Below are 242,014 nucleotides of genomic sequence, written 5' to 3'. Positions count from 1 at the left end.
CCGAGCTAGCTCGCAATAAACACCTCTTTGCTGTTTACATCGATCTTGGTCTCTGGTGGTCTTTTGGGGGTCCCGAATTCGAGCATAACACTTAGAATTTTATTTAGAAACAGAGTCTCACTGCATTGCTTAGCACCTCACTTTTGCTGAGCCTGACTTTGAACTCGCAATTCTCCTGTCACAGCCTCCACCAGCCGCTGGGATTACAGGCATGTGCCATCATGTCTGGCCAGAGTCTTTTTTTAAAATTTTTATTAGTTATTGACGAACCTTTATTTATTTGTTTATATGTGGTGCTGAGAATTGAATCTAGTACCTCACACATGGTAGGCAAACGCTCTACCACTGAGCCACAACCCCAGAGTCTTTCTTAATTCAGATTTTTCCTTAGAACTCCTGTGTTCTTTTGTCTCAATAAGTAGTAGATAAATAGGATCATGAAAATCATTTTGAAAGATTTGGAGTACATGTATTAATAACTAGGAGCCAGGCATGATGGTTTATGTGTGTAATACCAGCTCCCCAGGAGGTGAGACAAGACCCCAAGTTCCCAAGTGCAAGACAAGCCTGGGCAAGTTAGGGAGACCCTGTCTCCAAAAAAAAAAAAAAAAAAAAAAAAAGAGCTGAGGCTGTAGCTAAGCCATGTAGCACTAGCCTAGCAAGTGCAAGTTCCTGTGCTTCATTCCCATTAGGACATACAAACATACTTTCTAACTTTTACTATTTTCAAGTACATTTTTATTTAAAAGTTCACTATCATTTAGTTATCAGTTGAAATTCCTTCTTTCAATTTTTTTTAGTTGTAGGTGGACACAATACCTTTATTTTTATGTGGTGCTGAGGATCAAACCCAGTGCCTCACAATGCTAGGCGAGCAATCTACCTCTGAGCCACAATTCCAGCAGGAAATTCCTTATTTCTTAAAAAGGTTTTTAAGAAAATTGATTCAAATCTATGTTTTAAATTGGGCGTTCTAACATTATTTTTAAAAATCATACTTGGGCTGGGGCTATAGCTCAGTGGCAGAGTGCTTGCCTAGCACATGTGAGGCACTGGGTTTGATCCTTAGCACTGCATAAAAATAAATAAAGTCATTCTGTCCATCTGAGAAACTGATGTGACTCCATTTTTTAGAAACCAGCTTCTACCTCAAGGCCTGTCCAGAGGGAGGGGGCATGACCCTTGTCCTTGGAAAAACCCACACAAGGCTCCTAGGCACACATCAACCCTGCTGAGTTGTTTAACAGGAAAGATCTGGAGTGCCAGGTGAGCAACCACCAATCACCATGAGACAGGGAAAATATCTGAAATGCCAGGTGACCTTCCCAGTAATTTCTGGTGATTGGTAAGAAGATTAGGTCACCCTGCAGTTTATTTATTTTATTTTTTAATTTATTTTTATTTTTTTAAGAGGGAGAGAGAGAATTTTTTTTTTAATATTTATTTATTTTTTTAGTTTTCGGCGGACACAACATCCTTGTTTGTATGTGGTGCTGAGGATAGAACCCGGGCCACATGCATGCCAGGCGAGCGCGCTATCGCTTGAGCCACATCCCCAGCCAGGTCATCCTGCAGTTTAGCATATACACTCTTGCAACCCCTCGTGGCCTAAACCAATCAGTACAAATGTATCCATCACTTGAACTCACCAATCATCCTTACCCAACTTGTTCCCACCAGTGAACGTGCTAATCAATGTTAAGAGTAGTTGTTTGATTTTCCCATGGTGTGAAATGATTTGCTGTGTGATGTTGTGACGCATAGAGTATCCCCCCAAAACCTATAAATCCTCACTGAACTAAGGGCCAGGACTCACTCCCGGGGAATGCTGCATCGGAAACGGTTGTGAGTCCAGGCTCGAGCTTGCAATAAAGACTCTTATGTGATTGCATCGGATTCGGCTCCTGGAGGTCTACTGGGGTCCCACAAATCTGGCATTACACATCTACAAGTCCAAAAACAAATTAAGGCATATTTTCTCTTAAATTGTCAAAAGTGTTGCTGAAAGCTCCGTCCTTATCCCCAATGCCAATGCAATAACGAGGACAAGATTTTGAGAAAAAGGAAAAAGAAGGTTTATTGCTTCATTAGCAAATGAGAAACACAGGGGACTCCTGTCCCAAAGGCTGTGATTCTACCCATCAGCAGGAACAGGGGTGATTCAGAGAACATGAGATTATGGAGGAGGGATCAGAAAGGAGAAGGTCAGGGAAAAAGACTATGGGGAGAAGATTGAGGAAAAAGAGATCAATAACATCAGGGAAAAGTTTAGGAAAGAGAAGATCAGGGAGAAGGTTAGGAAAAAGAAAAAACAAAACAAAACATAAGTTTCAAAGCCACAAGGGATATAGTCAAAGCATCAAGTAAATCCCTGTTGCAAAAGGAATATATTTTCATAGAGTATGTTGAAAATTAGGAAAATCAAGGGTTCTGTTTCTATCAGGTGCAGTATTTAGACTGTTATTTTGATAAAGTCCAGTTGCGCTAATATGGTTTGAAAATCCTTGCTCCCTTGGAGTATAATTGCAGGGGAGAAACTGTGGCAAAGGAACAAATTCACCATAATGACTTGAATTGGTTTTGTACATAATCATCTGAGGTTTTGATAGTGAAGTAGCTGTATGGAGGGTCTTTGGGTCCAACATACAGGAAAACACAGGATTGCCAGGGTTCACACAAGGAAGCAGTTGTTCAGGTTTCATTCCTGTGTCTGACTTTGAAGCTGAAGTACTCTTCTTATCCTAAAAGATAAATATATAAAACCATTCTCAATTATTAAAAAATAGAATTAAACTTATTCCTTTCATACCCCTTTTTTGGGGGGGAAATGCTATTCCCTTGAGGGTATTGAAGACTACCTGCTAAATGAGCTTTATTTGGTTCAGAGAAACTTGTCAAAATATTCATAAACATGTTATACTAGCACTATGAAAATTGATTAAAGATTTATAAATCAAGCTGGGTATGGTGGTGTATGCCTGTAATTTCAGCTATTAGGGAGGCCAGCCTGTGCAATTTAGTGAGATCCTGTCTCAAAAAACCAAAAAGGGCCAGGATATAGCTCAGTAGTAAAGTGCCCCTGGGTTCAATCCCCAGTACTGAGGGGAAAAAATTAATTTATAGGAAAAGTTTATAATAATAGTCATAGCTGAAGAGGGAGTATACCTCAATTTTTCTAGGGGATAGCCATAACAAAGAATTACAGCTAACAGAATAAGCACAACTGGGAAACTGGGATAAGTGCTATGAAGAAAAATACAAGATATGAAGATATACTGGGGGGCTTTAATCTAGTGTTGGGGGTAGGGAGGGCTGTTCTGGTGAAGTTTTATTAAACCTAAAGGTAGAAAGCAAGGTAGGAAAAGAGATGGAAGCAAAAATCTTGGCCAAAGTCACGTAAATTAGGGTGAAAATGTTTTTAGATAATATAAGAGGCTGAAGCCAGATCTTGCAGGATCTTGGTAATTATGGTAAAAATTTGAGCAGGCTGTGGTGGTGCATACCTGTAATCCCAGTGATATGGGAGGATGCAGCAGGAGGATCTCAAATTCAAGGTTAGCCTCAGCAAATTAGATCATGTCTTAAAGAAAAAAAAAAAAGGATTGGGGATGTATCTCAGTGGTAGAGTGGTCTGGGTTCAGTTCTCTCTCTCTCTTTTTTTTTTTTTGAGCAGGGCACAATAGAGCATGGCTGTAATGCAGGGACTCAGGAGGCTGAGGCAGGGGAATCAAAAGTTCGAGGCCAACCTCAGCAATTTAGTGAGACCCTATCTTAAAAGGTTTGAGGATATAACTCAGAGGTAAAGCATGACTGAGTTCAATCTCAAGTACCAGAAAAAAAAAATAATAAGATAAAAGCAATGGAAAACTCTTGAAGGGTTTTAAGGAAAGTATGGTGTAATTTTTAATAAAATTGCTTTGGTTTCTCTAGGAGCCTTGTGTAAAAGTGGAGAGGAGCTGTAGTAGTCCATGTAGTGTGTGGCACAGACATGGACATAGTAAACACATTTGAAATTTAGTCATTTGAGGGAAGGAGGCAGCAAGATGTTTAAAAAAATGGATGCAAAACTGCTTGTAGCTTTCTAACACGTGTATAAAAATGTTTTATCTTTAATAATGTCTCTTTCTGTTTTTCATTTTAACTGGGTATTGATCTCAGGGCTTCATGCATGAAGCAAGCAAGTGCTCTATCACTGAGCTACATCCGTGGCCCTTTTTTAAAAATTTTCAGATAGGGTCTTGCTAAATTGTCCTGGCTGGCTTCCTGTCTCAGCTTCCCCAGCAGTTGGGATTACACACCTGGTCACTGCACCTGGTCCTAATTTACTGTTATGGGCACCTAGGCAGATTGCCCAAGTTTGAACATTATAGAAGCATGCTGAGGCAAGCATATAAAGCAGGGGATTGAACTCAGTCATGCTTTACCTCTGAGTTATATCCCAGATTGTGGGCTTTTTTTTTTTTTTTTTTAAAGTAAATACTATTGCCTTTAGTCATGAGAACTTTTTTTCATCAAATAACCCTTTTTGTCATTGGCTCTAAAATTCTGATCAGTTTGGCTCAACATGTAATACAGAAAACCAAATCTATCCCTCTACCCCCACTTCCATTTCTACCCACTCCTTTTTCATAAGGGACCTTTAAAAAAATGAGACAATTTGGGGCTAGGGATGTGGCTCAAGCGGTAGCGCGCTCCCTGGCATGCGTGTGGGTCCTAGGCACCACATACAAACAAAGATATTGTGTCCGCCGAAAACTAAAAAAATAAATATTAAAAATTCTCTCTCCTCTCTCTCTCTTAAAAAAAATGAGACAATAGAGGAAAAAGAATTTCGTTTTTACAAAAAGTGCAAATACATATTATGAACATTTTACTTTTTCAATAGTATCAGAAGAGAGTGATATAAGAAATGAAAGAAAACCAAATCTAGTTAAAACAGAAGACAAATTAGCTGATAAACTTTGTTGGTTTAACATATACCACAAAATCTGTAAGTTAGACTGAAATCTTAGATCTCCACGATAATGAAGCCAGAATCAGGCAGTCAGTATAGATAGGTAAATCGAGTCAGGTCGGATCAAGGAGGCCAATTTTGAGTGATTCTGGGAAGTTGGAGACTGTCATCCCCTAAGGGATCGAAATGTTAATTCCTTCAGAGACCTTCCTCCACCCTTATCAAGAACCTGCCCAGTTCCAATCTGTGATGTAGGTAACCTGTTCCAGGAATTTGCCCCTCCCTACAGGGAGCTAGGGGATGTTAATGTGTCCTTGGCTTCTCCAACCTGCCCTTCCCCCTTCAGCCCACCTGTTTCCTACCTTTGGGCCATCCTACCGAGCATTCCAGGGCCTAGTCACAGATGCAGGTAGGAGAAAGATAAGACTAGGACTTAAAAAAAAGAGTAGAACACCTCACTTCTTGGAGTACCAGGATACCAGCTATGGCCCCCTTCTCCCTCCAGGGAGAAATCTGTTACCCCTTTTTAAATAAACCCTGCTTTATATGCTTGCCTCAGCATGCTTCTATAATGTTCAAACTTCAACATGTGGGAAAGCAGGACTCCTCACCAATAACTGGCGATATCAATAATTCTCAAATATTTGTAGATTCAGAAACAAAATTATGTGTTGTTTTTACTTAACCACACAGGCCTTCAATGTGGCTCTTCTTGTTCGGCATATGCCCTTTTCAAACTTTTTTTTTCCTTTTTTTGTAGCACTGGGGATTGAACCCAAAGTCTTTTGCATGCCAGGCAAGCCCTCTTTCATGAGCTACATTCCCAACCCTTTTTTTTTTTGGAAGATGAACAGAATACTTTTAACTTATTTTCTATGTGGTGCTGGGGATGGAACACATGCGAGGCAAGCCCTCTGCCACTGAGCTACAGCCCCAGCCCTCCCAGTCTTTTTAGTTTATTTTGAGACCAGGTCTTATTAAGTCCTCCAAATTGCTTAAACCTTACTTTCCACAGACCATTTACAGTGATTATAAGTGTATTTTCCCCTCATATCCTTTTTGGAAAAGACACAATGTATATAAACATGATATTAAAATTAAGCTACGGTATTCTTGTTCAAACTACCGCCAGTTTGCCCTGGAGTACCAGTGTGTACCATTCCCCAATATCATTTATACCTTCAGATCAACAATGACTTAATTAAGCGCTCATTTTACATTTGAAAATGTAAAAACTCTAGCCTTCTGCACAAACCCACCCAGTCGCAGTCCGTCATTCTATCTTCCTCAATTTTTCGGCAAACGGAGTCTTTTCCTGCGGCGGAAGGCAAGAAGTCCGGCAACTGCCCAGGAAACTACACCCAATTAAAGCAGCAAAAAGTCTGAATCCTTGGCTGGATCCCTCTGTATAAAACGATCTGCCTAATCCATGGAGTTGTATTGCCTGGCAAAACCGCGAATCCTTTCGAGTGGTTGCAGCTTGTCTCCATAGCAACTGGCCGCGGGCGCCGGGGCCCGGATGTTGTGAGGATCCGCGGTGGTTTGCCCCAGCTTCCTTTGGCCTCCTCAGGGCAGGCTGCACTCCTCTTCGGGAGTTGTAGTTCTCTTCTCTGCCGCCGCCGGGCCTGAGGCGCGGGGTGGACTACAAGTCCCGGCATGCGCTGGGGCACCTCGCCAGCCGCCGCCTCCCGGCTGCGGACGCCTCCTAGCAGGTTGTTGTTTTTAAGAGAGGCGTCACTGGCGCCCGAAGCCGTGACCGCCGCCACAGTGACAGCCGGCTGCGTCTGGTGGAGGTGGCGCTGCCGCGTCAGGTACAGTCTTGGGCGAGTTTAGACCCCGGGAGCGGGGTCGGGGCGGACTGTAGTCAGCCGTAATTTACACCCTCAGCTCCGCCGTCTCGCGGGGGCAGAGTGGAGGTCTCCCTCCTGCGCGGGGCTGCTCGAGGGGGAACTTGACCCCTGGCGCGCGCGGCCCCACGGGCGAGCTCCTTGAACCCCAGTCCAGAGCCCCCGGGGACCGGGCTGGCCCCTGAGGCGTCAGGTCCTGTGGTCTGCAGCCTCTGACCCCAGCGTGCAGTCCTGAGGGGTTGCCGGGGTGGGGGAGCTGATGCCCCAGCGGACCCTCCCTTTGCCGGGTAGGGCTTGAGGCGATTCTCGTCCGGACTGATGGAATCCATATGGTAACACGTGTGCGTCACTTTGCTTGCCTCTTCGGTCTTTCTATTTTGATGACGTTTGAGCCCCGTGATGCCAGGAATAGAAAGAGTAAAGGTAAAACAATGCAGCTGAGATTTCTCCTCCAACGCCAGCCTCCTCCTCCCTACCTTTCTCTCTCTCCAGCGGCCTCCTTTAGCTAGTCTTCCTAAAGGACTTGTCCTCAGTAGCAGCTGTCCCACGCGACGTCTTGTGTGTGTTACATATTTGGCTGTATTTAATGAACCCCAACTCTTTGCCATTGGGAACGACAATTGTAACAAACTCAGCCAATTAAAGTATTTGGTTGAGTGGTGAAATTTGCACTATCCCCCTCTAGCTTTATTAAAGCCAGAATGGAGGTTTCTTGTAACTAGAATAGATAAGTACTTTAGTATTGAGAATTTTGGGAGTAATCTGCCATAAGGTCACAGCCACTAAGTAGTGCTTGAGATGACACTGTTAGCAGATCATACTTTGGCTTAAGGGTTGACTAGACCCCACATTTCCCAGGGTTATTTGTCATACATAGCTAATGTGAATGGTTTACTATTCTATTACTAATTTACTATTACTATTTATGCTTTTCTAGTATGCAGGAGGCCTTGGGTTTCATACCTAGTCCTGGAAAAAAAATTCTAAACCATATTTAAAGGCTTTGGGAAAAACTTATTTTAAAATAAAAACAGGTTAGAAGATAGTGTAATTAGAGACAATTTTGAATACCAAGATATAGAATAAGAAGGTGCTTATATTTCTATTGAAAAATAAGGCCAAAAGATATTCAACGTGCAAGTACGAATTATTTTTTCTTTACTTTGCAGTTTTTTTTTTAATATTTATTTTTCAGTTTTCGGCGGACACAACATCTTTATTTTATTTGTATGTGGTGCTGAAGATCGAACCCAGCGCCCCGCGCATGCCGGGCGAGCGCGTTACCTCTCCAACCACATTCCCAGCCCCCTTTGCTGTATTTTTCAAATTTTCTATAGAAAGAAAAGGAATGCAGCAGTTTCATTTCATTTATATGGATTAATCAAACATTACTTTAAAAAGTATTTACAACAACAAAAACAGTCCCTGTTGCTGAATCTACAGACTGTATGAATTTAAAAGTAAATTATTTTGGAGAGAAGAAGGGAAAATAAATGAATTAGTTGCATTGGAAGGAATAAAAAATGTAGATGATAATAATTCTTAGCATTTGTACTTAGCATTTTTTGATTTTTTTTCCACCTTGTACAGTAAGATCAAAGATAAAAGTACTTAGCCTTTCATGAGTTAAGTCTGGACAATTCCTATAAATTCATCAGGTGAAGAAAGATTGGACCTACTGGAAAGATCTGAAAGTAGCAGAATTTGTTTATTATTTTTAAGCATTATTATAACCAGGTATTTTAATCTTATTAACATGGAATCACTTTGAGTACTATATTTTATATGTCTGATATTTTGCATTTATTTTTATTTTATTTTCTGTTACTGTTATGTTGGGTATGGATAGGTAAGTAGCATAATTATTTAGTTCACATTTGTTTTGTGACACAAAGACCACATTGTTCTTCCATAGCAATACTGTATGCATTTTTGCTATTATCAGTCACTTTAAAAAATTATTTAACTCAATGCCAAGTTAATTAGTTTTTTTTTTTTTTAAGTTGTAGCTGGACACAATACCTTTTTATTTGTTTGTTTGTTTATTTATTTATTATGTGGTTCCCAGGATTGAACCTGGTGCCTCATACGTGCTAGGTGAACACTCTGCTGCTGAGCCACAACCTCAGCCTGCCAAGTTAATTCTTAATGCCTCAGTGCCATTAATTTTTTTTTTGTTGTTTTGTTTTGGTACCAGGGATTGAACACAGGGGGGCTTACCCACCAAGCCACATCTCCAGCTCTTTTTTATAGACAGGGTCTCACTGAGTTACATAGGGTCCCTATAAGTTGCTGAGGCTGGGTTTGAACTCATGATCCTCTTCCCTCAACTTCCTAAGTTGCTGGAATTATAGGCATGCACCAATATTGGCTAATGCCGTTAATTCTTAATAAAATATCTATGTTGTTATTTTTTAGGCAATAGTATTCATATTTTATTTTTTTAGGTTGCCTTGTTTGGAGTGTTCCTTCTTTAAATTTCTGTTCTATATTTTCTACATTTTAATTTTGTATATTTTGTGTACTTTGTTGGTTTACTATGTTAGGATTTGGATCCTCTTAACAAAGCATAAGAAGTATTCATAATACATTAACATGTCTGATTTTTGAGTAGATGTAATTGTATTCCTATCTAAATTAAAGATTTTAAAAAATGAGGTCTGAGTATGAACTGCCAGAATAATTTAAAAAAAAAATAGTAGTTTCTGAAAATGTTAAGAACATGGACACAGCAACAAAGCCAATTAAATCCGTGGTGTTTTAAAACAAAATGCAGACTCATCTAACAATGCAGAACCACTAGAGGCTGAATTATTTTTGTGTTTGTGTGGTTAAGGTAAGGAAGTGGCCATAATCTAAGTGACAACTACTGTATTTTGAAGGATTTCCTTCCTGACAGTTCTGCAAATTTGATGAGATTTAAACATCTAAAAATATAAGTTGGTTTCGAAGGTCTTTTTCAGTGTCTAACACCAGAAAAAAAATTGAGTAAATCATCTCTCAATTTGAGTTCGAAGATGAAACTTAGCCCCATAATGTGCAAAGGATTGCATCTAACAAAGTTAGGGATTTTTTTAAAAAAGGGAATTTAACGTATGATAACGTAAGCTGTAAAAGAGGCTTTAAGATTTTCTGAAGAATATTAGAAAATAAGTAGTGTGAATTAAAGATTTTCCTCTTTAATCACATGAAGCCAAAAATCTAATTTTTCTTGAATATTGTCTATAAATCACTATCCTTTCAAAATTTTCTGCTTCATATTGCCAGCTTAATGAAGAGTAAAAGGGGCATTGGATTGGGAATCAGGATGTTTTATGATGTTGGGCAAGTAATTTAATTTAGGAGTATCTATTTCCATTTATAAATTGCAATAACACAATAATAGCAACCAGTTGCCTTACTTCTTTTTCTGAAGATCAAATCAGACATGATTTGTAAGTGACAGTATTATTGGCCTGCATAAATGACATTTACATAAAGTATATTATACACTTGAAGTATGATGACTTGACATGATAAATGCTTCTTGATGAAGTTTCATTAAAGTCAAATGGAGCTTCATATGATTTCTTAGTGAGCTTGGTGGCATTTTTTAGGTTGAAGAAAACCTGGCTCCTCTTCTGACTGTGACTTTGCACTCTGCTGCATTAAAGGCCTTGAAACAGTAGTGTGTTTCTGTGGTTGGGTTTTTAATTTTTGTTTTAATCTCACATCTAAAAGAGATTATTGGAGCCCTATTTTAATAGGAAGTGGCTACTCTTTCTAAAATGTTCTAAAATGAGACATTAAATTAATTTTATGAGAAATGAGACTACATTAAGTATGAAATCCCAGGTCCTCTGAGAGATAACATTGCTTACATAAGCAGTAAAGTTTAGCCATCTCCTTCTGGAGAAGTCAGCCCTGGCTGTTATAGCATCTGACTATGGAGATTAACTTCAAGTTTTGTTGACAAACAGCATTCAAATGAAAAGTCTTAGTAATTTAGGAATATATTATAAGGAGTCTATCAGAGTACATAGAGGTAAATGAAAATAAAAGACAAATATAAATTGTATCATGGGTTGGTAATTCTTTTAAGTGAGAAATCCATCTTTTTTTCTAATAATTATTTTTTTTTAGTTGTAGGTGGATACAATACCTTTAAAAATAAAGGTGCTGAGGATTGAACCCAGTGCTTCATGAATGCTAGGTGAGCATTCTACCACTGAGCCACAACCCCAGATCTATACTTTTATCCTGTAGAAAAATGAAAGTTTGAGAATAGCAAAACCCAACCAGGATCTAGTATTTTTAAAATTTATTTCTCTATACAAAGGAAAAAGAGCACCCGTGGCTTACAGTCGTACCCAAGTGAGGACAGACTGTAGATTTGTGTGTTTTATATATCTTTTAGCCCTTCCAGACTTTTATAAAATTAAGATATAACAACATGGGAAAATCAAGATTTTTCTCACAATGAGAATATCCTTTGAAAAGAATACTATACTAGCAGTTATTTTTTCCTCTGTGGCTTCTTTTAAATTAAGGCAAAAAGGGAAACTTTTATCTTCAGATGTGGCAGTAATTACTTTTGTTTCCCAATTATGTTACATCAAAGAAGGAAATGTGTGAAGTAATTGTGTATTGACTCACTTCTCTTGCAGAATTTATTTTTTAGATCAAAAGGTTACTTTGCTGTATGTTAACAGTATTACTTCCTCTTTATGGGCATGGATAAAATGAAATTATTCCCCCTTTTCTAGGTTTTTTTCAGGTACCTATGTTTAGTAATAAATTTTAGGGTTTTTGTACTTTATGAGAACTGGGAGACCCTGCTTAATGGGTGGGTTATTTCCACTTTGATCATGAATATAAGAGGCAGGATAGCCATGGGATCTACTTCTTGATGCTATAATTGCCACCCTGAGGACTGAACTTATCAAAAGCCCAGATAGTAAAGATTTTAAGGTAACCTGTTAAGTTTCTTTAAGGATTTGTGTTTGTCATTCCCTATGCTTAAAAATGGCTTGTCTTTTCATTTAAAAAAAAAATGTGTTTTTTTCCCTGATTCAGAAAGGTAATAAATGAATGCTGAAAATTTAGCAGACATTGCACATGTAATTTTATGTTTTTTTTTAATTGAAAATACCCTTTAATTTTTTGTGTGGGTAAGTACCTCTATATTTTTAATATATTGAACCAAGAGTAGTGGTACACCTCTGTAATCCCACCTTCTTGGGAGGCTGAGGCAGGAGGATTGCAGTTTAGAATCCAGTCTGGACCATTTATAAGACCCTATCTCAAAAATAAAATTAAAAAACAAATTTGGTGGGCACTGTCAGTGGTAGAATGGTTGCCTTGCAAGGCCCTGAGTTTTAACCCTGGTACTGCTTTAAAAAAAATTATTCCATATAAAAAAATAGTGAAATTATGAATTCCATATTCAGAATTTCTCATCAAATCTTTTGTCTCTTGGAGCTGTTTGGAAACCAATTTACTTTGGACTCTCACTGGTAAAAACTTGCTGTAAGATTTATCTGCTTGTAATAGTTAAAAGATCCCTTCAAGAGCTGGGTGTGGTATCACATGCCTGTAATCCCAGTTATTCAGGAGGCTGAGGCAGGAGGACTATAAATTCGATGACTGCCTGGGCTACTTGGTGAAATCTTATTTTAAAATAAAAAAAAAATAGGCCCTGGGTGGTATAGCTCAGTGGAAGAATACACTGGTAGGGGTGGGGATCTAGCAAGGTTTTTTTTTGTGTGTGTGTGTGTGTTATCAGGGATTAAACTCTGGGGCACTCAACTACTCAGCCACATCCCCAGCCCTATTTTGTATTTTATTTAGTGACAGGGTCTCACTGATTTGCTTAACATCCATCTTGCTTTGCTGAGGCTGGCTTTGAACTCATAATCTTCCTGTCTCAGCCTCTGGAGCCACTGGGAATACAGGTGTCCACCACTGCGCCTGGCACCATTTTTTTTTTTTTTTAAAGAGAGAGGGAGAGAGAGAGAGAAATTTTTTTTAATATTTATTTCTTAGTTATCGGCGGACACAACATCTTTGTTTTGTATGTGGTGCTGAGGATCGAACCCGGGCCGCATGCATGCCAGGCGAGCGCGCTACTGCTTGAGCCACATCCCCAGCCCTATTTTTTTTTTTAATTGCCAGGATATGGGGCTGAAAAATGTTTGATATTATAGGGGACTTAAAGGGCCTTTCACTTAAGATCAGACTGGATAAAAGAAACCTATAGAGTGGAAATTTCTCTCTGCTCTCAAGAATAGGACTAAAGACCCTTTCTTCCTTCAGAGCAATACATGAGGCTGTTGGTGTTATTATAACAAAATACCTGAGACTAAATTAACTTTATAAAGAAGTTTATTTAGCTCAGAAGTTCTGGAAGTTCCAGCCTCCTCTACCCCCCCAATCAGGTGATGGGCTTATTGCTGTCAGAGTCCCAAGGTGGCACAGGACATCACATGACACAAGACAAGGAAGCATCAGTATTTAATCATGGCTCTACCTTTATGACCTAATATAATCCTATTCATGTTGTAAAGTGCTCCCCCCCAGTTCTAAAACACGACAATAGAAAAAGTAAGGATAAAACTTGTTGGCCCAACTGCTCATAAAATCTTTGGAAGTATGTATCTCAGTTGCATTTAAATAAAATTTGTTGTAAAATGTAAACTGTTCTCACTATTAAGAAAGACTTTTCCTTTTCCTTTGGCTATGCTTTTTTTTCTTTTTTTTTTTTTTGGTATAGATGGTCATAGCACAATGCCTTTATTTTTAATGTGGTGCTGAGGATCGAACCCGGGTCTCACCTGTGCTAGGGGAGCGCTCTACCTCTGAGCCACAATCCCAGCCCTGGCCATGCTTTTTTAAAAACATATTTTCATTTTTTAATAACTGGTGCTGGGAATTGAATCCAGGGCTTCACATAAGCTAGGCAAATACTCTACCATTTAACTACATCCTCAACTCTTTTTATTTTGAGTCATGGTCTTATCCATGGCCTCATACTTGGGATTCTCTTGGCTCAGCCTCTCAGTAGCTAGGATTACAGGCCTGTGTACCTCCACACCCAATTTATCTGAATGTTTTACTCTTTCTTTGTACTGATATTGTATTTCTTAATTTCCAAAGTCTTCTTTGAGCTATAAAGAGTAATAATTAAAATGATTTTGCTGGGTGAGGTAGTGCACACCTGTATTCCCAGATGCTTGGGAAGTTGAAACAGAAGGATCACTTGAGCCCAGGAGTTCAAGACCAGCCTGGGCAACATAGCAAACCTTGTTTCAAAGAGAAAGGTTTAGCCAGGTTCAGTATGGTACACATATGTAATCCCATGGAATTTGAGAGTCTGAGACAGGAAGATTGCAAATTTGAGGCCAGCCTCAGCAACTTAGTAAGACCCTTTCTCAAAATGAAAAATAAAAGGGCTGGGGATGCAGCTAATTGGTTAATTGCCTCTGGGTTCAATCCAAAAAAAAAAGTTTAGAACAGTATCAAGTTGCTGGAATTACAGGCATGCATCACCACACCCTGCAAGGCTGTTTTTCTTGGTGACTGTTAATGTAGATGGGTAGTATCACAAGGAAGCAAACTTTTGATACTCATGGAGGTTCTCTGTCTTTGCAACACAATTGAAGATGGTAAAATGTCCTTGAACAGAACTGAACTAGACTTTACTATCTTCTATGTTACATTGATATTGTATTTAGTATTTCATCTAGAAGGGTAGCCATCTTTTGATTGCTGAAAGCAAGGTGAAGTGATACAGAGGCCAGCTCCAGCTGGCAACTGTCATCTTGTTCCTTAATTCCTTCTGTCAGGCTTTGGTAAGAGGTCATTATGAAGCTGAGGAGTCCAGTAATGGGTCAGGACACTGGGGTACTGTGTCATTAACCATCATCAAATTTTTCTTCTTTGCTGCTGGAGACTTTATGAGGAAGCAAAAGAGTGGCAGACTAGCTATGGGTGAGATTGTTAGATAATAGCGGATTACTTAAGTTTTTCTGTTTTGCCATCATAGTGATTGTGTTCCATTTCAATGATCTTGAGTACTTCTTAAAACTAAATAAGAACTGTTCATAATTATGTGAAATTTAAGAGATGCAAGTTTAGGGATGGGGTTATTTCTGATCCTTAAGTTCATCCTTATTTCTGATCCATTTAGTGAATAAATGCTTATATGTTCTCTACTGTAGATAAAATAAATGCTAAGAGATTATAGATAAATATTGCATGGTGTTTTCTGACTAGTACAGTTAAAACACTTAGGCTGTTATAAGGATATTAAAAAAATAAAATTGTAGCTCTTTATCAAAATTTTGAATGTAACATTAATTAGAGAAGTAACCTAAGGAAAAAAGTTGTGTAAGATACCATTAGGCTAATTTCTGTTCATTCCTACCAGATGACATGGATTCAGGTTTAAAAAACTTGAACTTTTTCAATTATTTCTCCTTCTAACCTAGAGCCATCATTGTGTCCTCCTTCCAGTGTTGAAATCTTTCTGTTTACCTCCCAGACCCCTGAATTACTGGAGATGGAACCTAAGGGTGCTACCACTTAACTAATATCCCCATACTTTTAAAAAAATTGTTTTAGGGCTTTGCTAAGTTGTTGAGACAGGCCTTGAACTTGTGATCCTTCTGCCTCAGCTTCCTGAGTTACTGGAAGTTACTGGGATTACAGGTGTGAACCATTACTCCTGTTTTATCTAGAATGATGAAAGTTATCATTTATCCTTTCTTCCTATATGTCTTTCATAGAATGAAAGGGCTTTTCTGAATCTACTGGAAGACTCTGGTGTTGCTCCCCATTGACATAATTTAATTCTGAAATTTTCTTAGAGCTGAGGAGTGGTAGAGCACCTGCTTAGCATGTGTGAGGCCCTGGGTTCAGTCCCCAGTACCACCAAAACACAAACAAGCAACAGTAATAAAATGGGATTGAGGTGGTGCTCCTTTGTAATAATACCAGAGATCTTTCCTAGCTACTCTATTTTAAAATTCCAATTCATGCACCTTCCCCTTCATCAACTGGCTTACTTTTGTCTTCTAGAAAGTATGCTTCCCTTCAGGGAGGACTTATTTTTTTTTCTTTTGAGTCCTTATTCTTAGCACTTGGAATAGTTCATGGCACAGTGTAAAGTACTCAGTGTTTGTTGAATGAATGACTATAATATTAAATGTTTCAGATCAGGATAGGCTTATTTAAAATATTTCTCTAGGGTTACTATTGGAAAAAGTTGATTATAAAGGACATTTTAAAGTTTTCATTAGTTATAATCCTGTGTTGTTCTCTCTCAGGTAAAATTTCTTTTAAAGCAGGCATTTTCATATCCTTTTGGTAGATGAAAGATCTGGAACCTTTGAAAAGCATTGTAGAAAAAGATTTGTGAAAGCTATCCAGACTGTCTATCTTGGATGACATTGACAGTATAGCAGCACTTTTTTTGGCCCTTACAGCTTATTGTTTGCTTTACTTTGGAATTGTAGAAGCATGGTATAATAATGCCCTCATTCTTCTCCATCATCTTTAATTCTAGAAGATAGGGAAATGGAAAATTTGCCTTTCCATAGTAAAATGTAGCTACTCAGGAATGATGAGGTACACCATCAGGTAATTGAAACTAGTTGTACTTAATGAGGTATAAGTAATATTATTGCTGTCTTATTCTGACAAGTTTTTTTTTTTTTTTTGGTTGTACCAGGGCTTGAACCCAAGGGTACTTACCCACTGAGCCACATCCCCAGTCCTTTTTATTTTTTATTTTGAGACAGGTCTCAAAATACAGTCTTACTAAGTTGCTGAGGCTGGCTTTGAATCTATGATCCTACTGCCTCAACCTCTTGAGCTTCTGGGATTATTGTTGTGCAGCATCATGCCTGGCTTATTAGAAATTCTGACCACTGTCACCTAATTTTTTTTTTTCTTGAGATGTTTGATATTAAACACAGGGCATCATGCATGCTTGGTAAGTACTCTTCCACTGAGCTGCATCCCAAACCCTTTTAAAAAAAAAAAATTGTTTTGATGCAAGATTCAGCAGATTGCCAAAGCTGGCCTTAAACTTGCAATCTTCTTACCTCAGCCTCCCAAGTAGCTGGGATGATAGACCTTTGTCACCGTACCTAGCTTGGCTAATGCTATTTTCTGAAATACCAGAAACAGGAAAATGATTTCTGTTTTGTAGATGTATTTGAAAGGCCTGAGCAATATACAAATGGAATATAAAGCAATTGGGAACATATAACTGATTTAGTTAGAGACTACCCTAAGGAATAAAAGGAAACCTGAGTTTAGCCAAGTTTTCAAGTTTATTGTCTTTCCAAAATATCCTTAGCTTTGTAACTATATGATTCCTTTGTAAATTTTCCATAAACTCTGGTTATTTCTAAGTTATTACTAGTAAACCTAGTAAAATGAGAAGAATTTATGCATTTACCTATGGTCAGAATAAGCTGAGAGGAACCTCATGGGTTTCTCCAGAATTTTAAGATCCTTAAGGAACAATTTGGACTTGTGTCAATGACCACATCATCATCCAGAAATGTTTACTTAACAGGTGGGCAAATAAACAATTATAGCACAGGATTCTAATTTAAGTTCCAGATTAGGGAAACTATTAGAGTCTTTGGGAATAGGGTCAAGGAATGGTACAAAGGAAGCATTAGCTGAGATGAGTTTAAGAGTTTGGGTTGCAGTAAGGGGATAGACCACTGATCACAATTTGTAAAGCCCTAGAGTAAAGAGAAAGCATAATGTTTTATTTTTTAATTTTTTGGTGTGGGGGATTAATTCCAGGGCCACTTGCATGCTAAACACATATAATACCACCAAGCTACACCCCCAGCTTGAGACTTTTAAAGGAATTTAAAAGGTTGGAGGAAAAGAATAATTTGAAAGAGGATGAATTGATAGAGATTAAAGATATTTAAGGCCTTTGGGTCATATTCTGAAGACAATATGGAAATTTTAACATTTTAAAGGAATGGCATAATGAGATGATTATTTTAGGAAGATATCTGGCAAGGTTCAAACACCACAGGAATATTTCATAGTCAGTGTGTCTAGAGTTGGCCTTAGAAAATTACCAGTTTTTTATATGATAATAGTACACACAACTCCTTATTCCCCTTGTACAAAGGGGTGTGGTATCATTGAATTACATCTCCAGAGCTTTTTGTTCTTTGAGATAGGGTCTCTGTTTGTTGCCCAGGCTGGCCTTGAATTTGGGATTCTTTTGTCTCAGCCTCCCAAGTAGCTGGGATTACAGGCATTTTCCAATTTACATGGGTTTCAACTGTTTTTTTGAGAACAACTAAATTAAGAGGGTTCTTTAGTAGGCCTGTCACTTTGCTTGCCCATACTATCAAAATGGTATATGCCGTGTGAGTTTTTTTTTTTTTTTCTCTTTTGGGTTAGTTTGGGCATACATATACTCCCCCCCAGGGAAGTAAACAAAGACTTAAATTGGGATTGTATTAAAGTAGACTCATTGATTTGAGAAATTCAAGTTTGATAAATATCCACAGTTAGGCAATGTATTAGTACACATTAATACTTTGTTTTGAAATGTCTTTATTTCATCTCCAAAGTTAATAGAGGATGCTTTTTATTGGAAATAAAAAGCTAGGGCTAACCTGTTTAAAAGAATTGAAATTACCTAGGGAATAGGAGATTTATGCATATTTAAATATCTCTGATGACTAATCAGAAGTTTGAAGGGGCATTAAGAAAATAAAGTTCCAGTAAGTCATGGAGGTGGGATGTAGCAACAGTGAGAGTGTGAGCTATTAACAGAAGTTTTAGAAGGTGGGGAAGGCAAAGGAAAGAAAGAAGCTTTCATATGATAAAGAATGTTTTTTGGGCTTCAGTCGATTTTTCTTGTTCACAGAGCTCCACTTACTTGTTTCATGTGGAATGTGTTTTCCAGTTGTCCAGTCACTGAAACCAGAGACCTGGAAATTACCCTGTACTTTCCCTTTCTATGATTGGCTATTTAGTCCTTTAAAAAAAGTCTTCCATGTCTTTTCAAATCTCTCTGAAATGTTCCCCGCCATTTGCCCTGTCTTCATTAATATTTATTAAGTTTAGTATTTATCTTTTTCATGGAATATTACATTGTTTGCATCCTACAGGTTTAGGGCCCTTTAGTTGCTTCCTTCTCCATCTTATAATATACTCTCAGAATTCAAATTTGATCTTTTTTCACTCCACTCATGTTAGATTAATTGCCTTTTTTAGAATTTTCTTAGACTAAAATTTTCAGCTTCTGTTCTTGCTGTATAATGCTTTTTCCCTTTTTAAAAATTTTTTTTTTAGACATTGATGGACCTTTATTTTGTTCATTAATTTCTATGTGATGCTGAGAATTGAACCTAGGCAAGCGCTCTACCACTGAGCCACAACCCCAGCTCCAATACTTTTTCCCTTTCTTGCTTAGGAAGAAAGAAACCAGGAAATTACTATCAGATCTGATTTTTTTTTTTTTTAAACAAGAAGCTGGATATCTTTATTTTTATGTAATATCTCAATTTCTAAAATTTGGCAGCTGTTAATTCAGTTTGAAAAATATGCTGTCTAATTTGCAGGTTCATTTATAAAACCTTTGATTATATATAAACCCTCTTTACCCACTGCAAATTTAATTGCCCAATCTTTGTGTGCTCACATATGTCAATGTATGCTTTTCAAATTATTATAAAACACAATACAAATAGTGATATGTATTAAAAGTTTTTTTAAAACTCATGAAAACTGCTTCGATGAGAAATTGGAATTTACATAGTTTAACAAAGAATACTGGGATAAGGTTAAACATATAACATTGGTTAATATTCCTTGAGGTATTCATACTGTAGCCTTTTGGATAATCTTTGTTGGATAGAAAGACTTCATTTTACTCTAAGACTTTTCTGTAAGTTTATAGAAATTTTGTAGGATTATAGATGACCTGATCTAACCAATTAAATAGAAATCAAAACAGATGACTTCATGTGAACTTATCAGAAATCTCTAACATAGCATAAAAAGTCACATGATCATTTTTAATGTTCAAATTTTGAATAATTTATCTGAAAACATGCACATTTTTTTATGTTTAGTGACTAGCCTCTTTGTATCTCCTTTTAAAAAATATTAATTTGTAAGAGTTTCCAGAATCAATAGATGATCCAGATCTTTATTTTTTGCCTGTTCTTATTTGAGCACTAGTTCAGTATTATCTAGAGTTCTAGTGGTATTGTAGCCATCAGCTTGGATATAATATCTTTATAGTATATGTACAGTAACAGAAGCATATGATTTAGATGTGTAGAGCAAGTTGAGATGCATTTTGCAGTTTAAAGGAGCCTCAGATGGAAAGTGGAGAAGAAACTAGGTAAAGTGACCAGTGTATGCTGATCCAGAACTTGATTCTAGGTCATTGCCAGTGACCACAAGTTTTGAACCAACCTCTGTTCGTTTTTTTTTTTTTCCTTTTATTTTTCCCTACTTTAATCCAATACAACTGAAATATCTCTGACATATTTTAATAAAAACTTATGTTTCTTCTCTGCTTGTAAAATTTAAATTGCTTGTATAGCCAACATAGAGACTTCATTTTGCTTGGCAGGGGAGCTCTTCCAGTCTCCCTACTGCTTGATTTCTTTAGCCATGCTTTTTACACCTCTCACTGTTCATTGAAAATATGGGTCTTTACTGTTTATTTCTTCCCCAGTCACCATTCTGCCAACCTCAACTGTCTGACGTGGTTAAATAGGGTTCTCCTTCCTCTTTAATTCTGCCTGGTCAAATCCTACATTTTCTTTCAGACTCAACTTTCTTCTTCATTCCAATAATAGAATTGCCCAGACCATTCTAGCTCAGGAGAATCGTCTTGTTTTTAGAAGTTTGGTTGTTTTTGTTCATAAAGGTTTGCAATCATATCATATCCTGTGTGATAAATCTATGGGTGGGTTGTCTTAGTTTCATCTGGAAGGCAATAAGCTACGTTTCATACTTTATGTCACATATAGAGCTTCTTATCAGATTAAAAAAAAAATGTGTACCACAAGTCAATATGTTCTTGTATTTGTAGACCTGAAAAATGTCTGAAAATTCCAGTGACAGTGATTCATCTTGTGGTTGGACTGTCATCAATCATGAGGTATGCTCTTTAATACTTTTTATGAGGCAATTTGTAGACTTTTTTTTTTTTTTTTTTTTTTTTTAAAGAGAGAGAGTGTGAGAGAGGGAGAGAGAGAGAGAATTTTTTAAATATTTATTTTTTAGTTTTTAGCAGACACAACATCTTTGTTTGTATGTGGTGCTGAGGATCGAACCCGGGCCGCACGCAAGGCAGGCAAGTGTGTTACCGCTTGAGCCATATCCCCAGCCCAATTTGTAGTCTTTTAGTGTTAGCAGTGATATAAAATGTTCTTTGAAGGCCAGCATTTTTCTGCATTTAAGCCAAAGGTTCCATTGTCTGTAGCTTGCTTTGCTGAAAACTCTTCATGGGCCAGTATCGTCTGCATTATTGTTCATAGCTTTCCTTAGCTTGAAGATGTTAGGTACGTTTTTACTGAGATTTATTACTAGTCAGGCTCTGTGCTTTATCCAATTCTCATATAATTAAAGAAAACCTCACTGTATATAGATTGTTTTCATTCTTATTTTGTAGTTAAGAAAACTGAAGCTTAGAAAGGTAAATTTGTCAAAAATTAAGTAATTAGAAAATATCCAAGCCTGGATAGAACAGAATGGCCCAAAGGAAGATGGACCAGAAAGGAAGATGGAGAATGTTGTTATAGGAACTTAACAGAACTATGATGTTATAGGAACTTAACAGAACTTAAAGAACTATGGTTAGAACTTTATCACAAAATATGTTTTATGTAGAGGAGTAATATACATACAATGAATGCACATAACTAGTTTGTAATAAACATTACAAAGAGAAGAAACATCATAAGTTTTTATTAAGGGTTTATGTTCTACACTGCTTTCATTATTTTAAAAAAATCACTCAGATACAATAAAGTAAAAATCAGCCATACTTGTTCAAAGCATCTGTGGTTTTCTTGTTTGTTTTCAGGATCTTTTCTTGCCTATTTTTTGTTTTCAGGATCTCTTCTTGCCTATTTTTCATTAATAGAAAAATTTTAACATTTTCTTATAATTATTTTAATATTTAGACAATTAGTCATCTTCTAGAAAGCAAGATTAATAAAAAAGATTGCTTTTCTCTTTTATAGTTTCAAAATTTAATAGCAACTGTACCAATTGAGTTTGAAGTTGTTTTTATTTTTATAAGTATGCCAGGTGTGATGGCACACACCTGTGATTCCAGCAATTTGGGAGGCTAAGGCAGGAAAATTGCAAGTTCGAGGCCAGCCTGAGCAACTTAGCTATATCCTAAGATTTTAAAATAATGGAAAAAAAAAAAGGACTGGGGATGTACACAGTGGTAGAGCATTTCTGGTTTCTGTTCCCAGTACCTTCCCCCCAACACAAAGTGATTTTTCTATTTTTTACCTGTTTCTACAAAGCTTGGGTCAACTCATAGCAGCTTCTTTTCCTTCAAGCATAATTAATAGTACAGGAGCAAGGCAGCATTGGAAATCCTACCTGTGAGCCCGCAGGTTAGAACAAAACAGTTATTTTTTCTGGCATTTGCCAAGTGTGTTAGACATCATGCCACAGAGTAAGTCATGTTTTTTTATACTTTCATCTTCTGTATTTAGTCACCAAATTCAGCTCTCTTGTTAGTGTCTCTTATACATATGTTTCCTTTTCCATTATTACCATTGTGATTTGGTCCAGAACTGGTCTTTCCAGCAACCCCCTAATCAGCTCTATCCTTTCCTTTGCTTCTGCCATGCTCTTGCCACCATAGGCAACCTTAAAGTCTTACATTTAGAATTCTCTTTAGTCTTCAAGGTTATTCCTTTCACAACTTCTTTTATATTTTGCTGTTTTGAGTTATATGTTAAATTTCTCTTTAGTCTTCAAAGCCTATTCCTTTCACAAATTCTTTTATTTTTTGCTGTTGTGAGTTATATATTTGAATTTTGTAAGTTGATAGAAAAAATAGGGAGAGGCAGAATCAGCTTCAGGGTTAACTTTGCTTATGAAGACACAAGGAGGGCTGGGGCTGTGGCTCAGTGGCACAGCGCTTGCCTCGAATGTGTGAGGCACTGGGTTTGATCCTCAGTACCACATAAAAACAAATAAACAAAATAAAGACATTGTGTCCATGTATAACTTAAAAAAAAGACACAAGGAAAAAATTCACAAGATTCCACTATTAAAGAAAGACAGTCTGACAACAAAGTATGAAGGATAACCTCAGAATAAAAAATTGTTATAGGAAAGGCTTCTGTTAACCTGAAAGGTTCATTTAATTTATGCCTTTCAGTCATCTGATCTTTGACAAAGATACCAAAAGCATACATTGGAGAAAAGACAGCCTTCTTAACAAATGGTGCTGGGAAAATTTGTTATCCATGTGCAGAAGAGTGGAATTAGGTCTTTATATCTCATTGTGCACAAAAGTCTACTCAAAATGCATCGAAGATCCAGTAATTAGACCAGAAACTATGCAACTCATAAAAGAAAATGTTGGGGCAACGCATACAGGTACAGGCAATAACTTCTTCAACAGACCCCTGAAAGCCCAGGAAATAATATCAGGAGTTAATAAATGGGATAGCATAAAATTAAAAAGCTTCTTCACAGCAAAGGAAGTGAAGAGAGAACTTCCAGAATGGGAGAAAATCTTGCCTAGCTACTCTTCTGATAGAGGATTACTGTCTAGAATATATGAAGAACTCAAACACCAAAAAAAAAAAAAAACCCCATAAAATACACCACCACCAATAACACAACTAATAAATGGGCAAATGAACTCAACAGACACTTCTCAAAAGAAGAAATACAAGTGGTCAACACTATATGGAAAGAATGTTCAACATCATTAGTAGTTAGGGAAATGCAAATCAAAACTACCCTGAGATATCATCTCACTCCAGTTAAAATGGCAGCCATCAAGAATATAAATACAATAATAAGTGCTGCAGATGATATGGGGAGAAAGGAAACTTTCACACTGTTAATGGGATTGTAAATTACAGTAACCATTTTGGAAATCAGTATGGAAGTTCCTCAGAAAAAACTTGGCATGGAACCATCATATGACCCAGCTATAACACTCCTTTGTATTTATCTTAAAGAATTAAAGTCATACTATAGAAATACATAGCCGTGCAATTCACAGTAGCCAAACTGTGGACCCAGCCTAGATGTCTGTCAGTGAATGAATGAATAAAATGTGGTATATACACATAATGGAGTTTTATTGAGCCAAGAAGAACGAAATTATGTCATTTGCAGGAAGATGGATGTAACTTAAGAACATTATGTTAAGCAATTAAAACAAGCTCATAAAGTCAAGATCATATGTCTTCCATCATATGTGGACGCCAAGGAAGAAAAAGGAAAAGGTAGAGGAAGGATCTCATGAAAATTGAAGGGAGATTGGTAGAATAGAGGAAATGGGCCATGGAGAGGGAGGAAAGGAGGGAAAGGGGAAATATATTGGAGAATGATATTGGCCAAATAATATTATTGTATTGTGTACATCTATGAATATTAAAACAATTATTCCTTCAACATAGCAGTTTACTTTGCCATAAGAAGTGGTTGTTGGGCTGGGATTGTGGCCCTGGGGCAGAGCACTTGCCTCTCATGTATGAGGCACTGGATTCTATCTTCAGCACCACATAAAAATAAATAAATAAAATAAAGGTATTGGGTCCATCTACAACTAAAAAATTAAAAAAAAAAAAGTTGTTTGTGTGTGGCTGTTTCTCTGAACAGATTGTAATTTGAATTTTGGATTTGATTTTTTTTTTTTTTTTTTTTGTACCAGGAATTGAATCCAGGGGTGCTTAACCACTGAGCCTCATCCCCAGCCCTTTTTATTTTTTATTTTGACACCAGGTCTTGCCTCTTGCTTAGGGCCTAGCTAAGTTGCTGTGGATGGTCTTGAACTTGCAGTCCTTCTTCCTCTGCCTCCTGAGTTGCTGGGATAAAGCTCATTGGATTAGATGTCATTCCCTTTTGGAGTACGGCAACATCTGGGACTTTTAATAATGGAAAACAAATCAAATCCAGCTTTGAAAAATTAATAGAGAAATAACTGAGTATCACTTTTTCTCTAGGGGTCTGATGTAGAGATGGTGAATTCTGTCACAACCAGTGACAGCTGTGAGCTCACCCCAGAATGTTCATCTTTAGAACAAGAGGAGGATGTTCAAGTACTGCAGATAGAGCAGGAAGGTAAGTTGTTAAATTCTGATTGAAAACAAAAATGTGAGTGCCATTATGAATCTTGACTTCTTTCTAGGCAGTCAGCTTTTTTGGATAATCTTAGTGATCTGGTTACTGAAGGACTAATTTTAGTGTGGGTTAGATAGAAATTCAGAGTGGATTTAGGAAGGCTTGCAGAACCTAGTATCACCAACCTGCCATAGGGTTTATTATTTGCAGCAGTAATATGTTTGGGCCTCTACATAGTCTTTCATACCATAGGTGTAACCAGTGACTAAACATTATGTATTATGTGGTTTAACATGAATTTGTTTGGTACTTTGTATTTGCTTGCCATTATTAATGTTATGGCTAGCAATGTACAAAACTTTTCATCAGAAGAGATTCTCTAGGTATCATCATGCTATGGAGTTCTTGAGTTAAGATTTAGTAAAATGATATTTGACCATGTACTGTACTGCATCTATGTTAATATACTTCCTGTGGAACTTGTGCATGTTATTTATGTAGAGACATATGACTCCCAAATAATTGCTGTAACTCCCAAGCAATTTCTATGTAGTCTTTTTTTTTTTTTTTTTTTTTTCAGTCTCCTCTTACAGGATGAGGCAATTTATTGAGCTACATAACATTCAACAATCATAACCAACCATTCTCCAAATTAAATGCAAATGGCCTCTATCTATGTAGTCTTATCTTCATATTTAAACTACTTCTTACACACAATTTCATTAAAATGTAAAGTAAGAAGAACATTTCCCCCTCAGGAGAGTAAAGTAGGTATGTCAAGGCCAGAAATAGGAATAGAGGAGATTGTACCTGTTAATTTTTTCTTAAGCTTATGTGCTGATTACTATTCTCATTTGCACATATTCTCATTGTTTGTAGTTCAGATCCCTTTGAGATTCTGAAAGGTGTGAATAGTTTCTCCTAAGAAATGCATTTACCTATATGTAAAAAATTTCCATACTTGGTACTCTGTGGACCCAAGTCCATCTTTGATGATAATATTCTTTTATTCAACACAAAAGTACTGTTTTTTTTCTTGTTCTTAGGTAGTTAAAATACATAAAAATAAAGTTCATGGTAGGGAAAATGATTTTTAAAGGATTTAAAAAATATTTTTAGTTGTAGGTGGACATATAATATCTTTATTTTATTTTTGTGTGGTGCTGAGGATTGAACTCAGTGCCTTACACATGCTAGGCGAGCACTCTACCACTGAACTACAACCCCAGTCCCCAAAATGATTTTAATATACAGCTACTTATAATTCTTTTATAACTTATGTATGTATTTAATATTATACTTAACTCCCATTAACATTTTGTACTCTTTTTGAGAAAAAATAATGAATTCAGTATTCCGTTTTACATTTCTTCTTTGAGGAGACAGGGTCTCTCTGAGTTGCTGAGGGTCTTGTTAAGTTGCTGAGGCTGGCTTGGAGCTTGCAATCTTCCTGCATCAGCCTCCCAAGCTGCTGAGATTATAGGCGCCACTGCATCCGACAAGCTTTTTACAATTTAAAGCAGCTTTGATTCTTACATTACAAGCCAGTGATAGCCATTGGAATGGTGGTATTTTTAGGAATTTTGGATGAACTTTTAAGAAGTCAGGAAATGTGCTATCAGGTATCTGAAGATGTATTTTACATATTAATGGGTTCTTAGAAACACTTTTCATTAAGTGATTTGTTATTACAAGGTAGAGATTTTATTTACTTAAATTAGCTTTGATTTAAGTTCTTAGTAGGTCCCAAGTGAGTTCACTTAAGTAAATAAAATTGTTTCCTGACAATTTCAAATAATTAAAATGTGGTAACAGTAGAGTTATTTTTACAATTGTATGACTTTTCATTCATCTACTTTAACATTGAGAATAGATTTCTTCTACAGTGATGGTATTTATATTACAAAGAGTCAACTGTTTTAAATGAATATTTTTATTGATCTTTGCATTATAACAGAAAGCAGCCAAAATAGCACATTGTTAATGGAAGGAACTGCTTATCCAACTTTGGAAGAAACCACGTCAGCATTTGAGGTAAACTTGTACTCTGTGAATGTATGATAAATAGTATCCTTAGAGAATATGAATCGAAGCCTCCATTTCTGTATTTTCTTCCTATTTGAATCATAAGCAATGTAAATTGAAAATTTTGAGATTCCATAGATTGATCAGTTTTAAGGGTAAAGTTAGCTTCTGTTAAAGACTTGTTCTTTTAATCTGTATTATAATTTTCGTTTGAAGTAGGCCTCCTCTTCCTCCTCTCCTTCCTCTCTCCTCTTTCCTCCCTCTTCTCTTCCTCCTTCTTCCTTCTGCAGTACTAGGGATTGAACCTGGGACACTCTGCCATTGAGCTACATCTCCAACCCTTTTTAAATTTTGATGCAGGGTCTTGCTAAGTTGCTCAGACTGGACCCAAACTTTCGATCTTCCTGCCTTAGTCTCCTGAGTACCTAGAATTACAGGAGTGTTCACCATGCCTGGCCAGGTCCCAACTCTTAATACAGTAGTCCTCCTTATGTGTGGTTTTGCTTTCTCCCTTTTCAGTTACCTGCAGTCAGCTGTGGTCCAAAAGTATTTGTCTTGACTTTTTCAAAAGAGACAATACATTAATACAATTTTATCATAGTACATTATTATAATTATTCTATATCTTATATTATTGTTAATCTTTTACTGTGCCTAATTTATAAATTAAAAGGTATGTATATGGTATAGAAAAAATATAGTATATATAGGGTGGTATATTGTACATGGTTTCTTGCATCCATTGGGGGTTCTTAATCACATTGGTGATTAAGTTACAGCATATGAATTTGGGGGGACACATTTAAACTATATAGATAGATGATGTAGCTGTTCAAGTTTAATACATACATAACCAGAAAAATTTAGTCAGTCTTTAACAGGTTCCCTGAGTACAAAATCATGCTTAAATTCATAGAACTGGTGAGAGAAATCAACTCTCTTTTCTGTGGTCATTGGGTGGCAAAGGTAGTTTTCTCAGCTTCTGCATTCCAGTCAGAGAAAGAAGTGGTCCATCTAAATCTGAGAGTTGCCAACGGGTTTGATGATGTTTCAAGTTAAATGATGAGCCTCTATTGCATAATCCTTTACTGTTGGTAAGAAATAATATCTTTAGGAGCTGGGGGAAGTGCTTAGTGGTATAGCACTTGTCTAACATGTCCTAGACCCTGGATTTGATCCCTAGCACTGGAAAAAACAGGAAACCATGTATTTTACTTTAACCTCAGATTACTATATTACCCTATAGATTTTGAATTGTATAGAAATATAAGGCTCTTAAATAATTTTATAATTTATTATCTCTAAAATTATGATAATTTTAGGTAGAAGAAGAGAGGTCACCTGAAGATAATGTCTATTTTGGAACTGCCAGTGATGATTCTGATATTGTTACCCTTGAACCTCCTAAGTTAGAAGAATTTGGAAATCAAGAAGTTACAATTGTTAAAGAAGCACAGAGTTCAGAAGATTTTAACATGGGCTCTTCCTCAAGCAGCCAGTATACATTCTGCCAACCAGAAACTGGTAAGACATATATAATGATAATATGCTGATATGAGATTTATATAAAATCTTGTTTTCTAACCCTAAATCTCAACTTTTGATTATATTTGGGTAAAACTCAAGAAATTTTTTGTAAATCTACGGTTATATCTAGGGTATTCCTAGATTGTATGGCCTGGAGCAGAGCAATGTTGTGCTACAACAAGACTTTTTTAAAATCATGTTTGTCTTTTGAATTGTTAAATAGAAGACAGACTTTCTTGAGCTGGGTACATATCTGGGTACACAGTGGTACACATTTGTCATTCTAGGTACTCTGGAGGCTGAGGCAGGAGAATTGCAAGTAAAAAGTACCTAGTTGGGGGTGGATTCTTGGAGGTTTTACTGGTGCTGTTTGCAGTGCTGGGGATTGCACTTCCAAGGAAGTTGCTGTATGACTGAGTTACACCCCATCTATAGTTAGTTTCTTAAAGGATGTATTACAGTCCCAAACACTTCAAAATGCATTTGGCTTATTATTATTACTATTTTTTTAGATCTTTACAAGTGGGAAATTGAAACATCTTACCTGAAAGGACGAGGATGTTAACATTTTTAATTATAATAGTGCAAATTTGTATTATACAAATAGTGAAAGCAAAAAATTGGGGAGAATTTAACCCAGGGGAGCATTACCCCTAATCTACATCCCCAGCCCTTTTAAATTTTTGTTTATTTTGAGACAGGTTCTTGCTAAGTTGCTGAGGCTAGCTGCGAACTTGCAGTCTTTCTGCCTTAGCCTTCTCAGTCACTGAGATTATAGGTGTGCGAAACTGCTCTAGGGTTGGTTGAAAAAAAATTCTTAAGTCTTGCAGATCCCTTTGATTATAAGTTATTTAGCAAATATTTATGGTACCTACCAAGTATAAAACAGTGTTCAAGGAACTGTTAATAAAGCAGTCTTCCAAAAAAACTCCTTGACTTGGGTCTTTCATTTAGACTGTGTTATGAAAATGTACCTATTATAAGTCACTTTCTTAATGCAGCCAATGCTCATTGTTCACAGTCATTTGGAGGTTAAATTTTGAGTTGCTAAGCTTATTCCTTTCCATACTTCTTACGGTTAGTTTTTAACATCTTTTAAGATGATCTAAAATATTTAGTTATAATCTTCCTGGAAAAATATCATACGATGCACCTATAATTAACCCACAGTTATAAAGGTGAATTATGGGAGAGGCTACTTGGAATCTTGATTCCAGAAATTTCCTGATTTGATAGAAAAATAGGAACAGATAGTATCTGAGGTAATCTCTCTTTAATATTTACATTTGGCATCTAGAATCAGACAAGGGAATTTCCATCATTTGAGTTTAAGCTAATAAAATTCAGTTTGAGATCTTGGCTATCTCAATTTGATAAGCTGATTTTATTTAGTGTATCCATAGAAACTGGAAACATTTTAACTATTTAAATAAATACTCATCTGATGTTCTTAGAGGCTAGAGGAAAACTTTGTTAGAATAGCTTACCTAGTCCACTTATCCCTTGATATTCACAAAGGGCTGGTTCCCTGACCCTGGCAGACACCAAAATCTGGATGCTGAAGTTTCTTATATAAAATGGCATAGTATTTGCAAATTACCTAGACATATCCTCTCATCTCTACATTACTTATAATCTTGTAAAAGGCTATATAAATCATTAGAGAATTAAAAGAAAAAGAAGTCTGTACATGTTTGGTATAGATTTTTTTTTGTGTGGATGTTTTCAATCCATTGTTGATTGAATGGAGGGATATAGGACCTATGGAAATGAATGATTCACTGTGCATTTATTTATAAGGACTTAATATAATTAACTTTACAATTTAGTAAGGTGATCAAATTTTGATGTGTTTTTGCATTCCAGGATTTGTTTTGTATTCAAATAGTCTCCCCCTGCCCTTTGGTTTAATTTAAGAAAATGCATGACCAAAATGGTCAAATTGAAGCAGGAGTATGGCAGAAGGGTCCAGGGTGACATATAAGACACAAAAAAGGCTATGGACTGTTTTTTCAGGACCTTAGATAACTCTAAGCTCATTAATTTTAATATTTTTCTCTTTTCTGAACTCAGACTTCTTGGGAATTTTGCAGATTTAGTTAACAGGAATATTAACTATATTTTTACCCAATCTTATCCCTCTCTAAAAGAAATTGTTTCAATAAAAAAAGTTTAAAAAAAATGAAATGTGGTCCATTCTTGACTGAGATGTCTTTATGGACTCATTATAGACAGTATATGATTAGTTGTCAGGAGTTTTCTTTTCCTTATTCTCATTTTTTTTCCTGATTTGTTAATTTTATGCTACCCTTTGATTGCTTAGTTATTTTTCTTTTTCCTTTCCCTTTCTTCTTCATCCTTACTTTGACTTCATGTTTTTCTTCTAAAAACATTTAGAAGAAACATTAGATTTTAATAGTAATGTACTTTTTAAGAATAATACCAACTTCTTTCATATTAACACTCTTTCCTGGCCGCAAAGGCCAAGTTGGTAGCTGTAGAGATGTATGTATTGTATATATGTTTTTGAAAAGGCATGATATTAGATTTTAAGTTAGCACAATGTTTTGATAAATATTTTCAATTATTTATTTTCTTTATTCTTTATAATAAAGCTTTATACATCTTTTTTCCCTATTTATTCACAAAAGAAAGATGGTGGGAGAAGCTGTGGAAGATTCCTGAATGCATAATGGGATGGGATGATCAGCTGAAACACCATGTTCCTAGCCAACTCACTTTCCAAGGTGGTGTGACTAAATCTGATCAGCTTCTATAGAGCTGAGTGTGTCTAGTCACATTTACTACTTACTATGTGCTTCAAAGATACCTGTTATAATCTGTGATACCCTAAACAGGTGTTCAAAATTGATTTTATAAAAAAAGCTGACTGAGCTTATTGCATGCCTTTTGCATTGCTTGCATCCTGGACGATGGGCCAAATTATGCTTTAAAAGCTTAGAAATCAGAATATTTCAGCTGTTATGTATATAGGTGGAAAAGATGGAAGCATTAGATAAAGACCTGAATGTGGGTTAAGTTGGTTTGTTAGAATACATAATGAAGGCAGTATGTGTTAATGGTAGTATTCAAAATTTATTCAGGGAATTTTGACAGTTTGTTTTTACATTTACTTATTATCATTCTGAGTCAAAAGTCTGATTTAAATATTCTAACCATGAACATGAATGCCTTTGTATTATGTAATGCTTTGTTTAAATCTTCCCTTTTTTCACTTTGTCCAAGAAATGTAACCTCACGCTTGAGGTGACGGCATCTTGGAAAAACTAGTGATCAAGAATAAACAGATAAACATGATGGGCATAAGGGGCATGACCAAAAGATTTCTCAGTGGCATCTGTATCACTAAATATTAGGAGTATTTGTTCATTCAGTAGTGACTTTGGTCTTTGTGTTTGTTGTTATGTGAAAGTGAACTGAATCCCCCATGATCTATTTTTTAAAAAAAGCATTGCCTAACCAAATCAGCTTTCCTGTGGCATGGATATCCTGTCTTCTAAAGAACTGTTTTATTTTATTTTTTTTTAAAGCATGACTGTTGTTTTGAAGCTTTTTGTATTAAACTCAAGTTCAATTTTATCCTTACTTTTAGTGCTTTCCTTTACTTCCAACCAGCCTGTAGAAATCATTACTGAATGATGTATCTATCTTCTGTGTTAATAAATAGTTTGTTTTGAAATATGTAAAAGTGTTATATTAAGCATTTGGAAAAATAAAATTGAAGCTGCTGTTTCCAGGAAATGTTTTCTTGGTCTTAAAAATTTTTTGTATAGTTTTTCTTTTCCTGATTCGTTGTTCTATGCTATCCTTTCATAAAGAAGTCCTTAATATCTGAGATAGCTGTTGTGTCACTTCCTCATGCTGACATATTTACTAGAGGGTGAAATTAATAACCTTCTAGTAAGAGTGGCAGTGGAAGGGAAGGGCTCATCTGACTTCTGGAAACCTGTGTTAAACTGTAGTGCTTTGAACTTGATTTAGGATAGTAGATGGAATTGAAAGTAGGTGCCAGATAGACCCAGGAAATTTTTGGTGGTAGTTATACTTTGTGAATCACAGGACTGCTTGTATATGTTCCTGGGTTCCTTAAACTGTTGAATTTAAGAAATGAATGAAGAGGACTGGGGTTGAGGCTCAGTGGTAGAGAGCTTGCCTAGCACATATGAGGCACTAGGTTTGATCCTCAGCACCACATTAAAAAAAAAAAGGTATTGTGTGTACCTACAACTAAAAAATATATATATTTAAAAAAATGAATGAAGAGAGATGATTTTTTTTCTTTCAGAATTAGTACTTGTTTTTTTATGCATCCCATAGCAATGAAATTTAATAGGCTATGAGAATAAAAGTATGAAGTGCCAGGGGGAGTTTTTTTGTTTTTTTTTTTAACCAGTATTTCAAGGTATGGAGCAATATGTTTTAACAAATTTCTGTGTATCACATTCTAGGATTTTTATGCTTTCACTTTATGTTGATAGATTGAAAAATTGTTTTTGTGTTGTTTGGTTTGCTATTTCATGTAAAAAGGCATGTAGGGATAGCATTGATTATTCTAAGTCATATTTATTGGGAAAGCTTTTCTAAAAGTTTTAATACGTAAATACCAACATTTTTCTTTTTAAAATAGTATTTTCATCTCAGCCTAGTGATGGTGAATCAAGTAGTGATGAAACCAGTAATCAACCTAGTCCTGCCTTTAGACGACGCCGAGCTAGGAAGAAGACTATTTCCACTTCAGAATCTGAGGAACGATTGCCTGCTGAACAGGAAAATGAACCTTCTAAGGAGATGAGTAAACGCCAGTTCAGTAGTGGTCTCAATAAGTGTGTTGTACTTGCTTTGGTGATTGCAGTCAGCATGGGATTTGGACATTTCTATGGTAAGTATTTGAAAATGTGTTATACGTTAACTGATGCCATTATAAATAGAAGACGATTGAGGAATCCTAGATCTGTTTTCATTGTCATTATTAAGCTGATGACCTTGCAGCCTGTTTGTATTTCAGTTTTTTCATTTGGAAAGTGGAGATGTGCTGCTTATCTCATTAAACTATTTTCACTTAAATGAGCCAGTAGTTATTAAGAAATGTAAGAACCAGGTGTGGTAGTATGTGCTTGAGAGGCTGACACAGTAGGTTTATTTGAGGCCAGATTGGACAACAAAGTCAGACTGCATTTCAAGTAAAAAAAAAAAAGCAATTATTAACATGTATGACTTTTCTTAAGTAAAAAGATTAGAAGATTAAAAATTTGAAATGCTGGGGCTGGGAATGTGGCTCAGTGGTAGAGTGCTTGCTTAGAAGGCATGAGGCCCTGGGTTTGATCCCTAGCACCACCACCAAAAAAAAAAAAATAAAAATAAAAAAAAATTGAAATGCTCACCATGAGGCAAGTCATTTTAATTTGCTATTACAGATTATTTAAATCATAGTTGAAGTAGTTACATTTGAAGTCTCCCAATAATTATTGCTCATCATTTCTATTTTGAGGTTTAATGCAATTGTCATTTTGTGACATTAATTTTTGTTTTGTGATTCACATTAGTTGAAAAATTTTTATCTTGTAGGTTAGCCTTATATTTTGGTTTTTGTTACAACCAGGTTGCTTATGGCCTCGCCAAGTTTCTGAGACACGCTTTGAACTTGAAATCCTCCTTCAGCCTCCTGAGTTCCTTGGATTAAAGGCGTGTGCCACCATGCCTGGCTGTTGATTATCTTATTAATTCAAAGCCTTTACGTGTTTCTTGGGTCAGATGAAGAAGTGGTTGCATGTGATGTTGGTTATTTTTTCTTTTCCATTTAGGAGTCTCACTGTTTTCTTATTTAAGATATATTTCTTTAGTACAGAGACAGGAGTATTTAAGAACTGAGTGTTCCTACCCTTTGCTCTACTGGATTTTGGGAGGAGTATACTTTAAAGAAATGTCTTAGATCTCATTAGTTTCACAAATTTTAGTTTGCATTATATTAACTTCTTTTAGATTTTTTTTGCCTATGTAATCCATACTTTGTTTTGCTAGTTCCTTCTAGTAATATGTTTTTAATGCAAAAAATTGAAGAATTGCAAGTACAGTTTATTGATTTGTGGAAAAGATATTTATAACGTTAGAATAAACTTAATGTCAACATAATATAATGAAAACAATCAATACTTGTATAAAGTCAGTCAGTAAAATTTGTTGTTTCTTGTATTTGATTCTGTGTTAATAAAAATAGGTACTTAGCTTCCTGATGGATGCCTGCTTGAATTTAATATTGAGGTTCTATAACTTGTATGCTCTTTTGAAGTTTGTTGTAATGAGATTTGATTTGAAATATATACTTTATTGGCTAACTAGAGTAAATATATCAATATGTTTTTGAGTTATGATTTTTTCTCCCTACAGGTAAACATGAAGGTAACAAAGGAGAAGGTCTTAATCTTTTTTTCTTACTAAAAGCAAAAATTGGATAGTGACTTCTAAATGTTAATTTGGACAATTGCATGACCTTTAAATATTTTGTAGAAATTTCAGTTTAGAGATGAGTCCTTTCAAAAGTGAGAAATTCAACTAAAAAAAAAAGAAAGAGTCATCTTTGTTCATTCAATGGTATCTTTGGGGCTGGGGCTCAGTGGTAGAGCGCTTGCCTAGCACATGTGAGGCACTGGGTTCGATTCTCAGCACCACATATAAATAAATAAATCAAATAAAAATCCATCAATGACTAAAATGTGAGAAATTACTTCCTTGTTATTTAAAATTTTGTTACTGGTAAAATTTACTTGAATAATTGCAATTGATAAAACATTTTTCTGTATTTTCATATTAGTCTTTCCAAAATATGAAAAACTTCAATCTAGGTCTATATAGTAATGAAAATTGATTTAATAAAAATATAAGATCTAACCTGAATGAACTTTTAAAGTCACTACTTAAAGGACAAGTATTATTTTCTAAGTTCTGGCATGATCTCAGCACTCTTTTGGAGTTGATTTTAGAGTTACTTTGAATTTCCCATCCACTGTGAAGTCATTTGCATTCCATAATCAGTTATTTACTTTGTAATCATTTAACAGAAATTAAGTACTAAGTGAGTCTCATTAAACACACTCACCAGCTTTGGCTTCATATAAAGTGGAGGGTCTCATGTATACTAGAAGAAAGAGAAAGCTCAGGATAGTAAAACACTGTACTCCAAGTATTTGGCCATGACTCAAATTCTGAAAGTACTTCTAAAATTAATAAAAGATGATTATATCTTTATGATGGACTTAGCTTCCCTATTCTTATCTTTACTTGCAGACTATACACTAAATTATCAGTGGAGTTCATTTGATTTGGTTTTCTCATGGAGTTGCTTTAAGTATTGATAGGCTGTTCAGTTCTTCAGCAGACAACTGGATGCTAAGTTATAACAGAAATGAATTACTGCTCAAAGGCTATACCTACTTAGTCATCCTAGAGGTGGTAGGATTTAAATTGGGTTAGTCTTAGCAAGCTTATGATGGGCAGAAGGGAAGGTGAGACATTCTAGTAATGGAGAACCTCATAACTTGCAGAAAAAATAAACTTTTTGGTTTCATAACAATGGAGGATTGCCTGAACTATGGAATAGTTGTTTAGAAATAATGGGAGAGGTGGGGTGATACTAGATTGTATCACATCTTGGAATCTGGGTAGGAGAGTTTGATTTGATTTATTGAGTGATTTGACAGTGATATTGTTAGAAGAAGAAAAAGTACAGGAAGATAAATGGTATGGGACAAAGTAGAACTTCTAGGAGTTTTGTAATCCAAATATTTGATGATAAGGGCCTTGAAAACTATAGTGACAGTGGGGATAGAGGGATTAATAAAGTAAGGACACTGAAAGAGTAATAGAAGATAGGACTTTGAATCTGGATAGTAAGTTTATTAAATTCTAAGAAATGTGCTAGCTGCTTCGTTTTTGGAATTGGGAGTTAATGAGAAAGGGTTTGCTAGATGATAAATAGGTGGTAAGCATAGTTTGGATTATTTTTACTCAGATTAATTCTAGAATGGTTGAAGTAGGTGTCAAAGTTTAACTTTTTTTCTACTATAAAGAGGCCCTCAGAATTGTGCCTAATAGGCACCTGGATATTATTGGCTAGAAGCTCAGGTCAGAGATTGCAACTGTATCTGTATCTGAGCTGTCTTAACATGAATGACAGAAAAACTGACAGTGGGTTAATGTGTTGAGAAAAGTAGTGTTTGTAGACATGACTATGCCAAAGATAGTATCTTGAAGAGGGAATACTTTATGGGTAGGCAGCTGAAAATGCAAGGAGAAAAGCCCCAGTGATTAGTGAGATTAAAGGACCACATTAAGACAGTCATTAAGCATATTCTATGTTAATAATATCTCACATTCAACTCTCACTATGGTTTTTGGTTATTTTCCAGTGGACAAAGGAATTCGTCTGGTTAGCTCTTTAAAATAGAAGTTTTCTGGTTATTCTGGGTATTATAAATAAGAGTATTTCAACATTTAAAAAACCCTGAATTTCTTTTGAGTCATTTTGAAACAATGAATTCTATAAACAAAACTTAAAAATAAATGAATCAGTGCAGAATTTCATATTCATATTTCATATAGTGTTTATACTATCCAACAGTTATCTGTAAGTTGTTAAAAGTTTTTGATATTTTTCAAGATGAAGACATTTTAAAATAATTTTTGTAGCAGTAAAGAGGGGAAAACACGGTAAACTACCATTATATCCTTTTATTTTTAAATTGTATGACGTCTCTTCATAATGGTATGTCCACTCAGTAATATTAATGCTGCTGGATGCATTTTGCCCTATTTTTGATTTAGTGTTTTGTTTTGTTTTGTCCATGCATGAAGTTTGTAGGAGCATGTGAACAGCATGTCTTGGCAAAATAACATTTTGATTTTAGGGTGAAAATAAAGGAGTCTTCCTTTATCATTGCTGGGATAGGGACAGTGGTACTCCACTACAGATTTAACCATTGCAGAGTTCTTAAAAGATTTGGCTTTGAGAATGGTAGGTACCAGACAGTTGTTTTCTATGATGTACTTTTTGGGCTTGTTGTATCGTTTAGGCAGCATATTAGAGAGACACACATAGAAATTTTATGTTTTCATGTTTACTTTTAACCTGTGGAAAAAACACTACCAATTGTTTATTTCTCTGTGTAAAGGGATTTTGAATAATTTACATACTTAAAGATACCCACAAAACGATAAATCTGAATGTCTTCAATATAGTAAGAATGTTTAATAAATTATTGCTTGTTAGAGTAAATGTAGGCTGGTGTGTTCATTTTAATCAAAAGGCTAGTGAACTGCTTAAATGTTCCTGGATCTATACTAAATACATTGACTATTTCGACTGGTTTGTATTATAACTAACCTCCATCATCATTTGATGAATGATATCATATTTATTCCATGTTTATAAAAAATCTGGATTTTTAAAGAAACAAAATGCTAACACTTTGAAAAATGATTTTATCTAGATTTAGAGACAGATTATATTTAGATGAAATGTTTTCTATATTTTAAAATACTGGTGATCATAATGTTTCATGCTTCTAATAAAAATTTTTCATTTTAGGCACAATTCAGATTCAGAAACACCAAGAATTAGTCAGAAAGATACACGAAGATGAACTGAATGATATGAAGGATTATCTTTCTCAATGCCAAAAGAAACAAGGACCTTTTATAGATTCTAAGGTGTGTACCACTAAAAAATATTAAAAATAATTGTTAGTATTTGTACTATTTAAATAAAAAGTACAGTGAAAATTAGTAATATTGGTAATTGTTTATTAAGTACTTACTATATCTTAGTCATTATCAGGAAAGCACTGTGTATCTCTTATTTTTTATAACAATATTGTGATTTAAGCAAGCGTTAAGTTCATTTTATAGATGGTAAGGAGAGCTATTTGTTTCCAAGTCTCTAATTTCAGAGGCCTTTCTTCATAACTGTTGTATTAAAATAGCATCATTTAAAATTGACATTCGAGATATATGTTTTTTTCACGCACACATTTTGCGTACACACAACTTTATTAACATTGTTCTCACAGAGCTCAGTAAAATATTCTCAAGAGCTGGGGCTTTATAGCTGCTCCAGGATCTTCTTTGTTGGGTGAAATGGCCAGTATTTTTAACTGTTTTTGTTGTTAGATCTGACAGAATGGAGGGCATGTGTATTTTCCTACCTAAAATTCACCTAACTTCAACAGGACTATACAGTCAATTCTGTCTCCTTACCTGACACCTTAGGTGGTTTTTGAGGTTAAGAAAAATAGTTGGTTTCATATTTTGTTCTTCCCTAGGAAGGGTGGTAAAGGAATGATAGTAAACTCAGGATAGAAAATTTAAGCTGTTGATTTTTCCATCCATTCCACCATATCTCCCTTATAGTTTATGTACGTGTACTTTATAGGTTTATGATTACATTTCTTGGAAAGACAGAATCCTGGTTTATGTTCAAATTGTATCTTTCAGGGAGTACTGCTAAAGTGAATTTTCAGTGGTGCAGTTTTTCCAAGTATTTAACAAGGTGCCATTTTTTTAGTTTCTGGTTCTGGAGGATGGCATTGGCTTTTACAGGACATATGTCTTTAGAGAATTTTTTCAGATCTCGTTTCCTATTAAGTGTGGTTCCAGTGTTGAAGCTGTTTGGAAGACCTGCCCCGAATCTCTACTTGTCAATCACTTAATTTCAAGATCAAGTTTATATATGAGGAATGCTGAATTCTTCAGTTCCCCTGTGGCTTCCTGTGTTTGTGCAATAAAAGATTACATTACATAGGGCTCTTCTACTCCATAGTCTAGTGCTATTGGGTAGATGAAATTTGTTGTCTCAGACAGGTAGAGCAGATGAAATAATTATGATTGAATTTAAAATCTTAATTTGTCATTTGAAGATTGAGTTAAACAGTGAAGCAACCATTTCAATTATTTTTCAAATGTAAAATGCTATTATTCTATTGAGCTTTTTTCCATCCTTTTTCTTGTTAAATTAGATTATGATTATTGTCTGATTCAAATAGGATTAGCCATAATGTCTATAGTAAATTAAGCCAAAGTTAGATATCACTTTGTAGATTTACACATAGATTTTTTTTTTTTAGTGCTTGGGATTGAATCCAGGGGTACTTTATCATTGAGCTACCTTCCTACCCTTCCCCACTTTTTTTTTATCTTGAGCCAGGGTCTTGTTATATTTCCCAGGCTGTCATTGAACTGGTTATCCTCCGGCCTCAGTCTCCAGAGTAGCTGGAGATTACAGGTGTGTGCCACCAGGCTTAGCTACAGTAGAATTCTATAAACCTGATTGACCTGTCAAAGGGTGCTGATTTCAGAGTTACATTAATCTATATATTAATCTTCAGAGTTAATTTGTACAGATTATAGAGTTAACTGTAATCTGGTTTTTAGTGACTTGAAATTCGGGAAATGACTTATATTTCAGAGATTTAGTCTGTCCTTCAGTGCTTGTAGAATTCTGCCCTTATCTAGAAATGTTTTTATAGGATTAAAATGTTTCAACTAGGACTAAGAATATCTGAAGTGTTTCTAAACCAAGAACCTTGTGAATGCCAGACAAACACTGTACCACTGAGCAACATACCCAGCTTTTAAATTTTTTTTTTTCAAAATTTTGAGACAGTGTTTCACTAAATTGCTGACACTGGCCTCCAATTTATGATATTCCTACTTCAGCCTTCTGAGTAGGAGTGTGCCATCATATATTACAAACTCAATTTTTGGAAGCCTTAAGTCAGCTCTAGATGACATGTTACTTTTTATAAAGATAACTTTCTTAATTTAAGAAATGGAAAAACCCTTAGTCTTATCTATATTCTTTAGGATTTTTTTTTTTTTTGGAGAGCATCCTGTATTCAAAAAATAGACTACTCTGTTTCTTCTAACATATAAATGCTGCTTGAAGCCAGTAAGAACTTCATATTATTATGAGAAGCCTCAATCAGAGGCACTCCTCATTTTTTCTTTCTTTTGCAGTGCTGGGGATTAAACACAAGGCCTCAGACATGTTGGGAAAGCACTCTTACCACTGAGCTATATCTCGGGCTGCTTATATATATTTTTCCCCATACAGGAAAGGATAGCCATTTATTATTTGTTTTATTAGTGCATTATAGTTATATATAAAATCAGGGTTCATTTTCACATAATTATATAAGCATGAACTATAATTTGCTCCAGTTCAGTCCCCCGTATGTCCTTATTCCTTTATTCTACTCTGCTGGTCTTATATTTAGGGATTAACTGAGCTCTAGATAACTTTTCCTTGTCTTTATAAATTCTTCCACCATACTATTTTTCTTAATTTGATATAATTCTCTGCACTGCATTTTCTTTTATATGAAATTTAGTGATTTCTAGTTTTATACTGTTGAAATAGTACACAGGACACAGGACTTGTAGAAATAAAGACACTAAAGTTAATAGGATGTATTTAAAGATTTAATTGCAGCTTTTAAAACACTTGACATTTTTGTTCTCTTTCAAAAAAATTTAGTCATTGAAAGAAAACCTTGCAAGGTGTTGGACTCTTACTGAATCAGAGAAGATATCCTTTGATACTCAGAAAAAGAGTCTTGCTACAGAAAATCAGTATTTAAGAATATCTCTGGAGAAGGAAGAGAAAGCCATATCTGCATTACAGGAAGAGTTAATGAAGTTAAGAGAACAGATTAGAATATTGGAAGACAAAGGAAGAAATACTGAATTAGTTACAGAAAATCAGAAACTTAAGCAGCATTTAGAAGAGGAAAAACAGAAAGTGCACAGCTTCCTTAGTCAAAGGGAGACTCTGTTGGCAGAAACTAAGATGCTAAAGAGAGAACTGGAGAGAGAACGACTGATAGCAATGACTTTAAGGGTGGAACTTCAGCAGTTAAGCACGAGTCAGTCACAAGACAACTTAGATTCTCCCAATATATTGACTGAAAAAAAGGAAATAGCAGTCTTACAGGAAAGACTCACTGAGCTGGAGCAGAAACTAAACTTTGAACAGCAGCGTTCTGATTTGTGGGAAAGACTGTATGTTGAGGCAAAAGATCAGAATGGAAAACAAGAAACTGATGGAAAAAAGAAAGGTAGCAGAGGAAACCACAGGGCTAAGAATAAGTCAAAAGAAACATTTTTGGGAACGGTTAAGGAAACATTCGATGCCATGAAGAATTCTACCAAGGAGTTTGTGAGGCATCATAAAGAAAAAATTAAGCAGGCTAAAGAAGCTGTGAAGGAAAATCTGAAAAAGTTTTCAGATTCAGTTAAATCCACTTTCCGACATTTCAAAGATACCACCAAGAATATCTTTGATGAAAAGGGCAACAAAAGATTTAGTGCTCCAAGAGAAGAAACAGCGGAAAAACCAAGAACAGTTTTTCGTGACTGTTTACATCCACAGAATAAGGCACCTATGCAAGACCAGAATCGTGGAGGCCCTACTCTGCAAAGGGAAGGAAGGAAAGAGAAGCCAACTCACTTTGAAGAATTTAGAAAAAATACAAATTTACAGAAGTGCAGTGCTGAGCATGATGACTGTAGGGGAAGTTATCTCAGAAAGGCTTGTTCTGGTATATTTGAATATGCTCAACAAGAATCCCTTAATCCTTTTAAGGTAATGATGAATCCTGTAAGGATTGATGAATTTAGACAGTTAATTGAAAGATACTTATTAAAAGAATTGGATGCTTTTCATCATTGGAAAGAACTAGATCAATTCATCAACAAGTTTTTCCTAAATGGTGTCTTTATCCATGATCAGAAGCTTTTCACGGACTTTGTTAATGATGTTAAGGATTATCTTAAAGACATGAAGGAATATCAAGTAGATAATGAAGGAGTGTTTGAGAAGCTGGATGGATATATATATAGACACTTCTTTGGTCATACTTTTCCCCCTCCATATGGACCCAGGTCGGTTTACATAAAACCATGTTATTATAATAGTTTCTAATAATTTTATATTGTGGTAGCATTTTTATCATTTGATGAGTTTCTTAGGTTACTATTTCTAAAAGACATGCTTTATTATTCCTGAAAATTTAGAATAAATTGAAAGATATAGTTTTAAATTTATAAGTATTAAAAACTGAAAATTTAATATAACAATCACTGATTTAAAAAGATGGTTTGATTTATATCTTAAAAATTAGTTATGGATATAGAAATCCTATTTTGGCTAATTATGTTTCTTTTTAGTATAGTTGATATGAAAAGATAATTACCTTAAGTGGAATTATTTTCCTTTAATTTCTTTATTCACCTTAGGAAGCTAGGAGCGAACAACACAAATTTTACTCTGAAATCAGAAGAGCTCACATATGTAACAATTATAGTGCCCCACCTGTTGTCATTTGTCCATTTCATATTCCAACTTAATTATTATATGTAATACTTACTACAGAATTATTTATAAGGGTAGTGGCATGATCAAAGAGGCAAACTCAGCAAGCCAGAAATTCTAATGTGTATACTTCATAATAACTTTTAAATCCATTGTTTATCTGCTTTTTATTCTGTAACATGAAACTCTAATACTGAAATGTTAGCTTCACTTTTTACCTTTGAGATACATATATCTATATGTTTTTATGAATAAATGTAATGTGTCTATAAAATAATGAGACTGATGTTGTCTTTAGTTATTCAGTATCTAGTGTTGTAATGAGCAAAGTGTTGGGATGCTGTCTTGAGGAAACAAATTGAAAATTTCTTAATGTAAACAAGCTCACAAGCTAGGCAGATACAGAAAATTAAATGAAGATATGGAGGCACGTATATGGTGGCCTCAGGTGTCTGGAGATGTCTGGAAAAGCTTCATGATGAGGTGGCCTTGGAAATAAACTTGTTGAGTTTTCACTTGAAAAGCCTTGGAAATGTGAAGCAAGGTAGTGCAGGGGGGATGAAAAAAAGATCATGATGGCCTTGTTTTATGCTAAAGGATTTGTCTTGCAGGATATGCAGAATTTCTGAAGAATTTTGAAGTAGAGTGGAATTATAGATTAATTAGATGACCTTCTAGATTACTGGCAGCAGCCTGGAGGATTCATTGGAAAGGTGTGAAGCTAGAATGCAGTATAATAGTTGGGAGCTGATGAGTATTAGAACTAAGATATAAAGAGTAAAGACAGTTACACAGTAGGTAAATAGTTAAATAGTTATTTCTTGTGCAAGATAAGTAGAAAGTAACAATGACTTCTAGATTTCTGGGATGGGCTACCTTGTGGATAGTGATATCACTCAGATATGGAATGCAGGAATGTGCTTTTGGGCACATTGTAAAAGTTGTGAAGGTATCTATTGACATCAATTAGAGAGGATTAGTTGGCAGTCAATTAATGTTTCTGCCTTTCTGGCCCAAACTCTCTGTGTGTCTGTGTGTGTGTGTGAAGACAGTCTCCACTGGAGGTATTTATCAGACCCTTGGGGAACACCAACATCGGTGCGGTTGTAGAGAAGTATGAGAAGGGCGAGACTACAGAATAGAATCATGAAAACCCAAGTAAAAGTAATATTTAAATTGCGTCAAATGCTTTAAAAGTTGAGGACTGAAAATATTTCTTGGTTTGGGAATTGAGTGCCCAGGATAGCATTATGGACTTGCCATAATGTAGTGACAGAAACCTGCTCATGGAAACTGAGGGAAGAAATGCAGATGTTGTGAATTTTTGCTATAAAAGAAAAAGTTAAGAGCCTCTTTTGGTAAGAGATGTGTGTATATTTCTGTGAGGGATGAAGCCAATGGGGGAGGATTGATTTTTTTTTTTTTTTTTTTGGAGAGGAGGAAAATAATGGAAACACATCTCATTATTTTATTGTCACATTCTATTCTTATTATCTCCTCAGTATTTTCCCTTTTGTCAGTACAGTTACATTTGTCTGTTTTTGCTTTCTAAAGGGTAAAAAAATGTATAATACTCACTGAACTCCCTCTCCCCTGCTTTATAGTATGGACATAATAGGATTATACTGTATTAACATCTTTTTGCAGAATGTTCAGATAGATTAATGGAGAAAAACATTAAAATTGGTTTTTATTTAAATAAATTGAACTCTAACATAGATGAAAAATGTGTTTACTACTTTCAGTCGACCTGATAGAAAGCAACGTATGGTAAATATTGAAAACTCCAGGCATCGAAAACAAGAGCAGAAGCACCTTCAACCACAGCCTTATAAAAGGGAAGGTAAATGGCATAAATATGGTCGCACTAATGGAAGACACATGGCAAATCTTGAAATAGAATTGGGGCAATTACCTTTTGATCCTAAATACTGATTCATGATTAAGTTAAATTAGAAAATTCAGAGAGACATGGATGCTTTCTACAATATCTGGTGTTTAAACTAAGATCAAATTATCAAGATGACAGTGTCTTTCATTTTTAAAAGTTCATTTTGGTCGCTTTGTATTTATATTATTACACAGAAGCATCAATCAACAGCTTACTAACCTGCATATTCCAGTAGTTTAGCTTTGTTGAACGTTTTTTCCTCTTTTTTTTTTTTTGCACTGGAAAAAAGTTTCATTAAAGAAACCAGGCACGCAACAGATTTTGTGCATAAAATGAGACTTCCTAGCAGTGTATGAGCTTAAAGCAAGCTCGTCTCATATGTGACAAAGTGTAATTAACACTGATTGTGTTAGAGTTTTGCAGTAATAGAAAGTACATTGTGATGGGATTTCATCTCTTAACATTTTATAATCTTACACTTCTTGTCTTTTTGTGGGTTCAAGAGCCTGTTCACTTGTGAAGAATTTGCTGCCCTCTTAAGAGCTTGCTGACTTGTTCTCTTGTGAAATTTTGTGCACATCTGAATATTATGGAAGAAATAATAAAACTACACCATGAGGAAAACTAAAGGTCTTTATTTAAAATCTGGCATTGCATTAATATGTGATTTCTTATTCTGTGATATTTTATACAATTTCTCAGTAGTGATATTTGGTAAAGCAATCCACAGTGGCTTTTTGCAAATTCCAGGAGTTAAACTTGGTGTTGACTAAAGTGTCTAGGAGCACCTGAATATTTCTACCCAGAAATGTCAGTTTCTCTGGAGAAGCTGTAAACACAATTTAGAATTTCATCTTCTGTTGATTTCCCCATTTAAGTTTTCTTTCATAGACATATATGTGACTTCCAGTTCGACCCTCCGGCAAGTGAGTGTGGAAGAAAACAGCAGTTCTCTCATAATTTCTTGAAATTAGGAAAGTACTTATTTCCTAGAAGTAAATAAATGTTTAAGTAAATAAAGGCTACATTTTGTTGTACTGTTTCAAAGAATTTTAGAACTGTCCATTCTAATCGCTCCTCTGCAACATTTTGCTTCATAAAACAATATTTCTTTTTTAAAATTTTTTTTACTGGTGCATTATAATTATATAAAGTAGTGGGATGCATTGTGTTGTATTCATGGATGCACACAGCACAATTTGGTCTATTTCATTCCCCAGTACCTCTCCTTTCCCTCTTCTTCTCCCTTTCCCTGGCCCGCATCCTCTACTGATCTCCCTTATATTTTCATGAGATTCCCCTACCCTTGTGTTTTTTCCATTTTCTCTCTAGCAGCCACATAAAGGAAAGCAAACATAATAGCCCTTGACTTTCTGAGTCTGGCTTATTTCACTTAGTATGATTATCTCCAGTTCCATCTACTTTCCTGAAAAGGACACAAGAGTTTTTACTCAGCCATCAAGAACAAAATTGTGTATATATAACAACACATTTCCTTTATTCACTCAGAATAAAACAAGATTCCTTTAATAAAAGAATTAACTTATAATAACAAACATACCTCGACAGTTTTAGAACTGGGGCTGATTTTGACTGGGAAAAAGACAAATTATGGAATATGGGGGTTGAAAAAGACTATAAAATAGCTTATGTTATTTTTTTACCTGTGTGTTTGCTAAACCTGGGGTTGAATAAAAACACTGAGTTTTTTTTCTTTTTCATGTTTACTTACCTCCTCCAAAACATTGAAGATGATCAAGTAAGTAGGCAGTGATGCATCATCAGGAAGCTCTTTATGTAACCAGATTAAGGGATTTAGGTAGAATGTATCTGCTTCATCAAGATACTGACTTTTCCCAGTCAAGTCTGGGGGACACTGGAGAAATCTCATTGGAAGTGGACAGTGCACATGGCTATGAGAAAAATGTTATCATAATATTTACAAGAGGTTAAAAGACATGGTGAATGTTTTCTGTTACTCTTAAGATATAGCATGTAACAGTCAGCAATTCCAATTAATGTGAAGAAGGAAGTCCTTAATACATATTACCAAACATGGAGAACATGATTCTCCACGGCATAAACAACAAGTCCAAACTTAAACATGAAACTCCCATTTCAAGGAACAAAGTAAATAATTTAGCAGCAGAGTACTGTTCCAAAAATCCAAATATTCTTTGGGATCAGGTGAGTTACCTCATTATACAGTAATTCTCTAGGCTTATTGGGCAAGGTAGGAAAGTAGTTAATAATGAAAAGGAATTTTTGCTTTCTTGCCTTTCTGGTCTGAAAGAGGATGGATTACATCTTTAAATGACAAGTTTTACATACTTATGTAAGATTACTAATAGGGAGCAACAAATGTTCACTGATTAACAATCTAAGTAATGGTTTTATTGTGGTATAGAGTATAAAAAGATGGATTTGTCTTTAAGGCCATGCAAAATTCCATGTTTTTAATTGTCTGAGGAAAAAACCGAACTTGATAAAAAGATTTAAAATGTTCAATTAGAGGGCTAGGATGTAGCTCTGATAGAGTGCTTGCCTAGCAGGTGCAAGTCCTGAGTTCAATCGCAGGCAACGGGGGAAAAAAGAAAAAGACCCAGTTAGAAATGAAGTAAAATTATGGAGATTTATCTGTGAGATGCATATCAACTGAATTAAAGACTTGCTACTTCATAACTCATGGTTTTGGAGATGAAAAGCAGAAATTCCTGAGAATTTTAATCTGGAATGGGCACTGGGCCTTCTGTTTTTAGTTTTTTTTCAGATGTGCTTTGAAAAAGTACAAGATGAGAAACTGGGTGTGGTGGCTTACACCTGTAATCCCAGCAGCTCAGGAAAGCTGAGGCAGTAGGATTACAATTCCAGGCCAGCCTGGGCAACTTAGTGAGACCCTATCTCAAACAGCTAGGGACGTGGCTCAGTGGCAAAATACCCCAGGTTCAATCCCAGTACCACACACAGAAAAGTATAATATTAACTATACAAAAGTGAAAGACTCAACCCCTATTATATATGGAGAATATCTTGTTACCACTAGAATTCCTGTACCACCAACATGAACATGGAAGGACAGCAAATGTTCCCCACTAAGCATGCATATATCTATATATCTCTATATAGGTACATAGATAGGTAAGTAAGTAGATAAGCATATGTATAATGTATATAATATAAAATTTATTTTGAGAGGACTGTATAGAAAAGAATCCTCAAGTTGAAGGAATACTTGAGGCTTCCATCTAGCCTGTGGTTTTGCAAGGCAATTCCAACTTAGTAAATTATGTGTTTATGATTGGCACTTGAGTATTCCAAAATGTTAAATTCTCTTAAAATTATATCCATGGTGATATTAATTTAATGTGCACATTGACTATCAACTCCAGATTGTTTGAAGCCCGGTTAAGTTAAACAGTTGTAGAATTTTATTTGGGGAAGCTAGTTGCTTTGCTCCTGTACCATTATTGACTGTTGGTAACTAGGATAGCTTCTTGGAATACAATCATAGGACCAAATGGATATCTTTTTGAATGCCTTGTACGGTAAGGCAACATTAGTATTTTATATTTCCTAGGAATACTTAATTCAAGCATTAGACTATCACTTAATTGTACTCCCTGATTTTTATGGATGAGACAACTGATGCTCCAGAAAATTAAAAGACTGGATTAAGACTGAGACAAAAGTACAAATGCAAATCTGAACTAGAATTTAGTGTTCTGAGATTAATTCAACGTTGTGTAAATAAAATTTAAGTATAAACTTTTTAAAAAGTATTTAAAAATATGATTTTCATTGATAGAATAAATGATTTTTAAAGTACAGTAAATAAATGAGTGGAAGTTTAAATTTTCTTATCATTTGATCAATGATCAATTGAAATCAGAATTTTAAAGTAGTTTTATTTTCTCAATAATAACATATATAACAACTTTTATTACCTGTAATAAGGAGTAGAGTGGCAAGGCATCATTATAAATACTGAGGCTGAAGATTTATTGGGACTGTTGTGACAGACTTTTTGAATATGACTCATGACATCAAGAGTACCTCGTTGATGAACTAAACCAGTATAGAGTGCGAGGAACATATTTGATAAAAACAGGAAACTTAGAGCTGGTTTTTTCCATGCTTTCAGGTGGGCTAGTGAGTATCCTATATGAAGATAGGTACATTGAATTGTAAAACTGGCAATCTTTTGGTTTCTTATGTTAACTGCAGATACATTTGTAATTTCATGGAAACGGCATAAACTGCAATGCTGTTGTAGACACAAAAAATAAGCAGTAAGTCATAATTTTTGTGACCATTCACTATCATTGTATTGTCATCTAGGTCTGAATCTTTCTAGTAAAAGATACTGTGGTGTGGTATATTAGCTTATGGCTATTGAGTCTAACATGCAGATTTTAAGTCTAAGGGTTTTCAAATCATCTGACAATCAAAGTTTACCAAGGGAACTTCAGAATTTGAAGTTATTAAAGGGAGAGTTAGACACATTACAATTATATTAATGAGTGAGCCATGAAAACGCTAAGATGCACGTTTGTTTTTTACAGGGAAGTAACAGTTTCTTCAATACATATTATAAGATACTAGATTTTGTCACTCAGTAGGCATTTTTAACTGAAATTGAAATAATACAGCAAAATAGTTTTCACTGAAATGATCCACTTTCAAATGACCTAGCTTCAGAAAGTAGTAATCACCACCACATCAATGATGCTTTACCTGACTTAAAATTGGAGATTTTGCCAGTCACTGAAGATGTGGGACTTTATATGAACTCTGGTGATTAGCTCTCAAAATATGGAGCCTTTCACTTCACACATTGGCTAACTAGATGCCAAACATCGCTTTCAAATTCTTAATTTAAAGTAGGTATGTAGAATATCTCTGGGTGAATTGCGTAAGTGATAATAGTTTACCATTGGAGAACAGGCTAGGTGATTACGGACCAACCACTAGTATATTTATATTTGTACCATGAGCATTTTATTTTACAGTAACATAGTTTTTATCAAATTCTCATCAGACTTCTGTTAAAAAAAAGTGCTGTAAATCCATTAAATCCCAGTTGATTACTTTCAAGGACAAATCTAAAAACTTGAGTATACATTCTTTCAGTATCCACAGGGGTCTGGTTAGAATATACCACTCCCCAAAGAACAAAAATCCTCAAATGCTGAAGTCCCTTATATAAAATGATATGCATATTACCTATGCACATTCCCCTGATTATTTTAAATCATCTTTAGATGACTTAAAATATCTAATACTGTGTAAATAGTGACATATTATTTATGGAAATAGTGATGATGGTGATTTATAGAATAATAAGAATGAAAAGTCTGCCAGTACATTTTCCTGAATATTTTTAATCCTTGGCTAGTTTGAATCCATGGATGTAGAACATGCAGAAATAAAGAGTATATAAGAAGGCCCTGTGTAAGTTGGCCCTTTTATTCAGCCATGCCTCCAAATCAGATATTATTTAGCTTGACATACATACTTTAGTTTCGGATATTTAGCATGGCAATTATTCTCCAGCAAGGATTAATGAATTTCTTCTCACCAAGTTATGGTTCATGGCAGTGGACAACGATGGGAAAGCCAGTACATTACTAATTACCATCACATTTACTGAGGAGTGGCAAGGATGCATCCTGGTTTGGGCAAGAATTATCAGAAAACCTAATGTTAAGAAAAAAATCTCTACTATGTTCTCTACTACTTTCTACCAATTAGAAAATATATGCGTTAATCTTTCTACTTTCAAATACCCTGAGAAAGCTGTTAGGTCAGTTTAGTTTCAGTGATTACATGAGAGAAAGAGTAGTTTAATTTTGGAGTGGGATTTAAGAGGACAGGTATGGGTAAATGGTGAGACTTTGAACTTTTAACCACAACGAGAGTACTGGGTAAGGACAGTGGTATTAGGATGAATTTTGGTTGCTACTTTCTTAAGGAAACAAGTTGTATTTTCATGTTGTATAATGAGAAGTAAATAGATGATGTCCAAAACAAAGATCATTAGGTAGCATTGTAAGCATTTTATTTAGAAATAAGGAGGTAAATACCAAAATAACCTGTTAAAAGAATGTTTAAGTGATTGCTTGTGGGGAGTTTTAGGAGGGAGTGCAGAGGAAGATCATTTTTTTTTTTTTTAAACAAACTACTTAGGAATGACAATTCAAACAGTGTGCATGTGCAATTTCAATTACAAGATCAGAATATAGAAAACAAAGTGGCCTAATCCAAGAGAAGCAAGTCTACCTTGGCCACTGTGTTAAAAACTAATTGATACCCAACTCAGAATTGGCAGCACGTACTAGAAACATCAGTATCTAGTTTGAGAGGAGAGGCATAAGCTAAGAATTTCAGCAATTTTAAGCCAGAGTTTTCCTTTTACAGGTAAACTTGAGATACAATTTTATACATGTCACTACAGATCACAACCAATCATAGAAGGTATGTTTATAGAATCCTAGAGGACTGAGGAAAATTCAGACTAAGCAACATAAGTTACTGCAGACTGAAAAAAAAAAAAACCTGCTATAATTTATTATTCTTCCTATGTTCAGTTCCATTATTTCCCTATCAAATGGTTTGGCCTGGCCATTTGAATTGCTTTGAGCAAAGAAAATGTGATGGAAATTCAGAGCCAGGGATCCCTCTCTAGTGATCCTGGATATACCAAGTGCATAGACCTCAGCTAGCCAATGGGAGGATGAAAGAACAGAAGAGCTGTCAGCCTTAGCCAACAACTGGATCCCAGACATATGAGAGCCCTGCCTAGGTCAACAGAGCTGTCTAGTCAATCTATAACTGGTCACATCTGCATAAGTGAGCACAGCAGAGATGAGAACAACTGCACAAATGAAATGTAGACTTGTAAATAATACTATATGGAATTTTAGGCCACTAAGTGTTTTTCTTTTGGAAATGATGTCTCACTACCTTGTCCAAGCTGGACTAGAACTTGCAATCCACTTGCCTCAGCCTCCCAATTAGCTGGGATTACAGGCACAAGCCAACATGCCTGGTCCAGCCACTAAGTTTTGAAGTGGCTTATTAGACATCAGTGGCTGACAAAGTTGTCTTTTTTTTATATAAAATAAGGTTAAAATAGGTCATACAAACAGAATAAGGCTCAGATTTGTGATATAACAATTCCAGGTGTCAGGAAAGTTTCAAGTTTCATCATTTAAAACACCAAGAACTGCAAAGAGCCATTTTTCTGACAGTGTTTCCTGAATGTCCAGATTTCTGTCTAGGTGAGCTCCTGCTGGAACCTCCTGGCAGTAAAGGTTTGTTGACTCTTAGTGGAAGTACAAATTATCTAGGAATCAGAGATTCTTTGGGCCCATCCTAGAATGTTAGTTCTATGTGTCTGGAGAAAAGAGAACACCTTGTGAGGAGATGAGGTGTTTTTCTAAGTCTCCATCCTGAATAGATACTTAATGAAAGGGTGATTGTGGGGCTTGGGATTGAACCCAGGGCCTCACGCTTTCTGGGCAAGTGCTTTACAATTGAACTATACTCCCAGACCAAGAAATGGATAAAAATCCATTAAAATGGGGTCTTTTCATGCCTTCATCAAATTTTATCTCAAATTTTGAGACTCAGAATAGGGCCTAATTACAGGCATCCCCCCACTTAAAAGACTCAAACTTATGGACTGGGAATGAGGATTCAGACACTTTGACATTTCTGTAAATGCTTTATAAGAAACAGGGCACAGAAGAGGACACAGAAACACCCAGATTCCTAAATAAACCAAACCAAACCATAAACAGATTGACAGATGGGGACACACACACATTTGTCTTCCAGTACTCTAACAATGCTTAATTATAACTAATGCTCAAGTCACTGTAAAAATAAAAACTTTAAAATCTAAAGTGATTTGTTAAAAGACTTCCTCTGGTAAATGGACCCACTATTATTAAAATTTGCCAAATGCTGGGCTGGGGTTGTGGCTCAGTGATAGAGCGCTTGCCTCACACACGTGAGGCACTGGGTTCGATCCTCAGCACCACATAAAAATAAATAAATAAAATAAAGATATATATATTTTAAAAAAATTTGTCAAATGTGTATTTGTATATGAAGTAAGACTACAATAACAAAATTTGAGGGTTTGGTTTCAGTACTTCATATAAGTCACATACATAGATGTATATATTTATCTAAATAGTAGAGAGTACATACATCTGAAATCTGTAGGAGCTGATGTGTACTTGGTCAAAGAAGGCCACCTAACTCAATGGGTCATCTGGACTTTTTTTGTTAAGTAAAATTAAGACTTAGATTTGTAACTCCGTAGTTTTTTCCAGTCTCCAGTCCCAGTCCAAGTTGGTAATTCATTTCTTTCCCTCCTAATTCAGTTATTATTTTATTAAGGTTGTACTATTTGAAGGAAGCTAAAGTAAATTCAAATTTACTTTGAATTAAATTTGAAGTTAATAAAATTTTAATTCTTAATTTTCCCAAATCAATCAATGCAAAAATTCAGATTTTTTTGAGCTAAGTCAAATAAGATATTTTTAAAGTCACAGGTAAAAACTACAATGCGTATACCTCATGGAAAAATAGAGAAAGGGCCAAAAATAAAATCACAGGAGTGAATTCTTTTAAAACTATATTCACGGCTAGGTGTGATGATGCATGCTTGTAATCCCAGCAATTTGGGAGATTGAGGCAGGAGGATCGCAAGTTTGAGGCCAGCCTCAGTAACTCAGTGAAACCTTGTCTCAAAATAACAAATATTAAAAAAAAAAAAAAGGGCTGGGGATGTAGCTCAGTGGTAAAGTACCCTTGGAGTTAATCCTCAGTATCAGGGGAGGAAAAAAAAAGCATAGGCATTAGTCACTCTTAAAGGGGTAAATAGTTTGTGTGTAAAGGCAACAAAAATTAGTTTAAACAGTTACAAATATATCCTTATGTTTTTATCTGACTTCACAGGATACAGGAAAAAAAAATAATTACAATTAGTTTGTAATTAGCAATTCTCATTTAGCTTAGTTGAAAATAAATAATAGTTAATGAGCATTATTGTCTTTTAACTATTACTATGTAATTTTTTATTTTAATAAAAACACTCACCACAGAACACCATACAAAATGGTAAAACTGGATAGATGAACCTGAATTCTTTGTGGCCCAACATACTATAATAATAAAAGATATTAAGAAAAAAATATTATGTACCATTTTATTATGATACATGATTATTTGAAAAATTAATGTATTTAAAATGAAACACAATTAACATGATCTATATGTTTTCTAAGTATTGGAGATTGAATCTTCAGGAATTAGTCTTGTTATTTTGAAGTTATAAGGTAATTATGATGTGTCAAAACTAATCATGACATTTAATGTCGAAGTGAAATTATAAAGTACAATTATATTCTAACACAGATTTCTGTTATCAATTCAGTCAAGTAGTAGTACACAAATTTGGAATACAGATACATACATTTTCATTTTAATATTTCTCTGGCCCTTTAAATTTTTTAAGGAAATAAAATTTGTTCAACTAATTAAAAACTGAGTATAATCCTGGTTATCTGAAGTATTTATATGTGCACCAGCATAATTACTACTACTTCTGACTTTTAAAATAATCTCTTGGGCTGGGGATGTGGTTCAAGCGGTAGCGTGCTCGCCTGGCATGCGTGCGGCCCGGGTTGGATCCTCAGCACCACATAAAAACAAAAATGTTGTGTCCGCTGAAAACTAAAAACTAAATATTAAAAAAAATTCTCTCTCTCTTTCTCTCAAAAAAAAATCTCTTAACAAATCATAAAAGTTAATGTATTAGTTTACTTTTCAAAGAAACTAATTTCATGGTAACATTTACTACTTAAACAAATAAAATCTTACCTATATATTATCAGTGTCCATAGCACAGTCACCAAAAGTATCTGGTACTTCTTCGGGGCTAGAAAGCAGCCATGAATAAAGAAGGGTAAGTGAGTACCCAAGACAACTGGAAATCCTTGACTGAAGTACCAATGCCATGGATGAGAACCATAGAATGTTCCCAAGTTCTGCAGCACGTTAAATTTCAAAAAATTAAACTGAACCAGAGTCCACTGGAATAGTTGAAGGTAAAAGAAATAAAAATGTGTTAGTGTCAAGCATTACTGTGGCATGAGGGAATTTGAAAGAACCTTGATATTCAATCAGAATTTAAGTCTAAAAACCAGGCAATAGTTAACATTAATAATTTTAATTAATGACTATATGAAATCACTCAACTATAGTTTTTTCTTCTCTATGTACTGACGTGGTCTTTGTTATTTTTAAAAACAGTAGGGTTTTTGAGATTTAAGATGAACCTGAAAGATTGTGAATAAATGTTCACACACAGTTTGGTAATGTTATACATCCAATTAGAGATAGAGAGGATCCTAAAACTAACTTTAGAGGGTATATGTGGTATCCATATTAACCTATATTTACTCTAGTACCTTACAATGTCACATATTATCTACTAAGGTAAAACTCTTCAAACATGACAATTTGAATCATAGCACAAAGCAGATAATGACAGCAACAGTAATAACAAGTAAAATTAAGTGCTCACTTGAGCCAGGAACTGTTATTATTTTATGTGTTATGTCATTTAATCTTACTCAATTGTGACAAATGTCACAATTATTCCCAGATAAAGGAACCATAGAAAGAAGAGTTGGAAATTTGTCCAAGATCACCTGGCTATTAATAAAGAATATTAGGCTTCAAAATATGGACAGGATTCCAAAGCCATAACCAACTTCTAAGTGGGAAAAAGGGAATTTAAAAACAACCAAAGGCCATTATGTACAGTTATTAGATTAAAATCTCAAACCAAATGACTGAAGAATAGAATATTTGGTTGGTGTGGTTTCTGCATGATTAAGAGTCAAAGTCATTAAAATTCTTAACTTTTATTACTTTAGAATAATATTTTAGAATAGTATTTCTCTGGCTCTTCAATACTTAAAATTTTGCCTTAAAAGACTTCTGAACATCAGCTAGGAATACAACAGCACAGCAAATTGCACCAAAAGCATACACTAAAAGTCTTTTTAATAAAATGTATCACACAGCATTTTTTAAAAAAATATTTGCCTCTGAAATATTAATGGATTAAAAAAATCCAACTTGAGGTTTTAGCACAACAAATGGTCAAAATAGAAAGTAGCTGTTAGCTTAATATATTTTTACTTACTTGACCAAAAAAAATACGATCAATTATTAGAGACAAACTCAAAGTTACAAACCTGAAAAACAAGAAGAGAATGGTGATTCAATTTCTGAACCTGCTGAAGATCCAATATTGCTGTACGGTTTTTGCAAGTATCTTGCACTAAAAGCCACTTTTAAAATGTTTCACAATTTCACCAGCTAAATATGAATGTAAACATTTTGAAAGATCTTTTGCTATGAGAACATGCATTTAAGCAGATTTTTCTTTTCAATGTTAGGGATCAATTCCTGGGCTTTATGTATGCTGAACAAGTGCTCTGCCTCTGAGTTATGTACCCATCCCTTAATTTTTTTTAATTTAAATTTTGAAAAGTTGCCCAGGTTGACCTGAAACTTGGTATCCTCCTGCCTTAGCCTCCTGAGTAGCTGAGATTACAGGCCTGTACCACCATGTCCCCAGCTAAGTAAACTTCTGAAAATAAACACTATGTTTTCTGTTACTACATAACAAGTTACCCCAAAACTTGGTAACTTAAAAATATGAATATTTATTACTTCATAATTCATGTGGGTAAAAAATCCAAGTGTAATTTGGCCGAGTTCCTCTGGTTTAAGAGCTCTCATGAATTGCAGTTGAGCTCTTTAGCTGAGAGTGCAGTTTCATATGAAAGCTTAATGGGGATGGAAGAGACAAGAGTTTCTGAACTCACAGGGTTACTGGTAGGGTTCATTCCCTTGACATGTGGATCTTAAGACCATTTCATGACATAATGACTAGCTTCCAGCAGGGTGTCGGGCAAGAAAGATGTATCCCAAGATGGAAGCTACGGTCATTTGTTGAAGTGACATTCCATCCCTTCTGCTGTATGCTACTCATTAGAATTGACAAATCTAGACCACACACAAGAAGAAGGGGTTATCTGATAGCATAAGTGAGTTTTGCCTTTTTTGAATTTTATAAGAATGATATCATACCATATGTACTTTTGTTTCTAGTCTCTCTTAATCATCATGCTTGTGAGACTGAACTGTGTGGTTTTTGTATGCTATAGTTTGTTTATTTACAGTTATAGTGTATGTAACTGTGTATTCCACACTACCTTATTTATTCTGTTAATGGACACCGTGCTTCCCATTTTCAAGCATTATAAATAGTGTTGTTATGAACATTCATTTACAAATCCTTTTGTGTCCATTAATCTGTATCTCCTTTGGGTATATACTTAGAACTGGAACTGCATAGTCTAAGCCATTAGTTTGGAAAACTAAGTATTTATTCAATTTAATCTAGATATGAGGTTTTAGCTGATAATATATAATGTTAATATCTTCAGATAGGTAGCTTGCTTTTTTTTTTTTTTTAACTCTCCTAATGGTGAATCTGATGTACAAAGTTTCCTTACACTATTTCTTAGTAGTCTTAATTACTGTAACTTTGTAATAAGTCTTAATATTTAACAGTGTAAATCCTCTAACGTTTTTTCCCCCTCCAATTATTCTTGGCCTATTGCATTCCACTTAAAGTTTAGAATCAGCTAGGCACAGTGGCACCCATCTGTAATCCCAGCGGCTGGGGAGAATCACAAGTTCAAAGCCAGCCTCGGCAATTTAGCAAGGCCCTAAGCAACTTAGGGAGACCCTGTCTCAAAATAAAAAGTAAAAAGGGCTGGGGATGTAACTTAGTGATTAAGTGCCCCTTGGTTTAGTCCCCCACAATACCAAAGAATAAAATGTTTAGAATCAGCCTTACAGTTCATTCTTTCTCCCTCTCTTTCTCTCTCACACACAGAGCCTAGTGGTATTTAATAGGAATTGCAATGAGTATGCAGATTGTTATGGTTTGGATCTAGAAATGTCCCTGGAAAAGCTCTTGTTTTGAAAGCATGATCCCCAATGCAGAAAGTTTCAGAGGTGGGGCTTTTAGGCAATGATGAAAGTTGTACCTGAATGGATTACTAGGAAGTAACGGGAGGAAGGTGGAGCATTACCCCACAACCCAGGTTGTGCCCTGACCCTTCCCCTCTCTTTCTTCTCTCTGCACTTCCTGTCTGCCATAAGCCAGTTTTCCTCCACCATGCCCTTCTGCCATGATATTCTGCCTTACCTCAGGCCAAAAGCAATGGAGTAAGCGGACTATGGACTGAACCTCTCAAACTGTGAGCATAAAATAAACTTCTACTTCCCTAAGTTGTTCTTGACAGGTATTCTGATCATAGTGATGAAAAGCCAACTAACACAGAACACTTTGAGAACTGATACTTTAAAATAATCTATCATCCACCAACATGGTATATCCCTCCATTTATTTAAGCCTTCATAAGTTTTTCCCAACAATGTATTGCAGTTTTCTGTGTAGATATCTTTTACAATATTTGTAAGGATCTGATGTTTTCTGATGTCTTTGTGAATAATACTTTGTTTTCCCATACACCCTTCACCTATTCCTATAAACTTCTCATTGTAAATAACATTATTTCTATATATCCTTCACCTAGATTCCTCAAATGGTAGTAATGTTTTACCATATTTCTTTCTCTCTTGAAATAGATATATTTTTTTTTTTCTGAATTGTTGGGGAATAAGTTGCGGACATCATTTACCTTTTTTAAAATATGTCAGTGGATATTTCCTAAAAAGAATGTTTTCCTATATAAACTACAAATCAAACTCATAAAATTAAAATTACATCTTTACTATCTAATTTTCAGACCTTGCTCAAATTTTACCAGTTGTCCTAACAATGTCATTTATAGTAAGAAAAAAATTTCCTTTATTATATTCAGTTTTTATGTTTCTTTATAATACTTTAATATAGCATGATGGTTCCTTAAGTTTTGTCTTTAATAACTATGGCATCTTTGAGGAATCAGGTCAGTTGTTCTGGAGAATGTACCTCAATTTGGGATTGTCTGATGTTTTTTCATGATTACATTCAGATTATGCATTTTGTCAGTGACACCACAGAAGGGATAAAAGTGTTTCAGTGCTTCAGATCAGGGGTTCCATAATATTGATTTGTTAGATTACTTGGCAATGTTTACTTACTTGGTTAAGGTGTGTCTGCCAAGTTTCTCTGTTGTATAATTATCATTTTATTCTTCATAATTAGTAAGTATCCTGGGGAGAGATACTTTGAAATTATGTAAATATTGTTTTTCTTAAATGTCAAACCAACTTTAGTGTCCAAGAGCAATTAATATTTGTTTATTGATCTTTTTTCAATGAACATGTTTAACTAATTAGTTACAATAGTTTATATTCTTTTAGATTTTCTACACATAGAATCATATCATATGGCTGTACTTCTTTCTTACCAACCATTTAGTTGCTTTTCTTACTGCCCTAGCTATGATGCATATTGTTGAACAGAAGTGGAGATAGGCATTCTTATTATCTTCTCCCACTCAGAGGAAAATATTTCAATACTAAGTATGATTCTGCTGTAACATTTTAATATAAATCATCATATTAATGAGTCCTTTTTCATTGCTTGTTCTCTAAGGGTTGTGTTTTAATTTTTATCCAAATCATGACGGGAATTTTATCATCTCCTTTTCTGTGTCTACTGAGAAAATCCTGTGATTTTTCTTTTTTTTTCTGTTAATTTCTAAATATTGAATCAACTTCATATTTCTAGAATAAAGCTAATTTTGGTTATAATATAGTCCCCTTTATGTCATTGGATTCAATTTGCTAAAATTTGTTTAGGATTTTTACATTCACAGTTATGAGAAATACTGGTTTATACCTGCCTTTTCTTGTCATGTCCTTGTTATACTGTGGTATAAAGGACATGCTTTTTTTATTACAGGAGTTAGGAAGTGTTCTTTTTTTTTTTTTTTTTTTTAAATTCTGTGGAAGAGTTTGTGTAGATTGATTGAGGTTTCTGCTTTCTTTTCTTTTCTTTTTCCTTCTTGGTACTGGGGATAGAAACTAGAGCCTCACACATGCTAGGTAATCACTCTACCACTGAGCTACATCCCCAGCCCTTTTTTTTTTTTGAGACAGGGTCTAGCTGAATTGCTCAAGCTGGCCTCCAATTTGCAATCCTTCTTCCTTAGCCTCCAGCGTAGCTGAGATTACAGGCTGTTTCTTCTTTATTAAATGGATGGAAGAACTGATTATGTAGTCATTTGAAAACCTGATGATTCTTTGTTTGAAGGTCTTAATTGCAAATTAAATTTCTATAGTACTGTTCAGATTTTTCTATTTGTCAGTTTTGATAAATTGCATTTTTCTAGAAATTTGTCCATTTCCTCTAAGTTGTCAAATATATTAGAATAGCTCAGTGGTACAGTGCTTAGCATAAAATAAATAAAATAAAGGCATGCTGTTTATGACTACAATTTTTTTTTTAAATAGAATAAAGTTATTTATAGTATGCTTATCTCTTTAATGCCTGTAAACCCACAAGATGTCCCATACATCGTTCCAATCTTGCCAAAAACTGGGGACAAAATGGTCACTGACAGGTAACCAAACTATTTTTGATTTTATATAATGACAAAAATGATGTCACCAAATTCTCAAGATCATGAAGAAGGTAAGAAAAATAGGTCCATATACATTAGAATTTTCCCCTAAGGGCAATTCAATATTTTCCTCTAGAGAGACACTATTACTGTTTGGATATATAACTGGCTATTTTTAAATGGTGCTTGATATATAAAAGGCTGTTACATAGTTCAAGTCTGGAGCCAACTCTATGTATCAAGCATTTGAATAGGCTGATAAGTACTGTGGTTGACATTTGTTCTACACTGTATAATTAGAATTTTCACATGCATTATCTTATTATTTTTTGTACTTTCCTTCAAAATAAGACAGCATTTAATCTATATGAATAGCTTCCTTCAGGCCTTTTCAGCCTTAAACATGCCAATTCTCTGTGCCTTGCCAACTTGTATTTATCTTGTATATCTGAAACATCACCTACTTTATAAAGCTTCTGATATTTCCCTTTCAAGCAGAATTATTTTCTGTTTTCCTATACAGCATTTCTTTTTAATGTGGTGCTGAGTATCAAACCCAGTGCCTCACACAAGCTAGGAAAGTGCTCTACCTCTGAACCACAACCCCAGCCTAGCATTTCTTTATATATATGCAATGAAACACTTTAAATTGTTGGGTAGGAATTATTATTATTATTTGTTTCTACATAGATTTGACTTTGGGAGAAGACATTGTCTTCTTCACTTCTTTTTTCTTTCTATTTTGACATTTTAAAAATTGGTGCATTATAGTTGTACATAATGGTGAGATTGTTGTTACATATTGTACATGTACACAATATAACAATTTAATCTGGCCAGTGTTGCTCAGAGCAGTCTCCCTCCCTTCCCTTCTCCCACCTTCTGATCTCCCTTTGATTTTCATGACATGCCCTTATCCTTTCTTTTCCTTTTTCCTGTCAAGCTTCCAAATGAGAGAAAATATATAAACCTTGACCTCCTGAGTTTGGCTTATTTCATTAACATAATGGTCTCTAGTTCCATCTGTTTTCCTGCAAATGACATAATTTCATTTTTATTCATGGCTCAATAAAACTCTATTGTGTATATATACCATATTTTCTTCATCTATTTATCTGTTGATAGAAACCTAGGGCTGGTTCCATAATTTGATTATTGTGAATTGTCCTTCTATAAACATGGGTATACATGTATCACTGTTGTATGATGACTTTAATTCTTCAAGAAAAAGAGGTGTGGTATAAGTGGGTCATATGGTAGTTCCACATCTAGTCTTTTGAAAAACCTCCATACTGATTTCCATATTAATTTACAATCAACAGTGTGAAAGCGCTTTTTCTCCACACTCTCTAGAATTTATTATTATTTGTATTCTTGATGATTGCCATTCTGACTGGTGGGCAGTGAAATCTCAGTGAAGTTTTGATTTGCATTTTCCTAATTGCTAATATTGTTGAATATTTTTTTCACATATTTGTTGGCCATCTGTATTTCTTTTGAGAAGCATCTGTTTAACCCCATTTATTGGGTTATTTTATTTTTTTGGTGTTCAGTTTTTTGAATTCTTTTTTATTTTTTTATTTTTTAGTTTTAGGTGGACACAATATCTTTATTTTATTTTTATGTGGTGTTGAGGATCAAACCCAGTGCCTCACACATTCCAGGTGAGTACACTACCACTTGAGCCACATCCCAGCCCCAGCCCCTAGAATATATATTCTTTATATATTCTAGATTTTGATTCTCTGCCAGAAGAGTAGCTAGAAAAGATTTTCTCCCATTCTGTAGGTTCTCTCTTCACATTTCTAATTGTTTCCTTTCCTGTGCTGCTTTTTAATTTGATATCATTCCATTTATTAATTCTTGGTATTATTTCCTGAGCTTTGGGGGTTCTCTTAGTTATTTCTTAATTAACAAATGCTTGACACAAATAGGTTAAATGCTCTGAGTGAATAAACCATATCAACTTTGCTGAGAGACTAAAAAGACTTTTTTCATATACCTCAGTGTAAAAGTCTACTTGATCTGGGCCCCTCTTATCTTCTGACATTATCACATTCTCCCAGACTCACTCTCCTTTAGCTTTTTTATTTGATGTTTCTTAAATAAAGCCAAATGTACCTTGTACTTGCTAGTCCCTTTGCCTGGAATGTTCTTTCTTTAGGTGTCTGTAAGTTTCACTCTCTCATTCTTCTAGATTTTAGCTCCAATATAATCTTATTATGGTGGTCTTTCACAATTATTATATAAAAATAACACCCACATGCACACCAGCATTCTATCTTTTTAATCTCACATTATTTTTCACTATAGCACTTATCATCACTTGGACAAATATCTAAATCTTATCTTTTTAGCTGTGTCTTTCCCCACTAGAATGGGAACCTCATAAAGGCAGGGGTGCAATAATAAAATATCTAGAAATGACAAAGAGTAGTAACTTTAATAATATTATTTAGTCCTTTGAAAAAACTGTTTATAAAAAAATACTTGTGTGGAGTGAATATAGTATATTGCTGTCCTCAGAGTCTGAATGTATTCATCTGTTCTATAATTATTTTGGATATTCTACTAGATATTTTGGATAAGGCTAATCCTGGGAGCTCTTAATAAGTTAGAAGACCTGGATTCCAATCCTAGTTCCCTTACAGCAACAAGCCCAAAGTTTTTGGATAATTTTTAATTTATTCATATCTTCTGTTTCTTCTACTACAAAATAAAAATGCATGCATTGCCAAGATCCAAGAATTGTGATGGTTTGAGGTCATATGTGAAAACCCATTATATGTTATAAAACCTACACAAATGTAAAAAAAGCAAGTATTTCTAAAATGTATTTGAGAAATAGGGAAAAAAGCAAAGGTAAATTCTGTTAGAAATAATTGAGAGGCTCTCATTTAAGCAAATTAAGAACATATAAACAACATTTTATTTATATATATATGCATAAAATATATATGTATTTTATATGAATATAAAACATGCCAGGTTCAGTGGTACATGCCTGTAATCCTAGTGACTCAGGAATTTGAGGCAGGAGGATCACAAGTTTGAGGCCAGTCTCAGCAACTTAGTGAGACTCTGTCTCAAAAAATAAAGAGGATTGAGGGTGTAGCTCAGTGGTAGAGTGCTCCTGAACTCAATACCCAGTACCACTGGGGTGTGTGTGTGGTGTGTGTGTGTGTGTGTGTGTGTGTGAAAGCGCATGCGTGCATACACACACACACATAAATTTATTTATATCAAAAACTTAATATTCTATTTCCTTGGACTGAGAGTTCTCAATGATTTTATACTATAATAATAACTGAAAGATACAAAATCTTATTCATAATCATTTATAGGTTAGTAAAATTAATAGACAGATTATATCTATTAGACATAGATAGACTTACCCTACAGGTAAAAAGTAATGTAGAATAAGGTCAGTTTTTCTCTGTTCTTGCCAGAAATGTTTGAAGAGCAAAGGCATCCATGGAATGATAGCTGTAGGACGAATTATGAAGGCAAGTGCCACCAGGGAAGAGTATTTAACACTATAAACAAGGAAAATGTGTTATCAAGACAATTGGGAAATTAGTTTTGAAGTTAAATCTACTGTTTACACTTTTTAAAAAATGATAGCATTTTCCTTTTGCTATAAATTGCTAAATGAACTCTGGCAAGTTACTTGTATTTTCTGTGTCTTAGTTTTCCTTATCTGTAAAAAGAGGTAACATCTATAGTCTTTTCTAGCTCTGATGTCCTAATTCTAGTATTTTCAGTTGAGGTGTTATCCTTTGTGTTAATACTTGTCTTATGTGTTGAAAAACTATATATATAATATATATTTGTATCAGGGGGTGCTAAAATACAAAAGCAATCAAAACAAAACAACTTTGCTAGCATATACCTGTCAACTATAAAAATAAATAACTGTAAAGAAATCCCTAATGTTAGTGAGGGTGAAAGAGCAAGAATAACAAATTCAAAGGCTTATAGAAATCAGGTAAGTAACAAAAATGAGTGATGCAAGTTGAGTGGAGACTATGTAACTGTCATTAAGGAAACCTAGTCCAGAATGTTATTATGCCTTCCAATTTAAAGAGAAATCAGAAAAAATCTAGGTTTTGTCTTTTCTTTTTGTGGTGCTGGAGGTGGAACTCAGGTCTTGTGCATCCTAGATAACAATTCTACCATTGAACTTCACCCCCAGTTCCAGAAATCTAGATTTTTATGTAAGAGCTCCCAATTTAAAAAAACTTTGCTAAGTAGTTTTTTTTTTTTTTTTAAATACTATATATGTGAAATAAATCATACTTGTGGCTTGGTTTGATAGGCAGATTGATTAAATGTAACTTTCTAGATAGTGAAACTACATAGAGGATTCCCAAATGTATAATTCTTGTCTTGACCTTTCTCTAGGTTTTCAGACTTAGAAAACATTTTACTCCTTTCTGAACATTTCTACCATAGATCACATACTGCCACTGAAAATCAAAGTGTTTGGCAAAATACCCACAATACCCCAAACCTGTTCATTGTACTCTATGTGTTGGATGAGGGGAGGGTGTACTGGGCACAGAACCCAGTGCATGAGCTCTACTATTGAGCTACTTCCTCAGCCCTTTTTTTTTTTTTAAATAATTTTGAGACAAGGTCTTGCTAAGTTGCCAAGGTTGGCCTTGAATTTGCAGTCTTCCTGCCTCAGACTCCTGAACAGCTGGGATGGGCATGGGCGTGCCACCATCCCTATTTAATGGTAGTATCACTTAAGTTTTTTCACCTTAAAATTTTGGAGTCATCTTAGATAGCAACTTCTCATTCTACACGTCCATCTTTGTTTCCTTCCCATTCCCTCTCTTCCCACTTTTTATGTGGGAAGAGTGGATACTACAGTTTTAACTAGACTCCCCAATTCTGGCTTTCTCCCTTTCAGTGTATCCTAAATATTGCTACTATAAGAAAATTCTTTTGAAATCAGATTTGATAATGTCATTCTTCTCAAAAACCTGCAGTGGTTCTCTAATACCTATAAAATAAAATCCAAATTCTGAAGAAAGGCAAAGTATTTACTTCTCTGGTTCATATGAAACCAAATTGGGTCAGAGTGTTTTCTAACTGCCCTTCCAGATGTGTTCTCCACACTTTACCTGCTGTGTGTGGCGAGGCTGACCTGCATGGTATAACATCAATGGTCTGCCTTGTCTTCTGGCTTCTGATTGGTTTGAGCTAACTGAAAGATGGGAGGGGAGTGAGTCAGGATTATTTATTTTCTTGGTGGTCTCCTTGCTGCTGCTAAATGCTGGCTGTGCCTGTCTCCTGTTGAAGCTTTCTCTTAATAGTTACAGCTCTGTGTGAATCCCAGTAACTGTTTCTTCTCCTAGCTCCTTAGAGCCTGGAGATAAAAGAATTCCTGTTGTGACTAGCCCTGGGGTACTGTGGTATTTTTTATTGGCTTTTCTAAATATTGTTTATATCTTTGTAAATAGTTCTTTTATTAAAGTCTTTAACTATCCAGATTGAATGTATTATCTATTTCCTGATATGCTGTACCCACTGAAAATCTGTGGTTCTCATAACTCTGACTTAATGGGAGAACATTAGGGGGTCTAGTGGATATTATAATATATTGATATTTAATATTTTTCAAAAGCATGTCTTAGATATTTGTATATAATTATTAGCAGTAATATATCTCACCTGTTTATAGACTTTGAACCTTCCAAAGGATAGTAGAAAAGAGCAATTATAGTAAGATCAGTTTCCATGGTGTTTGTAAGGGTTCTGGTACAGCAATACCATGTGAACCAAGAGCACGACTGGCAAAAAAACTAAGAAAAATTATATTAGAAATATGTATGAAATAAGAAATGGAAAAATTTAGTATTATCTTCTTCTATGGGAAATAGCAAGTCTAAATATTATAAAAACCACATTAAATTAAAAGAGAAAGGATTTTAAAAGTAAATAGGCCTGCCCAAACATTGTTTTTAAGAACTTAAATCAAACATAGGTCTACCATAATATCAGATCTGTATTTATCAATGAATTTATACTTTCAGATGCATTTTTATGGCATCACATTTGATTTAATTCCCAATTCCCACTAATGAAAGATATAAAGCACAAATTCTTTTATAGTAGAATTTATAGAGATAGACTGAAATCCATAACTAGATTCTCCCAGCCAGTATTCCTCAAATTGTCTTACAGTATTAACACAGTATTTTGAGTGTTTGCAACTGACCTTGATTTGGAATGTTGTCCAATTCATTCCTTCCCTCTTTCTTTTCTCTTTCTCTCCTTCCCCTCTCCCTCCCTCCCTCTTTCCTTTCCTTCCTTTCTACTAGGGATTGAACCCAGGGGTGCTTAACTACTCCCAAGCCCTTTTTATTTTGAGACAGAGTCTCAGTAATTGCTTAGGGCTTTTGCCCAATTTCTTTTTTCTTTTTTCTTTCCTTCCTTCCTTCCTTCCTTCCTCCCTCCCTCCCTTCCTTCCTTCCTTCCGTACTGGGGATTAAATCCAGCACCTTGCACTTGCTAGGCAAGAACTCTACCACTGAGCTACATCCGGGGATTGAACTGAGGGGCATTTGCCCACTGAGCCGCATCCCCACCTGTTTTGTATTTTATTTAGAGACAGGGTCTGAGTTGCTTAGTGCTTCGCCATTGCTCAGGCTAGCTTTGAACTCAAGATCCTCCTGTCTCAGCCTCCCAGCTGCTGGGATTATAGGCGTGCACCACCGTGTCCAGCCCTGTTGCCCAATTTCTTAGTGAAAAAATTCAGACAAAATAAGGGAGCAAAAAATGTCAGGATGCATTATTAAATTTTAATTTGAAAACTGGCTAAATTAATAAACCAGGTTTTGGAGAAACATGCAAACAAGCACCAAGAAGTCTATAAAACAGATATCTTAAAAGTAAATTGTTAGTTGAGGCAAGAGTGTTAAACATTAAGTACCAGCTTCCCATCTCTTCAAATATACCTTTAAAAAAATTCCAATTTTCATGAAGTTAAAGGTTCTTCCTAACTAGAAGAATCTAATAATAGTTTTGCTACTTTGGAGGAAGGGTTTCACAGGTATCATGAACTTTGCCTATTGAGTCTTTAGTAATATATATAAAATATAAGCACAAAATAAAAACACTGACTTCATACCTGACTCTATTAATAAGGACTTACTTGTTAATATAACCTGCTTTTTTTAATGCAAAAGAATACAATGCTTGCAGAAATATGTCCTTTCTCCAGTTTACTAATAAATTATATTCCAGAAATGTGTTAGTAACTAGTTATAATTTGGCATGTATTTTCCAATACAAACAATATTTAAAAGGTATTAAGATTCTAAGCTGTCTCATTTCAATTTATTTGATTTTAGAAAGAGCAAAGTGAAGCAAAAATATTACTGTAGAATCCAGTCACTCTTCAGGATGTGGTTTAAGGGGAAAACTCATTCATGATTTGAATGTGAGATGTCAGGAATTTATCTCCCCAACTTGAAATAAGTCAAATGACAGAAGGTAGTCTTCTACCATACTTTCTCCCTTCTAGGAGTCCATTTATTTCAAACATTCCATCTGAGGGTGAAATAGTGTTTTAGTGCAAAGGCATTTCTCAGGTTGAGCCTCAGGTAGCTGAAGGAATAATGAACCAAGGTTGTATACAGCAGCACTTCTTTCTGAGATAGGCAGTGATTCTTACTGAATTCTTTTTTTTTTTTTTTTTAAGTTTACCTTTTTATTTTTTGGCAGTGCTGGGGATTGAACCCAGGCCATCCTACATGCTAGGCAAATGCTACACCACAAACCACATTTCCAGCCCCTTCCTATTGAATTCTATATACAGTGAAGCAAGAACTCTTGACAGTTTTGAGGAGTTAAGGGGTTCCAAAGGTCTCCTACAGTTTAGTAACTCATAAGGTATGGTTTCCACTAATCATGACTCAAGGAGAGAGACTCATGTGTCACTTCATTTTACTGTTATTAATTATGGAAGTACTTCTAAAAAGTGCTATGAATTATCTTTTGAAGCTATTTGGGGAGTCATTAGTTCTTTCCATACGCTTTATGCCCACATTAATGAAATAACCCGCATACAGTTTGTAAAGTATTTAAGGACTTACCACCCATCTAGCCATTTCCTGATTTTCTAGTTGCTTCATTAATGAGTAAAGCCTCACATCTGCTAGAGCAGACAGAAGTGCTTGGGCAAGTCTGGGAGTCCAGATCTTCATTAAGTTAAAAAGAAGAAGTTATTAGACACATCTCTTAGCTCATACTGAATTAGCATAAAATCAACAAGCTGATCCAACTATCATTTGAAGCCATTTTTAGTACAAAAATAGATAATATATTATTCTGTTTTTTGTAAAAATACATGTTTTCTACAAAAATTACATTAATTTCTCATGGACATACAAAAGGTAGTTTTACCATTTTCATTTTTTGTTTTCACACGTTTCATATATATATTTTACACATGTTTCATATACATAAGAAATATGTGAGATACATATACCTTAAAACACTACTCATTTTAATTTAAATAATTGTAAACCATTTTATTGTGTTGAGATTTATTTTAGAAGTATATTTATTTCTATTAGCATATAATAAATAAATAATATAATAGCAAGGAAACCCAGGATTCAAGCCCAGGTGTGTCTGACACCAAAGCCTGTGCTCTCACTGTTAAGTTATACTGTTTTCCCATCCTACAATATAGAAAATAAGACGACAGATTACTGGGGGTGAAAAAAAGCTGGACGTTGTGGCACATGTCTGTAATCTCAGTGGTTGGGAAGCTAAGGCAGGAGGATTGCAAGTTCGAGACCAGCCTCAGCAATTTAGCACAGCCCTAAGCAACTTAGCAAGACCCTGTCTCAAAATAAAAAAGGGCTGTAGATGTGGTTCAGTGATAAAGCGCCCCTGGTACCAACCCCTCCCCCAAACAAAAGAAACCCCAAAAGTATTCTATGATCACAGTATTCAGATGACATTAAAGAATAATTTATGAGTAAAATAAAAGAAACTAAAGAACTGGGCTGTGGCTCAGAGATAGTGTGCCTGCCTAGCATTCATGAGGCCCTGGGTTCCATCCAGCACCACAAAACAAAACAAAAACAACCCAAAAAGCAGAAAAAGAAAGAGTAAATGTATTACAATTAAATTACACTTTAGCATTAGCATGTCTGACACTTTTCTCAGTTCATAGCTTCTACAGTCTACCTATGTTAATGGGAGAAACTCTGCTATTGCTCTTAAATTCTCTTTCCCCAGGATAGTCACATTATCGTTTTCATGTTCTGGTCCTCATTTCTCAGTAATGGAGAATGAACTGATATTTATCAGTTCAAAGGAGAAGGTACAACCCTGCTTTAAAACAATACCCGCTAGGGATGGGGTTGTAGCTCAGTGGCAGAGCGCTTGCTTAGTACATGTGAGGCACTAGGATCAATCCTCAGTACCACATAAAAATAAATAAAGGTATTGTATCTATCTACAACTAAAAAAAATTATTAAGAAAAAAAAAATACCCCCTAGAACTTCAGTGTCTTTCGAGGCTCCAAAAAAATACCCCAAGAGGGGCTGGGGTTATGGCTCAGCAGTAGAGTGCTCACCTTCCATGTTTAAGGCCCTGGGTTCAATCCTCAGCACCACATATAAATAAATACATAAATAAATAAAATAAAAGTATTAAAAAAAAAACACCCCAAGATTCAGAATACTGAACCACTAGCTCTCTGTAACTGAAAAATACAGAAGGCCTAAACTTTTAGTTCAACCTGATGACAGCTTAAAAGATCTAGAATGTGAGGCTACAGAAAAATTTGTACTACTGGTAACCTATTTTGGAAACTGACCTAGTAAAATTCAACATCTAGGAATTACAATCCTACTTACTATTGATGGCCAGTTACTACATTGCACAATTATTATGTATATCATTAAATTTCTGTCATATTAATTTTTTCTAAATTTGAATTTCAACACTAAATACTGATTGGGTTTATGTGTGTTTTGTCTTCATAAGCTCACATAACATGGTTTTCCACTTACAAGCTAAAAAAAACACCAATTTCAAGTGATTCTTTTTAAATTTTTTTGGATGTTAATGGACCATTTATTTTATTATATATATGCGGTGCTGTGAATTGAACCCAGTGTCTCACACATGCTAGGTGAGCGCTCTACTGCTGAGCTACAACCCCAGGACTCAAGTGACTCTTTTATGAAGGAAGTATACTTCTAAAATTCAAATTATGTGTATATAAAAGTTATTTTGAAAATCTGCATATATTAACAGAATTCCTCATAGCAGGATATGCTTGCTTAGTCTTGTGTTCTTTTGAGGGTGATGGTGGTACTGGAGATTGAACCCAGAGGTGCTTTCACTCAGTTGCATCCTCAGCCCCTTTTTATTTTGGAGAAAAGGTCTTGCTAAATTGCTTAGGGCCTCACTAAACTGCTGAGGCTGGCCTCAAATTTATAATTCTCCTGCCTTAGCCTCCCACATGGCTGGGGTTACAGGCTTGCACCACTGCACCTGGCCCCAGCCCTTTTTATATTTTATTTTAAGACAGTGTCTCCCTGAGTTGCTGAGAGTCTTGCTAAACTGCTGAAGTTGGCCTGGAACTTGTGATTCTTCTGCCTCAGCCTCCTGAATCACTGGATTATAGGCATGTGCCACTGCCCCTACCCAGTTTTGTGTTTTGTATGTGTTTGGCATCTTGGGCATTTCAGATGAGGCTGGACTTTAGCAACAGTAGACTTTTAAAAACAAACTTCGTGGTACCAATAATATAACATAATACCAATTAACTCTAGAAAAATGATAGAATACATGTTTTAAATAACATTTTTGATTACTTTTATTTAAACTTACCAGCAGCTGAACACTGTCTTTCCCCAAAAGATGCAGAATCTTGTAAATGCTTGCAAAGATTAAGGGGTAAGTATAACCCCTCAATCTTTCTGTCCATTCCCAGGTCATATAACCATAATTAGTAATATTAAGGATTAAATGTCAAATAGTATTGAAATAATCTATTTACACTTTCATATATAAAACAACATTTTACTCTTTAACATTGGAATTTTATTTATTTATTTATGATGTGTGTGTGTGTGTGTGTGTGTGTGTGTTGCTGGGGATTGAACCCAGGGCTTTGTGCATGCAAGGCAAGCACTCTACAAACTGAGCTTTATCCCCAGACCAACAATGAAATTTTAAAACCCAGTATTTTATATTGGCTATCAGAATTAAAACTTCAGTTGGCCAACTAAATGCTTTGACTGCTTCAAGACAGAAATGTGTTTTTTACTTTATTTGAATCTGCCAAGTACAAGCATTGTGGGACTATACACACTAAAGGATGTGTCAAGTATATTAACAACAAAGAAAGATACAGAAGAAATATTGGTATTCAGCAATGGCATACTTTGATGAGTTGAAATTGTGAGAAAATGTGTATCAAAAGAGGACTCATTCCTAAGATAAATATACATTCATTGTCTGGAAAAGAAACTAGAAAGGATATTTGAAAACCATGTGATGTGCAACTTCAAGAGACTGCCAATATTCATCTGGAACAAAACTTGTCTGGACCAAAAAGCAATTAAATATTCGTAAAGCAATGGTAAACAAAACCAGATAAATGTTTTCTCCAAGAAGATCTGAAAAACAAAACAATAAGCAATTGTGGCAAAAAAGACAGGCATTCCACTTGCAGAACTTAAAATCTGCCCTTCTGTTTGGCCCCTAGCTTAACCTTTGTTAAAGCACAGTGGTGAACTCTCAAAGTTGACCAGGGCTGAAAGGTACTCTAGGGCCAGAGCCTCACAACTGGGTGATGGCTACTCCTTTTATTTAAACCAACTTGTCTTGCAACTTCCTGTACAGAGAATATTGAGATAAATACTGGAAAAAAGACTGGGTTGACTAAGTCCTCAAGCTAATTAGGTTATACTACATGTGCGCCTAATGAAAGAATCTAGTAAACAAATTACTAATTAGAATACAACTCTGTCAACAGTGGAATATCTTCATCATCATCAGTAAGAGTAGTAATAGTAGTAGCAGCCAGAAGCGCTTTACCATTGAGCTACACCCCCAGCCCTTTTTATTTTGAGCCATGGTCTCACTAAATTGCTGAGGCTGGCCTCGCATTTGCAATCTCCGACAGCCTCGGGAGTCTTTGGGATTACAGGCATGCACCACCAACCCAGCTCCTCTGTATTTTAAAATCTCTTTTTGATAATGTATGCCAGTTAATGGGATAATTCCTTTACATGTATGTCATTTAACCCTCAAAACAACGCTATGGGATAGATATTATTAGCTCCATTTTACATACGAGGAAACTAAGGCTCAGGAATTACATTGCCTTGTCCAGAGTAAAAAGTTATAGAAGGCTAAACATTCAAATTCAGGTCGGCCGGCTGTTGCGCAAATCTGCTCTTAACCACAAATGGGCAGATTGTATGCCAGGTTTTTTTTTTTTTTAATATGAATTTAGTTACCAACATTTAAAAATCAGATTTAAGTTAAAACCTGCATTTCCAGTATTCAAGTCTATTTTAAGATCTGGCAGCACAAAGCGAAACTGGTAACTGGCTGACAGTGAAAAGTAGGGTGCTTCCTTTGAGTCGGACTGTAGCTCTCCATACAGTCCCCTCACTCACCTCCGCGGCGCCGGTTCTGGTCCTGGGCTCTGACGTACAAGGTAGACTTTCTCTTTCGCAGCTTTGTTTTCCCGTGGGAGCGGTTTTGGAGAGCGCGGAAAGCAAGGCTGCGGCCGCCACCTTCCGGCTCCATTTCCACCTGCTTGGAGGCCAGCAGACGTTCCCCAGCCGCCACCTTCCAAGGACGGAAGGAAGGTGGAGAAACGCGCGCTGCTGGTGCTGCAGTAAGTTTGGTCTTTGCGAGCAGCCGTCGCTTGCAGACGCGGAGGTATCCGGGCCAGGGCCAGTCTTGAAGCCAACGCGCCAGGCAGTCCCCGCAGCAGAGTGCGGGTCTTCTGCAGAAGGCTCCCGCGTTTTCTCTTTGGCGCTGCCTAGCCGCGGAGGACGGGAATAGCTGCCTGTTTTTGGTTTTGTCTCTGCTCCGACGTCCGGAAGTGCTGCCGGAAGGAGACCAATCTCCCCTCGCGGGGACAGGCGAAGGCGCGGGGGAAGCGTCGCGGAGCTGCCACGGGACGGTCGGACGTGCCGAGTGCTGGCGGTACTGGTAATGATAATCATAAACCTAAGTGTGTAACATTGCACTGCTTCGGTGGTCTTACAGAAACTCCCTGTTGAACGGGGTAGTCAGGGTAGCTTATTGCACCTATGTAGCAACAGGCTGAAAGGACTGGGGAGGGAGGGTGTGTTGATTTAACCCGTAACCATTGAACCAAGCATGATTGATAAAATTTGTCACTTATTGACTCAACTGTAGGAGATAGGAGAAAACAGGCTTTTCTTGCCCAAGTTAGTTTAAATTACATTCCAGGCATATTAAGGGCAGGCTAGTTAGTTTATAGTCTGATATTTGTGACCTCTGGTGCTGGTGTAGGAGGCCATGTTAAAATCGAGTAAACAAATTCTTCACTGTGCTTTCCTTATTCTAGAAAGGAATATGTTGGCAAGGAATATCACTTTCTGGAAAGCCTTAGAGTCTTTCAGTTGTTAAAAATTTAACAGCACATTTCATTATATTTTTCTTAAAAGCATATTTTTCTTAAAATATAAATTATAGATGGCAGATAATTTATATTTGATATCTTCTGTGCTTACTAAAACAAAAAAAGAAACAATTTTTTTTTTTTTTTTTTGCTGGGTATTGAACCCAAAGGTGCTTTTTGCCACTGAGTCACATCTCCATCCCCTTTTTAATTTTTTTATTTTGAGACAGGGTTTCATTAAGTTACTTAAGTCCTTGCTAAGTTGCCCATGTTGGTCTCAAACTAGCAGTCCTTCTGCCTCAGCCCCAGAGTCGCTGGGATATCAGGCATCGGCCACTATTCTAGGTGGAACTCATTAAATCGTTTAGCTCATTAAACAATTGTTCTTATGGTACATACTACTAAAAAACATGAATAATCCAAAAAGGACGAATGGAAAGTAATAATTCTCTGTCTACCTTACTCTTGCTTCCAGTTCACATTTCTCAGAGGCAATCACAGCTTTTTCCAACTGTTTTGTTTTGTTTTAATTTGTTTTGTGGTATGAATTAAAAGCATAAAGAGAGTGTCATTCCCTGCCATCTTTTTCCCATATTAAGTTATCCATTTAAAACCATGGAGAACATACTGTAATAAAAGAAGATTTAGCTTTGTCTTATATCGTCTCCTTACCTTATTTCCCATAGTTAAAGTGATGCTTCAATAGTACAAAAAATGTTGTTCACTCTCAAGCAAAGTAGTGATATGAAATCTTAAAGTGATTATACTAAGTCATTGCTCTGTTTCCTCTTTTCTTTGTACAGAGATATGAAGAGATTTGCTGAATGTGGAATATAACTTTTCAGAACCACCTTTGTTTTATTCTGTGTTTGTTGCAACAATGTTTGGGAGATTGACTTTTCCACAACTGCTTTTTGCTGGAGTCCTTGGACTTGCTGGAGGAATATATATTTATCAACCAATATTTGAACAATATTCCAGGGAGCAGAAGGAATTAAAAGAAAGGGCGAAATTGGCACAAGCATCAGAAGAGAAGAAAAGTTAATACTACCTGGAGTTGAATTGTAACAGTTGATTAAAATTTTGCTGAAATTATACACTGACCTAGGAAAAACTTAGGTATTTTTTAAACACAAATAAATAATGGATAATGATATTTTTAAAACTAGCACTATGAATTTAATGTTTTATTTGCCATTTTAAATCTTTATCAGGATAAATTAGTAACTTCCTTTTAAACAAAAATGAATGTCTTCAGGGCAATATATAAATTGATCTAATCAATGCCTCTAATAATTTAGTGTGAGCTCTTGCAATGTTTTCTTCCATGAAGTTAAAAATAGCTTTGATTAAAATGTCAAATATCTGTTATGTGTCAGGTTTGGCTTTGCCTGGCTACAGGCAGACTGGGATTCTGTTCTGTATGTCTTCTCGTGTGGGACCCATGCTTAAGGAACAGCCCCTGTCTGAGCTATGCTAGTAAAGGAGATAAAGACTGAGAGGAAGCATACAATGGTAGGCTTTTGCCAGTTGTGGCAAATGTCATCTTTTCATAATTTTGTTGATTTGGAGCATGTCACATGGTCAGTCCCAAAGTCAAAAGGCAAGAACATGGATTATTCCTACAGGATGCATTGTCAAGTCACATGACAATAAATAGAAATATGTAAGCCTATTATATCCAAGGAATAATAGTCCTAACACATTAGGTTAAATTGAACTGCTTTTGGTCCTTCTTTTTTAATGGTGCTGGGGATTGAAACCACGTCCTTGTGCATGCAAGGCAAGCACTCTACCAACTGAGCTGTATCCCCAGCCTTTGATGCTTCTTTTGAGACATATTCCTTGGTCAGTTTAGAAGTCACATACCAAATGCTAGAGGCTGAGGTTTTCGGTTTTTCTTTTTTTGGTAAAGATGGGTCTATTCAAATCAAAACCACAGTGAGGACTACAGTATTCCTCAGCAGTAGATTGCTTAGCTTGCACAAAGCCCTGGGTTCTGTCGCCAGAACCAAAAAAAGAAAAGAAAACCACAAAACAAACTATAATGAGATACCCTTTTATATTCACTAGAATGATTACAATAAAAAAGACAATGATGTGGAGCAAGTGGAATCACCATGTATTGCAGTGGAAATATAAAATGGTACAGCTACTTTGCAAAAGTTTGGCAGTGTTTCAAGTGGTTAAACTTAATTACCACATGGTCCAGCAATTCTCCTCCTAGATATATACCAGATAGAATTGAAAACAAGTTTATACTAAAGCTGTACATGAATGTTTATAGCAGCAACATTCATAAAAGCCAAAAACTAGGAACAGCCCAAATTGCCATCAAGTGATGAATGGATAAGTAAATATAATATAGCTCTACAATGGAATATTAGCCATAAAAGTGAATGAAGTATGTGTTATAGTGTGGATACCAGTACATTATGAAAAAAACCAGGCACAAGGGGCCACCTTGTGCCTTGGTATGATTTCATTCATATGATATGTCCATAACAGGTAAAGGTATAGAGAAATAAAGCAGATTAGTTGGCTACCAGGGACTGACTAAAAGGGGTAGAGGGACTGTTAGTGGGTATAGTGTTTGTTTTTAGGTTGATGAAATGTTCTGGAGCTAGATAGTGGTGACCAGTGTATGACTTTAAAAACCACCCAGTGGTATAATTTTAAAGGGGGAATTTTATTGTGTATGAATTATAAAGCTATAATTTAAAAGATATTGCATCCGAAATAGTAGTTGCAATTGAAGTACTCCACTGTTTCCTACTGTAACAGTAGCATAAAATCTCATCAGTTTTTAAAAATTGTGGTATAATATACATAAAATTTGCTATTTTAAGGGCACAATCACTGGCATTATGTACATTCATATTGTAAAATTGTTACCATCATCCATCTCCAGAACTTTTTCCATCTAGTAGTCGCAAGGCCCAGAGAGGTATATTGAAATGGGTTACAGAAACTCACTCTATTTCCTTCAGGTCTTTGAATGTGGCATTGATATCTGCAATTCTTTGCACGAATTGGTTCTGATTTACTGTCTTATCAAGGTAAAGCAGACTCAGGTTTACAATTGGCCCTTTCTATCATAAAGATCAATGTGAGTTCTCTGTGAACTTATATCCTACTTAAGGACTGAGTAGGATAATGTACTAGTATCCACATTATAGCAGCAACCTGTAGAGTGGTCCTATAAGATTAAATTGGGGGCTGGGTTTTGTGGCTCAGTGGTAGAGCGCTTGCCTAGAGTGTGTGAAGCACTGGGTTCAATTCTCAGCACGACATAAAAATCCACAACTATATAGAAAAGATGGGCAAAACCTGCAGTCATCCTTTGACTTCAATGAGTTCCCACTCTTAACTGGAGGATCATTCATTCTACTTGTACAGTGTCAGCTTGTAGCTTAGATACGATATCCACAGGTTATCAAAACCTTAAGTTTTCTTCTCTTGTGGGGCATGGTGGCATTTTTACCTGTAATCCCAGCAGCTCGGGAGGCTGACACAAGAAGATGGCAAGTTCAAAGCCAGCCTCAGCAATTTAGTGAGGACCTAAGCAACTCAGTGAGACCCTGTTTCTAAATAAAATACAAAGAGGGCTAGGGATGTGGCTCAGGGGTTAAGCACCCCTGGGCTCAATCCCTGGTACCAAAAAAAAAAAAAAAAAAATCTTCAGTGCACATTCTAGTTAATGGCTTTGGATTTCCTGGGGTAGAAGTAGAGAGTTGTTCACTGTGTTTTTTTGTGGCATTGAAAAGAATTTTCTCAAGTGCATATATTTTGTTTAATCACCAGGTTCTGAAGCTGTGGAGTGGTTTACGTCAGGAAACTGTTGAGGGACCATGATTTTCATTGTAAAGGATAACATCAGTATTCTGTTCACTTTTAAATATAAGCCATGCATCACTCGCCAGCAACAAAATACACCACCCCATCTCCCTTTCTAACTTTCCTTGAGAACATCATGATCTCTTAGCCATCAGTATAGATTCTTGTAGGTCAAGACACCTGGATTATATCCTACACTTGCTTCCTATTATACATGTCCCACTATGATATCTGTCCTTTGCCATTATGGAATTCTTTTATTTATAATTGGTACTAGGGAGCCCCATTGCTACTACATCTGTCAATTCTAATCTATGAAGGACAACACCATTAAACTTTTCAAAGACGTCAGTACCCTCCACCAGGGTGTCCATTATTGTCTCACTGAAAGGAACATCTTGAGAGTTTTCCCAGATAGCACAAGCCCATGACTGAGGCATTTGAAGAATATTGGCCTAAGGTTTTACACACTGTCTCTTATTATTATTTTTTTTTAATCAGGGATTGAACCCAGGGTTTTTTGATTCTTTTTTGATTAGATTCAATTTGGCAGGAAAATGCCAGAATGATGTGTTAGCATGATTCATGGATTCTTATTTTGTTCCATGGATTATGATCCATTACTATCATCAGGGCTGGCTGCATGATTTATGGGAAAATGTAAAGCCCCTGGGGTGCTGGGGTGTGGGGAGGAGGAAGCCAATTTCTTCTTATTGTCGGTGGCTGACTTCAATTTATGCAAATGAACAACCCCCATGGATTACCATAGCCTCCTTGATGGTATGTTCTTCTTCCTTGAATGGTGGTGGTTAGAAGCCCTTGCTGAATGGGCTGTAGAATGTGCTATAGCGCTGCCAAACCAAGGAAGGGAAAACTACCTTCTTGCCCACCCATGTCCAATCCCAGCTCCTGTACACAACCATGCCTAGAGTGCTACCACAGTGGAAGATGATGGTGGAATGTGGGCCTTCCCCAGCCAAGGTGACTAGGTCATTAACTGGGTGAGTGGCCTCTGCCCTTGAGTTAGATGACGGGAATGCAAAGCCCAGCAGGGATCAGGGAACCAGGGGTGGGGAATGGACAGCAGCAAGAGTCAGACCCACATGTGAGCATAGGCTCTAAGCTGTTAACATGTTCCATTATGCTATGAGACTTCACTTATAAATTATTAAATAAATAAATAAAATTATTAAGCATGTCAAGACAGTGATTATGGAATATTAAAATTCCAAGTACAAGTTCCTATGTGACTCTACACAGCCAGCAACTAGTAGATAAACACTATTTTGATGTTCAAATTGTCCTAGATTTGGCCAGTGGAAACTCCTTCAAGTTGGCTCCTATGATTTTTTCTTTTGTTTGTTTTTGTGATTTGACACTTTTGGTTTTTAAATAGTTTGTATATGAATCTGAAAATTAGGAAGAATGTACTGCAAATGTATCTGGGTGGTAAATATTGGTGACTTGAATATTCTTTTTCATAGATCATATGCTTATGAAGAATCTATATTATAGTTATAAAAAGAGAAACAAATTATTAAAAGCATGTGTTCTTCTGCAAATCTTTGTGATTAAGTACCAGGAAGTAATCAAGGGCATGTTTCCATTCATGTTTTAGGTATTTTATGATCTATTAGTAGGATTATGTGGGAGAAAATAGAAAGATTTGAAAATCTTTTCAAAATAGATAATATAAACACAAAACTCAATAACCAGAGACTAGCTAGGAAAAGGGAGATTAGTTTTCAGATAACTGTAGCTGATGTTAAAATTCAAGTCATTAATTATAGGCCTTTTAAAAAATATTTCAAGTGCAAAAAGTTATATTTAAGTATCATCTTGTTTAGTTTAACAAATATAAAACAAGAATTCCAAAAACAATTTTTACAATTAGATATAAAATATTTAAGAATATATTTGGGCTTTAATAGGGGACATTTTTGAAAAATAAGCTTTGCTAATGTAGCTTAAAAACAAAAAATATGTTTATAGTCTCAGTTAAGTAATTTCTTAACTAAAGATCCATAGGATGGATCCTGTGTCCTTTTGTACATCCCTGTCATTCTCTGAGTAGTACTTTACTTTCTGGCTCATCTTTTTCTTTTCCAGACCAAGTTTTTAATCAGTTGGGTTATTTTTAAAAACTTGATGCAAAATTCACATAAAAACCATTAGCAAAAACAAAGCAACAATAACAAATTAACCATTAGCTCTTTTAAACTGTTCAATTCTGTGGCATTTAGTACATTTACAGTGTTGTATCATTATCACCCCTGTATAGTTCCAAGACATTTTTGTTATCCCCAAAGGAATCTCTGTGCATAAGAAGCTGTCAGTTCCCATTTCCCCTTCTCCCTAGGCTCTGGCAACCACCAATTTGCTTTCTGTTTCTATGGATTTGCTTGTTCTAGATATTTTATGTAAATGGAGTCATATGATATGTGACCTTTTGTGTCTAGCTTCTTTTATTTAGCAAAGTTTTTCTTTCTTCTTCTTTTCCTCTTTCTCCTCCTCCTCCTCCTCCCCCTTTCCTCTTCCCCTTCCTCCTCCCTGCTCCCTGTTATCTGTTTCATCAGTATAGACATTTAGTTTTCCACTTTTGACTATTATAAATAGTGCTGCTGTGAACACATGTGTACAAGTATTTGAATACTTGTATTACATTATTTTGGGTTTATTTCTAGGAATGGAATTGCTGAGTCATATGTGGATTCTCTATTTAACTTTTTGAAGACTCCAAACAGTTTTCCAAAGTGACTGTGCTCTTTTTAAAAATTAATTATTATTATTATTATTATTATTATTTTTTTATTTTTTTTATTGGTTGTTCAAAACATTACAAAGCTCATGATATATCATCTTTCATACATTTGACTCAATTGGGTTATGAACTCCCATTTTTACCCCAAATACGAATTGCAGAATCACATCGGTTACACACTCACATTTTTACATAATGGCATATTAGTGACTGTTGTATTCTGCTACTTTGCCTATCCCCTACTATCCACCCTCCCCTCCCCTCCCATTATCCCTCTCTACCTCATCTGCTATTGTTCAATTCTCTCCCTTGTTTCCCCCCCCCTTTCCCCTCACATCCTCTTCTATGTAATTTTGTGTAACATTGAGGGTCTCCTACCATTTCCATATGCTTTCCCTTCTCTCTCCCTTTCTCTCCCCCCACTCGTCTTTGTTTAATGTTAATCTTTTCCTCATGCTCTTCCTCCCTGTTCTGTTCTTAGTTGCTCTCTTTATATCAAAGAAGACATTTGGCATTTGTTTTTTAAGGATTGGCTAGCTTCGCTTAGCATAATCTGCTCTAATGCCATCCATTTCCCTGCAAATTCTATGATTTTGTCATTTTTTATTGCTGCGTAGTACTCCATTGTGTATAGATGCCACATTTTTTTTTATCCATTCATCTATTGAAGGGCATCTAGGTTGGTTCCACAGTCTAGCTATTGTGAATTGTGCTGCTATGATCATTGATGTGGCAGTATCCCTATAGTACGCTCTTTTAAGATCCTCAGGGAATAGTCCGAGGAGGGCGATAGCTGGGTCAAATGGTGGATCCATTCCCAGCTTTCCCAGGAATCTCCATACTGCTTTCCAAATTGGCCGCACCAGTTTGCAGTCCCACCATCAATGTACAAGAGTACCCTTTTCCCCACATCCTCGCCAACACTTATTGTTGTTTGACTTCATAATGGCTGCCAATCTTACTGGAGTGAGATGGTATCTTAGGGTGGTTTTGATTTGCATTTCTCTGACTGCTAGAGATGGTGAGCATTTTTTCATGTACTTGTTGATTGATTGTATGTCCTCCTCTGTGAAGTGTCTGTTCAGGTCCTTGGCCCATTTGTTGATTGGGTTATTTGTTATCTTATTGTTTAATTTTTTGAGTTCTTTGTATATTCTGGATATTAGGGCTCTATCTGAAGTGTGAGGGGTAAAAATTTGTTCCCAGGATGTAGGCTCCCTATTTACCTCTCTTATTGTTTCTCTTGCTGAGAAAAAACTTTTTAGTTTAAGTAAGTCCCATTTATTTATTCTTGTTATTAACTCTTGGGCTATGGGCGTCCTATTAAGGAATTTGGAGCCCGACCCTACAGTATGTAGATCGTAGCCAACTTTTTCTTCTATCAGACGCAGTGTCTCTGATTTGATATCTAGCTCCTTGATCCATTTTGAGTTAACCTTTGTGCATGGTGAGAGAAAGGGATTCAGTTTCATTTTGTTGCATATGGATTTCCAATTTTCCCAGCACCATTTGTTGAAGATGCTATCCTTCCTCCATTGCATGCTTTTAGCCCCTTTATCAAATATAAGAAAGTTGTAATTTTGTGGATTGGTTTCTGTGTCCTCTATTCTGTACCATTGGTCCACCTGCCTGTTTTGGTACCAGTACCATGCTGTTTTTGTTACTATTGCTTTGTAGTACAGTTTGAACTCTGGTATCGCTATACCTCCAGATTCACACTTCCTGCTTAGAATTGCTTTTGCTATTCTGGGTCTTTTGTTTTTCCATATGAATTTCATGATTGCTTTATCTATTTCTATAAGAAATGCCATTGGGATTTTAATTGGCATCGAATTGAACCTGTAAAGAACTTTGGGTAATATCGCCATTTTGATGATGTTAGTTCTGCCTATCCATGAACAGGGTACATTTTTCCATCTTCTAAGATCTTCTTCTATCTCTCTCTTTAGGATTCTGTAGTTTTCATTGTATAAATCTTTCACCTCTTTTGTTAGGTTGATTCCCAATATTTTATTTTCTTTGAGGATATTGTGAATGGAGTGGTTTTCCTCATTTCCATTTCAGAAGTTTTGTTGCTAATATACAGGAATGCCTCTGATTTATGCGTGTTGATTTTATATCCTGCCACTTTGCTGAATTCATTTATTAACTCTAGCAGTTTCTTTGTAGATCCTTTTGGGTCTGTTAAATATATTATCATGTCATCCGCAAATAGCGATAACTTAAGTTCTTCTTTTCCTATTTTTATGCCTTTAATTTCTTTTGTCTGTCTAATTGCTCTGGCTAGTATTTCAAGAACTAAATTGAATAGAAGTGGTGATAGAGGGCATCCCTGTCTTGTTCCAGATTTTAGAGGGAATGCCTTCAGTTTTTCTCCATTTAGGATGATGCTAACCTGAGGTTTAGCATATATAGCTTTTACAATGTTGAGGTAAGTTCCTGTTATCCCTAGTTTTTCTAGTGTTTTGAACATAAAGGGATGCTGTCAAATGCTTTTTCTGCAGCTATCGAGATGATCATATGGTTCTTGTCTTTAAGTCTATTGATGTGGTGAATAGTATTTATTGATTTCTGTATATTGAACCAGCCTTGCATCCCAGGGATGAATCCTACTTGATCATGGTGCACAATTTTTTTGATATGCTTTTGTATTCGATTTGCCAGGATTTTATTGAGAATTTTTGCATCCAAGTTCATTAGAGATATTGGTCTGTAGTTTTCTTTCTTTGAAGTGTCTTTGTCTGGTTTCAGGATCAGGGTGATGTTGGCCTCATAGAATGAATTTGGAAGAGCTCCTTCTTTTTCTATTTCTTGAAATAGCTTGAAAAGTATTGGTATTAATTCTTCTTTGAAGGTTTTGTAAAACTCCGCTGTATACCCATCCGGTCCAGGGCTTTTTTTGGTTGGTAGTCTTTTGATGGCTTCTTCAATTTCTTCCTTTATTATTGGTCTGTTTAAATTGTGTGTGTCTTCCTGACTCAATCTGGGCAGATCGTATGACTTAAGAAATTTATCGATATCTTCACTATCTTCTATTTTATTGGAATATAGGGTTTCAAAATACTTTCTAATTATCTTCTGTATTTCTGTAGTGTCTGTTGTGATATTGCCTTTTTCATCCCGTATGTTAGTAATTTGAGTTCTCTCTCTTCTTCTCTTCGTTAGCATGGCTAAGGGCCTGTTGATCTTATTTATTTTTTCAAAGAACCAACTTTTAGTTTTTTCAATGGTTTTTTTTGTTTCAATTTCATTGATTTCTGCTCTAATTTTAATTATTTGTTGTCTTCTACTACATTTGCTGTTATTTTGCTCTTCCTTTTCTAGGTTTTTGAGGTGTAGTGTGAGTTCATTTATTTGTTGGTTTTTTTCTTTTTTTAAGGAAAGAACTCCAAGAAATGAATTTCCCTCTTAAAACTGCTTTCATTGTGTCCCATAGATTCTGGTATGTTGTGTCTGTATTGTCATTTGTCTATGAATTTTTTTTATCTGCTCCTTTATGTCTTCTGTAACCCATTGATCATTCAGTAACATATTGTTCATTTTCCATGTGATGTAGGATTTTTCCTTCCTTCTTTTATCATTGATTTCCAGTTTCATTCCATTATGATCAGATATGGTGCATGGTATTATCTCCACGCCTTTATATTTACTAAGAGTTGCCCTATGGCATAATATATGGTCTATCTTTGAGTAGGATCCATGTGCTGCTGAGAAGAACGTGTATCCACTTGATGATGGTTGATATATTCTATATATATCAGTTAAGTCTAGGTTATTGATTATGCTATTGAGTTCAATAGTTTCTTTATTCAGCTTTTGTCTAGAGGATCTGTCTAATGGTGAGAGCGGTGTGTTGAAGTTACCCATAATTATTGTGTTGTAGTCTATTTGACTCTTGAACTTGAGGAGAGTTTGTTTTATGAATGTTGCAGCTCCATTGTTTGGTGCATACAAATTGATAATTGTTATGTCTTGTTGGTGGATGGTTCCTTTTAACAGTATATAGTGTCCTTCTTCATCCCTTTGTATTAACTTAGGTTTGAAGTTGATTTTATTCGATATGAGTATGGCCACTCCTGCTTGCTTCCGAGGGCCATGTGAGTGATATGATTTTTCCCAACCTTTTACCTTCAGCCTGTGTATGTCTTTTCCTATCATATGAGTCTCCTGAAGGCAGCATATTGTTGGATTTGTTTTTTTGATCCAGGTTACTAGCCTATGTCTCTTGATTGGTGAGTTTAGGCCATTAACATTTAAGGTTACAATTGAAATATGATTTGTACTTCCAGTCATGTTTATTTATTTATTTATTTTAGTTTGGCTAGTTTTTACTTTTTGGTTATTTTCCTCCCCCTTTACTGAGATACCTCCTGCTGTTAGTTTTGGGCACTATTTTTCAATTCCTCTTCTTGTAGTATTTTGCTCAAAATGCTTTGCAGTGCTGGTTTTCTGGCTGCGAATTCTTTTAGCTTTTGTTTATCATGAAAGATTTTAATTTCATTGTCAAATCTGAAGCTTAATTTTGCTGGATACAGTATTCTTGGTTGGAATCCATTATTTTTCAGCATTTGAAATACATTGTTCCAGGATCTTCTCGCTTTCAAAGTCTGTGATGAAAAATCAGTCGTTAACCTAATTGGTTTACCCCTGAATGTAATCTGCCTCCTTTCTCTCGTAGCTTTTAATATTCTCTCCTTGTTCTGTATGTTGGCTATCTTCATAATTATATGTCTTGGAGTTGGTCTATTACGGTTTTGAATGTTTGGGGTCCTGTAGGCTTCCAGGATTTGGCAATCCATTCCATCTTTCATCTCTTGGAAGTTTTCTAGAATTATTTCATTTAATAGGTTGTCCATTCCTTTTGTTTGATTCTCTGTGCCTTTTTCTATCCCGATGACTCTCAGATTTGGTTTTTTTATGACATCCCATATCTCTTGAATAGATTGCTCGTGGGATTTAAGCATCTTTTCTGTGCTGACTGTATTCTTTTCAAGTTGATAAACTTTGTCTTCATTATCTGATGTTCTGACTTCTACTTGATCTAGTCTATTTGTAATATTCTCGTTTGAGTTTTTAATTTGGTTTATAGTTTCCTGCATTTCTAGGATTACTGTTTGATTTTTTTTTAAGATCTCTATCTCCTGGTAAAGCTCGTTCTTTGCCATTTGAATTTGTTTAATTCATTTTCAAAATATACTTTTATTGCTTGGACTTGCTGTCTCATGTCTTCTCTAATATTCCTTTCCATCTGAGTTAGGTATGCCTTGAGTTCTTTCCCTATCCCTGTTTCTGATGCTTCTAGGTCCTCCTGTAGATTTAAGTTGTCCTGCATTGTTTGTACTCCTTTTTTCCCTTGTTTTTTCATGATGTTCACGCTACTTTCCAGTTCTATTTGATTGCTGTGTTTCTGCTCTCTTCTATAAATTTGTTTTGGTTTTTTATATCTCTGTTATCTCTCTTTTGTGTTGGTAGACTATGCTTGCTAAAGTGGATTCCGCTGAGAAGGAATTCCGACGGCCGAGCTCCAGTGACGTCACCACCCTGCTATGGTGGGCCCCAGGCTCCTTACTGGGGTGTCCGAATGGAGGGGTGGGACTGGACTGTCTCTGGTTGGTTTCAGCTTCCGGACGCCGGCGGCCGGGCGGTCTCCAGCCGCCCAGTCGCGCTGGCAGCCGGTGGGTGATCGGTCGCCAGCAGGCGGGCGGACTCCAGCTGCCCAGTCACACGGACAGCGGGTGGGCTGTCGCTGGCGGGCGGGTGATCTCTAGCCGCCCAGTTGCGGGGTCGGTTGCCAGCGGGCGGGCGGTTTCCAGCCGCCCAGTCGCGCAGGCAGCGGACTATGTTGTACTGAGATTTGAACCCAATGCCTCATACATGCTAGGTGAGCGCTCTACCGCTGAGCCACAAATAGTCACAAATAGTCACAAAGTGATTGTGCTCTTTACATTCCTATGGACATTGTATGAGAATTCCAATTTCTTCTTTCTTCTTGCTGACACTTGTTCTTTCCTTCCCCTTTCCCTTTCTTCTTCCCCTTCCTCTCTCCCTCTCTTCTATTCCTTCCCCTCTTTCCCGACTCCCTCCTTCTTTTCTCTTTGCTTCTCTCTTTTTTTCCCCTGTCTTTTATTATGGTCAGCCTAATGGAAACAAAGAAGTATCTCACTTGGTTTTGATTTGCATTTTCTTAATGGACCACGATATTGAACATCTTACCTTTGAAGAAATGTCTATTCCAGACCTTTGCTCATTTTTTAATTGGCTTGTCTTTTGTTGTTATTAGAGCTCTTTATTATTCTGATGCTATATTCTTTTTTAATATTTTCTTAGTTGTCGATGGACCTTTATTTTATTTATTTTTATGTGGTGCTGAGAATCGAACCCAGTGCCTCACACATGCTAGGTAAGCGCTCTGCCACTGAGCCCCAGCCCCTGACACTAATTTAACCATGGAAGTACAAAACTTATATACCAAAAACTATAAAATACTGTCAAAGTAAATTGAAGACCTAAAAAAATCAGATATATGATTTGAAAATATTTTTTCTCATCTTGTGGGTTGATTTCTTTTTTGCTAGTATCCTTTTATGTACAGAATTCTAAAATTTTGATGAAGTCTAATCTACCTTTTTCTTTTGTTGTTGTGCTTTTGGTGTTAAGTCTAAGAAAACATTGAGAACTCTATGGTCTTGAAGATTTATGCCTATATTTTCTTGTAAGAATTTTAGTTCTTATATATATTTGATTAATTTTGAATTAAGTTTTATATATGGTATGCAATAAAAGTCCAATTTTTCTTTTGCTTGTGGATATCTGCATCTACTACCACCATTTGTTGAATAGGCTGTTCTTTCCCCCTGAATGGTCTTGGTACCCATGTTGAAAATCTACATACTGTAGATGTATGGATTTGTTTTGGGGTTCTGAAGTCTATTTCACTCATCTATATATCTATTCATATGCCAACACTAAATTTTTAAAATTATGGTAGCTTTGTAGTAAGTTTTCATATATCTGATAAGTGAGCTTTCAACTTTGTGGGTCCATTGCAATTTTATGTGAATTTTAGGCTTAACTTTTCCATTTTTACTATTGGAATTTTGACAGGAATTGCAATGAATTTGTAGATCACTTTGGGTAGTATTGCTGTCTTTATAATATTATGTTTTTCAATCCATGAACATGAAATTTTGTTTCATTTATTTAGGTCTTTAATTTATTTTGACAGTGTTTTATAGTTTTTGGTATATAAGTTTTGCACTTCCATGGTTAAATTTATTTCTAAGTGTTTTTTGATGCTAATTTAAGTGGAATTATTTTCTTATTAATTTTCTTTTTGGTTGTTCATTGAAATACGTAGAAATACAACTACTTTTTATATGTTGATCTTATATCTTGTGTCTTTGCTTATTTCATTTATTGGCTCGAATAGTGTATGATTTCTTTCTTTCTTTCTTTATTTTTTCTTTTTGCGGTGCTGGGGATTGAACCCAGGGATTTGTGCATGCAAAGAAAGCTGTCTACCATCTGAGCTATATCCTCAGCCCATGTATGATTTCTTTCTTTCTTCTTTTTTTAAGAGAGAATTTTTAATATTTATTTTTTAGTTTTCAGCAGATACAACATCTTTGTTTGTATGTGGTGCTGAGGATCGAACCCGGGCCGCATGCATGCCAGGCGAGCGTGCTACCGCTTGAGCCACATCCCCAGCCCCATGATTTCTTTATATAAGATCATGTCCTTGGTTCATTTTACTGGAAGGGGCTATTTAGATATCAAGATCTGTGTGCTAAGTGTGCTCTTAGCTACTGTGATATAATTGCTTCTAGGACTTCTTACCATATATACATATATTTATATCTGTTTCTGTATTTCTATATATTAAAATCCATGAGTATTCACTGATACCTCCAATTTTAATCCTATTAGGAATACTGGAGCTGGAATTCTGCATGTTTCAAATTGTAGTATCAGAAAAGGCCCAGGATGGGAAGCAGGAGTTATACTGTACCCAGTATTGTGACTGACTTAGAAGTGGTTCAGAGATGATTTTGAACTGAAGCACAAGACTGTTCAGTGTTCTTTTTTTTTTTTTTAAATTTTACTCAATCCTTTATTTATTTATTTATTTATTTTTTTATTGGTTGTTCAAAACATTACAAAGCTCTTGACATATCATATTCCATACATTAGATTCAAGTTTATGAACTCCCAATTTTACCCCAAATACAGATTGCAGAATCACATCGGTTACACATCCACATTTTTACATAATGCCCTATTAGTAACTGTTGTATTCTGCTACCTTTCCTATCCTCTACTATCCCCCCTGCCCTCCCCTCCCATCTTCTCTCTCTACCCCATCTACTGTAATTCATTTCTCTCCTTGTTTATTTTCCCATTCCCCTCTTATATGTAATTTTGTATAACAATGAGGGTCTCCCTCCATTACCATGCAATTTCCCTTTTCTCTCCCTTTCCCTCCCACCTCATGTATCTGTTTAATGTTAATCTTTTCTTCCTGCTCTTCCTCCCTGCTCTGTTCTTAGTTGCTCTCATTATATCAAAGAAGACATTTGGTATTTGTTTTTTAGGGATTGTCTAGCTTCACTAAGCATAATCTGCTCTAGTGCCATCCATTTCCCTGCAAATTCCATGATTTTGTCATTTTTTAGTGCTGCGTAATACTCCATGGTGTATAAATGCCACACTTTTTTTATCCATTCATCTATTGAAGGGCATCTGGGTTGGTTCCACAGACTAGCAAATGTGAATTGTGCTGCTATGAACATCGATGTAGCAGTGTCCCTGTAGTACGCTTTTTTAAGGTCTTCAGGGAATAGTCCGAGAAGGGCAATAGCTGGGTCAAATGGTGATTCCATTCCCAGCTTTCCCAGGAATCTCCATACTGCTTTCCAAATTGGCCGCACCAGTTTGCAGTCCCACCAGCAATGTACAAGTGTACCCTTTTCCCCACATCCTCGCCAGCACTTGTTGTTGTTTGACTTCATAATGGCTGCCAATCTTACTGGAGTGAGATAGTATCTTAGGGTGGTTTTGATTTGCATTTCTCTGACTGCAGTGTTCTTATTTTCTGTAATAACACACACCCCAGTTTTCCTCTTACCTCTTTTTTTTTCTTTAATTAGATTCCTTTTCAACTTCTTCTACTCATACCTTAAATGGGTTATATAATAAGCCCCTTAATGGCTCACTGATTCTTATATCTTCCAGTACCTTTTGGGTAATAGCTCCAGCACACATCTTCTGTGCTTATTCATTTATACATTAAACAGCTTCAACTGGATGTTCTCTTGGTATTAGCGTGCCAAATTGGAAAAGTCCTAAACCCACTCATTATGGCCTATTTCACCCTCCCTCCCTGCTGCAACTAGGCTTTCTTCCTGCTTCTCAGTGGTTCCTGATTGCCCAAGCCAGAACCTGGCCATCTCTAGAGACTCCTCTTTCTGCCTTACCTTCTTTAACCAAGTCCTTTTGATTGGCTCTCCTAAATATCTCAAATTTACCCATTTGTCTCCATCTTTGTGGCCACTGCTTTACCCATATCAGCATTATCTCTCATTTGGAGTTAAGCATAATAATTGACCTCCCAAATCTATTCTCAGCTTTATAGCATTAAGAACCTGAGTTCTAAGTTCTGGTCCTGGCTATGCCATGCCACTTATTAGCTGTATGACCTTGGTCAGATTGCTCGATCACTTTAAGATTCAGTTGCCTTTTCTGTAACATTGGGAAAAGAATGTTTCCATGGACAAGAATAGGGCAGTTCTCAGAAGTAAATAGGAGATGTATGCAAAGTTACTAGCATATTAGATGACTAAGTGTTAGCTGTTATCATTACTGTCATTCTAGGATTTTTTTTTTAAATCCAGCCTATGCTTATTTCTTCAGTTTCTTCTTTGATAGCTTTCTTCTACTCTTGAAGCTTTTCTGAACTTCTTACAGTTGCTCCAATATCTAATTCTCTTTTTTGCTTATAGAACTTTTTTTCTGTTCCCTTTTTCTGAAATTCTCTTTCTCTCACCCTCCTATTTTATTCACCCATTTTAACTTATACATTATTTCCTTTTAAATGTCTTGATTTGGTATCAGTTTTCTGTGTTCTAATTCCCCCACACCTGGCCCCCAGCTTTTTATTTTATTTTATTTTTTTAAAGAGAGAGAGAGAGAGAGAGAGAGAGAGAGAGAATTTTAATATTTATTTATTTTTTTTAGTTTTCGGCGGACACAACATCTTTGTTTGTATGTGGTGCTGAGGATCGAACCCGGGCCGCACGCATGCCAGGCAAGCGTGCTACCTCTTGAGCCACATCCCCAGCACCCCAGCTTTTATTTTGAGACAGAATCTTGCTGTGTTGTCCAGGTTGGTATTGAACTCCTGAGTTCAGGTGATCCTCCTTCCTCACTCATCCTCCTGAGTTGCTGGGATTACAGATATGTCCTACCACACCTGGCTCAGTTACGGAATTATTGTTCACTACCCTACTATGATTTGGGTTTAGTTTGTTCATGTGCTAGAACAAACTAAAGATTTGTGCTAGAAGTTCAGTTCCCAATGTAATGGTATTGAAAGGTGGCTCTTTAAGAGATGGTGCTTAAAGGAAGACATTTGGGTCACAGGGCACTGACCTAGGAAGGGACAAATGTATCCATGGGAGTAGATCAGGTCTTATGGGACTGAGTTAGTTTCCGTAAGGACAGGTTATTTAAAAAACAAAACAAGACTTGCCCATTGGTCTCTTGATTTCTCCATCACACACATATCCCATGTACACAAGGCCTTTTACTTTTTCTGTATCTATCATGTTATGACACAGCCAGGGGAATGGTGAGGGGGTTGCTCACCAGTGCCTTGCTGTTTGTTTTTTCCAGCCACAAGATTCATGAGCCAAATAAACATCCTTTTTTCTTTTGTTACTGGGGATTGAACCCAGGGGTGCTTAATCTTTGAGCTACATCTCTAGCTCCACCCATTTAAAAAAAACTTTTAGACAGGATCTTGCTAAGCTGCTATTGCTGCGGCTGGCTTTGAACTTAATGATTCTCTGCCTAAACCTCCAAAGTTGCAGGGATTACAGGTGAGTACCACCATGCCTGGCTTAACCTCTTTTCCTTAGGAAGTTCCAAGTCTTAGGTATTTTGTTATAGTAACACAAATATGGATTAAGTCTCCCAAATCTTAATTGATTAGTGGCTCTCATCCTCTATACATGAACATGAGGCTACTTTTTCTTTTTTAACCTCACCAACAGTCTGATGGCCCTTCTCACATGGGGAACAGCTCTTGAAATCATTGTACTATGATTAAATCTGTTACCTTTAACCCCAAGTTTATTGTTTATTATGTTTGCCTACAAATATTATTTTGAATGTATGGAATTGCCACATTGGTCCAAATTGATATAAGTAATTTCATGTAGTTCATCCTGTATGTGATTTTGTAAATAGTACATATTTGAGAAAATAACTGAGTAATGCAAACTGAGGTGATGCAGATTGGAAGGATGTTGGGATTGGGCAGGTAGGCCTGGGATAGCTGGAATTTGTGGTGGAGATAGACATATCAGTGAAACTGCCATAGATGGTAAGAGAAGCTAGACTGAGGCTTCTCAGCATTTTGTTTCATTTAGAAGTGGAATTATAGGGCTGGGATTATGGCTCAGCAGTACAGCGCTCACCTAGCACGGGCAGGACCGGGGTTCCATCCTCAGCACCACATAAAAATAAAGGCATTGTGTTGTGTCCATCTACACCTAAAAAATAAATATTAAAAAAAGAAATTCATTAAAAAAAAGAAGTGGAATTATTAGAGCCCAAGACAGTATGATCAAAGGCTACTGTTTTGAAATCCAGAACATCGTTGGGTGAATTTGGCTGTGTCTAAGCAGGGAACCAGGCAGCCTGAACCACATCTCAGCCCCAGGTTGAGTATCTCTGCAGGTCCTCACAAAACTATGGGTGCTTAGAGGAGGAAGCCACTGGGGGGCAGCAAAACCTCTCAAATTTCTCCTGACCCAGGCTGTTCCTTCAAAGCACTAAGATTTTCTTTTCTTTTTTTCCCCTCTTCTTTTTCTTTCATTCACTTATCATTTCTTCTCCCTTTTCTCTTGGTACTGTGGATTGGACCCAGAGGCCTCTACCACTGGGCTACATTCTCAGCCTTTTTTGTTTTATTTTTATTTATTTTTTTATTTTGACACAGGGTCTTGATAAATTACTGAGGCTGACCTCAAATTTGTGATCCTCCTGTTTCAGCCTCCTGAGTAGCTGGGATTACTGGTGTGGGCAATCTTGTGGGCTTCCTTATTTTCTTCTAACAATTGGTCTCACAGTCTCTTAGAAAATCAATGATTTCATGGACCGAATTAGACCCTGTGAGCAGACTCCGTTTGTCATTTTCTCCCAGAATTGTGTGTGTGTGTGTGTGTGTGTGTTTTCTGCATGAATCCTACCTTATTTCTTCCCATCTAATTTCCAGAAATTTCCCTTGTGTTGGGAAGGTTATGGCCAGACGGACCCAAGCAAGGAGAGATGGCAGAAAGGACAGGGGCAGAGTTGGACTCTGGGTGCCAATGGGTCCCTGGACTCATTGTATCCAGTGAAGATGGGGGCGACTTGAGGCCGTTCAGCACCTCAGGCTACTACGGGGGAGACACAGATCTGAAGCCCTGAAAACACCTTTAGCAAGTCATTTTCCACGGAGGAGATTTGTTGAAAGTCACCAAACCATACGTCGCAGCTCGCGATCCTGGGGCAGTTCGTAAATGTCACCCTTGTATCTCGAAATGAAAACAACTCCTATCGTTTCTCTCTTTCTAGAATAGGGCAGCCGAGACTTGGGACAATGAGGAGAGGGTGGCCTTTTTGTGGCTCACAGGAAGACCCGTGGGGCAGGTGCCGCCAACCTGGGAGCGGTGCACGAGGCAACCCGTCCTTCCCCTCCTCGGTCGTGCGGGGGGTGCTCCACTAGGTGACAGGAGGAAGCGGGAGGTGGAGGAAAGAGAGGAGGGCCCGCCCCCACCTCGCTCTCCTTTACGGGAAGTGATGTGGGGCCAGACGGAAAATACCCGCCAAGGACCCAAAAAAGGCCAGCAGCGGTGGACGCCGAGGGCAGGGGCACAACTGCGGTGGGGCCAGGACCTCCAGGCCGAGGCAGGTAAGGGCGGGAGGCAGCTGGAGCAGCGGAGGCGCGCTGGGGTCCCGAGCTCCCGGCAGGTCCCAGTCCTTCCCGGAGGACTGAGCAAGGTGGCGGTGAGCGGCGAGTCCGCCCCGGGGCTGGGGTTGGAGACTCCTTCTCTCCCGGCCCCGCTTCGCCTAAGTGTCTTTGCTTCTCCCAGGTCCTCAACACAGACCAGCAATGACGTCCGCTGAGGTCGAGAATTAGACCCCAGATGAGGCTGGGGTCTGAGGTCACCTCACGGGGGCAACCAGGTGCTAGAATCCCTATACGAAGGGGTGGAAACTTCACTGGAGAGAGGGGAAGAAGATCTGGGACCTTGCACGCTGCACCCCAGTTCTTTCTTCCCTCCTGTTGTTTTCAGTTTAATTATGTGAGGTCTTTACATCCTTGTTGGTAAGAGTCTGGACTGCAAACTAGCGGTGTAGGGTGTGGGAGAGATTCTCCCCTTTCTCCTCGGTTAGACAGAAAATCCTACCTGGCAGGCAAGTTCTCTGTCATGACTGGTGTTAGGGCTGATGAATGACAGGCTTAAGTAACTATTGCAAAAGCCTGTCTCTGTCTCAATATGTAACCATTTGCAAAGTCAGGCCTGAAGTGAAGGAAATCTTGTGAGCCCTTTATTTAGTTTTTTTTTTTTTTTCTTTTAGCCTCCTTCTGATCACCTGGGCTCATAGGGCCTCAAAATCTTCTGCCCCAGAGTCCTTTTCTTTACCCCTAAGGACCAACAGCTGTTGGATGAATCCTCCCTGTATGGTTGGCCTATCAGTCATATATTGGGTAGGTAGGGATATGGTTATGCCACATAAGCATTTTGTAATTATGTCTTAAAAACTTGCTTCTGAGGGAAAACACAGCCTGGAAAATAGGGCTTCTTCAGTTTGTTAGAAATGGAGGGAGACTAATATAATGCTGAAAGAACCTGTGTAAGGGTTGTTCTTTTTTATATTTTACCTTGGTTTTAATTCTTCCATTTCTTCTTTCTGGTGGTTTGCCTTGATTTTTAGTTTTGATTAAAATATAATTAATCCATCTTCTTTTGTTGCTTTTTCTTAGTGTCAAATTTAAGAAACCATTGTCAAATCCAAGGTCATGAGGATTTATACTTATGATTTTGTATACCTAAGAGTTTTATTTCTTACATTTCATTCTTTGATCCATTTAAATTTAATTTTTGTATATTATGTGAGTTAGGGGAGTCCAACTTCATTCTTTTTCATGTGATATCCAGTTTTTCCAGCAGCATTTGTTGAAGAGACTGTTTTCCCCCTTTGAATGATCTTGGCACCTCTGTTGAAAATCAATAGACCACATGTGGGGGTTTATTTCTGGCTTCTGAATTCTACTCCATTAATCTGGCATCTATCCTTATGCTGGTATCATACTGTCTTAATTATTGTAAATAGGCAGTAAGTTTTGAAATTTGGATGTGTTCTGAACTTTTTCAAGATTGTTTTGGTTGTTCTGAGTTCCTTGAATTTTCATGTGAAACTTAAGATCAGTTTCCTCAGTTTCTCAAATTCTATTGCCTCGGTTTTAGAATGAATGTAAGAGTTTCCTCTAGGAACCAAACTTTGATTTTCCTTCCCCAAATCTGCTTTTCCCTTGGTCTTCCCCATCTTAGTGAATGGCATCTTCATTCTTCCAGCTGCTCGGATGAAACACACTGCAATCACCCTCCATTCTCTTCTTTCTCCTATACCCATTATCAAATCCCTCAACAATTATCACCAATTCTACTTTGAGAATATATCTAAGATAATAACCATTCTCACTCTTTTACCCAGTTTCTGTCATCTGTTACCCGGATTACTGCCAAAGCCTCCTAAAGAGCTTTCCTGCTGCCGTTCTTGCCCTCTGCAGTCTATCCTCGACATAGTGGCCAGTGTGCTCAAAACTCTCCAATAGTATATTATCTCAGAAGAACAACAGAGTCTTCAGAGTGGCCCATAAGATGTGGTATATGGCTTTATCATCTGTTGCTCTTTCCTTTGCTTCCTCTGCTCCAGCCTTACCTTAAGGACTGCTATGCTTGCTGCTTCCTCTGCCTGGACAATGCTCTTCCCTCATATGTCTTCATGTCTTTCTCACTGACTTCTTTCAGGTCCACAGTTATTTTCATTTTATTTTTAAATTTTTTGTGGTACTGGGGATTGAACCCAGGGGTCACTTAACCACGGAGCCATATCCCTAGCCCTTTTTAATATTTTACTTAGAGACAGGGTCTCACTAAGTTGCTGAAGGCCTTGCTAAGTTGCTGAAGATGGCTTTAAACTTGCAATCCTCCTGCCTCAGTCTCCCCAGCTGCTGGGATCATAGGCATGTGCCACCACATCCCAGCCCTAAAAGATTTTTAATAAACTTGATATCTCCTGAAAAACAAGGCTTGCATGTTATAAGTCTGAGCCCCTGAGAAACAAAATGGTCTTGCCATTGTTAAAATATTTTTATTTGCTCCCGACAAGGGTAATTTTTCCCTTCCATAGCTTTCACTTTGTAGATGCCTTATGCAGATTTGCTTGGGCCATATTTGTTTCTCTGCCTTTTGGCCAGGAAATTGAGTTTATGATCCAGTTTCCCTTAAGCTGATTACCTTGGGAACAGACATGAGCTCTGAATTGGAGGCAGGGATAAAGTTCTTGCAATTAACTTCATATCCACAGCAGGAGGAGATGGGTAGAGTAATGAGCATCCAGCTTGTCTGAACCTCCCTGTCTGGTTGTTTGGTTTACAGAGGGCACACCGCATAATTTGTCTCATATGATTGACAATGTTCAGTAACATTCATATTTTTTTAACTGTCAAGTAAAATTAGATGCCTCAATTACTCAAGAGGAATGGGAAAGTTTTGTTCCTCCTTTACTGTTTTTTGCCTCTGTGCATGGTACTCTTGAGAAGGTCTCCTATTAATGCCTTAGCCATCAATCAGTTCTTAGAACGACCCACATGTATGGAGTCAGGCTTTTGATTCTTTTTTTTTTTTTTTTCTTGGTGCTGAGGCTTAAACTAGGGCCCTCATGATTGCTAAACATGTGTTCTACTACTAAGCTATAACTCCCACTCCTTGACTTTTCATTCTTAAAAGCAAAATTCTACTTTGAGGATGGAGATGGGATACCAGATTTACTAAATAAAAAAAGTTTAATTTGCATTTCAGATAAACAATTTTTTACCATAAGTACATCCCATGCAATATTTAGGGCATACTTTTACTAACAGTTATTTGTTATCCAAAGGCAAATTTAACTGGACATGTATTTTTTCTGGCAGCTCTAGTCAGAAGTCATGTTTAAGCATAGGAAATGCATCCTATTGTGATAATGTCCAAAGAATGACTGACTGATGGCTCATTCTGTGCATATACCCATCTTAATAAAGGAGAGGATTTGTAAACTCAAGTAATATTCGAAGGTTTGAGAGCATTTAGTTTTATTTTAGCTTTTATAATTCAAGAAATTTGTATCTAGAGAGATTAAGTCACTTTGTCAGTGTCACATAGAGTTAGTGGCAGAGCCAAAACTGGGACTCTAGGACCAGTAGTAGGTTTGTTGCATGATGCCTTACCTTAAGAAGTCACAGGTAAGTTGCTTCTGTTTTAGTGTTGACCCCTAATCACTCTGTTGTCACCCAATCATGATCACCCCCTTGTTATAGTGTTCTTTCAGTCCCCAGATCCATCTGGCAGCCTAGACTATTCTTATGAGACACTCTTGACTCTTCTCTGGGAGCTACATGATTACTGAAAGTTACCATTTGGTTGTATTCACTGTTGTGATACCAGAAAGTCTTTTATTCAATGCGTTTTTATTCCTTTTAAAGACTTATTAATATTTTCTTTCCCCTTTTAAGGTGGAATAACCAAGAGTAATTCCACAACAGCCAGATTTAGTAATTATTGTCTTATTGAATGCCAGCTTACTTTGGGTGGCCTGTCTTACAAAACTCCTCATCCCTTTAAATATAAAAGCTATATGACAAGGGCGAAGCAGGGTAGATAGGTATATGTGACTGATCTGTTAAAGATGTGTCCTATTGATTGATTGATTTTTCAGTTGGGAATCAAACCCAGGGCCTTGGACATGCTAGGCAAGCACTCTTACTAAGCTATATCCTTATAACCCAGATGTGTACTTTTAAAATATTGTTTTACTACTACTGCTACTACTACTACTATTTTAAAATTATTCACACCTATTTAAGAAAACATCATTGAAAATGAAAATGCTTTCTCTAATTGCCAGTAACAAAAAAACTATATTTCAGAGTCACTAATCTTGTTTTTTTTCATAGCTTTATTGGTTAATTCATATAAAGCCTTACCGGCTGCCAGGTCAAAGCATAATAAAATCGGTTGCCAAGAGACTAAAAAATCTGTCTGTTCTTATTTGCTGCAGTCATCCCACCACATGGTGGCTGGTCAAGTCCTAGCTGGGTATGGCTAGATACTAATCTCCTGGGTTTTGTGTCGTTAAAAGCAAAGACAAGGTCTCAATCAGCTAAACAGGATTATAGGGTATTTTTATTCTTGCTATCCTAGATGTAATATGGGATGAGACGTACAGAAGACGGTTGTAATTGAAATATTCATTTGAGATATTTAAGAATTTAAAAATATAACCAATAGTTGTTGGGATTTTATAAGAAAGTGACCCCGAGAAATGAGTGAAGAGATCTAGCAACCCTTGAAAAGATTTGGTATTGTCCTTATAGTCAGATCTCTAGACCAAATGTGGCCAAACAAACTGCTGGTTGTTCCAGGCTGTTTTTCCTCTTAGTAGGTACAAGGCCAGCTCTCTACTCTGCTATTTACCCTAGGCACAAGGGCCATGAAGTGGGTTGTGGTATTTCTTTAGAGACTGACTAACCCAGAGTTCCAGAGTTCTTGCTTAAATGTGAAAGAACCAACACAGCCAGAAATCAGTAGGCTAGTTTTTAGTTTCCATATTGCCCGTCATTAACTGTGTGAAATCACACCAGTGGCTCTCAGCTGGGTGTGAGTTTGTTCTATTCCACTATAGGATATTTTTGATAGTCATAACTGGGGAGTTACTACTTGCATTTAGTTGGTAGAGGCCAGAAATGCTGCTAAACATTCTACAATGCACAGGGTAACAAAGCATTATCCTGCCTGACCTGTCAATAGTACTGAGGCTGAGAAATCCTGCATTAAAATCACTGAAACTCTTTGGCTTGCATTTTCTCAAGTTACACATTCTCTCTGTCATAGTTAACTAAACCTAGCTCTACCATTGTGGTCTTTCTAACCTGTCCCTCACCCCAATCGGGCTCAGGTATCTTGTATATTTTTAAAAAATCTCTGCAGGGGATGATGATGAGCAGTGGGGTTTGAGAACCACTTTCCTCAGGGATCATGTGAAATGAGGTACTTGGTGGTGCCAGATTTGCCACAGAAGAGTGGACCTGGTGGAGAAGCCTAGCACTAGGAAGTGAGAGGCTGGCCTGCAATGCCTGTCTTTGTGTGATTCCACAAGTGCAGAAGCCTGCCAGAGAGACCACAGTGGGCACCTGAAGGATTACACAGGGGTGCTCTGGGCTGACTAGGGACTGAATTCCCAGCTGACCCCCATACCCTATGCCAGAGGTGTCATGAAAATAAAAGTTAAGATTGGACAGGGCTGGGGATTTGGCTCAGTGGTAGAGTACTCGTCTAGCATGTGCCAGGCCCTGGATTCAGTCCCCAGCACTGAAAACAACAAAACTGGACAATTTCTTTACGAACACCCCATTTCCTGCTTACTTAGAGCTTCTCTCAGAGTTTGAAAGTCAGAAACAAAAAAACTCCATGTGACTCATCATCCTATTTTGCCACCCAGATAAGGAAACCTCATTTCTTACACTTGCTGGATTGAAGAGCTGGTAAGGGGCCTTTGAAACCCTATGGCCCAGGTCCTCCTCTATCTCCCAAGTTCAGAACTAGCCATGGAGCCCAGGCCACATGGCTGACTGATGGCAGGGAAGGTTCCTGGAGGCCATTCTGCTGGTTTCCTGCTGCATTCTTTTTATGCCCCTATGCTAATATTTCTTGATGATAATCAATTTAAGGTGGGTAATCCAAAACTGTGTTGTTTTATTGCTTAAAGGAAGTGGCTTTTAGATGGAACTTTACTAGTGATCAATGGGTCTTTGTCATGAGGGTATTGTCATTAACATTGATCCAACACATTGTATTCCACAATGAATAAAAATAAATTCACCAGTTATACACTTTCATCAGTGGCAGTTCACTGAGTCCTTGTGTGTCACTTGGTAGTCATATGCTGGGCAATCACAAGTTCATTTCCAATCTTTTTTTTTTTTAATATTTATTTTTTAGTTTTAGGTGGACACAATATCTTTATTTTTTATTTTTTTTATTTTTATGTGGTGCTGAGAATCGAGCCCAGTGCCTCACGCATGCTAGGCGAGTGCGCTACCACTTGAGTCACATCCCCAGCCCCTCATTTCCAGTCTTAATGTCTCATATCTATAACACTCAAATCACACATACTTCACACAATGGTATATAAACAGGTCACAGAAAAACTAAGAAAGGATTAAGGCCACCAGCCGCAGGGTTACAGGATGCTGTGCCAAGAGCACAGGCAGATAGAGAGAGAGAGAGATAAATGCTGAGTCAAAGAGTCACTGTAGGTAGTCAGATAAGGATTTTAACAAACCAGTTCCACAGAATTGTCAAGGCACAGGTTCCATACAGACAGCAGTTTCAGTTTCAGAGTATCAACTTGGAGTGGGCCATGTGTGGTCATCACAGGTAGGAGAAACCACACTTTGTCCCGATGGGAACAGGAAATTCGAGTTGTTGCTGTGGCAATTTTTAGGGGCAAGGCCTATGATAAGTGACCAGGTGATGGGGTCAGGGTGCCACTGTGTTCAATCTCAGGAGGCTCTTTCTATGGGTCTTGAGTGAGGGGCTCTCATCTGGTAAGGTTGATAAGCTCCTGTGTCTGGTGTTCCTGATATGATCTGGGATGCCCATGTGTCCAGGTACTCCTTTATTTGGTTTGATAAATTGGCATGTATAAGTTATTTATCAATTTGTGCCTTATGGTGGTGTTGGGCAGATGGTGATTGTTGGAGTCATTCTGCCCTGGCACATGTACTCAAAATGGCAAACTACTGCTTTATAAAGTGGAGTAACTCAGGTTTAGGCACAGCTTTAAAATTTCAGTTTTATACATCTGAGAGTAATTTAGAGCAATGCACAATCTGTTCTCCACAGTCTTCCTTGGACCCTTCTGAAATATCACAGAAATGAACAACTATATTGTGATTTTTTACCTTTGTTAAAGCAAGGAGTCCAGAAATATCTAAGTGCCTGCCACGATGGTTCCTTGGTAACATTCAGATTTAATTTCACGTCACACCACAAAGATGTCTTCCTGATCACTCTGTTGAAAGTACTTTCCAGTCACTCTCTGTCCTATCATTGTGTGGTGTTATCATAGCACTTATTACTATTTAAATTATTTTATATTTATGTTCACCAGCTTATTGTCTGTCTCTTCCTAATATAGTCTCTATATGAGGATGGAGGCTTTGCTTTGTAAACTACCATTTTCTGAGTACCTAGAATAACATCTGGAACATGGCTAAGTTAATAATGAATGAATGAATGAATGAATGAATGAATAAGAAAACAGTTGTTTAGAGAAGGCCATATATATTCAGTCATATATAAGACATATTTTCTCCTACACATTGATTTTTAAAAAAATATATATTTTTTTAGTTGTAGTTGGACATAATACCTTTATTCCATCCATTTATGTTTATGTGGTGCTGAGGATCGAACCCAGGGCCCCGAGAGTGCTAGGCGAGCTGCTGAGCCACAATCCCAGCCCCTCCTACATATTGAATTTTGATTTATTTTTTAAAACTAAACCAAGAATATTAATTTGTTGATACATGAGAAATGAAACTGTGTAAGCAGACTAGAATCTTTTGTCTGAGGACTAGGATACTTGTTTCATGTTAAAAAAACTTCATGTGATGCAAATGTAAAGGAGGAAGGCCACTTATAGGTGCCAGCTCAGGGCACCGGGAACTTAAAAATCAAAACTACCCAAGGCTTTCATGCTGAAAGAAGCCTGAAAGATCACCATGTTACGTCCCATAGGGAGTTTTTATTTAAAACATATCTCCAAAAAACACATATTTTCAGTTTCTCCTTTGGAAATTCTAATGTGTTAGGTGTGGGGTTTATGGCTTAGAATCCAGGTTTTATTTAAAATGCTACTCTAGTGATTGTGGGTACACATCCAGATATGGGGGCCAGTAACTGAGCCACCTCTACTTTTAGGTGAATAAACCGAGGCTCAAAGAGATTATGCTTTGCACTCAGGGTCTCGTAGCAAGTGAGAAGAAGGATAGAACTCAGATGTACCCATCCATTCTCTGTGTCTTTCAAAAAATATAGTAAGAAAGATTCTCTGGGGTAGAGGCAGCACAGCCTTGGTTTTAGAAATTGTTGGTTTATTACTTTTCTGTGTATTTACATGTAACTAACTAGTCTTGTGTCAAATAGGAAATACACACAGCATAGCTTTTTTTTTTTTGGAACTGGGGATTTAACTCAGGGGCACTCTACCACAAAGCCACATCTCCAGCACTATTTTGTATTTCACTTAGAGATAGAGTCTCACTGAACTGCTTAGCGCCTTGCTGTTGCTGAGACTGGCTTTGAACTGGCAATTCTCCTGTCTTAGCCTCCCCTGGGATTACAGGCCTGCACCACCTGGTCCCTGGCCATAGTTTTCTTTTTTGTTACAAAGTGTCAGATCAATTAGACACTGGATATTCAGGCTATAGAGTAAACCCCTCTACAAAGTGTGTGGGCCCAGCAACATCACACCACCTGGGAACTTGTTAGACATGCAGATTCTCAGCCCCACCCCAGACCTACTGTATTTGAAACTGGGGACCCAGAGTGTTTTAAAACCACCCAAGTGATTCTAATGCATGCGGAAACTTGAGATCCACCATCCACTGGTACCCAGTCATTGGTTCAACCTGCTGACCTTGGCCTTTGTAGTTGACAACTCATTAACACCAAGGCCTTAAGCTAGCCATCTGCTTTTCTTGGTAACATTTATTCAAAACATGAACAGTTTTTAAAGTCTTCATTAGAATGTGTGTAGGAGATGGGGAAGGGACTAATTACTATTGAGTCTCTGTCATATGTGAGGCTTTGTGCTTGAAGCTGTTACTTGTTATACCATTTATTTTTCACACCCATCCTGCTAGGTAGGTATTATCCCTATTTTACAGATTAGGAGCCTGAGGTTGGTAGAAGTTAAAAATGGGCTTCACCTAGGGATTATTTGCCTAGCTATAATTGTGCACTTGGCTGTTTGTTGTCTCCCTAGAATAGTGGCTCTCAAACCTTATGCATAACCTGGTGGCCCCTGGGAAATTTGTCATAAATTCAAATTCCCTAGGTCTTCTTTGCAGAGATCCTTATTCAGAAGCCGGGACCCAGGACTTTGGATTTTCATTAATACCCCAGGTGGGCATCAGGTCATACTTGGATCCATTTATACCTGTCCTAATTGGTTGACCAGATGACCCTCAAGCCTTCTCTGACGTTTTATGGGTCTCCTGGGGCTGGGGAGAAGACATATTGAGTGTGAGAGGAGGGAGCTTGGGGGCCTTTATAATGAAGTGAAGTCTTTCTATGCTTTGCTGTTTCTGCTGCCTTTTACAGGGGTCCCAGGCCATTTGGCTTTGGGTAACTGGTGGTCATTTCTATTATCTACCCCAAATTTTGTAACTATTCTCATAGCAATTTTGCCCTTGTGTTAGTGGTGTGCACAAATGTGAGTGACTTCTTCCAGGCTGTAATTAACATCTATGGACTGGGGGTGTGGCTCAAGCGGTGGATAGCATGCTTGCCTGGCATGTGTGGGGCGCTGGGTTCGATCCTCAGCACCACATAAAAATAAAATAAAGATGTTGTGTCCACCAAAAACTAAAAAATAAAATATTAAAAAATTCTCTCTCTCTCTCTCTCTAAAAAAAAATCTATGGAGTACTGAATGCTTCAGCTTTTGAGGTCAGAAATGGTGTTTTGTCTGTATGGTGATGAGGGTGCTTATTTTTCAGGGATAGGATTAACATTTAATGAATTATTTGGTGATCCATTAGAAGACTGAAGGATTTGGTGCCATTATGAGGGGGAGAAATTGAGGTACAAATTGTAAATAAATTTCAGATATGATGTTTGATATTTGATGTCCTTTGTGAGGTGGCATGCTAATTTCTGATCACAAGTTTAGAAGTAGCTACTGCAGTGAATACCCAAGGGCTTTCACAATGTAAAAAAGACATATATGCAAAGACAGAAACTTGCTAGGCCTTTGCCTAGTAGAGAAGTCAAACAATATTCAACTGTCAATTTTCTTTAATATGTCTTAGTCCCTGAAATAAATTGTGTGGGAAAATGATGGGAAAGAAATTCACAAAGGCAAATATTTTAGCCTTCTGGGACCCATCAAATATAAAGCAAGTTACAGGTTATCTTACTAAGAATTCTTTCTTTAACCACATAATATCAGAATTGATAATAGCAATTGGGTATAGCAGCTACAGGTACCAGTGTCAGGAATTATATAAACATTCTCTCTGAAGAGCTTTTCATAATAGATATTATCCTCCATTTTATGGTTGGTTCAACAAAGATCAGAAGGATTGAGTAATTTGCCTAGTCCTGGGTGGAGTTTCCAGATGCAGAGCGTTCAGTGCTACAACTCTGATGATCTCTGGTGTACTGGAATGGTTATCACCCTGAATGTCACCCAGCCTACTGATCCATGGTTGACATTAAGGAAGTAATCCCAATGGGTTCTGAGCAGACAGATGGCTAATAACCTGCCATCCTGCTTCACAGAGAGAGATCCTCAGAACATTCTTTGTGCCCATTTCCCCCCATTTCACACACTGTTCTCATAAGCTCGGTGATTTGGTTTCCAGGTAGCTTGTTAATGAGAAATAGCACACCAGAGAGGGCAGGACTTGTTCTGGAAAGGTACACTGATTTCTGTGGTGAGAGGGATTGCTGGTTGATAGCACAGGTGAGACAGGGAGAATGAAATGTAAATTCATCAAAAACATGAAATCAATATATTAGGAGCCACATATTACAGAGGCAAATGTACCTTGAAAATAGCTATTATTGATCCATCTACTTATGTGCCAAACATAGTTTTAGGCACTTATAGGCATTATTACATAGTTCAGTCTTTACAAAACAATCCTAACAATCCTATTATTATTCCACAGATGAGCTAACTGAGGCACAGAGGTTAAGTAATTTGCTCACAGTCACGTAGCCAGAGTGGTAAAACTGAGATTTAAAGGCAGTCTGTTTTGGTTCCACCCCCTCCATGCTTTCTTGTAGGAATTTTACAGTTTTTTTTTTTTGTGTGTGTGTGTATGTGTGTATGGGTGTGTGGTACTGGGGATTGAACTTAGGGGTGCTCTTTTTTATTTGAGATGGTCTCACTAAGTTGCTGAGGCTGACCTGGAACTTGTGATCTTTCTTCCTCAGCCATCCAAATTGCTGGGATTCCTGGTGTCTGCCACTAGCCCCATCCAGTTTCAGATTTTATGTGTAAGTTGATTTTTGTGTGTGTTGTGTAAGATAAAGGTCTAATTTAATTCTCTGCATTCTCAAGTTTCCCCAACACCATCAACTGAAGAGTCCATCTTTTCCCCATTATATGTTCTTGGTCCTCATATTGAAAATTATTTGACCATATAGGTGTGTTTATTTCTGGGCTTTTTGTTCTGTTCCATTAGTCTGTGTATTTTTTTTCTGGCATCATGCTGTTTTGATTACTATAGCTTTGTAATATAATTTGAAATCAAGAAGTGTGATGCCTCCTGCTTTGGTTTTTTTTTTGCTCAAAATTGCTTTGGCTATTTGGGGTCTTTTGTGGTTCCATATGAATTTTAGGATTTTTAAAATTTCTGTGAAAAATTCCATTGGAATTTTGACAAACTGCATTGAATCTATAGATCACTTTGGGTAGTATGGCTATTTAAACATTATTTCTCCAATCCATGGACATGGGATATCTTTCCATTTGTTAAGTCTACTTTAATTTCTTTCATCAGTTTTAGTTTTCTATATGTAGATCTTTCACTTTTGTGGTTAAATTTATACCTAAGTATTTTGTTTTATTTTATTTTATTGGTACTTGGGATTGAACCCAGGGGCACTTTACCACTGAGCTATATACCCAACCCTTTTTATTTTATCTTTTATTTTGAGACAGGTTCTTGCTTGGGACCTCATTAATTTAAAGAAACTGACCTTGAACTTGTGATCCTCTTGCCTCAGCCTCCCAAGTTGCTGGGATTATAGGCATGTACCACTGCACCCGGCTAAGTATTTTATTTTTTGATGTTATTGTAAATGAAATTGCTTTCTTAATTTCCTTTTCAGATAGTTCATTGTTAGTTAAAAATACTAATGACTTTTGTATTATTACTTTGTATCCTTCAACTTTACTAAATTCATTTATTAGTTCTGATAGGTTTTTTTTGGTAAAATCTTTAGCGCTTTCTATAAATAATGTCATGTCACCAACAAATAGAGATATTTTAATATTTTTCTTTTTTTGTTAGGATGCCTTTTATTTTAGTCTCTTGCTTAATTGCTCTGACTAGGACTTTCAGGACTATAGTGAAAGGAAGTGGCAAGAGTGGACTTTCTTGCCTTGTCTCAGATCTTAGAGGAAAAGCTTACAAGTTTGCACCACAGAGTGTGATATTAGCAATGGGTTTGTCAGATATGGCTTTTACTTGAGTGTCGAGGTATATTCCCTTTATCCCTAATCTGTTAAAGAGTGTTTATCATGAAGGAGTGTTGCATTTCTTAAAAAAATGCTATTTCTTTCTGTATTAAGATGATTGTATGGTTTTATTCTTCATTTTGTCAATGTAGTATATCATATTTATTGTTAGTTATATATGTAACCATCATTGTGTCCCAGGGATAAATTCTACATCATGATGAATAATTTTTTAAAAAATGTATTGTTGAATTTTGTTTGTTATTTTGTTGGGGATTTTTGCATCTATGCTTATTAAGGATATTGACCTGTAATGTTCTTTTTCTGGTAGTGTCCTTGTGTGACTTTGGCATTACTATAATGCTGACCTCATAATGATTTGAAAGCATTCCCTCCTCTTCAATTTTCTGGAAGAGTTTGAGAAAGATTGCAATTAATGCTTCTTTAATATTTGATAGAACTTACCAGTGAAGTCATTTAGTCTTGGGTTCTTATTTTTTGAGTTTTTGTTGTCTTCTTTTTTTTTTTTTTTGATTACTAATTTAGTCTCCTTACTCCTTATTAGTTTGTTCAAATTTTCTATTTTTTGATAGATTTGATGCATCATGAAATTGCTTCTTCTGGATTATGCTAATTGATGACACAGAGTTATAAATTTTGTGTCAAATATTTGTAAATTTTCCAATTTCCCTCCTGTTATTGACTTCTAGTTATCTAATAATTTTCTTATTGATTTTCTGTCTGGAGGACCTATCTATTGTTTAAATTGGGGCACTGAAATTCCCTATTATTACTGTATTGTCTGTTTCTCTCTTCAGTTTGGTTAATATTTGCTTTATGTATTTAGGTGCTCCAAAGTTGAGTGTATATACAGTTACAATTTTTATATCCTCTTGAAGAGTTGACTGCTGTATTTCTTTTTAATTACTTTCTCTTTCTCTTATGACTGTTTTTGACTTAAAGTCTATTCTGATATAAATATAGCCACCCTGCTTTCTTTTCATTTTCACTTGAATGAAATATCTTTTTCTATTCCTATACTTTCAATCTATGTTGCCCTTACATCTAAAGTGACTCTTTTGCAGGCAGCACATAGTTGGATCTCAGGTTTCAATTCATTCTATCAGTTTATGTCTTTTGATTGAAGTTCAATTCATTTACACTTTATTATTGATAAAGGACTTACTTTATTATTTATTTGCTCATTGTTTTCTGAGTGTTTTGTAGTTCTTTTGTTCCTTTCTCTTTGTCTTGGTGTGCTTAATAGCTTTTGAAGCAGAATTCCACCATTTCCTTTGTTTTGTGCCCCAACATTCCCCTCTCCAACTTCTCTCTCTCTCTCTCTCTGTCTCTCTCTCTCTTTCTCTGTATTACTGAGATTTGAGGAGGTAGATGTACCTATTCAGTTTCAGTATGCCACTATTTTTTTGGGGGGGTGGATGGTGCTGGGGATTGAACCTAGGGCTTTGTGCATGCAAGGTAAGCACTCTACCAACTGAGCTATATCCCTAGCCCGTCAGTATGACATCTTTATTCTGAAGTCTGAAAGCTATTTTAGAAAACTTTTAATGCAGAATTATCCTAAAATGTTTTTATTGCTTTAATGAGAAAACCTTTTGCACTCTGAAAAATATGTTGCTTCTGTTCAAAGTATAGTGGATCTAGGAATATCTGTATAACCTGGGCATCATCTGGGTGCTTGTTAGAAATACAGAATCTGGAGCCAGGTGCCGTGGTGTGTGCCTATAATCCTGGCACTTTGGGAGTCTGAGACAGGAGAATCATGAGTTCAAAGCCAGCCTAAGCAAAAGCAAGGCTTGCAAAGCAACTCAGTGAGACCCTGTCTTTAAATAAATATAAAATAGGGCTGGGGATGGGGATGTGGCTCAGTGTTTGAGTGCCCCAGTATCCTGCCCCTCCACAAAAAAAAAAAAAAAAAAAAAAAAAAAAATCTGGACTTCTTCACAGACATATTGAGTCAGAATTAACATCCCCAGGGGATTCTTATACACAATAAAGGCTGAAGTGCTAATATAAAACATTACTTAATTTCTACTATAACTAGAATAAACTAACTTTAATAATTCTGGGTTTAAAAATCTTGGTACATTTCCTTATTAAATTATTCTCCAAATTCTAGAGGTTACTGAGACATAATAGAGAAAATATGTAAGTTTTCATGAAAATGTACCCTTTTCCCCCTTTATAAACCATGCCTTTATATCTGAGTCAGCATCAGATGTTAGCCAAAAATTCTACTTCATTTACCTTGAGAGATGTCATACTGGTTTTGTCCAGTTTTTTGAGTTACTCACAGCTCTTGAAGTTTTGGTGTGATTTTATAGATTGGGCTGATTGAGTCTTCAGTCACTTTTGGGCTGCCAGAATGAGAGAGTAACTTCTCCTAGAGGCAAGGGATGGATCATTTAGTTATATGCTCAATGTCTTGTCTAATGATTAGTAAGTGCTCAAGATGTGACCGTGGGGTGAATGAATCAAAGATAAAGGTTTTCTACATTTTTGGTATTAAAATTTTCTTTGATTAACAACAATAACACAAAAGGTAAATAACATGCAATGTCTGCCTTGGAGATATTCCACAACTAACAAGGGAAACCCCAGAAATATGGATAATTATGGATAATTATGATACACCGGTGACCAGTTCCAGAAATAGTAAGCACAGAGAAGGGGCATCTAACTCAATATTGCTGGCAGAAGGAAAGTCATGGCTAAGTCTCTTGATGATCAGTTTGATGGGTTTAGAGCTGTGACTCTCACACTTTTCCATGTATCAGAATCACCTGGAGGGCTTGTTAAACCACAGACTGCTGCATCCCATGCTCAGAATTTCTAATTCAATTGAGTGGGCCCAAGAATGTGCATTTCTAACAAGTTCCTGGATGGGGCTGATGATACTAGTTTTGGGGCCAGATTTTGGGAACCACTGGCTTAGAGAATGACAAAAAATTCTGGTGGTTGTACTCTAGCAGCTCACAGACAGGAGACAAGGAATGATAGGAGGTTCTGGGAGCCATTAACAAATTTTATGGAACATAGTGATGGAATCCCATTGATCTTTTGAAAAGAGCAATTTTGGTGTGGGGTAGAGGATGAATCAGAGGTGGGGCCAGGTTTGGGACCCAAAACAAAATAAGTGGTTTATCATAGTCATCCAGACCAAAAATAATCAAAATCGGAATGAAGGTGAGAGCAGGAAAGACGCTTAGGACTTGGAGGCCAATTGGAAGTGGGAGGAGAAAGAGGGAGGAGTCACTGAGGGTCCTGGGATTTCTGGGTGTGTGCTGGGATTATTTCTGAAGACACAGGAAGAGAAGCAGGTCTTAAGCAGTGATGGGGAGAGAAGCAGGTCTTAAGCAGTGATGGGGAGAAAAGCAAGGGAGGTAAGTTGAGTGCATGTCATGTTGACTTTGAAAAGCTAGTGAGATATCTGGGAGGAATCCCGCAGACAGTTTTACTCACGGTTCTGGAGGCCAGGAGCAGCATCTGGTAAGTAATCTGCTCTTTGATCTCTGGTATTATTAGTTTGGATCAGTCACTGTATTTGTAAAAAAAAACAGTGCCAACAGAACCTTTAAGGGCCTTGACAACATGATAACTTTTCGAGTTGTTTTCTTAAGAAAACAAATGTAGTTTCTTGATTCAGAGGACAAATGAGATTTGGAACATTAGTCTTCTAACCCTGAAAGAGGTTAATAAAGCTGCCCTGTGTCTGAGAGCTCAGAGGAATTGGATTTTAGTAAGCTTGAAAGGGACAAAATCACTTGACTGGTCTGCAGGGCCATGTGAGGAACAGCTGAGACTAATTAGCCGGATTGTGGTTTTCTAACAGAGATGCCTGTCTTTGAAAGTTGATAGAGTGAACTGCTTTTCAAAAGGCTCCTTTGAGAAACGTTGATAAGCAGGCCATTTTGACTTTAACATTTCTCTTTGTCTTAACATTAGACAAAAAGTAATGAACAGGACATGTGATTAGAAGTTGTTAATTGTTGACCTGTTGGCAACTCCAGTCTCTAAAGTTTTAGAAAAACACAATAAACGGTTCTCTATCCTGTCAAGGTATGGTTTTGCATTTACTTATTTTTTTTTCCCTTGTAGTGGTTTTGAGCTCTGTCATGCCAATTTTCAGGTATTTAAACAATGTGCAATTTATCATAAATGTCATTGTATATATTGTCAGTGTTCTTTAACTATAGACTTCTTGATGTCTGTTCACTTTCTTGAGATTAGTTTGAAAAGTGCATTTGTAATGGCCAGCAAGTGGGTACAAATACCAAGTGCATTCTTTCTCTTTTCTTTTCCTTTGCTTTCATAAAGTCATACAAATTTGTATTCTCAGATAGCATGATGAGTAAGAGAGCTCACTAAATAATTGAATTGCTCTAAAAATCTTGACCATCCTCTGAAAAATGTATCCACAAAATTCAAGTATATTAGAATTTTATTTTTAATATTGTTAGTAGCTTTCAGCTTTCATGGAGAAATGTATGTATGTGTTTTAGTATAAGATGTATTTTTTCCATTTAAACACGCCTTCAAGTCATGGCAGTTTTGTTAGGTTTGGTTAGAGCATGTAGTCATGAAAGGAAAATCACATTTATTTTAGAGATATAGTGTGAAGAATTGGAAGAGTAAAAGGTGGGTGTGGTGCGTATGATGTGTGGTTTCAATACACAATTATCTTTTCTTGTGGGTATTGTATTAGTTTGCTATGGCTGTGGTAGCAAAATAACATAAACTAGATGGCTTTAACAACATAAATTTATTGTCTCATAGTTCAGGAACCTAGAAGTTCAAGATCAGAGGGCCGGACGGTTGATTCCTTCTGGGGCTGTGAGGAAGAATCTATTCCAGGCCTCTCTTCTTGGCTTGGAGATGACTGTCTTCTCTTTGTCTTCTCCTGTCATCTTCCCTCTACTGATGTAGTTCAAATTTCCTCTTCTTGTAAGGAAAACAGTCATGTTGGTTTAGGACCCACCCTACTGACCTCTTTTCAATTTGATTACCTCTATAAAGGTCCCAGCTCCAAAAAAGGTTAAATTGTGAGGTACTGGGAGTTAGGACTTTAAGGTGACAATTTTGGGCAAACACAATTCAACCCATTTGAAAATTTTTTTTTGGCAAAAATAACTCAATCCATAAAAGATATGTTTGAAAATTTTCTTAATATGACGTTCAAATTTTGCCTTCTAATGGATGCAATAAATATCTACTAAGCCAAGTACCTAGAATGTGCTGGATATTAATTGTGTAAAGATGAATAAGACATGGTCTTGCCCACTATCCCAGGGTTTAATCCAACATGTGAATCCAGCTGAATGTGTATGTATTTACTTTTTGCTTCTGTTGAGTTGCGGCTGCTCTCCTAATTGTGTGTCCCTGGAGGTACAATCAGGTCCGTGGCACGTGGACAGCTTAATATCCCATAAGAAGCATGTGGAAAGGCTCCCTTGCCCTGAGTGTGTCCAAGCATAAGTTAAGGAGTGGGAGGATTCTTAAGTTCATCTGGTCCCGGCTTCTCCCTTTACAGATGAAGCATTTGAGGCTTGTAAGTACTAAAGTCATTTGGCTGGTTACTGTCGGTGCCTAGCCATCCTGCTGGTGTCCTGGCCTCCACTTCAATGTGTTGACCAATATGTCATCTGGTTTTCTTTGACACAAGCCCATGCTTTTTACCTTGGAGTGAACCCAGAGCTCCACCAGAAATGTGGATCTTAACTGCCACAAAGAAAAAAACTGTAAATTTTGGGGAGAAGTGTTTATTCATGAGGGTGTCTCACACCTAGAATGTCCAGGTTGATTTAATGTATTTTCAGGGAATTAACCCCCATCTTGGTTGCTTTCTCTTTTATCATGTTCTCTTGTCCCTTCGAGGACTGTTGTTCAGTGATCTTGCAGCCATTAGCAACTTTATTTTTCTTTCTTTCTTGCGGCTGCCGCTACCCACAAGACAGGAACTGTGACTAAAAAGGAACGTGCTGATGAGACCATGCTGGCCAGCAGGGTGGCACCATGGCAACCAGGGCCTGCCTGTCAGCAGGTCCTGCCAGCCCGGGGCTGTCTCTCTCTCTCTCTCTCTCTCTCTCTCTCTCTGCTATTTCAGCTTCTGTTCTCTCCAGACCTTCAGAACCTGAGTGTTCCACAGGAAATGGTGCCCCTACCAGCCCTCACTCCACTTCTGTTTTCTCTTCTCAGGATTAAAGCTTCCTGCGATATCTGTCCATCTTTTGCTGTTATTCCTTTCTTCCTCCCTCTGAACTTGGTTGATTTAGAGCCAGAGCTCAGGGCACAGACAACATGATAACTGATGAGTCATTTGAAGCCCATTAAAAACCAAAACTAATCCTGGCAGGAACCATTATTTATTTGCACATTTATTCCCCCCAACCTTGCAGTGCTGGGCATCTATCCCAGGGCCTCACATACTAGGCAAGCGCTGTACCTCTGATCTATGGCCTGTCTCCTTTTTTTTTTTTTTTGGCTCTTTGTAGTGGGCTCTGCCTTCTGTACTCTTGATACTGCTGCAGCATGGCTGAATGCTGCTCTGGGGCAGCAGAGATTCCCTGGCAGCTGCTGGGAACCAGGGAGGAATGAGTAACTGGTGAGGTGGGGGTGCTGCTTGAGGGATGAGCCTGCATTGCTGCTTCTTTGGAGGCAGGAGTCGCTTTGTTCAAACATGGGCATAAATTATTCTTCCAAGAGCTGAGAGCACTGATTGTTTTGTTTGTTTTTCTTTGTCTTCCCCATTTCATATCTTACCAGGCTTCTCTTCCTGTGATGAAATCTGAGCAGGAATCCTTTAGCTGGATTCATCTCCCAGCAAATTGTGAATGGATCCCCTGTTTTCACAAAGAGACAGTGCAAACTGTGTTCACCTGGAATCTCTGTGTTGTGGTGAGCCACTCAGCCCAGGGACTCTCACTATTTAAAAATCTCTTTCCCAGAAAATCTCTTTCTTCAGATCTCTCTTGCTGCTCCTCAAGTTTTGCCTCTTTCTTCACTCTAAGTGTGTATATCTTCTCTCCCATGGCCTTGGGACATAGAACTGTGTAAATGACCCATTTCCTTATTTACTCTTTTGAGCTTTAGTTCAGTTTAGTTCAGTCCCAGATGCCAAATACAATTCCCATGTGGGTTATGTCTACATAATATAATGCAGTATTTGAGAGTTGCCTGAGTTCATATCTTGTTTCTGTCATTTACTGGCTATGTGACCTTGGACAAGTTACTTAATCTTTTGTGTATCAATTTTCTCATCAATAGATTAGGCACCTTTAGGCTCATTGTAAAGACTGCAGTGTTAGTACTTTAAAAGGCTTAGAAAATGCTTAGTAAGGGTTAGCTGTGATAATAATGGTCTTCTCAAACCATCTTTTCTTCTCTGAGTTGATAATACCATTAACTCAGTTATTAAACTGGAAGTCTTAGTTATCTTTAAGTTCTGTACTCAGTTAAGACATTATATTGATTTCTGCCTCCTGAATATATCATGAATTAATCCCTTTCTCATCCTCCCTACTGTCACTGACAATTGAAACCCTCACCATCTCTTCTCTTATGTCTCAGTCACTTTGAACTACGGTAACAAAGCACTGCAGACTGGATGACTTATATACAGTAGACATTTGTTCCTCATGTTCTGGAGACCGGAAGTCTGAGATTGGGGTGCCAGCGTGGTCAGGTGCTGGTGAGGGATCTCTTTCAGTTGCAGACTCCCAGCTTCTTATATCCTTATATGACAGAAAGAGCAAACAGATTCTCTGACCTCTTTTTATGGAAATCCCATTCATGAGGGCTTCGCCCTCATGACCTAATGGTCTCTCCAAGGTCCATGTCCTAATACTATCAAAAAAGTCAGTACATGACTTTGAGGGCGACACAACATCAGTCCATATAACACCATGTGCTTCAGATGCTCTTTATGTTCCCAGTCTGTGGCTGGCTGCCAGGCATAGATCTCATGTTCCTCTCCTACATAAAAGCCTATGGTGGCTTTCCATTGCCCAGAGAATAGCTCAGACTTGTAGTGCCATCTAAGAGTCCTTTTAGGCCAAGGTTCCAAACACTGTTCCATCTCTTTAGCCCCTGTTCTGGACACACGCTCCTCCACCTCCACACGCCATGTTAATCACATCCATCTCTGAGAACCTCTTGATGCACTCTAAGTAACCGTTGGATTCTTGTAAGTCTAAACATAACCCCCCTTGCACCCACCCACCCTATCTATCCATCAGCCTCACGTGTACTCCCTTCTCAATGGCTTTTCAACCCAGTCTGTCTTTTTACTTGAACATCAGACATCTCTTGCCAAATTCCATCAAAGATCAGTCACACTTTTAAGATGAACATCAATGATCATTTTGCTTATAATTTCTGTTATCTTTAAAGGATAATGCTTATTTAACTGACATGTGAGTTAAAGCCCTTCCCCACATTATCTTGTGGACTATATAAAATTTGTTCATTCACCTCTGTCACATGTTCTTCTCTGTGTGTAGATGCTCATGTTCTTCTTTTAGTCCTTGGCCCAGAGGGGCCTCTGTGAAGTCTCTGATTCCCTGCTTAGGCCGAGCGGGCTCCTCCTCCTTCCTCTGGCTCTGCTTCCCAGCCCTCTCACTTCCCAAAGTTTTTTTTTTTTTTTTTTTTTAAATTAGTTTTTTGAATTTTTAAAAAATTTATTTATTGATTTTAGGTGTAGATGGACACAACACAATGCCTTTATTTTTATTTGGTGCTGAGGATCGAACCCGGGTCCCTCCTGTGTGAGGCGAGCGCTCTACTGCTGAGCCACAATCCCAGCCCCTCCCAAGGTTTTATGCACACTTTTGTTAAGGTTCATTGTTCGTTTCCATGCAGAGTGCACATACTGGGCTGCTGCTCTTCTAGAGCAACGATGGCCTTGGGGCTCACTGTAGTGAGGAGTGCAAGTGTTCAGTGCTGGCTTGTTTATTTACTGCATTGTTTAACTGATGTGCTTCTGAGCCGCTGTCTCAATTTCAATCACTCAGGCTGTCTCAGTTCAGTGGCTTCTAGGTTCACTGGTGTAGCTTTTTATCATTGATGGAAACCACATATCAAACTTCATTTAAAATTACTGTCAGCTTCTGGATTGGTAGGCATAAGTTGTGATGCATTCAATTTATGTTACATTTGAAATACATTTAAAATATATATTTCTTTTTTTAAAAAAATTTAATGTATATTTTTTAGTTGTAGATAACACACAGATCTTTATTTATTTTTATGTGATGCTGAGGATTGAACTCAGTGCCTCATGCATGCGAGGCAAGCGCTTTACCACTGAGCTACAGCCTCAACCCCAAATATATATATTTCTTAGGAAGGATTCTTTTTTTTTTTTTTTTTTTTAATTATTTTTAGTTGTAGTTGGACACAATACCTTTATTTCACTTATTTATTTTATGGGTGCTGAGGATTGAACCCAGGGTCTTGCACGTGCGAGGCAAGTGCTCTACCGCTGAACCACAGCCCCAGACCCTTAGGAAGGATTCTTACACGCATCACAGGCAGAACAACCCATTCCCATGTCATTCTATGCTTTTTATCTGTAATTTCACATTTGTCATTTGAGTCAAGATGATTTTCTCTAAAACAACTTAAAAGTTCTATTAAAAAACAGATTCCCATCTAGTATAGTTTTTAGAGTTCTGAAAGTGTTTAAAACTAAAAGTGATGAAAGGTGTGTAGAAATCACAACACGAGGATTTACTGGTTTTTAATGGTGTTAAGAAAGTTAATCACTACTGTCAGTAGTTGTGGAACTCTTTGGAGTTAGGTGTGGATTACCATTTTGCGTTTTGTTGTGATGTTGAATTTGCTTTCTTAGAACTAAAGGCTCTAGACTTTTGTTATAGAGTGGCTTGCTGCTATTTCTTTTGCCTTAAGTACCCCTTTTCATTTCTGGATCATTCCTGCCCTAACCTTTTCATCCAGACACACCGCATGCACATGCGCGCGCAGACACACACACACACACACACTTTTTTCAGTGTTTGAGATCCAGTCCAGGGCAATGAGAATACTAGGCAAGCACTCTACCTCTGAGCTACATTCCTAGCCTATCTTTGTTCAAATGAAGATGCATTTCATGGAGTTAACTGGAATTTAGATTATGGATTTTGTATAGGTGTGATGAAAATAAGTTGGCCAAGTTTTTTTTTTTTTTAAGTTGGTCTCAAATAATTAGCCAGAGCTTAGAAATTTGTTTTCAACTTCTTCTTCTTCTTCTTTTTTTTTTTTGTACTAGGGATTGAACCCAGGGGCACTTAAACATTGAGCCACATCCATAGCCCTTTTTATTTATTTATTTTTTATTTTTGAGCTAGGGTCTCACCAAGTTGTTTAGGACCTCATTGAGTGGCTGAGGCTGGCTTTGAACTTGTGATCCTCCTGCCTCAGCTTCTGGAGCTGCTGGGATTTCAGGTGTGCACCACCATGCCTGTCTGTTTCCAACTTCTTAAATTTTAAATTTCAAAATTAAGATGTGATTTTTGACACGTGGTTTGTCTCCCTTAAAAAATAGTTTATTTTTTAAAACAGTTTTAAGTTCATGGTAAAGTGCAGCAAAAAAGTACACATTTTCATTCATCCCTGATCCTTTCTCCCCACAGCCTCCCTGGTTATCAACATCCTCAACGAGTGGCACATTTGTTGATGAACTTATATTTATACATCATTGTTACCCAAAGTGCATAGTTTATATTAGAATTCAGTCTTAGTTTTATAACTCTATAGGTCTTGATACATGTATAATATGTATCTACTAACGAATACAATATCATACATAATAATTTCACTGCCCTAAAAATCCTCTCCTTTAACCCCTATAAGACAATAGCCAAGCTTTTATCTCCGTAGCTTTGTCTTTTCCAGAACATCATGTAGTTGGTGTTATATAGTATGTAGCCTTTTCATATTAGCTCCTTTCTCTTAGTAATATACAATTAAGTTTCTTCCTTGTCTTTTCAAGGCTTAATAGCCCATTTCTTTTTGGTGTTGAATAATATTCCATTGTTTGTATGTGTCATAGTTTATTAATCCATTCACCTACTGAAAGATGTCTTATTGCTTCCAAGTTTTGGCAACTATGAACAAATCTACTATAAAATTCCATATTTTTTATGGATATGTTTTCAGCTCATTTGGGTAAATATTAAGGCATGTGGCTTCTGGATCATATGGTAATAAATGTGTTTAGTTTTTTAACAAACTGCCAAACTGTTTTCCTAAGTGGTTGTGGAATTTTTCATTCCTATTAGTAATCAATGGGAGTTCCTGTTGTTCTACATCTTCATCAGAATCTGGTGTTATAGATTTTGGTTACGTTAATAGGCATGTACTGGCATTTCTTTGTTACTTTAATTTGCAGTTCCATAATGATATATGATATTTAGCATATTTTGTATGCTTATTTTTGACTTATATATCTTCTCTTATGAGATTTGAAGGCATTGAAGAATATATAAATAAATGGAGAGATATACACATATAGGTAAATTAAAAATATTGAACATGTTAATCTTCTAAGTTGATCTGTAGATTTCACCTATTATGTCCCATTTGTCCTGTATAGAACTGAAAATTTGGGACTTACTGGATTTTGGTGCAATCCCAGTTAAATCCTCTTAAGTTTTTCGAGGAACTTAGATGGAAGTATGAAGGGTCAGGAATACCCATAGCAAAGTGGAAGACTAATCCTACAGGATATGAAATTGCATTTTTAGGTAATAGTAATTAAGGCACTGTGGCATTGACCCAGAGATGGTCAAAATGAACAATGGGAAAGCCATAGTCCTGAAAAAGATCTTCCTACATATGGCAAATCACTGGAGAACAGTTGATTTTATTCAATAAATGATGCTATTATAACTGTCCTTAAGGAAAAAATAATGAAATTGGATCCTTACATACACTAATTTTCCAGTGTATTAAAGCCAGAGAGCAATACCTTTAGGAAAATAACATAGAAGAATGTCTTTATTACTTTAAACAAAGAAAAACTTCTCCAATGCAATATAAGGAGAAATAACTATTAAAAATTGATAAATTAGGTGTTGGGGTTGTAGCTCAGTGGTAGAGTGCCAGGTTACTGTTCTCGTGACTAAAAGGCTCAGGGGTCACTCCAGTTGAATTGGGCTAACTGGGCTGTGCAAAATAACCACACAAGAGACACAAATACCTTTTTCTTTGGGGTCACTGTGACGGCTCCTCTGACCTTAAGGGTCCACAGAAAGGGAGAGAGTGAGAGCACCTGCTGACCCCTTTTATTGAGGAGAAGCTATTCAAATGAGGCAAGGGGTCAGGTTTCAGGGGGCTGAGTCTATCTTCATGATGTCCACTGTCAGCAGGTTGACTGACACCTGGGTAGGCCACACCCAAGGGCACAGTAAGAGAAGGGGACACACACAAGGCACTTCCATGGAAGATTCTATCCTAAACAGGGCAAGGGGTTATATTACAAAGGAACAGGTGAGCATAGCTTCACCCATGGGGCTGTAGCAAGACATACCATGCGTGAGACTCTGACCCTCGAATCCAAGAAGGGTGGGGAAAGCTCTGCCATATTTCTGCGACTGAGCGCCTCAGCACCCAGCTGGGGAGTGTGACTCAGTCACGTGTAAGGATGGTCTCCCACAGTAGAGGGCTTGTCTAGTGCATGTAAGGTGTTGGGTTCGATCCTCAGAACCACATAAAAATAAAATAAATGAATAAAATAAAGGTATTGTGTTCAACTACAACTAAAAAAAATTTTAAAAATTGATAAATTAGTCAAATTAAGAGTCATTAAAAAGGAGTCACAAGAAAGAATATATTTGCAGCATGTATGTGTGTGTATATATAATATATATATATTATATACACACATATATAGTATATATATTACATATATATATATATATATATATATATATATATATATATATATATATATCACAAAGGTTTGGTAGCCTATATATATAAAGAGCTCCTATGTGACTATAAGAAAAATTAATAGAAAACTGGGTTTGGAAGAGCTAGGTTTGGTGGCCAAAGCCTGTCCCAGTGGCTTGGGAGGCTGAGACAGGAGGATCATGAGTTCAGAGCCAGACTCAGCAAAAGTGAGGAGCTAAACAACTCAGTGAGACCCTGTCTCTAAATAAAATTCAAAAAAGGTCTGGGGTTGTGGCTCAGTGGTGGAGTGTCCCTGAGTTCAATCTTCGGTACCACCCAAAACCCAACAGTGACAAAAATAAACAATAAACAAACAAATAGGGGAAGGACATGAATGTGCTTTTCTATAAGAGGAAACAAATTGAGTGTTCCACAAATTAAAAAAAGATGCTCAACCTTATAACCTGTCAAAGAAATCCTAATTTAGATCACACTGTATTTCCTTTTGAGAAGTCTGACAACAAACGCCAAATGTTGGTGAGGATAAGAAATTGGGAGTATAAAACAATTGTATTGGAGAACAATTTGGCATAATCTTGTATTATTGAGAATCCCCTCTTCGACATCAACCTGGAGCAGAGCTCCCCCATGGTATTCACTGAGGGCTGAGGACACAGGGCATGGGGATGATTTTCAAGCATTTCTCTGTGGATGTGGCTTTGCTAATTCCTCATACTCAACTTGCCCATCTGATATCATCATCAGTTCCTCCAAAAAATCTGATGCTCACACACAGACACTTACTTTATGCCCATTCCAGTTCTTTCCCGTCCCCCACTTCAAATATCCTGTTCTGTTGGTAACATCATTTTGCCCCCCTGGCTACCTGGGTTTCATTCTTTGGAGTCCTCTTTGCCATTTACTTTTCCACCCAGTGAGGCACTTTGTTGTATTATTTTTATTTTATTTATTTTATTTTTTTGTGATACTGGTATTGAACCCGCAGGTATTCTACCACTGAGCTACACTCCCAGCCCTTTTAATTTATTTTGAGACAGGGTCTCTCTAAGTTACCAAGGATGGCATTGAACTTGTAATCTTCCTCCCTCAGCCTCCCACAGCACTGGGATTATAGGCATGTACCTGGAATTTTCTATTATTTTAAAATCAATGTCTCTTGGATCCTTTCCTTCCCATTCCCATAGTACTGCCGTCATCTAAATGCTAATTTCATTTAAATTCTCATGGTTAAAATCTGAACTTTGAACCTAGAATCATAGAGTACAGCGTTGGTGTTGGGAAGCGTTTCTTGGGTTTAAACTTTATTTCATCTTTGAACAAACAAGGTCCAGAGAGTACTGGTGAATGTGGATCATTCACAGATGGTGGTGGAGGAGTTAGAAGCCCACACACCAATGGTGAGTTATCCAGCTCTCTTTAACAGGCTGTATCACCTCATAAACATTATTTTGAGCTTACAGTTAGTTTTATATTTATTAGTGTATTTGTCTGGTCTCTATATGCCTATAAGTTTTAAGGGAAAAGGTTATACGTTTTTCACTTTCATATCCTTTGAGTGATTAGCAGGACTCCTCAATGCTTGTTAAATTAAAGTGAAGACATGCCTTCAGCTGGGGATGTAGCTTAGAGGTAGAGCACTTCCCTATCATGTATGAGGCCCTGAGTTTCATCCCTACCACTGCAAACAAGACAAACAATAAAAAAAAACATGCCTTGGTACCAAACATATTTTCTCTCTTATTCCTTACCGTCTAGCTGAATGCCTGACTTTGAAGTTGTTCTCCTCAGGTCCTGGTTCTACTTGAAGCCATAGTCAGATTGCTTCCCCCATCTAGCTTCCTGAGGTCCACTTGCCTTGTCAAACGACCATCTTACAGATATCCAGTAGTTTACAGTTCACAAATGTGTTCATATAATGTATCCTTTAATCCTTCCAAAAATTTGCTAGATAAATATTCCCATTTTGAGGAAACAGATGAGGAGAGGATACCCAACTAACCAGAGGTCTCACAGCTAGTAAGTAAATAACAGAGTTCAGGTCTACTGACTTCGAGTCCATTTCACTTTTGATATCCCGTGCTGGTAGTCCACATGGTGTAACAGGTGTTTTGCTCCCTGATAACAGTGTCTTGTTTGTTCTTTGTTGCACATGAGTTTATCTTGCTTCCTTACCCAGATTATTAACTTCGTATAGCGGGGTGGTGCTAGATCACAGGTTTTTATCATGCCACCCATAGTTAGGAACATAATACTGGAGACATAGTAGTTGTGTATTAAATCCTGTTAAGTTGCATACAAATATAATTTATTCGTGTGTATGTGTGTTGCTGGGGATTGAACTCAGGGTCTTGTGCATGCCAGGCAAATGCTGTGCCACTGAGCTACACCTCCAGGCCCTACAAATATAGTTTAAATTAACAGAAAAGCACAGCTATCAGTAGAGCCCTAAAACACTTTTTGGTTATTCCTGAATGAAATCAGCAGGGAACAGAGGGAAACAGAGGAAGGAAGAGGCTGTTAGAGAAAGCCAGATGGTAGACACAGTTAGCCTTTGAGCAACTTATCAGTCTAGTGGTAAGGGGTTGTGGAGAGGCAACACATAAGAAAGCAGTTTTCAGGAAATATGCAATTTTACTGGAGAATTGAGACATGTTCATGAGATGGGAATAGAGTATTTTAGAAGTGGCATACAACTGTACAAGTTAACCAACAAGATATAGCATTCATACATATGGAGAAAATACTGGTTGAAGGAATACCTGGAGGAGGATGTGGTTTGAGAGACAGGTTTTCAAGGTGAGAGTGGAGTGGGTAGAGATGCATTTGACTCAGGTCATGATCATCCTACTAATTATTTGGGCCATGAATAAAGGAACATAAGTAGGTAGGATGTTTCCTTTGAAATAACCTCCCTTTCCATTTTTCCACTATGGGAAGCCAATAGGACTTTATCTCTGAGTCCTGGTGTTCAGAAGTGAAGAGAACACAAATAATTTCATATGTCATCTGTTCATGGAGGTGTGTTATGCTGACCAGTTCTTCTGGTGCTACCTAATTTCATATATTCTCGTGCATTTCTCAGATAAATCAGAGAGATACTTTAGCAATTCCAGTACTTTGACAACTAAACTATGTTTAAAACTCTGCATTTTCCCACAAGTAACAAAAATCCACTGACGGATATTTATCCATGTGCATATCTAATAGATATATATTTGTGAGAAAACATATATAGAACACGTACTCTGTAAGATCAAGACCTTTTCGATTAGAAATAATAGAATTTTAATATCTCTTCCTTCCTGTGTCAGAAATTTCCAGTTTATAAGAGCTGAAAACATGGGTATTTCAAATACTTAGAGACAGCAGAAACCATTGGAAATAATTTCAATTTGAACATTATAATTTTTATGCATAATAATTAATTTTCTCTATCACTATATGCAATAAATTTTTAAGTGTAAGAACTATTATTTCTTGGACATTCATATGTAAAATTTTAGGGTGACATATCTAAGAAAATTGAGTAATGTCATCATTGTCTATTAGAAGCTTTGATTTATTTTCAGTATTTGATAGCTACACAACAATTTTCTTTTCATATGGTACAAATACATATTGAAAAGCCCTTAAAAGGAGTACCATTTATAATGTTTTTTAAAATAGTGGATTATCTCCTGAGATCAAACACTTAACTCATAAACTTTTGCAATCAGATTTCTTGGAATGTGGAGACTAACATTATACTATAAAATGTTACATTTGGCTGATGATAAAGACAAGGTCTGGCCTCAGGAGACCAAGTTCTAACCTGGATGCTTGGCTTTCCATCTGCCCAAGGTAGGAAGAAAAAAACAGTGAAGGAACCTGATTGGAATAGTTTTGGAGCCATTGAAATTAGATGGGGTGAGCAGGATCGAGTAAGTTGTTTGACCTAGAAGGCAAGAGCAACAATTACTATGGATCTTTTCTTCTAACTATTGTTACCGCTGGCTCTGATGAGCTGTTTGCTCCAAAGTCTGTCTAGATAGGCATCCTCCTGAATTCTCGGAACACTCTCCCTCCCAAATTCATAAGCCATTTCTCAAGACCCTTTTAAGCCTGTTCTTTAGTTTCTTGGTTTTGACTTTAATATGACTTTGACTACTTTTCTGGGCCTCTCTTGTACTTAATCTGGAGTTCACTGTGTCCTGCTCTCACATGAGCTGAGGTGGGGAATACTAGGCATTTCTCTGCCCCTTCTTCCCCATGCCCTTTTCTCTTTCCCTGGAACTTTCTAATGGTTTTAAGTAATGAAGCTTTCATATAAAACATTCCTTATGATCTAGCAGTTAGCTGGGTCAAAGGGTTCTGTGGATAAAATCCAATACTAGAAATTTCTTCAGAATTCATAGGAAAAAAATCAAGTTAGTGGAGATCATTTTTAAGTTTTACTCTGATAGGAATTTTCATTCTTTTTTTTTTTTTTAGAGAGCGAGAGAGAGAGAGAGAGAGAGAAAGATAATTTTTTAATATTTATTTTTTAATTTTCGGTGGACACAACATCTTTAGTTTATCTTTTATGTGGTGCTGAGGATTGAACCCAGTGCCTCGTGCATGCCAGGCGAGCGCGCTACCGCTTGAGCCACATCCCCAGCCCAAGGAATTTTTATTCTGATCAGTATTTTTTGTATTTCTTTTTGCTGTTCTGTACTATAGTAAAAAGTGACTTTTGATAAAACATGAACTATTATATTCTCAGTTATTTTAGGTTTGTTTTGTCAACATTTCATTGTCTTCTTTGAAGCATGTCTTGACTTTGGAGAGTTCCACCCAAGAATAGATTAGATTCTTGTGCCCACTGACACTTGCATTATTTTCTGATGGGCTCAAATGGTCCATTTAGCAAGATAGGATCACCAGTATAGTTGAGGACAAACATCTTCCCTATGGTTCCCTTCACTTTCTGTTTAAAGGACACTGGTGTCCTATTATAGGGTGGGTGGTGCTTCTTGATTATCTTATGGCTGGTTTGACCTAGGTTTTCTAGGACTACTTAGCTCTAGGTTCAAAGCTCTTCCTTTCCAAGGACTGACCCATCCATAGTGTCCCCAGGACTCTTTCCTAAAGTTTCATCCTTTCTCTCAAATTTTCTGTATCCCGTCTTGGAGTGCTCACCAGGACCCTATTTGAGATTTTCCTTCCAGATGAGAGGAGCCTTAGAGGGGAATCTGAGAGGTTGCATCTTCAGGAGATGCCAACTAAAAAAGCCTGGTTGGCTTTACAAATGAGCTGCCAATTTCAGGCACAGAGGTAGTATTTCATACAAAGCCAAAGTCCGGGAGGATGATTTAGAGCTGGGATGGAGGTGGCACTTTCAGCATTGGTTTTCTGGATGGGTGCAGTGGAGTCCTTGTTAGGTACCTCATGGGTCCACACGCCTTGGAGTTGGAATCTTATCCTTCGTTCCTTTCATTAGAATGGTTCTACTTTCATTGGTCTTATTTGATGAGGTGCTATGTAAGGTTTCCTTTGAAGAAACAGTTTTATTGCTAAAGAAAATTTGCAATCGGCTGGACTAGAGCAGCTCTCTGAGGCAATGAGAGGTTAGCTGCAATGACATTATGCAGATTTCCTCAGAGCTTACGCAGGAATATCGAGCTGGCCACAAAGACGTTTATCTGCTGTGGACAAGAAGTAGCCTGAACTTAGACTAGTTCTATTATATGTATAGAAGTCAGATAAGAAGGCTTCCAAACATAAAGCCACCTCCGAAGTACTCTACAGTAAAATGTTCTGATGAAATGTCTAATGTTTATTCCTTATTGCTCAACTGACTGTCATAACAGGATGAATGCAAAGACATGCTGAACACATGTTCCCAAGTCTTCTCTGTCATTTATCTAGTGTGGCTCACATGTGCTTTTTAAAATAATTTCATGAGTGGAAACATGAATCTATTCCCCAGCCTTCTCCCCATTCCAAAACAAAACAAAATTTAAAAAAAGCTAGTATAAATTATAGCCTTCTAAGTTAATTAACATATCAATGTATACAGTAAAAGCAGAAATAATAGCAAAGTAGTGTAAGTAAACAAGTTAAGTCTCTTAAATTTGGTATATAACTCATTTGATTGTATACTTTTCTTTTCCAGTTAAAAAATGATAATGGGGAGAAAAAGTGAAATTGAGTAAAAGTTTTTAGAACTCTTAAAGTAGCCCCATGAATTCCAGGTTTCCTCAGAACAAAATTGAAGCCGACAGATTTAATTTTGCCACTTAATTATTATTTATATATAGCCTTGTTATTTAATGGTGCTTTATAGTCTTTTTTTTTTTTTTTTTTTTTTTGTACTGGTGATTGAACCCAGGGGCACTTAACCACTGAGCCACATCTCCAGCCCCTACCCCACCTTTTAAAATTTATTTCGAGACAGAGTCCTTTTTAGTTGCTTAGGGTCTCATTAAGTTCCTGAGGCTGGCTTTGAACTAGTGATCAACCTCCCGAGCCATGCACCATAGAGCCTGGCTATATTCATCCTCTTTAATATGTTACCTTGGGTTTATTTTCTGAAAATAAGTATGATCCAGTTTTTAAACATACCTTTCTTAGAAACTTGCAGAAGAGGTAGCAAAGATGTAAAGATATAACAAATTAAAGCCAGCTGCGGTGGTGCATACCTGTAATCTCAGTGGCTCGGAAGGCTGAGCAGGCAGATTATGAGTTCAAAGCCAGCCTCAGCAAGGGTGAGGCACAAGCAGCTCAGTGAGACCCTGTCTCTAAATAAAATACAAAAAAGGGCTGGGGATGTGACTCAGTGGTCGAGTGTCCTTGAGTTCGATCCTTGGCATCCCCCTCCCCCCCAAAAGATATAACAAATTAGAAATCACAACTAAGTAGCTTGAATATGCACACAAATACACACACACACACAATATTATATATATTGCATCTAACACATAGGGCACACAAATTACTTTCATGCAACCACTGAAAACATTTATAAAATAACTCATTTTAAATTCCCCCAATTTGATATTATGCAGACCATATTTACTAATTATAATGTAATAATTAGAAATCAACAACAACAATAATAATTTTAAAAAGCCAACTGTGATCTGCCGGGTTGGTTTGAAAATTGGATGGCTTCAGGTCCATTGTTGTTCCTCAGTGCCCTTGCATAACTCAAGGCACACCTCATTCTATACACAGCTGTGACAGAAATGCAAACAGTCAATTCTAAGACCCTGCGTATGGAATAGGTGGAGCAAAGAAAGACTTCTTGAGAAGCAATAAGAAGTATATCTCATTAGACCTTATCCTTAGAAAATTTTTGCCCTTTCATTTTGATTCATCTATTAAGGAATATAATATCTGGGAGCAGTTAAACACATATTTTAAATGTATCAGTGGAGAGAGGCCCACAAAAGCATCTAGCTGGCTGTCTACAGCTTATTGATAGCTAATGGCAGAGGCTAAGAATCCTAGCATCTTTATTTCAGTTGTTTTAAAACATCAGGAAATGGCTTAATTTAAAAAGAAAAACTGAGTTAGTGTATAGTGAAAATATTCACAGGTAGTAATGTCTTAAACTCATGATAAATTTATATCAGTATGCTGCTCTTCCATTTACATTATGGTGAAACCAAACTGGAAGAGGTTTGAAAAGCACTTGGGTTTCTGAAATGGCACCATTCCCACATGTGACTGGGGAGAACTCTTTTTCTTTTTGGAAAAGTAGAATTTCCAGAAGACACAGTAGCATAAGAGTTTACTGAGGAGGGCTGAACATCTCGAGGTTAGCACAGCAGCTCACTGTGTTACAAGGAAAGCGTGTATGTATTCACCGACTGGCATTGTTAAAACAAGGTCAGTTTTTGCACACTCAAACTGGAGATTGAGAAAAGCAGCTGGTGATGAGGGACAAGAGAGCTGGAGAAGGAAAAAGGGAATAGATGGAGCTGTGGCATGGGAGTAAATGTTGGGAGTAGGGCTTTAGAATGCAGCATGAGGGTGTGGTAGGGCAGATGTTTGTCTGTAGGAATAAAAACCATCTGAAAGAGATGTAAGTCCTGTGTGCTTCAGTAAGCCACCATGTACTGAGGACAGAGAATAGACCTGCTCTGATGTGGTTGGTGAGGGTGTGGGGTAGGCAAGGGAGGTGTGAAGCAATACTTGGTGAATTTTGGATCCTTTGTAAGTATCTCTGTGTCAAACCAATATATCAACTTAATATTTGGAGTAGGGTATGTGGGACAGGAGCCCTTAGCATTTATGGTCCTATCCGTGAGCTTATAGCACATCTCATCACCGAAAAGTAAAGAATGGTTTGTTCCTTTTGTTTGATGATCATAGCCCACTGTAGAGATCATTCTTATAAGACAACAGTGAAGACATCACCCTGGTGTGTCAATGGTTGGGTCTGGAAAGGCAGGGTAGTATATATTCTAGACACAATTTCTGGATGGGGTGAATAAATATAGAACACTCATTCTCATTTTTTTAAAAAAATCAATAATAAATGAGCCTCCCTCCAGTTACTGCTAACTCAGGCCTATTTGACTAATTATTTTATTGTTTGGGTAATCATCCCAGCAGCTCTTGCATCTTCTAATTCATAAGTTTTTCTTGGAATGAATGAAAGAAGTGTCATTGCTTCTTCACAAAATGAAGGGCTGCTTCTTGAGTTGGTATATTTCCCTAACAGATCAAGGTCTGTCCTGTGTTGCGGCATATGAAAAACCTGAGGCAGGTGGGTTGCAAGAGGAGAGCCAGGTGGGTGTGTACAAGGCCTTCATAACACATTTCCTGTTGTCAGAGGATTAGTCTTGTTGGAAGCCCCAACTGCATTTTTTTAGGTCAAAAATAGAAAGGTGTTGTGTGTTTTAGAATCTTGGAAATCCTCTTTCCGACTTTAAGTCCTTTGAGTGTTTCCTGGGTAGAAAGCCTCTCTGACCTGGCCACAGTGGCAGTGCTGCCATTTCTGATCCTTCTGCCTTTCAGTTGGGCCCAGAGATTTGCTGGCACCGCAACTTAATGGGCACACATTGTACCTCTTCAGAGCCTGTTAATAGCTGAATTCCCTCTATTAACTTGAAGATATTCCACCTTCTGGGTAGTTTGAGTTACTCCTCCTTTTCCATTTTTTTTTTAGAAAATATTTTTTCTCCTTTCTTTGAGAGCTTTATAATATTTCAATGTCATTCTTAAGGTATAGCAGGAAAAATATCAGGCTTAGGGCCTGAACACTGATCTTCCAGCCTTATCTATTATACTCATATGAATAGCCATGATTTATTCATCCCCAACCTGGCATTTTGCTGCTCCCTTTATACCATTAGTTAGTGGGGTCCTGCTTTTTGAATTTAGAAAACCCTGACTCTAAAGTCTACGTTTTACTGTCCTCTGAGTGCCCACAAAAAGCAACCACTGAATGGGAGAGCTCCTTACACCTTTTGTATTTTTTAATCAAATTCTTGGAGACCACCCAGCTTCATGGTGTCCTTCAAGGTACACTGTGGGTTGCTCATTCCATTGCAGTGATGTATGTTTGTGTCCATGATGGAGTTGCTTTCACATTATTTGAGATATTACTCAGCAAATCAAATAACCCCTCCCATTCCCACTGTATTGTCTATATTTTTAAATGACACACTGAGAGCTTTTTTCCTGTTTCTCTATAAAGCAAGAGGTACTTGTCACAAGTTAAAGTGCTACAGTACCCAGTGTTTTGGTAAATTTACTTTTCCTAAATCCCCATAAGCATTCATCTTCTGATCCTAAAAGAAGCATGGGCCACAAGTTATGATTTCTCAGTAAATGAGTCAATGGTTTCCATAAATTAAAAGGAAAGCTATTATTTTCCTGGAGCCATTGGCAATGGTCTTCCAGAACATCTCCGACTTTCAGGAATTGTTCTGGTGTCCTGTCCTTTCCTGACATAGTGCAGCTCATATTGCTTTCTTACTGGGTTTCATTGGTCACCCACTGAAGGGAGGGACATTTTAGAAATAGTAGGCTGACTCCTAGATTGGGACTGCTTGTTTTTTCTTTATCTTGGTCTTTCTCTTTAATACTTGTACAGAATTTATGAATGCCTGGAGGAAACTTTTACACATGAGGATATGTTTGAAGGTCCTCACAGCATGTGGAAATTTCTATTTAATTCACTACTGTTTGCAGAGTATTTTTTCTCTGAAAAGAATTGTGATGTTGGAATATCAACATCTGCCAAATTTAGTCTTTTTACCTCATTTACATGGAGAAAACTGAGTATTTTTATGGAGCAGGTACCTTGATTTAATAAATATTTAATCAAGTGATTTGCGATTTTAGATCCTGTCCGTTTTCAGCCATGAATAGCTCTTTTCAATGTCAAAGATGGATCTCTGATATTACTATAAAATACTGCATTTATGAGAATATGTTTATAAATCACAAGTTATAGGTGAATACATAATGCAGTTAAAATCTAGTTGCAGTGCCTGCTTTGCAGCACATATACTAAAAAGGGAACAATACAGAGAGTATTAGCATGGCCCCTGCACAAGGATGACACTCAAATTCATGAAGTGTTCTATATTTTTGAGTAACATTCTGGAAACTATCAGGACACTATTTTCAATATGGGCCTGAATTATTTTGAATTTGTATTTCAGATGCTTCCTTGGCATGATTGAACAAAATGGTTCACATGAAAAAAAAATCTAGTTGTATTCTCATATTATCAATTTGGATAAGATCAAACTCATCTTTCAATCAGGAGACCAGAAAAGAGCCAGATTCCAATTTCTTTCTAATTTTCAAAGCTGTTGTATTTCCACTTACTTCTCTCTGCCTGAGATTTTTGCACCAACAGGATGTCAATCTTTGTCTGTCTTCTCTCATGTTTTATTCTGGACCTATCCAGGAGGTTAGAAGCATATCTACTCATATCTAGAACCGAATTGTGCACAGAGGATACAGCTGTCTCCTCTTGTGGAAGTGGGGGTTCTTTGTTGTAGGGTAGTGTGTGTATTGCTTTTGTAGTGAAAGTAGCTCTGTTTCACCTCAGGGTGTAGGATTTGTGTGGTCTTAAGAGAGTTGTAGACAGGGCTCATTTGGTAAACAAGTTGTCCCAGCTCATCTCTTCATACATTATAAAATGATTCTTATCCTGCCTTACTCCATGTGACTTTTCTTGCCTTGTCTGCTGTGTTTATTTTATGTATCCCCTCAGAACACCAAGATGGGTCAATAGTGACATCATAAAATAAACAAAAAAGAAAAGTCAATGCTTTTTTAACATTAAACATAAAAACACTGATAAAACTTATATTCCTATGACAGTCATTGGTAGGTGAACATTTTTTTCCCTAAATGAATCCCTAGATAAGGAACATTAATTGTATAAAAGAACATGTGGCAATATAGTTCTCAAACATGCTAATGTTTTGTTACCTGAGTAATACTTATATTTACACATTCCTATATCTTCATAAAAATCATTTTGGGGCTGTTCACAGTGGCACATGAGTTAGAGACACATGCCTGCAATCCCAGTGACTCTGGAAGCTGAGGCAGGAGGAATACAGACAAGTTCAAGGCCAGTCTCAGCAACTTAGCAAGGCCCTAAAGTGCAAAAGGAAAAAAAAAAAAAAAAGAAAAAAAATAGGACTAAGGACTAGCTTGGTGGTAAAGTGCCCTTAATTTCAGTATCCTCAGTCAAAAAAACAACAACAACAACAACAAAAAAAAACCAAAACCAAAAACAAACAGACAATTAAAAAAAAAAAAAGCATTTTGGGATTTTGGGCTGGGGAAAGTGAAGTCCCTAAATTACAGAGGAACACTGTGGTATTTGATTAACCATCTTAAAATATTCAAAACATTTCAGGTACCAAAATTCTTTACAATATATCCCATGTTTCTTTTTCTCTCCCTCCCTCTTCACCCCCACTCTGTGGTACTGAGTTATATCCCCAGCACTTGTTATTTTTTGAGACTCCCTAAATTGCTAAGGGATTCACAATTCCGCTGCCTCAGCCTTTCAAGTTGCTGGGATTAGGTGTGCACCACTTCGCCTGGCTTTGTGCTTCTCTTTCTAAAAACTTCTTTTTGTTCTCTGTTGAGCTTTGTGTATTTATTCCTTTCATATCTTCACATTTGTGCCAGACATGTGATGTGTGCATGTGTCTGCAGGGAAAAAGCCATGTGGGGGTATGAACATGGCTGTTGTGTTGCACTGTTTGTGAGAGAAGTTCAACACATTCATAAGGATTGGCTTCTTTGAAAACTGAAAGGCAGGTATAGTCACTGAGAGAATTAAAATTGGGATGCTGCTAAAGTGAAAGGTCTGAGGTAGAAAAGATGCTTTTTCATGTTGAGGGTAACTGCCTTGACTCCCCACTGTACCCTGGCACCAAGTGCATAATAGATATTCAATAAATATTTGTTGAATGAACACTTGAGTGAGAGGACCAGAGGATATATCTTTATAGAGAAGTTGAGGCAGTACCAGGGAAAATAATCTTGCTTTAAGAGGAGAATGCTAAAGGACTGAGCAAATCTACATGGAAGTGAAAGCTTTTATGATTTTTCTGCTTTCTTTCCATTTTGGAACCATAGGAAAGAATGCACAAACAAGGACTTATGGAAAATTGTGCTCTATATGTGTAATATGAATTGTAATGCATTCTGCTGTCATATATAACAAATTAGAATAAAAAATAAAGAAAGAATTAGGAGACTTGATTTCTTTTTTTTATTTTTAATTTTTTATTGTGGGTTGTTCAAAACATTACAAATTTCTTGACATATCATATTCCACACTTTGATTCAAGTGGGTTATGAACTCCCACCTTCACCCCATACACAGATTGCAGAATCACATCAGTTACACATCCATTGATTTACATATTGCCATACTAGTGTCTGTTGTGCTCCGCTGCCTTTCCCATCCTCCACCCTCCCCCCTCCCCACCTCTCCCCTCCCCTCCCCACCTCTCTCTCTACCCCCTCCACTGTATAACCCTGAGGGTCTCCTTCCATTACCATGCAATTTCCCTTCTCTCTCCCTTTCCCTCCCACCTCTCATCCCTGTTAAATGTTAATCTTCTTCTTCTGCTCTTCGTCCCTACTCTGATCTTAGTTACTCTCCTTATATCAAAGAAGACATTTGGCATTTGTTTTTTAGGGATTGGCTAGCTTCACTTAGCATAATCTGCTCTAATGCCATCCATTTCCCTGTAAATTCTATGATTTTGTCATTTTTTAATGCAGAGTAATACTCCATTGTGTATAAATGCCACATTTTTTTTTTTATCCATTCGTCTATTGAAGGGCATCTAGGTTGGTTCCACAGTCTTGCTATTGTGAACTGTGCTGCTATGAACATCGATGTAGCAGTGTCCCTGTAGCATGCTCTTTTTAGGTCTTTAGGGAATAGACCAAGAAGGGGAATAGCTGGGTCAAATGGTGGCTCCATTCCCAGCTTTCCAAGAAATCTCCATACTTCTTTCCAAATTGGCTGCACCAATCTGCAGTCCCACCAGCAATGTACAAGTGTACCCTTTTCCCCACATCCTCAAGGACCTGAACAGACACTTCTCAGAGGAGGACATACAGTCAATCAACAAGTACATGAAAAAATGCTCAACATCTCTAGCTGTCAGAGAAATGCAAATCAAAACCACCCTAAGATACCATCTCACTCCAGTAAGATTGGCAGCCATTATGAAGTCAAACAACAACAAGTGGAGACTTGATTTCTTAATAAAATCTTTTGAAGATATAATGAAAAACTAAAAAAAAAAAAGATTATGGGAGATGATTCTGAAGAGTCACTTTAAAAAATATTGCTATTTTTTTAAAAATAGCAAGTCTCCTATTTATAATTTTTCTCTTTGGGGGAACCTGGCAGAAGGAGGGCATTTTGATAGAAGGCCTACAAGAGCGGATGTGCAGATCCCTCATGCCAACATCTCTGAGTCCAAACTTCAGTCATAAAGCTGTTTGTCATTATAGCTGCTGGCACTCCTGATAGCTTTTTTAAAAAAATTATTTTATTTTATTATTTCTTACATAGATCACAATAGAGGAGTACATTACATTCATACTGATAGCTTTTAATTCCTGATTCAAAGCAACTAAAACGAAGTTTTCTAGCCCTGAAGGAAAGAATACAGACAAAGCAAAATATATTAGAAAATGATTGGACACTTTAAAAAAAATAAGGATTGGGAATTTTTGGAGACTTGGAACCTAGCCCAGCACCTTTGCTAACTTAGCTGGTTTGTTTCAGACCATTCATTTTCCTTCTCTGGGCCTGTTTCCTCCTCTGTGAGGACATAGAGCATTCAACTGGAGAAAATGCCCAGCTCTTGGGTTCAGTCCTCAGCACCACATAAAAATAAATAAATAAAATAAAGGTTAAACAACCACCACCACAACAAAAAACTCAGATATTAGAATACCAAAGTAACTTTTTTGATGGATAGAGACCCCAAAAGTGATGGCACCTAGATTTAATTTCTTTCTATGATTTTTTCTGAAGTTGTTAACAGTTAGCTAATACTAAGTTTCAATGACTGAAAGCACAGGGTAAGCAACGTGCTTAAATTTTTTTGGTGGATTATCTCACTTAGTCTTTAAAACAATCTAGCAAGGTTATTAATGTTGTCAACTCCATTTTACAGCTGAAAGAATGGAGCTTAATTTAAAGAAATTGGACCAGATTATACAGAATAGAGGAGTTAGAATTTGAACCCAAACCTACATGTCATCACACTGAGAACACATCGTCATTAGGTGGTGTAAATCTTGTACAAACATTAAATTATCTTTAAGGATGATGATCAGATAAAATAAAATTCTGTATGTCTAGAGTACTATTTGTCTAGAGTATCATTTATGACAAATGGTAGCGTTTCAGTTAATATTATCTCTCCCCCTTCTTTTATTCTCTCTACTAACATAGGCAAGTGAGGGAAAATTTATCTTTCAAAAAGTAGCTGGTCTGGGGGCTGGGGATGTGGCTCAAGCGGTAGCAAGCTCGCCTGGCATGCGTGTGGCCCGGGTTCGATCCTCAGCACCACGTACAAACAAAGACGTTGTGTCTGCCGAAAACTAACTAACTAAATAAATAAATATAAAAAAAAAAAGTAGCTGGTCTACCTAGAGTAGTTTAGAATGATTCTGCCTAATGATAGGAGAACTTAAGGTTGGATTCTGTGATTGACTTTAACATGAAGCCTCATGGAGAATTTGAGTGTGTGTGTGTGTGTGTGAGAGAGAGAGAGAGAAGATATTTCTCCTTTCCTCTTAATTGAAGTCATTTTCTTCTTATTCCCTGAAAAACTATTAAGATGTATTTTATTTTTTAAATAAGGAAGAAGATCCCTGACTTTCTCTCACCAGGCAACTATCACCACACAGAACATGTTGAGGAAGTGGGTGTTCCTTGCTTTCTATTGTTAGTTTGATGAGAATGAGGGTGGAGAGCACTTTGGAAAAATATTTGTGTAAGGAGGAGAGACAGAAGTGAGCTGAAGGAGAAAGTCTTTCGTGTGTCCCAAACTGGGGTCCCTCGAAGAAATTTCCTTAAGGTATTTAGACATTATTTCCTCAAGGTAACCAATGTGTTACCTCAGGTTCAAATGCTTTTAACAGGTCATTATTTTCTATTTTTTCACTTTTTAGTTTAGGAACTCAGTGTACTTTCTTATGGTTCTAGGAAAGGAAGGAATATTGCCTGCATGTTGACCCATGGAAGCTAGAGTGCTAGATGCTGCTGTTGATAGAGCTAATATTTACACAGACTCACTGTGTGCCAGGCACTGTTCTAAACCTTAATGCTAGCCCAATCCTTACAATAGTTCTCTGAGATAGCTTAACTATTGTGCTTCATCAAAATGTGTTGGTGGAACTTTCTTGATCTTGCTAGAAGATGCTAATGGAAGGTTTTCCACATAACTGTATTTCCAGGGACACCTGATTTAAAAGAGCAGTTGCAAACTGTCTTGCATTGTAAGACTGTGAAGTATAAAATGCACCCCAGTTTTAAATATGTTAAAATAAGAATCCATATGTATGTTCGAATTAAGAGAATAAAGAAAATGTGGCATATACCTATAATGGATTACTATTCAGCCATAAAAAAAGAGTGAAATCCTGTCATTTGTAACAACATGGATGGAACTGGAGGAGTTATGTTAAGCCAGGCACCTGATGACAAGTACCAATGATCTTACTCATGTGGAATGTAAGGTGGTCGGTCTCCTACAAGCTGGGAGCAGAATGGCAGTTACCAAAGGCTGGGGAGAGGTTGATCAATGAGTATCAAGTTGCAGTTAGATAGGAATAGGAAGTTCTGGTGAGCTATTGCATAGTAGAGTGAACATAGATAACAACAATGTGGTATATATTTCAAAAAGCCAGATGAGAGGATTTTTAAAAATGTTTTCACTAGAAAGAAATGATAAATATTTGAGGAGATAGATATATTTACCTTGGTTTAAACATTATGCAGTGTATATACATGTATCAAAACAACACAGGTTACCCCATAAATTTGTGTACTTTTATGTAAAAAATGAATTTAATAAGGAATAATTAGTAAATAGGATATCACTCCCATTTGCAGATGAGAAACCTGAGGCAAAAGAGGTTAAATAAGTTTTCCAAAGTTATACGATGGCATTTGAACCTAGGGAGTTTGGTCCTAGAATCCTTGCTTTTAGCTATAAGTATTTCCCCTCTCTGCTGTGCCTTGGCTTTGAGCCCGTGCCAAGACGTGCACAGGCAAACTAAGAATTGTGCCAAATTGCAAGGCACAGTGGCCTACACCTGTAATTCCAGTGACCTTGGAAGCTGAAGCAGGAGGATCTAAGTTCAAACCCAGCCTCAGCAACTAGGCAAGACACTAAGCAACTTAGCAAAACCCTGTCTCAAAATAAAAAGGGTATGGATGTAGTTTAGTGGTTAAGTACACCTGGGTTCAATCCCTGGTACCTCCTGCTCCTCCCCACCAAAAGTTTTTAGAACTACTTTAATTTGGTCCTTTAAATTAATCTAAATTAATATAAACCCATCAAATTCTTTTGAACAAATATAAGCTTACTAAAATGGTTGAGAGTATTTTGTATGAATTTGAATTTGTTTTTAAGTTGATCAAACTCTTCTGAAATAGAGGTATCTATTTAAAATAAATTGTAAATGGTTATCAGCAGCCACAAAAAGATCAGAATTCATTTGAAAATGATCCTTGTTGGCTCAGCAAACTACCCTGAACGAATCAACTAATCTTTTGTGCTAGAAAAGTATGTTTTGAGGTGACCAGATACAATTTTAGAAATTGTTCTGGGTCTTCAGAGCCAGTCTGATGTCCAGAATAGGAAGGGAGTGAGCCAACACTTACTGAGAACTAGTATATACTAAGTGTTGTTCTGAGCATACCACAAACAGTATCTTCTTCAGCCTTCAGGTAGTCAGTGTTAGCTTCCTTTTTGTAGAATGGAAACCTAGATATCTACGGTTCAGAGACATCCAAGTAGTTGGTAGATGGAAGGTTTGGGATTCAGACTCAGTTTTGCTTGACTCCATGTGTTTCTTACTTATAAGATATCATACCACTGCCCACTTTTAAGCCCAGTATGCCTTAAGAAGAAAAGAGCAACCGACATGAAGCTTTGGGTAGGATAGACATTGCACTGTCAATCAGAAGAGCAAAGTTCTAGGCTGTGCTCACCAGTCAACCTTTCTGGGTTCTGTGTTATCTTTAGAGAACCAAACTCAGATCACATTATTTTGGTTTTCTTTTTCCTGCATTCTTCCTTGGCCCTGGTCTTTACATACTCATCAAACACCTATTTTCTTTCTTTAGGATTAGAAAGCCAAACCCAGAGAGTCAAAGGTCTGAGTATTTACTTTCAAATTGAAAAAAACAGGCATTTGCAGTCTGAAAAGTGCAAACTATGATTAATGTTGATGGTATCTAAATCTTTGATTTGTGGAACTTTGTTAGTTTTTCCTGAATGATGCCTTGGTTAGTATTTTATCATGAGTAGAAAACAAAACTCAAAGATCATTAGCAGACTTACCTATATGATTTTTCACCTATGGAAACTAAACACATTTAATTATTGGTAGAGCAGAAATAGTTTCATCCAAGTCTTTAAATTCCACTCAAATGGGTTTAGAAAGTTCTAGAGTATTGATTCTATTGGTAGCAACCTTTTCTCCCGTCTTAATTGATATAAAAACATAGAAATGACCAATTTTTCCAAGTTAAAAGAGGAAATAAGGTAGCCACAGTGTGTCTTCTTTTACATTCTTATTGTAAGATTGGAGCTGCTTTCTGCTTCAATTTGAGGGGAACTCCAACTTTGCCCCTGTTCTCAAATGCCCAAGTGTTATCTGGACCTGCTTTTAATTCTTAGCTCTTATTTCTGAATAACTTGGAACCAAGTGAGGTGCTATGATAGGCCTTGTGGAGATGTTTATACTCAAGTAGTCATCTTTTAGAGAGGACTTCTGTTGCATGTCATTAATACTGGTCACCCACACCTGCATACAGAAGCTATTAACATGGGAAGCTCTCCTTGGTAAAGTGCCACCCTGTATAGTGTGCAAACAGTACTATGAATGTTTGTAGAGGCTCTGCCCTTATCCACTGGTCAGTCATGTCTAAGATGTGAGGTCCCAGATCTGCACTAAGGCTCTCTGAGGAAGTACCTTGCAGTGAATCTTAAGTATCAACATTAGGATTTTTGAGCATAAGGTAAGTTATTAAGTTGAGGATGGGTTGTGGGAGGCAATCTTGAAAATCAGAAAATGTCCTTGCCTGAGATTTTACTAATATTATATATCTATAGAAACAAACCTCTAGAAAGCATTGAGTATTAGAGCAAAGTTTCAGAATATGGGCCTTTGTGGAAAGGACAATGAGAGAAAAATCAGCAGCATCTAATAGAGGGTGTCTGGCATGTGTGTGGATGGGTAAATATGTGCATTTAAATGGGCAGGTAGAGTTGTCAGTGGTAATGGGATAGCTGGTTATTTTTCTGATTTTTCAGGAGAGTTTATTGGCATTAGAAATAGAGGGATAAAAATAAATAGACCTTTCCCAGGGAAACACTTCATTTCTAGTTGGACTAATATTTTGGATTGACATATATTTAGAAGATAAAAAACAAATAATGCAAAACGATGATGGTAAAGGACCCAAAATAACCATGGTTAGGTATTGCTGGTGCAAACAAAATTTTCTTCTTTAAGGTGGACTTTTATTTTAGTCAGTACTGAGAAACTGAATTTTCAGCAGTTTTTGTTAGAATATCAGGTGTAGGTGTAGGTAAATAAGCCCTTAGCTACAGACCTGTGGTATCTGAGTACTAATAGCCACAATATGAAACTCAGTAAGCAGTAATATTCCAAGAATTCTGATTTAGTAAATAGTATATGTTAATAAGGCATAAAGGAGCCACAAGTCAAATTTTACTTATGAATTAGCAATGTCTTTGAAGGAACTTTAATAACATGTAAAAATGAATAGGATAAATGAAATTGCTTAGTTGTCAAAATAAAAAGAAAAGCTAGTGATCTAGCACTAGAAAACTGAAAAAGAGGGAGAATTGAAACCACTTGCACTCTAAGTATTTCTATGATACCTTAAAACATTGTCCTTCCTCCTTTCTTTTATCAGTTTTTGTTATATTTTCTTATTACTGATTATCATTCTCATTGGTAGTATAATATGTATGTTAAATGAAAACTAAACTGTTATTTACTATTTCAGTAGCATCTCATTTAGTGAACTATTAGGTCCTCAGGGAAAGTGAACACTATGTAACCCTCTCTTCACTGAATGACTAGATACATAGGTTTTATATAGAAGCACTTGTTGAACGGAATATTTTTTAAAAAATATTTTTTAGTTGCTAATGGAGTTTTTACTTTATTTTTTTATTTATATGTGGTGCTGAGGATCGAACCCAGGGCCTCACACATGCCAGGCTCACACATGCCAGGCAAGCGCTCTACCACTGAGCCACAACCCCAGTCCCTGTTGAACTGAATATTAAGTGGCCACTTTGTTAATGGATAACTTAATGTTTTCTTTTTCCTTTTTTTTATTGGTTGTTTAAAACATTACAAAGCTCTTGACATATCATATTTCATACATTAGATTCAAGTTGGTTATGAACTCCCAATTTTACCCCAAATACAGATTGCAGAATCACATCGGTTACACATCCACAACTTAATGTTTTCTAATAGACTTTAATAAATATTTATTTGTTTATATTTTTCAGGTGAATCACTGAGTGCTTCATTATGTCTGATGGAGATTATGATTACCTCATCAAGTTTTTAGCTTTGGGAGACTCTGGAGTAGGGAAGACCAGTGTACTTTACCAGTACACAGATGGTAAATTTAATTCCAAATTTATCACGACAGTGGGCATCGATTTTAGGGAAAAGAGAGTGGTAAGTCCTATATTCTTCTTTATAAAAATATAATCTCTGAGTAAACATTTGCCTGTTTAGTTTCCTTCATAGGAATTAGGAGGACAAAGGTCAGGATCTAAAATTAAAGGGTGCCTATGAAAGTGTGTTACACTTAATCCAGGCAACAGGATTGAAAAGGCTCTGCTGAAGGATGCATAGAAAACAAGGAAAGTAAAAATGAGCAGTTTTTTTTTTTTTTTTTCAAATTCTCCCTTGGTTCTCTTTTGGCCTGTACCTTACCTGGAAAACTCCACAAAGTTTTTTGTCTACCTTTGGAAACCCTGCCAACCGCTCTGCCCACATACCCCTGTTTTGTAGGTGTATCTTACACCTTTGGTAACTTATCATTTTAAATGGCATTTATCTTAATTAAAGACTCAGCAATTCCATGTGGCACATTAAGGGGTGGAACACATCTCTGTGACCAGGAGGGTGAGATTAGAGAAGGAGTGGGAAATGCTAGTGGTGAACAGGATGTTCTGCCCAATGATGAGGGGAGAGGTTTAATATATACATATATATAAACACATATATACATTTGTGTATACATATGCACATATGCATATATGTATATAATAAGCAAAATTCATATATGTATGTGTGTGTGTATATATATATACACATATGTATGTGTATATATATATATATATATGGGATCATAGGACTGAAAGTTATTTTAAGGGTGGAAGGGAAAGTAGTAGGTCACTGTGTCATAGTTGCAGAATAGGGAAGATGGCCATGGACTACATTTCTTGCTGAAAAAAATCCAGTTTCCATGAATCAGATCAAGTTGTCAGGAGATTAATGACAAGAGCCCTTCCATGGAACATGTTCTGTCCGAGGAGCTACAGGGTCCCTGGCTTCCAGGACAGAAGCATTCATTTCCTTTTACCCACTGTAGGTCGTTTTCTTTATAACCAGAAAGACTTAAAGAACCACTGGGTAAGAATAGGATCCTAATTTGATTTTTAGTGTTGACGTATAATTAATTTCATAGTTACAGGTTCTGCATCTACAGATTCAGCCAAGCCCAGCTTGGTACTGTGTAGTTCAGCCTGCAGTGATCATGTCTCTGCTACACATGAACAGAGTTTTTTCTTGTCATTATTGTCTCAATAATACAGTATAGTAATTGTATTTCATAGCATTAATGTTGTATTGGGCATTATAAATAATGTAGAGATGATTTATGTATTTGGGACAATATGTGTGGGTTCTGTGTAGATACTACACCATTTTATATGATAGACTGAGCATTTGTGGCTTTTGGTATTTTTGAGGGTCCTGGAAACCAATGCCTGCAGATACCGAGGCACGACTGTATATGTATGTGAAAAGTTTTGGTAATTAATTATCATAACTTTGTTTAAAAAACAGATTTGTTGATATGTAAAGCATAGTAAGCAAAATTCATGAATTTGAAGTGTAGATGTCAATATTTTTAAGCATATTCAGAGTTGTATAACCATCATAACTATTTAAATTTAGAAATCCCATACCTGTGAGTACTCTTTCCGCATTCCTTCTGCCTACTGGCCACTATGTATCTCTTTGGATTTGCATATTCTGGATGTATTAAATAACAGAGTCATGTAATATGTGGGCCTTTATATCTGGATTTCTACACTTAGCACAATGTTTTCAAGGTTTGTTCTTGTGTGTGTCAGGACCTCATTCCATTTTATGTCTTCATAGTATTCCATTGACCTATTGATGGACATTTTAGTTGTATCTCTTTAGCTGTTATGTATAATGCTTCTATTAACATTAATATTCAATGTTTTTCAGGTGGGTATATGTTTTAAATTCTCTTGGAAATATGCCTACAAGTAGAATTTTTGGCGATATGATAACTGTGTGTTTAATATTTATTTTTTAGTTTTCGGCAGACACAACATCTTTGTTTGTATGTGGTGCTGAGGATTGAACCTGGGCCGCACACATGCCAGGCGAGCGCACTACTGCTTGAGCCACATCCCCAGCCCCCCATTTTGTATTCTTAACAGCCAATATATGAGGGTTCCAGTTCCACCACATTCTCACCAACACTGGTTATATTTCTATTTGGTTCTAACCATTCTTATCTGCATTATACGAATACATAACATATATGATTATTTCTATGTTGTGCATTATAAATATGTTTATAAATATCAATTATAAGTAGAAAAAGAATAAAAGCTAAAACATTTCTAAGGAGGAAATTTATAGCTTAAAATACATATATTGATAAAAAAATCTCATCAGTAATTTAAACTTCTACCTTAAGAAACCAGAGACAAAGGAGTAAGCTAAGCCAAAAGCAAGCAGGGTGGAATAAATAATAAAGATTAGCGTGGAGCTGGATGAAGCAATGGAGCAGTCCTATAATCACAGCAACTAAGGAGGCTGAGTCAGGAGGGTCACTGGATCAAAGCTGACCTCAGCAACTTAGTGAGGCCCTAGGTAACTTTGTGAGATCTGTCTCAAAATAAAAAGGGCTGGGGATGTGGCTCTGTGGTTAAGCAGTTAAGCACCCATGGGTTCAGTCCCTGGTACCGAAAAAGAAACAAAAGAAAAAGATTACAGTGGAAATAAATAAATGATCTTTTTCTTGAAAAGATCAGCTAAATTCCTAAAATAAGAAATGAAAGGACAACTCTACCAATCTTATATAAATAAAAAGTTTGTGAAGAAATATTATAAACAACAGTATGCCAACAAATTAGATAATATAGAAGAAATGGAGAAATTTCTACACACAAATAACTGAAACCAACTTAAGTATCTTAAGTAGACTTGTAACCAATAATGTGATTGAATCACAGTTTTCCACAAAGAAATTGTCCAGGCTCAAACATGTTCACTGATGAATTTTATCAAATGCTGAAAGAGGAACCAGTCCTTCCCAAACTCTTCTAAAATATAAAAAAGGTGGAAACCTTCCCAACTCATTTCATGTGGCCAATATTGCCCTGATTCCAAAATCAAAAAGACATTCTGAGGGAGGGGAAAAAACTACAGAATGAAGTCCCTTCTGAATATACACAGCAAAATACTAGCAAACACAGTCCAGCAACATTTAAAAAGGATTAAATATCATGGCTAAGTGGAATTTATCACAAGAACGGTAAGGTTGGTTTGCCACATAAAAATCAATTAATGTAATACACTATATTAAGAGAATAAATACATAAAACCACATGGTCATTTCAGCAGACATAGGATAAATATACAATACCATTTCATGATAAAAGTATGCATCAAATTAGGAATTAAAGGAAATGTTTTCAACCTGATAAAGGCCTCCCATGGCTTTTAGTATACACTTGGTGAATATCTGAATGCAAGGATGTCCTTTCTCATCACTTCTATTCAACATTTATTGGAGGTTCTTGCTCAGGCAGTTAGTCAAGAAAAAGAAAACATATCCAATTGGAAAGGAAGAAATAAAATAGCAAATAACACGATATTGTATATAGAAATCCTGAGGAACACATATATACAAACACACACAAAAAGACTATTAGAACTACTAAACAAGTTCTCATGCAGTATTAAAGATTAGTTGACATAAATTATATTTCTATGTATTTCACATGAACAATTTGAAAATGAAATTTAAAAAACAATTTACAATAACATCTAAAAATTCAAATATTTAAGAATAAATTTAAAACGAAAGTGCAAAATGAATACTATAAAAGCTTTAAAATATTGTTGAAAGACATTTTAAAAGATCAAAATGAATGGGAAAAATTCCATGTTCATGGATCAGAAGACTTTATATTGTGCAGATGGCAATATTCTTCAAACTGATCCATAAATTTAGTTCAATCCGTATCAGAATCCCAGCTGGCTTCTTTATAGAAATTGCAAAGCTAATTCTAAAATTTGAATGGAATTGCCAGATATCCAAAACAATCTTGAAAAAGAATTGAATTGAAGGACTCATCCTCCCCAATTTCAAGACTTCCTATAGAGCTACAGTAATTAAAATAGTATGGTATTAGCAGCAGGTTAGAGATATAGATGAATACAGAAGAATTAAGAGTATAGAAATAAACTTTTATATTTACAACCAATTAGTTTTTACCTAGGCTATCAAGACCATTCAAGTGGGAAGAGAATAATGTTTTAAACAAATGATGTTGCTATAACTGACTAGTCACATGCAAAAGAGTGACTGTGAACCCTTGCTTTCACCATATACACAGTTAACTCAGAGTGGATTAGGGATCTAAATGTAAGAGCTAAATCCATTTTACTTATAAATTTGTTATAACACGCACACACACACACACACACACACACAGCGTTAAGCCCCAGTCGACTCCTTCACTGACCTTTATTTTTTATTTAATAAGTTTTTGATGCTGTGTTTTTATTTTCATTCATCTCAAAGTATTTTATAACATCTCTCATAGTTCTTCTTTGATTCCTTGGTTATTTAAGAGAGGGCAGTTTAATTTCTACATATTTGCAAAATTTGCTATATTATTGATATCTAATTCTATTCCATTGTGGTTGGAGAACATACTTGGTATAATTTCAGTCGTTTTGAGTTTATTGAGACTTGTTTTATGGCCTAACATATGGTCCGTCTGTCCTTGAAAATGTTCCATGTGTATCTGAAAAGAAAGTTTATTTTTCTGTTGTTGGGTGGGTCAAATGGTTTATAGCTGTCTGTTATATCTAGTTGATTTACAGTGTTATTCAAGTATTCTATTTCCTCATTGACTTTCCTAATTATTCTAGAATTAAAAATGCAGTACTGAAGTATTTAAGTATTATTGTTCAGTTGCCTGTTTTTCTCATTCCTTTATCTTCTTGATGGGTTAAGCCTTATATCATTATTAAATATCCTTCTGTATCTCTAATAACAATTTTGGTTCTAACATCTCTTCTGTCTGAAATTATTATTGTCACTCCAGCTCTCTTTTGCTTACTGTTTGCATGCCATATTTTTTACCCAGCCTTTTACTTATAACCACGTTGTTTTATGGAATGCAAAGTGTGTTTCTTGTAGTAATATATAACTGGATATTTTTAAAATCTGTTCTGTCAATCTCTGCCACTTATTTTGAGCTTTTAATCCATTTGCACTGAATGTAATTACTGATAAAATAGAATTTATGTTTGCCATTTTGCTGCTTGTTTTCTATGTTTTAAGTCTTCTTTTTTTTTTTTTTTTTAAAGAGAGAGAGAGAAGAGAGAGAGATTTTTTTTTTTCAGTTTTTGGTGGACACAACATCTTTATTTTATTTTTATGTGGTGCTGAGGATCGAACCCAGCGCCCCACACATGCCAGGCGAGCCGCTTACCACTTGAGCCACATCCCCAGCCCAAGTCTTCTTTTTGCCTCTCTATTTCTCTATGACTCCTTATTTTGTGTTCAGTAGATATTGACTAGTGTACCATTTTAATTTCCTTTTCATATTTTTACTCTATATTGTTATTTTCTCTTTAATTCCTCTGGGTATTAGAGTTGTCATTATAATTTTTAAAGATTTCGTTTTTATGACTATTAAGGTATCTTCAATACTATACAGATCTTTGATCTTATTTAGTTTCACTTTCTCTCCTGCTTTCTGCTGTTGTCATGCAAATTACCTTTATACACTGCATGCCCATCAACACAGATCAGAATTAATGTCAAATACAGTTGTATTTTAATCAGATGGAAGAAAAGAGTTACAAACAAAAATGTATTTGCAGTTTCTTTCATATTAACTTATGTAATTACCTTTACTGGTATTCTTTATTTCTTTTTATGGATTTGAATTATTATCTACTGTCTTCCTAGTTCAGTCTCAAGAACTGTCTTTAGTATTTTTCTTGTAGGGCATTTTCTATTTTGTTTGAAAAGTCTTAATTTCTCCTTTAGTTTTAGAGGATTAGCTGTGCAGGATATAGAATTCTTGGTTGGATAGGGTTTTTTTTTTTTTTTTTTTTGCACTTTAAAAGCCACAGTTTTCTGAGATGCTTTTTATTTTTCTTCATTCTGTTTTTCTGTTCTTAGACTGGATAATCTTAATTGACTTATATTTAAATTTATTGATTATTTTTTTGTTAGTTCACATCTGCTGTTGAGCCCTTCTCATGAACTTCCTTCCTTCCTTCATTCTCCCTCCCTCTCTTTCTGTTTCTTCCCATTCATCTTTCCTTCCTCCTTCCTCGTTTTTTCCTCTTTGTTTCTTTCTCCCCTACCTCTTTTTTCAGTGCTAGGGAACAAACCTAGGGCTTTGTGCATGCTAGGCAGGTGCACTACCAATGAGCTACATCCCAGCCCCCGTAATTACATTTTCAACTCCAGAATTTCTATTTACTTCTGTTTTTATATCTTTCTCTTTATTGCTATTTTCTTAAAAGTCATTGTTCTAATACTCTTTTTTTTTTTCATTCTTTAGGCATGGTTTCCTTTAGTTCTTTGAACTTATTTCAAATGGCTGATTTAAAGTCTTTGTCTTTGACAACTGAGCTTCCTGAGGAACAGTTTTGACTGGCTATTTTTCCCCTGTGTATGAGTTATACTTTCCTGTTTCTGTGTTTGTCTTATAATTTTGTCAAAAACTGGACATTTAAAATTGTATGATGTGGCAATTCTAGAAATCAGCCTCCCAGACCCTCTTGGATTTCTTGTTTTTTCTGTTCATGTATTCTCTGACTTATGCTTTACTTCTTCCTTGAGAAGAACCTCAAGGTCAGTCAGAGGTGAGAGATTAGGACCTTTTTAGGTCTTTCCTGGGCATCTGTTCAGTCTTGCACACAATTGGCCTTGCAAGTTCCAAGCAATATTTGGGAGATTTAAAAAAAAAAATCTCCCTGTGGAAATCTCTTTTTCTTTTTTAAAAATTTTTTCTTTTTATTTTTTTTTAGTTTTTGGCAGACACAACATCTTTGTTTGTATGTGGTGCTGAGGATCGAACCCGGGCCGCACACATGCCTTGAGCCACATCTCCAGCCCTCTTTTTTCTTTTTAACATGTTTTTGATTAGACTTTTGTTTGCCTCAACTGATAATGCTACCCCTGGTAGCTGTGTGTTATAATTACTGCCGATTATTTTTAAGAACGACTATAGAGATATACCTGTAATTATTGAGTAATTTTCTGAGTGTGGTCTGATGGAGACAAGACTTAGGGATGGAGCTTTTTGGGAAGCTTCCAGAAGATTATCTGAAGATGGGGCTTGTAGGGAGCTCCAAACCTGTTCCACCTCCCTTATCTATGGGCTCACTGTTGGGCTAAGGGTTTCCACAGCTACTGTAATTGTGCCTTTGTTGGTGTTTTTTTTTTTTTTAATTTTTTTCTTTTTTTTAAGTTGTAGATGGACACAATACCTTTATTTATCTTTATGTGGTGCTGAGGATCAAACCCAGGGCCTCACACGTGCAAGACAAGCACTCTACCATTAAGCCACAACCCTAGCCTGCATTTGTTGGTTTTTAATGCAACTACAGAACTCAGATGAGTGGGATAGGAATAGGGCAAGTTAGAGCTCACTGTTTTTACCCACATTTGGCTATTTTTCATGAATAAAGGATTCTCCTAATGTTGCAAGCTATTGTTACTTTCCAGATTTTGTAAAAGTTGATTTTGACAATTTTTGCTACAATTTTTACCACTTTTATGGTGGAGCTTTGTGGAGGTCCTTTCCTTGATGTTCCAAAATGCTTCCTATAAAATTGTTTTAAGAACATTTTTAAAAGATGGGACAGTGGGGGTCGGGGGGCTGGGGTGGTAGCTCACAGGTAGAATGCTTGCTTAGCATGTGTGAGGCACTGGGTTCAATTCTCAGTACCCCATATAAATAAATAAAATAAAGGTCCATTGACAACTAAATATATATATATATATATATAAATAAAAACCTGGGACAGAGAAAAGCCATAGAAAGGCAATATTTCTTGAAACTAGTGATCTGAAGGAAATTTGGGGAAAGGTAAGTTGATTATTGCTTTATATAAATTTTTATATTATTTGCACATTTTATAACATATACATGTATTTTTTAATCTGGTAATTGGAGCTGTTTCTATTTGTATAATATACTTCTAAAGTTTGTAATGCATATATTTTAATATAAATTATTGTGTTATCCAAATGCAATTATTTGATATAAAATGCCATCATGCTTATATTCTAGATGGGATTCTCTTGAGAAGTTTAGATGCTTTGGGGATTTGTACTGAATAGAAAGGCAAGACAAGAAGAGTTCACTTATCTCAGAAGTTCTTTTCTCTTTTACTTTGCTGTTTTAGGTGTACAGAGCCAATGGGCCAGATGGAGCTATTGGCAGAGGCCAGAGAATTCACCTGCAGTTATGGGACACAGCTGGGCAGGAGAGGTATGCAGTCTTCAGTTATGTGCTCCTGACTGGAAGGAGACAGCTACACTCTTGACACAGTGACCTGAGCAGGGAAAGCTAGCCAATTAGCTGATTTGCACCTGGATAAGATATGCTACCAAATTAGCTGTAAATTTATTAGTCTGAGATGATAATGGTGGCATTATTTTATACAAGTACAAAGGAAAAATGAATCCTTTTCAAATTGGACCTTCTTACTTGAGGACTTTTTCTTTCATTTTTTTTTTTTTTTTTAGACTTGTACACTTTTCTTCATGTACTGTTGCTGTTACTCAACTATAAGAAAGTTACAGAGTTACATGCATTATTACCTAATGGTGGAAATCTAGTGGAAAATCTGGTTGGAATTAATATGTATGGTCAGAGGTTACTTGACTAAAATAAACCACATGACATCTTGATCTAAGGTTGTTTTAGTTAGGTACAGCCTGTTTTATCTCACAGCCTCCTTGAATGATTTTATTTATTTTTTTTTTAACATTTTATCATGAAAAACTTCAAGCATGTACAAAAAGTAGAGAGGCTAGTACAGTGAACCCTGGTACCTGTTATTCAGTTTAAGCAGTTATCAAGTTGTGGACAGTCTTATTTCATGTACGCCCATGAGCACTTCTCACTCTTTCCTCCCACATTATTGGGAATCAAAGTCGAGTAATTGTATTATTTCATTTGCAGCTCTTTTGGTATGTATCTCTAAATAATGAATTCTTGTAAGCAATTGGTTAAAATGTTTGAGAAAAACCTAACATTGCTGATTAGATGATGAATTTATACCAATGTTTCCTTCCCTGGAGCCTGCCAGTTACAGGCTTGTCGTGTGTATAATCAAAGTGAGAAGAAACTGTTAGAAGGAGAGAGAATAGACAGTGGGATAAAGCCTTGGAACAAGGCAGAGTACCAAGAAAGAGTAGGGAATATCATTCCCACCGTAAAGCAAAGAAATGATTATCAGAGATAAGGGAATTAAAAGATCACGGAACACTTTGTAATGTCAAGTCAAGCTTTCACAGAAGGAAAACTTACACAGCAAGCATTTTTGCTTTTGGCTTAATTAGCTAGTAATTATACAATAAATTCTTGGCTGAGATTGAGAGATCATGAGTTAGTTTTCCTTAACTCCGTCCTGCAGGCTAGTTTTCAAATCACATGGACTGCTAACACATGAACTTATATAAGTGGTAAATGCTGGTCCTATGCACTTTTGGAATGGCATCATGAGATTTGTTATTGAGGAGCTTTTGTAAAGAGGCTGAGGGCATTGCTAGCAGCTTATATTTCAGGAGTGGGGCTGTGGTTTAGGTGACCAATCTGTTTTTATGATCCTAGGTTTCGTAGTTTGACAACAGCGTTCTTCAGAGATGCTATGGGTTTTCTTCTACTTTTCGATCTGACGAATGAGCAAAGTTTCCTCAATGTCCGAAACTGGATAAGTAAGTGTTATTGTTTTCCTGCCTCTGCTGCCTTCACCAGGGAGTAGAATACCCGCTTATATCTACTTATGTTGCAAATTCTTTTGGAGGAGCTTTTAGTGTAAATGCTGTTTAAAAGAACACGGTGTTTAGCTTAGGACCAAAAATGACTAAAATACTCTGCTTTTACTAAATCTAATTTGTTAGATACTTCTGTGCTCCAGGTACAAAAAAGCATTTTAAATGTCATCATTTAATAAGTCTGTTGCACAGAGGAAATTCTTATCCCCATTTTACATATGGGGAAGTAGTTAAATCTCTAAGCATCGCTTGTCTCTTGTGTGCTATCAATTCTTGTATTATCCCTGCATGTTAAGGATACATTACATAGATTTAGTTATCTGTTGAAGGCTTACTGGACCCTATCTCTATATCCTTTCTCTTCTTGGAACCCCCTTCTCTGCTTTTGGGCTTAGAGCTTCTGCTAAGAGAACCTGACATGGAAAATTCTAGAACTGCATTGGCAAAAGTCATCCCTTCATTTTGGGCTTTCATTTTGGATTTTTAAACAGATTTGAACCTCTGAAATGATTGGTTTATAGCAAAGGCAAATCTCACTGTATGACCAAATAACAGCTTTCAAATGTACATTTTCTTTGATTATTTTAATATAACCCTAGTGAATCTGTTAGAGAAGCCTGTGATGTTACATTCTGAACATCCAAATCTTTAAAACACTTACTTAAAAGTAATACTTAGGGCAGGGTTATAGCTCAGTGGTAGAGTGCTTGCCTAGCATGTGTGAGGCACTGGGTTCAGTCCTCAGCACCACATAAAAATAAATAAATAAAATAAAAGTGTTGTGTCCATCTACAACTAAAAATTATTTTTTAAAAAGTACTACTTAAGGGCCGGGGTTGTGGCTCAGTGGTATGGCACTTGCCTAGCATGTGTGAGGCACTGGGTTTGTTCCCCAGAACCACGTTAAAAAAAATAAATAAATAAAGGTATTATGTCCATCTACAACTAAAAAATAAAAAAAATTTTTTTTAAAAGTACTTCTTAAAAATTGCTTTCTTGGGTGATGAAAGGACAATTGGTTATTTTTTGATAGTAAAAAATCTTATTTTAAAAATTAATCTTTAACTTAATTTACTTAGCATGCTGTGCCCTTCAGAGCATTTTCACATATTTTGTATCTGATCTTCATCATCACCCAGCAAGGAAATTCTGGTAGGTGTGTCCTTATCCCAGGGTGAGGACCCTGAGTCTGAGACAGTAATACACTTATCCAAGGACAGGGAGCCTTTGGCTTTCTGTTTAATGGTCTTTTATGCCCTTTCTCAAGTTAGTTGATCACTAAGAATTTAATACTTTATAAATATGGATTTCCCAAATGTTGTTAGGCTTACTGGCCTTTGTTTTGCTAGATGCCTGGTTGATTCGCACACTTTGCTATTTCTCTCGGAGCTGAATGATGATGGCAGTTCCTAATCTCTCAGTCCTTATTTGTTATCCTCTCCTTCACATCATCAGAACAAGTTCTGGAGTTTTCTTTTTTTAAATTTTTTTTAGTTGTTGATAGACCTTTATTATACGTGGTGCTGAGAACTGAATCCAGTGCCTCACACATGCCAGGCAAGTGCTCTACCACTGAGCCCCAGCCCCAGCCCTGGGGTTTTCTAAAACGTTTAGTAAGGGCCACTAGAGATTGCTCATAGAATCTTAGCATTGAAAGATAATGAACCCACCTGTTTTTCACAGGTAGAAACTGAAATTGAGACATTAGACAAATCTTGCCCATCTTTTTAAAAATTATTTATTTATTCTGAATTGTTATATATGACAGCAGAATGCAATTAATTTCATATTACATATATAGAGCACAGTTTTTCAAGTCACTGGTTGTTCATAAAGTATTTTCACACCATTTGTGTCTTCATACATGTATTTAGGGTAATGATGTCTAACTCATTCTACTGTCTTTCCTACCCATGTCCCCTCCCTTCCCCTCCCTCCCCTTTGTCCTATGTAAAGTTCCTCCATTCCTCCCATGCCCCCCCCTCACATAGCCATTATGAGTCAGCATCCTCATATCAAAGAAAACATTCCAATTTTGGGTTTTTTGGGATTGGCTTACTTCACTTGGCATTGTATTCTCTAACTCCATCCATTTACCTGCAAATGCCATGATTTTATTCTCTTTTAATGCTAATATTCTATTATGTATATATGCCAAAGAAATCTTGCCCATCTATTAGCTAGTTAGATAAAGAACAATTATGCAAAAGTATGAGTATGTGTGTTTGTATTTTGTTTTATTTTCTTTGGAAAGTAAAAAAAAAAAAAATTCTTATTGTCCAATTAGGTAAACTTAAACATATTAAAGGTTTCCTATCTTTTCAATGGGAAGCATTCTCCTGCTTCACCCCCATATAAACAAAAAAGAATAATGTTGAATGTCAGAGGTGGTAATATAAAATCTTAATTAGAAATGAAAATTTGTTAGTTATATGTATATGTTATTTTTCCTCTATTAGCAATTTGAATATTATAGAGATCATCCATTTCTTCTGCTTTTAAAAAAATTTTGGTCAAAATAATAGCTTAAAATGTATGTATGCATATAGGTAGGTAGGTAGATAGCTTGTCACCACAAAGGTAGAGAAGTAGCTATCCTGGGCCCTGGTTGGCCAGGGAGAGAAGTATGGCTCTGTACTCTCCCTTTGTTCCCCCAGAGCTGTCCCTTAGGTCTTTCTTCATCTGGTGAGAATCTCTCCATGCCCTTTTGGCGAGGGAGATGAGTCTAAGGGTGAGCCTGGATCAGTTTAGGAGACTGAACAATGAGCCAAGTCCTACCCAGATTGAAATCTGAACGGAATCAGATAGTGTACTCACTCCCCTGCTTTCCTGGAGTTCAGAGGTGTGAGCAGCATGACCAGATTTGTTCCTTACCCAGGGCCAGCTACTTTTGTAATGAGACTTTAAAAGAGCCTAAATTTCTGTAGCCTCACACAAAATGCTATAAGAGCCCAACAACATATATTTCTCATATTTTGCCCTCTATTTTTATTTTGATTATCCCTTCTGACTGGAAAGGCCTCTCTACAACCACACCATTTAAAAAACCAATTAGAGTTATGCCTGTTCTTTAAAATCTGGCAAAAATTAGCCTCTGTGAAATTCTCTGTGATCAATTTTATCAGAATAAATTTTACCCTTCCTCTTAATCCTTGTTCAAATCTTCACTGTTTGTAAGGTCCTTATCACATACCATCGCAGGTTGTAGCTATTTAGGTATATGCCTTTGTCTTTAGTGAGATTTTCTAAATAAGTTATTAATTTACTTTTTATTTAAGTAATTCACATGGTAGAAAAATAGTTAAAAAGAAAACATCACCTATAATTATACCTCCTAACATTTCTAAAATAAAGACTATTAACTATTGTTTTTAGTAATATTTACATAGCTGTTGTAAATGCTTTAATTTATTAATTTTGGGGTTCTCAAATGTGAGTGTGTGTTGGAATCACCTGGAGGGTTTGTTAAAAATCAGATTCCCTTCATCTTTACCCACTGTTCCTGACTCCATAGATCAGGGGTAGGACCTGATAATTTGCATTCTAACAAGTTCTCAGGTGATGCTAAGGCTGCTGATCCACAGACCTTACTTGGAGAATCACTGAATTAACTCATTTAATCCTTACCTTATGAAATAAGTATTGTCGTTATCACCTTTTCTAGATAGGGAACTAAGGCAATCAAATAGCTTCCGCAGGGTCACATGGCTAGTAAAAGGAAGAGCCATTATTCAAGCCAAGGCAAATTAGTCCATTTGCATAGCTGTTTGAGGTGTTAACAGAGCACAGAGCCTCTGGAGACCATAGAGGCTCCATGGTGGACATGATCATAGAGCAAGTCTTGAAGGAGAGTTGTGACTAGATATTGCCGTGTGGGACAGTATGTGCAGCAGTCTGGAGGGAGGAAAAGATGCCACTTTCCTGGAGACAGGCAAACACAGTTTAGTTTTGCCTATGTAGGTTTTGTTGCCTCTGCTGTCTCTCGAGGGCAAAGGGCAGTATCTTGAAATTCCATGCAAAGTATCAGGCCTGTGTTCATTCTTAGGAAATACCTGCTGACTTTCTCTTGATTATATCTGTAATGGACACGACTTCATAAAGAGGAACTAAACTATCAACCTTTTGGTTAATGGTGACAAAAAGTAAATTAGGCCATGAACTTTGAGATAGGCCTCATTGTGAAAGTCAGGGCTACTTTAATTCCTTTCTGTGATGTAAGAAGTAAGACTTTATCTTCCTTCTTTGGGAGATTAGACTATTTAATATAGTGAAGATCTTTTTTTTTTGATTCATTGCTTTTTAATAATTATGCCTCCTTACACGTTTTCAGGTGAAAAGAGAAAAAGTCTTGGGATAAGAATTGCAATCCCTTGGTTCTGGTGACAGAATCATTTACTGTTTATTCTGTGGCTTCTGTCTTTACTGAATCCTGTATCATGTTTGTTTTAAATAGGTTGATTCTGCCTTATAATAATAAAAAATAGGTGAAAGACGTTTTAGGTAGAAATAGGTTAGTCTATAAAAAGATAGTTCTTTAAAAAAAGCCATTGCTAATGGAAAGAAAATGTTAAAAGACAAGTGTTTTGTGTGTGTATGTGTGGGTATACATACTTTTGAGGGTTATCACAGTCTTCTATAAGTCTGTATAAATAATACTGAGATATGTGTTAAGGACAGGAAAAAGTTTTATATTTCTACCCCATACTTTCAGTTTTACAGATTAGATTATTGATGCTTTGAAGCATTATATTGGTTTCTTAAATATGTGTATATATTTATGGTTTTCAAAACACTTTTGTATGTATTCTTTATTGATCATGTGCTTATGTTATTATTTGCCTATAATAAACTTTCTTATATTGTTAGGCCAGCTACAAATGCATGCATATTGTGAAAACCCAGACATAGTGTTATGTGGAAATAAGAGTGATTTGGAAGACCAGAGAGTAGTAAAAGAAGAGGAAGCCAGAGGACTTGCTGACCAATATGGGTGAGTATTTTTGTGGTGAAATCTAGAGAAAACATTTTCATTCTAAACCTTTGTAGATGACTGGGTAATAAAAAAGACAAAAATGAAAAATTAAAGCAAAAAGCTTGGATGTAGGCCTTGGGAGATGTCAAATATCTACTTTTTATATTAATATCATGATAGTGGGAATCATAGAAAAATCATGGGATAAGGGTCTCCCCCAGGAGAAAGACAGCTTTGACTGCAAATGTACTATGTGTAGGGCCTCCTTTTCAAGGTGCCAACTGGAGACTTGTAGGATAAGGAAATCCTTTATGTTGAGCAAGGAAATTTCAAAGCCAGTTCATATAATACTATAGACAATTCTAGCATTTGAGGTCTTATTGAGTATCACAGACCAGGTGCTGACTTTGACTGGGAGAGCCGGTGAAGAGTCCCTTTGGTTTAGGCTATTTTTATGGTGGAGGGTTAGCAAAATGCTGTCTTCCTCCTTGAGCTGTGGGAGTAGGGTCATAGTGGCAATAGAATGAATTGGGCACAACAGAAGAAGCCATCTATTGCTTATCCAAGTATAAAGGGCACCTCTACAAATGAATTGGTTTTATTTTGACCTCTGGTACTATGAGAACCCAAATTCAGATACTTGCTATTAAAAGAAGGTAGTGAGAAGGATTGGGAAGGGAGGGGAGGGAAATGGAGGTATGTATGATATAAGAGGTAGAAGGTGTTACCCAGATGGTTGGCTTGAGAATTCAAGGAGGCCAGGGGAGGACCTTTCCTGGTTGATTCTGTGACCGCTACTTAGTTTTTCCTTGGGTTGTTGGAGGTTAAGAAGGCCCTCAAGGCAGGGCTTTAGGAAGTGGGTAGAAGGATAGGTTGGTCAGGTGAGAAGAAACCAGAATCTGGAGGGCTTTGAATACCAGATTAGGAGATTAGATTTGGTCTCTGGAGGACAGAGGATTGCTGAAAGCCTTTGAGCATGGAGAGATGTTATACATATTTTTCCAAATCAGTCTGGGAGCCTTAGAAGGGGTGAAATGGAAGGAGGGAAGACTAGAGACTGGGAGATTCAGCTGTGAGGAGGGTAAGGGCTGGATTAGTGGAAAAGGAAAAAGGGGCAAATCAGAAAAAACACACATGTGGGGCAGAACAGGATTTTAAATCATTCTCAATTTGCAATTGGATGTGGAGTTACACCCAGAGTAGATGATGTTTAACCATGTTAGAAATACCTGGGGCACTTTTAATATACGTAATTGTAGGCCTGTGTCCTTCTGACATAGTTGATCTGGAGTTTATGAGGTAGGTTTCAAATGAATATCTACATGTGAAGGGATCTGTCACAGTGATTTGAAATTATGCACCAGGGGGAGTCAGGTAAGCAGTCTTTATAAGGTGTTGGTTTTGTGTCTCACGCTGAAGCTTGAAGTGCACAGGACAGGGAGTCAGGAAAGAAAGGTGGATGTCAAGTGGAGGATGGAGGTAAGAAGTGAGAACCAGTTGGGACCCATAAGCGTGTACTGAAATTCATGTCAGCCCTTGTTGCCTCTGATCTTAATGATGTGCGTGTCCTGAAAAAGCCAGGACCCTCTGCTACAAGTATAGCCACATATACCTGGCTCAGGGGTCCCAGGAGCTAAAGGAAGGTCTGGGGTGGGTGAAGCAGGTGCAGGTCTGATTGCTGGTTTATATCAACAAGACAAGCCAAGAGATAAGGAACAGTATGTAAAAGCATTAAAATGGCTACTGCTTCACTTCTGCCCTCCATATCTCCGCCAGATCTCTTTTGTGGTGTACCCTAAGCAGGAAGGAAATTCTGGGAAATGTTCCCCCCAGCCAGGTTGATATATTAAAGAGGCACTACCCCAGGGGATTCTGGGCAGTGGTGTCCTCTGCAGGATATTCATATGTGGTGGTTGAGAGTGATTGGGGAGATTCTGAGGTGGAGGCTGACAAAGGCCCACAAGCAGTTCTAATAAGTACCCCACTCTGCCCCACCCCTTGAGAGGCACTCAAGGAAGTAGAAGGGAAACAGGGAGAGGTTAAATACCACAGAGAATGCTGAAATGTTGAGAACTGTGTTGCAAGGAGGTAAAGAGGAAGTAAGCGATGAAGCAATGGAAGCCAGATACCTAGACCATGCTTTTGACAAGTGTGTCAGTAAGGGCAAGAGCAGGGCAAATAGAGGAGTTAGCTTCAGCTAGCAAGTATATTCTTAAATATTGGGGGAGAGTCAAGATTGACTTCTCCCTCTGGGCTTCTTCAGCCGTTGCTTTTTTTCTCTGGTCTGGGTCTCAGAATTCCACAGTCAGCCTGGTAGCAGAGAGCCTGGCATTGCCTTCTGTCACATTGAGGATCTGAGGAGTGTGGAGACTGTTTTTCACCTGTGTCCAGCTCACAACAGCTGTGGGATGTTTCACAGAGAGGAGCCCAATCTGTAGTTGTTGAGTTAAAATGAGAAGAAAAGGGATTAACAGATTGGAATAACTGAAACTCTTGAAGAAGATGAGAGAAGGAAGGAAACAGAATTCTAATGGGATTTAGAAAGCAGTGTGGTTCTGTAGGCTCTTTGGCACTTTTAGATGAAAATATGATGGAACAATTTGGCTCATATGTATTTTACAAGTTTGGCATAAACATTTAATGATTATTTTCACAGAAATCATGTTTCATTCTTCATAATTATAACATTTTCATTGGTGGCCAATGTACTAAAAGGACTGTGTCAGTCAGTACATCCTTGTATTTAACAGTTAGAAAACAAGGGTACAGCTTATGGCATGTTTTCATATCATTTACATGTTCTGATAAGTTTACATTTTTTTTTGTTACCACAGTCATAAAAATAGATCATTGGTTCTCAAGTAGTTTTGTGCCACATATATAAAATAAGAGCTTTTGTCTTAGAAAAACTTTGCAAATTGGTAATTAACATTATAGTGTAAATATGGAACATGAATCTGTGAGTGCTGGAACAAGTATATATGAAAATGAGGACTTCATGCAGCAGCAAAACATGTGCACATGATGATGAATATCAGAATTTTTTTTTAGTAGTTTAGGAGTCTATTTACCCTAATTCTTTAAGCTTTTTTTTCTGCATTCATTTTTTCTATGAAACTTGGTTAAATTATAATTTGAAGCTCTTAGGTCACTTTAAACAAGACAAAATGATCTCTCTGGTAAACTAACTGAGATTTGCCAGAACAAATGGAAAACAGTGCTTTTCAATGTGTTGTATTGAATGCTATTGTCAATGAAGTCAGAGAAAATAGCAAAACAGAGACTTGTTCAAACTTGGGCACCAGTCAGCCAAAATGATTACTATCTACACTGTTGTTAAAACATTTAAAAAATAATTACAAAGTCAATGATGAATACATTAGAATAGAAAACAGAATGAAATATTGGCAACAATATTCTTTTAGATGATACTGTTAGGTCTCAAATATGTATCAGAATCACTGGAACACCGAGTCTCTCAGAGGTACTGATTCAGTAGGTCTGGAATGGAGCAGATAAATTTACATCTGTCACTGATTTTCAGATGCTGTTGCTGCTGGTTCAGTATGGCACTTTAGGAACATGCGCAGAAGCTAGCAGGTGTGCATGCTAGCAGATATTTTCCTTGAAGAGAATCATTTATACATAGAATATGAGATAGTTATTTACTTGCACCCTGCTTGGGTAGAGGAAATGTGCCCAATGGCTTTTCATTGGAAAATCCATGCTAAAGAGAGAAGGATTTTTTTCCTATATAATTTTATCAGTTATGCTATAGATGGGAAGGGACACTAGAATTAGTACTGAGGAAGGGCTAACCACAAGTGAGTAAGCAAGGAATTCATTATGTGAGTAAAAATGGTTGGATCAAAATGCTTGTCCTCACTGCTTTATTCAAAGAGGATAGTTTGTGGTGACAATAAGTCATTTTTTAAAATGCAGAGTCTGAGGGAAGTAGAGAAAATTGTGGATGTGATCAAAACACGACAACTGAATATACATATTTCATGTTCTGTGCAAAGAAATGGGCAGCAAATTTAAGAGGACTTTTTCCTGACTGAAGGCTGATGGCAGTTGATGAGGAAGGTGCTCAAAAGTTTCTGGAACAAAAGAGGAGTTAAAAACATTTATTTGTAACATTAAAAAATCAGTATAAACCATTTCTTAGATTTTTAAAAATTTTATTAGTTGTTGATGGATCTTTATTTGTTTATTTATATGCGGTGCTGAGATATGAACCCAGTGCCTCGAACATGCTAGGCAAGCACTCTATCACTAAGCCACAATCCCAGCCCATTTCTTAGATTTTAAGTGGCAGAGCTTAGCAGAAGCTGTCTTACCTAGTCTGAGCTAGATGAAATGTGATATGAATCACTTGATCGTTCCCAGTTTGGTTCTTTGCAAACTTGGTGACATCCTTCCTTGATAAGAGAAATAAATTATTGATGTATCATTGGGCATGTTTTAATGGCACACAAATAAACCATAATCAAACATACAAGACTGATTTCTGGAGCCCAATACAACTCAGTTGAGGATCTAGATTTCATTTGCCACAGTCTCTCAGGTTCAGGCAGCACACCATTCCTTTTTCTGTAAATGTTATTCAGTTAGTATCCAGAAGACTATGGAAATACCAAGACTCACTTCTCCTTTATGTGAAAAATTTCTCCACAATTTCTAGATCCACATGTGAATCAAATACAGAGAACCATTTAACAACCATCCAACATACTTACTGTCATTCCTGGCAATTTCTAGCTGGGATTTAGGATCTTCTAGTTTTGAGGGAATAAATAATAGAAAAGAAACCAGCTGGATGTGAATTCTAACCCATGGCCTGAGTGAGATATGAATGTCTTGGTGTAAAACTACAAATAATACCATCCCTCTCATTGATATGAAGCTGTAAACATTTCATTTAATATTTTTATTTTAAAATTTGTGATTAATCTACTTTTAAAAGCACATTAAAATTAGTTGTCTGCATGTACTTCAAATGACCATTTATAAACTGATATTTAGACAGAGTTTTTTCATACCTTTGGCAATACTGCTCCATGATAGTGCTATATTAGCACCACCATGTGGAGAGAGGGAGCAATACCAATTTTTTTTTATGCTTATAAAGGGGGCAGGTGATCCTCTTGAATATTTTGCTAAGATTACTAAATTTTGCCTAATAAGTTTTTGGAAAAGTATCATATTTTTGAGAGAAGAAAAATCCCATTGTATGAAAATTTATTGAACCCTGGCTGGGTGCTACACTTGAGCTAAGCACTGAGCGTGTGTTATCTTATTTCCTCCTCACCAAGACCTCACGAGCAGAGCTTCTTCCCCTTTACTGATAAGGAGCAGCAGGTCCCAGAGCTGGAGGCCAGAATATGAGGAGTTGGCTTTAGAACCCAGAAACTTTATTGCTGTTCTTATTCCTTTCTTTTTGTTTACTCTTTCTTCCCCAGCCCAAGAATTTGAGATCTTTTTATATTGCTTTAAAAAACATGAAATATTTAATGAAAGTGCTTAGGTAAAATAGCTCAAACCCCTTCTGAATGTGAACATCAGAAGCTGTGAACATAAAAATATTTCTAACTCCATTCACTTCATCTCCTATATGCAGTCCGACTTTTAAAAGTGAGTACAAGACATATTTCTGTCTCAGGCATCATTTTCTTATGGTAGGAGAGTCTTTTAATTTTTTAAATTTTTGTCAAAGAAGTCAAGTTTATTAGATTTGAACAAAAATAAGGAATTCAGCAATGGCAAAATCCTCAAGAGGACTCTAAACTAATTCAATTTAAATGGAGGTCTAAGTGTTAGTTAGCTGTGCTATTTTGGATATAGCAATCTAAATAAAAACATCAAGAAGTGTAGAAAAACAATGTTAGGAAAAGTCTGGTTATGACTTTCATTATCTTTAATAGCAAAAAGAGAAATAATGGAGACTGAAGTTGAAACATTTTGAAGGTTTTATCACCTGTGTTTGCCTGAAGTTCAATATGTCACTTATTTAATTTTTGAAGTCATTTAATAGATGTTGTAAAAAGAAAATTTACCATGGGTGAAAAAATTCTACAATTCATAACAATTTCTTTCTCTTAAATGCACATGAATTAAACATAATCCTTTTAAAAAATAAAAGGAGGCTCTCTATCATGATCTATATTTTTATTTTTCTAAATGTTTCTACATTTTTTTTCTTCAAAATGGAAGGAGAGCCTTAATTCAGGGTTTTCTCTGTGGATCTTATCTAGTTCACTTTTCCTCTAGCAGCCAAAGAACTGAGAGTGGAATGGAGTGAACTCTAGCATTCATTTATTCCTGAGGACTTACAAAAACCATATTGCCCTAATTATGTAAAAACAAACAAACAAGTAAAAACCCAAAAAACTCTGTTGAGTTGGAAGACTTTGAAGTTGTTAACCTGACTCTCGGTCCCATGACTTGGAGTTTCATAAATGGTAGGAAAATATACTTTTATTTGAAAACAAACACAAGTTTGTTACCTGAATTTTGGGTTACAAATCTAACCTATGTCTTGTAAATATTGCATATCTTTTTAAAAAAATTTAATTTAATTTAATTTTTTTAATATATTTTTTATTATTTTTTATTGCGTATCTTTTAATGAGTAACTTAAAATTTATAGCTTAACTTCTTTACCTTGAAATTCTACCAATTAAATATTGCTTCAGTTAATAAACATTGCTCAATAGCTCATAGCTAAAGAAGCATCAGCCATTTTTATGTTGGTATTAATCAGTAAAAGATCCATTTTTACCAGCATTTTAGTGAAGATCACTTGGAGGAACAAGAAGTTTGATAAGGATGTGAGGGAAGCAAATGCTTTGGAGTATGAAACACTTTTCAGAACCTGTATGAGAGAGCCATTCTTGATATGGGGAAGTATGCTTCTGCCTACAAGAATTAGTACAGCCCAGTACTGTAGATTTTATAAATCAGCTACATTGTACATTAAACTAACATTTGTGAACTAGCAGGAAACTTAATATTTACAATGTTGCTATGACATGTAGCTGTGACTGTACATGATTCAGTGACATTATTTCTTTGGGATGATGTGTTCCAAGTTTTAAGCAAAAATTTAAATACATTTTGTTAACTAACCCATTTCTATATTGGAAATAAACATTAAGTTTCACTATGTGTCAGATTATGATGGAAGAGCTTTAAAATATTAGCTCATTTAATCTTTTTTTTTTTAAACTTTTTAGATGTTGATGGACCTTTATTTTATTAATTTATTTATATGGGGTGCTGAGAGTTGAACCCAGTGCTTCACACATGCTAGGCAAGTGCTCTACCACTGAGCCACAACCCCAGCCCCAGCTCATTTAACCTTTATAAGAAAATACTGATGTTTGGTATTACAGATGAAGCTATTAAAGCATAGAGGTTAGTAGGTTACCAGAGTTACTCATTTGGTAAAATGTAATACTAGGATTTGAATCCAGTCAGTTCCAGAGGTTATAGCTTTTACCCATTGTATCATACTGTCCATAACTTTCATGCATAAGTTTTAATGCATAAGTTTTAGAGTTTTCAAAGTATTTGCAACTATATTTTCTTATATGTGCTCAAAAGTGACTGTGAAATAATTTTCAGGAAGTGAGAGTAAAGAAACTGTGGGAAGGAAAAATAGCTCAAAGGAGATTCAGTTGGGAAATCAACTGAGATAGAGAACTCCAGAGTTGGAAAGAAATTTATAATTGACCTTGAGGGAATTTAAAAAATTAGGTGCACACCTGTAATCTCAGTGACTTTGAGACGTTGAGGCAGGAGGATTACAAGTTTGAGGTCAGCCTCAGCAAATTAGCAAGACCCTGTATCAAAATAAAGTTAAAAGGACCTGGGATGTGGTAGAGTACTTGCCTAGCGTGTACAGGCCCTCGGTTCATTACCTAGTATGTCAAAAAAAAAAAAAAAAAAAGAGTAGCACATAATTATGATTTAGTATTTAAAGACAGTTTTCTACTTTTTTTTTTTTTTTTTTTTTTTTAGTTATTTCCAATTTATTCTTGGGGAGGTGAGTTTTAATAGCTTTTCCCTGTAATAATAATATGTTTCTGATTGATAGAATGGTCAAGCTCTCTCCTTAAGTATAAGCAATGTTTCATAGACATTAACTGATTCTTTGTGGGTATAAATGAGAGGGATGAAGAAAATCTAAGTATTTACATTTTGAAAATGCTCAATCCAAAATTCTATTCTGTAGCAATATTAACATCACAAACCATCACCTAGATTTAGCTCAAAAACATCATAGGCACTGAGTAAAGAAATATTTATTGAATTCAATCACAAATCACATTTAATCAAATATTACATGTGATGAGTGGGGCAGTGGGGAGGGACAGAGATGCACTATCTTAATTTTGTAACAAGGAGACCAAAGAAGATAGAAGAAAAAAGATTGATGGTAACCAAAGACATAATCAGACAGGAAGTTTGAAACCTCCCAAGACTGTCTTTTTGCCCAACAAACTCAACTCTGATTGAGATATTTTAGAGTCAGCAAATGAAAGGGCAATAGGACGTGGACATGCTGGATTCCGTGGAGCACTGTGTCTTGCAAACCTTACAGAGGGTTAGATAAGTGCCCAGATGAGGTGATGGTTGGTCAGCCAGTGTTTCTCAGCCGTGCTCACACAGGAGAGAAGTGCACAGTTCTGTTGCCAGGCCTTTCGGCTTCTGGAGAAAGTGTATTGACAAGACAGTGTCATGAGGAATCAGAATGGAGAAATCACCTTCTATTCCCACACATGTCCCCTTAACATGTGTCTTAGTAATATTCCTGCCTGATTATGTCTTTCATTACTGTTTTGGAACAGTTCTGAAAAAAACATTAAAAAGTTACAAATAATTTAAAAAACTAAAACTTTTGAAGATATCCTGTGGAAGCTGCTACTTGCAAGACAGTAAAAGAATGAGGAAACTGGTAATGTGAGTCACTGAGGTAGAGTTAACATGCTATGAGAATACAGGAAAACAGATAGTCCAAGAAAAGTGATCATGGAGGAATTTAGAGTTCTGCTAAATTTAAGGAATGTTTTACTGAATCTAGCTGCAGACCCCCCCGCCCCTGAGGTGCTACATCTTTCTTTTGTATTTTTTATAGTTGAGAACATTTTGGCTAGATGCTTTGCCAAATGGTGGAAGGGAAATCAACAGTTTGAGGTTGTAAAGTTTTATCATCAATTTTATGTATTTATTAAGAAGCAGGAAGAATCTTTTAGTTGATTAATTGATCATTTCAAAATGATATGAAAAGTAGTCTGTTTTGAAAAAAAAATGCCTTGTAAGTTATTTTAAGAGTTACATATATACCACAAGTGCTTGGATCATAGAACAAATGGATATATGAGATTACATGGTCTTGAGGAATGCAGATGCTACAGAATTCAAAATGTCTTAAGTGTATGGTCCAGGAGTACAGCCTGGAACTGACAGATAGCAACACCTTTGACAAACATTGCCAGGGCCCTTTGATTTCTCTCCAATTTTGGCTTTTTTTTTTTTCCCCAGCAAGTGAAAGAGATTTATCTATTTTGGAAATCTTCACACAAAAAATAAATTTTGGAACCAGTAAAACCTATGGTTAGGCCGGTTACACTGGTATTAGACAACTCTGGATCCAAATCCTAACTGTTTCTTTCTAGCATTGTGAAATTGGGCAAATTACTTCATTTTTCTAAGCCTCAGTTTAATCATTTGTGAAACAGGAATATTGTGTACCTGAATAAAACCGTGGCCATATGTAATGAGTTCATGCACATAAAACACATGCATGTTTTTAATAATTATTACTGAGCTACCCAATTTCCCCCTTCATTTTAAAATAAATAATATATACCAACTTGTTTCAATCCAGGCAAACTAGAATGCTGTAAAGAAAATAAGAGGAATCCCCAAAGCAAAAAGGAGGGGGGTCCCCAAAACATGAAAATAGTTCTAGTTCAGAAAATATTTAATAGCGTGTTGTAAAAGTTGAAGTCAACTATATTATTTTCCCCTTTTAGTTAGTAGTTTTGGAAATCAGTATCTATTAATAAACCCTGGGAGAACATTGTGGGGAGATAGGAAGAACCCCATTTTCCATTTATGTCATTTATTAACTAAATGACTTTGTTTAGACCTCCTAGAGTCTCTGGGCCTTTCTTGTCACAGGTCTAGTTTAAGAACTTTTTCTTCTAGATAAAAATGAAAGGGGAGTAGGATACAGGCATGCTGGAATCAGTGGAGCAATCCTGTCTTGCAGAACACACAGATTCTGTTCTCCCTGAATCCATTCTCCTTTCTACCTCCTCTGACAAAATCACCCTGTCTCCTTCCTACACAACATTGTTGGAAGACAACATCCATGCCCTACCCCTTCCCTTCTTCACAGAATTCCCATTTTATTTCTTTATCTGTTTTGCTTTGAGAGGACTTACTATTCAGGAGATGCTGGTGTGAGCCCCAAGCCCAGCCTAACTAATTGATGTAAGCCAGTTATGATGCTATCATTCCATTTTTTGGTTTTGTTTTGAAATTTAGAAACAAATTTTATTTAAGATCTGAAGTACAATTCCTAAAATATCAACTTTTCCAGAAAACTGTGACTATACAATAACATATTGCCTCTATCATGTTAGAATGTACATTAGACTCAAATACAAAAACCAAGAAACAAACCACCATCCTTCAACAATTTGAGGAAAGAAAGAATGCCTACACAATGACACACATGGATTTGCAGAGGATGGGCTATTTTACTGTAAGCTCCATTAAAAAAAAAAAAAAGCAGAAGCATGTGGGTTTTGGGGTATACACATTAAGTTGAAGCTTTGGCACTAGGAATCAAGGCATTTTGACACACAGCATTTAACACACATTAGAAAATGTGTAGTGTCAAGGGACAGAACCACCAGTGTTCACGTGGTGTTGTCAACTAGGCAATAAAATGTTCTATTAAATGTTTCTTCTTTGTCTAATTACTGCATAAACTGGTAGCAACTTTGAAATGAGGAAAGGAGTTTTCACTCCCTTTATTTTCTGTTTAAAACAGAACAGAAAACAAACTGAAACATAAGCCCTGCTATACATTAACAATCTTACTTCATTTTTTTTTTTTTTCTGATACTGGGGATTGAGCCCAGAGTCTAGGCAAGTGCTCTACCATGGATGAACATCCCTAGCCCTATCTTAACAGTTTTAAAGGACATCATCTATAGAAAAAAAAGAAAAAGCTAAGAATAGAATTGTGTTTACAGATACCAGATGTAACAGTGAGTGATCAGTAGAACCTCTCACAGAGCTTTGTGGTATTACTGAGCAGAAGCTATTTTGTAATTACTGGCGGTTAACAGAGATGCAGAATTCTTTGCCAGATATTTTAGGAAATCATACAGATAGCTCAATAGTAATGCAAGGTTCTTATCATCAAAGAGAGCATAGGCCAACTTGATCAAATTCTTACAAATAATCTCTGTAGGTGTAGCGCTCCATAAACCTGGGACGCTGGCGCATTAGGGTGGGCCAAAAGGATTTTGGCATACTGGGGCCTCTCACATTTATAGAGCAGCTAAGTGCCCAATATCACATTGGAATACTCTTATTCCTGCCACAACTTTATATACTGCTTACTCCTTATTATTGACATTTTCCTGTGATTTCTTACAAATTTTAGAATAGCACCTACGTCCTCAGCAGAGAGTTGAAACTGCTGCTTCTGCATGGTTACTAAGTCCCACTCCTCAACAAGCCAAGGTTGTAATTCTTGAGGAATCTTCACTTTAACTTCCATTCCATTGTTAAATGTCTGTTCACTTTCCACAGTGGGATCTCCCTGCTCCCCTCTTTTTTTCTGGGGGTAGGATGCTGGAGAGCTTTGCTGGTACTGCCACCATCTCCATTTCCAGGAGTCTTCTGTCCGTTCTTTCTTGTCTTCCTCACGGGTTCTGAGGGGGGTTTTATGCAGAGTGCCCCTACCCCCATCTTCCTTGGAGAGTTGGCTCAAGATTCTTTGATTGTGAATTAGTTGTCTTTTTTCTTGAGGAGGTACCTTTCACCATACTTCTCTGCATATTGCTTTGAGTTGGTTTTTTGAAGTTGTCTTCTGCAGGGGGTTGTCTAAAAATCCCTCTTTCTAGAACGCATTCAACCCTGTTTTTCTTTCAAACAACAATCTTCCTTCTTTCCCTTCCAAGAACTCCTAATGATTTTCCAGATGGACTCTTACGGATTTTCTGGGATGATCTGGAAGGATGAAGTGGGAGATACAACCCCAGATTCTGTAGTCAGGGATGGTTCTGCAATAAGGATCAGATTTTCTGATCCTTACTTATGGCAGACTTAGCTTTTCTGATGGTGACCTGAAATGAGAATCCAGTTCTTTCTAGCAGCTGCCATGTGATCACTACTGTGCCCCCAACTGCTGTAGTCACTACCATTCTTTGCCAATGTTTGGATTTGAGCAACGAGATATGAAAGGAACTCTTCCCTCTCTCCTGAGAGATACACACAGAGGAAGAGAATCTTTTCTTCCTTGGAACTTTTGTGGGATGAGATCTCACAGCTGGAATGTTGCCTCTGTGGTCATGAAGGGAGGCAGACTGAGGAAGCCAGAAGGATGGCAGAATCTAGGTCCTTTGGTTGTATTCTTCAACAGCTGAATTACTCAACTCTGCGACCTCTCTACTTTGGCCTAATGCAAGATAAAAAATTCCCATTGTGACTTATACACATTTGATCCAGAAGTTTGTTACTTTCATCTAAAAGCATTCTTTCTTTCCAATCCTAGATGTTACACATTTAATACATAGGTGTGTTTTCAGAACAATGTGTAATTATTTTGTGCTCTTTACACAAATGATTTCGTATCAAGCAACTTTTTTTTTTTGCTTGACATTTAATTTGGAGAATTTTTGCCATGTTGATACACTGTAGGCATTACACAATATTCCACTGTATGATGATAGCACAGTTTATTTATCCATATACTTACTGATGGGCATTAATGTTAAAATTTCCACTATTACAGATGGTACTTCAGTAAATATTTTGTTCAATGATGCCATGTGAACATATGTGAGTTTCTTCAGTTCTGTACTGTCCAATATTGTAGCCAATAGACACATGTGATTATGTGAATTAAAATTAGTGGAAATTAAAAAATTGGTCATTGCTTGCATTAATCACATTTTAAGTGCTCAATCAACAGATTACTATTGGACAGCATGGGCATGGACAATTTCTGTCTTTGTGGAAAGTTCTTTTGGATAGTGCTCCTCTGGGGCAGTGCTGCTCAATATTTTTTTCACAACATAGCACACACAGGAAATTATAATATTTGTACAGTTCCCTAAGATGAATAACGAGGCTTGATCAGGTAGGAGAATACTGGCTCAGGGACTCTGGCTGCCCGAGACCATTCTCAGTTGCCCCAAGGTGTGAGGGTTCCATGATATCTCCATAGTAACTCATTTACTGTGCACCACTAAGTCTACACTTAACCTTAGAATGTGTATCTAGAAGTGGTGTTGCTGGTCCATAGTACATACACACATTGTTTCCAAAGTAGTTTTAATTGTTCATTCCTGCACCAGCAGTAAATGCAAGGTCCTCTTTTCCTGTGGCCTTGGGAGCACTTGGTAGTGGGAGACTCTATATTTTTGCCAATGTGATGGATGTGAATTAATTAATATGCCATTACTTTAATTTGCATTTCCCTTGTTTTTGGTGAGGTTGAACATTATTTCACTAATGTTATTTCTTTCTGAGAATTTCCTGTTCAGATTCTTTGTCTATTTTGCATCACCTATTTATCATTTTAATTAACTTGAATTATTTATATTTTTTGGATACTAGCTCACTTGTTAGTTATATTAACACAACCATTTATTTTGGTCAGTAACTCACCTTCTAACTTTGTTTATGATATATGCCATGGCACCAAAGTTTAATTTTATTATTATTAAGAATATTGAGCTGGGTGCATGTCTATAGTCCGCGCTACTGGAGGCTGAGATAGAAAAAGATTCCTAGAACCCAGAAGTTTGAGGCCAACTTCAGCAACATAGCAAGACCTGGTCTCAATAAAGCAAACACACAACATAAACAAGATTATCAAGCTTTTCCTCTGTGTTTGAGCTATAAATATTTCCTTGTGTAATAAAGATATTCTCTTACATTTTCTTCTAAAGGTTTTCAAGTTCTACTTTCACATAGAGGAATTTCATTTCTTATATCAAGAATTAAATTTTAAATTTTTAAAAGTCAAAAAAGTTCCCATTCTATAATGTTTGTAAAATGTATATTCCATAAATATATTTTCTTAAAAATAAATAATTTTTGGAAGTGTCTAAAACCTCTAGTTTAAAAAAAATTTTTTTTAATTGTTGATAGACCCTTATTATTATTTTTTATTTATATGTGGTGCTGAGAATCAAACCCATGCTTCACACATGCCAGGAAAGTGCCCTACCACTGAGACCCAGCCCCAGCCCCTACAACCTCTAGTTTTACATTTCTATTAGGAATACAGTGAGGATTATTTTATTTTATTTTTCACTTTACACTGGAGTGGTTAAATGTTTGTCATCTTGTATATTTGTACTCAACTTTTTTTCTCTAATTTGAATTACCAAGGCCAAAGGTCACTGTCTCTCCCCTTCTGTTACCTGGGTTGTCTCTGTCTTCCAGCATACCCTACTTTGAAACTAGTGCTGCCAATGGGACAAACATAAGTCAGGCGATTGAGATGCTCCTGGACCTGATAATGAAGCGAATGGAACGGTGCGTGGACAAGTCCTGGATTCCTGAAGGAGTGGTGCGATCCAATGGCCACACCACTACCGATCCATTAAATGAAGAAAAGAAGGGGACATGTGGTTGTTGAAAACTCAAGTGTGCAGCACCATATTTCAGATGGCCCGTGTCTGTGACCTTCCCTATGGCTGACACAAGGCACAGTGAGATTAATAGGCTTGTGTACAAACTGCTTCTCCCCATCTCCCTTAGACCTACTAACTAAGCATCCAGTCTTTAATTTGTTGCAGCTTTGTAAACATTTAAGATTCAGCCTGAGATTTAGGAAAAATATTTCACAGAGCCAAAAGTGCCTTTTACAACCTTAGCTCATGAGAGTAAATCATTCAAGAACTGGTAACCACAGAAGAGTGTATTACATGGAAAATACCACCTGCCTTAATGCAAATAGACCTAGAGCCTCACATTAAGATCTTAGGTATAGTTATGAAATAATCACAGTTTTGAATCCAAATTTACAAACTCCTACCATAGGTAACCTTCTAAAATCGCCATTTTAACCACTTGAATGTTAAATAAGAATATAAATACACATCAGATTAGTGTCTTTGAGCATTAATTTGATTAAGCATTCCCTTTAACATGAATAGAGGGCAAATCATGGCAGAATCTATAGATCCTGGATAAACTGGATTGATGATAAACTGATCGTGACTGTAGACTCATTATGATTTTTGTTGGTTGGAAAAGGGTTGGGGTTCGAGGCAGAGGTGGCTTAATTAGTATGAGCACGTAAAGCTACATTCCCATTGCTCTAAGGACCAATAGAAGGATCAGGAACTAGATTTCACAGCTTCAGTGCATTTATAGTTGGCCTGTATCCTGGGCACATCTGAACACGGCTGGTGTTTATTCCGTATATGTGATAAGTAAATATTTAGCTTGTTTTTCTTCATATTTATAATGTTGGTCTGGCATCCTCTGACTGCAGTTTCAATTAGCTTATAGACTACTAATCTTCTATCTTCACCATTAGGCTCTGTATGGTTGATATTTGCAACTTGTTTTATTTTTTCATTGGTGCAATTGAAGAAATTTGTTTTTAATTGTGTAGAATGTCTGTTTGCTATTTGTCAGAAGATAAATGGATTTGTATTCTAGTTCAATCTAAGAGAAACTGAAGTGTTCTATAGCTTGTATTTTTCACTGGGATCATGGGTGTTTACTGTACTTGCTCGGTCTTGCCAAGATCATGTATTCTGCTGTATTGCCAAAGTGTCTTCATACCAAATTAAAGGTGGTTTTAAAATATACTTCATGGAAATAGCTTATAAAGTTCAGAGGTATTTCATTTTGAGGAAAATTCTTATTTATTAAAGTGGTTTAAATATTGTAGATTAAAATTTCTAGAGAGCTTAGTGGTTGTTTAGAAGAAATATCACTTATTATAATTTAAATAAAAATAAATGTATTTTGTGGCAGCAAATATTTGGCAGAACTGTAACTAGAAAAATACAAGTAGGAAGAAAAATTTACTTTCCAATAAGTTTCATCTGGCCTTTTATTGAACACTTACCATGTTTTTTGTTTTTGGCTCCTGCCTTTTTACCACTCCTGTAACAAACCTAACCATGATACTAAGATTTTACATATTTCTATTCTTGAAATGAGGGCTTCTTTTAAATACCAAATAAGTCATTCAAGCCTACACATTTGAACAGTATTCTAATGAGGAAGATATCCAGATGTTTCAAGGGCAGGGCCATAATCATACAGCAGTGCCTTCTAAAGCTGCCATAAGACTTCAGTGGAGTGTGCCTTAATTAAGCAGTTATATATCAGGGCACATTTTATGTGGTCTATTTGTATAATTAAAAGTAAGACAAGGTTTCAGTTTTCAAGAATCGGATGTATAAGTAGCTACAAATTCTATTGGCCTTAAACACAGCACACAATCAAATGTATGCATAACAGTGCACACTCAAGAACCACCTTTATTAATTAAATAACTAGTATTCTCTTTGAAAATCATTTGTTTAAATTTGATATCAAAGTACCATATTTTTGTGTGTCAATGTATTTTTCTATTTACAATCCCGTGTAAAAGTAAAGCATATCTTCAGTGAACCTTATGCTTACTAAGAGATAATAAAAGAGTGATCTAATCTGTCAAGTTTGTGTGTGATCATAACTTCATTTCTCATCACAATACTTCCAATCACAAAAAGGTTGTCATGCTAAGGGACAGATTCCATTAGATTCTCATTAAGGTCCAGTAAAATAACATTCTGGAAAAAATAATTCAAAATATTATAATCTCATATTATTGAGCATCTATATTGTAAAAAGTGTTGTACTAGGCAACTCAGATAAACAAAACAAGGATGGTTAAAGCTTGAATTAAGATCAGAACTGAGAGACAATGGAAGAGACAATGGGAAGGGTATATTTACTAACTGGATAAGGAGGAAATGTGTAGAGAGGCGGCCAATATGACCTTATTTCCTGTCACTGTCCTTATCACTCACATTTTTCTGGTGCATCAGCTTCCTTGGAACAGTGAGTATGCTCCTGCCTCAGAGCACTTGCAATTTTTATTCCTGCTGTCTCGAATGCTAGTATTCCATGTTATCTGTGTGGCTTCCTTTTCTACCCTTTTAGACTGTTCATATGTCACCTGATCTAGAAGGACTTTACAGACAACTTTATATAAGATAGCAGTCACTCCCTTTCATAGCCCCAACCAAGCTGTCATTCTCTGACCCATTATCCTGCTTGCTATTCTTAATTTCACTCACAGCTACTCAATATATTTATGTTTCTCCCCATTCACTGAGATATAAGCTCCACAAGGACAGAGATGGGGAGTTTGTCAAAATTGTGTTCCATCACCTGGGCTTGGTATATAACTGGTACTCAAATGTTTGTCAATTGAGCAAAGAACTTAAGAGGTAGGAGGATCAAGTGAAAGAGTTTTTAATACAGGAGTCACTATTGATATTAAAAGATACTGGAATAGAATTTGAAAACAAAAACGGCATAAAAATGTTTAGAAAGGCTCATATCTAATAGGTTTGTATTGATTCATTATAAGAAATCAGGAAATTTGAGAAGTACATTCTTATCCTGTGACATATCAAGATGGCTAACAATCTAAGAAATGTTCAATAAGGAATATTTCGTTTTGCATTTTTATAAATGCGATAGTTGCATTTTCCAGGTCTTTTTTGACAGTTGGTGACTATATAACTAGAACATGTTTCCATTATAAAATACTTAGATAATGCTGGATAAAATTTAAAGAACCTATCTTAAATGTATAATTTCTCAAGAAGGTAAGTGATGCCCCAAGACTATCTTTTTCTCCTCAAAAAGGACAACAGAGGGAACTTAAAACAACTTGATGTTGAAAGTGGTTTGCTTTGGGTTTGGTTTTGCCAGTATCAGTAGTTGAGATGCTTGGTCTTAACAGCTATGTACTGTTTGAATCTGTTAGAAGTAGGGTGCTGGAACTGAGAATTCTCTTTCCCAAATACACAGCCAGGATTTGGTCTATGCCCTTAGTTTCCTGTGATAGCTTATAACCATATGTCTGCTCTTTACAAGGTTTGAGATTCAAGTTTATATGATCTAATTTTTCTAGGAAAAATAAACTAAAAGTTAACATTGAAAAACTCGACTCTCTGTGGAATGAATACTTAGTAAAAGCAATCAAAATTTGTTCAGAAGAAACATCTCTACATAGACCTTGTTAAAATCCTGAAGAAAACACCCAACTATGGTTGAGCCACAATTTCAAATTAGAATCCATTCCTTCCTAACCCTTACTCCAATCATGAATAAGGCCAAGAGGAGTTGGCATTTAAGAACTTCAAATAATGTATTCAAAAGGAGACCACAAAGTACAAATGTTTTTAAATAATTACACTAAAGAAATGAAAAATCTGGGTGAAGACGACGACAATATTAAAGATGTTGAACTGAGTTAAGTCCTACTAAAAAAAAATTCCAGAATGAAAACTATAGAAGATAGCTGAGTTTTCCATTAATGATAAAAGACACACGCCCTCAGACTCAGGAATCATATGTGCCAAAACAGGATGAATGAAAAGAAACAATATTGCCAAGATTTCATAACCATTAGTTAGATGTGGAATACATTTTTCTCCCCTTCCTTTTGGGTTTAATTATACTAGTTCTGAAAGAAAATAAAAATTTGTGTGGCTGGTTACTCGCCCATTCAAACTAATGTGAATCACTGAGTATGATCATAGTCTGAAGGGAAGAGTTTCAGAGGAAGCCATTGCGTATGGGACTAAGAACATATGAAAGATGTGGCCAACGACACCAAAGATAAAAGGAGGCTGCTCGTGGGGGTAGGAAGGGTAGGGCAGTTCTTGTTGAAGTAACAAAATAAAACGGAGTTGGAAGGAAACGGGGTAAAGAGGTCAGGAACACTGGGGGAGGCTTTTCTTTAATTGTCCAGGAGGATAGGAGAAGGAGATTCAAGAAAAGCAAAATAATTTTCCATCTCTTGGTTTACTGTTAAGTGTGACTCATGCCAATGAGGGGTAACAGGCATCGGCGAGATGTTGAAAAGGCTGAACCGCAAGTTCAGCAGTGTTATAAAGAAGGAGTACAGAAAGACACAAACACACACGATTGTTACACCTGCCAAGTCTGGGGCAGAAGTCAGGGCGGGCAGTGAAATACGAGTTCTTAGAGACAGCCCAATGTGTGGAGAGAACTTTGGGCAAAACACAATAAAGAAAAGACATAAGACGCGTAAACGCCAAGAAAAATTAGGCGTTGTGACAGAGCTCGAAGGACACCACAGAGCCACGTCTGCCTTTCCCAGTCTGATCGAGGCTGCAGCTCTGCGCCTGCGCCAAACGACCGCGCTTTTGCTTGCGTGGCCGCGAGGAGGCGCAGTCGTGTTCGGATAGCATCCCAGGGGCGCTCAGACACTGGCCTTTTCCGGGTCGGAGGCGTGGACGAGAATCACTTCCTGTGACGCCGCGCGCCACTTCCTCCTCAGCTCGCCGTTGGGTCGGTGGGGACACACGCGGCCTCAACATGCGTATCGAGAAGTGTTATTTCTGTTCAGGGCCCATCTACCCCGGCCACGGCATGATGTTCGTCCGCAATGATTGCAAGGTGAGGCGGCCGAGGCAAGCGTCTGCCCAGCCGCGCTCCCGCGGGCCCAGAACGCGCCCCCTCGGCTCCGGGTTTTGCGGAGCCTGCGGGGTGTGGTCTGGGTTCTCCGCGCTGCCCTGGCGAGAGAGCCGGCCGCCTACTCGGCTTCTCTGTCCTCAGTCCAGCTTGGAGAATTGCTCCTTGCTGTTGTCGCGAGCGGAGCTTTCCACCAAGGCCATCTTGGGCGGGTTGGCTGCGCTGGGATTGAGGAGCGATCCTAACCAGCATCACCGGGGATCCCGGGGCGTCTGTTGGGGCTGTTTGATCGTTATTGGGTCAGGGCCAATTCCTGAAGCCAGTAAACTGTTGAACTCATGTCTCATCAAGCATATGCGAAGGACCGTGTCCCTAGGGACGAACAAGAGATGGGACTGTCCGCAGTGCGTAGAGACTGATGGAAATGTTTTTTTTGCTAAATAGGAAAGTTAGGTAGAGTTACTGGAGGTGAGTTGTGGAGGGTCATGTATAGAGAAGGTTGGAATTGGAAGTGACATGTATACCGGATTTTGAATACTGCATAAGAAACGAGAGGAGTCGGGCATGGTAGCATATGACTGTAATCCCAGCGACCTGGGAGGCACAGGTAGTGTAGAGGGCAGCCTCAGCAACTTCGCAAGGCCCTGCCTCAGTATTTTTAAAAAAGGACTGGGCAGTTACCCATGTGGAGAAAGGAGAGGGCATTCTAGATTGAAGGAAAGTTAAAAGTTTGAGCAAAGATAAGGAACAGAGCTATTATATTTCTGAGGAAGTGGTTGGATTGTAAATGATAGAGGCTTGGGACTACAGATACGGAAATAAGCCTGTGAACATAAACATAGACATGCCTAGTTGTGAATGACTTTGTGAATGATAAATGAATTTTCCCTCTTGTATCAGAATGAACCTTATTCCTCCAGTTCCTAGAATTGAACTTGTCTTACATTTGTGTCTGAATTACTAGACACCTGTTAAATATACAGATTCCTGGTTTTCATAACCTGTGTGGAGTTGGAAACTTTGTTGGAGAAGGGAAGAAGATGTGAAAGGCGATTTTGACATAAAATTGTAGATCCTACTATATGACTTTATACCTCTGTTATAGACCAGAGGTGTTAACCTTATTAAATTAAGAGCAAGGGATCCTGCTGGAGGATAGGGACCAAACCTCTTTGGGAACTTAAAGCATGTAGAAGATTTTGAATACTTCCTGGTAGGAACACAGAAATTTATAAAAACAAAAAGATTGCAAGATTGGGGTCTCATTCCCAGTGGACAATGTGGTTTGTAGATGATCTGGTCATCAGGATCTCATGATTTTTATCCAGTAGTGCTTCTCAGCTGGATATTGGAATTGTAACAACTTCATGAGAACTGTTGAGCTGGGTTTTGATTTGGTAGACACAGTGGAAGTTCAGGGTGATGAGGAAGTCTATGTTGCTATCAAAGATAGTGTTGAATTGGCCAGGAGTTAGTTTGGTCCAGAGGAAGACCAGTAGACCCAGAACAGAGTTGATTATGGGAATGATTGGAGGTAGAGGCCCTGAAGCACTGACAAAGAAAAAATTTCTCATCGTTTTTATGTTGATGATTCCTGAATCTGTATCTCCTCAGCTCTATATCTGAATTTTCCATTGGGTGGGGAAGTTCTGCATGTATCTCAGTGGATCTACTGAAAAAGAAATTCTTACTGCCTCAAATCTTTTTGCTTTTTGAATTAATACCACCCCTCTTCTTAAGGTAGTTTTGTTAGAAACAGAGAGTCATTGAATTTTTCATCTTTTGTGTTTACTTTTTCCAAGTCTTATCCATTTTGCCTCTGCAAGAATAATGATGTCTTAACATTCTTTCTGTCCTTCCAATTTGAACTTGGTATGAGTTACCTGTATAGCCTCCTAACTAGTCTTTCAGCTTTTATGGTCTTTTCTCATGAGACTCTTTTTTAAAAAAGAATTTTTTAATTTGTAGGTGGACACAATACGGTTATTTTATTTATATGTGGTGCTGAGGATCGAACCCAGTCCCTCATGTGTGCTAGGCAAGCGATCTACCACTGAGCTATAACACCAGACCTCATGAAGTCTTTGATAGTTACTTCTCCTCTTACTCTTCTTAGGAGGCTTCACAGGGCAAAGTTAGTGCTATTGCTCTATATTTTCCCATACTTACATACACTGTTAATGAGGGCTTAATAAATGTTGGTTGGATTAGTGGAAAAAGAAGGGTTGGAACAGTGTTAGGCCAGGGTAGTTTATGAATCATTTATTGGTATGTTGAAGACTGAAGATGGTAAGGGACTAGATGAAAAGGAAATGTGAGCCTGTGAAGCTTTGGCTTATACATAGTCCATCCATGGCCTACCCAGAATAGATTTAACCACTTCCTAATGTATTTTTTTTATTATTATTATTACTTTATACGTTATTTATATAGTTTTAAAATCTCATTGTTTATTTCTTGGTCTGATCTCAAATGTTTTTGTTTGCAAAGTAAGACTCACATTGTTAGATTAAACTTCTTAAGATAGGGCACTATGTTTTAATTATTCTGATATCCCTACCAGCTAGTAGAACCTCAGGCTTGCAGGTGGTCCTTATTTGCTAATTGAATCCTATCCTATCTCCAGTGACTCCAATCTCTTCAAATACTTCATTCTGCTATTCAGATAATACCTATTAGGTGTGGAGTCAAGTAGACTTCCTGTAGGCTCTGTTTGGAGTTGAGAAGACCCAGAACAAGTTCAAACCCATCATTATCTAGATTTGAGAAATGAGGATTCGCTTAGGGCTTATCTATTAGGTATTAAATGTTGGAAACTTTTATTTAAAAGGTGATATTATTTGAGCTGAAAGTACTAAAATACAGTTTACTGATAACAGTTCCTGGTGGGTTACTCTAGGATCTTGTAGTAGTTCTCATGTTTTTTAGTTGATTTGAAATTAACCAAATATTGTCATTCGGATTTTTTAAGAGGGCTCTCTAGGTTTGTGTATAGATTGGTTTAAATTGGTATTGAAGGGAAAGTTTCTTACTGTGTGTAGTGACCTGCTTGAAGTTCCCTATAGAACAATGTATATAAAGTGAGCAATATTAAGATTTGTGATATACACACAGGCTTACTTAAATTACTTATACTGTTCTTTTAACATATTTAATTGTGTCACATCTTCTACGTAAGAGACTTCAAGTTAATCAGGATCCATAAGCTCAAAGAATTACTTTTAATATTTCCTCTACTAACATACACAAATTGAATTGTGTTCTATAATACTGCAAAGTAACAAAATAATGCAATTTAGACTTATAAAAACAGGGACACATTGAAGCATCATTAAGTTATAACTTAACTATTAATTAAAGGATCAGATCTTTGAGAATGAAGGTGGAAAATCAAAGTAATAAACTCTTATTATTAGATCTGTCAATACATTCTTTAGAATTAGACAATCTGTTGTTGGTTTGAAATTTGGTGGTTTTATCCAGATGAAAAGATTTCAATCAAAGGAGATTTCAGAATGATTGTTTGAAACTTTTGCCCCCATTGGAATAAATAGAACCTTAATTTTGAGAATTATCCTGAATTGAGAAGGGACTTAAAATAGCTTTTCTTAAAACTGTTTCCTTTATTCAAGATCATTGTAAGGTATTATTTTTTATTATTTGATAACAATGATTAGTAGCTTTTATTTATATTTTCAGGCCCCTTATCCTTTAGTTGGGGTAATGTTTAACAGTTACAAACGAGTTCTGTTTTCATTTATTCTCATATGTCTCTCACATTTCTAAATGGATTAAGTAGAAAGAATTATGAGTGGAAACCGTTGTAATTTCTCAGACTTTATAATTTTTTTTGTTTTACAGGGGTAACATCTTATGATAGGACAATTTTTAACGTTGACCTTTTTTAATATTTTTTAACTTTTCTTGTAGGTATTCAGATTCTGTAAATCCAAATGTCATAAGAACTTTAAAAAGAAGCGTAATCCTCGCAAGGTCAGGTGGACTAAAGCATTCCGGAAAGCAGCTGGCAAAGAGCTTACAGTGGTGAGTATATTTAGCTGTTAATATGATTTTTACATTTTCCAAAATTTAGTTTGGGGGGAGGGTTTATGTATCTAATTAACCATAACAGGGGTTCTTATAACATGATTGTGAGTATTTCATAATATTTGGTTATAATCTTATTCTCCCATGATCCTAAAAATCATCATTCTGTAGGCTTTTGAAAAAGAAAAAATCACCAGTTTTATAGAAGTTGTTTCTTATCCTTACAAGACTAGCTCTCGAAAACAAAGGAAAACTATTTAAGTGGATTGAGGTACAATTGGAAATTGTTGTTCAATGAATTTTTTGGGGGGTTATTTTATTTGTTCTTTTTAGATATACATGACAGTAGAGTGTATTTTGACATATTATACATACATGGAGTATAACTTATTCTAATTACGATCCCATTCTTGTGGTTGAACATGATGTGGAGTTACACTGGTCTTGTGTTCATACATCAGCATAGGAAATTTATGTCTTGATTGATTCTACTGTCTTTCCTATTCCCATCTCTCTCCCTTCTCTTCATTCCCTTTTGTCCAATATAATAAACTTATGTTCTTCCCTCCCCCTCCCTCTTATTGTGTTTTAGCATCTGCATATCAGAACATTGGCCTTTGTTTTTTTGGAGGATTGACTTATTTCACTTAGTGTGATTGTCTCTATTTCCATTCATTTACCAGCAAATGCCTTAATTTCATTCTTCTTTATGATTGAGTAATATTCCATTATGTGTATGTTCCACATTTTCTTAATCTATCCATCTGTTGAAGGGCACCTACGTTGGTTCCATAGCTTAGCTATTGTGAACTGAATTGCTGTAAACATTGATGTAGCTGTGTCACTGTAGTATGCTGATGTTAAGTTCTTTGGGCATATACTGGTGAGTGGGGTTACTGGGTCAAATGATGGTTCCATTCCAAGTTTTCTGAGGAATCTCCATACTGTTTTTCACAGTGTTGTACTAGTTTGTAGTCCCACAAGCAGTGTATGAGTGTACCTTTTTTCCAACATCCTCACCAACATTTATTGTGACTTGTATTCTTCATAATTGCCATTCTGACTACAGTGAGGTGGAGTCTTAGTGTAGTTTTAATTTGCATTTCTCTAATTGCTAGAGATGTTGAACATTTTTTCATATATTTGTTGACCATTCATATTTCTCCTTCTGTAAAGTGTCTGTTCAGTTCCTTGCCCATTTATTGATTGGGTTATTTGTTTTTTGGTGTTAAATTTTTTGAGTTCTTTATATATCCTGGAAATTGAGGCTGTATAGGTGGCAAAGATTTTCTTCTGTTCTGTTGGCTCTCCATGTTAATTGTTTCCTTTGCTGTGAAGAAGCTTTTTAGTTTGATACCATCTCATTTATTGTTTCTTGATTTTACTTGTTGCACTTTAGGAGTCTTGTTGAGGAAGCTTGTTCCTAAACCGACACAATGGAGAGTTGGGCGTACGTTTTCTTCTAGTAGGCACATGGCCTCTAATGCCTAGGTCCTTGATCCACTTTGAGTTGAATTTTGTGCATGGTGAGAGATAGGGCCTTAATTTCATTTTGCTATATTTGAATTTCCAATTTTCCCAGCACCATATGTTAAAGAAGCTATCTTTTCCCTAAGGTACTTTTATGGTGCCTTTGTCTAGTATGAGATAACTGTATTTATGTGGGTTTAGTTTTCATGTCCATTTTGGTTCCAATACTGTGCTGTTTTTTATTACTATAGCTCTGCATTATAATTTAAGGTCTGGTATTGTGATGCCTCCTGGTTCACTTTTCTTGATGAGGATTGCTTTGGCTATTCTGGGCTTATTTTTTTCCAAATGAATTTCATGATTACTTTTTCTGTGAAGAATGTCATTGGAATTTTAGTAGGAATTGCATTAAATTGTATAGCGCTTTTGGTAGTATGGACATTTTGACAATATTAATTCTGCTTATCCAAGAATGTGGGAGATCATTTTATCTTACAAAGGTCTTCTTCAATTTCTTTCTTCAGTGTTCTGCAGTTTTCATTGTCAAGGTCTTTTGCGTCTTTTATTAGATTGATTCCCAAGTATTTTATTTTTTATTGAAGCTATTGTGAATGGGGGTGGTTTTCCTAATTTCTCTTGCAGTTGATTCATCACTGGTGTATAGGAACACAATTGGTTTATGCTATTCAAGGATTTGAGAGGAAACTAGGAGATTAAAGGATTCTTGAATGGCAGTTCAAGATGAGGTTTGTAATAACACTCATTTGTCAGTTTCTGATTGTTAGTAGTTTTGGTATTAAGAGAAATAGTGGGAAGTCTAGAATGAGATTTCATTGGATGTATCACACTGATCATATTGATGTTATTGAGTTGATAAAAGGATCTATTAATGCTTGTTCCCTGTAAAGGGAGACAGTGAACGCTATAGTATGGGCTAGCTTTGAGGGAAAAAGAATTTTAAACTGTCCCTTATTCTACGGCCTCTTCTTCCTTCAGAACCCATAACCTTTTTCCCTCTGCACTATTTAAGGGTGGTATCTACAAACATTTGGCGTGAATCCCTTTTCTGGCTTCCCAGAAACAGTGTTTTTCAGTGAACATGAAAATAGTATTAGATCGGATGCAAGTGCAATCATAATTATTGTCACAAAAATAATGTTCAGTATGAATAAGAAGCAGCAAAGCACCTCAAATGCAAGTGATACTCGCTGAGTTGCTTAGTGCCTTGCTTTTGCTAAGGCTGGCTTTGAACTTATGATCATCCTGCTTCAGCCTCCTGAGCCACTGGGATTACAGACATGCACCACCGTGCCTGGCTATTTGACTCTTTTGATCTATGAATAATGGCAGCTTCATATGATTCAATATAATACCAAAGTTTATGTATACCTTTATACCATCATTGTTCAGTGCCCCTCTTTAGATGGGGGTAATATTCTCCACTCCTCTCTCTTTGAGACTCATCTGTATATATAGAGAGAGGTGAACATCTTATAAATGGAGGTATAAAAAGGAGAAAAAGATTGAAAACCCATATTCTCTGGGATCACACTGGTGGGGGAAGGTAAATCCTAATATGTGTCCCCTCAGAACTTTTGTAAAAAAAAGAATGTTTTAAGAAATGCTTCCTTTTTACATCTTTTACCAGCACTGTGTTTCTTTTTGCAGGATAACTCATTTGAATTTGAAAAACGTAGAAATGAACCTGTCAAATACCAGCGAGAACTATGGAATAAAACTAGTAAGTCACAGGGGAATACAAAGAATATTCAGGAGAGACTGGTTTAGGGTGTTACTATAACTTTAAATGTCAGTTTGTTCTTTAAATATTAGGTCTATAATTTTTATTGCTTTGCTTTTAAATGTTTTTATTCTCTTTTTCGTGGTTGTATTTATATATTTAATTATGAGCTATTTGAATTCCTTTACAGAGTTGGCTGAGGTTCCATTATAAAAATAATATAAAATTAAATTTGAAGGGCCCACACAGAGGTGTCAAAAACATACAAAACTCTGAAAAAAATAGAGAAGGAAAAATAATCTTCAGTTGAGTGTGGCACAGTTAAAATATACATAAAACTCCAAGGCACTTTACCACTTTAGATCATTTAGTTTAGGACTATAAACTGTATTTTGAAGACATTATAAAGTTTAATACTTAAAAAAAAACACCAGACTGGGGATGTAGCTTAGTGGTAGATTGCTTTCCTAGCATACTTAAGGCCTGGCTTTCACCTTCAAACTAGAAAAAGAAAAAAAGTACAGCATTTAAGGTGATCATTACAAATTTTTCTAAGATAACTTGTACGTGTTTGACTTACGTAAAAATGAAACTATAGATTTTACTGAAATTTAAAATAATACCTAGTCTTCCCCACTCTCCACCCTCAAGAAGTAGGCAGACTTTTAATGAAAAAAGTCCTATGTGTGGTAAAACTTAGTCTCTTGAGAGAGCTTGTAGATTCCACTGTTCATGCATGATCAAGGTCACACATAGTCTTTGCCCTCTTTATTGAGTACTCATTAGATAGTAATTGGTTCAGGTATTATAACAGAGTCTCATTCCTAGCCCCACTTATTAATACCTCTGTAAATTCTGTAAGAAGCAGTGTTAATTCATTGATTTTTTTTTTTTCTGTACAGATTCTGTTATCCTTTTGCACTAGGATTCTAAAAATAGACTTTTGAAAAAGAGCTGCTGGGTAGACAGTATGAAAGTCTAAAAATTGTTTCTTATACAGTAAAAATTGTCAGTAGTGTTCCAGAAAAATATATTATACTCTTCTAAGGAATTTGTTCATTCCTAGTTACTCCCCATTTTTCACATATATATGACTAGTCAGAATTGAGATGTGTTATATATGTAAAATTCATATTGGATTGTGAAGACTTAGTATGAAAACAGAGATCAAATATTTGATTAACAATTTTTTGTGTTGCTGTACATGTTGAAAATGACAGCTTTTTTGGATACGTTGAGCTAAACAAGATTTATCCTTTTATTTCCACCTGTGCCTTTTTACTTTTTTTTTTTAAATACAGCTACTGGACAATTTAAAATTACATATGTATTTTGTCTTATTGGATAGTACTGATATACATTCTGGATTATAATTGAACTCATTTTCTTGATAGCCATGACTCCCGTAGACATTTTTCAAAACAGTTGGATTATGGTAGTTGAGAATGTAGCAATATTGATTGGTTCATTTTACCAGTATTTGTCATGACCACACCGTATCCAAGGTACTTGAAGAAAAAATTTTCATGACTAGCAATGTGCTGTCTTTTGTCTATGGAGATTACAAATTAAGAATGGGAAAAGTTATCAATAATCCAAGCTCTCTGTGTGATAAAATTTGAAAAGCACTGGACTGGTTTAAATATAAGAAAAGTTTAAAAGCAAAGGCTTTGCAAAAAAATTAGAGAAGGTTGACAGTGATGTCAACTAAAAGTATATTCCTTTTTTAGCTTTTTCAGTAAGGATTGTTTTTGCAGTGGATTTTTTTCCACTTAAATTAATCTGTAAATCAATAATAAATGTTCATTAAAGCACTTGTTGATTATAATCATATTGCTTGAATGTACACGTGTTTTCTGATTTTATGAATTTTTTTGTAGTTGATGCAATGAAGAGAGTTGAAGAGATCAAACAGAAACGCCAAGCTAAATTTATAATGAACAGGTATGAATATTTGTGTAGAGTAATAGTAGATATCTAGAAGCATTATTATCTTTCGAGACTTTTTATTTTGACATGACTTTAGATTTGCAAAAAACTTTGACGAATAGTATAAAGAACTGTCATATATTCTGATAGCATTTTCTCATATTTACTTAATCTTTGATACTATATGGTAAGTTGAAGATGTAATGCCCTTTTTTCCTGAGTATTCTTTAATAAGAATATTCTCTTCCATAAACACAGTGTAATTATCAAAATCAGGGAGTAAACATTAATGCAAAACTATTATTATATGATCTGTAGACCCTGTTTTAATTTCACTAGTTGTTCTCGTAGTGTCCTTCATAGTAATAGAAAAATCCTGGATCATGCATTGCATTTAGTTGTCATATCTCTTTCATCTCCTTTAATCTGGATAGTTTTTTATCTTTTGTTTGTTTTAATATTACATTGATACTTTTGAAGAGTATAAATTGTTGTATTATGGAACATTCCCTCCACCTTAAAAAAATGTTTTTATTAGTGCATTTTAGTTACACATAGTAGTAAGGTTCATTTTGACATAATCATATATGCATGGAATATAAGTTGTTCCATTTTAGTCCCCAGTGCTTCATCTTTTCCTCTCTTTCTCCCTCCCTGTCCCTATTTCCCTTTTTTTCTACTCTACTGGTCTTCTATTTATTCACTGTTTTTTCTTTATTTTATGCTCTATAGATTCAAATAGAGGTGGAATTCATTGTGGTATATTCATACACACACACAACATAATTTTGTCAGTTGCATTCCACATTTTTTCCTTTTTCCCATCCCTCTTCTTTCCGCCTCAATCCCCTTCCTCTACTCCACTGATCTCCCTTCTATTTTCTTGGGGAAACCCCTCCCCCTTTTCCCACTTACTTTGCTCTAGCTTCTGTAAGAGAAATCATTTGATCTTTAACTTTCTGAGTCTGGCTTATTTTACTCAGCATGATGTTATTCAGTTTCATTTATTTACCAGTAAATTCGATAATTTTAATTCTTCATTATGGCTGAATAAAACTCCATTGTGTGTATATACTGTATTTTTTTTAACCATTATCTGTTTGTGGGCATCTGGGGTGGTCCCCTAACTTGACTGTTGTGAATTGTCATTGATGTGACTATATTAGTATAGTATGCTGATTTTAGTTCTTCGGGGAAATACCAAGAAATGGGATAGCTGGATCACATGGTGATTCTTCCTAGTCTTTGAGGAATCTCTGAACTGCTTTCCAAAGTGATTATACTAATTTGCAGGTTTACCAACACCGTATGACCATACCTCATCAGCATTTATTTTTTTGTATTCTTGATAGTTGCTGTACTGATTGGAGTGAGGTGAAATCTCAATGTAGTTTTGTTTTGCCATTCCTCTGATTGCCAGTAATAGTGAACATTTTTTTCATGTATTTTTTGACCATTTGTATTTTTTCTTTTGAGAAATGTCTGTTTAGCTCTTTTGCCCATTTATTGATTGGGTTATTTGGGTTTTTTTGGTTTGCTGTTTTATGGCTAACAAGAAGTTCTAAGCTTCTAATTAGCTTCTAAGAGCTAATTCTCTGCGTTAACCCAATATTAGCTCTTTCTCTGGAGCAAGAACATTTGCTTTTAATCTAATCACTGTGGAAGTCTGTCAAAGCATTGAAGTTTTTAAGTTTTGTGGCTTAAAAGAATGCTAAAACCTATCAGAAAGGGGGCCTGAATATTTGAGAACTAGTTTGTTAGCACTTCTGTTGAACATCACTGGTGTTTGTGCTCTTTTAATTACTGAATAGTTAAAGAAAATTACAACACACAGAGCTTGTTATTTATTTGAGGAGAAAGATCTAGAGATTTTAACGGATTGTTTTATATAGTAGAGTTGCCATATGTACTTAATAGAAATTGGTGTCCAAAACTTGATAATTTTTTAATCATATCTTTCATTCACTCAGTAAATGTATATTGAGCACCCATTTTGTGTCATACCAGGCACCAGGAGGAATATAGTGAATGAATAAGTGGGTAGTGTTGGATTCCTGTTTAAGCAGGCAGAAACTAGACAATAATATTTTTGAGTTTGATTTGTTGGGGGTAGAAAATGTACATCTTGAGCCAGTGGCGGTAGCATATGCCTGTAATCCTAGCAGCTTGGGAGGCTGAGACAGGAGGATTGCAAGTTCAAAGCTAGCCTCTGCAATAGGTGGGGGAGCACTAAGCAATTCAATGAGACCCTGTCTTTAAATAAAATACAAAATAGAGCTGGGGATGTGGCTTAGTGGCCAAGTTCCCCTGAGTTCACTTCCCGGTACCAAAAAAAGATGTACATCTCTAAGGGTTTAATAAGTGACTTTACCTTTAAATTTGGGAATAGATGCAAGGTAGATGGCAAAGTTCATTGCTTGCCACCTCAGAATAATTTGAAAGACCCTGATAGACTATTCATATGCTCCTTCTGAGTGATGGGAGTAGGGGAAGAAGAAAAGGGAGAGAACAGAAAGGTAATCATCTAGTTTGCATTTCTTATCAGTACGGCTTACTTAATGAAATTTAGTAGCAATACTATTAATTATTGTTTCTTAAAGAAGTTTTTAGTAACTGAAGTTTGGCTTTGATATGTTTTATCCTAGATTGAAGAAAAATAAAGAGCTACAGAAAGTTCAGGACATTAAAGAAGTCAAGCAAAACATCCATCTTATCCGAGCCCCTCTTGCAGGTCAGTACTATATTGCATGGGAGTTCTGTTTTTTGTATAGAGATGAAGTGTATATTTTTGTAGTCTATGTAATTGAGTACTTTCTTACGGTATTTTTAAACACTTAAATATTATTTATTGTACATTTATGATATGATTTTATTTATAAAAATATAATTTATTAAGCCAGAGGCTGAGATAGGAGGGTCCACTTGATAAGTTTGAGACCAGCCTGGACAACATAGTGAGACCCTATTTAAAAAAAAAAAAAAAAATTCAGTTTTTCTGTTTTGGCCAATCTGTTGCATATGGTGTTTCTTTTTCCTCTTCATAATAACCTGTCTTGCATACAATATTTTTCCCATGTTAAAGTGATCTGAGTAGTAATTTCATAGAAGATTTTTGCCTCACACCTGTTTTGATTATTAGTGGTTCTCAAACTTTGGTGCATATTGGAATGATTTGGAGGAACTTATTATAAATGTAAAGTCCCAGGCTGTTAGTAGATCTCCATGTGATGCTGATACTAAAGGCTGAGGGCTGCTTTTTTGTTTTAAAACCTTGTCTTTGTTATTTATTGTATTTTACTGGTAGTCACTGTTTGGGGCAGTTATTTGTGTGCATAGTATTGAGGTGCATACTCACCTGGCACCAAGTATAATTTTTTTTTCTAAAAATTTACTTATGTAGGTTATGAAAGAGAGAAATTTTGCCTAAGTCTTATTAATAAAAGGCAAATTCTGAAACTGCATGTAGATTTGTGTAAAAGTCCTACTTAGGGCTGGGGTTGTGGCTCAGCGGTAGAGTGCTCGCCTAGCATGTGTGAGGCCCTGGGTTCGATCCTCAGCACCACATAAAAATAAAAAAATAAAGATATTGTGTCCATCTACAACTAAAAAATGAAAATTAAAAAAAAAGTCCTACTTAGATTATATTTGTACTAAATTCTATTTAAACAAAGTAGATAAAATTTGTTTTCAGTGTACCCCCAGAACAACAGAAATGAGCCACAGTAACTTTATTTTTAAAAAGGGGTTTTACTGAGGGTGAAATGCAAAATGTCTGTAGATGCTTATTACTTTATGCATTTATAAGATCTAAGATCTGTAAAAGTTCAGCTTATTACTCTTAAATTTCTTAGAATTGGTTAATATTGTAAAGCACATAGGATCCTTTATAAAGTATAAAGGATCACATTGAATTAATTATGTTTTTTATTATTTATTTAAAGGCAAAGGAAAGCAGCTGGAAGAAAAAATGGTACAGCAGTTACAACAGGATGTGGACATGGAGGATGTTTCTTAAAAATCTTACTCTATAATCATTTCTATGTGTACATTTGAAAATCTCCTTTGGAGACTTAGAATTTAATTCTAAATAATTAATTTTTATATAAGGTCACTGAAGTGAAAGGTGATTACAAATACTGTTCTCCTACATTGCTATCTGCAAAGCATCAGATTATGGATGTTAGATTGCACCTCATTGTAATGTCTTCATTGATAGACATGCTTATGTAAATCATGAAAATTCTGTTTATAAATGCACAAGTGGATTGTGGACAGAATGGTCATGCCTTTTGGATAATGGCACTAGGCAGCATTTTTGTAATAAATAATTACAAAAATTCATGGCCATTGATAGGTAAAATCAAATTTTCTTTGCAGTAAAATGTTCCCTTTATTATGTTATAGAAGGGAGGATACAACAAGGAACTAACAATTTGTATGGCAATCTCAAAATCTTTAATTTTTATTTTAGTATTTTCTGTTTTGATTTATTAGCCTAAAGGAGCATAATGGCCAAATACCATGAAGCCTAGTTATGCTAAGCTGTTTTGACCTGGTTTACCTGTTCTTGGCAGGTAGTTGTGAGTGTTTGTGAGGAGAGCTGACTAATCTTTACTTGAAATGGCACTATATTATTTCTGCTTTAGAGAATACTCAGTTCTAATTTGTGATTCCTGTTAGAGCAAGCTCCCTTCCTTCTCCCCCTGATGTAGAAGCAAGGAAATCCTAGTGTCTTAAAATTTGTTTCGGAGTTTTCTTTCTTTTTAAAAACAGGTTCTTAATTGTTATGGAATATAGAATTTATGGGTATAACATCTGCCCATTATTTATACATAAAATAAAAACATTTTTAGTGTGTGCCTATATATTATTTAAAGATACTAAAAAAAGTATGAGGTATTTTTACTTGGAAGAAAATAACTTTCTTTACACATGCTACTGTATTAGGAAATATAGTTAATTAAAGAGAAATATATGCTTAGTATTTTGTGTTTCTGTACTTTTATATTATTATGACTAAGTGTGTTAAGGATATTGAATAATAGGTTATCTTTTTTCAGGGAAGAAATTAGAATACATTACAGATGCTTAGGGTAACAAAGTGATGGCTAATTTTTAATTTTAGTGTCAGGTAGTAAAAAATTAATCAGTCTCTGGACCAACTGTTAGAAGACCTGAATTCCAATGTGGTTTTGCCTTTGTGTTCTTATTTATAATAAAAATATGGCATATTTGTAAATAACATTATTGATGTGAAAATTATAGGTGAGGAAAGGTATTTCTTGAGATGTTTTCCTATATACTGTATTTGTTTTAATATGAGCATGTTTAAAATTACATACTGTTAGGAAGCAACTTTTCTACCTTCCTATGTAGGGAGGAAGCTGCTGTTGCTTTGAGACAATCAGTTTTGGAAATTGGTTGAATTGAAGAACTGATGTACTTAGGTTTAGCATCCTGACAGTTCTCTGCATCATCAGGATTTCACAGTATTTTGAGAACCCAGATCTCATTCTAAACTATATGGATTTACATGCCACAGTTCTCTCTCTCCTTTCCTCTGAGTTTGGTTGGATCACTGAGAAGAGTTGGCCAACCCTTTAAAAACATGGCTTATGCTTGCATGGTATGATACTTTTAGGCTGCTTCTATTTCAGCTTATCTGGCTGAGACCTCTGCTGAGCAGTTAGCATAACACAAAAGTATCAAATTTTCTCGACACTTCCTACACACTTTTATATTCTTTATTTGTTTAAGAAAATATAGGATTGGAATCATGGGAAGGGATATCCTTCCTACATTCCTTCTGATACTTTTAAGAATGTAGAAAGAAAACTTCCATGTTAAAACAATTTCTTGAAAATAGAAATCTTGGCTGGTAGCACACTTGCCTAGCATGTATGAGGCACTGGGTTCAATTCTTAGCGCCGCATATAAATAAATAAAGGTCTATCAACAATTAAAAAAATATTTTTTAAAAAATAGAAATCTTAAGAAGGTGTTTATCCAGTAGATAGGAATTCAAGAAGGGCCAGTCCACTTCACAATATCCCACAAAGTAGATATCGTGATTTTCATTTTGTTGATGAAAAAATTTGAGGTCTTTACCACACAGCTAAAAAGATGGAGGAGATAGGGACTTGTGTTCACATAAGTCTGTTTACAGAGTTGCTCTGCTATACGTGGAAAGGACTTATTCAGTCTCACATGATTGCTAACAGAAGACTCTGCAAGTTATTTGAGTAACATTTAACTTGATTTTGACTTAGTTTCTTTATCTGAAAAATATAATAATGGGCTCAACCTTAGGATTGTAAGAATTCAATTAGGAAATGTACTTCAAGCCACCACCATAGTAAATTAGTTAAAATATTAGCTTTTACACCTATTGTGTGAATTCACAGCAGCAGTTGACTCAGGACAGAGGTGGAGGTATTAGGGTTTGGGATAGCTGTGGTTAAATTGAGTATGGTGTACTTAATCCCAATGTCAATTTTAGTCTTTAAATTAGCCAGAAAGTTAAATTTCTATGAAGAGCATCTTGTTTCCCATTCTTTGAAGAGTGGGAGAGGGAGTACATTACTGGTTCCTCTTAGTAATTTAAAAAGATGAATATCCATAATTTTAGGGGGTGATTTAAGTAATATAAGGGATATTCTTCCTCCCTCCCTGTCCTTCAGCTTATGTTTTAAAAGGAGATCTGGGAAAAGGCATCAGTTTACTCTCTCATAGATTGTGTCAATTCTAATATGAATGAGGACTACTTTGTAAAAGTTAACATAGTAGCTTGCTGAATTAAGTGTATTCAAAGATAAGGGGGAAAATCAATATTAACTCATTTTGTATCATCCCAGATGTGGAATACCTATAAAAACTTCAATACAGTATATGATGTACAATATGTAATTACATAATGATTATTAGTGTTAATATATGTAAGCTCTAGATTATAACTTCCTATCTATTTTAATGTACCCGTGTCAGTTTCATTGAGATATTCAAAGAATTGAAAAACGTGGGCCTTGTTGGGTTAAAAAAAAACAACTTGGTTTCCAGGGCTCTGAAGGAGTTTTCTGAAGTCTGTGTTCCTTTATTAACATATAGCAAGTGACCTACAAATTTTACCTTGCTTGTCTTTATGCTGAGTGTATCAGTCAGCTTCTTGTTGATTTGAATCATTTTTTACATCTGTTGGTGAAATGTTTAAAGAGAGAAATGACTCTTATGCCTTCTGGTGCCATGGGGTAAACCTCTGAATTAAGCTGTTCCAAGTGAACACTCTCCCTAGGGTTTTAGTGTTTATCCTTTGAAGTTATCAGGGGTTGGAGTTAAAGCTTCTGCCACATGATCTTCCCTGGAGTACTGGTTGCCTATTCTCTTTTTCTAGCCTTCCAGTGATTCTGTGGCACCCTATAATCCTGCTAATAAATTTCTTTTTGCCAAAGTTTACAACCCAAAATCTTGACTGATAGACATCCCCTCTTTAGGAAAGCTAGGCAACCCATTTCTATGGTAATCATCCAGCACATGGGGACTGTCTTATCCCAGACACATTAAGGTACCAAGATGGAAAGTGCTCAATAAATGTTGACTAAATGAAAAATGAGGGTGTACTGAGTTTACTTCAGTCTATTTTATAAATAATCAGTAACTTGAAAGACATAAGGAATAAGTTATAGTAGACACTAAAAGGGAAGCAGCCTGTGTGACTGACTTGCCTGCATTGTTGGAAAGGCTTGCTGAGGGAGAACAGTTTGAGCCTTGGGTTGCATACCTGCTTTGTTGGTTAAATCTATGTCTAATGGGGATAGTCTGAAGCTACATTTCTGGGACTGTCTGGAGCATTCAAGGAATCCTAGGAAAGACAGCATGAAGTGTTTTTGGCACATTTCTTAACATTTGTCTGAATCTTGATTTGTTATAATAGTCCCTTATTTCAGGAGTCAGAGTCTAAAAATAGAAATAAAGAAAACTAGTTGGGGGGAAATCTCAGATATTACCAAAAAGTATAGACTGGTCCTTTTGTATTGTTTTTTAAATTGATGCAAAATATTTATTCCAAGTAAGTTATTTTATGTAGTGGTTTTTCCCCTCAACAGACTTGTGATAACCACATCTTTTAAATCTGTAAATAATGTTATCAAAATAATCTTTGAAATCACAAAAATTTATATTTTACAATCCACCCTGAATATCAAGGCTTCGAGAATAATACAACATTTCCTATATCCAAATATTTTCAGCTGTACCCAAAAAGGAAAAAGAAAACAAAAACAAACAAAAAAACCACATATGTTTTGTTAAGGGCTAAAGTTACCTGAGCAGCCAAAAATAAAATAAAATATCCAAATTATTAGCATTAACTTAATACAATTATAACCTCAATAGTCACTTTGTCATTGACAATGATTGCTTGAGCACAGGGGTGAGTGCCCCAAGGGCTAGTAGTAGACGCTGTTGCTGCAGACCAGTGTCTCCTCCTCTCTGCATTTCTGCACTGCCAGCTCCCATCTGTGCATCGCCCCATATGTACTATGTGTGTGTATTTAAAAAATCTTTCCCACCACCCAAACTTCTATTAAGCAGGTAACAGGGAAGAACACAACATAAGCTAAACAAGCCAACTGCTCTTTCTTTGGGATATGATTATTTCCCTTGTGCATGAAATATTCAACAACATAAGAAAAGGAAAAGAAAATTTCTTTTGTATATTTCCTAAACACACAAGCTGAGTTTACAAAGTCAGATTAACTGTGAGCATTTATATGCCTACTTCCAGGCATCGTCATCTGATGTTTCACTGCTACTCGTTTCTGTGTCTGAGTCCTCAAACTCTGCTTTACAAGTGCTTCTCCAAGGGGAGAATAGGCTGGAACAGCGGCTCTGCAAGAAGCCATTCTTTCTGAAGCCATTTCTTCTCAGCTGCTCTGTCTTTATATGGAACTCTTTTAGCTCATCCTCTGTGAGAGGAAGCAATTCTCATCATTTTCAGGATATTCTTGCCATCCCATTGATTTCAATAACCTGTGCTCTGCTTCCAGAGAGTGTGAAAGGGCCACCCCCTTCTACTACAGGGAGAGAGAGACCATTCTGAAGACAGCCTTCCTCCCCATTTTCCTTTGGTTCAGGTGTGCTGTTGTCCTCCAAATCCTCCAGCTTGTCACAGTCTCTGTTCTCTGCAAAGTCTCCATTTCAGTCATCCTTCAGAGTCTTTAGGAATTCACTCTTCCTGTCAGTGGTTTGGCTGGTCAACTTAGAGGAGAGAAGCTGATCTCAATTGGAGGGGTAATGCTGGAGGGACTCTCTTTGGGAGAGCTGAGAACTGCGCCACCAGCCAGTACCACTGGTTTGGTAACAGAAATTGGATTGGTAAATGACTCCCGGCCAGAGGAAAGGGATCCTGATTTGTGTTCCATTCTGCTAGATTTCCATGCATTGGGCTTGGAAAGAGGTGGTGCAGGCTTAGGAACCAAGTTTTTGTAGACACTTGGAACCATAGTTGATGATTTGTTCCCATTTGCATGGTGAGATCCTGGTGAGGTGAATGCAGCAGAGAAGACAGCAGCAGGATCCTCTTTGGAAACTTTTTTGATAACTAGAATCTTGGAGGGTTGCTTGGCACTAGGTGGGTTTTCCCACACTCCAGAAGGGGTCCCAATAGGTCTGCATGGCTGATTCTGTTTGCCAGCTTCTGGATTCAAAGAAGGCAAGTCTTCCTCTTCAAACTGCAACTTTTCCACCTTGTCTTCTTTCTTTTCTTCCCTAATCTCTGTAGGTGGCTTTTCTTGAAAGGCACAGCCTTTCCGGAATGAAAACTGCCATTCCAGTGTTGATGGTTCCCTGTGCCACCTCCTCTACGCTGGTTCATGCCACCATGACCTCAGGAAGAACTATGCCAACCAGATAGGTTCCCTGTGATTCCAGCATATGTTCTCTTAGAGACACCAGAGTCCACAGAATCATGGCGGAAGAGGGAGGGCTGATGCCATGAAAGGGGCCCATTGTTAAAAAAGCCATCAGAGGAATTGTGTCAACAATGGCTCACCTCAGGGCAGGTGCTCTCCGTGTTTTTCAAAGGCAGATGTAGGTAATTTAGCTGACTGTGGTGTTGAGAAATTTAGCCAAGCAGGAACAAAGTCATACTGCGCCATTTAGGTCCAGTGTCTCTTTTCAGCAAGGTGAGGCATCCAACCTCATGGCCAGGATCCCAGAGTGTAACCTCTGTGGTCCTGTTTTCCAACCTCTGTGGTCCTGTTTTCCAAACTCCTTGAGGCTATCAGCTGGTTCTCTCATGAGGTCTTCTTGTTAAAAAGGTGCTTAAGCAGTCTGGCCAGTAGCATGCCTTGTGATGAAGCACAAAGAAGCCTGGCTCTGGGTGGCTCACTTTCTGAGTCCCTTTAATTGCTCATCCTAAACTACCTAGTTCCTGACTCGATTCCAAAGGGGGAAGGGGAAAGAGGAAGCGGGAAGGGGAACATAAAAAGTATTTGTTACATTTTAAAAAGGGGGTAAGGGGAAAGAGCTATGTCTATGTTCACCTCATTCAACTTCCTTGAGTAACGGCACTATGATGTTGCTTAAATAGGTAATACATGGACATTTGCACAGTGCGTGGGAACTGTTCATAACAAGGTCATAGCTATACAGACAGGTGGCCTCAGGTGTGGGCAAGTAATGTCATCAAGGTGATAGACAAAAAATATAATATTAGAGCACTATAAAAGATCTTCTGAGTAGTCAACTCCAGTGGCAAACAACCACATGACAAAGTCCTTAAAACATAAATGTCATTATTCTTACACAACTGCTAAAAATAGTGTGCAGATATGTATTTATGTTTGTCTTAAACTCTAAACATATATGAAACCTTGTTTAAAAAAAAATCAGGAACTTGATACACTTTTCCCTCCACAGAAGGCAAATTTCTTGGTATAAAGCTCCTAAATATATATTCTATTTCTTTGGTCTTCAATATTTATAAATTCAGAACAAAATTAAAACAAGTAGAAAGAGGGGGTTAGGAATAGTCAAGGAGAAAGTTCCAAAATGAGGTTTTCTTCTCTTCAGTTTTCTGTATTTCACTTGTTTTGCATCTTCTTCAAAAATGAATTCAGCAATGGAGGGTGATATGAAGAATCTTCTATTGCTTTGGTAGAGAAGTCACTTTTTATTTTGGATCCGTTTCCATCATTACTCAATCATTAACAAGGCCACATGAATCTACCAATCTTCCCTCCTTCACACGTGCTCACACGTTCGAGTCCTTGAGACTCCAGCCCCCAGCAGGCCTCAGGGCTCTGCTCCACAGGCCTTCGAGGGTCGACGTTGGGGGGAGCCCTAGGTGCAGCCCTGGAGGCATTGCGCCCCAGTCCCAGCATAGGGCGGGTTTCTCTGGTCCTTTTGTATTTTGAGAAACTATTTGCTTTTGGAAATCTAGCTGTTAAATATTTGTTTTGTATTCTAGTAATATGTAGTTAGATGCCCCTCTACTTCCAATGGGGCTATGTCTTGATAAACTCATCATAAGTTGAAAATACCTTCAGTGAGAATATGTTGAACACACCTAACCTACCAAATGTTACAATTTAGCAACACAGTACACCTTAGAGTATGAGTTGTTTACTTGTGATCACATGGCAGATTGGTAGCTGCTGCCCCACATCACAAGGGAATACTGAACTGCAAATTTGCTGGTCCAGGCAAAGATCTAAAGTCAAAATTTGAAGTATGGTTTCTACTCAATGCATATTGCTTTTGCACCATCCTAAGCAAACCATCTTAAGCTGAGGACTTACATGTTTTGATTCATTGCCAAGCTATGGATTCTTAAAGAGGAACAGCAATGAGAAATGGCATTCCAGTCTGAGTTACCCCATACAGTATTTTAGTCTGCACTTGATGTCACTTACTTATTCTGATATCAAAGAATACAGGATAGACAAGAACTAAAGACAGTCCACTTGATCAAAAGGATGCACCATCCAAAGCAGATAATGATATGATGTAATTGCTCATACTGGGTTAGACTTTAGGTATTTACATTGCATGTCCATTAAATTTTTCTTCAGTATCCCCAGATTCTTCATGCTACCAAAACCCTAGAGCTGGTAGGTTTTTGATTTTATATAGATGAAAATTCTCCATTTCTAGAAGGTACACAAGAATTACCAGAAGATATACTAGAAGAATATACAGTGGAAATAAATATTGGGTAGAGGAAAACACCTAAAAGGATAAAAGAATCAGGCAACAACCTCTTAGTACCTTTGATTACACATTTGCACACGGGATATAGTGCCACCTAGTCCTAGAGTTGTGAGAATCCAATGCTGTGGTAATCATTGTGGTGAAGTACATTGCCTAGATAAAGGTACACTGGGTTTGATGTATCCCAATACTGACAACCCTTCAAGTTTGATGAGGAACAGAAAGTTAGGGAATTGAATCCTTTGACTACTGATACTAGCTAACAACTAACAGAACTTAGATCTGAGCTCTGTCAGGCTCTAATCCCAACTCTCTCTTAAATAGCATCTGGCATGGTGCCTGGTACAAAGTTTGTGCTTATATGTTTATTCACTCAAGGAAGAAATCTATCAGTAGAAGAAAGTCTTTTGCAGAAAGTGATATATTTTATGGAGTAGTTTTTCTTGTGGCTAGAATGGATTCTTAACAGGTGTTGGGGCAGGCTCAAAATAGCTATAATTAGGCTTTCTCACTAGGGCTTCTGGCGGGCTCTATTATGATTTTTAATTTTTTTTTAAATTTTATTTTTTTTAGTTGTAGATGGACACAATGCCTTTATTTCACTTATTTATTTTAAATTTTATTTTATTTTCTTTTAATATTTATTTTTTAGTTTTCGGCGGACACAACATCTTTGTTTGTATGTGGTGCTGAGGATCGAACCTGGGCCGCACGCATGCCAGGCGAGCGCGCTACCGCTTGAGCCACATCCCCAGCCCCACTTGTTTATTTTTTTATGTGGTGCTGAGGATCAAACCCAGTGCCTCACACATGCTAGGCGAGCACTCCACCACTGAGCCACAACCCCAGCACAATTATTTCTAATTCTTTTTTTTTTTTTTGGTGGTGGTGTTGGGAATGGAACCCAGGGCCTTGTTGCATGAGAGGCAAGCCCTCTACCAACTGAGCTATATCTCCAACCCCCTATTATGTTTTTAGTATGTAGCTAAGGTCATGAATTGGTTGTAGTTAGTGTATAGTCAAGATCATAAACACCCTGATGCAGTGTGTGTACTCAAAATCATAAATATTTACTTGTGAGCATGCGCCCACTTATGTAACCCACTGCCAGTGCCTTCTTTGTTTGGCCTGCATATAAAAAGGCCTGAGAAAATGGCTGGGGGTGAGACTTGCTAGGGGCTATTTCTGCCTTGGAATACTATGCCAACCGTGCCTCCCATCTTCTTTCAACTGCTGGAACCCAGAACCTAGCTTTCCAGGCCTGAGCCTCACCTTCTGCCTGACACCAGGACTTCTAGGACTGACAAGTAATCATCTGTTTAAAATTGTGTGTTAATTAAGACAGCAAATTTAGCAGAATGAAGATTTTTGAAATTTGATGTTTTAAAAAAATAAGTACACCCATGACACTAGTTTTAGTATAACTATAGGAGGAACTGTATATTTAGCCCAGAAATGCATGCTAATCTTGTTATCCAGAGGTGACTTCTAAATTTTAACACCTGCTTTTATTTATGAGAAATTTCAGTATTCATTAATTGGATTTAAAGTGTTTATGGTCTGCTAATACCTATGTGTGAGGTATTGTTTACTTCATTTAGCAACAAAATAATTAGTTATAATTGAGAAATTTGAATTAGTGAGAAGCGTATTCTTTCAGTCACAGTTGATGTCTTTCAGGACTGTTTAAATCTAGTAGTTATTTATTGCACTTGTGCCAATCCTTAAATTCTCCAAAATTGTCACGATTACTGCCAACGAGAATTCTGTCTTCTTACTAAGGGATCAGATTCTGATGCTAACAAGCTTTCAGAGTTCATCTAAAATGAGAAGAGGGTTTTGAAGACACTTGATGTGTTGTTGGAGTCATCTTTCTAACAACTGATGTGGCAAAGAATCCTATTCTCACGATGCACAGCACACATGATAACACTTAATCCTCACTGTTAGTTAAAAGGAACTTCATAAATAGCATAGGCCATACTGAGCAAATCTTCTCCCTTTGAATTAACAAAGTCACCACTGGAGGTTAGGCATCTGCCCTGGTCTGAAATGTGTCCCTGCAAAAGCATGTGCTGTGAACTTAATCCCCCGTGCAACAGTGTTAGGAAAGGGGAATAATAGGAGGTTGAGTGCTCCACCATCATGAATTAATGAGTGCTCATCATAAAAAAGGCTTGAGGCTGGCTGAAAGTGATTGCCTACCCTCTCACCATCATGGGATGATGCAGCAAGAATGTTCTCACCAGAGGCAGCCCCTTAATCTTGGGACTCCCCAGCCTCCAGAACTGAAAGAAGTCTCCATTCTTTGTAAGTTGTCCCCTAGCACAAAATAAACTAAGACAGTATCCCAAAAAGCTTGCATAGCAGCACAATTCACAATAGCTAGAATGTGAAACCAACCTAGATGCCCGTCAATGGATAAAAAAAAAATGTGGCATTTGTACACAATGGAATATTACTCAGCACTAAAAAATAACAAAATCATGGCATTTGCAGGGAAATGGATGGCATTAGAGCAGATTATGCTAGTGAAGTTAGCTAATCCCTAAAAAACAAATGCTGAATGTCTTCTTTGATATAAGGAGGGCGACTCAAGACAGAGCAGGGAGGAAGAGCATGAGAAGAAGATCACCATTAAGCAGGGACGAGAGGTGGGAGGAAATGGGAGAGAGAAGGGGAATTGCATGGAACATGGAAGGAGACCCTCATTGTCATACAAAATTACATAGAAGAGGATTTGAGGGGAAAGGGGAAAAAAAACAAAAAGAGAAAAATGAATTACAGTAGATGGGGTAGAGAGATAAGATGAGAGGGGAGGGGAGGGGAGGGGAGGGGAGGGGGGATAGGAAGGGGATAGGAAAGGCAGCAGAATACAACAGACACTATTATGGCAGTATGTATAAATGTGGATGTATAACCAATGTGATCCTGCAATCTGTACCCATGGTAAAAATAAGAATTCGTACCCCACTTGAATGTATGAAATATGATATGTCAAGATCATTGTAATGTTTTGCGCAACCAATAAAAAAAACAAAAACAAACAAACAAACAAACAAACAGGCAAAGATGAGCTAGAGTAGCATTGAGTGGGGCTCAAACCTGACTGCACATTAGAATTATCTGGGGCATGTTACAATGACCAATGCCTGGGCCTTCTTCCACAGACCAATTACATGAGAATCTCCGGGACTGGGGCCCAGGTATTTGTATTTTTTAAAAAGCTACCAGGTGATTCTGATACATTCCCAAGGTTGAGAACTACTGAACCCTAACATTTGGAATTACTTAGTTTAGGCGATTAATGCAAAGCTGTTTTCATATGATGCGTTTTCTAGAGACAGTTTACTAAATACTCATTTGTTTATATTATCAAGTGGCTCACCAAAATAATGAGAACATTTTTAGTTTGATGCTTGGATAACGTTGACAGCAGTTACATAATTCTCCAAGTACCTAATTACTCCACTATGAGAGATAACTGGATGTTTCTTGATTTTTAAAATGAATTGGGGTAAAAAGACAATCATTTCTTTTTTTTAATTGGAGTTTGACTAATATGCTGTCTGGATCCATGTGACCTTGGAATTAAACAGTGAGGAATGCATGGCCCATTTGCCAGGATCTACATATTTTATCTTCTTTAATTGTCCCAATTATGAAAGGCCTGGCTAAGACACCTGCTTGAATCCTGAATGAGTACTTGCCATAATCTTGCCCTCCCATTAGTGCTCCTGTCATGGTGTAGCTTCTCACAAAGAATAAAGCTTGTCTAACGTCAAAGAGGCAAAGAGGATGTATGAGTGGCAGGAATTGGACTTTTTATTCTAAAAGAGTATTATACCATCCATGGGTGGACATTAGCAGAAAGATGAAATATTGCTTGAAGCATTTTATTAAACTTGTTTATAATCAGATTTGTGCTTTCCCAGTGACATTGAAATTCAAGGTTCATTTATTAGACATGAACAGGTCCAGAATGTTAATGCAGGTGAGTTCTTCAATCTCATTTTGGAGGATTTCCATTACAAAACAGATGATTTAGTCAAAAAAAATTTGTTTCTTAGTTCTGACTTTTAAAAGCATTCCAAGAAACCACTTTCTGTCTTCATTTTTGTCCTAGGATGGTAGCAAATATGAAGGCAGTGAATAAGTATTCTAACTAACAGAATTCAATAAATCATTAATTGCTTCCCTACCTCCACCCAAATCTTTTCACTCTAATTGTAAATTTGGGATTCTAAAGTGTTCAGGTCTTGAACCTTGAAGTTATCCCTTCTTACCTTCCCTCTTTTCTGAAGACAGACTATATCTATAGGCTATTTATTACTTTAGGATCAACTTCAAATGTCTTTTTGGATAAGGTTAAGTTACAGAATTCTAGTAATTTGCAAGACATTTGAAATTTTAACTGCCACTTTTTCATGTATCCATTTATCCACCCAACAAATATTATTGAGCTGTTACTATGTGCCAGGCACATCTGGACCTGTGGGGATATTATGGTGAACAGAATACATGGAAACCCTTCCACTCAAGGAGGAGGGTGGGCGAGGATGTCACAGGTGAGAGTGGACACCAATTACAAATAAACAGCACAAAAGTTGCTCAAAGTTTTAAAATTAATTAAAAAAGCACAAAAAACTTTGACTGAAAAATCTTACTTAGGTAATATAGCCTAAGGAAATAACTATGTGCCTAAACATGCATATATATCTAGATTTCACCTTATTTTAGCACAACATTGAAAAATAGAACTGATTACGTAAAGACTTTTAAAATAAATTATTATACATCATATAATGGGCTACTCTGAAGCCATTAAAGAGGATGCTGCAGAAATGTTTCTAATGACATAGAAAGATTCATTAAATAAAAATTGCTGATTTCAAATTATATGATATGTTTCTGCCACAGTCTGGCTGGGCAAAATAACCGGGAGGTGACAAGCAACTTGAAGGTTAAAGCGGGAACTGCTTTATTACAGAACAGCAGAGGTATATATACCTAACTGATTACACACAGCTTGACTCAATTAGCATCATCTAGATACAGCAGTCAGCCAATAAGGAATCCCCACCAACTTAATGGCTCGGTGGCGTTGCCTCACAAACCACTCCTCCTGGCAAACTGCCAGGCGCCATCTTGACTTGATTTGCGGTCCTCAACATCTCCCCCCTTTTGTTTTATTAAACAACAAGTATGTGGTTTAGGGACCGTGCCTGTTTTAGGTTGTCCAATACTACATATGGTCCTTACCCGTCATTGGATGGTCTGACCTCAAATCATCAGCCTCCTGGCTTAGGTTGGTACCATTGTAATTAGATCTTTTTTTTTTTTTTAAATTTTTATTGTTGGTTGTTCAAAACATTACATAGTTCTTGATATATCATATTTCACACTTTGATTCAAGTGGGTTATGAACTCCCATTTTTACCCCGTATACAGATTGCAGAATCACATCAGTTACACATCCATTGATTTACATATTGCCATACTAGTGTCTGTTGTGTTCTGCTGCCTTTCTTATCCTCTACTATCCCCACTCCCCTCCCCTTCCCTCCCCTCTTCTCTCTCTACCCCCTCTACTGTAATTCATTTCTCCCCCTTGTATTTTTTCCCCTTTCCCCTCACTTCCTCTTGTATGTAATTTTGAATAACCCTGAGGGTCTCCTTCCATTTCCATGCAATTTCCCTTCTCTCTCCCTTTCCCTCCCACCTCTCATCCCTGTTTAATCCCTGCACCATTGTTTGGGGCATATATATTTATGATTGTTATGTCTTGTTGGTGTATGGTTCCCTTGAGCAGTATGTAGTGTCCCTCTTTATCCCTTTTGATTAACTTTGGCTTGAAATCTATTTTATTTGATATGAGTATGGACACTCCTGCTTGTTTCCGAAGTCCATATGAGTGATATGATTTTTCCCAACCTTTCACCCTCAGTCTATGTATGTCTTTTCCTATCAAATGCATCTCCTGTAGGCAGCATATTGTTGGGTCTTGTTTTGTGATCCATTCTACTAGCCTGTGTCTCTTAATTGGTGAGTTTAAGCCATTAACATTTAGGGTTATTATTGAGATATGGGTTGTTCTTCCAGCCATATTTGTTTATTTATGTTACTAAACATGGTTTGTTTTCCTCTTTGATTATTTTCCCCCCATTTACCGTCCTACCTCCCACTGTTGGTTTTCATTGTTATTTTCCATTTCCTCTTCCTGTAATGTTTTGCCGAGGATGTTTTGAAGAGATGGTTTTCTAGCTGCAAATTCTTTTAACTTTTGTTTATCATGGAAGGTTTTAATTTCATCTTCCATCCTGAAGCTTAATTTCGCTGGATACACAATTCTTGGTTGGAACCCATTTTCTTTCAGTGTTTGAAATATGTTATTCCAGGATCTTCTAGCTTTCAGAGTCTGTGTTGAAAGATCAGCTGTTATCCTGATTGGTTTACCCCTAAATGTAATCTGCTTCCTTTCTCTTGTAGCTTTTAAAATTCTCTCCTTATTCTGTATATTGGGCATCTTCATTATAATGTGTCTAGGTGTGGATCTCTTATGATTTTGCACATTCGACGTCCTGTAGGCTTCTAGGATTTGGGATTCTGTCTCATTCTTCAAGTCTGGGAAGTTTTCTCGTATTATTTCATTGAATAGATTGCTCATTCCTTTGGTTTGGAGCTCTATACCTTCCTGTATCCCAATGACTCTTAAGTTTGGTCTCTTTATGTTATCCCATATTTCTTGGATGTTCTGCTCATGGTTTCTTAATAGTCTTGCTGAGCTGTCTATGTTCTTTTCAAGTTGAAATACTTTGTCTTCATTGTCTGATGTTCTATCTTCTAAGTGTTCTACTCTGCTGGTAGTATTCTCAATTGAGTTTTTAAGTTGGTTTATTACTTCCTGCATTTCTAGGATTTCTGTTTGTTTGTTTTTTATGACCTCTATCTCCCTGTATAGTTGATCTTTTGCTTCTTGGATTTGTTTATGTAATTCATTGTTGAAGTGATCTTTCATTGTCTGATTTTGCTGTCTAATGTCTTCCTTGAGACTCCAGATCATCTGAAGCATGTATACCCTGAATTCTTTATCTGACATTCCATCTGCTGCAGCTGTTACCTCTTCTAAAGTTGAGTTGACCTGCATTGCTTGTGGTCCTTTCTTTCCTTGTCTTTTCATACTGCTCGCATTTCTTTCTGCTTGGTGAAACTGTTGTGTTATTGAAATTTTCCCCCTATATATTTATATTGCTCTTGTATAGTTGAAAAGTCTCCCTTGCAGGGGCAGGCGGCAGCTGTGCTCCTCCTCCAATTGGGGTGATCTGTCTACCACGCTGATGGGCTGCTGGGCCTGTTCTGCCGGTCGGTCGCAGGTCTGCCTACCTTGCAGGCGTGGGCGGTGGCTCTGCTCTGCCCTTACTCCAATTGGGGTGACATGTCTACCACTCCGGTGGGTCGCTAGGCCTGTTCTGGGCGCGGGAGGCGGCTCTGCTCTGCCCCTACTCCAATTGGGGTGACGAGTGTACCACGCTGGCAGGCCACCGGGCCTGATTCGCCGGTCGGTTGCAGGTCTGCCTACCCTGCAGGCGCTGGCGGCGGCTCTGCTCTGCCACCCCTCCAATTGGTGTGACTTGTCTACCACACCCGCGGACCGCTGGGCCTGTTCCGGGCGCGGGCGAAGGCTCTGCTCTGCCACCCCTCCAATTGGTGTGACTTGTCTACCACACCCGCGGACCGCTGGGCCTGTTCCGGGCGCGGGCGAAGGCTCTGCTCTGCTCCTACTCCAATTGGGGTGACGTGCCTACCACCCCGGCCGGCCGCTGGGCCTGTTCCACTGGTAGGTCGCAGGTCTGCCTACCTTGCAGGCGCGGGTGGCGGCTCTGCTCTGCCCCTACTCCAATTGGGGTGTCGTGACTACCACGCTGGCAGGTCGCTGGGCCTGTTCTGGATGTGGGAGGCGGCTCTGCTCTGCCTCTACTCCAATTGGGGTGACATGACTACCACGCTGGTGGGTCGCTGGGCCTGTTCCGGGCTCGGGCGAAGGCTCTGCTCTGCCCCTACTCCAATTGGGGTGATGTGTCTACCATGCCGGCGGGCCGCTGGGCCTGTTCTGGGCGCGGGCGAAGGCTCTGCTCTGCCCCTACTCCAATTGGGGTGATGTGTCTACCATGCCGGCGGGTCGCTGGGCCTGTTCCGGGCTCGGGCGAAGGCTCTGCTCTGCCCCTACTCCAATTGGGGTGACGTGTCTACCATGCCGGCAGGCCGCTGGGCCTGTTCCGCCAGTGGGTCGCAGGTCTGCCTACCTTGCGGGCGTGGGTGGCGGCTCTGCTCTGCCCCTACTCCAATTGGGGTGATGTGACTACCATGCCAGCGGGTCGCTGGGCCTGTTCTGGATGTGGGCGGCGGCTCTGCTTGCCCCTACTCCAATTGGGGTGACGTGTCTGCCACGCTGGCAGGTCGCTGGGCCTGTTCCGCCGGTCGGTCGCAGGTCTGCCTACCTTGCGGGTGCGGGTGGCGGCTCTGCTCTGCCCCTACTCCAATTGGGGTGTTGTGACTACCATGCCGGCAGGTCGCTGGGCCTGTTCTGGGCGCGGGCGAAGGCTCTGCTCTGCCCCTACTCCAATTGGGGTGATGTGACTACCATGCCTGCGGGTCGCTGGGCCTGTTCCGGGCGCGGGTGGCGGCTATGCTCTGCCCCTCTGGCTTGATGACAAAGTGAGAGAGACTCTGGTGTTTGTGACTCACTTTCTTTACCAGGAGACCAACTGTTTCTGTCGCCGCTGGTATCGATGAAGTTATCTCCTCCGCCACTTTCTGATGACATCAGATCTCTTCCATGTTGGTGTCCCCTGTGAATGGCAGCATTTCGTTCCCTTTGCCGGGTGACCAAAGCAACGGGTGGGTCCTGACCGGCCCTCACAAGCCCCGTCTCAATCCTGTTGCCACTGCCTATGAAGGCTCGGTTGGTATTTACCTCCACAGTATTCAGCAGGACCCAGACCAAGAAGCAGTTTCCGCGGATTCTTTAGCCCTGGGCCAGAGCAGTTCCGGGAGCCGGAATTCGGCCGCTCGGTGTATGTTCTGATAGGAGCAGGCTCCAAGAAGCAGTTTCCGCGGGTTCTTTAGCACTGAGCCTGAGTAATTTGTCTGCGAGACACAGGTGAATGGCAGCCTGAAATTACCTGTTCTATAGCTGAATGAGCTGTGATCAGTCAAAAACAGGGATGGTGACGTCAGCTCTCCAAGATGGTGTCCGCTGGCTTCCTCTGTGGTCTGACTGGTGTGGAGAACCGAATTGGACCGCTTCCTTCCCCCGTCTCAAACCCAGAATTCAGCACTGAGCACAGTGAGTGCACAGCCGGCAGGAGCCCGCAGAATCCGCAGCGCTGTATCTTTGCGTTGCTATCTCGTCGTTTCCCAGCGCGCGCCACAGACTCTAGCCGTGGGGCGATTTGCTGAATAAGCAGCGTGACCCTCTGTGCGGACAAATCGCTCGCGTTTGAGCCCCCGTAGCTGATCCTCGTGCGATGGAAATCCTTCCTCTAGGTTTTGGAGCACCCCAATTTTGCTGGAAATTCCTAACAAGATAGCTTTTAGCCATTCTAACTCGTCATTCTCCCGCACAGTGACGCGGTACATGGGGGTGATGCACTCCCTTCGCCGCCATCTTCAAAACCTGTAATTGGATCTTACCCGTCTTTGACTACCGGCCCAATATACTTAGTGACCATAGTGGTTTACCATAAACAACCTGCCACAAGCAGAAGGAGGAGGATACAAAATGCCATGATACCAAGCCATTGACGGCTCCAGGTAAGAAGCCCTTGGAAAAACTGTACCACTGATGACACTGTCAGCAAAGATACCCTGGTACTATTACAATTTGTTGTATCAATAGATTAGTTCATAATGCATATAAGTGATACACAGTCCAGGTAAGTTCCGCAAGCAGCTTAAAGCAGACAAATCTATTAATATGTCTATTCCTTCTTGAAGTATTGATGCAGCAGTTTGTACAGTTTGTGTGATAGCTATCACAGAAGCTGCAGCAGCAGCAGCAGAAACAGCAACAGCTGTGATGATAGTAGCTGTAATTCCGAAGTCTCATTTGTTTTTCAGTAATACTGGAAATTCTTCTATTTTTGTCTTCACTGGCACTGGGATGAAGGTAGGAATCCTGGCAATGATGGCTAAAGAAAATTGTGTAGCATTCCAGCAGGCACTAGGAAAACAATTTTCTGAACAATTTACATTATCCTGAACAGAATTATTAGATATAATGAAAAGGAAAGGTGAAAGTAAACAGATCTGTTAACCTCCTTTTTTGTTCACATTTTAAAACAATCTTTGTAAATTTCTGAATTTAGGTAGATTATTTCATAGACATCAACATTTTATTAGTTTTTTTTGAACACCTAGAAAAACTTGTAAGCTTAATTTTAAAGACATCTTTACTTTCATCTGTTTACCCAATTTAAATTAAACTGTTTAAATCACGTGAATAAAAGATATTTGGATCCATTTTTTAAAAATTTTCATGAGCGCTCCTCATATATGATATATGTACATATGCACATACAGACATACAACACATAACACAAGTGTGCACACATAACACAACAGTAAAGGCCTTGTAATTTTTCACAGGTGAAATCTCCATTGCAATGTTTAAAAACTCCACAGTTGATCAAAAAATAGAACCGATCAGAAAAACATTAACCTAGGTCTGTATGAGCTCAAAAAATAAAATTGAAAAAAGCATCCTGGCTACCACCTAGGTTTGACTCTTCTTTTGATATCTCATCCCTCTTCCTGTAACTTGCATATGGATTTGAAGGTATTCCCACAAGTAAGCCTCAAGGGTTTTTACATTTGAAATAGGCCTTAATGGTGCTCATTATTCATTAGCCTCCAGGTGTGGGAGAATCATTGTCGAAGATATAAGGATAGCTAAACTGGAGTTGTGGATATCAGCTGTTATGGATTTGAGCCAAATCATCTTCTTTTTGTCTGTAGAAATCGCTTTAGTTTAGTTAGTCTCTCTGGAATCCAAATTGGCTGCTGTTCTCCCTGTGGAAACACACAAACAGACCCCCGACTCCAGATCACTGGGTCAGGACCTTTAATGATAATAACTGTAAGCTGATGCAGCTGTGGTGAAAGCTGTAAAATACCAAAGTATCTGAAGGTAAATGCTATCACCATAATTGAAAGCTGGAGTTCAGCTGTTATGGATTTGAGATATTGCTAACCCTGCATTTATAAAGCTCAGAAGGCTTGAGAATGGCGGGTTGTCCCCCCCCCCCTTTTTTTTTTTGTATAGAGCAGGGCCAATCCTGAAGTGGACCCTGGGGGGAATTTCCTTTGGAGGCTCTTTTCCACCCTCTCAAGGAAGTGGCAAGATCCTTGGTAGCCCTCTGAGTCCCCTCTGGCTCCTTGCTGGCAAATTTTTATGCTCCCATCCAAAGCTAAAATGTTCAAATTTTTCATTTCATTATTTTGCCAATTTGAAGGAAGCGGTTTTCCTCAGGCGGCGCTGGAAGGCCATTCTCTCTCCCTATCGCTGTCCACTGGCAACCTCAGACGGCCCCGGGAGTGTCCCGGACTCGAACTGCCATCAGGCCACACAGGGAGCAAGAGCCTGCGAGACTGTGCCTCCAGGTCAGGTAGGCAGGTCCGGGCTCGGGCTTGTGGCAGTGGCGTCCTGCTCCCCGGGGGCGAGGGGCTGGGAAGGGCTGGCGGCGGCCACCGCCGCCACTGGCTGGAAAGTCCCTGCTGCGCTGCAGCGGTCGCTGCGCTGCACCGCTTCACGCACCCTCTGGTGACGAAAAGTGGTTAGTAGCAGCCTTTTGTTTTAACTCCTTCCCTGATAGTCCTTTCTCTTCTGAACTTTCTTCCTCTTTCTGACTAGAGTTCCTGGGCTTTTATCAACGTATGTCCTAACTGTTCTTGGTTTTACTGGGGTGCCTCCTTCCTTTAGGAATTTACTTAACACCCTTTCGGTTTGATTTTTACTAACTTCTGATCCCATATTTCCATAACAAAGACAACACACTAAGATAAAACAAAACAAAAACACACTGTATCAATTTTTTCTGTTTTCTTGAAATGGCCATTTGTCCTCTCGCCCTGTCTGTTCCCCAGGGGCAAGCAGCTTTCCTCCTGTCCTATCTATTTCTAGGGATGGGCAGCTTTCCTCCTGTCCTATCTATTTCTAGGGATGGGCAGCTTACCTTGTCACTTACCCCCGAGCGTCCCGGAGTTCCCTGTACGGGCCACCACTTGCCGCAGTCCAGCTGGGCAAAATAACTGGGAGGTGACAAGCAACTTGAAGGTTGAAGCGGGAGCCCCTTTATTGCGGAACAGCAGAGGTATATATACCTAACTGATTACACACAGCTTGACTTAATTAGCATCATCTAGATACAGCAGTCAGCCAATAAGGAATCCCCACCAACTTAATGGCTCGGTGGCATTGCCTCACAAACCACTCCTCCTGGCAAACTGCCAGGTGCCATCTTGACTTGATTTGTGGTCCCCAACATGTTTCCTTCAAAACAGTGGATTTAGTGGGAACAATTTTACCTCTGAGAGGCCATTTATCAGTGTCTGGAGATACTGTTGGTTGTTATAACTGGGTAGGGGTTGGAGCTACTGGCACCTAATGAGCAGGAGCCAGGGATGCTGCTGAGCATTCTGTCATGCACAAGACAGCCCCCCACAGCAAGGCGTTATTTAGTTCAAAATGGTATTAGTGCTGGGTGTGGTGGCGCATGCCTGTAATCCCAGTGGCTTGGGAGGTCAAGATAGGAGTTCAAAGCCAGTCTTAGCAATGACAAGGTGCTTACCAACTCAGTGAGACCCTGTCTGTAATTAAAATACAAAATAGGTCTGGGGATGTGGCTTAGTGGTTGAGTGCCCCTAAGTTCAATCCCCAGTACCAAAAAAAAAAAAAAAAAATGGCATTAGTGTGAAGGTTGAAGAAACCCTACTCTGAAACAATTGCATATAGCATTAAAAGGACAAATATCTTCTGAAGAAATAGGACTGTGGTTGTTTTAAATGTTATTTTTCATGAGTTTATTAAAAAATTGGTTTCTTTTCTTTATTGGTGCATTATAATTAAACACAATAGTGGGATTCACCATGCACATTACAAAATTTGATCAGTTTCTATTACCAGTACCTGCCCTTTCCCTTCTCTCCTCCCTCCCTCCATCTGCTTACTCTACTCTACTGATCTCCTATTAATCCATTCAAATTTTCAACAAGGAAGTATTGACTTTATAATTAGAAACAATTACAAAATCTGAGGCTAAAATCTGGACTCTGCTTGGGAGTTACGTTTTCTGGCGAGGTTCAGGCAACTTTTCCTTTCCATCCCCTCCGTGTCTGTGCACATCTGGAGGCGGGTGCCTGCGAAACCATCAGTCAGATGGAACCTGGGCTGTGCCTGGTTCTGGTTGGCTCTCAGAGTGTGAACTGATGCACTTGCCGGCTTAATTATGAGCTATGTCTACCCAGGGAAGTCATCTGTTCCCTGTTTTGAATAGCATGTTCTTAGAAGCCAGAGGGGCCTCTTCCATCCTTCAGCACATGTCCCAGAGGACTTGCAAGGCACACAGTGAATCCCTGAATTGCTGACAGCTCTACCTTGATAAATCCCATCTAGGTGCATCCGTCTCCAGAAGAGTTAAGATACATGTCTCACTATTTGGGTTGAAATATTATGGTATAAGAAGCTTCTGATTTATCTGCTGCTGGGAGCCATTAGCCAAGTAGGTATGACAATTTCCTTGCCAGCGTACCCCATGTTGCTTAGTGGAAGGACTCGTGGAAATAGGACATTTTGCAGTGACATTGCATGTAGGTGACCTTGCTCAAGGACCAGGGCGGATCCGGGTTTAGGGTGCTCCCGGTTTAGGATAATCTGGGTTTAGGGTGTTCCCGGTTTAGGACTATCCAGGTTTAGGGTGGTTCCAGGTTTAAGGTTATTCCTGCTGGGAATAGGGCGTATCCTGCTGCCTGAGTTCCCCTTGAGTTCTCATGGGATTCAGACAGTATTTTTTGGGAGACAGAAGCCCAGTGGGGGTGGACTTGGGCAGAGAACGTGGATTTCCCCAGAACGTGATTGTAGATGGCTGGTGTGAGTTCGGGAATAAAGAGTTGCTGTTTGAATCTACAAGCTGTGTGGTGGCTCGTGATTTTGTGCCCAGCCAGACTGCGGCAATCTGCCTCCTTTTTCTTAAAGCCCACTGTGGAAATAAATATTAGCTGTAAAATGACTTTAAGGAGCCCCTACATTTTTTTATGTGCAGGGATCCTACAGTGACTTTATACTGGTTTGTGGTCTCTGCAGAAACTTTCTCTGGTGATCATTTAGGATTTCCATTACTTTGAATGTGCTCATCCTATTCATCAGGGAATCAATCATTCCCATTCTCTTTGATTAAAAGTCACGTTTTCTTGGAAGGACAAAGCATTGTCAAGTGGGTAGGGCAGATCCTGTGTTTTACTGGACTCCTTATTTTCTAATTAGAGCTTGCATATCCTGTGCTAGCCAGCTTCTTCAAATTAATTTACTGTTATTCTTGTAACGTATCCACTTATTGGGGACCATGAACTTGTATGCTTGCCATTTGATTACATCTAATGTTCTCCCCCAAATAAAGAGGACAATTAATCCATTAGTGGATGGTTTGTTTCCAGGAGTAAGTGCCAGTTGATGATAATTCCATCGACACTTGCAGCGCATTAATTTATTTCCCATTCAATCAGTGTTTAAATTGAACTGGGAACAGGAAGAACAAAACCCGCAGTTTTGCATAATTATAATGGAGCAAGTGGAAATAGTCATAGGACTTCAGCATTAGAAACCTCACTGCAAAAACACAGATGGGCTAGGATATATTGATAAAAATATGTCTAGGAATAAATCCTCTGTAAGCACTGTATTAAATTCCAAATGCCTGCAGGACACATAACTTTGCATTAATTACTTTAATTTTTTTTTTATTCTGTGTGTGGCTCTGAGTAGAAATCCTACATACTGAGAAAACTGTGGAGGCACTCCTTGTCATGCTCCATTTAACTTAAATCATTAAATGGTTCAGAAAGTTATTTCTCCCCAGACTTGTCTAGATGGTAAGTTCAATATTTAGTAGCTGTCTCTTTGTGTTTCTCTAACTTTCCCCATGCCAGTGAGTGCTGTTGAAGTATGGGTTTGCCTCTTGGGAAGATGAGCTACCTTGGAATACAGATTTTCAGGTTGGAGTTTGTCTCAAAACTGTAGATTAAGGATTGGGGTGGCTGGTTTTGCTACCTCAAAACTAATAAGCCAGAGGCTAAAAAAAATAGTGTTCCTCAGGCTAGGAAATTCCTGACATGTCATTTGTTAACTGCTGGAGTTTTGGTCTTAGAGTTTCCCCTCTTCTGCTTCTTAATAAACCATTGCAAATACTGTTGAAATCTCCCCTTCCACACTGTACCCCATTTCCCTCCATCCCAAGAGAACCACTCTTGTGAAGTGGATGTTTATCCTTCTGGGCATGTCTGTGTAATTTTACTTCATTACTGCATATCCACAAATAATATATTACATTATTTTGCATGTTCTTAAACCTTTTTTTGGGGGGGTACCTTGACCATGGAGCCACATCCCCAGCCCTATTTTGTATTTTACTTAGAGACAGGATCTCACCTGAGTTGCTTAGCACCTCGCTTTTGCTGAGGCTGGCATTGAACTGGTGATCCTCCTGCTTCTGCCCCTTGAGCCACTGGGATTATAGGTGTGCACCGCTGTGCCCAGCTTGAACTTTTAAGGCATGGACTCCTACAATATCCTATTGTACATACATTTTTTCCTTAAGGATTATTATTATATCCATGCTGTGCATATATATAGATCTACTTTATTAATTTAAGTGATACACAATATTCCAGCCTTAGAATATTTCCCAGTTTGTTATTCATTGTCCTGCTCAGGGAATTTAAACCAGTGCCTAATTTTTCAATACTGCAAGCGATCAATTAGTAAAAACGCTTTTATCAGTCATGTTTTTGGGATTTGAACTTGAGGCAGACTATCAAGCCTGTACTTTTCTTACTATAAAATTATCTCAAAAGTGATATATGCTATTATATTCTAATTTAATTTGATGTAACACTTTAAGCATTAAAATTTGGTTATGTCATTTCATCTCCAGACAGTAATTATTCTACTAAATTTTTGGATAAGAAGAGTGGAGGGGCTGAGGTTGTAGCTCAGTGGTAGAGTGCCCGCTTTGCACATGTGAGGCACTGGGTTCAATCCTCAACACCACATAAAAAAAATAAATAAAGATATTGTTTCCATCTACAACTAAATATTTTTTTTAAAAGAAGAGCGGATACAGCATCTAAGGCTAAGCTGTTGACTGCAGCAGCCACAAATGTGGCTGCATTTGAAATGTCCAAATTATGATGTGTTTTAAGTGTAAAATGCATTACATTTTAATGGAAAGAATGTGAAATATCTCAATAAATTTTTGGTGTTGAAAAACAATATTTTGGATATGTCAGTTTAAATAAAATACATTATTAAGATTAATTTAATCCATTTTAATTTGCTAGTGTAGCTTCTAAAAAATTTAAAGTTTCATATGGGCTATTGGACAGCTTTGGTAAAGCATTATATTGGAGAGATGAAGTCTGTACTTCTGGATGCCAGGTGAGGGCAGCAGAGAGTTGCTAGAATCAGGAATCCATGTAGGAAGGACTAAAGATGTCCCACCCAAACTGAGAGGCTCAGAAAGGCAGGGTGTCAACAAAGGGGTTAGAGAGGGATGGATACAGTGAGGACCCGCGGACTAGATTCTGGCTGCTGATTGATGTGGACTGGAGCCAGGGCAATACAGAGAAGAGAGGGCTCCAATGTTGCACAGCTTTGAAGTCGCACAATTCTGTGTTTGACTCCTTAGTGTCAACTTTGGCAAGTTATTTGACTTCTATAAATCTCAATTTCCATATCTGCAAGTTGGGGATAATATCATTTTTTAATTTTTTGTTGTTTCATGTGAAGAGCTTATGTTTATTGAATATTTCCTATTATCTTTTTTTTTTTTTTTTTTTTAAATGAGTCATTGAGAAAGCATAAGAAGGAGTCTCTTTTCCTTTTGAAGTAGACCCAGGCTGCAGGTCTTACTTACTTCAAACATGGGTTTAAAGTAAAGTAAACATGGGTTTAAAGCCCCAACAAGGCTCAACACTTCTGATCCTCTTTGCATTTTCCGGCAGATATCAGAGGTTTTCTGAGTTGGGATGGGCTACTCTGGAGTTTTACTGTCTTATTCTTTGCCAAACAAAAGCCTCAAACTGTTTTTGTTTTTCTCTCTCTAAGCTGGCTAATATATGCATGTGTTCATCATAGAAGATGCATGGTTTTGTACTAAGCAAGCACAAAATGCACCGATGAAATGTGGTCAGAATGCTTATCATTCCATGGAGATGGAGGAGAGGGTTTCAGGGATGGTGCTGAAAAGGAGAGGACACTATTGAGCTACTGATTATCCTGTCTTCTAAGTTCCCCAAACTCCCTAGCTCCAATGACCTTCATTTCTACCAATGGTCTCCATCACCTACCAGCAAAGTGACATACTAAAGTTTATTATCAATAGAATTAGCTCCATTTTCTAAGACCAGAGTTCTGATTTTCCTCTCAGTATTGCCCAACTTCCTACTGCATTCGGGAAGCTTACTGAGCACTCAATATGTGCAAAGATGGGTTTTTCTTCATGGGTATGGACTGTGACACTTGTTATAACTCTTGTATTGATTACCTCTGGTCCCAAGCTCAGGAGATTGAACAGCTTCTATTCCTATTTGCTCTTTGGGTAGATGGCAGTATACACAGCTCTGTCCAGAATTATTCCTTGATCATCTTCCCTTTCTGTAGAGTTCTAGATATAGCTCTTTGGAATGATGTTCCTTGGGAAATATTTGCAACTTAAATAAACAATTAAAAACCAATGACCGGGAATCTGCTTATACTAGGAATATTTGATTCTGAGGATTAATGTTGGATTACAGTTAGATTATTGAAAGAACATTTGGCATTCTAAAGAAAAGCTTTCTGGTGTAGCTTTGGTTCATAGACCACAAGGCTCACACTATTTTTCAATGAACTCTCTTGTGGGATGTGACCCATCAGGAACTTTGCAAGATAATGAAAGTGGTTCAGAATGAAAACATTAAAGCATTTGTTTATCTTTGAATCTTCCTTTTGTAATGTATATGTGTTGTGTATGCCTTATAATTACATAATATGTTAGTAAAGCAATGTCAGAATAATAAATAAATATACATATTTTGAGGATGAGAAAAGTTTCTTAGTGATAGGGTATGTATAATCAAGGAAGTCTGTGGTCAATCACTGTAAGCATTAGTTGGAATTTATGTGATTTCTAATGACAGAAACCACCTCAAACTAGCTTGTGGGAAGAAGGCACTTACTTTCATTGTAAACTGGAAAGAACAGGTTTGCAGCTAGCTTCAGGTATATGGGGTTCAGTGACGTTGCTGGTGTGCCTTCATTCTGTCTCGCAGAATTTTTGTAATGGGAAGGATGGTAAACAGATAGAGCCCTGATCTCCTATCCTTTCAATTTAATTCCCCACAGCAAGGTACCCTCTTCGTCTTTAGCAGAAAAGCAGAGAACACTGACTGACCTGATGGGTCCCATACCTAGATTTGAACCAATGGCTATGATCAGTGGGAATGGGATATTCTAATTACCTGGATTGATCATGTTCTTGGGGAAGAGAGGGGATGAATTAACCCTCTGGGAACCATGCAGCAAAAGTTTCACCCAGGAAAGAGGAAGGGGACACAGGAAAGTGACATGGAACTTGTAGTCTAGATGGAATGGGACTGATTACCATGAGGAGGTCAGTATTCCATCCAAAGACGTTAAGAGCCATAGTACAGTGATTAATTTTTCCTAAAATTAAAAATGGACACAAGAAACTGAAGTATGCTACCGGACTTCTTGATGGGCTAAGGAGAGTTGTATGGTAATGTGTGTTAAGGTAGCACTACTAAGTCTAGGTGAAAATCATTTCCAATGCCCCAAATGACAGAAAGGCTGAGATGTAATAGCTCCCTCTTAAGAGCTTCTGGTCTACTTTCTCTGAGTGGATCTTAAGGTTTCTTTGGGTTACAGGCAGTCAGTCAGGGTGGTCTTGGTTTGCATTTTGACTTGGGTCACATATCAGCAGTGTAGATATGACCAGAAAGTCTCCAGAATCCCACTTATTCATTTGTACCTTCCTGGTCAGAATGTTGGGAAGATTAAATGAGAATACTTAGCATAGTTCTTAGTATTTAACAAGAAGGAACATATTTTATTGATGTTCCTAATGCTGGGATTTTCATTTTCAACCAGCTTGAAATTCCTACAGTTTGGGGTCCAAGCAGGGTGGATACAACTTTGGAAACCCCACTGAGTCCCCAAATAGCCTGGCCTGTAGTAGTTGTTCAATAAATAATTGTTGAACAATAAGTGAAGGAATGGATGTCACTTATTTTGTTTCAAATCATTCCCCAGGGGCTCTATTATGAAATGCTGCTCAGACCTGCAGCTCTACCAAAAGACAAATTATTCTTTGAACCAGAAAATTATTTCTTAGTGTTTTCCCTTTAGCTTTCAGAAATGTGGACCAACATTACTGCAGGGAAGCTTTTTAGTATACTAAGGTTTCAGCATTGGCTTTGTGCTGAAGTGTAGAATTTTCCATGGCTTATTTTGCTACCTTATAAAATATTTTGATCTTGTTTCCCCAAACTAGCCATGAAAGACAGTCACTAGTATGGCAATATGTAAATCAATGGATGTGTAATTGATGTGATTCTGCAATCTGTATATGGGCTAAAAATGGGAGTTCATAACCCACTTGAAGCAAAGTGTGAAAGATGATATATCAAGAACTATGTAATGTTTTGAACAACCAACAATAAAAAAAAAAAAAAGACTGAATAAGCTGTTCTCATTGACTTCTCCAAAGACCCTTTTCTACTACAGAAGGACTGAGAAATCTGACCTGGTCTGACATTGCCTGGGATACTTGAAAGAGCAACTTGGGAATAAACGTTATGGATTTTCAGGCCAGCTCTGGACTACTCCTGTGACTCTCAGCTTGGAGGATGTTGCCATGGCAGACAGTTACTTAAAAAGACAGGCTGTTCTTTTGGGAAACAGTAAACCAAGAGTAAAGTGGTATGCATTTCCCCACACGCTGCAGAGGGACTTATTTTCAATATTCTACATTTGGCCAAGAATATGCTATATGGAGCATTTGCCCACAGGCAAACCAAATAGTAACCTTCTCCAAATGCCCTCAGAACTTCCAGCCCTGGAAAGGTGTTACAGGGTCACCAGAGCTCTTATCTCAAACCCCAAACTGCAGACTTAGTGAAGACAGGGCAATGAGACTGGAAGGGCTGGCCACCTGCCAAGAGAGCATTCCTGTCACCTTGATTTTGAGAGTAAAACAGACAAATGAAGTTGGTGACTTGAGGGCTAATTACTGACTGCATGCAAAGTCACTTTGGACTTTTCATTTAGAGATCAGAAAGATTCTACTGGGAAGATTAGACATTCCTTAGGTCTGAACTGCAGGACAGGAATTGTGTTTGAAAACAACAACTTTGCTCGACTGCTGGAGAGGAGAAAAATAAATAATAGGGCTTGTGTGTGCCGGGCAGAAAAGAAGGGCCCGAGGCTCTGGACCCAGGCTGAGAAATGGTGGGCAGATGGGGTGTAAAGCAGAGCCCCAGCTGAAAATCAGTGCAAACGCTGCACATCTCTCTGGATGACCTTCTGTGGCCATTTGGACGGACGTGAAAGGCAATACAGGCAGGTGGATGAGCCTGCCGAGGCTCCCAAGAGCAATGTGATCACGAGAAGAATGTGACCAGCCTGCCAGTCAATGCGATGTGTCTCCAAGGTGGTGACAAAAGCTAAAACGAGAAACATTTTTACCAATAAGAGAGCTGGAAAGATAGGACAGGTTCTGGGCAAAGTCACTAATGAAAATACCAACTAGGCTGTCTTCACTCTTTTCCTCTGCTCTCTGTCCTCCCATCTCTACTTTTAGCCCTACCAGCAGGAGGCAGTGCTTGCATCCATGGGGTGAATTATTCGGCTGTTGATTTGGGGGCGGGGTGAAGAAAAACATTACTAGAGAAGATAATAGTGGGCTGGGGCTGGGGCTCAGTGGTAGAGCGCTTGTTGAGCATGCGTGAGGCTCTGGGTTCCAACCTAGCACCACATAAAAAGAAACAAAATAAAGATATTGTGTCCATCTACAACAACAACAACAACAACAACAAAAGAGTGAAATTAACTTGTTTATAAGGATGATTTGGAATTTTTTTTTAATCAATGATATATCAAGAAGTTATTCAGTGCATATACATGGAATGGGGCAAATCTGATTTAGGTTATGGAAAGTTTTAGAACTAAAGAACTGTCTTCCCCAATACTATGGTTGGTGACTGTAACCAGGCATTTGTACAGAGATTGACTTTTCCAAGGGACTTTCTAACCTTCTTTCTTTTGCGGGTGGAGCAATCCTGCCTGGTTGGTAAGGAATACAGTATTATTCCCCTGTGATGATGAGACTGAGACCCACAAAGGCCCAACAGACATGTTCAATGCTTTTCTTGACTGGGGGAGAGGAGTTAAAGACAGAGCTGGTGCTGGAACTCAGTCCTGCATCTTAGCCATCTTCATACTGTCACACAGTGCTACCTCTAATTTGGTAGATGCCACCTTCCTCTTTGACCTGATCCAGTGTTTAGACAACCCAGATTTTTCAGAGAAAGGTGCTGGAGCCTTCTCAGTGGCTTGGCATTCAGGGGAGCACATGGGTGCTCGTTTGACCAGACTTGAAAAGGGGAATATTTTCTCTTTAAAAATCTTTGTTGTGTAAAAATGGAGAGCATTTGGTAGCAGCCTAGTGCAGAGATAATTAAGATAGCTTGAATCAATTGAGCTCTCGGCGGGTAGTTTTACTTCTCCAAAATTATGCTTGGAGAGTTTTAAATGACCAAGATTTCTCGAAATATTGGTAAGTAGAAAATGAACAAATCAAATTCCAGTTACTTTTATAGATCTAGTATTGTAGTAATATTTTTTTTTTTGTCAAATAAGATTACATTTATCCAGGACATAAATATATAGGAGAATGGGTAAAGACAGCTATAACATTAGAATTAATGTTTTGTCTTCCCTTTATTGATATTTAACTTTTTAGCATCAAAAGATATTCATTAGGTCCTATTTTCTGGGGCGAGTTTCCACGAGTAAAGCAAGCATTCTTAGTTTCTGAAGAGCTCTCCCTTTCTTTAGCCATGGGTGCTGCCCTAGGGGAACCAGTGTTATGGGCTGTTCACACCCAAGAAGGACCATGGTTTGGAGCATCCACCGCTGTGGGCTTTTGGGAGCTGTTTAAGAGGAATCAGTGCTCAGACTCTCCCTTTCCTTGAGACCAAGAGTTGGTTGTCATTAGGTCTTCCAGTCACAAAATGGACAGGGGAGAGGAACCTTGCTATGTTAGTCTATTTCTAAACCAGGGTTCAGATCCTGCCCCCTGGCTTGGTTTGAAGTTTCATGGGGAAGTTTCCCTTAATTGACTGGATTTTCAGAGTGGTATGGATTGTGCTTGTGAGCAGGCCTGTGCGGCCATTGGTTACAAGAACCCACAGGCTACACCTGAGTCAGATGGAATTGTTTAGAACATTTCATTGAATTTGAGAACATTTGAGATAGTTAGAAAGCTTCTTAGGAGTTGAGTGCCAAATCATGGTCCAGCTGTGAAACAGGGTCTTGGAGCTGGAGAAGGGGCTCAGGGGATAAAACAATAAAACCAATAGGGTGAGAAACAGGTAGACTGGAAAGAGGGTGAGCAATTGAGTGGGAGATGGGTTGGGGGGTGTGTGTTTCAGGGTGGAAGAAATGAATAAAGAGAAGTTCTAGACTCTAGTCAGAATGGCAATTATCAAAAATAAAAGCAATAATAAATGTTTGTGAGGATGTGGGGGAAAAGATACACTCATAACATTGCTGGTGGGACTGCAAATTGGTGCAATGGAATGGAAAACAGTATGGAGATTCCTCAGAAAACTTGGAATGGAACCACTATTTGATCCTGTGTGGAATGAATCGGACATTGTTACCCTGTGTGCATATATGATTACATACAACCAGTGTGATTATATATTGTGTACAACTAGAAGAGTGAAAAGTTGCACTCCATTCATGTATGATGTGTCAAAATGCATTCTACTATCATCTATAACTACGTAAAACAAATAAAAAAAAGAGAGAGAGAAGTTCTGGAAGCCTGTAGAAGCATCTCACAAAAGGGCTTCAAAGCAAAGGCAATTTGCAACAAAAACAAAGAAAGAAATGTTTTCTTTTTTAAAAAATTAACATGATTTTTATCTTTGTATATTCATCTAGTAGTTGGCTTGCTATTTGTATTTCTAATTTACATTCCCACCAGGAGTGTATGAGTTCCCCTTTCTCTTCACCTTTCCCACCATGTGTTATTTTTTTTTTCTTGTTGATAATAGCCATTCTAATTTGGGGTGAGGTGTTTATGCGGCTTTGATTTGCCTTTCTCTGATGATTAGTGATATTGAGCATTTTTCATGTACTTGTTGGCCATTTGTATATATTCTCTTTTGAAAAATGTCTACTCAGATCATTTGCCCATATACATATTAAAAATTCATTGACCTGTTTAGTTAGGATTTGTGCATTGTGCAATATAAAAATTGTCTCAATTAAAAAATATGCAAAACAAGAATTTTGGAAAATAAGACAATTGGTAAGTCAAAATTTCATTCATTTCTGGGGTACAATGTGAAATTTTGACAAATTTGAAATTTTTGAAATTTTGAAATTTTGTGTAAAATGGCAGTTATTAAATTGAGTTAATTAGCATGTTTATCATCTCATTTACCTGTAAATTTTATGGTGATAAATTTTAGATTTATTCAGCCATGATTTTTGGTGAAATGTGAAAAATAATTTTATTGCAAATTGACAATTTATAATTGTATAAAGTGATGTTATTATTTATGAGTACAATGGGTACAAAGTGATGTTATGATTTGTGAATACAATGTGAAATAATTAAATCAACCTAGTAAACATATCCATTACATCAATACTTAACATTTCTGTGGTGAGAACATTTGAAATCTATTCTTATTGCTATTTTTAAATACAAAATGTTCTATCATTAACTATATTCATCATACTGTGCAAGAAAACTAAAAGAAAATTTCTACTGAGATTTTGAACCCTTTGAACATCATCTCCCCATTAACTCCACCCACAGTCTCTGTAACCACCATTCTACCCGCAGATTCTGTGAGTTAGATGGCTTTGGATTCCACATAGAAGTGAGAACACACAGTACAGTCTGCCGTACAGTTTTTAAGTTTTGCGTCCTTCATCCCTTAGTCAATACATTATTATAGACTCTATCACCTTGTGGTGCAATAGATTTAAATACTTAGCTCGCCTACTCTCTGAAAATTTGTACCCTTTGACTAAGAACTCCCCATTCTTTTCCTTTACTCTTCCCAGTCCCTTGTAACCACCATTTAAATATCTACATCTATGATAGAACTTTTTCAGATTACACATATAAACAAGATCTGGTCGTATTTATCTTTTTGTGCCTGGATTATTTTTTAATACTAAAATCCTCTAGATTTATCCATGTTTTTGCAAATGACAGGATTTTTCCCCCTTTGAAAGGCCGAATAGTATTTTACTATGCATATATAAAGGAGTTTCTTTATTCACTCATCCACTGATGGACACTTAAGTTGATTCCATATCTTGGCTGTTATGGGCAAATCCTGCAATGAACATGGAAGTGCAGATATCCTTTGGGCATATGCTTTCAACTTCTTGGGATATATACCCCTATAGTGGGATTGCTGCATCATGTGGTGGTTCTTTCTTTCTTTTTAATATTTATTTTTTTTAGTTGTAGTTGGACACAATGCCTCTATTTTATTTTTTTATTTTTATGTGGTGCTGAGGATTGAACCCAGTGCCTTGCATGTGCTAGGCGAGAGCTCTACTGCTGAGCCACAACCCCAGCCCCATCTATTTTTATTTTTTGAGGAACCTCCACACTGTTTTCCCCAATGGTGTTTGTGAATTACATTCTCACCAACGATGTACAAGAATTTCCTTTTCTTCAAATCCTCACACACACTCATTTTATAAATGCTACCCTACCAGGAATGAGGTGTTATCTTCATGTGGCCTTAATGTCCATTTCCCTAATGATTGATACCAAACATGTTTTCAAATGTCTTTTTGGCCATTTGTATGTCTTCTTTTGAGAAATAGCCCTTCAGACAGACCTGTTTTAGTCCCCTTTTTTGCTGGTGTGACCAAAAGACCTGACAAGAACAGTAGAGGGGAGAGGAAGTTTACAGGGAGCTCAAGGTTTCAGAGGTCTCAGTCCATAGATGGTCAACTCCCTTGCTCTGGGCCTGAGGTGAGGCAGAACATCATGGCAGAGGAAAGCAAGTTGGGGCAGGGAGAGCATTCCATTCACTAGGGATAAAACATGTACCTTAAAGTCCTGCCCCAGTGACTCACCTCCTCCCACACCCCTACACACCCTGCCTATAGTTTCTACCACTTAGTCCCCATCAGTGGATTAGCACACTAATTAGGCTCTCAAGGCTTTTTGACCATTTTTAAGTGAATTATTTGCTTTATTGTTATTAAGTTGGGTTCCTTACACATTTTTGATATTAACTCATTCTCAGGTGTATGGTTTACAAATATTTTCTCCCAGTGGGTTTACTTTCTTTTAACTTTGTTAGTTGTTTCCTTTGCTGTGAAGAAGCTCTTTAGTTTGAGGTTATCCACTTTGTCTATTTTTGCTTTTGTTGCCTGTGATTTTGGAGTCATATCCAAACAAACCGTTGCCCAGACTCACGTTGTGGAACTTTCCTGTGTTTACTTTGAGTAGTTTTATAGGTCAGGTTTTAATGTTTGTGTCATCCAATTATTTTTTACATAATCCATTTTGAATTGATTTTGTACATGGTGTGAGAGAAGGATTCACTTTTATTCTTCTGCATGTGACTCCAGTTTTTCCAATACCATTTATTGAAGAGATTGTCTTTCCCCATTTTATGTTCTTGATGTTTTTATTGAGTCATTGTAAATGTGTGGGTTATTTCTGGACTTTCTATCCTATTCCTTTAGATGATACATCTATTTTTTTAATGACAGTACCATGCTGTTTGATTATAAATGCTTACATATATTTGGTTACAAATATATTTTGAAATCAGGAAGTGTGATACCTTTAGCTTTGTAGTTTTTGGTCAAGATTGTTTTCACCTTTCTGTTTTTTTTTTTTTGTGGTTCCATATGAATTTAAAGATTGTTTTTCTATTTTTGTGAAAAGTGATTTTGGAATTTTGATAGGGATTGCACTGAGTCTGTAGATTTCTTTGGGGGTAGTATGGACTGTTTAACAATATTAATTCTTCCAATTTATGAGCAGGGATAATTTTCTGTTTATTTGTGGTTGATTCAATTTTTTCATCAGTGGTTTATTGTTTTCATATATAGTTCCACCTTCTTGGCAAAATTTATAGTTAAATATTTACTTTTTTCATTGACTTTGTAAATAACATTTTCTCCCTTAATTTCCTTTTCAGATGTTCATTATTAGTATTCAGAAATGCTATTGCTTTTGTATCCTGAAAATTTACTAAATTTATTTATTAGTTCTAATCTTAGTGGATTCATTAGGGTTTTTTTTTATATATAAAGATCAGCAAGTAGAGATAACTTCTTCCTTTACTATTAGCATATTTTTGCTTTCTTTCTCTCTCCTAATTGCTCTATTTAGGAGTATGTTGAAAAGAAATGGTGGGGGTGTACATCCTTGGCTTGCCCCTGATCTTAGAGGAAAAGCCTTCAACTTTTCCCCATCGACTAGGATGTTAGCTAAGGGTTTGTCATATATAGCTTTTATTATGTTGAGGAACATTCGCTCTATGTCTAATCTATTAAGATTCTATACTTGAAATGAATGACAGTAGAGGGGGTAGACAGAGAAGAGGGGAGAGGAGGGGAGGGGAGGGGGGATAGTAGAGGATAGGAAAGGCAGCAGAATACAACAGACACTAGTATGGCAACATGTAAATCAATGGATGTGTAACTGATATGATTCTGCAATCTGTATACAGGGTAAAAATGGGAGTTCATAACCCACTTGAATCAAAGTGTGAAATATGATATATCAAGAACTATGTAATGTTTTGAACAACCAACAATAAAAAATTAAAAAAAATGCTTATCATTTGAAAATGATAAGCCCAAATCCAGTACTCATATGTAACAATTGTAATTTACTAGCAATTAATGTCTCTAGGTAGAAAATAAAACAATTTATCAATATGGTTATAAAAAAAAAGATTCCATACTTGATCTGTTTTTTTTTCCATGAAAGACTGTTGAATTTTATTAGATGAAAGGATTATATGGTTTTGATTCTTCATTTTGTTAATGTGGCTTAATCACATTGATGGATTCGTGTATGCTGCACATCCTAGGATAAATCCCACCTGATCATGGTGAATGATTCTTTTAATGTGTTGTTGGATTTAGTTTGCTAATATTTTGTTGAGGATTTTTACATCTATGTTCATTAGATATAGTAACCTGTAATTTTTTTTTGTACTTTCCCTATATGGCTTTGGCAACAGAGTAATGCTGGCCTTGTAAAATGAGTTTGGAAATGTTCTCTCCACTATGATTTTTGGAAGAGTTTGAGAAGAATTGGTATTAGCTCTTCTTTAAATATTTGGTAGCATTCAGCAGTGAAACCATCCAGTCATGGGCTTTTCTATGTTGAGGAACTTTTGAGCTTTTGTTTTCTTGTTTTTCTTTTTGATACCAGAGATTGAACCCAGGGGTGCTTAACCACTGAGCAATAAACCCTGTCCTTTTTATTTTTCATTTTGATACAGGGTCTCACTAAGTTGCTGAGGCTGGTCTTGAACATGCAATCCTCCTGTCTCAGCTTCCCTAGCCACTGGGATTGTAGGTATGTGCTATTTATGCTGGGCTGACAAGGAACATTTTTATGAGTGATTCCATCTCAGCACCTACTTGTTATTGGTCATATTTTTTTTTTATTTCTTCATGACTTGGTCTTGATAGATTGTATGTTTCCAGGAATTCATCCATTTCTTTTTTTAAATTAATTAATTTATTTAATTTTATTGGTTCTTCTTAGTTATACATGACAGTAGAATCCATTTTGATAAAATTTTATTGAATTTGTTGGCATATGCTTGCTTGTTTGTAGTGGTTTCTTATGATCCCTTGCATTCCTGAGGTATTATTGAGGATACTTTTAAAGGAGAAGTTTAGAAACATGTCCTGCCTGAGTTCAGCAGTAAACAGTACACTGAGAGGTGATGGGAGGTGGTCTCTGAGGCTGCTGTACCAGACATTTGGAGAAGGACTATAACAAGAGGGCTGACACAATGACAGAACCGTTTCTGGGTTGGTGTTGAAAGAAATGATCCCAAGTATTTCTGGGTTTCAGGCTGTATGGGTGAGATGTGAAGAACCTGGCATAGGGATTTAAATCTTTTCATTAGGTTTGAGGTTTCTCTAGACAAAAACTCACAAGATTGGGGTTGCTGTGCAAAGCATGATTGAGTGGTTTCATATCTTCAGTGAGGCAGGCAGCCATCTCTCTCTGTGTGTCTTTCTCCTCTGGGAGAAAAAATTGGGATTTTCAGCATTAATGTTTCTCTCTCCTCAAGTCCTCAGTTCTCTGCATTTCATTCAGCTCCAGTGTGAAGTACCTCAGCTCTGGATGGGTTTTGAATTTTTATGCAAGCATTTTATCATAGAGCGTTAGAGGTGGAAGATTGGAAAGCCTGTTGCATAGAGACATCATTTTATAGATTAGAAAACTGAGGCCCATGGTACTTACCACAGTAGAAGGTGGTGAAGCTGCATTTAGAGCCCAGGTGTCCTGACTCCATCACATCATATGCAAGACCTGGGAAATAATGAACTTATGGGGAAGATGGCTGCTGCGTACGGGGGTTGCTGAAGTGCTGAGCGTGGTGCTCAAAGCAGCGGCTTTAATAGAGATTTCGCACAGTCTGTTAAAGCTCCTTTCACCGTTAATCTGTAGTGGACCACTTTGCCAAGGAGCAGGAAGAACAAAGAAATCGAAAAAGAGACGCTTGGCTGCTCAGAGCCGCGGGCGCTTTGCTCCCATCTGCTTCCTCTTTCGCTTCGCTCCGGGCGGAGAAGCTGAATGTGCAATCAGCAGTGGATTGTAAGTACCCGAGGCAAAGAAAGCTCAGTGCGCCCCGCCCTTTTTTTTTTTTTTTTTTTTTTTTTTTTTGAATATTTTTTATACAGGGAGAGTTTGTGGATTGGGATTGCTGGCGGGGCTGTGGTTTCTGTGCCGAAAATCCACTCCGCGGGAGCCGCCATTTGCTTTCTGCTTGCTGTCTTGATGGCTCCGTATACACTGACCGGCAGCCGCACCTAGAGGTTGCAGGCAGCTGGGCTGCGTGCCGAGCCCTGTCCTCCGAAGGCTGGACTGCAGCCTCGAGCGTCTCTGTGGCCTGTTCGCCGCTGCACCTTCGGGCAGAGCCTGCTCTGGGGTCGTTCTGCACCCCCCTGCCAGGGGACCCGTGCTCCGGAGGAGGGGGACGGAGAGCCGCGGCGGCAGCCGCTTGGGCCCCTGGGGCCTGGCACCGGGCTGAAGAGCTGCGGAGGCCAGGGCGGCTCTGCTACGGTCGCAGACAAGCGCGGACGCTTGCCAGGGCGGCTCTGCTACGGTCGCAGACAAGCGCGGACGCTTGTCAGCGCGGCCCAGAGTTTCATTTCTAGAAATCTGGACTGGAAACAGAAGCAGCAGTTTGTATAATCCCAAGAACTTGCTTATACCAGGAAGCTGTAAGGGCAACATGAATATTACTGAGGAGATGTAACATGGTGGCAGGCGCAGAGAGATCAAGTCTCTGACATCTTCAACTGTGAGGGCATAGGGAGCCGTAAACTGTCTAAATGCTGTTTGCTCAGGATCACTAGGCAATGCTGAGCTGACGTGGATCTGGGGTGTACAGGCTGGGCCCCTCAGAACACACACACAGAGCCCGAATCGGAGGCAATTAAGCTCCGGTTCGCCTGCTTCATGTGACTCAGCACTAACGATCCCGCTGAAATAATTGGCCGGCCCTTAGGAACTTACAGAGGTAAAAGCCAACCGAGCCTTCATAGGCAGTGGCCACAGGACTGAAACGGGGATTGGGAGAGACAGTCAGGACCCACCCGTTGCATTGGTCATCCGGCAAAGGGAACAAACGGTCACCATTTGCATGGGATATCACCATGGCAGAGAAATGGCGTCATGGGCGGAGGAGATAACTGCAGTGAAACCAGCGCGACAGGTGTGTAATCCCCTAGCCATCTCTCTCCACACAGCGGGGGAAACCTTAAGGGCCACTCCCAGCTCTCCTGTGAACGCAATAACCAGACCGAGGGAACCAGGAGTGGCGCAGGACTCGCGGCGCGGAACTCCCGGCTACCGCTCCCACCAGTGCTGACAACTGAGGTCTCTTGCACCAGCTACCGGGGGCGTGGCTACAGGAGGGCAAGCAAATTCGCTGGGGGATCTCAGCCCCAAGCTCTACAAACTTAGGGTCTGAGGGAGGCAAACAGGGAGAGTGAGCCCAGGTGTTCATGAAAACAGGGCTCCCAGGAGCAGCAGACCTGGCGTGTAGACAGTATTGTGGTGAGCGCCACAGGTGAGCACGGCCTGGCTTGAGGAAACACAAGACAAGGCCCTAGACACTCAGGATTGGAGACCCGCCCAGTCTAGGAGAAAGAGCTGCTGCACAGTGAATGGTTCCCACCTATTGACAGGAGAAGCTTGGCCCAGTGGGCACAGCTCCACCTACTGGAAGAGAAGTTAATAGAACTCTAGGACTGCATTTATTATTATTATTATTATCATTTTTTTTTCTTTTCTTTTTCTTTTTTTTTTCTTTCTTCTTTTTCTTTCATTTTCAATTTTTATTTGTTGTTGTTCTTTAATTTTTTTTCAATGTTTCTATTTTTTTTAATTCTTTTAATTTTATTATTATTATTTTTTTAATTTTAATTTTCATTTTTTATTATCACTATTATTTTTGTTAAAATTTTTTTTCCGTCTTTTCTTTCTTTCTTTATTATCTAATCTTTGTTATTCTTGTTTCTTTTGTCTTTTCATTTCTTTTCAATCTTCTTATTCCCCCTTCCTTGAATTCTACCTCCCTACTCTCATTCTCTTTAGTGACTTCTTCCCTTCCCTTCTAATATCTTTCCTCTCAAGCATCAAATAAATCTATAAGAGTAAACAGTAACTCAGCAGTCAAACAGAACAAGAAGTAACATGAGCAGCATAAAAAAGCAAGGAAGAAAAGGAGTACAAACAATGAAGGACAGCCTAAATATTCAGGAGGACCTAGAGTCAGCAGAAAAATGGTCATATAAAGAACTCAAGGAACACCTTAGACAGATGGAATGGAACCTTAAAGAAGATACGAGACAGCAAATCCAAACAGTGAAAGAACACTTTGAAAATGAATTACATAGACAGATAAAAGAAGAAGTTAAGCATCTTTATCAGGAGATTGAGATTATAAAAAAAAACCAAACAATAATTCTAGAAATGAAGGAAACGATAAACCAAATTAAAAACTCAATTGAGAGTATCACTAACAGAGTGGAGCAAGTAGAAGCCAGAACATCAGATAATGAAGACAAAATATATCATCTTGAAAAGAGCCTAGCCAACTCAGAAAGGCTGGTTAAAAACCACGAGAAAAACATCCAAGAGATATGGGATAACATAAAGAAACCAAACCTACGAGTCATCGGGATAGAAGAAGGTACAGAGATTCAAACCAAGGGAATGAGTAACCTGCTGAAAGAAATAATTACAGAAAACTTTCCAGAAATAAAAAAGGAAACGGATATACAAATTGTAGATGCATACAGGACACCGAGCACACAAAATCACAGTAGACCAACGCCAAGACACATTGTTATGAAGATATCCAATATACAGAACAAAGAGAAAATACTAAAAGCTACAAGAGAAAGGAGGCAGATTACATTCAGGGGTAAACCAATAAGGTTAACAACGGATTTTTCATCACAGACGCTGAAAGCGAGAAGATCCTGGAACAACGTATTTCAAACACTGAAAGACAACGGATGCCAACCAAGAATTCTGTATCCAGCAAAATTAAGCTTCAGGTACGATAACGAAATAAAAATCTTTCATGATAAACAAAAGCTAAAAGAATTTGCAGCCAGAAAACCAGCATTGCAAAGCATCTTGAGCAAAACACTACACGAGGAAGAAATGAAAAACAATAACCAAAACCATCAGTGGGAAGTGCCTCTATAAAGACAGAGGGCGGGGGGAAAGCTAACCATGGAGAAACAAACTAAATTAAAAAAAAAAAAAAAGAAGATAAATAATCAAACATGGCTGGAAGTACAAACCATATATCAATAGTAACTCTAAACATTAATGGCTTAAACTCTCCAATAAAGCGACATAGGCTGGTAACATGGATTAAAAAAACAAATCCAACAATATGCTGCCTCCAGGAGACACATCTGATTGGAAAAGACATACACAGGCTGAAGGTGAAAGGTTGGGAAAAAATATACCATGCACACGGTCCTCGTAAGCAAGCAGGGGTGGCCATCCTCATATCGAATAAAATTGACTTCAAGACTAAATTAATCAAAAGGGATAAGGAAGGACATTATATACTGTTAAAAGGAACCATTTACCAACAAGACATAACAATTATCAATATTTATGCACCAAATAATGGTGCTGCGACGTTCATAAAACAAATTCTCCTCAAGTTCAAGAATCAAATAGACCACAACACAATAATTATGGGTGACTTCAACACACCTCTCTCACAATTGGACAGATCCTCCAAACAAAAGCTGAATAAAGAAACTATAGAACTCAATATCACAATCAACAACCTAGACTTAACTGACATATATAGAATATATCAACCATCATCAAGTGGATATACTTTTTTCTCAGCAGCACATGGATCCTCCTCAAAAATAGACCATATATTATGCCATAGGGCAACCCTCAGTAAATATACAGGGGTGGAGATAATACCATGCATTTTATCTGATCATAATGGAATGAAACTGGAAATCAATGATAAAAGACGGAAGGAAAAATCCTACATCACATGGAAAATGAACAATATGTTACTGAATGATCAATGGGTTACAGAAGACATAAAGGAAGAAATCAAAAAATTCTTAGAGATAAATGAAAATACAGACACAACATATCGGAATCTATGGGACACAATGAAAGCAGTTTTAAGAGGGAAATTCATCGCTTGGAGGTCATTCCTCAAAAAAAGGAAAAACCAACAAATAAATGAGCTCACACTTCATCTCAAAGCCCTAGAAAAGGAAGAGCAAAACAACAGCAAATGTAGCAGAAGGCAAGAAATAATTAAAATCAGAGCGGAAATCAATGAAATTGAAACAAAAGAAACTATTGAAAAAATTAACAAAACTAAAAGTTGGTTCTTTGAAAAAATAAATAAGATCGACAGACCCTTAGCCATGCTAACGAAGAGAAGAAGAGAGAGAACTCAAATCACTAACATACGGGATGAAAAAGGCAATATCACAACAGACACTACAGAAATACAGAAGACAATTAGAAATTATTTTGAAAACCTATATTCCAATAAAATAGAAGATAGTGAAGACATTGATAAATTCCTTAAGTCATATGATTTGCCCAGACTGAGTCAGGAGGATACTCACAACTTAAACAGACCAATAACAATAGATGAAATAGAAGAAGCAATCAAAAGACTTCCAACCAAGAAAAGCCCAGGACCGGATGGGTATACAGCGGAGTTTTACAAAACCTTTAAGGAAGAATTAATACCAATACTTTTCAAGTTATTTCAGGAAATAGAAAAAGAAGGAGCTCTGCCAAATTCATTCTATGAGGCCAACATCACCCTGATTCCGAAACCAGACAAAGACACCTCAAAGAAAGAAAACTACAGACCAATATCTCTGATGAACATAGATGCAAAAATCCTCAATAAAATTCTGGCGAACCGGATACAAAGGCACATCAAAAAAATTGTGCACCATGATCAAGTTGGATTCATCCCTGGGATGCAAGGCTGGTTCAATATACGGAAATCAATAAATGTTATTCACCACATCAATAGACTTAAAAATAAGAACCATATGATCATCTCAATAGACGCAGAAAAAGCATTCGACAAAGTACAGCATCCCTTTATGTTCAAAACATTAGAAAAACTAGGGATAACAGGAACTTACCTCGACATTGTAAAAGCTATCTACGCTAAGCCTCAGGCTAGCATCATTCTCAATGGAGAAAAATTGAAGGCATTCCCCCTAAAATCTGGAACAAGACAGGGATGCCCTCTATCACCACTTCTATTCAATATAGTTCTCGAAACACTGGCCAGAGCAATTAGACAGACGAAAGAAATTAAAGGCATAAAAATAGGAAAGGAAGAACTTAAATTATCACTATTTGCAGATGACATGATTCTATACCTAGAAGACCCAAAAGGGTCTACAAAAAAACTACTAGAACTAATAAATGAATTCAGCAAAGTGGCAGGATATAAAATCAACACGCATAAATCAAAGGCATTTCTGTATATCAGCGACAAAACTTCTGAAACGGAAATGAGGAAAAACACTCCATTCACAATATCCTCAAAAAAAATAAAATACTTGGGAATCAACCTAACAAGAGAGGTGAAAGATTTATATAATGAAAACTACAAAACCCTAAAAAGAGAAGTAGAAGAAGATCTTAGAAGATGGAAAAATATACCCTGTTCATGGATAGGCAGAACTAACATCATCAAAATGGCGATATTACCAAAAGTTCTCTATAGGTTTAATGCAATGCCAATCAAAATCCCAACGGCATTTCTTGTAGAAATGGATAAAGCAATCATGAAATTCATATGGAAAAATAAAAGACCCAGAATAGCAAAAGCAATTCTAAGCAGGAAGTGTGAATCAGGCGGTATAGCGATACCAGACTTAAAACTATATTACAGAGCAATAGTAACAAAAACAGCATGGTACTGGTACCAAAACAGGAGGGTGGACCAATGGTACAGAATAGAGGACACAGAGACTAATCCACAAAGCTACAACTATCTTATATTTGATAAAGGAGCTAAAAGCATGCAATGGAGGGAGGATAGCATCTTCAACAAATGGTGCTGGGAAAACTGGAAATCCATATGCAACAAAATGAAACAGAATCCCCTCCTCTCGCCATGCACAAAAGTTAACTCAAAGTGGATCAAGGAGCTAGATATCAAATCAGAGACTCTGCGTCTGATAGAAGAAAAAGTTGGCTCCGATCTACATATTGTAGGGTCGGGCTCCAAATTCCTTAATAGGACACCCATAGCACAAAAGTTGATAACAAAAATCAACAAATGGGACTTACTTAAACTGAAAAGTTTTCTCTCAGCAAGAGAAACAATAAAAGAGGTAAATAGGGAGCCTACATCATGGGAACAAATTTTTACTCCTCACACTTCAGATAGAGCCCTAATATCCAGAGTATACAAAGAACTCAAAAAATTAAACAATAAGAAAACAAATAACCCAATCAACAAATGGGCCAAAGACCTGAACAGACACTTCTCAGAGGAGGACATACAATCAATCAACAAGTACATGAAAAAATGCTCACCATCTCTAGCAGTCAGAGAAATGCAAATCAAAACCACCCTAAGATACCATCTCACTCCAGTAAGATTGGCAGCCATTATGAAGTCAAACAACAACAAGTGCTGGAGAGGATGTGGGGAAAAGGGTACTCTTGTACATTGCTGGTGGGACTGCAAACTGGTGCGGCCAATCTGGAAAACAGTATGGAGACTCCTGGGAAAGCTGGGAATGGAACCACCATTTGACCCAGCTATTGCCCTTCTTGGACTTTTCCCTGAAGACCTTAAAAGAGCGTACTACAGGGATACTGCTACATCGATGTTCATAGCAGCACAATTCACAATTGCTAGACTGTGGAACCAACCCAGATGCCCTTCAATAGATGAATGGATAAAAAAAATGTGGCATTTATACACCATGGAGTATTACGCAGCACTAAAAAATGACAAAATCATAGAATTTGCAGGGAAATGGATGGCACTAGAGCAGATTATGCTTAGTGAAGCTAGCCAATCCCTAAAAAACAAATACCAAATGTCTTCTTTGATATAAGGAGAGCAACTAAGAACAGAGCAGGGAGGAAGAGCAGGAAGAAAAGATTAACATTAAACAGATACATGAGGTGGGATGGAAAGGGAGAGAAAAGGGAAATTGCATGGTAATGGAGGGAGACCCTCATTGTTATACAAAATTACATATAAGAGGTTGTGAGGGGAATGGGAAAATAAACAAGGAGAGATATGAATTACAGTGGATGGGGTAGAGAGAGAAGATGGGAGGGGAGGGAGGGGGGATGGTAGAGGATAGGAAAGGTAGCAGAATACAACAGTTACTAATAGGGCATTATGTAAAAATGTGGATGTGTAACCGATGTGATTCTGCAATCTGTATTTGGGGTAAAATTGGGAGTTCATAACCAACTTGAATCTAATGTATGAAATATGATATGTGAAGAGCTTTATAATGTTTTGAACAACCAATAAAAAAAAAATTAAAAAAAAAAAAAAAAAAGAAATAATGAACTTATTTTAAAGAAATTTATAGCAAATTCAAGGATGCTATTCAAGTGTATAAAAGGTGATTATTCTACTATGTTCAGTTTAGATTACTGATCTAGCTGTGGAAGTTAATATTCCATAGTTAGTCAAAAAGCAACAGATTAAATATGAGTAATAACTACAAGGCAGATCTTAGCTGCCTCTAAAACTCGTCAGTGTGGTGACTAGTAAAGAAGAGTTATAATAAAAGAAAAAAAAGATATATTTCTATATCAAATTAAACCAAATGTCTACAATTTATAACAGAAACCATTGCTCCTTCACTCCTGTAATATTTTCCCTTCCATATCCCTCATTTTTGAGAAGAAATCATCTTGAAACTAAACAAACCACTGACTCCACTTCTGTGATCATTAACACTGATGTCTCTTTCTGTTTCAAGCTGTTTGCTTTACCTTTTCCTTGGCTGCACCAGTGTAAGAGTGTGTGTGGTGGAGCTGAGCAGATTCATTTTGAATGACTCCTGGCCTGGGGAAAGAAGAGGGTGTGGGACAGAGTCATGTGTAGCTGGAAGATCTAGCCATAAACTAATGGTCTTTTCTCTAAGGACATTTCCCCTATGATGCTCTTCACACAGCTCAGTAGCAGCTCATGCTTATCCCCTTGGGGAGGGACAAGGCAATTAGAGAGAAGAAAACACCTATAATTCTTCATGAATTTGGTTTCAAAAGCTTTATCCTATATTCTAGTAGCTGAGAGAAGGAATATAGGAAGCGAATTAAGATATTGTGTGTCTTTTCAATAACTGAATTTTTTCATGTATATTTTTATATAATTTTTTTTATAGAGAGAGAGATGAGAGGGGGGAGAGAGAGAGAGAGAGAATTTTAATCTTTATTTTTTTTAGTTTTCGGCGGACACAACATCTTTGTATGTGGTGCTGAGGATCGAACCCCAGCTGCACGCATGCCAGGTGAGCACGCTACTGCTTGAGCCACATCCCCAGCCCATTTTTATATAATTTTATATGAATATATATGTATGATCATATCATACAGATTTGGTGCTTTACATACTTAAAAAGTTTTTTATGGCACCTTCATGCTTAATGGTTTAGTCAAAAGAAGAGTTTTTGGGGTGACTGAGACTGGGTGTGGGGCTACTAACTGCTCATACAGAGTTTAAAGCAGTCTTCCTATTTATTTTAATATTTGTTTTTTAGTTGTAGTTGGACACAATTGCCACAGTCTGGCTGGGCAAAATAACTGGGAGGTGACAAGCAACTTGAAGGTTGAAGTGGGAACTGCTTTATTGTGGAACAGCAGAGGTATATATATCTAACTGATTACATACAGATTGACTCAATCAGCATCATCCAATCATAGCATTGCTCCCCTACAGATACAGCAATCAGCCAATAAGGAGTCCCCACCATCTTGATGGCTCGGTGGCGTTGCCTCACAAACCACTCCTCCTGGCAAACTGCCAGGCACCATCTTGATTTGATCGCGGCCTCCAACATCTCCCCCTTTTTGTTTTATTAAACAACAAGTATGTGGCTTAGGGACTGTGCCTGTCTTAGGTAGTCCAATACCACATATGGTCCTTACTCGTCACTGGATGGTCTGACCTCAAATTGTTAGCCTCCTGGCTTAGGTTGGTACCATTGTAATTGGATCTTACCTGTCTTTGACTACCGGCCCAATATATTTAGCCATACTTGTGGATCTTGCCCTGTTTCTAGGGCTATCATGGCCTGTTTAACGACCATAGTGGTTTCTTTTTGTTGTCTGTGTAATTTACACAAACACCATAAACAACCTGCCACAAGCAGAAGGACGAGAATACAAAATGCCATAATTCCAAGCCATTGACAGCTCCAAGTGAGAAACCCTTGGAAAAATTTTACCACTGATGACACCGTTGGCAAAGACATCTTGGTACTATTAAGAGTTACAAATTGTTGTCTCAATAGATTAGTTAAATTTTGAAACTTTACATTCCATGTGCCATTAAGCATGGCTCCTAGTTGTCTGGAAAGATCTGCTGCTCGAGAAATATTAAGTGATACACAGTCCAGGTAAGTTCTGTAAGCAGCTTAAAGCAGAGGAATCCACTAATACGTCTATTTCTTCTTGAAGTAAATCGACTCTTTGGTTGAGCATCAGAATTCCATTTCTAAGATGATCATTAATAATGTTTTGTGTTTGTAAAGCTTGTGCTACTTGTTGAGTTACATTATTCATTGATGCAGCAGTTTGTACAGTTTGTGTGACAGCTATCGCAGAAGCTGTAGCAGCAGCAGCAGAAACAGCAACAGCTGTGATGATGGCAGCTGTAATTCCGAAGTCTCGTTTGGTTCTCAGTAATACTGGAAATTCTTCTATTTTTGTCTTCACTGGCACTGGGATGAAGGTAGGAATCCTGGCAATGATGGCTAAAGAAAATTGTGTAGCATCCCAGCAGACACTAAGAAAACAATTTTCTGAACAATTTAGTACATTATCCTGAACAAAATTATTAGATATAATGAAAAGGAAAGGTGAAAGTAAACAAACAGGAGTAGGTTTGAAATCTATATATTTAGTCTTATTTATTTGTACATTGGTCTCAAATGTAGTACTAGTATTATAATTGTAAGACCCATTAAACATTGATCCTCCTTTTATAAATCCTATAGGTGAAATATCCATACAAGCCCTCTGTCCACAAAATGACCAAATTAGGAGGCGTTTCCGTAGTGTGGTGGTTATCACGTTCGCCTCACAAAATGACCAAATAATAAATGGATCTGGTGAAATTACTGAGATACCCCTTGGAGAACTAGCTATAATTTTTATCTCACCTTCATAATCGGGATCAATTACCCCAGGACTTATCATAAGTCCTTTTAGAGTAGAAGAACTGCGTCCTAATAATAAGCCTACTGTTCCTTGGGGAAGAGGTCCTTTCACCCCTGTGGGGATGATTTGAACTCCCATCTCTGGAGTTGGTACTGCTCTGGCGGAGGCGCAGATGTCCAACCCTGCGCTCCCTCTGGTTTGTCTGATAAGGGAGTTAACAGATAATGTGTCCTGGGCACTACCCTGATGGTGTTGCTGGGTTTCTTCAATGCCCCGTATTGGCAACGGAGTACCCTCTACAGTAGTCTGAGAACGGCATTCACTAGCCCAATGTTTTCCTCTAGGACATCGTGGGCAAACACCTGGTATTTTTCTTTTCTTATCACCTGAACAGTTTTCCGACCATAATGATAATAACTGTAAGCTGATGCAGCTGTGGTGAAAGCTGTAAAATACCAAAGCATCTGAAGGTAAATGCCATCACCATAATTGAAAACTGGAGTTGTGGATATCAGCTGTTATGGATTTGAGATATTGCTAACCCTGCATTTATAAAGCTCAGAAGGCTAGGCTTGAGAATGGCTGGTTGTTCCCCCCGCGTTTTATTTTTTGTATAGAGCAGGGCCAATCCTGAAGTGGACCCTGGGGGGAATTTCCTTTGGAGGCTCTTTTCCACCCTCTCAAGGAAGGTGGCAAGATCCTTGGTAGCCCTCTGAGTCCCCTCTGGCTCCTTGCTGGCAAATTTTTATGCTCCCATCCAAAGCTAAAATGTTCAAATTTTTCATTTCATTAATTTGCCAATTTGAAGGAAGCGGTTTTCCTCAGGCGGCGCTGGAAGGCCATTCTCTCTCCCTATTGCTGTTCCCTGGCAACCTCAGACGGCCCCAGGAGTGTCCCGGACTCGAACTGCCATCAGGCCACACAGGGAGCAAGAGCCTGTGAGACTGTGCCTCCAGGTTCGGTAGGCAGGTCCGGGCTCGGGCTTGTGGCAGTGGCGTCCTGCTCCCCGGCTGGGGGCGGGGAAGGGCCGGGGGAGGGGAAGGGCTGGGGCCGCCACCCGCCGGCTGGAAAGTCCCTGCTGCGCCGAAACCGGCTCGCGCACGTGGCGGCCACCGTGCTGCGCCACCTCACGCACCCTCTGGTGACAAAAAGGGGTTAGTAGCAGCCTTTTGTTGTAACTCCTTCCCTAATAGTCCTTCCTCTTCTGAACTTTCTTCCCCTTTCTGACTAGCTCCAGAGACTTCCTCTTTTACTTGATCTAAGATGTCTTCTCCTTCCTCTATTATAGTCTGAACTGAAGGCTTTGGACTAAGCAAACAAGATCGTAATAATGTCCATAATGGTAATGTGCCGACTGGCAGAGTTCTTGGGCTTTTCTTTTCTATCTTTTTAAAATCTTCACCATGATGGTCCCATTGTGGTATATTTAACAACCCCTCCTCTAAGAACCATGGGCTACATTTTTGTATCATGTCAACGTATGCCCTAACTGTTCTTGGTTTTACTGGGGTGCCTCCTTCCTTTAGCAATTTACTTAACACCCTTTCAGTTTGATTTTTACTAACTTCTGATCCCATATTTCCACAACAAAGAAGACACAACACAACACACTAAGATAAAAATGAAACAAAAAGGAAACAAAACAAAACAAAAACACACTTTATCAATTTTTCTATTTTCTTGAAATGGCCATCCATCCTCTCACCCTATCTGCTCCTCAGGGAGAGCAGCTTTCCTCCTGTCCTATCTATTTCTAGGGACAGGCAGCTTACCTTGTCACTTACCCCCGAGCATCCCATAGTTCCCCGTATGGGCCACCACTTGCCATAGTCTGGCTGGGCAAAATAACTGGGAGGTGACAAGCAACTTGAAGGTTGAAGCGGGAACTGCTTTATTGTGGAACAGCAGAGGTATATATATCTGATTACATACAGCTTGACTCAATCAGCATCATCCAATCATAGCATTGCTCCCCTACAGATACAGCAATCAGTCAATAAGGAATCCCCACCATCTTGATGGCTCGGTGGCGTTGCCTCACAAACCACTCCTCCTGGCAAACTGCCAGGCACCATCTTGACTTGATCGCGGCCTCCAACACACAATATTTATTTATTTATTTTTATGTGGTGCTGAGGATTGAACCCAGCGCCTCACAAGTGTTAGGTGAGCGCTCTACCACTGAGCCCCAGCCCCAGCCCCAGTCTTCCTATTTTTGGTCCTCTCTGGAGCAGAATCTGCTGCCTCTAATTCCTGATTCTTTTAGACATTTGACTTATTTGATTCCTCACCAATATCTATCCTTTCACTCTTTTTTAAAAAATATCTTTATTTTTGTTTAATTTTATGTGGTGCTGAGGATTGAACGCAGCATCTCATACGTGTGAAGCAAGCGCTCCTACCACTGAGCTACAACCCCAGTCCCTTACTCTCTTTCTTGTTGCTGAGTGGTTAACCATTTCTCTAACAGCCTTCCACCTTCATGTGGATGGTGCTTTGGAATTCCATCTGGGTGAGGTGTGTTTATCTGTTTTTTACTCTGATTTTTTTTGAGCCTTAGATTAAATCCCTAATGAGGCCATGTTGGGCTTTGTACCCAAGGTCACTTTAACAGAGTAGAGACCATTAGGAGGAACATGAGGAAGCCCTTGGGTCACTATTTCCTAAAGGGGATCATATTGTCTCTGGTGGTGTAGGAAATAACATGAAGGTAGCACAGGAAGTGGCACGAACACCTAGGGGTAGGAGCATGTTTTTATGTAACTGGAATTCTAGCAAAGGCAATTTCCTGTGACTGATAAAGCATATGTTCCAGGAACCCACACCTGCATGAATCCCTTCCAAGGGCCTGGGAGTAGCAATCAGCAAGATTGGTTTCATAATTTTGCATCTCTCTTCAGAATCCCACTAAACTGTAGAAACTTCAGAGTCTACAAAACCTGGACCCACTCCTATACTCCAAGGCTGGTACAGCAGCTTTGTGATGCCATCAGTGTCCTGGAAATTATGTATTATTAAAGCATCTGGTCTCAATTCAAGGGAAAGGAGAGCTTTAATAGGCTTTCAGAGGTCACTTTGCATGGTCTACCTCATGTATATTTTCACAGATATTCTTGTTTAGAATGAGTCTATATAAAAAAGTGCAAGTAGGTTTAAAGAAAAACAGTAAGCACACAATAACATTGAGAGTATGTGATATAGAAAAGATTATGAAGGTGGTATATGAATTGTTAGGATTTGGAAAACATTAAATTATTTTACAGAGACAAGAGAAGGCTAGAAAATTGTGCATGCAGTAGTAATAGCATGGTTAATAAGAATAATGGCTTCGGAATCAACTTTTGCCTTTTTTGAATCCCAATTCTATCTGCTTCTCATTGAGTAATAAGTTTTCTAGGTCTCAGTTTTCCTTATCTGTAGAGGAGAGGGAAAACAGCAATACCTATCTCAGAGAATTAATTTCACAGGATTAAATAATTAAAAGGTTGATATCTGTCACATAGTAAGTGTTCAATAAATGTTAACTGTTATAATTACTATTAGCAAAGGTATGGTCAGTTTTATGGAAATGTAGCAGCAAAACAAACAAACAATAATCAAACAAAATGTGTTAAAGAAATGAAGTAAAGCCAATGGGTTTTCAACATTGGGACTGAAGCTTATAGGGTTTCTCAACCTGAGCACTACTGACATTTTGGTCTGGGTAGTTCTATGTTGTGGGATTGTCCCATGTATCATATGATAGTCAGGAGCATCCCTGGCCTCTACCCACCAGAGACCATAACACCTCTCATGGTTTTGGTGACCCAGAAACTTTCTAGATATTACCAAATGTCCCTGGGGGCAAAACTGTTCCCTGTTTTGAGAACTGCTGTTATAGGTCAACCTAGCAGAGGTGATAACTAATAATTTGTGGCATAATCACCCTCTTCAATGAGGTCTTTAGACATGTGTGAAAAGCATGGGGTGGTTAAAGAAGCACGGGCTTTGGAGAGAACCAAACCTGAGCTTGGATCCCCGGTCTCTAGCTATGTGCTGTGTGATCTTGGCTAAGTTATTAAATCTCTGTTTCCTCATCTGGAAAAAGGAGCAGCAGTGTCTGTCTGCATACCTGAGTCATGTGAGAAATGTCCCCAGATGGTGCCAGGCACAGTCAGTTCACGCTGTATGTTTATCCCCATTCTTCTTCCCTGTCTTCTTCCCCTTCCCCTAGGTAGACTGTGAAAGAAGGAGAATCAGGGGCCTGAAAAAGTGGGACTTTCTGGTCCAGATGCTTATCCTTATCCAGAATAGAGTCTGTGGTCTCTAAAACCTTGAGAAGTGGAGCTTTTCAGGTTTGGCCACAGGAGTACAGAAGAGTGAGCTTTGCAAATTGAGACCTTTAAGAATAAGAACATGTATATTAATATATATTTACAGTATGCTGCTGAAGCCATGTGAGATGGAGACTGTCACAAGAGAGGCAAGGGCAAATGGTACACATGCACACACTCACACACACACACACAGCATGATTTTTCCTTCTACATATACTGATCTATTATCTCTATCTATCTATCTATCTATCTATTTATCTATCTATCTATTATCTATTGGTGGGATAAAACCCAGGGCCTCATGCATGCTAAGCTAACAGTCTACCACTAAAATACATCCCAGCCCTTTTTAATTTAAATTTTGAGACAGGGTCTTACTAAGTTGCCCAGGCTGGCCTCAAACTTGCAATCCTCTTGCCTCAGCCTCCCTAGTAGGTAGAATTTTAGGTATGCACTACCATGCCAGGTGCCTTTGGTCCATATTTCTAATGGCATCCATACAGAACTGAGGCAACAGTAAACATATCTGCAGTCAGCTACTCTACAGATCTGTGGACTGATTGGCATGGTGGTCACACTTTAAGGGGCTGACCTTGCAAACATCTTGAAAACTCTAACTATCTGGAACATTATTGCCAACCCACTGCAAGCACACAGCTCTAAGTCTGGGCTTTGTCTTCCGGGCTGACATAGGGCTTTTGCTGTACAATTTAGATGTGGAGACGTGCAGCAGATGATCAAAGGGGAGACAGCTTGTTAGATAGTGTGTAGGAAGGTGTAAGGCTGTCACCATGAGAAGTGTGGGAAAAGAAACATGACAATAGGTCTTAGCACTATGAGGTTTGCTGAGGAGCTACACAAACAGAAGAAAACCATGTTACACAGGGAAACCAGAGACAGGATGAATAGCTGCCAGGTGGAGAGACAGTAAGAAATATAGGACTAGGAATCAGAGCTTGCCTTCTCAACTTTGCTGCTTAATAGCTGTCTTCAGTCTTCAAATCACTTTGTCTCTCACACCTCAGTTTCTAGCTCTGTAAAACCATAAAGCTCTCTGCCCACTTCGCAGGGTATTGTCAAGATCAAAGAAGGTGGCATATGTGAGTGAAAAAGCAAAAACCTGAGTGTGGCAGGTGTTATCTTTCTAGTGAGGCCTAATGTAGCATTATAAACCAAGAAACAAGAAGTCAAGAGGCAGCAGGCCTCCTGAGTGATGGGTAACGGTAATAATGACTAAGGTATTGAATACCCATGTGCCTGGGGATTTACATGCATTATTGGTAATCTTTACCACTCTGGGAAACAGTATTTTCATTCCTCTTTTACCTCCAAAGTTAAGTGATTTGTTCAAAGAAGGAACTAAGCTCAGCCTAGACTATTTCTAGAAATTGTGCTCTTTTCACTAGCTCCCAGGCTTCCCCCAAATTCTTTTTACATTCATAGGCAGTAAGTACAGGGAATTTGAAGTATGGTTTTACTTTTAATCTTTCCATTCTCTGTAACTTAGTCCTCAGCCCTGTAATTCCCCTTCTAAGAAACGTCCACTGGCT

General features: G+C 37.3%; 6 protein-coding genes, 1 non-coding gene and 2 pseudogenes across 20 annotated transcripts; 5 read left to right on the top strand and 4 right to left on the bottom strand.

Moving 5' to 3' along the window:
- Window positions 1-2,051: 2,051 nt before the first annotated feature.
- Window positions 2,052-6,499, bottom strand: Pierce2 (piercer of microtubule wall 2). The gene is made up of 2 exons (XM_046461521.2): window positions 6,214-6,499; window positions 2,052-2,741 (listed from the first exon to the last, which is right to left on the bottom strand). Exons 1-2 carry the CDS (start codon window positions 6,229-6,231, stop codon window positions 2,394-2,396), a joined length of 366 nt encoding a protein of 121 aa, XP_046317477.1. The 5' UTR covers window positions 6,232-6,499; the 3' UTR covers window positions 2,052-2,393.
- Window positions 6,500-6,624: 125 nt separating this feature from the next.
- Window positions 6,625-73,638, top strand: Ccpg1 (cell cycle progression 1). Of its 5 annotated transcripts, XM_058584821.1 has the most exons (13): window positions 6,625-6,765; window positions 10,924-10,993; window positions 20,882-20,950; window positions 25,005-25,122; window positions 27,080-27,156; window positions 28,470-28,671; window positions 31,326-31,421; window positions 33,323-33,574; window positions 38,276-38,397; window positions 41,222-42,627; window positions 44,803-44,900; window positions 62,214-62,289; window positions 73,356-73,592. In XM_058584821.1, the coding sequence occupies exons 3-13, from the start codon at window positions 20,891-20,893 to the stop codon at window positions 73,585-73,587; spliced, it is 2,739 nt and encodes a 912-aa protein (XP_058440804.1). In that variant the 5' UTR covers window positions 6,625-6,765; window positions 10,924-10,993; window positions 20,882-20,890; the 3' UTR covers window positions 73,588-73,592. The 5 variants fall into 5 exon arrangements, with proteins under 5 accessions (XP_058440804.1, XP_058440803.1, XP_058440807.1 ...); XM_058584820.1 differs by lacking the exon at window positions 10,924-10,993; XM_058584824.1 differs by lacking the exons at window positions 10,924-10,993; window positions 62,214-62,289 and having other exon boundaries at window positions 73,356-73,638.
- Window positions 45,564-56,143, bottom strand: Pigb (phosphatidylinositol glycan anchor biosynthesis class B). The gene is made up of 5 exons (XM_046461849.2): window positions 54,843-56,143; window positions 54,060-54,124; window positions 48,893-49,106; window positions 46,681-46,861; window positions 45,564-45,937 (listed from the first exon to the last, which is right to left on the bottom strand). Exons 2-5 carry the CDS (start codon window positions 54,121-54,123, stop codon window positions 45,791-45,793), a joined length of 606 nt encoding a protein of 201 aa, XP_046317805.2. The 5' UTR covers window position 54,124; window positions 54,843-56,143; the 3' UTR covers window positions 45,564-45,790.
- Window positions 73,639-73,694: 56 nt separating the features above from the next.
- Pigbos1 (PIGB opposite strand 1) lies at window positions 73,695-75,442 on the top strand. 2 transcript variants are annotated; one of them, XM_046461852.2, is made up of 2 exons: window positions 73,695-73,832; window positions 75,078-75,442. In XM_046461852.2, the coding sequence occupies exon 2, from the start codon at window positions 75,155-75,157 to the stop codon at window positions 75,317-75,319; it is 165 nt and encodes a 54-aa protein (XP_046317808.1). In that variant the 5' UTR covers window positions 73,695-73,832; window positions 75,078-75,154; the 3' UTR covers window positions 75,320-75,442. The 2 variants fall into 2 exon arrangements, with proteins under 2 accessions (XP_046317808.1, XP_046317807.1); XM_046461851.2 differs by having other exon boundaries at window positions 73,700-73,838.
- An 18,465-nt stretch (window positions 75,443-93,907) lies between these two features.
- Rab27a (RAB27A, member RAS oncogene family) lies at window positions 93,908-172,036 on the top strand. Of its 9 annotated transcripts, XM_058584815.1 has the most exons (8): window positions 93,919-94,046; window positions 105,634-105,696; window positions 106,364-106,452; window positions 140,089-140,263; window positions 148,526-148,611; window positions 149,959-150,062; window positions 154,989-155,112; window positions 169,798-172,036. In XM_058584815.1, exons 4-8 carry the CDS (start codon window positions 140,111-140,113, stop codon window positions 169,991-169,993), a joined length of 663 nt encoding a protein of 220 aa, XP_058440798.1. In that variant the 5' UTR covers window positions 93,919-94,046; window positions 105,634-105,696; window positions 106,364-106,452; window positions 140,089-140,110; the 3' UTR covers window positions 169,994-172,036. The 9 variants fall into 9 exon arrangements, with proteins under 9 accessions (XP_046317559.1, XP_046317560.1, XP_058440798.1 ...); XM_046461605.2 differs by lacking the exon at window positions 106,364-106,452; XM_058584816.1 differs by lacking the exon at window positions 105,634-105,696 and having other exon boundaries at window positions 93,944-94,046.
- Window positions 130,278-130,383, top strand: LOC124104859 (U6 spliceosomal RNA). The gene has a single exon (XR_006855544.1). It is a non-coding gene; the product is annotated as a U6 spliceosomal RNA (small nuclear RNA).
- LOC124104436 (mortality factor 4-like protein 2) lies at window positions 166,422-167,091 on the bottom strand (annotated as a pseudogene).
- Window positions 172,037-174,826: 2,790 nt separating the features above from the next.
- Rsl24d1 (ribosomal L24 domain containing 1) lies at window positions 174,827-191,192 on the top strand. The gene is made up of 6 exons (XM_046461685.2): window positions 174,827-175,020; window positions 178,966-179,079; window positions 182,221-182,293; window positions 184,174-184,237; window positions 186,868-186,953; window positions 188,164-191,192. Exons 1-6 carry the CDS (start codon window positions 174,940-174,942, stop codon window positions 188,235-188,237), a joined length of 492 nt encoding a protein of 163 aa, XP_046317641.1. The 5' UTR covers window positions 174,827-174,939; the 3' UTR covers window positions 188,238-191,192.
- Window positions 191,193-192,564: 1,372 nt separating this feature from the next.
- On the bottom strand, window positions 192,565-195,039 carry LOC124104702 (vasculin-like protein 1; annotated as a pseudogene).
- Window positions 195,040-242,014: the final 46,975 nt, after the last annotated feature.

This window comes from Marmota monax, unplaced genomic scaffold (assembly GCF_021218885.2).
Source record: "Marmota monax isolate L192 unplaced genomic scaffold, Marmota_monax_Labrador192_F-V1.1 WCK01_AAM20220418_F8-fsc00001, whole genome shotgun sequence".
NCBI classification, from domain to species: Eukaryota; Metazoa; Chordata; class Mammalia; order Rodentia; family Sciuridae; genus Marmota; species Marmota monax.
Note: the sequence above shows the minus strand (reverse complement) of the source record. Positions and strands in the feature narration are given on the sequence as shown.

What these genes read in the sequence shown, in the direction of transcription:
- Ccpg1 (XM_058584820.1), top strand. Translation starts at nt 20,891, where the DNA reads ATGTCTGAAAATTCCAGTGACAGTGATTCATCTTGTGGTTGGACTGTC. An exon ending in GGACTGTCATCAATCATGAG is followed by an intron (nt 20,951 to 25,004) that starts GTATGCTCTTTA and finishes CTTTTTCTCTAG; the next exon opens with GGGTCTGATGTAGAGATGGT. An exon ending in CCCCCTCCATATGGACCCAG is followed by an intron (nt 42,628 to 44,802) that starts GTCGGTTTACAT and finishes TACTACTTTCAG; the next exon opens with TCGACCTGATAGAAAGCAAC.
- Pigb (XM_046461849.2), bottom strand. Translation starts at nt 54,123, where the DNA reads ATGTTGGGCCACAAAGAATTCAGGTTCATCTATCCAGTTTTACCATTT. An exon ending in CACTCTACTCCTTATTACAG is followed by an intron (nt 46,862 to 48,892) that starts GTAATAAAAGTT and finishes TTTTTCTCATAG; the next exon opens with CCATGTGCACTGTCCACTTC. An exon ending in TCTTCAATGTTTTGGAGGAG is followed by an intron (nt 45,938 to 46,680) that starts GTAAGTAAACAT and finishes ATTTACTTCTAG; the next exon opens with GAAATAAGTACTTTCCTAAT.
- Pigbos1 (XM_046461852.2), top strand. Translation starts at nt 75,155, where the DNA reads ATGTTTGGGAGATTGACTTTTCCACAACTGCTTTTTGCTGGAGTCCTT.
- Rab27a (XM_046461603.2), top strand. Translation starts at nt 140,111, where the DNA reads ATGTCTGATGGAGATTATGATTACCTCATCAAGTTTTTAGCTTTGGGA. An exon ending in CAATGTCCGAAACTGGATAA is followed by an intron (nt 150,063 to 154,988) that starts GTAAGTGTTATT and finishes TTATATTGTTAG; the next exon opens with GCCAGCTACAAATGCATGCA. An exon ending in GGACTTGCTGACCAATATGG is followed by an intron (nt 155,113 to 169,797) that starts GTGAGTATTTTT and finishes TCTGTCTTCCAG; the next exon opens with CATACCCTACTTTGAAACTA.
- Rsl24d1 (XM_046461685.2), top strand. Translation starts at nt 174,940, where the DNA reads ATGCGTATCGAGAAGTGTTATTTCTGTTCAGGGCCCATCTACCCCGGC. An exon ending in CTGGCAAAGAGCTTACAGTG is followed by an intron (nt 179,080 to 182,220) that starts GTGAGTATATTT and finishes TTCTTTTTGCAG; the next exon opens with GATAACTCATTTGAATTTGA. An exon ending in GCTAAATTTATAATGAACAG is followed by an intron (nt 184,238 to 186,867) that starts GTATGAATATTT and finishes GTTTTATCCTAG; the next exon opens with ATTGAAGAAAAATAAAGAGC.